This window comes from Solanum dulcamara, chromosome 3 (assembly GCF_947179165.1).
Source record: "Solanum dulcamara chromosome 3, daSolDulc1.2, whole genome shotgun sequence".
Classification (NCBI taxonomy): Eukaryota; Viridiplantae; Streptophyta; class Magnoliopsida; order Solanales; family Solanaceae; genus Solanum; species Solanum dulcamara.
In genome coordinates this window covers 80,650,631-80,938,988 of record NC_077239.1, presented here as the reverse complement: position 1 = coordinate 80,938,988, position 288,358 = coordinate 80,650,631, and the positions used below count along the sequence as shown (strand labels likewise).

General features: G+C 35.1%; 16 protein-coding genes, 1 long non-coding RNA gene and 2 pseudogenes across 27 annotated transcripts; 5 read left to right on the top strand and 14 right to left on the bottom strand.

The window, feature by feature from the left end:
- Positions 1-15,423: 15,423 nt before the first annotated feature.
- Positions 15,424-30,257, top strand: LOC129883286 (beta-galactosidase 9). Its single transcript, XM_055957934.1, has 19 exons — positions 15,424-15,649; positions 16,754-16,849; positions 17,046-17,158; positions 17,532-17,598; positions 18,350-18,442; positions 18,772-18,915; positions 19,561-19,649; positions 20,950-21,055; positions 21,741-21,828; positions 22,101-22,222; positions 23,185-23,382; positions 23,944-24,176; positions 25,179-25,294; positions 25,784-25,881; positions 26,263-26,373; positions 27,169-27,279; positions 28,497-28,705; positions 28,857-29,202; positions 29,922-30,257. Exons 1-19 carry the CDS (start codon positions 15,452-15,454, stop codon positions 30,060-30,062), a joined length of 2,679 nt encoding a protein of 892 aa, XP_055813909.1. The 5' UTR covers positions 15,424-15,451; the 3' UTR covers positions 30,063-30,257.
- Positions 30,258-30,970: 713 nt separating this feature from the next.
- Positions 30,971-32,318, top strand: LOC129881922 (putative F-box protein At1g32420; annotated as a pseudogene).
- A 5,558-nt stretch (positions 32,319-37,876) lies between these two features.
- LOC129881921 (pentatricopeptide repeat-containing protein At2g20540) lies at positions 37,877-40,460 on the bottom strand. Its single transcript, XM_055956036.1, has one exon. The coding sequence runs from the start codon at positions 40,354-40,356 to the stop codon at positions 38,746-38,748; it is 1,611 nt and encodes a 536-aa protein (XP_055812011.1). The 5' UTR covers positions 40,357-40,460; the 3' UTR covers positions 37,877-38,745.
- A 4,721-nt stretch (positions 40,461-45,181) lies between these two features.
- LOC129883285 (uncharacterized) lies at positions 45,182-57,446 on the bottom strand. The gene is made up of 16 exons (XM_055957933.1): positions 56,920-57,446; positions 55,386-55,487; positions 55,175-55,241; positions 54,864-55,045; positions 54,494-54,757; positions 53,726-53,809; positions 53,599-53,646; positions 53,422-53,486; positions 49,195-49,243; positions 48,674-48,950; positions 48,035-48,156; positions 47,387-47,467; positions 47,230-47,304; positions 46,495-46,682; positions 46,243-46,393; positions 45,182-45,740 (listed from the first exon to the last, which is right to left on the bottom strand). Exons 1-16 carry the CDS (start codon positions 57,310-57,312, stop codon positions 45,546-45,548), a joined length of 2,343 nt encoding a protein of 780 aa, XP_055813908.1. The 5' UTR covers positions 57,313-57,446; the 3' UTR covers positions 45,182-45,545.
- Positions 57,447-73,597: 16,151 nt separating this feature from the next.
- Positions 73,598-82,172, top strand: LOC129883284 (probable sucrose-phosphate synthase 2). Its single transcript, XM_055957932.1, has 12 exons — positions 73,598-74,048; positions 75,934-76,166; positions 76,417-76,480; positions 76,574-77,272; positions 78,158-78,289; positions 78,370-78,501; positions 78,588-78,764; positions 78,847-78,900; positions 78,997-79,059; positions 79,489-80,430; positions 80,526-80,653; positions 81,650-82,172. The coding sequence occupies exons 1-12, from the start codon at positions 73,758-73,760 to the stop codon at positions 81,921-81,923; spliced, it is 3,189 nt and encodes a 1,062-aa protein (XP_055813907.1). The 5' UTR covers positions 73,598-73,757; the 3' UTR covers positions 81,924-82,172.
- A 991-nt stretch (positions 82,173-83,163) lies between these two features.
- LOC129883282 (alkaline ceramidase-like) lies at positions 83,164-87,673 on the top strand. Of its 7 annotated transcripts, none has more exons than XM_055957931.1 (4): positions 83,164-83,340; positions 84,484-84,573; positions 85,495-85,743; positions 86,898-87,673. In XM_055957931.1, the coding sequence occupies exons 3-4, from the start codon at positions 85,496-85,498 to the stop codon at positions 87,409-87,411; spliced, it is 762 nt and encodes a 253-aa protein (XP_055813906.1). In that variant the 5' UTR covers positions 83,164-83,340; positions 84,484-84,573; position 85,495; the 3' UTR covers positions 87,412-87,673. The 7 variants fall into 7 exon arrangements, with proteins under 7 accessions (XP_055813906.1, XP_055813905.1, XP_055813903.1 ...); XM_055957930.1 differs by having other exon boundaries at positions 84,472-84,569; XM_055957928.1 differs by having other exon boundaries at positions 84,472-84,573.
- A 524-nt stretch (positions 87,674-88,197) lies between these two features.
- Positions 88,198-114,245, bottom strand: LOC129883281 (protein NO VEIN-like). 3 transcript variants are annotated; one of them, XM_055957922.1, is made up of 13 exons: positions 113,583-114,245; positions 111,953-112,290; positions 109,009-109,831; positions 106,709-106,807; positions 106,389-106,452; positions 104,005-105,734; positions 102,499-102,711; positions 95,663-101,377; positions 94,449-94,558; positions 93,082-93,472; positions 92,650-92,967; positions 90,975-91,232; positions 88,198-90,193 (listed from the first exon to the last, which is right to left on the bottom strand). In XM_055957922.1, the coding sequence occupies exons 1-13, from the start codon at positions 114,159-114,161 to the stop codon at positions 88,295-88,297; spliced, it is 12,537 nt and encodes a 4,178-aa protein (XP_055813897.1). In that variant the 5' UTR covers positions 114,162-114,245; the 3' UTR covers positions 88,198-88,294. The 3 variants fall into 3 exon arrangements, with proteins under 3 accessions (XP_055813897.1, XP_055813898.1, XP_055813899.1); XM_055957923.1 differs by lacking the exon at positions 113,583-114,245 and having other exon boundaries at positions 88,199-90,193; positions 111,973-112,047; XM_055957924.1 differs by lacking the exons at positions 111,953-112,290; positions 113,583-114,245 and having other exon boundaries at positions 88,200-90,193; positions 106,709-106,812; positions 109,009-109,096.
- Positions 114,246-115,307: 1,062 nt separating this feature from the next.
- LOC129883279 (protein NO VEIN-like) lies at positions 115,308-139,808 on the bottom strand. 2 transcript variants are annotated; one of them, XM_055957918.1, is made up of 13 exons: positions 138,432-139,808; positions 136,701-137,038; positions 134,925-135,594; positions 132,748-132,846; positions 131,098-131,275; positions 128,331-130,072; positions 127,502-127,714; positions 120,238-122,484; positions 119,275-119,384; positions 118,258-118,657; positions 117,819-118,136; positions 117,196-117,453; positions 115,308-116,631 (listed from the first exon to the last, which is right to left on the bottom strand). In XM_055957918.1, the coding sequence occupies exons 1-13, from the start codon at positions 138,891-138,893 to the stop codon at positions 115,639-115,641; spliced, it is 8,028 nt and encodes a 2,675-aa protein (XP_055813893.1). In that variant the 5' UTR covers positions 138,894-139,808; the 3' UTR covers positions 115,308-115,638. The 2 variants fall into 2 exon arrangements, with proteins under 2 accessions (XP_055813893.1, XP_055813894.1); XM_055957919.1 differs by lacking the exon at positions 136,701-137,038 and having other exon boundaries at positions 138,432-138,510.
- Positions 139,809-139,922: 114 nt separating this feature from the next.
- Positions 139,923-142,170, bottom strand: LOC129883280 (light-regulated protein, chloroplastic). The gene is made up of 3 exons (XM_055957920.1): positions 141,922-142,170; positions 141,315-141,482; positions 139,923-140,096 (listed from the first exon to the last, which is right to left on the bottom strand). Exons 1-3 carry the CDS (start codon positions 142,098-142,100, stop codon positions 140,021-140,023), a joined length of 423 nt encoding a protein of 140 aa, XP_055813895.1. The 5' UTR covers positions 142,101-142,170; the 3' UTR covers positions 139,923-140,020.
- An 849-nt stretch (positions 142,171-143,019) lies between these two features.
- Positions 143,020-163,872, bottom strand: LOC129883277 (protein NO VEIN-like). The gene is made up of 13 exons (XM_055957917.1): positions 163,255-163,872; positions 162,353-162,690; positions 160,472-161,126; positions 158,288-158,386; positions 157,422-157,593; positions 155,005-156,749; positions 153,422-153,634; positions 149,144-151,393; positions 147,749-147,858; positions 146,707-147,106; positions 146,175-146,492; positions 144,886-145,143; positions 143,020-144,419 (listed from the first exon to the last, which is right to left on the bottom strand). Exons 1-13 carry the CDS (start codon positions 163,807-163,809, stop codon positions 143,409-143,411), a joined length of 8,124 nt encoding a protein of 2,707 aa, XP_055813892.1. The 5' UTR covers positions 163,810-163,872; the 3' UTR covers positions 143,020-143,408.
- A 900-nt stretch (positions 163,873-164,772) lies between these two features.
- LOC129883276 (uncharacterized) lies at positions 164,773-169,117 on the bottom strand. The gene is made up of 6 exons (XM_055957915.1): positions 169,010-169,117; positions 168,709-168,775; positions 167,396-167,467; positions 166,695-166,861; positions 166,427-166,538; positions 164,773-165,247 (listed from the first exon to the last, which is right to left on the bottom strand). The coding sequence occupies exons 2-6, from the start codon at positions 168,742-168,744 to the stop codon at positions 165,023-165,025; spliced, it is 612 nt and encodes a 203-aa protein (XP_055813890.1). The 5' UTR covers positions 168,745-168,775; positions 169,010-169,117; the 3' UTR covers positions 164,773-165,022.
- Positions 169,118-174,677: 5,560 nt separating this feature from the next.
- On the bottom strand, positions 174,678-183,303 carry LOC129883275 (uncharacterized). Its single transcript, XM_055957914.1, has 9 exons — positions 182,588-183,303; positions 181,923-182,015; positions 181,618-181,722; positions 180,637-180,789; positions 179,830-179,928; positions 179,625-179,753; positions 178,021-178,200; positions 176,630-176,746; positions 174,678-175,049 (listed from the first exon to the last, which is right to left on the bottom strand). The coding sequence occupies exons 1-9, from the start codon at positions 183,032-183,034 to the stop codon at positions 174,888-174,890; spliced, it is 1,485 nt and encodes a 494-aa protein (XP_055813889.1). The 5' UTR covers positions 183,035-183,303; the 3' UTR covers positions 174,678-174,887.
- Positions 183,304-187,812: 4,509 nt separating this feature from the next.
- Positions 187,813-192,263, bottom strand: LOC129883274 (pentatricopeptide repeat-containing protein At1g04840). The gene is made up of 5 exons (XM_055957913.1): positions 190,953-192,263; positions 190,022-190,858; positions 189,349-189,509; positions 189,001-189,073; positions 187,813-188,558 (listed from the first exon to the last, which is right to left on the bottom strand). Exons 1-2 carry the CDS (start codon positions 192,172-192,174, stop codon positions 190,026-190,028), a joined length of 2,055 nt encoding a protein of 684 aa, XP_055813888.1. The 5' UTR covers positions 192,175-192,263; the 3' UTR covers positions 187,813-188,558; positions 189,001-189,073; positions 189,349-189,509; positions 190,022-190,025.
- Positions 192,264-192,832: 569 nt separating this feature from the next.
- On the bottom strand, positions 192,833-203,336 carry LOC129881919 (uncharacterized). 2 transcript variants are annotated; one of them, XM_055956034.1, is made up of 6 exons: positions 203,134-203,336; positions 195,579-195,716; positions 194,327-194,383; positions 194,165-194,236; positions 193,827-193,946; positions 192,833-193,185 (listed from the first exon to the last, which is right to left on the bottom strand). In XM_055956034.1, exons 1-6 carry the CDS (start codon positions 203,305-203,307, stop codon positions 193,024-193,026), a joined length of 723 nt encoding a protein of 240 aa, XP_055812009.1. In that variant the 5' UTR covers positions 203,308-203,336; the 3' UTR covers positions 192,833-193,023. The 2 variants fall into 2 exon arrangements, with proteins under 2 accessions (XP_055812009.1, XP_055812010.1); XM_055956035.1 differs by lacking the exon at positions 203,134-203,336 and adding an exon at positions 198,162-198,367.
- Positions 203,337-212,214: 8,878 nt separating this feature from the next.
- LOC129881918 (uncharacterized) lies at positions 212,215-213,322 on the bottom strand. The gene is made up of 2 exons (XR_008765703.1): positions 213,234-213,322; positions 212,215-213,129 (listed from the first exon to the last, which is right to left on the bottom strand). It is a non-coding gene; the product is annotated as an uncharacterized LOC129881918 (long non-coding RNA).
- A 3,002-nt stretch (positions 213,323-216,324) lies between these two features.
- Positions 216,325-217,554, bottom strand: LOC129883734 (F-box/kelch-repeat protein At3g23880-like). The gene has a single exon (XM_055958341.1). It carries the CDS (start codon positions 217,552-217,554, stop codon positions 216,325-216,327), a length of 1,230 nt encoding a protein of 409 aa, XP_055814316.1.
- Positions 217,555-222,946: 5,392 nt separating this feature from the next.
- Positions 222,947-224,063, bottom strand: LOC129883733 (F-box/kelch-repeat protein At3g23880-like; annotated as a pseudogene).
- Positions 224,064-225,594: 1,531 nt separating this feature from the next.
- LOC129881917 (F-box/kelch-repeat protein At3g23880-like) lies at positions 225,595-226,446 on the bottom strand. The gene has a single exon (XM_055956033.1). The coding sequence runs from the start codon at positions 226,386-226,388 to the stop codon at positions 226,008-226,010; it is 381 nt and encodes a 126-aa protein (XP_055812008.1). The 5' UTR covers positions 226,389-226,446; the 3' UTR covers positions 225,595-226,007.
- A 14,280-nt stretch (positions 226,447-240,726) lies between these two features.
- Positions 240,727-246,125, top strand: LOC129883273 (protein PHR1-LIKE 3-like). The gene is made up of 6 exons (XM_055957912.1): positions 240,727-241,425; positions 243,317-243,393; positions 243,853-243,907; positions 244,429-244,507; positions 244,726-244,795; positions 245,576-246,125. Exons 1-6 carry the CDS (start codon positions 241,200-241,202, stop codon positions 245,936-245,938), a joined length of 870 nt encoding a protein of 289 aa, XP_055813887.1. The 5' UTR covers positions 240,727-241,199; the 3' UTR covers positions 245,939-246,125.
- The last annotated feature ends 42,233 nt before the right edge of the window (positions 246,126-288,358 follow it).

Here is a 288,358-nt window from a genome sequence, read left to right as displayed (position 1 = left end):
CTTATTATCAGTGTCTGTTTATTTGATGTCGTTATTATTGTTATTTTAATTATTATTGCTATTATTATTAGTAGTATATTTTATTTTCTGTTATTACTATTATTATTATTATTTTCGCTGTCAATATTATTAATAGAAGTAGTAGTATGTTTATTTTTCCGTTAGTATTACTTTTATTATTATTATTATTATTATTATTTTCGTTATTCATATTAATATTATTATTTTCATTATTAATATTATTAAAAGAAGCAGTAGAATGTTTATTTTTCTGTTAGTATTACTATTATTATTATTAATATTATTATTGTTATTGTTATTATTATTTTTCGTTATTATTATTATTATTATTATTAGTAGTAGTATATATATTTTTATTATTACCGTTTTTATTATTATTATTATTATTAGTATTTTATTTACTGTTAGCATTATTATTATTATTATTATTAGTTTATTAATATTTTCGTAATTATTATTATCATTATTATTAGTACATTTTGTTTACTGCTATTACTATTAATGTTACCATTATTATTATTATGTTATTATATGTATTATTATTTTCGTTATTTATATTATTAGTATTACTATTATTATTATTATTATTATTTTCGTTATTCATATTAATATTATTATTTTTATTATTAATATTATTAAAAGAAGCAGTAGAATGTTTATTTTTCTGTTAGTATTACTATTATTATTATTATTAATATTATTATTGTTATTGTTATTATTATTTTCGTTATTATTATTATTATTATTAGTAGTAGTATATATATTTTTATTATTACCGTTTTTATTATTATTAGTAGTAGTATTTTATTTACTGTTAGCATTATTATTATTATTATTATTAGTTTATTAATATTTTCGTAATTATTATTATCATTATTATTAGTACATTTTGTTTACTGCTATTATTATTAATGTTACCATTATTATTATTATGTTATTATATGTATTATTATTTTCGTTATTAATATTATTAGTAGTACTATTATTATTATTATTATCATTTTCGTTATTATTATTATTATTATTATTATTATTATTATTATTTGCATTATTATTATTATCATTTTCGTCATTATTATTAATAGCTATTTTTTACTATTATTATTACTTCGTTAATATTACTATCATCATTTCATTACTATTATTATTATTATTATTATTTTCGTCATCATTATTATTAATAGTAGCAATGTTTTTTTTTTATTCACTATTATTACTATCATTGTTAGTATTTTTGTTATTATTATTGTTATTACTATTATCATTACTAGTATAGTTATCATTATTAATATCATCATCATTATCATTATTATTATTATCATTATTTATTGTTATTATCATTATTATTATTATCATTATTATATTTATTATACTATTATTGTTATTATTTTATTATTATTATATGTTATTGTTATTTGTTATTAACGTTATTATTTATTATGCTTATTGTTATTATTCTTATTCTTATTATTATTATTGCTATTGTTATTATTATCTATTTATTATTATTCGTATTATTGCTATTATATTTACCGTTATCATATTATTATTATTATTATTATTATTATTATTATTATTGCTATTATTATTATTGTTGTTGTTATCACTATTTATCATCATTATTATTATTATTATTATTATTATTTACTTATTGTTATTATTATTATTCTTTTTGTTATTATTATTATCATTATTATACTAGTATAGTTTATTTACCATTATTATTATTACTATTATTGTTGTTGTTGTTGTTGTTATGAGTTGTAGTTGTATTTTATTTTACTGTTAGTATTATTATTATTATTATTATTATTATTATTATTATTATCATTAGTATTAGTAGTATTTCTATCTACTATTATTATTATTATTATTGTTATTATTATTATTTTCTTCATCATTATTATTATTAGTAGTAGTACTAATAGTAGTAGTAGTATTTTCATTTACTGTTATTATTATTATTATCGTTACTATTATTATTCGTAGTATTTTATTTTACTATTATTATTATTAATATTATTATCGTTATCTTTATTAGTATTATTAATATTAAATTCGTTATCATTATCATCATTAGTATTATTATTATTATTATTATTATTATTATCGTTATTAGTATTATTTAGTGTTGCTATCATTATTATTATTATTATTTACTGCCGTTATTAATATTATTATTTCTATTATTATTATTATTATTATTATTATTGTCGTTGTGTTCTCACTAATACAATAGCTAACATTATATGGATATTTAGATTTGTGAAAACTTTAATTAAAATGGTTCATCATAATAAAAAAAAATCAATATTTTTCTTTAAGGCTTAGTTATTAAAATATATATATATATCGCATTTAAACACTCACTTAGTTACTAAGCTTTGTTTTCAAAACTTTTTGAGCAACCTTTTTTATAATTTTAATCATTTAACCTAAGTTTGGCCGGTAATCGTTTTTTAACGAATCTTGAAGGATGCCTAACCCCTTCCCTTTAGGATAACTAGAACCCTTATCTAGAATCTCATAAGCTAAGTAGACCACTAATCGGAGATCATTTTTTTAGCATTGAATAAGTTAATTATTTAGGTATCCTAATTTACCTTAAAAATAATTAGGTGGCGACTCCTTAAAATTAAATAATTTAGGAATCATCAATATGTTGTACACCGTTTGACCTCGAGTTAAAATGGAGTATAACAGTATCATCTTTATTATTCCTCACGCTTTTCTTTATAGAATTTTTATCCTCTGAACTCAATGGTCTACCACCTTTCAGGGGTGTTTGAGATTCAGAAGCTATGATACTAGTAGATGGTCCTTTTGGGACATCAATCCGGATAGGCACATTCACTGCGGGGATAGGTGACTTAGTTATCCATTTCAAATCATAAAATACATCTAGCATTTGATTTTCTATTTTCTATAAGTGGATGATCTTCTGGACCTCCTGCTCACATGTGCGGGTACGTGGATCAAAATGAGATAGTGATGAATTTTTCACGCAATTTCCCTTTTGGGTTCCTTTTTCTCTCCCTCTAATTGTGGGAAAGTTGTTTCATCAAACCGACAATCTGCAAATCGAGCAGTAAATAAGTTTCATGTCAAAGGTTCATGGTAGCAAATTATGAAGGGTGAGTCAAACCCAACATATATGCCCAACCTTCGTTGAGGGCTTATTTTTGTACGTTGTGGTGGTACTATAGGCACGTATACCGTATAACCAAAAATTCATAAATGACTATATTTGGCTCATGACCAAATACTAATTGTGATGGAGAGTATTTCTTAAAATTTATCAGTCTGAGATGTACAAGTGTTGCTACATATAAGATAGCACGACCCCAAACAGTCGTCGGCAATTTTGTTTTCATAAGTAGAGGTCTTGCTATCAATTGTAGTCGCTTAATAAATGACTCTATAAGGCCATTTTGAGTATTAACATGAAAAACAAGATGTTTAATTTTAATCCCAATTGATAAGCAATAATCATCAAAAGCTTGGGATGTTAATTCTCCAACATTATCAAGGCGAATAGTCTTAATTGGATAATCTGAGAATTGTGTCCTTAATCTTATTATTTGTGCTAACAACTTCGCAAACTCCATGTTGTGAGATGATAAGAGTCACACATGAGACCATCGTGATGATGCATATATTAGGACCATAAAATATCTAAACAATCCTCTAGGTGGATAAATAGGTCCACATATATCCCATGTATACACTCTAAAATATCAGGAGGTTTGATGCTAACCTTCAGGGTTGATGGTCTGACAATTATTTTGCCTTGATAATAAGTAACACATGAAAATTCATCATTCATGAGAATCTTCTGGTTCTTTAACGGATGTCCAGTTAAATTTTCAAGAATTCGTCTCATTATTATTGATCCAGAATGACCTATTCGATCATGCCATAGCGCAAATGTATTTAGATCAGTAAACTTCTAGTTTATAATCAAATGTACTTCAATTGCACTAATTTTTGCATAATATAGGCCAAATGACAAAATTGGTAATTTTTTCAAAGTATATTTCTGACCTGCGACACTCTTGGTTATACCAAGGTATTCAGTATTTATTTTATTTAGTGTCTCAACATGATATCCATTTCTGCGGATATCTTTAAAACTTAATAAGTTTCCTGGGGATTTAGAAGAGAATAGTGCATCTTCTATAACAATCTTTGTCCCCTTAGGCAGAAATATAGTAGCTCTTCTGGAGCCTTCAATAATTTTTGAATTATCCAAAATTATATTAATATTTGATTTTCTTTTAAACAAGTAGGAAACATATTTTTCGTCTTTAAAAATGGCATGAGTCGTTCCACTATCAATTATGTAGCCAAAATCAATACGAAGCTCCACGACTTAAAATTGCCTAATTTGGAGCTCTATAGATCCCAAAATTGCAAAAATACTAAATAAAGTCGAGTTAATTCACGACTGGTCTATATTTAAAAGACCAATCCCAGCAAGCCATCACAATCGCGTAAGGCTCGCAAACTGTAACAACCCTTAAAATATTGTATGTCGGTATTTCAATTCTCAATGAAAATAATACAGCCTCTGTATTTTGGGTATAAATCTTCATAGGTTGGTCCAAATTAGGTGATTCAAATTTCTAGGTAATCACAACATCCTTACCTACAACTTTCATGAAGAACATAACTTCAAATTCGGAGTATAAGTAGGTCAAATAAATTAATATTTGCAAGATATAGTGCTGTGACGGAATTGAGTGTTGATAGAAGAAAATTCATATCTCACTGCAGGTTGCTCCAAATTGGTTGATTCTTGAACGATATGAAACTAGACTTCCATATCTACAATTCTTATGAAGACACCAAATCCTAATAAGGAATTTATCTTATTCAAACGCAGCTTCGAAAACGAGTATTCTGTTAAAAAGAACTCATCTTACCTACCATGAAAACATCTAGATGCATTTGACATCATGCATGACATAAATTGTCCTCCATTTAACATCATCCATGACATTAATATATTCCATTAAATTTTCAGATTTTTCTTTATAATTATTTTATTTATTGTTAGGTCCCTCTTTCCCACCTATAAATACCCATCTTATTTCTTTATTTTATTCATCAAGCTTTCTTAAGCATTTCTTCTCTCTATATACTTCTTCTCAAATATAGTTTTAGTTTTAGTAGTATGAAAATACTACTCCGGTTATTCTTATACTCCGGGTAGTACACAAAACGCTCCGGCGAGAAGAAAAGGCTAGGGATCCAAGAGTATTCCAATTCGGAGTAAACTTTCGGATTTAAGGTATGTAAGGCTTTCATAGCATCGGATTGAGTTCGTCCATACGCCCAATATTTAAATTCATTATAATTGAGTTATAGTTGAGTTTTATCCAAATCTTGAATTCTAAATGAATTAATTCTTCTTCTATTGAGTTAGATATATTTATGCATTAATATTATTATTATTGTTATCTCTCATATTATTGGAATTATTGTTCATGGCTACTTTCCCATGAATCCTAATTGATTTGATGTTCATGAATATTTTTACACATGTTTTGAGTAAAGATGTTGGCTTTTTATTATTTTTATTGATAAAAAGAGAGTTATATGAATTAATACTATATATGTATTTTATTGAGTTTTGAAAGAGCAAAAAAGTTGAATTTGAATGAATTTGAGAAAATGATATTTTGAGCAAGATGTTTTGATGAGATGAAAATGATGTTTTTGGAAGTATAATGATTGATGAACATGAAATGAGATGAGTTTGATGATTTAAATTAAAGTCCAATGAGACTAGATGGTGAGTTTAATATGAGCACATATTTTGGGAGTAGTATTGAGCACCGAATTGGGTAAGAGTTTAATTTACTCAAACCCCAGAACTACGTAGCCAGCGTAGGATGGAGGCTATGCCTCTTAAGTCCCAAAAAGAGGACTTTGATGAATGGATCCAAGATGGTGATATCCTTTACCCTGGCAAGGTATTGGATGGATGTGGCAACGACATCGCTTCGTTGTATCATCGCTAGCTCATAAGTGATGGTTGTCGGTTAGAGAAACTCCCAACTGAGTAGGCATTGTTTATTACTATTATATTTATATTTTAAACTTGCATTACATATTGATGTTGAGATAATGTTGAGTTTTGAGCTGAGTTTTCTCGAGAGGAGTTTATTGATATCTGTCCTTACCTTCCTGCCATTTTACATACTCGTACATTCCATGTACTGACGTCATTCGACCTGCATCGTTTTATGATGCAGATACAGGTGTTAGAGATCCTCAACAGGCGCATCGTTGAAGATCATTTCTTTTCAGCTATTTGGTGAGTCCTTCTTGTATTCGAAGGAACTCCTTATCCTTTTATTATTGTTGAGTGTGATGTTTCTTTTGAGGTAGCCATGGACATATCATTGGCACCATCTAAGAGTATTAGAGGCTTCATAGACAGAGTTTGATGATGTAATCGGAGTAGTTCTCCTTAAAAACTACTTCTTCTAAGAATTATCTATTTTTCCTTTGATTATGACAAGCCCACATTAGTATTATTAAGTCTTCCGCTGATGAACAAATGAGTAATGAGACCAAGTGGTTCTCTCGGAAGCCAGAGATGGTTTCTGAGTGCCGGCCACGCCTAGGGTACCCTCTCGGGGCGTGACACAAACCTGGACCATAGGGTCTCAGGTCATTGTCGCACCCTATTTTCGAACGGGTCAAAATAGTTCACAACATAAAAATATGGCTATGCCTCGGATTTTGAAAATGTTTAGAGTCGCCTCCTAATTTTAAGGAAAATATTAGGAAAACTATTTTTTATGTAAATGTAAACTCTGTTTTGATCTACGAAACCGGTGAGATTCTAAGTAAGGGTTTTAGTTACTCGAGGGGAAGGTATTAGGCATCCCTCAGAGCCTATCCGAAGATAGTCCTTAAATTTAGTTTTAGAAAAAATGATTAGGGATATTTATTCATTTTGTTTGTTTTAGAAATATTAAGAAGAAGGGTTTTTATTAAATTTGAGAAAATGGTGAAAATATAAGGTATGTCATATATATACGTCTTATATATGAATGAACCAAATTTAATAATAATATATTTATTGTATAGTAAAAATAAATAATAAATAATATACTTAAAATATATAAAAATACAAATGTATATTTTAAAATCATTTTAATAAATAACTTACTTAATTTATGGTAAAATAAATGTCTAGTATTAGCAATGATTATTTTATTTGTAGCCATAATAAAAAGAAAATAAATAATATAATAGGCAAGTGTAGATATATGAATATGTAATATGTTGTAAATCTAATTTGGGTGAAATCTCTAATAAGATTAAGGATGCCAAAAAATCATTGAGTTTTAAAATATTAAACTACCCCAAATATATATACAAATAAAAAATATTTAAAAGTTGACAGGAAATAAAATTATCTACGTTCTTGTTTTCTTCGGATCAGCGCCGGCTCATTAATCGGAAGACAAAATATATAAAGTTTTTGTCATTTTTCTGCTCGGGTCAACTTCCATTATTTCCGAAGGGCCTAATTACCCCTACCCCTCTTAAATTTATTTATTATTATAATCCTAAAGCGATCTAAAAGAAATAATAAAACTAACGTCTTTAAAAGGTGTCTAACGTCCCAACTTAATATACAAGAGACATTGGATGTACTATTTAGGGTAGGTTTTAAACCAAAGGAAATATAGGCATCCTAATTAGACAAATCGTCAAACAAAACAGATAGGACAAGCAGTTAGCACATAAAATCTCAAGTAAGCCTCTAAATTAATTAATTAACATGCTTGAAAACACAGATAAGTTGTGAAGGTCATCATGATCATGTATGTGCGTACAAACTTAAATAATATGACGGGCAAACTTAATTACTAAGATGATTGTGATAAAAGAAGCATGCTTGATAATTTGATTATTAACTAATAATATTTTATAAAACCCTATTAACATGACTTTGGTTAAGAGCATGCTGAAAATTTATTGAACACTATAGATATGATCTTCTAAATGTTGATATGCTGAAATTTATTAAAATATAGACATGATTTCAAAGAAAAAATAACATGAGAAATACTTATTAGAAACCTATGGGCATGGTCTCTATATATAAACTATGAAAAAAATATATTTTATGAAGGCCTAATATCTATTTAATTTGCATGCTAGAATTATAATACCTATAAACATAATTGTTATATGATAAAATATGCGGGAAATATTGTTAGATCTCATGGACCCAATAGGCTCAAAATATTCCTATAAACGATACCTAGATGATTAGTATGTTGAAATTTATTTTAAATATTATTTATAGACATAGTGTCTAAATGAAATATGTTGAAAATTGATTAAAATTGTAAGCATGATTTTAAAATAAAATAACATGACAGATATTTATCAAATCCTATAGACATGATCTCTATATATAAACTATGATAAACATTTGTTACAATTCTAAAAGCATAGTTTAAATATGAGGCGATGAAGTGTTTATTAAGAATCTAAAGGTGTGATTTTTTTTATTAATAATATTATAATAAAAATACTTATAACAACCTATAGACATAAATTTTACATAACGGGTAAACTATTTATTAACTTAAATGCATGATTTATATATATTGACCACATTCTACATTAAACATGATTTATATAGGGTTAAAAATCTTATGGCCATGGTTTCTAAATAAAGTATGTATTGAAAACATTTATTAAATTCTATAGATACAGTTTCTATATGAGTCAATATGATGAAAATATTTGTAATCTTATAAGCATAAATTAACTCTTATAAAATACTAAAAATATTCATTAAGTACTAGAGACGTGATTTATGTATATTTCTTACGGTGAAAATCTTGGTTTTATATGCTTGCAATATTATTCAATTCTATAAACATAGTTCTATATGACATAATATTATAAAAATATTTATTAACAAATATATATTAACATAAACAAGTAAGAATATATAATAAACTTAAATAATAATCCTTTTATATACATATACACATAAAACATATTAAAATAGATATATAATACGTATATATTAATATGAATAAGTAAAATTATAAAATAAACTTAGTAAATAGTATATTTTTTATATAAAGAAAATACTCATGTATATACTATACAAATATATATATATATATATATATATATATATATATATTGCAACGTATGCACACTAAAATAGATGTATGACATACGTACTAACTAAAATCTACAATAAACTTAAATAAGTAATAACTTTATATGGATATGTATATAAGTCGTATTAAATTAGGTATGCGATATGCACAAATAAATATGAATAAGTAAATTGATAAAATATACTTAGTTCAGTAATATTTTATATGAAGAAAATACACACACACGTATAATATATACTAAATAATGTGGAAAAATATTTGAATGTACAAAGCTTGTTATTTTCATAAACGATAAAAATTGAAAAAAATATTATAAGCTATGAAATCCAAAATATATGATTTATTATTATTATTATTATTATTTTTTGTAAAAACTAAAAAAAAATATAAATTTATACATATATATATAATACAAGAAAATAATTTTTAAAAATGCCTATCTATTAAGATAGTGATTCGAAAAATAATTATAGGTCGGTCAAAATTGGTTGTCAACAGTCATCTCAATCGCGGGAGGCACATTGCGAACGTGAATGGTCAGTAGACTTGACCCTCATAATAGCGGACAAAACCTCACGATTGCGTAGCTCTAGATGGCTAGGCTTCGCGAACGCGCCCCCCAAGGCTCGAGATCGTGAGTACAATGGTGTTTGCACCAGCAGGTGCTGCACGTGGTATGACTCTCATTAAAATCAGTTTAAAAGTAGTAAAAGTGTGAGAAATCCTTCTAAAAAATAGTAGTGAATATTCCAATGTCAATAAGGATCGTACCACAAAACGAGTGAATATGCTCAATCAAATGTAAGCATGCCATCACCAACATCCAAACAAGGTACACGCAGTCATAAAGAAAATACCAAGTCTTAGTACACCAACAAGTTAAAGGGACTGACCTGGGCTCCAATCCTCCTCAAACACAGTCTCGGATCCAACAATAGATAATAGATAAGATGGCATCATAAGCCTACCTCTAAACAAAAGAGGAACAATCGAGACATGGCTCAGAATCAAATAGGGAGAGAAATATCTCAAGGAATGATGCCTTACCCAAAAATATGCCATATCAGCTCCCAACGGGCACAACTAAGCCCAACCTATGGCTACGACGAGCCTCAAAGGTCTCTGGCACTAGCACTAAGTCACACCAACCATCATACGCCCTACCAAAAGCTACGCCTAGCTATAAGGGCACTAGAATACAAACTAAAGCATTTAGGGCTCAAACCTAGCCTAAGTCCATAAGTTCTGATCCTAAGAAGGATAATCTCACCCAACCATAATGCAACCGAAACCACAAGCCTAAAATAAGGATCTCAAGAAACTACACTAGTCTAAGGTCCAACCTGAGTCAAGAAAATGAGATAAAAGGAGGAAGGCCCTAAGCCCGGCCAATATCAACCTAAATCATGTGCGATATATACTAAATAATAGTTAATAGAACTCATTCAACGGGGGAAATCGTAGCTTACCTTGTAGTCAAACACGCACGCCCTAAATTCATCAAAAAGAAGCTCTCGACCTCTGAATCACCTCCAATTGCTGCCACGCTAACAAAATAACGAACACAACATCAATAAGAATATTTTGACATCAAATTCATAATTTTTCGAAGATGAACACAAAATGAAATCTAAAATGGAATTGTGGGACCCGCATCGGGAATTCCAAAATTGACCCGTAAAAAGGTTTATTTGAGCTTAACGAACTTGTGTTCAAAATTATAGCACTATTTGATGCTTAGAAACACCGAAATCAGACTACGCAATTTTTCACCATTGAGAAAATCGAGAAAGAGGGCAGCCTTTATGATTGATTATTGATTCAAACAAAATTTGAGGCATATCCATATTTTTCTTCAAAAAAAAATAAAGTAAATATTATAATTAATGCATGGCTCATTATACAAATTTTATTTATTTACATGACTTAGAAAAATATAAACATATGATTTAGCATATACAAATGAAAAGAAAATTATTTAAATATTATTAGGGTTATCAATATTCATATTTTCTTCTGGAAAATTAAAGAAATCAGCTACATCCCGATACATAGGCTCAATATTATCTTCAGAGATAAAGTTTGTTTCTAAATTATTTTCTGCCCTCTTCAAAGATGCCTGATATAAATGAACCAGATGTTTTGATGACTGGCAGGTCCGTGACCAGTGCCCCATACCTCTACATCTATGACATATACTTTCTAAATTTTCTTTGTATAGCTTATGGCTTTTCACTCTTCTTTTTATATTGCCGATCATTTTTCGGTGCAAGTCGAACATCATGATTATAATTTTTTCTTCGACCACGACCACGATTGGAGTCGTGACCTCTTTCTCGTTGGTTATAATTTTTCTGATTCACTTCAGGGAGTGTCAAAGAGCCAACGGACCGACTATCATGATTTTTCATTAACATTTCGTTGTGGCGTTCAGCAATAAGAAGGTGAGAAAGTAATTCAGAATATTTTTTAAAATCTTTTTCGCAATATTGCTGCAGGAGCATATTTGCGGGTGAAAATGTGAAGTATGTTTTTTCAAGTTTGTCTTGCTTAGTGATTACTTCTTCGAACAAATTTAACTGAGCTATAATTTTAAACAAGATAGAATTATATTTAGTTATAGTTTTAAAATCCATTAATCTTAGATTGAGCCAATCATGACGTGCCCGTGGAAGGATGACCAACTTCAGGTGGTCATATCTTTTTTTTAGATTCTTCCACAGTTTAAGGGGGTCTTTTAATGTGAGATACTATAATTTTAACCCCTCGTCAAGATAGTGGCGGAGAAATATCATTGTCACGCCCCGAAAGAGTACCCTAGGCGTGGCCGGCACTCAGAAACCATCTCTGGCCTCTGAGAGAACCACTTGGTCTCATCACTTATTCGTTCATCAGCGAAAGACTTAATAAGAATACTTATATGGTCTCTCCATTAACAACATCTAATGAAAGAAGAAATTTTTTTAGAAGAAGTAGTTTCAAAGGAGAACTACTCCAATTACATCATTAAACTCTGTCTATGAAGCCTCTAATACTCTTAGATGGTTCCAATGACATGTCCATGGCTACCTTAAAAGAAACATAATACTCAACAATAATTAAAGGATAAAGAGTTCCTCCGAATACAAGAAGGACTTACCAAATAGCTGAAAAATAATGATCTTCAACGAAGCGCCTGTTGAGGATCTCTAACACCTGTATCTGCATCATAAAATGATGCAAGTCGAATGACGTCAGTATGTGAAATGTACGAGTATGTAAAATGGCAGGAAGGTAAGGACATATATCAAGAAATTCTTCTTAGGAAACGCAACTCAGAACTCAACATCATCTCAACATTAATATGTAATGCAAATTTAAAATAACAATAAGAAATGCTTACTCAGTTGGGAGTTTCTCTTACCGACAACCATCACTTATGAGCTAGCAATGATACAACGAAGCGATGTCATTGCCACATCCATCCAATACCTTGCCAGGATAAATGACATCACCATCTTGGATCCACTCATCAAAGTCCTCTTTTGGGGACTTAAGAGGCATAGCCTCCATCCTACGCTGGCTACGTAGTTTTGGGGTTTGATTCAATTAAACTCTTATCCAACTCGGTGCTCAATACTACTCCCAAAATATATGCTCATATTAATCTCATCATCTAGTCTCATTGGACTTTAATTTAAATCATCAAACTCATCTCATTACCTCTTCATCAATTATTATACTTCAAAAACATCATTTACATCTCATCAAAACATCATTTACTCAAATTCATTTAAACTCAACAATTTTGCTCTTTCAAAACTCAATAAAATACATATATAATATTAATTCATATCACTTTTTTTATCAATGAAAATATTAAAAAGCCAACATCTTTACTCAAAACATGTGTAAAAATATTCATGAACATCAAATCAATTAGGATTCATGGAAAAGTAGCCATGAACAATAATTCCAATAATATGAGAGATAACAATAATAATAATATTAATGAATAAATATATCTAACTCAATAAAAGAAGAATTAATTCATTTAGAATTCAAGATTTGGGTAAAACTCAACTATAACTCAATTACAAGAATTTAGATATTGGGCGCATGGACGAACTCAATCTGATGCTATGAAAGCCTTACATACCTTAAATCGGAAGCTTTACTTCTAATTGGAACACTCTTGGACCCCTAGCCTTTTCTTCTCGCCGGTTTGTTTTGTGTACTACCCGGAGTATAAGAATCACTGGAGTAGTTTTTTAATACTACTAAAACTAAAACTATATTTGAGAAGGAGTAAAGAAGTATATAGAGAGAAGAGTTGCTTAAAAAAGCTTGGTGAATAAAATGAGGAAATAAGGTGGGTATTTATAGGTGTGAAGGAGGGACCTAACAATAAATAAACATAATCATAAAGGATGATCTTGAAAATTCAATGGAGAATTTTGATGTCATGGATGATGTCAAATGGTTCTAGATCTTTCTATGGTAGGTGAGATGAAATCTCTTTTAACGGAATATCCGTTTTCAAAGCTGCGTTTGAATAAGATAAATTCCTTATTAGGATTTGGTGTCTTCATAAGAATTGTAGATATAGAAGTCTAGTTTCAGTTAGTTTAAGAATCATCCAATTTGGAGCATTCTACATCGAGATATGAATTTTATTCTACAAATACTCCATTCCGTCACAGCACTATGTCTTGCAAAGATTAATTTATTTGATCTACTTAAACTCTGAATCTTAAGATATGTTCTCATGAAAGTTGTAGGTAATGATGTTATGGTTACTCAGAAATTTGAATCACCTAATTTGGACTATCTTATGAAAAGTTATACCCAAATTACGTTAGGCATGAGAGAACATAATCAAAATACTTTAGGCATGAGAGAACATGATCAAAATACTTTTAGAACATGATCAAAATACTTTAGAACATGATCAAAATACTTTAGGCATGAGAGAACATGAACAAAATACTTTTAGAACATGATCAAAATACTTTAGAACATGATCAAAATCTTTTCATGCCTTCATATAAGGACTTTTGATAAATTAACAATTTAATGCATTTAAAAGCCAATATAAGTTAATATAAGATAGGTAATTAAATTTCAAATATTTAATAATCTATGCATTTGGAATCATGATATGAAAAATCCATAAAGTTTCATGCTTGAATTAAATAGAAAACTTTGATAATTCATTTGGATTTCATGAAAGAAAGGATTCATGAATCAATAATATTTAGGGGGTGTTACAATCATGGCTTTGACACGATCTTGACTAGATGTCGTATTATCATTTTTGATGGTGTCTGCCAGACCCATCGATTCTAGATGTATTTTGACATCTAGTGCCCATGATGAGTAGCATTTTCCAGATATATCAAGAACAACAAATTCAAGTTTAGAGATATTCGACATTTTAAGAAAATAAAATTCTTACCCTCTTGTTACCTTTTTAAAATAGCTCAAAGTGATGGAGGCTCGTGTTGATAACGTGTTATAAAATAAATTAAAATGGGTCCCACAACTTGGACATCCACTACTACTTTTCATACAGTTATGAGATAATTAATTTAGTTCCTCTATATACAAATTTGATATGTCTATGCTACCTCTTTTTCTTTCCTTTGAAGATTACATAATAATTTGGTCCAATTAAAGAAAGAGTGATATAGACACGATAGTAACCTAAATATAAGTCCAAAGGTATTATAATAAACTCCTTTACAATTAGTTTCCAAATCATTCTTCCTCAAATATATCACGAGAGTTCATAAATTTAGAATAATTATCTTTTCTAAAATCAAGTTATACTAAATAATGTGATTTCTTCTCATCTGTTTAATTTTTTATGAATAAAATTATCATTATATGTATTAATAAAAAGTAGCATATACCCTATAAATTAGTTAATAAGCGCGTACGCTAGTCCGACCAACATAATAATAATAATTTTTTTTATGAAGTGTAGATAAATCATTTTTTGCTGTGTATTGAATTTCTTTGACTTCTTCATGTATATTTTTCCTTTATATTTTAAGTTCACTTAATAAAATTATTGAATTCGTTATATATAAATACTTTTGAGAACCACTAGCTCAATTTAGAATAACGTGACGTATACTTACAAAATACCATGATAGTAACGTTGCACCCTCACCGTACGCAACCACTTCCCTGTCCCTACACACATATATATATATATAAAAAAATCGCTTTACCCCTTATCCATTTTTAACTATCAAAACAGAAAAAAGAAAATGGCATTAGCTATGAACAGAAGAAAAACTCTGAGTCTTCCGTCAATACTAACGGCGTTATCTATACACTTGGCGATCGTCGCCGGCGAGTATTTCAAGCCGTTCAATGTCACCTACGATCACCGTGCTCTTATCATCGGCGGTAAACGCCGTATCCTTATCTCCGCTGGCATTCACTACCCTCGCGCCACTCCTGAGGTTAATATTGGAACCTTCACTTTTGCTAATGGCAATTGCAGTCTATGTGATTAGTAAAAGCATGTAATTTTCGTTTTTTTAATGACTGAATTTTGTTTAGAAGTTTTATTTTCCTGTTAATTTGCTGCTCTTTGATTGTGCACAAAATTTAAGAATAGACAGATTTTTGATGCATAAGTCACTTTTACTTGTCACATTTCGGTTTTTGAGCTCAAATTGCATGGACTTTGACCAGTACAACATATTGTAACTTATAATATTTTCATATAATTTTTGAACATTTAAAGTTTAAATTTTAAATATTGAATTAATTAATCTAATTCAATTCAGTTCCAAAGATTAGTCAAATTGAATCTCGTGAAGTGAAATGTGACAGGTAAAAGTGAACAGAAGGAATATATAATTGGACGTATCGAAATTATTCATAATATCTTGTGTTCTTCAATATAATATGTAATTCCTTACTATGTAGTAATTGCTATGAGAGTAATGATTTAAGTTAAAATGTAAATTATTTCCAAATGGAGAAAGATGGCAATGGGTTTTTTGGAACCGTCCGAAAAAGAAAAATCTCTTGAGGAATTATATTGTATCAGAGTGGCGAATTAGAATTCCATGGAATTGGGAAAAAAGATCAAGCAAAAGGTAGCTGCTATGTGGATTGTTCTGGATTAATGGTGAATTAAGTAGGAAAAAAAAGATAAAGACCATAGTTTTTATTATAATGTTTTTCTGTGAAGCAGTTTCAAGGGAAACATTAATTTGCAATGTCTTAATTTTGAAAATTGTTGCTTTTCGATCAGTGAAAATACATCTGAATTTCAGATCCCTAAATCATTTCAAAAATCTCGATGGACATCAAATAATCAAATAAAAATATGATCTTGCTATAGTTACTGAATTTCTTGGAACAGTTCTTTCATGTAATTTAAAGAACTTAACTCTTAGTTTGATGTTCCATAAAAGTCTGAAATGAAAATATTAACATCGATGTTATATATGTTAGCTGAACTTATCTATCTTGTTTTGGTCATGTTCTATTGAAGAACATAGGGTATGAATTGTCTGAGTTTATATAAGTCTTGTACATGTCACATGTGCCAGATGTGGCCTAAATTGATAGCTAGGAGCAAAGAAGGTGGTGCAGATGTCATTGAGACTTATACATTTTGGAATGGTCATGAGCCAACGAGAGGACAGGTATTCATTTCCTGAAAACTTGCATTTTGTTGTTTGTTGCTCTGTAGGTAATGCAATCTATATTCTTGTAGAGTCTATAATATTAAACGAGTCGGTCTTGTTCTTCAACTGACTCTTTTTGTGTTACCTACTATTTAATCTCTTTAACCTTTATCTGTAGAAGTTCTTGATATTTCTGAACTGCTTCTCTTTTCAGTATAACTTTGAAGGAAGATATGATATTGTCAAGTTTGCAAAGCTAGTTGGATCTCATGGATTGTTTCTCTTTCTTCGAATAGGTCCTTATGCTTGTGCAGAATGGAATTTCGGGTTACGTTCTGTTTCCAATATTTCCCTGCTCAATTTTTACTTTATCATTAGTGCATGTAAGATGTGTTGTCATGCTTCAAGATCTAGTATATTTTTTCAATAAAGCAATAACTGTGTATGGTAAATGCATTACTTCCACTCTCACAAGTTGATAAGCAACAACAGAGAAAGGTGCTATCTTGAAATGAGAATTTGTAGTTATTCAGTAGCTGACAAGTTAGAACTGAGAGATCCTTATTTTTTTGAAATTAGAATAAAGTAAAAAAATAGAGTTGTCAACAAAAGAATATAGCAGAAGGGCGTACACACATTTGTGTCACCACTGTGAGTTTCTCTGTTGATCTCACTAGGTGATTTACTGCCTGTATTGCAGGGGCTTCCCCATATGGCTTCGTGATATACCTGGAATAGAATTTCGAACAGATAATGCACCATTCAAGGTATTATAGCAGGGGGAACAGTAATCTTTCTGTAGAATTGTATGAGGCCTTTTTGAGGTGTCCTTGGAGTGTGACCTGCTAAACTTTAAAGATACTTGTTTGTTTGGTCATGTCTGGTTTTTGTTGGACCTAATTTGTGGCCTCCATGTCTGCTGCACATATTATAGTTTCCATATTGATTCAACGAGACGTTATTAATACTTAATGCAATTAACCTTATATAGATATTAGATACATTGTTAGACATAGCACTCAGGGTATGTCCTAGTGGTCAATAAAGTGGGAGGAGAATCGTCCAACATGTTTCTATTAAGTGCTTTGTTAGCACTATGTTATCGTCAACAACAAGCCTCTGCTTTTCGTTTATTGTGTTCACACGTGCATTTCAAGATTAGTTCTGTCCTTCTGTTCCTCATCCCCTCAAGATTTTTTCGCAGGAGCAAATAACTGGGCAAATTTTTTCAACCTGTTTCTCTATTGGAACGTTACATTCTTGTAGTTGTTGTTCTTTGGATCTCAAATAAAACACCTATTCCATGCATTTTATGGAAGGCATTCCTTGTTTATACTGATTTTTTGTTTCTGTTTAGCTAAGATTCATTTGGAATTGTGGCGTAGTTGGTTGATTGATTGAATCAGCAAAAAATAAGTTGGTCCAACACTTTGTTGGTTAAATTGCCGTTGTGGTAGTTTAAGAGCATTAATTGGCTGCTGGAAGATTGAGATTTGACAAATTGAAACACTTTTCCAGGAGGAGATGGAGCGCTATGTTAAAAAGATAGTTGATCTTATGATAGCTGGGTCACTCTTTTCGTGGCAAGGTGGTCCTATCATTTTGCTGCAGGTTATGAAATTTCTTATCCTGAATCACTAATTAGAATATCAGTATTACGGTAAGTCTAATAACTGCACTTAATTAGTTAGATGAGTAGGAATTTTTCTGTCAAGACTGCTTGAAATCATTGACATGAATAATGCACCTTACAACTGGATCTGAGTAATTTCCTCTTGAAATGATTAATGGATGTCCAGTTTTAGAGATGTTTACAGACACTGATAAATTTGGCACTTTCATCTATCTTCTGCCCTTTCCCTCTGCATATGTCCTTGCATGCTTCTGCATCTAGGTTTAAACTAGACTTGTGCCTTTGTATGACGTTAAACTTTTGTCAGATTGAAAATGAGTATGGAAATATTGAAAGCTCATTTGGTCCCAAGGGGAAGATATATATGAAATGGGCTGCTGAAATGGCTGTTGGTCTTGGTGCTGGTGTTCCATGGGTCATGTGCAGACAAACTGATGCTCCAGAATACATCGTAATGCAATTGATTCCCTGATCTTCTCTAATTGTAGCTAGTTGGTCTATTTAGTCTCTAATACAACAGCAACAACAACAAGCAGCCTAGTATAATCCCACAAGTGGGGTTTGGGGAGGGTAGGATGTACGCAGACCTTACCCCTACCTTTGTGGGGGTAGAGAGGCTGTTTCCGATAGACCCTCGGCTATTTAATCTCTAATAGTTTTGAATAAAAAGATCCATTTAATAATATGTTTTAAGCAATTTATTTCATTGAACAAGTTGCAGGAAAACTAGTGTTTAGAAGTTTCATGCGAATATGCACATATTTTTTTGAGTTTCTTTTGTAAAATCTAAGCTGGTATAGAAACTGATCAATTTGAACCTTTACGTTAAAACTTAAACAAATTTAACTCCTTATCATATAGAACTAATACAGTCAATTGAATTTTCAAGTTAAGCGAACACATGAATTCTAGCAAACTGATCTGAGATGAACAAGTCCTGGTTTCTTAAACTTTTTCGAATAAATTTATAATTCGAAAGCAGCAGTTTCTCTGATTTATTTTTCTGTCTTATGTTATTATTAGTCCTCCTTTTTAGGGCCTGGGTATTCTATCTTTTCTTTATCTTGTTATGTTATAGAATTTTTCTTTTTAACAGATAGATACTTGCAATGCATACTATTGTGATGGTTTCACGCCAAATTCCGAGAAGAAACCGAAAATTTGGACCGAGAATTGGGATGGATGGTATGGTGATTGCTTCTTGTTTGTTAGACCTTTCTTGTCATTTCACTGAATTCTGAACCAGTATGTGCATGATTCCAGGAAACCTTAGGTTCTTGTTAGTGTTATGACTATACGATCTCTAACATGAGAGTTAACTTCTCTATAACTCATGAACTAAATAGCAACATTTCTTTCCTTGCATAGATCACCTATTTATAAAAAGTTGTTTTCGGCAGAATCTGCCCCCCCCCCCCTTTTTTTTTTGGGTGAAAATGGTAACATTGTATTCATGAGCATTTAAACCATATTTACAGGAAAGGACAGTCACCACCAGAAATTAAGAAAACCTTAATTCTTCTCACAAGGTTTCAACTAAATTGTACAATGGTCTGATTCTCGGTAGAATCTGACCTTTATACTTGACTTTCTATTCTTCCACATATCCTCTGTTACGAAAGCTTAGAATAATGGCAAATCTACATGAGAGGCAATTTTGTTCCTGTAAGTCTTCCCTCTCATATGTTTATCTCTCTCATATATAATATTCTTAGTCCGGAAACTAGTGTAAATATATGAACATCTCTTAACCGAAGGAGAATATTATCAAGAAAATAATGTCAGGAAAGCTAGATTGGGATTTAAAACTTCAAAGTTTAGAACAATAAATTCAGTAATGATGGAGTATCAGCACTCGATTTTTAAGTTTCCAGCTATGTGTGGAAATCCATTCCTCAGGGGAAACTTCTCCTCCCCTTCAGTAATTATACCTTCACATATGAGGTCCATCATAATTTCAGAAGGGTAATAGTGGACGTCTTTGTGATCAGCAGAACTTTTATCTAGTTTGTTTCAAATGGTCCAAGAAAAGATAAGGTTCCCAAGGTCAGCTGCTCCCCAATCTGTTACTCTCATGAAAGATGACAATCATATGAAGTGAAGGATTAACAAGTTAATGTATTAGCTTAGGCTAAAGGATGGAGGTGGAGTTCTTTGCTTGATTAAAATGTGCATGTTAGATCTTGGAAAGTCTTCTTCTCAGGTTTAGGTCAGTTGATTAATTAGTTTAGTATTATTAGTTCTTCAGATAGATGGACATTGCATACTGAAATCTAACTCAAGAACTATGATCCAGGAAAACGTGGTATACTTGAGCTCATATCCCTTCATTATGCTCTTCTTTATTTTTCCATGCCTCCCTCTGGTGTATGCAACTCAAAAAGGAATGCAGGAACTCTTAGCTACATTTTTGATCAAGTTGAGGAGTCAGTAACATACAGAAAAAGGGAAAAAAAGACAATCTTATTTCTTTTCTTAACTGCAGGTTTGCAAATTGGGGTGAAAGACTCCCACATAGACCTTCCGAGGATATTGCATTTGCAATTGCTCGTTTCTTTCAGCGTGGAGGCAGCTTACAGAACTATTATATGGTATTTAGATACCTCTGATGCTCTTTAAAGTTTATTTTGCAGTCTGGAACAGATAAGGCATGTACCTTATATATTGAACTCTCTCCTATTCCAACGGACCTTACTTGTAATTCTTTTAAAAGTATTCTTGTAAAGCGATAGTCAGATTACCCAGTTCCACCTGAACATCTCTTTTCTTGATTAATAGGACTTTGTTCTATATCAAGTATTTGTTTGTTGATGAGTTCAAACAGACATTTTATGTGTGGTTAAATGTTGATTACCAGTTTATGCAAAGCAGAGAGGCTTGAATTACTCATTACTACTGGGTAAAAGCTCGTATTAGGTTTGTTTTGATGTCAAGAAAGACACTAGAAAATGTATTTCTAGAGAAAATTTCTGGAAATAAGGAAGAGAAGATCATTTTTCCTTCCACACGTTTGTTTGACGGGAAAATGATAGTTTAACTAGGAAGAAATCAACCTTTCAAGTGTAATGATAGTTCAAATAAGAAAAAACCATTTCCTTTCAACTTCCCCACACTTTTGCTAGACTCATAGTTTCTTGACGGAAACTGTTTTACCACTACTAGAGTAATTGGATGCAAAAAAAAGGGTTGGGAACTTGGATATCTGGAACTTCCCTTTTCTTTTCCAGGCAGAAAACAGTTTCCTTGCTGACCGACTGTTTCATCTTGTAATACCAGTATTTTGGTGGCACAAATTTTGGCCGGACTGCTGGAGGCCCAACTCAAATCACTAGCTATGATTATGATGCTCCACTTGACGAATATGGTAACATTGATAATAACCTCTTTTTTCATAAGTACTCATTAAATAGACCGCAACAACTACTTTGATATCTTACCTTATGGAAAGGTCTATGTTAATCTGTCACTGATAGAATATTAAAGTGTTAGTGTTAGGATTATCCATATGGTTAACATATTAGAAGTGCCAAGTCCTTTAATAAGATATTGTCCCACTTATGTCTATAAATAAGTGTATTATAATCATTAAACAATCAATATTTTCTCTCTTGTTCTCATGGTTACTATATTGTATAGGACTAATACGTCAACCTAAATGGGGCCATTTGAAGGATCTGCATGCTGCTATAAAGCTTTGTGAACCTGCTCTTGTCGCTGCTGATTCACCTCAGTATATTAAACTGGGACCAAAACAGGAGGTCAGTTATAGGCTTGGGTAATCTCTGGTATTGCTGTAAGTCCACATGTTATTAAGTGTAAATAAAATGTCAGTTGTTGAATATATTGTGATGAATGTGAGTTTTCCAGACTACCTTTGCAGAGGTACTTATTACTTTTTGTTAATTATCGAAAGCGCATCATGTTTTTACTTTGTTCTGGGACAGCTACAAAATGTCTTGAGATATCTTGTAATTCCAAAATTCCATCAGTTATTATTATGATGCTTCACTTGATAATGTCTTTGATAGAACATAGTTATTGTTATTCTTGCTTTTTGAGAAGGTTGCAGTCAGCTGTTGCTAACAGGACGAACAATATATCACCTATGTTTACAGATTAGTGCTCCATAAAAAAAATTGCACCTACATTTATCGTCCTTCTGAAGAAGAGCAGATAAGAGCATTGCGAGCTATTTACAACACCATTTATATCTGGAAAATAGGAGGAAAATCTCATATTCAAATCAAGGAAATTTATCTGGTCAATGGATCAATCTAGTTGATTTGATTGGTGAGGTGAGGAAAAAAATCTTTCTTTTAGATCAGGAAATTAATTACCATGGACTAATGGCCTACCAAATCTAATTTACAGAGTTAATTCTTTTTCTTTTCTTCCAAATGACAACACCTTCCGCTGAGGGAAGTTTGTGAATTACGAATGAGACTTTGTATCTTTTGCTACTTATGATGTTGTTAGAGTGGACAGTTGGCAACACTTGGGAATCCTACTCGGTACTTTATCTGAAAAATAAAGGAAAGGCAGAAACGAATAAAGGATGGACTCCGTTATTTTATGCAAAGCATAAATCACTGTGCTTTTAGGATAGTATTACTCTCTTCTTCTTACCTTAAAATAGTTCTTGTGAATCATCATATTTGTGATTCCTTTTCTGCTTTACCATTTCATCCCTTGGTATTTGATGCTTGTCATGTTACTTCAGGCACATGTCTATCGTGGAACATCCAACAACAATGGCCAATATATGTCCTTGAATGAAGGCATATGTGCTGCATTTATTGCAAATATTGATGAACATGCATTAGCAACAGTGAAATTTTACGGTCAAGAGTATACTTTACCTCCATGGTCAGTGAGTATTCTGCCAGATTGCAGAAACACAGCTTTCAACACAGCTAAGGTTTGTTGATGTTCCCACAGTTGAAAGAGTATAAGTTTGAAGTTCAAAAGATTGCTGTCAATGCTTGCATGTGTACTTGTTTCATTATTTTCTTTTTATTCCAAGCTTGTTATATTGTATTGATAATGCTGTCATATGTGTGGCTTCCACAAACTGAGGCTGCAGTAGTTACCATTTCTGTGTGGACGATGGTAGTCAGTAGATTACAAAGATTGATGGTTTTCCATTGCAACTCAAGTTGTCTCCTATAGCTTCTGAAAAAATGGTTGAATCAAATGTTTGTGACCCTTTTGGCAAATAGTTCATCCGAAATTATGATTTGTCACCATAAGACCTGGCAATGTGTTGTGAATTTAGCTACAGTTTAGGTGTACTTGCGCATGTTGTTTGAAAGAGAAACATATGCTGGTTACTAAAGCTAAACTTTAGTTAGAAGGACCCACTCTCTTTCAAGTATAAAATAGTGACCTCATCACCAGAATGCTTCTAAAACTAGGTAGTACTTTATGATTAATTTTAATAATGTGTTTAATTTCTTTTTTTCTTGCATTCCTTAAACAGGTGGGGGCCCAAACTTCAATCAAAACAGTGGGCTCTGATTCTGTTTCAGTTGGGAATAATTCTTTGTTTCCACAATTAATCATTAAAAGCAAGCTCGAAAGTATTTCACAATCTTGGATGACATTGAAGGAGCCACTTGGTGTGTGGGGTGACAAGAATTTCACTTCTAATGGGATACTGGAGCATCTGAATGTGACAAAAGACCAGTCTGATTACCTGTGGTATCTGACCAGGTATTTCAAACTTATGTGAGCTTAGATCAGACTAAACAGTGATTACTACCTTAATATGGGATTTGTCCAATTCCATATAAAGCTTTAAAACCTCACTGTTATACCACATTCTTAGATGACATCTGTACTGAATTGAAAGCAACTTCGAACACGCGAAGATGGCCTCAGAAGCCAAAATCTTGTAAAAAGTGATTGTGAGCGTGTTAAATCTTTTGACATTAGATGGCCAGTGGGTCGCTCTCTTCATAAATTAACGAGTTTGATGTTTATATACTACAGAGTATTGTACGCGACAACATTTATGATGAAAATACACTTTACATGGCCACTCTATCTGCTGGTTGTCAACTTAACATTAGATGTCAGACTAACTTAAAAAACTACAGGTAGGACACTTTGGTTTAACCAAACTGTTCTTTCCCTGTATTACCACTGTTTGTGCCTGTCTTTGTCTGTTTGTCTGTGTTCTTTTCCTTTTTAACCCCTGCACTAATGTACTTTGGCTTCTGAATCACTGGAGAAATGTGATACTTAAGTCTGAGGATTTCAATTTGTAGGACTAAAAGGAATATTAGAATTTCAACTAAGGCAATATGAACTTCTTTGAGGTTTTAGGATAGATGAAGCATAAAATTTCTTAATGCCCAAGTGTTGTTATCCTGGCATTTGGTTCTGAGTTTGTTTGTGAGTAGTTAGGCATTAATAATGTCAAGCCTGCTTGGATGAGCATCTGCAGATATTTTGGTGCTTTTGGCTTTTGAGATAATTGTTTGGTGGGCGACAATATTGATGATTGTCCATATAATAACTTCATTTTCTCAAAGTTCTGTTGTCTCCCGATTCTCTTCGATTCATGATATGTTTTCTTTTAACAAGTGAATAGCCACACAGAACCTACACCAAAAACACCGGAAGATTTGGTTACAAATAGATTCATAACATTTATCACTGGTTGCAAACTGAAATAGTGACGAGTTACTCTGCTATCTCTGATGAATGCAGGATATATATATCTGATGATGACATCTCATTTTGGGAGGAAAATGATGTTAGTCCAACAATTGATATTGAAAGCATGCGCGATTTTGTTCGCATTTTTGTTAATGGGCAGCTTGCAGGTATTTGGTTAGGTTTCTTTTGTACTATATTATTATGCATCTCTGTTCTTTGTGTTATAGCAGTACCCAATTCTCCTGGCATTGTCAAAGTGCACTTCAGACATTGAACTTTTCTTGGTCTGCACGAATATGATTTTTTTTGTAGAGGTAACAGTGCATGAATGTGATTTTCAAATTTATGTTAATTTCCATCTCTGAGCATAGGGAAGGTCTGACAGATTATCGTAGAAATATGATTTCTAAATTTATGTTAGTTTCCATCTCTGAGCATAATGGTCTGATGGATTTTCGTAGAGTGTCTGTCAATTACTCATACAAAATATCACTATTTTGCTTGTTCTTATACTGCATGGCGCTGAAACATTAGTCAAGCTAGCTTTGAGAAGGTCTGTCCCAACGTTTGGCCATGCTAGCGTAGTCTTTTGTGTCCCTTTTTCTCCTTATGTCTCCGATTCGTCATCCTTTTACATGTGTCTGTTGCAAGTGAAGGTAGTGTGAAAGGCAAATGGATCAAGGTGGTTCAACCTGTTAAGCTGGTTCAGGGATACAATGACATACTGCTATTATCTGAGACGGTGGGATTGCAGGTAAAGCTAGTTTAGAAGTTGAATTAGTCTGGTGGCAGTTTTAATCATGTTATATCTGAAGTATTATCTTATCTTAAACTTGAAAGAAGTGATACTAATTTTTTGGGGAAACCTGAAGTTCTATCATCTCTTACTCTCATCAGAATTGGGAAAAGACAACAATCTTCCGGTGTCCAAATTCCATATTTTGAACCCCTAACCTCAGTTTCTCTTTCTTATTTAATTCCTTACTTGAATAAGTGGTGATGATGCATGTTTTCGGGCTAGTTTCCATTTCACTTTATGGTTTTTCAAATATTTAATATGACTCATAAAAGGCTCTCAAGCTTCATCCCTTACTGACCTCAAAAGCTGAAAAAGACTTTTTTGCCATATTTTCAGAATTATGGTGCCTTCTTAGAGAAGGATGGGGCAGGTTTTAAAGGTCAGCTGAAGCTTACGGGATGCAGAAACGGGGATATTAATCTCACAACATCCTTGTGGACCTACCAGGTACCTCATTTTCTTCACCTTAAATGAATCTTGATGGTCACACGTGATAAGAAGATCAAACTTATTATTTATGAGAGTTGTTGCAGAGACTGATGTCTCTTGCTCTTATATATGTGCATATGAAAGTAACTTTGAAATAAGGATGTAAGAGCATATATTTACTTTGGTGTTGATAGTTACTCAGGTAACTTGCAGTTTGTAATGAGTTCAAAGGGATATTCATGCCCTTCATCTCGTGAGTGTTAGAACAATTAGAAAAAACAAAATCAGAGAAACTATTCTAGACTGGAAGGACAAGTGGGGTTCACTTTCCACTTATTAGTGGTATTTGAACAGTGTCAATGGTGCTGAGTAAATTGATGATAGAATCGTGGATAAGATGTGGAAAAAGTCTCCATTAGATTCTGTCCAAAAGCTTTCGAATATGCATCTTTTCTCGGTGAATATAAGGTTTCTTTCATGTTCAAGTAGATTGCTAATTTGCAATAACCTCTCATTTGTGGACCCATAGTGTGTTCCTTCAGTTAAGCTAAAACAACTTCCTATATCTACTTAAAATATAACCTGAAAAAAGCAAGGTTTCTATATCCATCTTTTCTCTGCTTGTGAATTTACAAAATTTGATAATTCAGGCTATGCACACAGAATCTACTTGAAAAAAAGGTACCATTTCCTCCACATGCGAATAAAGAAATTTGATGTTAATGCGAACTTGGAGATGATTAAACTTTCTTATGCTTTTTCATTATACAGCTGAAAAATAGGAAACCTCAAGTTTAGTTTTGTGTTCAACAGGTGGGGCTTAAAGGAGAATTCCTGAAAGTATATGATGTCAATAGTGCTGAAAGTGCAGGATGGACTGAGTTGCCTAATGATGCAACTCCATCAGTCTTTTCATGGTACAAGGTAAGTTGTCAAAAGATAATACCAGATTCGGCTGTCACTAGCATAGGGGGAAACTTGCTAATAATTGGCAATATTATTTCTTAAAATTAATGTCAATTGTTTTGTGTCGAAGTGCTTATGACCATTGTTCAGTCGCTCAAGTTACATATCTCTGACATTGATTCCTTAATTATTGTATGTGATTATGTCTCTATTGTCTTCCTTAAGTTATCACTTATTTGTGGGTGAAGCAAGCCACCACACTTGATACTACTAGAAAGACTTATCATAGAAGAAGATCTTCGGTATTGTTTGGTCAATTTCTGTGATCGTATTTCAAGTCTTCCATTGCATTCTATATGAAGAATTTATTCTCTAAGACTTACCTTCAATTTTCATATTCCCAGTGCCTAGTAAGAGTAGTGAGAACTTTTTGACCTTTCTCTTTTATTGTTAGGGGAAACTGGGAGTATATAATGGAAAATTTTCAATCGCTAAAGGACATTTCATTCTCACCTTAATCAATCAATTGACTATGCCTCAATTTCAAATTAATTGGGGTCAACTATATGTATTTCTCTGAATCCTTTATGTTCTATTCAGGTGCATTTTATAGAATTTCTTTACTTGCGTGTGGAGGAAATGGTACCTTTTGTGTCGTAATACGTGATAATTTTTCTTGTAAAGAAAATTAGGAGTTCTTTAAAGATTCTCAAAATCTCCCAATCCTTGCATGGATACAAATCTATAGCCAGAATAAAAGGACTTTCAATAAACATCGGATCAAATGTAAGTGTAACAACTACCACTAGCATTTTTTGGGATAAGTCAAGATGTATCTAATCAGTATAAGCTTTAGTCCCAGCTAATTGGTATCACGTTTATGGATCCTTTACTTCCTCTATGACGGACGCGGAAGCATTGATTGAAGAGGGGAGCAAACTTTTGACTTCTTCTCTGCCTAGTGATTGCTACATAGCTAGATGCTCCTATTTCTTATTCGTAGATCGTAGAATAAGATGTTATTAGGTAAAAGGAAAGTCATCCCTTTCATTCCTTTTCGAGAATATGTTCCTAATAGCTCGTAGATTAGGAATTCTTTACATTCCTTTCATTTCTTTTTCCTATGCTACTGCAAAATTTCTTGGAACAGGCGCTTCTCGATGTTTACTTTTATTTTTGGTTGTGTTCGTTGGTATAAGAGCGATATTGAGGGGTTTGTCTCATTGGTTGAGCAGACAAAGTTTGATGCCCCACGCGGGACAGATCCAGTTGCACTTGATTTTAGTAGCATGGGAAAAGGTCAGGCATGGGTTAATGGTCACCATATAGGAAGATATTGGACTTTAGTTGCACCAAATAATGGATGTGGAAGAACTTGTGACTATCGTGGTGCTTACAACTCTGATAAATGTAGGACAAACTGTGGAGAGATTACTCAGGCCTGGTATGAACACTTTTACTTGCTGAAATTCTAATTTACGTTCTCAGTAAATTTGACTCTCATGATTGTATGAGACCACACCTGTGTACGTGCTGTGAAATGGATCTACGCTGGTAGATTCTGTTGCTTATGAAGGTTTTTTCTTTTGGACCAGGTACCATATACCTAGATCATGGCTAAAGATATCTAATAATGTACTAGTTATCTTTGAAGAAACAGACAGAACTCCATTTGAGATATCCATTTCTACGCGTTCTACTGAAACCATATGTGCTCTAGTATCGGAAAAGCACTATCCACCTCTACATATGTGGGCTCATTCAGAGTTCAATGGAAAATTGTCTTTGATGGATAAAACACCAGAAATGCACTTGCAATGTGACGAAGGGCATACAATCTCTTCTATCGAATTTGCAAGCTATGGAAATCCGAATGGCAGATGCCAAAAGTTCTCCCAAGGCAAATGCCATGCTGCAAATTCCTTGTCTGTTGTGTCTCAGGTATGTTCATTTGTTTCTTTGTTCTCATTTTTTTAAATTTCGAGTTCCATTTTCACGATTAGATAAACTGTATCCCTTGCAGATACTAAATTATTTAATGATTGAGTTATAATTAGTTGGACAAGTTGGTCAACCTTTACAATTAAGAACTGCAAATAGCATAGGGTTTCCTTCAAAAAGCTTTGATCATCACGTGATGATTTTTATAATTAGTGATAGCTATATGCCAAGTGTATGTACAGGGTAAAGGATCTACTGGTATGTTTCAATTACAAAAGAGATGTGTCAGGTTAAACGATGTATGAAAACTTGACTGTTTTGATTGGGAGTTAAATCTCTATGTTCCTTTCTATTAGAGCAATATATTTATTGCTCAACTTCGAATTCACTGTTATATTTGTACAGCAGAGAAAAAATAAACTATAAAAAGAAGTGAGCCTTGACATCAAGTGGGATGGGGGCTGGTTTGAGTTTGGTGCAGTCTTTGATCATGTTAATCTGTCAAATACTCAAAGAGTGTCTTCAGAGGTGGATCACGTGAACCCTGTAGTTTTTGCCTTGACCATGTAAATGTATTAAATATCCATCAAATATCTATATTGTTTGACGATGAACCCAATTATTAATGTAGTTTTAATCTGAGGTCGCTGTAGGAACCTCTTAAGCTTCAAATTTTGGATTCACCTCTGAGTATCTTAACCAAACTTTCATTGTAACAGGCTTGTAAGGGAAGAACTAGTTGCAGCATTGGCATCTCCAATGCCATATTTGGAGATCCATGTCGACATGTTGTGAAGAGTTTGGCTGTTCAGGCAAAATGCTCACCACCACCGGATCTCAGCACTTCAGCTTCCTCGTAACCGGATCTGGTAACACGTGAATCTTTTAGAACGAAACCTTCCCTGAACGTCTACTTGTTGCCCTACCCCGAGCCCCTGCAACATTTCTTAGATAGCATCGTTACAATCACACAGAGAAAACATAAATGGACGATTTTATCTGTAAATGTTTGGTTACTGTATATAAAATGAAATAAATATATATCTCAATATCTATTGCTGATGAATACGAGCTACAAGTTATATGACAAAGTAACAAATGCAAATAGAATTATACTAACACTATTTATTCAAATAGAATATTGGTTAGATAACATGATTCTTTTGCCTAGTATAGTCAATTAATACGTAGTTTTCTGAAAATACCTCCACCAACTTCAACTTTATTAAGGTTCAATATTCCCTAAATTTTGTATCAATCAACACCAACGAAACATAAAAAAATGAGGTTAATAAAGTCATAAACAGGACAAAACACATTCTATTAAACCATCACATCAACTGTTTAAAAGTCACTGACGCAAACTTTAGTTCATCAATTATTGAAATGAAAAGAAATCTCATATAATTTTCCGTAATAATTGCATAGGAGTAGAAAAATAAAAAGGATTCTTTAATTTCCTTTAATATAGTTTGTACTTCTTAAATTATCAAATCAAAAAGAGTTTATTTATGCAAATTAAGTGTGCCCTTTATACCAAAAATAACTTTTTGAAAAGCATTTTTAAAAGAAGTTGATTTTAAAAATTTGATCCAATAGACTATAAATATTAAGGTAGATAATGAAAAATATTTTTTAGTAAATTGACAATTAATATGAGGAAAAAAAAAAGTTTTAGAAGGAGACGGAACTTTTAATTGACACAATAAAACTGCAATACATTTATTATAAGGTCTGTTTAGTGCTAATTCACCCTTCAGCCGCCTTCTACACACATCTAGAAGATGAAACCTAATACAAGAAATCCTACACTTCCTGAAGAAATAATTTTTGAAATATTCTCATGGCTTCCTGTCAAGTCTTTGATGCGATTCAGGTGTGTTTCTAAAAAAAAAATATTCCCTTTTGTTAGAATCAGATTTCGTAGATATTCATCACCGTCGTTCTATGACTCGTGATGGTGGAACGAAGTTCCTATTGAGCAAAATAGAAGCTTTTTACACAATTGAGCAAAACGAAGATGGAAAAACCTCTAAATGGAACTCTAATAATCGTTATGACTATGTAATGTATGCTAATGGTTTGTTCTGCATGTAGAAAGATAATGTGGAGGCTGCTAGAATTTGGAATCCCAGTACAAGAGAAGTAATAAGTCTTATAACTATTCATTAGGTTGTGAACCCGAAGAAAAAAAGTATAAAGTTTTGATGACACAAGAATTTAACAGAACAAGAAAATTGGGTATTCACATTAAGCATAGACGAAGAATGGAGAGAGATTGAAAGCGCGGTTGATTTTGTTCCTTCTTTTAACAAGAGAGTTTGCGTAAATCCCTTTTTTAGCTTTTGGACGTGTTTGTCTAATGCTAACTTGTGTTTGCTTTTATATCCCTTATATTTTAACTAAATTCTCAAACTACCCTTTTTATTTTTTTAATCCTAAAATTCAAACACTTATTTTCAACAACACTTTTATTCAAACACTCAACTGCTTATTTATAAAAATAACTTTCACACTTTAAAGTTCTAAAAACACTTCATACATAAAAGTTATTTTTTTTAAGCTCATCCAAACGGGCTCTATATGTTGGATTACAGGATTAATAAGGCCATAGTTGCGTTTGATGTTAAAGATGAAAACTTTAGAATTATCAAATTGTGGAAGAATTTTAGTTTTAGTAATTTTGGGGATTATAATCTGATAGAAGTGAAGGGAAAATTAGCAGTCGTGAATAATTCTGAGTTGTTTTAAGAAATTCTCGATGGAGGAGACATATTATTTGCTTTACTCAACAAGTCAAGTTGGGTGATTATACTAGTAAAGAAATTTGCAATTCTTGTGATGGGGAGATTGTATTTGTTGTGTCCAAATCACAATTTTCGGCATTATATTTTTATGATGTTAGGAAAAATAGTTGGGAATATTTGAAAATTCAGCAGCTTCCAGGAAAGGATTGCATTTACGATGTTTTTTGTTATGCAGAAAGCCTTTTCTCATCACCAAGTTTAAGCTTTTTAAGATATTTGGACTTGTGATCTTCCTATTTTTTATGTTATGTTTAGATTTCCTTGTTATATAAGTTATATATTATGTAGTTGCAGCTTGTTTGGATGATATTGTGGTCTATTATATTGAATTGTGCTCATTGGATAAAAACTATTATTTTAACATATGATTGATTTGGTATGAATCATATCGTGTTATTACCTGATTTCTTTTCTCGTCGCATTGGAATTTCTTGATATCCCTGTTGGATATCATAACTCTGCACGGCTTTGAAACGGAAAATGTAGCAAAGATTCGGATCTAGGAGGGCGTCAAGGAGTTCACCCGAATCCTCTTAGCAATATTTTTTTTTGTTTTGAAAATTACAAGATAACCCTAAGTCGCTACAATCTTTGCCACAATCTCTACCCTTTGAGTGAATACTTTGTGCGCATTGGGTAAATCATTCATTGTGTAATAACCTGCAAATCACACGGGGGATGTAAACCATATCAGGCAAGTCCTGTGCAACAGGTTCAACTTAAAAGGCATTAAGGGAGAATCGATCCATGGATAACCACCCTCCAAACCAACTGAGCCATCTCGAAGGATCTATCGGCAAAAAATACATTATATGTATAAGAATTTTTTTTATAAAATACAAAATCGCTGATATGAAGTCTAAGAAGGTAAAGTATTATCAAAATTATATAATAATAAAAAGGTAAGATAAACGATAAATAAAATCGTTAGTAACCTCTATTAAAAACTAACAACTTCAAAATATCATTCTCATTTATCAACTCATAGAAATAAAATATTCCTTTGTTGGCTATAAGTTTTAATGGATCTTTGGACATGGACCCCAATTCTTGTAGAAGCACACACAAATAGCTTCCCATTCATATTTCTGCACACACTCTGTTGTAACATAATTTTGTCCAAATTCTTTTTGGCATTGGGAAACACAAAATGGTACAGTTTTTGCATCACAAGGAAGTTCTTCAATTTCTTTTTGACATACAGTCTGAGCATTTGTTGAGACTTGACTCATCACCAACATAACTACAAAAACAAAAACAAATGAAGAGTGTTATAAAAATATAAAATACTATTTTATAGATATTTCATATGTAAATTAAGAGAGTAGTGTAAATAATGTTCATTTCAACAACATCAAGTTTTGACCATTCAGGTATAATGTTTGTTTGTATAAATCTCGACTTTACAGATAAAATAGTTAGATTATCTTCTAACATTTATAATAACTTACAAAATTTTAGATCGTAATTTAAGAAGATTCATAAGTTATCAGAGAAATTGTAGTACTTATATACATACCACAAATATAAGCAATGAGAAAAATAGAATAGCGGAAAGATACAACAAAAATTTCCATTGAAGAATATTTTAGTGAATAGTCACTTCAAATATTTTTTGTGGTACAATTTTTAACAGATTGTAGTAGAAGATATTTATACTAGATGACAAGTAAATTAAGATCATATTATTATGGTATGTTGACCAAATATATAAGAAGAACATTATTGGAAAAATATTTATTGCAACAACCTCAAATATCTGACCAAAAGAAAAATAAATAGTAATTCAAAATCAAAGTCAAAGTCAAACATTTCTTGTGTTCAGTCTCATAATTTTATCTGTATGACTCTCTCTGTATGAATAATTGTGAAAAATATTTGTGATCTAGCCTTTTAATTTGTCTAATAAAAATATTTTGAAATCTACATGATATATGTAGTATTCTCATTTATTGGTTACTTTGAAAAGATTTTTAAAATCATATATACTAAATCTCAATTATGTGGCATAGTTTAAATTTTGAGAGTTAAATTTCTTAATTTTGACCATAAATTCAAATATATAATCTCTATACAACAACAACAACAACAACAACCCAGTGAAATCCCACATCGTGAGGTCTGGGGAGGGTAGAGTGTACGCAGCACTGACTCCTACCAATGTAGGACGGCTGTTTCCGAAAGACCCTCGGCTCAATAAAAACATAGAAAATGGTCAGACAAGAATATTAGAGTAAATCTGTAGATATTAGACAAATATATAATCTCTATGTTTTTTGAATTTTTTTAATATATATTTGAAAACTATGTAAGAAGTATTATTTCCTCCATCCACTGTATTAAAAATAAATGTTCTCTTTTATTTATCCAGTTTAAAAAATCAAAAATAATTTATTATTTTATTCCTAATTTATCCTTATTATTCATTATAGTCATTTCTCAATGCATTTTTCAAAAAGCATTAAATTTGAAAGGGCGACATAATAAAATTGTCATTCTATTTATCACTTCATAAGTCATGTGTCAAGTCAATACTGAACATGTAAAAATGAACAGACAAAGTAAAAATCGAAATACTTTAAGTATTTACATAAGGGGAATTTTCATAAATAGCTACCTAGTGAAACATAATAGAACCTCCTTAGCTACAGTTTACTAATTACGTCCTATAGGTATAATTCTATTTGCTATGACAATTTTTGTTTGTATATCTCGCTCGAATTTAATAAGTTATACAAATTGATCTTCAATTTAATTAATGAAAATAGGAGATAATTTCGATTATTAAAATGAAAAACAATCCCACAAATCACGCTTATGGTATCTGATTATAATTTCTTACCATATATGACTTGTATTTGTATAGATTGATTGTTTAAATTTTCGATGATTATAGTTACTTGATATTTATCGATTGATTACATAATTTGAATATGTATCAAGAAACTCTTTTGATTTGTATTTGTATCAATTGATTACTGGAGTTACTAGATATGTATAGATTTATTATATAATTTTTTTATGTATCGAAAATTTGTTTTCTTTGTATTTGTATAAATTGGCTACTGGAGTTATGATGATATGTATAATTGATACGTAATTTATGGATGTGTATCAATTGAATACATAATTTGTGTGTGCATTTTAATATTTGTATATGTGAAGACTAATTATGATTTTTTGGTTTAATTTTTTTGAGATAGGGAGAGGAAGGGGGACTTGCATATGGTATTCATCGATCTAGAAAAGGCTTACGATAAAGTTCCACAAGAGTTACTATGGAGATGTTTGGAGGCTAAAGGTGTACGTGTGGCGTATATTAGGGTGATCAAGGACATGTATGAGGGCAAGGGCGGACCCAAGGCATGTTTAGGGGGTTCATCCGAACCCCCTTCGTTAAAAAATTACATTGTATATATAAGATAAAATTTTTGATTTATGTGTATATATTTAATATTGAACCCCCTGAGCATAAGTCAAAGGACTAGCTCAGTGGCAAGTGGGGTTCAATATTTCGCTTTAGCTTGTCTCAGCTTGCGAGTTCGAATCCGAATAAGCACATTTTTTTTGATTAGTGTGTTTAATTTTTTTTGAACCCCCTTCATAAAATTCCTGGGTCCGCCACTGTATGAGGGTGCCAAAATCAGGGTAAGGACAGTAGGAGGGGACTCAGAGTACTTTCCAGTTGTGATGGAGTTGCATCAAGGATCAGCCCTTAATCCGTTTTTATTTGCCTTGGTGATGGATAGATTGATGCGACAAATTCAAGGTGAGGTGCCATGGTGTATGCTTTTTGCGGACGACATAGTCCTGATAGATGAGACTCGTGGCGGAGTTAACGCTAAGCTGGAGGATTGGAGACATACCTTGATGTTTAAAGGGTTTAAGCTGAGTAGGACCAAGACAGAGTACTTAGAGTGCAAGTTCAGTGAGACACCTCAGGAGGTTGGAGCGGAAGTTAGGCTTAGTGACCAGGCCATCCAAATGAAAAGTAGTTTCATGTACCTTGGGTCTATCATGCAAGACAGCGAGGAGATTGATGATGATGTCACACATCGTATTAGGGCAGGGTGGATGAAATGGAGGCTCGCTTCTGGTGTACTATGTGACAAGAAGGTGCCACCACAACTTAAGGGTAAGTTCTACAAAATAGTGGTTAGACCGGCTATGTTATATGGGGCGAAGTGTTGGCCAGTTAAGGTCTTTCACGTTCAAAAAATGAAAGTAGCCGAGATGAGAATGTTGAGATGGATATGTGGGAATACCAGGAGAGACATGATTAGAAATAAGGCTATTCGGGACAAGGTAGGAGTGACCTCAGTGGAAGACAAGATGCGAAAAATGCGACTGAGATGGTTTGGGCATGTGAAGAGGAGAGACACAGATGCCCCAGTGCGGAGGTGTGAGAGGTTGGCCATGAATGGTTTCAGAAGAGGTAGCGGTAGGCCGAAAAAATATTGGGGAGAGGTGATTAGACAGGACATTGCGCAGATACAACTTATCGAGGACATGACCTTAGATAGGAGGGTGTGGAGGACTCATATTAGGATGAAGGCTAGTACATAGTCTCGTTATTCTCTCGTATTAGTAGGGGCATTAGCGCACTATAATTTCTTATGCTCTGACTTCTGTTATTATCTTTCTATTACTTTTTGTACTTTGATTACTCTATTTTATCTGAGTCGCTTTTGTTATTTGCGTTATTTGTTATTTGCTTTCCCATATCGCTTTGAACTTCTTAGCCTTATCTGACCTCCTTTTATGCTTTTTTTGAGCCAAGGGTCTCTCGAAAACAGCCGTCCTACCTTGGTGGGAGTAAGGTCTGCGTACATTTTACCCTCTCCAGACCCCACGTTGTGGGATTTCACTAGTTTGTTGTTGTTATATAAGTGTAAAAAATACGTTTAAACTATCCCTTTATTTTGAGTTTCATACCTAAACTATTGGAAGGTTGAGAAACACACCTAAACTATCATTTTTTAGTTTGCAAAACATACCTCAAATAATATGTGAGGGTGTGTGTATTACACTCTCTCTTTTTATATTAAAATAATGCCACATAGATATTGCCACGTGGAAACAAATTTCATCGTGGCAAAAAGGACTTATGTATCAAATCGCGATGTATCAGCGTCATTCGTATGTATCAGAAATCTGGAAAAAAAAGAGAATTCGAGTAATTCCCCAAAAAGTCGAGATAAATTGTAATTGAACTTTTTCACAATGGAATTTAAGTAAAATACCCTTAATTGTTTCCATTGAAGAATTTGTTTAGTGAACAAAGTAGTCACTAGTCACTTCACCTATCTTTTGTAAAAATAGAGTAGTAGAATTTGAGAGATTATAGTAATATAGAAAATTTATGATAAGATTTTTCTTGATGAAGTTAAACTTATCGTGTCATTAATTAGTTTGACCAATAAATAATTAGAGGGGGATTTACATAATAATAAACACCTCATTGGTCAAACTTTTCTGCCCCATCCTCTCAAGATTTTATCACATTTTTTATTTAAAAGGATGATTTAAGGGGGGGGGGGGGGAATTATATTGTGTTAAAATTTGGTCGAGTTATTTAATTAGTTGCGATCAATCTACCAAAAGTTTGCTTGAGTTATTGTCCATGCTTATAATCTAGTGATACCGACGAGAGTATTTCATGTTATAGGTGTGAGTTCGATTCTCACTGGCCCCTCGAGAGAAATAAAGTTTATTTGAGAAGCTAATTACTAATTACGTGTGGGTCAGAGTTCAACCAGCCTAAAAACTATTTTTGGATTTATTTCCTTCGGTTTTATCTTATGTGAAGATGTTTGACTGACATGGAAAAAATAATTAGAAAGACTTTTGAAATTTATAGTCTTAAACATATACCATGGCATTTTCATGACTCTAAAATGATGTCATTAAGAGTAACATGAAAAGTTTAAAGTTGAACAAATCATTCTTTTTTAAACGGACTAAAACAAATCGCAGTAATTTGTTTTTCAATAAAACAGAACTTATGTTTGGTGCATCCAAGTCAGTCGGGAATGACCTTCTGTGGTTTTGGCTTCAGCAACACATATAGATTCCTCTGATGGTGATCTCTCTTTCTCCAACACGAGCTTCGATTTCACTTCCAAAATTGCCCTCTTCGCCTTTTTCTTATACCAACAATGTCGATCAGAGGCTCGGAAATCATGCACAATGACAAAACATGGACAAGGACCAGAAGATTAACACACTGTCATTGGCAGGTCAATTGGTGAGATGATTGATGATGTATTCACAGGGGAAAGCAGACATGTCGACCATGACCTGCTCGTTGGCTCTTCTACGTAATAGAAATGTTGTCAAGTTCTTGTGAAGGCAACGAGCAAATCTTTTTCTAAATGGTCAATAACGGCAGATTGCTAGTGGTTCAATCCTCTCTTTACCCAGAAAGGTGCAGTATGTACCTTTGTCACTAATGCCAGGGAAACCAGTGAAATTTGTGTCTGTAGCATCGCATTTCAGGCAAGTCTTCTTATGTAAATAGAACACCACTGATTTCCAGGCTGACATATATTCTAACTAGTTCATTGTGATTCCCGTCTTTGCTTATCCCACAAATCTGAATCGCTCCTCCTGGAACTTCCACACGTTAAAGAATGTGCCAAAAACTTGAGCGGAGAAGAGTGTATGCATCAGAATGACAACTTCTCCTCGATCAGTGTCAAAATGACATTTTGCTGAAGTGTTTCGAAGTATAAATTCATGAACTTAAGTACTCGAGCGTTGTATCAACTAGATCATTTTCCTTGCTTTGATGTAAGGCCAATAGCTCTAGAACCTCATGGATATCTTTTGAGAATGGTTTCGAATTATCACCGGATAGAAATTCTTGGACCAAACTATTTATCTCAATCAGACTGCAGCCCGGTGTTTTCTTCATGCTTTTACTTCTTATGAACTTCCTCATCCTTGATACACCATCCCACTTTCCGAGATCTGCATAAATATTAGCGAGTAGAATGTAGTTCCCTGTATCTTCCGGTTCGAGCTCTAACAGATGTTCCATTGCAATTACTGCAATTTCAATATTGCGATGAGTTCTGCAAGAACTCAACAGAGAACCCCATATAGCAGAGTCAGGCTTAACCGGCATGCTCTTAATGATTGCAAGAGCTCGTTCAAGACGTCCTGTACGCCCAAGAAGATCAACCAAACAACCATAATGCTCTATCCCAGGTTCTATGTTGTAATCATTTTTCATGGAATCAAAGTACCTCAAACCATCATCACACAGTCCAGCATGCGCGCAAGCACATAGAAGACCAACGAACGTGATCTCATTCGGTTCAACAGCAGACCTCTGCATTTCGTGAAACAACTTCAGCGCTTCTTGAGCTCTACCATGATTCGCTAAGCCTCCAATCATCGTACTCCAGGAGATCACGTCTTTTTCAGATATCTCATTAAACAACTGCCAAGCCTCGTTTACACTTCCACATTTCGCGTACATTTCCATCAGCGCATTACAAACAGAAGTCTTCCTCAAATATCCATACTTCTCCGCATAGAAATGAATCCACTTCCCTAACTCAAGCGCTCCAAGTTGCGCACAAGCAGGCAAAACCGAAACCAAACTAATCCAATCCGGTTTCACTCCAACCATTTGCATCCTCCTAAAAACATCCAATGCATCTCCATAGCACCCCGTTTTCGTGTACCCCGAAATCATAGCAGTCCAAGAAACAATACTCTTATCCGGCATTACATCAAATAAAACTCTCGCCTTCCTCACTTGACGCAACCTTACATGTCCACAAATAAGACTATTCCATGAAATCACATCTCTGTCAGTCATTTCATCGAACACCATATGTGCGTCCCTCATTCGATCACATTTAACATACATATCCAATAACGAATTCGCTATCACATTACTATAATACAACCCAAATCTGCATACATGTCCATGAAATTGTTCACCAACATCAACACGCAAAACTGCACCACATGATCTAATAACAAATGGATATGTATATTCATCCGGAGAAATTGTACCTTCCATCATTTGCTTATATACATTGATACATGAAAAATATCTTTGTTTATGTGTATAAGTTCTGATTATACAGTTGTACAAATAGTTATTTGGATTTTCAACTTGTTTAAACAGCAAATTTGCATATTCTATTTCTCCAATTTTGTCACAAATCTCAACCATTTTGGTGACCAAGTAATTACTCTGTGAAAGAGAAAATTTGACAATTTGGGCATGAATTTTCTTCAAAAATACTGTGCTCTTGCAGTTTTTCAACACTGGTATAAACATATCTTCCAGTCCATTGACAGTTAAAAACCCAAAATTCATGTTCATTCTAATTTCTCCCCACTATTTGTGAGAAAGACCACTAAAACATAAAACCCCTCTTATTAAAATTTATTATCAGTCTAATAGTGTTGGAATGAAGAGAAATCAACATTTTTATATCCGTATATAATAAGAAGAAAATTAAATAGTCGTATATAAATTAACAAGATCATCAAGTTACCATAGCTCCGAATAAAAGGAGAATAAAGGTATTAAGAAAAAAAAAATTCCAGAAAGATCTAAAACTGAAATCTCAAAACAAATAGTAGTGAATTTTTATTATCAATGATATGGAAACAATCAAAACATCAATCTCAAAACAAAACCCTAAACTCCCTCTCGTTTTCAGTTCCTTCAATTCATCCTTTTTCATGTAAATATATACACATTTCACCATCACAAGTCTCGGTTCGAGGTTGGATACGAAGAAAAACACGTCGAATGGATCTTGCAGTAGGCGATTCGACCAAAAAAAAAGTAAATATATATACATTATATTTATATTCTTATAAATAACTTCATTGGATCGTACATACATCAACTCATTATTATTAATTTCAACACTCCTATTAAAACACATAATCGTATATTCAATTGTGAAAATTGCTCAACAATAACTTATTTTTAATCGGCTAACATAAACGCAATCCATATATCTTTTTAAATAAAAGTAAAACAAGCAAATTTTTCATATCCATGTAATTTAATTATAGAAATATTCATAGAAAAATATGTAAATTCTATTTATCTATATTTGGTGGTGGACATGTTGGCTTGTCATATTTGTAGAAGCAGGTACAAATAACTTGGCCTTTCTGTTTCTCCACACACTGTGAGGTAACAAAATTTTCTTTAAATACAATTTGGCAAAGTGATTTGCAATGTGGTAATTCTGCATCTGAACAAGCAAAATCAATAACTTCATATGGGCATACAGTCTGAGCATTTGCAGAGAGAACCTGATTCATTACAAAAATAGCTGCAAAATGATAAACAAAAGTGTTATAAATATTATTTTTAATTCAAAAAATATACATAGGTATGTATAAATTTTACTAAAATTATAACAAATACTATATTCTGAACTCTTAATTTCTAAAGTGTAATAGGTACAAATAGGGGTGGGTGTTCGGAGAGTTTGAATTGGATATGGAAATTTGGTTTGAATTTACGATTTTCAGATTCATGAAATTCAAATTCAAATCTGATCTAAATTAGTTCGGATTGAATCGATTTTTTCGATTTCGATAATGTCCAAAACTATGCCTAGCCCTAGGTTTCAAATGTGTGAATCGAAAGATTTAATTTATCAATTTAAATACTAAATCCGCTTCTAAACTTCTTGTCTCGTTTTTATTTCAAAAAAATGAGTTTTCATAATTCTTTCAACCAAATGCGATTTCTAGTAGTTATTCTATTTTAGTTCTTACAAGAAATTGAAAAACTATTCCATAGGTGCCAACTTTTGCAAAAAGAGAAAAAATATATATTTCTCTAATGATGTTTTGTTGAATGTTAATATATATTCATTGTAGGAATACACATAATGGGGAAGATCCCTCCAATTTGCTCTATTTTTTTCATCAAATTAATCAACAACAATAACATAGTCGGTGAAATCTCACCAATAAGCTCATAGAAAGTTGTTTGATGCTCGACTCGAGAGAGAGATAAATATATAACTCAAAAAAATAAAAAAAATAAAGGTATACTCAACTAGAAAACGTACCGAAAATGTAAGCAATGAGGGAAATAGAACAACGAAAAGATGCACTAATTTTTTCCATTGCAGAAATTTATTTAGTGAATAAAAAAGTAGTCACTTCACTTATCTTTATATATTTACTGCTAGAATTTAGGAGAATGTACTAATAGAGAAAATAATTTATGATAGGAAAAAACGCTTGATGAAAATCAATTTTAGATTCTACCAAAAAATAAATCAATTTTAGATCTTGTTTTTGACCGATATAAAATAAGGATTTTTCCTTAGAAGACGAATATATTAATTCATTAATTATTAGTTAATATGAAGAATATGGAAAGCAATAAGATAAAAATATTTTGTTCTCTTTGTTCCATATTAGTTATCATGTTTCTCTTCTCGACAGTTAAACTACGTGAACTTGATCTAATCTAATTTAAATCCTAATCAAACTTACTCATAACTTTTCCATTTTTTCTAGATTTTTTTTTCTAATTTAAGAGGGAGCCTAATAATAATAAATATTTTTTTATTTGATTAAAAAGATAATACTATATTATAAGCTAAGGCATTAAATGTTTTGAGTGTTTCTACAAAATGAATAAGAGTGAGCTTGACTTATCCATAAATTTGTGAAAGCTAAAAGGGAATTAACAAAAAGGATAGAAATATATTTTGTGAGAATTTTCTATTTACTATACTTCTTCTTTCTTACCCCTTTTGTTTATGGAAAATTGACTTAAAAGGGAGGTTATACTTTTCTATTTTCAAAATTTTAAGTCTATATAGACCTATACATAAGGAAAAAGGAAAAAAAAAATTAAGGATCTCTCACTTTTAATGTTAACACTGAATAACACTAATTTATTAAATTAAATTGCGATACCAAAAATAGATATTATATAATTATAATATATCATTCACATGTCATTGCTTTGATGAATTCAGATGAATCAGTACATAGTCATATGTGATCACAATATCTTGGTTATCTTGTCATTAATATATATTTGCTATCAAAGTATTTATATCAATTTTTGATGCACGATATGTATTTATATTTTATTATATTATTTAACTGTCATAAATTGATATATTTGGCATAAATATTAAGATCTTCATGTAAGTTTGTCTAGATATTTTGAAGTAAAATATCAAATGGTTATAAATTGAGTTGAAAGGATTTTTTGATGTAATTCAAAATACTGGGAAAATAAGGAAAGATTTATCCATACATGGTGATTACACGTTTGGTGTTTATTAAATATGTATATATCAAGTGTTTATAGACTAAAATCAATAAAAAAAGGATGAGTTGGAGAACAACTTATTTTTACTTTGCAATTTATAGATACTTTTGATAGTTTGATTTAATTTATTATTTTATTCCAAATATATTTTGTAATTTCTCAAATACTTAAAAGTCGAAATTAACAAAAAAATCTCCGAAGATTCCTTCTCAAAATAACTCTCCTTTTCCATGTAAATATATGTGCCTTAAAATTTTAATTTAATCTTTTTGTAAATTGCTTTAAGGGCATTTAAGTTATTTTTATCAATTACATTAATAGCTTATTTTTAGTTTTAGCACTGATATCAAAATACATAATTGTTTATCTATAAAATCAACTTCAACTATTCAAAATGTTTTCCAATACATTTTCAACCAACTAATTAACCCAAACGGGGTCCAAATATCTCTTTAAATTAGAGCAAGAAAAATCAATTTCTCATCCATATTATAATCTACAACAACAACAAATATACTTAATTTCACAAATAAAATTTGAAAAAATAGAGTATATATAAATCTAATCCCTACCTCTTAAAAGTAGAGAAATTATTTTCATAAAATCTCCGAGTCAAATATCGCATATCAAAAACAATACAAACAATAGACATAGCAAAACAATTTCTCATCCATATAATCTATTACACCAACATACCCCGCGAGAGAAACTGGATGTTTTTCTATGGCTTGGACCTTTTCAGTCGAGAACTCAAAGGGGGGAAAGAATTCTTCAACATAGTCACAAACGTGTAATTTTACATGTGGGATTTTTGAAAAAAGATAAAGTATACGGAAATTTTATCCCTACCTCTTGAAAGTAAAGAGATTACTTTTGAAAGACATCCGACTCAAATAATGCATATCAAAAAACTTACAAATAAAAGACATAACAAAACCAATTTTCTCATCTATATAATCTATGATAACTACATATATACCCAATAATTTCACATAAGAGATTTGAAAAAAGTAAAGTGTACCCCCACTTTACTCTAATGTATGAATAATATTTTATTTTGATTCTTAATATATTTCACTTGTTTGAAATGATCCTTAATGTATAACAAAAAGTGTTCATTTTGGTCATTTACCATAAACCTAACAAATTTAACCCAAAAAAAGTGTTAAATTTGACTGTGGACCCCACGCGGGTAACAAAGTTCACCATTGTTGTCTTCTTTGTTAGCTCCAAAGAAAAACTCCATGAAATCTAACACCATTGTCTCTACTTTCTCTAACAAAATTTACTATTTTTTCTTGCTAACAAAGTAGAGAAAATGGTGTTAGATTTTATGTTCTTTTTTTGGAGCTAACAAATAAGACAACAATGATGAATTTTGTTAGCCATGTGAGTCTACAATTAAATTTAATACCTTTTTTTTTTTTGATAAATCTATTAGGTTTAGGGTAGATCAAAATAAACATCATTTGTTATACATTAAGGATCATTTCATCAAGTGAAATATATTCAGAACCAAAATGAACACATTTGTTATACATTAAGAATCATTTCAATCAAGTGAAATATATTAAAAACCAAAATAAAACATTACTCATACATTAAGGACCATTTTGGTCATATTTTTAAAAAATTTACCCACACAAAATCACAAGTGTATTAAACCCTCCATTGATCACTAAACTGTAGTTAAGTTATATGCATTCACACTTAAACTTTTAGCCACTGAAGTTAATTATTTGGTTTGATGTGAACACGAGATTCGCAAAAGTTTTTACAGGTAAAGTAAGTAGATTTGTTACATTTAAAACAACTTCTATTCTTGTATTGTGAAAAGAACATTTCACTCTCGTTTGACCTTTTAGAATCTAAGCCATGATCCTTTAATGCTTTGAAGCTTGAGTGCAAGAAAATTGGACAACAAGATACATATAAACACATTACAGAACTTTGACAAACAAAGAGATATTATCCAATGTACATATCAATGTCAATACTATATCTTATAAATCTTTAGGCATGTAAATATCAGACTCGCACGGGTCTAATCCGTGTTTCAGCACGTACAGGTACTTAAAAAGAAGAAATATGATGTTCCATTGGTAGCCTCAGCAGGCATGGACGGAGGCAGAGCCAGGATTTGAACTTTATGGGTTCTAGTTCCAGCCGAACCCATACATCGGCTTCTAGCTCCACCCCTGTACTGCAGTATCTTATAGCACTCATCGGTGTGTAAATCATCACAACCTTTTGATCTTGCAAGTGGCTTCTGTTATATTTTGGCCCCATGAGGAGTTTTCTAGGTTTAATAATTTTGCGAGTCGTTGAGAAGCCTCATGAAATTTATCTTCCGCGGTACATGTCTCTATCTTAAGAGCAAAAATAACTTCATTGACATCTTCATCCAGCTGAAGGTGGAACAGGTGAGGAAATACCTGGAGAAAGAAAACACAATTTGATTCAGATAAAGCATCTAACTGTCATGTGAGGTTAAGCTAATTTCATCTAATGGCGCGACTGTTAAATAGTGCACTATAGATGATCTGTTATCAAATAGAAAGCACCAACGTATGGAAGTTGGGCAGCAGATTATCACGCTATGTTGCTCTGACTCTTCAAAAATGTCAGACTGATGCATATGCCGGATCCTTCAAAAGTAATAATAATATTTTTGGAGGATCCGACATGATGTGGCAGCAATTTTGGAGAGTCAGAGAAACTACCCCTATTCCTATTTAGGGAGTTGAGGCGAAAAATAGAAACATAGTTACCGGATAGGTAAGCAAATTCAAAATCATATGATATGGCAACTAAAAGTTGTGCAAACAGCTAATTTGGCCTTCACCAACAAAATGCAAAATAAAAATACATTCCTTGAATGACAAAGAGCTACTATTTAATTTGCAAACACGTGTCAGGGAAGAGTTAAATTCTCACCAACTTCAATTTGGAATAAATAGAATCCTTGATGGCTTGAGACCTCGATACCAAATTTATGATGAATAGACCTTGATCAGAAAGAGAATCTTTTGCTGCCATAAGGAAAGACTCTTCAACAAAGTCCGCAGCAGGACAACTTAAACCAGAACTGTGAACAAGAGAAAAAGTTCAAGAATTAGCTACTGAAAATGGTGATATAGCCAAAAAGACGTATATAAGAAGAAATATATAGTGAATAGGCTCATTTACCTCGAGTCTGAAGAGTCCACATCAACAATGAGCATGTCGATTTTTTCCGTGCTTTTAAGTGGTGCACTGGATGGGATGGAATTACCATTGGAAGAAGGGACCTTTGCCTCAGAAAGATCATTCTCATAACCCTCGGTAACTGCACGAGCTGCATCCGTGACATACTTTAAACCATCAGTCACATGTACCTGAAACACCAAAGACATTGAAAGATAACAGTTATAAGGTCTTACAAGCATCTGATCTCTGAGTTACGCTTCTTATATTATTTATAAAAGAAACGGGGTGACCCAATGTAACATATTGCTTTCGAAAATCACACTTTTCATTATTAAACCTCTAAATAAGCTATTTTATTCACCTTGTAATTTTTATTTATAAGAATAGCCACCAAGAACAATCAAAATACCAATTGAAAATCTTGGGTGATCTTGAATGAATGTTGCATCTTGCATCACATTTAGTTCTTTTTATTTTTTGGACGAGGTCTACACTTTGAGCTGAGGGTCTATCGGAAATAGCATGTCTACATATATCCCACTTGTAGGGGAAAGGTCTGCATACACCCCGCCACCACCCAGACTCCACTTGTAGGATCATACTGGGTATGTAGTTGTTGATACAGTCTACACTTGCATTTAGTTATTAATTTATTAATGAAGAATAAGCGAAAGAGAAATTAGGGGAGGAGAAGAACGGAAGTAAAAAAAAGGTGGAGTGAAGAATGTAAATTACCTTTAACCGTTCATCATCTCTAAAATCAAAATAGTCTCTAGCAAGATCTACAACTACAGGATCTAACTCCAACACCTGTGAATATCATTCTGAGACAGTTTGGCAAGATAAAAAATAGTAATTTTAAAGGTGGCACATTTAGGTAAGCATAATTTACCTCAATCTCTGCAAAACTCAGGTGCTTACGTAGAAACATGGGAAGCAATCCTGCTCCAAGACCAATTACTACTGATCTCACCTGAAAAAAGAGACAATTGCAGCTTTAGCTGAAGCATCACCTGTACTTCCCAAGATGGACTAGAAGCTTCACATAAGTTGTTATAAAATTACTGAAGCGATATTCTAGTACATAGATGACGCGTTCTTCTCGATATGGATAACTATGTGGGTGGGTGGATGACTAAGCATTTTTGTGCGTTCAGTAAGGACAGACTTTAGAACTTTATTACAGTACTTCTTATGGTTCTTTTTACTAACTTTAAAAAAAAAAAAGGGCAGTCCGGTGCACTTACTAACTTTGCTTTACAATAATGATAATGAAAAACGGCAGGATGTGCAGTCTTAGCACAATGAATTTGCTTGGTGACCATTTTGGTTAGTATGGTTCTGATTTCATATCTTGTTTATGTTATGTTTCGTAGCAACCAATTAATTAGTACTCTGTACTCTAGTATGATAGAGTGTTACTTAACCTAATGTTCTGTCGAGATGGTTTTACACAATGTGTTAGAATGTTGGTAATATTAATGACAAAAATCATATATGCAAGTCTTCTTTTAAAAAAAAAAATAAGTTGACTTCTTACCATGCCTCCGGTAGATGCCACACCATCCAAATGAGAAGATATCAACGTAAAACCGGAGATGATTCCAGTATGATATGAACTGGCCAGATAACTGTGGTCAACTTTCAAATCATTGCTCAATCCTGCAAAAGAATTAATTTAACTGCACCTCAAAGTTATAATTGATGCCTTCAAATAAATGTCACAAGTACATTTAAATGGCTCCAGTTCACCTTTCCCTCCACGAACTCTTATTTTCCCTCTCTTTCTTCCTTTGGTTGTTCGCAAACTACCATTATAAGGAAAAACAGAAGAAAAGGAAAAAAGATGTTTCCTTGTGGAAGATTTTGTCTCATAACTGATCTTATTATTCCCAAATTATTAACTCTCTTCTGAAATGTCAATGTTTTCCATTGGTGTATATTCCAAATAATATAAAAGACCAGTAATATCGGTATTTATCTCACGTCTAACATTAAATTTTCACATTCTTCGACAATTTATTTTGAACTTTACTCTAACAAAGTGCAACAGAATAACTTATATCAAATTTCTATACACAATTCATCCACTATTCGGAACATATCATGTAAATTAGATCTAGGGCCAGGTTTAATGAAAACAAAGAGGTCTTAAGGGTATGAAGGATTGTAAAGCTACCATCAGACGATGAGACACTAGATCCAGATTTTTTCTGATTCCCTTTTTTCTTGGATTTTGAAGATGAATGGCCGATCTTCTGATTAATATCAGCTACAGACTTCGGTGATCCTTCTCTTGATAGCACAGCCTCAGATTGAACTAAACTCTCCGTTCTTTGGAAAGTAAGGCGACGAAATATCACATCCTTGGATGGAAAGAGACGGCTAATATTGTCATCAACTTTCTCATATATCACATCATCTACAATTATTGGACCAGTCGAGGGAGATATGATCTACAAAAGACAATGGAATAGGTAAAATAGTTTAGAAATTAAGGTGCAACTTTTTAGAAAGGAAAAACCATTTAAACAATATAACATGTTATGCACCTATTAAGATAAATTCAAAATCATAGCTATTCAACTTATTCCCAAGAAAAAAGAATTAAATGACAGATAAAAGAAATGGGTGGGTAATAAGAACAATCGTACGAATGCTATTACGTAATGATAATTGATTAAAAGGATTTTCACTGACCTCTTGAATGATCTTTCGCTGCTTGATTCCATCACTTGCAGCCATAAAACTGAGAAAAGTACACAAACCTACTGTAACTGAACTTCCCAACATTAGAAACACATATTGTTGCTATATGAGTATTGAACTTGGGCAACCATAAGTTTCTTTTGCCCATTTATTGTTGGTAAAGTTATCTTCAGAACTTCCCTACCTTAGGAGTATGTATCCTCCTATCATAATTCATAACCTTATTATCAACAATCCATTGGAAGTATCTTATCGATAGTGTTGTCAAAGGCTCATTAAGGCGCACCTCAAGGAGGGTGCTTCCCCTCACCTAAGTTGTGCTGTAATGTAAGCAAAGCACTAAGGTGTGTGCCTCATTGCCCATAAGTTCTATCTTGAATCAAGTGGTACTAAACAACAAATACAAGTTGTATTAGTTGTTGAGGAAAACATTATGAATGAGTTTGTTACGCCCTGCGTTTCAAAAAGAATGGCCTAGTTTGACTAGGCACGGAGTTTTAGAAAATAAAGAAGATTATTCAATCTGGTGCTCATAAATTGAAGTTACGTCAAATGTACCAAAATGCCCTTTAATCTTGTGGCCTTACGCATGTCACGCGTAAAGCTGAAATTAAAGTGTTGCTAAAAAGGGAAAAGGATCATTTTTTTTAAACAGACTAACAAGAAAAGTAGGTCATTCTTTTTGAAACATAGAGAGTACTTTTTTTCTTGAATTACAAATATATTTTTACTTATTCTTTCATTTGCTCCTTTTTAAAACTAAAGGCCACACTATTGTGCTTGCGCTTAAAGCCCCAATAGACCTGAACCCTGATTTAGTGCATTGGCCTAAGATGACCCAATACCCAAGGCGTATTGGGCCCATTAGAAGCCCCACCTTGTGTCTATTTGACCCATTGGTCAATAAAAGACAATCAAACTTATAAGTTTAATTGAAGGATGTATATGTCATGTTTAAACAAATCAATTATCCAACGGAGGTGGGGTAACTTATTTTCTTTCTTGTAGAATGGACCCAATAGACAAACCCAGACGGTAAGTCTACCTCATCCTTACCTCCGAGTGTGGTGAAAATTTATGAACAACGAAGACAAGAAAAAAGTTCGAAGTCACAAGCCATATCCCGTCAATTATGGAAATCGAGGCTTGGCCTAATTTAGTTGGAACAATGGTGAAATTTTGGGACAGTGATAACATAGTGTTTAGATTAGGAGAAGTAGAAATGACCCCAACTATCGAGGAAGTCCTTGCTAGTTACGAGAGTATAGGCATGTGTAACAAACGGAAGCGTAAGCCTGATAATGACGTCCTTATTCCCAAAATATGGGATTTTGACAAGATCAAGGAAGAGCTTTCACTTGTCAAAGCTAAATGGATGGACAGGCTTCCCGGACCGAACATTCCACTTCAAAAACTTTACACTCGATTTGAACGAGCAAGAGATTCCGAAAAGTATCAAGATGAATTTGCCTCAAAGGAAAAATGGAAGGAAACACGTTCCCTAGCGTTTGCAATATGCCTACTTGGGACAATTGAGTTTCCCCAAGGCCCAAACTATACTATCCATCCAAGTGTAGTAATGGTCACTCATGCCATCTTCAATGGGGTAAACTACGGGTCCGCAATCAAGTATTATACTTTGGCGTCCATGATTCTTGCGGACATTTATCGAGCTTTGGATAAGTGTAAAAATGGTGGACGATTTTTTCAGTGATGTAATCTGATACTTCAATGGTGATGATGAGACATTTACTCAAAGCTCATGACCCAAAACACCCAGATCCTTTGAGACGACCATACAAACTTGAAGGTCATGGTTGGTGATTATATTGTAATCATTTTCACAAAACTGGAGGTCAAAAATTCTGATATCCAAGGCTTCAGGGATTTAGAGAAGAAAATGTGCAATGGTCAATTGAGAGTATGGTGCTACCAGAGCAAACAATGGCTCGAGGGGAAAAGGTCCCTTACTTGATATTAACCGGATTAAGGGGAACCAGATCGTATGCCCCCGCTCGAGTCCTTAGACAACTAGGAGGAAAACAAGAACTTCTACAAACCACAAACATGAGAAAGTTTGCAACGAACCACGAAAGTGGTCAAGTCTCTTTTGTTGAACAGATACTTAGAACATGAAAAACTCGAAGGGTGTTGGGTGAGTCATTGCCGAATAGATTTCAACCTGAGTGTTCTGCGGAGTACAGAGAATGGGTAAAGAAGAACCTTACCGGAATCATCGAACCAAGGCCGAATGTCCCTCATAATGTTGGTGCTAAACATCAAATTTGACTCCATCAGCTCCAAGAGAAGTATGAGAAGAACGAGTTGGATCATCAACACCGACATTCAGAAGACGCCAAAGTCATAGCCAAGATGAAGCAAGAGCTACAAAGAGCGAGACAGTGCATGTCTGAGTTAGATGATAGCATGGAGCAACAGATCCAATCCGTAGAAAGATTCAGGCATCAAGAAGGCCTCAGTTAGAAAGAGATCATCTGTGGGTAAACAAATATGCCATATGGGAAGAAGTCAGCATCGCCAAGAGAACCAAACTTAGTGCAGGAGCACCAGTCGGCTAGTTTGAATTTAACACAAATCAATTCTAATTACCTGATAACATATTTGTTTTTGAGTTCTTTACCCATTCTCTGTACTCCGCAGAACACTCAGGTTGAAATCTATTCGGCAATGACTCACCCAACACCCTTCGAGTTTTTCACGTTCTAAGTATCTGTTCAACAAAAGAGACTTGACCACTTTCGTGGTCCGTTGCAAACTTTCTCATGTTTGTGGTTTGTAGAAGTTCATGTTTTCCTCCTAGTTGTCTAAGGACTCGAGCGGGGGCATACGATCTGGTTCTCCTTAATCCAGTTAATATCAAGTAAGGGACCTTTTCCCCTCGAGCCGTTATTTGCTCTGGTAGCACCATACTCTCAATTGACCATTGCACATTTTCTTCTCTAAATCCCTGAAGCCTTGGATATCAGAATTTTTGACCTCCAGTTTTGTGAAAATGATTACAATATAACCACCAACCATGACCTTCAAGTTTGTATGGTCGTCTCAAAGGATCTGGGTGTTTTGGGTCATGAGCTTTGAGTAAGTGTCTCATCATCACCATTGAAGTATCAGATTACATCACTGAAAAAATCGTCCACCATTTTTACACTTATCCAAAGCTCGATAAATGTCCGCAAGAATCATGGACGCCAAAGTATAATACTTGATTGCGGACCCGTAGTTTACCCCATTGAAGATGGCATGAGTGACCATTACTACACTTGGATGGATAGTATAGTTTGGGCCTTGGGGAAACTCAATTGTCCCAAGTAGGCATATTGCAAACGCTAGGGAACGTGTTTCCTTCCATTTTTCCTTTGAGGCAAATTCATCTTGATACTTTTCGGAATCTCTTGCTCGTTCAAATCGAGTGTAAAGTTTTTGAAGTGGAATGTTCGGTCCGGGAAGCCTGTCCATCCATTTAGCTTTGACAAGTGAAAGCTCTTCCTTGATCTTGTCAAAATCCCATATTTTGGGAATAAGGACGTCATTATCAGGCTTACGCTTCCGTTTGTTACACATGCCTATACTCTCGTAACTAGCAAGGACTTCCTCGATAGTTGGGGTCATTTCTACTTCTCCTAATCTAAACACTATGTTATCACTGTCCCAAAATTTCACCATTGTTCCAACTAAATTAGGCCAAGCCTCGATTTCCATAATTGACGGGATATGGCCTGTGACTTCGAACTTTTTTCTTGTCTTCGTTGTTCATAAATTTTCACCACACTCGGAGGTAAGGATGAGGTAGACTTACCGTCTGGGTTTGTCTATTGGGTCCATTCTACAAGAAAGAAAATAAGTTACCCCACCTCCGTTGGATAATTGATTTGTTTAAACATGACATATACATCCTTCAATTAAACATATAAGCTTGATTGTCTTTTATTGACCAATGGGTCAAATAGACACAAGGTGGGGCTTCTAATGGGCCCAATACGCCTTGGGTATTGGGTCATCTTAGGCCAATGCGCTAAATCAGGATTTTGGTTTCGCTCATACACATTCTACTCTTTATATTTGAGTAGCCATATTTTGGTAATGGATAATAAGGAACTACTCACAAGTTAAATCAAGAACTTCCCTTAAAATTGATAACCTATGCAAATATCAATTAAGGGAGATGGCTAAAGCTAAATGTAAATTATGAGAACTTACGGTATCTGAGCTTCATCATCAAAATTTCCCGACGCCAATAGCATTATCAGAGGAGAGAGATCTTTCTGGATAAAAAAAAAAAGAAAAAAGAAATATGCCACTAAGGTGAGAGGAAACCACTATTTTCATCAACTGATGACACAACACAATATATCAACGAAATCTAGCAAAAGTCACCTGAATGTCATCCATACTGGCGTCTGAATGGCTAGAATCCAACAAAATCTAAGAACACAATTCACTCCATAAGAGTTTTACAAAGATAATAAAATAGTAAAACATCTGCATTTTAATGAATGAGTACCATTATCAAACGAGCAGCCTTAGAGCTTTCTACAACTGCCCATTGTCCTTCTTCTGAACAGAACAGCCACTCATGAGCTCGAGTCTGAAATCTAAATATCAATTAAATTCTCTCATACGTCTCAAAAAGAGACTAATGAACTATGATCTAAGGACATAGAATCAGAATACATAAAATCAAAATTAGGTTGACCGCCCAAATTTTCTTTTTCATTCCCATTTAACATGACTTTCCCACACTATGGCAGCGCAAACAACTATGTTAGGCAAACAAGAAGTACATGCTTATGAAGAAATGAAAATTACCTCCAACATGAAACTGTTCATAACATACAAAAAGAGGTCAACAAATTACTTACTGAAATACAAATTATGACATACAAATTCATAGGCCAAACCGGGAATATTATAACGCAACACAAAATAATGTCAGCTTCCCAAACCGGAAATATTATCATCCATCTACAGAGAGGTTCTCAATGTTGTACTTGTCAGAAAACTAAATAGATGAAAATCAAAAAAAGAAAAAAACATATCTGCTCCATCTCTTTCTCCAACAGTGTTCATACTACCAATCTCTGACACATTAAAAAGTGAACAATGTCAAAGAAGCCTATTGAAGTTGAAACTAAAGGGAGTCTTAATCTGCTCTTCGTAGATAAAACACCAGCTACCAGAAGAAAAAGGGACCTCCAAAAGAGGGTCAGCTTAAACACTGGAAAAATATAATGATATAATGAGCAACTTGATGAAAGTTGAGGAAACAAACCTTTGGAACAAGAAACACAGCACATTGGTATGCAAAAGGTTCAAAGTCCTTTCGGGCATCAAGAAGCACAGCTCTGTAGCAGAATAAGGAAACCCCAGGTTCACCTAAACTAAGTTGAACTCTACGACTTGGATGAAGCTCTGCCATATTTCCCTCAACTCCGATTTTCAAGTCTTCTAGTGCATACGTTATATCAGCAGCGCCACTGGAATAATCTGCACGTATTTTATTTTCATCTTCAAGTGCTTGAAAGAGCCCATGAACCTGTAAAGTAAAAAGGATAGCATCCCAAGATCTCATTGTGTGTATATATAAGCATTCTTAGTGAGTGAGCAATTGAAAAGATTAGAAGGGGATGAAAAGTCTTTACCTGGTTCTTTGGACCACCAAAGGACGACTGATCAACAGTTGACAATATTTGGCACAACACAGGAGAATTTTCTTTCTCAGCTACCACCATGAAAGTCTGTAGGCTCGACCTGTCAGATGGTTTCAGAGCAATGGGATGAATCCCCATCTTCCACCCATACCGAAACTTTGGGAAGAGTATACCTTACAAGAGAAGGATTAAGCAATAGAATGATCATTCTTGAACAATGTATAACAGTAACGGGTAATCGGGTATAGGTAGAATTATAAGGATCCAACATACATAAATATGCCATGAGACATTTTGATTACCTAATACATGAGATTCGGCCAAAGTGAGGCAAATAAATCTTCCCCCGACTTTTAGTAATCTTTTAACCTGGTCAGTTTCAGGACATTTAGGCATGAGTCAGAACACAGTGGACTTGATCATCTGCCTAATAGAAAATGATACTATATTGAGAGCATACTTCAAATTGGTGTAATGATTAAAAATGATAATCAAGCTTTATTTTTAGAACACCTCAGACAAATATTGAGTTCCTAACTTTGATCCAAGCTCAGGCTCCATTAAAGCATCCAATCCTCCCTTGTCGAGAATGGCTCCAAAGCTCTCATTTGCAAACTAAATCATAAAAACAATAGTTTAGAGGAGAATATAGTCCAAACAAAAGAAAACTATTAGACATGAGAAACATCTTGCACATTAAGTAGCATCCCTGAAAAACAGCCAACAAGTAAGCAACATTGCACCAGAAACAGGACGAGGGAGAGATTATTTATGTCCCCAGAGCAAAACAGAGTACTTTGTTCATTTTTTTCCTATTCTTCTTTATTGGTTTCTTTCGATAAGTGAGCACATTCAATCTCTCTTGAAAATGATACCTTTATCCTAAACTTGGTAGTTACACCGTTTTATCATCGCAATTATTGTCCCATCAAATGCTTAGATTCCTGTCATCATTAGAATAAGGGAATGAAATCTTAGACCATATGATGGTGCCCAAATCCTCAATGGATCAAGATTCATAAGAACACCATAACAGCATTACGCAATTTCTTTCCAACATTTACTTCCAGTTCAAATAGAATCATGCTTTAGCACCAACATTTATGGGAAAGCTAAAACTTGTCACCAAATGATACCTTTTTCTAATGCTTAAAGACAACAGATTTTCTCCTGGTACCATCTTAGTGACAGGTTTATATTTTATGCTATAATACATTACTATTACGTGTTCAAAAAAAAATGATAGATTTTCACCTCTTGACAGCAGAAATTGCATGGTATGCATTCTATTGTATTCAAAATTATACTTTCTCTATCCCATTTCTGTGGCACTGTTTGACCATGAACTTAAAACTAGATTTTTGGAGGTTTTTCAGTTTTTGCAAATTGTAAACCTGAGTTCCAATATCTTTTTTAAAAGGTAACCTTTTCCAATATTTAACTCAAATAAACCTCCTTCCAAATGCTCAAAAATTGAATTTGCAAACTCAGAAAATTCCAGAGCTCCAAGCATATCCACCTAGTTTTACAGAGAAAACTTACCATCCAAAATCAAAACTGAACAATTAAATCTTTTAATTTTGTGAAATCAATCAAATAACACTAATGAAGACATTAAACTTCTTAGAACGTCCCAAAATAAAAAACAAGTTGGGATCGACTATATGAATCCTCAGTGACCATGTTACTCCATATAAACTCATCTACAACAACAATTACACAGCAGTTGCAAACAACTCTATATGAAACCTCACTGACCATGACTCCATACAACACTCATCTTCTGCAGCAACAATTGCGCCTCAGTTGCAACCAAGTCTATCCTCACTGATCACGTCTAGGGACATGCAAACAAGTCTATGAATCCTCACTGACGACGTCTAGGGATATCTTAACCTCTAGGCAATTAAAGAAGTGGCTTTAAGCTCAAAAAGATTAAGACCTCAAACTTAGTCATATGTATACAATATAAATAACTATGTTCTTACTATTAAATAAACGTAAATCCTCTTTCTACTAACATTTCCAATGTAGCATAACAATGTACCTGCATATTCGTCATGTCCATTACGCGCCACTTCATAACAGGTCTAGCCCGAATATTTCTTCTCAGCATATCAGAAATAACAACTTTAGAGAAATCAACATTAGTAATATTACAAAACCCCTCATCATAAAGATACTCAGAAAGCTTCGAATTGCCACAACCCGGAACAAGAATTTGCAATTCTTTTGCAGAAACGGCTTCGTTTGATGATGGAATAGTGAGGTTAGATAGAAGTGGTTCTTTGAGCTGAGGCCACTCTGCATACCATTCAAAAGCATCATCTGCACCTCTGATAGTGAAAAAACTGTCCCAATTCTCTTTGCTTGTAAAATCTCCCAATGTTTTCAGCAATTCTTCTTGATTTTGGGCCTTTTTTTGCTGCTTCTTCCCCATTTTGTTGAGAAATGTGCTGAAAAATGCTAGATTTTGAGTGTTTTTTTTAGGGTTTAGGATTTTGAGAAGGTTTTGGGGAAGAAGAAGGAAGAGAAATATGAGGTTTTATGAATTTAATTTTCTTTATTTTTATATCTAAGAAATCAAAAAAAAAATCTAGTTTGTTTAGTTTGTATATGGTTATAAAAACATCATTTTCACTTTGGGGTTTGGTGGGATAAGAAAATAAAAAAATTATTTCATAGACCGTAAATAAGAGTAAAGAATTTTAGATATTTTTATTTGATTTCAACTAGCAATTAAAGACTTTAACTTTTTTTTATTGTGTATTGTAAGTATTTGATATTGACGTGACACATAAATTAAAAGTAACTAGATAATTATTTTATAAGTTAAAGTGTTCCATGTATAATGAATATGAGTTGAATTATTTAGATGTTTATACTTAAACTTTGTGAAAAAAATTATTTTATTTTGAAAGCTTGTAGCATTGATTTTGATAAAGTTCAGTTTTAATTCTTCATTTTTCCTTAAATAATGCCTACACCAACAACTTCTTCTAAAAATATAGGATTTTGGATGATAAGTTTTTATATAGATAATTTTATGAGGCATTTTCAATATATTTAAATTTATCGAATGTGATGATAATTATGTAGATATTTCAAATAAACTTTTCAAAATACACTTAAATTGAGAAAAATATTGATACACTCATATTAGATTTTAAATACTTATATCAGATACTTATTTATAAATCGTCGAATCAACATTTTTATTAAATATAGCCTCATAATAAATCAATATCAACATATTTATTGAATATAACCTCATTATAAATCAATCTTTTATTTTTATTCTCTCATCGAAAGAGGTAAAAATCCAAATCTATTTTGGATTTGCAATAGTTCTGATCAAGATGTATGCATTTATTATTTTTAAGTGTCTATAAATACAAACCTTTTCAACTTTTTTAATTACAAAAAATAATACTCTAAATGTGTCGTGAAAAAAAATTATGAAGAAATTTTTTTTTATTGTGTTTTTATTGTCAGTCATTTTCCTTGAAGTTACAAGTCTCTCGCAAAGAACATATCATGTGTATATTGCTAGTGCTCTTCCTAAGAATGCAGGCGCAAAATTGGAATTTCATTGTAAATCTAGGGAGGATGATCTTGGAATTCACACACTTCTTTCGGGGCAAAATTGGAGTTTCTCATTTCATGAGAACTTAATTAGATCTACTCTCTTTTATTGTGATTTTGGGTGGGGTAATAAACATAAAACTTTTAATATATTTGATGATTCAATTACATGTATTAAACAAGCAAAAGGTGATCAGACTGATATATGTTATTGGTTGGTAAAATCAGATGGATTTTACTTGGCCCATATGGTTGATCCATCACCATGGGCTTTAACCAAATACTATGATTGGTAATAATATTTGTAATTTTTCATCATCTTTGTTTGGTTATACAATAATCTTTTTATAACAGTATCATTAATTTGGATATTTTTTAAATTTTGTGTCAAAATATTATCATAAAGAATATCATGAAAATTGATTTTTAAAAAGTAATCATCAATGAAAATGGTACAAAAATATTCACAATGTTTATCACATATGAATGAATTATTGTTATCTTCACATAGGAATTAAAACAAATTTACCAACAAAGATTGTGGTGGAGGGATAAGTACTCCTTCATTCTTAATCAAAGGTCTCGAATTCGAGTTTCATTGGATACAAAGTCGCCTTTGTTAGGAAGCGGTTTACCTCTCAATGTGAAACTTCCCAGCACGAATCCAGATTTAATCGGACTCCAATGTGGATATTGGATATCAGATAGGAACCAAAAAAAAATCAAAACAAATCTATGCTTCAAACATTTCAATTCCAATCAATTAGACACTCCATTGTAGGTAACAATTCTTGGATCACACCCTTCTTGATTCTTTGAAGCTCTTTAGCAACATCGATCATATTTGGCCTATTTTCTCCAATTTTTTGAGCACATCTCAAAGCCAAATTCAAAAATGCCTTCAACTTCTTTTGTTCCTCTTGTAAAATCTTGGAATCAATAAGATTATCCTCCAACTTATTGTTTTCAACACATGTTTTTGCATAATTCTCCAAAGAAATCAAACCATAATCTTCACTATAATATTTTCCCTCATGATTTACCCTAATTTCTTTACCACTCAACAACATAAGCAAAAACAAACCAAAACTAAAAACATCTGATTTTAATGTAACATTACTGGACCACACATATTCAGGATCTAAATAACCAACTGTCCCTATTAAATCATCTTGTACTCGTACTTTACCAATTGGAAGTGGTATACAACATTCAAAATTGTACAATTTCACAACCCCATTATTTTGGTCCAAAATCACATTATTTGAAGTTAAATTCCTATGAATAATTGGTCTTGGAAATTCAATATGAAGATAAAGAATCACACTTGCAACATCTATAGCAATTTTCACTCTTTTTTCCCATGTCAAGAATTGAATACAATTGAAGAGATAGTCAAATTGTGAATATTCATAAACTAAAGCTACCCTTTCAAACTCTAAACAATAGCCTATAATTTTAAGGACATTTTTGTGGTAACTCATTTCACTAGAAATTACTATGTCACGTATGACATGGTCATGTTTACGATTCATTTCCCTTTTTCTCTCATATTTTTTCACTAGAACTTTTCTTTCATTGAAATTACCTTTGTATAAGTAGGGGCCAACACTTTCTTCAAATCCATTTGTTGAATTAATGATTTCTTCTGCAGTGAAGCTTCTAAGGGGAATTTTTTGGTGGCCATTTTTGGAAAATGAAAGTTGTTCTTCTAGTAGTGAACTTCCATTTGCAAGGTAATTTAGATATTTTTCTTTGTTTTCCTTTTTTTGAAGAAAAGAAGGTGGTTTTTTGCCTAGGTTAATATTCATGGAGATGAAGAGAATGACGAAATTTTAAAAAAAAATTATAATAACTATAATTGATGGATATTGAAATTGTATATATAAAAGAGAAAATTTGGTCAAAAAGATGAAAACGTGTGAAAGTTTGGTTTGAATTATTAGGAAGAAAGAATTGAAGGAAGCTGCTTGGTTTGTATGTTTACATTGACTTAAATATTCCTTTTGCTAAATGACGCGTTTTAATTAATGGTGTGTGGAATGTTATCGGCTAGGTAGAATTCAATAACTTTGATTTAAATTTTATATATATCTTAAAAATTTATTTAACATGTATAAATAATTTATTCAGAATTCAATAAATCGAAATAACTATACGTTCAAACATCTCTATAACAAAGGAATGGAAGATCTATGGGGTCAGAAAAGTGTTCACCCGTCCCCCTTGATGAAAAATATATCTATATATAAATTTCGAATTCTTTAAACACAAGACTAGAGGTTAATTTACTAGTAAGGGTTCAAAAGTTATCTTGAAGTTAGTTGTCCAAATCCTAATCACTGCATTATTTTTTTCCGAATAATAGATCTGTCACTATCTACAATAATGTAGTTTGTTTTGATATTTTTTTGACTGGTACAATAAAATGTTATAATAGAAAATGTACAATATAACAAAACATGAAAATTCGTTCCGAAGCAAATGAAAGTTATAAAAAATGATTATTATAACGAGACTTGATTGTAATTCAGAATCTATAAACTAATTTTTAGCTCCCTCCTCACACACTCCTTAAAAAAGTCATTTAATGGCGTTAATAGAGCTATTCACTAGATTACTCTTATCTTTTCCTTAACTAAGTAATCTTGTGGGTGAAAATAAGGAAAAAAAGATTAATGATTATTAGTATCCTTTACCCTTAATTATTTGATTAGTCGAATTGATTTTTATAATATCTCTAAACTTATATAAATTTATTACTTGTATAGTTTCAAGTATGCATATATATATATTCTACTTATCTTTTCCTTAACTAAGTAATCTTGTGGGTGAAAATAAGGAAAAAAAGGTTAATGATTATTAGTATCCTTTACCCTTAATTATTTGATTAGTCGAATTGATTTTTATAATATCTCTAAACTTATATAAATTTATTACTTGTATAGTTTCAAGTATGCATATATATATATTCTACTTATCTTTTCCTTAACTAAGTAATCTTGTGGGTGAAAATAAGGAAAAAAAGGTTAATGATTATTAGTATCCTTTACCCTTAATTATTTGATTAGTCGAATTGATTTTTATAATATCTCTAAACTTATATAAATTTATTACTTGTATAGTTTCAAGTATGCATATATATATATTCTACTTATCTTTTCCTTAACTAAGTAATCTTGTGGGTGAAAATAAGGAAAAAAAGGTTAATGATTATTAGTATCCTTTACCCTTAATTATTTGATTAGTCGAATTGATTTTTATAATATCTCTAAACTTATATAAATTTATTACTTGTATAGTTTCAAGTATGCATATATATATATTCTACTTATCTTTTCCTTAACTAAGTAATCTTGTGGGTGAAAATAAGGAAAAAAAGGTTAATGATTATTAGTATCCTTTACCCTTAATTATTTGATTAGTCGAATTGATTTTTATAATATCTCTAAACTTATATAAATTTATTACTTGTATAGTTTCAAGTATGCATATATATATATATATATATATATATATATATATATATATATATATATATATTCTACTTCTTATTTCCTACACGCATAGTAAAAATATTTTCTCAAAAAATAAATTATCCATTGATCATTGTTATGATATTGTACTCCTCTTGTCTTTTTTTTCATCTCATAGAAGCGGAACTCCTGCGTGACAAGTAATATATTCATATTTGGTCTCAATTATTAATAATACAACAATAACAACAACCCAGTGAAATCTCATATCGTAGAGTCTGGATCAATTATTAATAATATAAAAAATAATTCTGTTTCGTTAAAAATTCATTGTCAATTCAAAAACGACGATTTTGAGTATCATAATCTTTTTTATGATCAGAATTTCAACTTTTATTTTGAAAAGAATTTATTCTTTAGAACTCTTTTTTTGTCATTTTTGATTTTCTCCGAAGCAGAACATTTTTTTATGTGTTTAATGATGCGAATAGATGTATAAAGCATGGACCTTTTCATACACACATGCATTTGGTTGGCAAATTTAGATGGATTTTCTTTGAATGGGGTTAAAATACATGATTGGTCATTAATGTTATAAGCTATATGCATATCATCTTCTTCTAATGTAAAATCACAAATTCACAATTATAATGAATTAATATAAGTAACAATGTTATTGTAAATTGTCATTTATTTTCCCTCTCATGATGCCCTCTCCTTTTTTTCCTTTCATTTAATGTACTTGATGCATTTGAATAGGGTTCAATTGAAATTTCATCGGCGAAAAGTTGTAATGTGCAAATAAGACTAATTGAATTTCTTCGTAAAAAATTGTGATATCCAAACACGAATCATACTTATAGTTCTATCTTGTTTGTCTTGTTCCGAAAAACTTCAATATGATGTCAATGGGATAGAGAGGTTAGCTCATCACTTGATGAGCTCTATGTTGTCCACAATTAAGATGGAGGGTTCAAACCTCATTAGTATAACATAACAATCCCTTTTTCTTTTCTTCCTACCCTCTCCCCTAATGTTTTAAAAAAAAAAGTACTACTTAGTAAGAGCCCGTTTGGATGAGCTTAAAAAAAGTAACTTTTATGTATGAAGTGTTTTTAGAATTTTGAAGTGCTGAAAGTTATTTTTATAAATAAGCAGTTGAGTGTTTGGATAAAAGTGCTTAAATGAGAAAAATGATGTGAATTTTAGGGTTAAAAGAATAAAAAGGATAGTTTGGGAATTTAGTTAAAATATAAGGGATATAAAAGTAATTTCTATGGTAAAAAAAATGACTTTAAGCACTTAGAAAAAGAAAGTTAGGAATCCTAACTTTTCATTTTTGACTGATTTTAAGAACTTTATGGCTTGAAGTTAGCATTAAGCAAACACGTTCAAAAGCTGAAAAAGGACCCATCCAAACGGGCTCTAAAAACGGTTAGAAGTAGACTCTTCATCAACATTTCTACTTTAATCAGGGATATTTTTGTCTTTCTATACGCACCTACACCACCTCATGATTGATTTGCTATGTAACTTGAACAATAGGTTTGCAGTGACTAAGTAGGTGTTTGGACATTAAAAGAATGTGATATTTGAAAAAGAAAAGAAATAGTATTTAAAGTTAAAGTTCAAAAAAATTATTTGAAAATTGAAGTTGCGTTTATATATTTATTTATTTATTTAAAAAAGTTAAAATTTGTAGGTGCAAAGATTTTTTACTAGAAAAATTGGTCAATATTACTATTTTTAAATTGAAACTCATCTTCAAAAAATCAAATTTAATATATAACCCGATATCGTTTTGAATTTCTTTTAAAAAAAGGAGTAGGTGGGTGTAGTGGGGGAATCCCATGGATAAGCGGCTTGAGAATTTTTATGTTGAGGATTATTACTTAGTAAGAATAAAATATAATACGATGAAATAATGATTAAGTTCTTTTTAAATCAAACTTTAAATGGAGTTAAAATACATGATTGGTCATAATTTTAGTTATATTATGTTCTTGTAATGTACATTCAAAATATAATATTTTATTGAATAAAAATTATTGTTATGTTTAGGGGTGTACATGTGGTTCGGATTTTTTATAAACCAAACCAAACCATTTGTGTCGGGTTATTAAATCTATAAACCAAACCAAACCAATAAAGTCGGGTTTTTCGGGTTTTTTTGAGTTTTTCGAATTTTTTCGGGTTTCTCGGGTTTTCATAGTATCTAATTCTTAAAAAGAATTCTAGTACAAAATATCAACATATAAGATGGAGGCAGAACACTGTTTGGAGTTTTAACTTTATAATATAACTTTATAAGATGAGCTTTTTTTTGTATATTATTTAGATGGATTTCTCAAGTCCAAAACTAAATGTAAGAAAGAAAAAACAATTATGAAAAATTTTAAAAAAATATTTATAAATTACATTTTAATAAATATTTTTATGCATAACATAATTTAAGAGTAGTATATCTATAATCAGGTCGGTTTGGATTCAGTTTGACTTTTTTTAGTTAAAACCAAACCAACCCTATAATGGTCGGGTTTTTTTTCCAAACACCAAACCAAGTCAAACCAAACCACTAGTCGAATTTTTTTTCCGGTTTGATTTGGTTTATCGGTTTGGTGCGGTTTATCGGTTTGCCCTGTACAGCCCTAGTTATGTTATTGTAATTTGTCCCCCCCTCCCCTCTATCCAATCATTTTTATTTAATGTATTGGTTTGTACTTTCAAAATTAAGAGAAGATGAAAGAACAATTATTCATGGATTATCGAAAATTATACTTTTGTCGTAGTTCTTGATCATTTTGTGATACTAAAGTGGATGAATAATATATAATAATAGAACTAATGCAAAAATTTGAGAACTAATTAAAGGCCTAAAAAGGCCTTGGTCTCTTATTGGAGATAAATACAATATAATTTCACAAATTTAATTTTATGTTAGAAGAAGAGGTAGCAAATTAATCTTATTTTCTTTTCTTTAGTAATATCCAAACAAAATTTAAACGACTTGAGTTATGATCCGTTTCACCGTTTGTTGACCGATAGTGTTATCCATTGAAGAAATATATAAGTCAAATTCAATGTGCCAAATTGAATTTGAAAATTAGTATTATGCAAAATTAAAGTAATTGAACTTTATTATTAAAAATGACAATGAAAATACATATATTATTTTAAACTATATATTACCAATCATGTTCTTTAACTCCATTCAAAGTAAAACCATCAAACTTTGCAATCCATATACAATCATGACTATAAACTGGTCCCTTTTTAATGCATTTTTGTCCTTTATTAAATACATCAAAACTAATTTCTTTTGGATGCCACAAAAAATGACAAAAGAAAAGAGTTTTCCAAAAGAAATTCTCGTGAAACGTGAAGTTGAAACTTTGGCCAGCAGTAAGATTATGATATTCAAGATCGTTATCACCAGATCGACAATGAAGCGTTAATGGGACATTATTATTTGGTAGAAAATTAAATATCGCTACTAAAAATTTCGGGCGAATACTTGCTTCTGTTAAATAAAAAGATAAGAGAAAGAAAATGAAGATTGTTTTAAATAAAGGATGACTCATTTTCTAGAGAAGAAAAAACTATTTTCTACAATGTAGAAATAAAGAAAATTGGATCTATTTATATGCATAAATGAAATTATTGGCAAATTAAATGGGTTTAGAATGGTCAAAAACTTTTTAAAATATATTTTCATAATTTTACGCAAAAGTCAAATTTGTGGTCAAGGGTTTGACTCAAAAGTCAATTTTAGTCATTGGACATAATTTTTCAATCATTAGTTCATTACCATCAATAGATTCTCCTCGATGAAAGAATTCTAGAAAATTGGTCAAAATCAAATTTTGATAACATTCCCCTTTTCAATTGTCTGAGAACCCAAGGGCTAAAGTTTCTCAATTTCTCAACGTTTCTACCCTAAATTAAATGTTTGCCATTTTAATAAAGTCTAGATTGGTAATTCAAATAAGTAAAACAGTAAACAATCATGCACACTGTTTTATTGGTTAGTGGTTAATCACTGTAATTAGATCTTAGTTATTTTTTGACATAATATATAAACGTATTTTTTAACTTGGCCTCAATTGATAACTATACTCTTCAACTTTGAATGTGTATAGTAGTCACTTAAACTTGTATAAAATTAAATAAGTATATACACACATCTAAAATGACATAATATGCGTCCTACATGGTATAATACAAATCAATTCAAGTGTATCTCACGCGAATTGTCCGTAGAACATGTGTGTCTACTTGTTCAACTTGAATACCATACTCTTTCTTATGAGGATATTCAACATATCGACTTTGAATTTAAAAAGTAATTTGTTCAAAGAGCTCTTTTCTTTTGTCATTTTTGATAGCCTCCAAAACAAACTATTTTTTATGTGTTTAATAATGTAAAGATGTATAAAACACAATTATTCATGGATTTATCAAATCCTTATTGTTTAATGTGTTTGATTTATACTTTCAAAATTGAGACAAGATGAAAAATTGGTGTAAATTAAAGTAATTGAACTTTATCATCTAAATTAAGAATGAAAATACATATATTATTTTAAATTTTATATTACCAGTTATGTTTTTTAACTCCATTTAAAGTAAAACCATCAGACTTTGCAATCCATATGCATTCATGAGCATAAACTGGTCCATGTTTATTGCATCTTTGCCCTTTATTAAAAACGTCAAAAGTAATTTCTTTTGGATATCACCAAAAATGACAATAGAAAAGAGTTCTCCAAAAGATATTCTCACGAAACGTGAAATTGAAATTTTGGCCAACGGTAAGATTATGAAATCCAAGATCGTCATCATCAGATTGACAATGAAGTGTTAGTGGAATATCGTTATTTGGTAGAGAATTAAATATTGCCACTAAATAGTGGTGAAAAATACTTGCGTTAGTTTGATAAAAAGATAAGAGAAAGAAAATGAAGATTGTTTTGAACAAATGATAACTCATTTTTTAGAGTAAAAAAACTTTTTAACCTTGCAAAAATTAATAATATTGGATCTCTATATATGTGCATATATGGAACTATTGGGATATTAAATGAAATAAATCCTTAGATATTATTATAATCTATATTTGTATGAGTTGGTCAACCACTAATTAATTAAGCAATATCTATAAGAATGACTTTAACTCTTTTTATACCTTGTAATTAAATGTTATTTTCTATTGCAGTAAAATTCAATTGCATAATTGGGTTATGGACTGGACCAGAGTTGGGTTTAAGTAGGTTCATGGGCTGAGATGAATTATGAAATGGAAAAATTACTTAATTGAGTGTTTTTTAAAAATTAATTACTGATTTTAGCGATATTTTTTATTTATTATAATTTATAACAATACATAACAATATTATGATAAATATACATTTGTATTAAAAGTGAATTATGCATACAATATAAATGTATTATAAGTGTTTTAAAATATATATTATGTTTGTGTAGTAAGAAACTAACATAATGTATTATAAGTCTATTAAAATATGTGATAAATGTATTATCCATCTATAAAACTTGTATTATATATGTTTTATAAATAGTTCTCTGCAATATGTATTAAAACTGTATTATAAATGTATTATAAGTGTTCAGTGAAATTATTTTTTTATTGCTATAGATGGTAAATATTTTCTTAATATTGTATATTTATGTAAGTTTCCCTTATGAAATATAACTATTATATTTACGAAACGTAATTATCAGCGTTGATATGTATATATTGATATAATTCTTTTTACGCGATTTTCAGTTAATAGAATATGCCTTGACATAATCAATACCCACATGGTATAACTCTTCTGCTGATATAGTGATACAATGATTGTACCTATGTTTTTGAATTACACTATAAAATATAGTTATTTATGAATTTTTTTCTCATCAAAACACAAAATAAAAAAGGGCCAAAGGATCCTAAGCCCAATTTTTTTTTGGTTATTCTTTTTCCTTTTAATTTCTGTTTTTTAAAATTATTTGTTTTATCTGAAGAAAATCAATATATGTTAACGTGATGCGTTAGTATTAGGGTCAGTTTGTGCACATCATAAATAATTTCACAAATTATCTGCAATATATATATTGAACTTTATCACTAAAATAAAAATAAAAATACATATATTATTTTAAACTATATATTACCAATAATTTTTTTTAACTCCATTCAAAGTAAAACCATCAGACATTGTAGCCCATATGCATTCATGACTATAAACTGGTCCATGTTTGATGCATCTTTGACCTTTATTGAACACATCAAAACTAGTTTCTTTTGGATACCACCAAAAATGACAATAGAAAACAGTTCTCCAAAAGATATTCTCACGAAAAGTGAAATTGAAACTTTGGCCAACAGTAAGATTATGAAATCCAAGATCATCATCATCAGATTGACAATGAAGTGTTAACGGGATATCATTATTTGGTAGAGAATTAAATATCGCCACTAAATAGTGATGAAATATACTTGCTTTTGTTTGATGAAAAGATAGATGAAAAGATAAGAAAAAGAAAATGAAGATTGTTTTGAACAGGGAATGACTCATTTTTTCAGATAAAAAGAATTACTTTTTACTATGTAGGAATTAACAAATTGGTCTATATATATATATGCATCTATGAAACTATTGGGATATTAAATGAATAAATCCTTGGATATTATCATAATCTATGTCTGTATTACGTTAGTCAAGGTCAACCACCAATTAATTAAGAAGTATTTATAAGAATGACTTTTGCTCTTTTTATACCTTGTAATTAAATGTTATTCTATTAAAATATTTTAATATTCAATTGGATGATTGGGTTATGGAATGGACCCGGGTTGGGTTTAAGTAGGTTCATGGGATGAGATGAAGGAATAACAATATAATCAGACATATATTGACACATGTATTTTCGCTATCAGATATACTAAAATAGGAAAAGAGGCGAGCAAGATTGGGAGGGGGGAGGAATGAGATTTGTTATGTATCTCAGATACATGTGAATCACACTAGAATAGATGTATCTATATGTATCTGGTGTGATTCACATATATATGGAATACCAGATACATAGGAGAGTGACGAGTGACATGAGAGAGAGGCGATGGAGGCAAGCGAAATTTATTATGTATCTCAGATATATGTGAATCCACTTGGATACAATGTATCTAGAACAAATTACACCTAATTTTGACCTTATGTATCTCGAGATACATGTATCTGGACATATCTGAACGTATTTGGATGCACTAAAATTTGATAAGACACATAATATTGCAAACTAGAGTGTATTTAAATAATTATCTCATACACTAGTGGAATTTATGTAAATTTTCCATTTTGAAATTATGAAATATAGCTATTGTATTTATGAAACGCAGTTATCAACGTTGATACAATTCTTACGGGTGATTTTCATCTAATACAATATGCCCGTGTACAGTTGATACCCACATAATATAACTCTTTTGCGGATATAGTGATACAATAAATGTACCTATGTTTCGGAAATACACTCTAAATTATAGTTATTTAGGATTTTTTTTCATAAAAGATAAAATTTAAAAGTGACAAAGGATCCTAAGCCCAACTTTTTTCTCTCTTTTTTTTTTCGTTATTCTTTTTCCTTTTAATTTCTATTTTTATTATTTCCTTTTATCTTAAAAGGGAAGCAAGATATGTTAACATGACGTGTTAGTATTCGGGTCAGCTTGTGCACACCTTAAATAATTCTACAAGTTATTTTCAATATATTTTTCACCAACACAAGTATGGAGTAATTCTATTCCATCAAGGCTCAATCGGATTGAAAGAGATCTTCTTATAATTTTGCCTCCACTAGAATTTGAATAATTGAATACATATAAAGTAAAATCCTATTAAATTAGTGCAGCAAAATCTCACATGAATCTTGAGAAACCAACTTTGATTAACATTTGGTGGTTCACCATTCACTCGTGTTGCCTTTATATACATACCAATATATCATAAATCACAAGAAAAACTATATCGAAAAGTTATCTAATTTAATCAAAATAGATCATTAGCAATGCATTTCATAACTAATTCCTATTTTTTTGTGTATAATATGCGGTGTGAGATGGGATATCGATGTTTAAATGAAGTTTTTCTAAGTTTTGATTGATTGAGTTTATTTATATGACTATTTATATATAAACTTGAAAAAGACATTATGAGATCACAAAAAAAAGGCAAATATGTATTTTTATTAGACATTTTCTATTCCTGTTTTAAATAAGTTTTGTGAATTTTTTCAAAAATTCATTATGTAGATAAGTTAAGCAATTAAATTATGTCACTAGAGTTGAAACTAATTTTGAGTTTATGGATTTTAGATTTTAGCGTATACATATTAAATGATTTTTTTAAAAATAAAACATAAATACAAGATCTGTGTGAAAGTGCTATTGGGTTCTACCAAACTGGTAAGTTGAATGCTAGCTCCATTCTTGTATGTTATCTCCTTTAGTTATGCATGTTAGCCTCGTGATGAATTGGAACACACAAGAGGTTTTACGATTTATAGAAAGTGCTATTGGGTTCTACCAGACGCGTAAGTTGAATGCTAGCTCCATCCTTGAATATCATCTCCTTTAATTATACATTTAAGCCTTATGAATTGGAACACACCTGAGGTTTTACAATTTATAGAGGTAAATGTGTATGATTAAAGGGGGTAATCTATTTTAAATAATTAACTTATTTACGTAATGAACGCTTGAGAACACACATATTATTTTTCAAAATTTTGAGTTGGGAGTATCTAATATATAGGAATATTTTATCACATGCATAGCTATATGTACTTAATCGAAACATGTCATAATTCGAATGTTTAAATGAAATTTACTAACAAGGCTTTCAATATATTGTGCTTTTATTCATTGATTTGGTGTAAACACCAAATATAAATGAGTTTTTTCCCTCGTCATAGAAACACAATAAGCAAACAACATCATCAATTGTCATCAACAATAACGTAACCTATTTAATGTAATTCTGCAAATAAGATCTAAGAAAAATGAGATAACACAGATTTTATTTTTATCTTTATAGTATAGAAAAATCATTTTTGATAGACCCTCGACTTAAAAAAATCAAAGGGTAATATATATCGAAGAAACTTTCATAATTAAAGTCGTTTTATTAGCTGCATATTCATATCTAAACTTGTCAAAGAGTAATATACAGGACCTTTTTGGCTAATGTGATGCTTTTCTTTTATATTTTTTTAATAAACTTTTTATATTTTCTTAATAACACAATATAGAGGGTGACACTTTTGAAGATCACATATAAAATTGTAAAGATAATTACAATACGTGTGATATACATCTCATTGCACTTTTAATTAGATAAAATGGTGTAGATATTATAGTATATGTGATATCTTATCAATGATTATTGCACTTAAAGCTTATAATTTAGAAAGAAAAAATTAATCAATTCATCAGTTTTGATTTTTTTTCTTTTATCTAAAACTATATATGTTTGAATGTGGTATCAATTCCCTCTTTAATCTTTTATCTAAAACTATATGGGTGATTTCATGAATAATAACTCACCTTTTATTCTATTATACTAAAGTGATTAAACTATATTTTGTAACGAGAAAAGTCACTCAATTTTGTCCAAGTATTATATATAAAGTCACGAGCTATACCGTCTTTTGTAATTAAAAAGTCGTTCAATTTTGCATAAATATCGTAAACAAATCCCACTTGTTTCCTGACATTTTGGTAAAAAAAATAATTTCGTAATTTTCGTAATACTTTTAAAACGTTCAATCTCTCGCATATGTGTAACTATAAGAGGATGCTTATACTCTGATGGTGGGATCCATATGGGGAAGAGCCAAACCCAATAGGCACAATACTACCCTATTTTAAGCGTACTTATATATTAACTGAGTCACTTTTTAAATTTAATTGATAAACGATACAAGCTGATTAAATACGCGGGACTGAGTCGTCTTCTAGTTTGTTTAACTAGCTTACTAATGTTGAAGACATCTAAATACAAAATGGTGAGTTGTTCTTGCCACATGATGGACATAATAGATATCTATTCTATTGATTCAAAAGTTTGTGGCAACCATATCATCATCCCAACAAGTAGTAGCCACCATCAACCAAGCTCTATCTCATTGTCATCTTTAGCCTCTTTTTACACACAAGTTGCTTTCCAACATTTTAAAATCAGTTCCAATTTTATTAATTTTTTGGGTATTTTTTGCCATTCCTTGAAAACATACATGCAAACACAAACAAAAAAAGTGAAAGCAAATTTTGGCCTAACTTGGCATGTGTGACTATTTTTTTTGGCTTTAATTCCTTCTCTCAATATTCTCGAGTAGTACTTTTATAATTGATTAATTTATTTTCCTTCACATGGATGTCCTTCTCACTTGCATCTGTTCATATCATACTAACATTATATCAAATAAAAGAATTATTAAAAATTCTGTATATTTTTTATACTGGCATTTAAATAATTGATCGAGTTAAAAGACTCCTCGAAAGCATAGGAACGTAAACGTATTAACGTGACTAAAATATATTCCCAATTACTAATTATTTTCACCTATATAGATGAAAACAATTTTGCAGATTATATGTTTTTAGAGACAACTTCAAAAGGATAAGTCGTATTGCAATTAATAAAGTTATGTGAAGTGCATAATTACATAAGACATGTAATTTTATGTCTAACCCATTTCTTTTAACATCTTTATTTACTATGATTTCATAGTTACAAACATAATTATATGATAAACAAAAATACCAAACAATTGTATGTAGTCAATGAATTTCTAACCTAAAGTTGGGCACTTGCTATATGTGAAGTATACAACAAAGATCAAAGAGAGGATAAGAAGTGTAGGAAAAGTGAGTAAAAACACCCAAAACATGAAACTTATAGAAATTGCCCTAAAATAAAAAGAAAGTGTACACCAAAATAAAAAGAGAGTATACATCGCGCACAATATTAATCGGATTGATTTTAATTAATATTGATATAATGTCCTTTAACTTGGCCTTAACTAACATCTAGACTCTCCAACTTTATATATGTACAAGTAAACACTTAAATTTGTTAAAAGTTGAATAAGTAGACACACATGTCCTACATAACTTAATATACGTATGACAACTCAAAATTGCCATGGAGGACACCACATAGGATGAGTGTGTCGATTTAATTTATTCAATTATATATTAGTTTCAGTGCCTATTTGTACATATCCAAAGTTGAAGGATATAAATATCCGTTAAAATCAAGTCAAATGACATTTACATGTATTATGTCATTAATATTTGATGACTGTTCAAATAAAAAACACAAAAAACATAATAATTTAGATAGAAAACTCACGAATTTGACCACTATTTCTAATCTAAATTGTCATTTTTTAAAGAAAAACCATAAAATTCTCCTAAAACTTCTCTTCATTCGATCCAAAGCAGGCGCCCACTTCGCATTGGGAATCGCACAAACCTTAAAGTTTGTGTCATTCCTCACCTTAAAAATTTATATTCCACGTGTCACTTCTTGGGCCCACCTTCAACTGCCATGTGGTTCTCTCTATTTTCCCTCTACGTACAAAATCTCTCTTTCATATCTCACCATTTTCAAGAACACCCACAAAAACAAAATAAAAAAAAATAATTCAAGAATTTAATTTTTTTTTGGAAAAAAAATCCATTCTTTGATGTAAAGATTCAATCTTTTCAATCTTTTAGTGAACCCCATTGTTTTATTTTTCATTTTTTTGAGCAAATATGGCTGGTAATGAATGGATTAATGGGTATTTAGAAGCTATATTGAGCAGTGGAGCTTCAGCAATTGAAGATAAAACACCATCATCAACATCATCACATTTGAATATAGCAGAGAGGGCTAATTTTAATCCTACAAAATATTTTGTTGAAGAAGTTGTTACAGGGGTTGATGAAACTGATCTTCATAGGACATGGATAAAAGTTGTAGCTACAAGGAACACAAGGGAGAGAAGTTCAAGATTAGAGAATATGTGTTGGCGCATTTGGCATCTTGCTCGCAAGAAGAAACAGGTTCTTTTCTTATATCATCTATTTTTCTGTTTTTGCGCGCATCTCGATTAGTTTTACCAGTTATGACTCATTGGTATTGGTAATTCTGTTTATGGAGGCTCAGATAGATAGGAAGAAATCATATGATGTTTTCATTTGTGTTGGGAATTGAGCCTTAGTGCTTTATGTTTTAGTGATTTTTATTTTTTATAATCGTGTGTTTGGGTTATCTTATGTTTATCTCGACTAATTTTATGGTAACCTGCTATTTTTCATTCTCGGACAAATGGAAAGAAATTGTTTAGTATTTTTGTCTTTGCGGGAAATTGAACCTTGAGTGCTCTATGTTTGAGTGATTTTTTCCATGCAAAAGATGTTGTGAAATACTCCCTCCCTCCCATTTTATGTGGAGGTGTTGCTATTCGAGGAGTCAAATAGAATTTTCTTTGATTATAGTTTTCTCTATTTTTTCTGAAAAATATATTGAATCATTAAGTATGCTCGGCTTGTAGTACATTTCGTCTTGTTTTAAATTATGTAAATTTTATTTTAGAAGATTTGAGGATTTTATATTGGAATTCATAGTTAGAATTAAGTGTTTTGACCCTTGTAATCCGAACTTTCACATAAGTTGGGACGGAGGGAGTAGTGTGTTTATATAGTTTTGGTGATTTGGAGAAGTTTACTCTGGCGTTTCTTTGTTGTTTTCACTTGTGTTTTATAGCTCTGCTCATTTCTTGAATTGGGTGAATGTCAAAATGGTTTCCACTTTTGATTATGCTCTATGTTTTTTCGTGTGTTTGTGACTTGTTTGGGGTTGTGCAATAAAGGGTCATTAGTAAAGTTTTTGTCTTTGTGTGTTGTCCCTTGTGTTTTCTGGATTTTCTGAAGCATGATATTTGTAATATTCCTTTGCTCTCTTCAAAAATGTTGACGGGTGCATATCTGATCCTTTAAAAGTAGTGCATTTTCGAAGGATCCGACACGGGTGCGGCATCATTTTTGGAGAGTCCGAGCAACATAGTTGCTTGTGCATTTGTTTTTCCATATGTTTTTTAAATGGTGGTGTTCGGGTTATCTCTCACGCACCTCGACTAATCCACCAGGTAGCTCCTCCCACTAGTACAAAGCACAAGTACCGAGTAACTCTACTGATCCATCAAAGCCTTTTAGGCAGATGTGAAGGAATACTCAATTGTTTTTCTTTCGGGTCTAAGCTGGGATTTGTAATTGTACTTTGGTGTTCTTATGGTAGGAAAATGTGATCTTCTGGGGTTCATGAAATTCTTTACCTACATGTTTGTGTATGTGTCTGCATACTGTAGCTTAGATTGTTATTTCAGTATATTTGCAGATTTTGGAATAAGCATTCAATTAGTGGTGTACTTAAAATAGACGAAATTTGATAAAATTTTCAAATATAAGGAAAAAGGAAGTGAGCCAGATCTTTTTGACTTGTAGACCACCTTCGCCCAGAAAGCACATTATATATACAAGGACATTTTTTTTACTATATACTCTCTGTGAAAATCCTGCTTCCATCAAGGGAGATACATGTGTGCGTGAAGATTCTGTGGTCATTTACTATTTCAGAAAGAGGATTTGATCATTTCTAGTTTAAGGTTGTGTTAAATCTATAAGCACTCGATTCCTAGTTGCTGGAAGTTAGTCATTGTTGGATTAAATGCTGTTTGCTTATTCTTTTGCAACTTAATTTTTCTTTTTTCCTTTTTTGCATTAAGTAACTATATGTCATTATGTTGCAAGGTAGTTTACGCTTATAGATTTATATTGATGCTTAAGATTATTCGCCTCATCTTTATTTAAGACATAAAGCATCTTTGTTTTCAACCTTCATATTTATCAAAGAGAATTATTCTTCTGAAACATTCCACTCTTATCATAGTTGGAATGGGAAGACCTCCAGAGGTTAGCAAACAGAAGATTGGAACGAGAACAAGGACGCAAAGATGTTACAGAGGACATGTCAGAAGACTTGTCTGAAGGGGAAAAGGGTGATGCTTTAGGGGAGACACCAACACTTGACAGCCCGAGGAAAAGGTTTCAGAGGAACTTTTCCAATTTGGAAGTGTGGTCAGACAGTAACAAGGAAAAGAAGCTTTATATCATCCTAGTTAGGTAATGCAAACTTGAGTAGTTTTCAAATGTTTGTTTCCAGATTTGAGTCGTCATATCGTAACTGAATGTTGTGCTTTTTAAATCTATATTGACTAGTCCTGGTTCAGGTTATATTTCTACTATTTCTAGCATATGATTTTTTTTTTTAAAGTGATGGCACTTTCAATCTGAACTTCCTTTAAGGCTATAAATGTTTGCCTAAGCTAGTAACAGGGGGTATAGATTTTAAATTACCAATCTTCTTGACCAGTTTGCATGGATTGGTCCGAGGTGAAAATATGGAGCTTGGTCGTGATTCTGATACAGGTGGTCAGGTAAACTACATCACCTTCATGATATGGTGATAACTTCTTTCCAAATTGCCTTCTTAGCACTAAGATCCTAACTGGAATATATCCAATTTTCAGATTAAGTATGTTGTGGAGCTTGCTAAAGCACTTGCTAAGATGCCCGGTGTCTATAGAGTTGATCTGTTCACTCGCCAAATTGCGTCATCTGAAGTGGATTGGAGCTATGGTGAACCCACAGAGATGTTAAACACAGGTCCTGAAGATGGTGATGACACTGATCTTGGAGAAAGCAGTGGAGCTTATATCATAAGGATACCCTTTGGTCCTCGTGATAAGTACCTCCGGAAAGAATTGTTATGGCCTTATATTCAGGAGTTTGTAGATGGAGCTCTTGCACACATCATTAATATGTCAAAAGCTTTGGGTGAACAAATAGGTGGAGGCCAACCTGTTTGGCCATATGTGATCCATGGTCATTATGCAGATGCAGGGGATAGTGCTGCTCTCCTTTCAGGCGCTTTAAATGTTCCGATGGTCCTAACAGGACATTCACTTGGTAGAAACAAGCTAGAACAGCTTATCAAGCAAGCAAGGCAATCGAAAGAGGATATTAATTCAACATACAGGATAATGAGGAGGATTGAAGGTGAGGAGCTCTCACTGGATGCTGCAGAACTCATTATCACAAGCACCAAACAGGAGATTGATGAACAGTGGGGACTATATGATGGATTTGATGTAAAACTTGAAAAAGTTTTAAGAGCTCGTGCAAGACGAGGAGTCAATTGCCATGGTCGCTACATGCCAAGGATGGCGGTAAGAATGCCGTTTCATGAAATATATATGTAAACATACACTCATGCATGCATATATGTTTTTTGAACAGTTGGGCTTTAATTGGTAGAATGAGAAATCTAATTTGACTTCCATATGCCAAGGATACCGGTAATCATGGTCGTCATAAATTGATGATCGATATGGCAGATCGATAGTTCAGATGTATTAGTGAGCATGTGAGGAAAGAAATGTGATGTTTGAGATCTTGTGGTATAACTTCACGACATTAATTTCTTATACTGCTGTTCCCAAGAAATTCATATTCCAAATTGTCCCATCAATGCAGTCCAAATGCTTGTGTAGAAAACACTTCAAATAAGCATTAAACTGATAGATGTCGGTGGTGTTCGTTATTCTCTCTCTGACAAGAAGTAATTAGTAGGCTGGTGCCTGGTGACTTCGAAACTATGGTAATTTGATATGTTTCTAAGATAGTCACAAATGCATCCATCAACAAATTTCATACAATTGCCTTCTACAGTTATAGTTCTTTCTCTCTGGCTTTGATTGGAGCTATTATAGGTTACTTTATGACAAAGACATTGACTAACACAGCTGCATGATGTCCGGGACAGTCGAGGAAATTATTTGTCTGCTGTTATTTAGAAACTATTACTCCCTCTATTTCAATTTGTTTGTCTTACTTTTCCTTTTAGTCCATTTCAAAACGAATGGCTCTTTCCCTTTTTGGAAACTCTTTAATTTCAACTTTCCACACAACATGTTTAAGACCATAATATTAAAGGACATTTTGGCATATTCTGCATATTCAAAACCAGACAAACAAATTGAAATGGAAGGAGTACTATATTTAAGTTTGTAGTTGGGGCTTCTAAGAGTCTTTTGGTGACACAAATTTTGTAGGTTATTCCTCCCGGAATGGACTTTAGTAATGTTGTGAATCAGGAGGACACAGCAGATGCTGATGGGGATCTTGCAGCACTCACTAATGCTGATGGACAATCTCCTAAAGCAGTCCCCACCATATGGTCTGAGGTGGGTAGCAATACTTAACAAATGTCGCGGTGCTCACGTGCGAATAATGATTGTCTGCTCAAGTACATACCTTTTTGCAGGTCATGCGCTTTCTAACAAACCCACATAAGCCAATGATTCTGGCATTGTCCAGACCAGACCCGAAGAAGAATATAACCACTCTCGTGAAGGCCTTTGGAGAATGTCGCCCGCTGAGGGAGCTCGCTAATCTGGTAAATTGGTTTGACACAGTTGCTAAACTTGCTGAGAATGAACCGTATTGTCAAATACTAATACAATGGTAAAATATTGGATGCAGACACTTATAATGGGAAATAGAGATGACATAGATGAGATGTCCGCAGGAAATGCCAGTGTTCTTACAACTGTGCTGAAGTTGGTTGATAAGTATGACCTTTATGGCCAAGTTGCTTTCCCAAAACATCACAAACAAAGTGACGTTCCAGAGATATACCGTCTCGCTGGCAAAACAAAGGTTCTTTAAGTCCTTTGATCCTTGCAATTTGTGTAATATTTTCCTTTACGACGATGGTTCTCATGGTATAGAAACTTCACAGGGAGTGTTCATAAATCCAGCTTTCATTGAACCCTTTGGACTGACTCTAATTGAGGTTTGTTATGACTTTAATCCACTTCCGACATTGTCCTTCAAGTTTCTGTTATTGTTATGTCCTAAATTTGATCATGTGTATCTGTACAATCTTTAGGCTTCTGCACATGGACTTCCTATGGTGGCTACTAAGAATGGTGGTCCAGTTGATATTCATCGGGTAAAATGACCTGCGTTCCATGCTTTAATTACCCTCTCATCCTCCCGTTGATCACTAATCCGATTTCTACTATGGTTTATCATTGCATTAGTAACAATTTGAGCATGTCAAAAAGGTACAGATGGAAAGGAACATCGTAAAAGGATATATTCGAAAGATCATCATTTTCGTTTTATACATTAATTTTTTTTTATAGCTATACAATAATGAATAGAACTATCGATTAGGGATCTTTACATGAATAGCCTGACAGATTTACTGCTTACTTTTTCTAGCCGGTATACATAGATTATACATTCCTTATACACGATCATGCACATATTATACATGAATTATACATATATCATACATCTTCTGGCTATTTTTGTTTAATCAGTTGGGTGACGGCTATTTAGGTTGATGTTTTTTTTGTTTTTTTAATTTTATCAGGCACTCAACAATGGATTGCTTGTGGACCCACATGATCAGCAAGCAATTGCTGATGCACTACTTAAATTAGTATCAGAAAAGAACCTGTGGCACGAGTGTAGGAAGAATGGTTGGAAGAACATACACCTCTTCTCGTGGCCCGAACATTGTCGAACATATTTAACTAGAATTGCTGCATGTAGAATGAGACACCCGCAATGGAAAACTGACAATCCGTCCGATGAGCTGGCTGCAGAAGAGTCGTCCCTGAATGATTCACTCAAAGACGTGCAAGATATGTCCTTGAGACTGTCTGTTGATGGAGAAAAGACATCGTTAAATGAATCATTTGATGCATCTGCAACTGCTGATGCCGTACAAGACCAAGTTAATCGGGTTTTAAGCAAAATGAAGAGACCAGAGACGGGTAAACAGGAATCTGAGGGTGATAAAAAGGACAATGTTCCTAGCAAATATCCCATGTTGCGTAGGCGACTTAAATTAATTGTAATTGCTCTAGATTGCTATGAAACAAATGGAGCTCCTCAAAAGAAAATGATTCAGATTATCCAGGAGATTCTTAAGACCATTAGGTCAGATTCACAGATTGCAAGAGTATCAGGATTTGCCATCTCAACAGCGATGTCAATGTCCGAATTGACAGCATTTCTAAAATCCGGGAACATCAAACTAATTGAGTTTGATGCTTTAATCTGTAGCAGTGGGAGTGAAGTGTTTTATCCAGGAACTTCTACCGAAGAACATGGCAAGCTTTATCCTGACCCTGACTATTCATCACATATTGAATATCGATGGGGTGGCGATGGCTTAAGGAAAACAATTTGGAAATTAATGAATACACAAGAAGGTAAACAGGAGAAATCTGTAACTAGTGCTATTGAGGAAGATGTGAAATCAAGCAATTCCCATTGCATTTCCTACTTGATCAAGGATCGCAGTAAGGTGAATATTTTTTTCTCTGAATCGAGAAATTCAACCATTATATCTAATGGTTTGATGTATTCCAAGTAACATATATATGTTTAATCTTTCATCAGGCAAAGAAGGTAGATGATATGAGACAGAAGCTTAGGATGAGGGGTCTTCGCTGCCATTTGATGTACTGCAGGAATTCAACAAGAATGCAAGTTGTTCCTCTGCTTGCATCTCGGTCACAAGCACTCAGGTACTGTCTTTCAGATTGATGGGCTAATTAGTCAACCTGGAAATTATTTCACATATTGTTGTAATTTCCTTGGTCTGGATTAAAAATCTCATCGATTTGTTTGGCAATGTTCTCATGTATGCCAATGCCAATCCTAAGTTGTTCACAAGAAACTTTCATCTTTTATTGATGGCTGCCAGCTTGATATTAAAGGTAGTAAAAGCATGTTAATATGTTAGGGTACCTTGTTTCTTACTCACCAGAGTTTAATCTCTGGTTGCCGATCCGTAGCCTGCCCATCTCATGTGATATCATTGCAGGTTGATCTCGTACTAAAGGTGTTGACTGCATATTTTCAGCATGTAGGCCAGATCTATTTCAGTTTAACATGCACATATTGCAAAAGTTAGGATGTCAAAGCATTGTAAAAGAGAAGAACTTCACTTGTTAAGAAAAAAACGATTGTGAGGCTTTAGTTGCTTATTCATTTAGTTTTTTTTTTTTTTCACTTTCCACAAAAAAGAACAGTTTTTGAAAAGCAGCTTGATGGAGTTCTTTAACAAAGACATGCAACTTTTTCTGGATCCTAGTGTTCATCACTAACAAAGGGAGATAAGAAGACAGTATAGCTTTAATAGGATATTAATCCATGTGTCGAAGGACTATAGTTTATAGATGCCCCAAAAAGTAAAAAATATCCTTTTTACTCCAGTTATACTAACAAGAAACTCTGGTATTTAAGGCATGTAAACTGTTGTTGGTGAGTCCAAACCTTATCTCATCTTGAAAACGTTCATTATACAAATATTTAACTACGAATACAGCTTTAAACAGGTAGAATGATACAACAAAAGACCCGTGCTACACAAAAAATTGGTCATCATTTGATTGGATGAAATGTTCTTTAGCTAAAGAATCCATCATTACATAGAGGAAGATTTTGTTGGAGTGTCAACATCTTTGAGTACTTTCCTTGCTCATAGCTAGCATGCTTTTGATACTATGTCATTTTTGTAGGTATCTTTTTGTACGCTGGAGATTGAACGTTGCAAACATGTGTGTCATCCTCGGTGAAACTGGAGACACGGATTATGAAGAACTTATATCCGGAACTCACAGAACATTGATCTTGAAAGGTTCTGTCGAGGAAGGTTCAGAAAATCTGCTAAGAACATCAGGAAGCTACCTACGAGAAGACGTCGTTCCACCAGACAGCCCCCTGATCACCTACGCCGGTGGGAACGAAACAGTTGAAGAGTTTGCCAATGCATTGAGGCACGTGTCTAGATGAGGCACATAAAAATGGTATACTTATACTATTCCTCACAGAAGGAATTATAACATACTATATACAACAGCCTTTTTTTCCTTTTCTTTTCCATTTTTTGAGCTTTAATCTTTGGCAAGTGTAAGGAATGCAATAATGTGCATGTCAAGCATTTTTTGATTACCAATCCCATTCTCTCTTATGTTATTTGAACATAGACGGATTCATGATTTAAATTTGATGTGTTCAATCTTTAAAGTTCTTTGTATTGAACTCAATGTATTTGAAAATTATGAGTTTAGAACATACGTAATATGTTGTTGAATATACCTTTACTTTATATCGATGTTTAATGTCGAAAATATTGAATTCAATTGAAATAATATACGTAATACTTATGTTCATACACCCTGTCACGATTCTGCAACTTGCAAATGTGAAAGTCAATTTTGTTATAATTTGAGTGTTGCAGGGGGAGCTAGTATGAGAAGTGCAGGTTTAACATAACCTAGTTACAACTTTGGTTTAAATCCGATATAAATGTGAAAGTCAATTTTGTTATAATTTGAGTGTTGCAGAGGAGCTAGTATAAGAAGTGCGGAATTAACATAACCTAGTTATAACTTTGGTTTAAATTCGATATAAATGTGAAAGTCAATTTTGTTATAATTTGAGTGTTGCAAGGGGAGCTAGTATGAGAAGTGCATGTTTAACATAACCTAATTACAACTTTGATTTAAATTCGATATACTTGTGAAATCTAAAAAATATACGCATATAATAAACTTTAGAATTTATAAACTTCAACTTTTGAATATGACTTTTTTTATGCTTCTCAAGTCCCTCAGTTTGACGCATTAAACATATTTTAAAAATAATAAATTCATATTTTATGTCACATCAATTATTTTAGAGTGAGCATTAGAGTGAACTTGAGGTTAGAAACTAGTCAACCAAATGTCATACTAATTAATCTAAGCTCATAAATTTGAAATCAAATGCTACTATTATTTATGTTTATTCATTTTCCTCCTAATATTTTCATAGAAACTTATGAGATCGTAATAAACTGAAAAATAACCAGATGAAACACACGTGAACCGTTCATTATTCCGATATAATCCAACGGTTGATGTCATTCACACGTGAAAACCAACTCACCCGTGTCAAAATAAAAAGATTCCCTCCAAAATTCCAATCAACCTAGATTAACGAATCTCTTTTTTTTTCTTTTTTCTTTTAAAGTAACAAAAATAATAATTAAATCCTTATTATTCAAACCCTAGCAAAGAAGAAAAAGCAAAAGAGAGAGAGAGAGAGAGAGAAAGCGAGAGAGATCTTGTGTGTGTTTATATATATGTATATGCACACACACATATATATTGGAAGAAGCAAATCTGTAGATATTATTGGGAGTGGAATTTGGATCTGACGTTGAAAGGTTTGTTTTTTTTTTCCTGAATTTTTCTTGGTACAAATAGAAGATTGCGTATGCATATTTTACTTTTATTTGTTGCTATATGTGTTTGTATTTGTGTGTGTGTGTTTTATTTGTGGAGAATTTTGGTTCATTTTGGGGATCTAATGGTGATAGATTGGTTGAAATTTGAGGGTATTTTTTGTCATGGGGATAGTGTTAAGGGTGATATTGTAGTTTGATTAAGAAGTATAGGAATTAGGAGGTGGTTTAATTTGGGGGGGGGGGTAAAAACGGATCTTTGGTGTTGGATTTGGTTAATTGTAGTATTATTTTGTGGGTTAGTGGAAATTTGATTGATTTTGTATTAAGGTCATTGTTTGTATTAGGGGTTTATGTTGGAGAGGATAGATGATATATGGTGTACATGCCCAGTTTGGATTAGTCAAGGTGGGGGTAAGTTGTGCTAATCATCACCACAGACTAAATGAAAAAAATGAACACAATTAAGGTTTGAGATTGTAGCTGAAAGATGGGTTTTCAGACCGTTAGACAATGATTTTGTAGTTTGATTAAGCTGTAGGAGAGTATAGTTGTTATCTGCTGCATCTGTGGTTGTGTGCTGTAGGTGATAGTCGAGGTGGGTGCAAGTTGCTAATCACCAGCATAGTCTAAATGAAAAAATGGAAACAAAAAAGGTTCGATATTGTAGCTGAATGATGGGTTTGCAGATAGGACTGCTTGGTATATTGTGTGGGGGAATGCTTGATAGCTCATGGTAATGTTTATGAGGATTTCAACTAATTGAGGTTTCACACATTAATTTATGTGAGTTTGATTGTATGGAACTTCCATGTTTCACACATTAATTCATGAAAGAGGAGAAATAAACTTTCTTGAATCAAATCTCGAGTTAATGATTTGTGGCAAAGCTTTCTTCTTAGATTTTTTGTATTGAAGTAGTTTCCCAAATTGGAAGTATTTGTTTCATGCTTTTGACTTTCTCTTTTCATATCATAATTAATTAAATTAGTTTTTAGGTGTCTGTTGCACATTCAATCCATTAAACTATAAGCACCTACTGATCTTTTCATCATCTATTTACTCAATTAGAGAAGAATTGAAAGAATAGGCCCTTATTTTTTTTATGACAAGGGAGATCCGCAGCCGCTATCCTTTGGGTGAGCACAAGGTAAAACCTCCGCTACTATGCAATAGCTCGCAAACCACACCGGAGAGGTAACCCGCACTAGGCAAGTATGTTTCAGTCTTTAGTGAAATATATTTGTCTTAAGAAATGTGCATTGGAAAAGAAAGAGATTTTGTTGATTGATCAATTGATAAGGAGAAATAAAGTATGCATACTTCATATTTAATCCATTTGTAACCCACTTTAGGGATGCAATTTGTCTTTGATGGTCAATTTAACCAGTTCCGAATTTTGATTTCAAAGTCAGGTAAAGTTAATAATATAGAGAAGAGTATAAAAGAAATGTGAATTAATTCGATCACAGGTTTTTGGATCTGGGACTAAACTTTAAGGATTGTGTATACTTTTCTAAAGTTATCAATAATGAAATGTGACCTAAACTGCCATGAGAACTAGTATAACCTCTACACAGAGATCCTATGTTGTGGTGTCGTATGGATAGCGTGACTCATTACTGTTTCAAGAGTTCTTGGGTTCCTGTCCCTTCTCCTTTTTTTAGTTTCATGTTTGTTTTGATTCTTTGTAGTTCACCCAAGATCATTGTTTGTGCGCGTGGTATTTGTATCGAAGATTATAATCGTTAGTACGAGAAAAACCAAAATATTCCTACTCGAACAAGAAGTCCTATAGTTTACAACTCTTCTTTATATAGTAATTCGACCTATTGCTCTGCATCCCCCCATCAGTTTACTTAAAAGATCAAAATAAAAAGGATCGAACTACCTACTCGTTATTCGGAGGTGAATCATAGAACACCAAAAGCTGTGGTATCTTATGGGTGTTGCAATTTTTTTTGTTCATTCACATGCAGTGATGCTGATTATAATTCTTCTAAGGATATATATATATATAAAGTTTGAATCTCTTTAATTAAACTTCAACTACTGAGACATGCTTAAATGTTCGAGTAATTTACTCATAAAATACTGCAAGTGCATACGAGCTGACTTTTTAAAGTAAGATTGCAGAATGGCAGATGGCATATTCTTTTGGGGCCCAGTAACATCTAAAGAGTGGTGTGAGCCAAATTATGTGCAGTCATCCTATATTGCAGAATTCTTCAACACCATTTCAAATATCCCATGCATTCTGTTGGCTCTTATTGGTCTTGTGAATGCCCTCAGACAACGGTTTGAGAAAAGGTTCAGTGTCCTCCATATATCAAACATCATACTTGCCTTAGGGAGCATGACATATCATGCCACTTTGCGGCAGATGTAAGCACTCTCTCCATTCTTTTCTGTTAGATTCTCTGTAAAGCTTGCTAGGTGTATAATATACATTTATGTATGTACATGTTTCTTAATCGTCCTTTGTTTGCCAAAGTACAAGGTAGTAGACTCAAAAGGATGCACCGTAGCTTCTTTTTTTGAGATGTTTATATTGTGTGAATCTCTGTATATATGAACAGGAAGACACTAAACTGAAGATATTATATGACTTCAAAAATCGTGTCCTAATAGCCAATCTATGTTTGCTCAGACTCTTCAAAAATGTTGTTGCACCATGTCGGATCCTCCAAAAATGCATTACTTTTGAAGGATCTGACACACTCCCTTTGATATTTTTGAAGTGTCTGAGCAACATAGTAGCCAATGACTCCTGCTGGATTGAGGCTACCCCTGCCCCTCTTCCTTGTAGGATTTTCTTAATGGTCATGTTTTTTGTAGACGGAACCTGTTAAGAGAATACACAGGTAGAAGCTTTGGATTTTTCTTATTTTCCTGTATTTTGGTTTCTAAAGTATTAGTTTGTGTAGTTTGAGTTGGTAGAATGATCCTATCTAATATCTATTTTACAAGCCCATAACTCAACATTCCAAATCTCCTGGCTACTGATTCTTGAAAACTGTAGTAGTGCCAATCTAATTCTGCTTTTCTCAAAAAGAGAGTGGGAAAGAGCAGCACAAGGATGCACGGTTTGATCCTGTTAAGAAGTTTCTAGGGCATTAAGTAATAATTTCCATGACAGAAATAGTGATAGACTAACTGATTTGTGTCTTTCAAGGAAAGATCACACGTCAGTATGCCATAACAATGATCTAGTATTGCTATACAATTCTAAAGCAAAATCTTAGTCAGCCGCATATACAGATTCCCTCCCAAGTTTTGACTTCGATGTATGTTCTCAGGTGGAAAATATTTGTAATTTTTCTGCATAACAAGATAAAGCTTATTGTGAATCATATACCAAGTGCCACCTTCAGTTTGCCTCTTGCTTCTTTGTTAGACAGTTCTTTCTGACTTCAAATAAGGGATTCTCTATGCATGCTAGGAGACATCAGTGATGAAACTAATTGTCCTTGAAAATACTGCCTGCTTTTATGTGTCCCTTATTGTTTTGTACTATGATTCATGTATTAAATCGACAGGCAACAGCAAGGTGATGAGACACCAATGGTCTGGGAGATGCTTCTGTATATCTATATCCTATATTCACCAGATTGGCATTATCGGAGTACGATGCCCACCTTTCTGTTCCTTTATGGGGCACTCTTTGCCATTGTGCATTCACAGCTTCGCTTTGGCATTGGTTTCAAAGTACACTATGCACTATTGTGCCTTCTGTGCGCTCCTCGTGCATATAAGTATTACATTCATACAGAAGACACATTGGCAAAGCGCCTTGCAAAGTTATATGTGGCGACTTTATTGATCGGAGCTGCTTGCTGGCTATGTGATAGATTATTCTGCAAGCAAATTCAGGGCTGGTATGTTAATCCACAGGGCCATGCAGTGTGGCACGTCTTAATGGGCTTCAACTCGTACTTCGCAAATACATTCTTGATGTATTGTCGTGCTCAGCAACGTGAATGGAATCCCAAAATCAAGCACTTGTTTGGATTTTTCCCATATGTGAAGATCCAGAAACCAAAAACCCAGTAGCAGAAGTTACTTCTCTTTTGAGCTGAGCCTGCAATACCAAACATGTGCAGGAAGTAGCTCTGGTGAGCACAAAGCAAGCACTTGAATTTTTTTCTCTTTTCCCATTTTGCAGAATGTAATGTAAATGTAAGTCTGGAGTAGTTTTGATTCGACCGAATAGTGGTTAATTTTTGACTGTACAATTAGTGGTTTTCCAGTGTACCATATTTTACACTCCCACAGAAGATGACATGGATTAACTAGTTGATTCTTTTTCTGATAAGTTCTCGTCTACTCTCTTGAAAATTTGCAAACATGTTTTGCTGCTACGTGAACACGCGATTGGTGGTTTGTTTGATTTATGTAGCTCAGTCTGGTACAGCTTTCGTTCCCTTTTCACACCCTTTTGTACCTACGGTCATTGTAAAAGTTCTTTTATACTACTGACAGCATACGGTTGACTTGAATCACTTACAAAATCATCAGGAAGTCGTCGTTGACACAATGGATGATGTAGAAGTCGAAATTTAACACTATTCTGCCTCTTCAGTCCATTATTTTCAGAAGAGAAGGCCATAAACTTACAGGACCATGAGTTCTAGCATTTGTTATAGTACATGACATATCAACTGTTTCCATCCTTTTTTAATACAATTTTTCTTAATCGAGATTGGCTTGGTCCTGAGTCTACGCTAATGGAACTACATATCGAGATAAACTAGTTATTGTTTTTTTATTCGTCCTCATCAAGATCTAGTTTTAGAGATAACTTCCATTCATAAATTTGGGTTGATCCAAGATTAAGTGATTTACTTAATTTCACGAATGATGCAAGTATTTCTTATCATATTCTATCATCTAAACCTGAAAGATGAACAAGCCTTGTATACATATAAAAAGTTTATTACTTGGGTATTATAAGAGCTAACTGTAGTTTACCATGACAACAGAGTCTGGCTGGGTTCTTATAAACAGTCACTGTTGCTGCATTATAAGGTGACAATACAACATGTGCAATGCTAAAAAGTTCACCTTTCTCAAGTGCAAACTGCCATTCCCTCAAAGTAATATGGAACCAATCCTTTGTCACTGATCTAGTTGCCTTTACTTCTATATACTCATTACCTGCCACAAGAAGGTCGTAAGGAAGCCCCGTCTCATAAGTTTCATTAACCCATTTCACAAAAGGCTTGCCAAATTTCCCCACGAAGTAATTGAATGCAGCAGATTCTCCCAGTCTGCCAGTTAACAATGCCTGTTGAGGATCAACCATGCCAAAAGAGAACTGAACTCTTTCTCTCGTGTCAAAGGAATTATAGCTCAGGTCTTGTTGTGCTGTCACATTATTAATTGCTGGATTCACAGTAGAAGGCACCAGCACATTATGTACATGACCGGAGAATCTGCCAGTTAACAATGCCTGTTGAGGATAACCCATGCCTATGGAAGATTGACCTCTTTCTTTGATATCAAATGAACTATAATTCAGGTTTTGTGGTGCAGTCACATTATAAGGAGCGCCACTTGCAGCATTGATAGTAGAAGTTACGAGCACATTACATACATGATCAGTATCTCGTGAACCTAGAAAAGCTGCAGCAGATGCTGGATCATTGCGACCTTGACTTATCTCAGTTGACGCCAGAACAGATGTTTCTGCTATAACTTCTTCAACAGTCCCCTCCTTTCTTGGTTGGATGTCACTAGCTTCCTGTGTTTTCATAACACTTGCATGAGAATCACAGAAACCATGTCCAGTTTTACCGTCAGCAGTGGGTGCTGGATCATTGTGACCACAAGTGATCTCAGTTGGAGCCGGAGCAGATGTTTCTGCCATAACTCCTTCAACAGTCTCCTCCTTTCTTGGTTGGATATCACTGTCTGCCTGTGTCTTCATATGACTTGCATGAGAACCATAGAAACCATGATCAGTTTTCCCATTAGTGGGTACTGGATCATTGCGAACACAAATGATCTGAGTAGGAGTCAGAGCAGATGTTTCTTCTATAACTTCTTCAATAGTCTCCTCCCTCCTTGGTTCAATGCACCTGGCTGCCTGTGTCTTCATAACACTTGCACAAGAACCACAGAAACCATGGTCACTTTTCCAGTCTGCACGGGATGTTGGATGATTGCGACCACAAGTGATCTCAGTTGGAGTCAGAACAGATGTTTCTGCTATAACTTCTTCAACAGTCTCCTCCTTACTTGAAAGGATGCCACCGACTGCCTGCCTCTTGCTAGCACTTGCACGAGAAGCGTGGAAACTGTCATTAGTTTTGTAGTCTACAGGGGCTATTGGATCGTTGCGAACACAAGTGATCTGAGTTGGAGCCTGAGCAGATGTTTCTATAATTTCTTCGATAGTCTCTTCCTTCCTTGGTTGGATGCTACTAGCGGCCTGTGTCTTCATAGCACTTGCATAAGAGTCGTGGACACCATGATCAGTTTTCCTAGGTGAGCAATTTGAGCTGCCTCCAGGTTTCTGCTTGAAATTCAGTGTGTTTGTCTCACCAATTGTTTTAGGAGCACAACTAGTCATCAGCCATGTCACACTATCAGTTGACAATGGAATGTTCGCAAGTGACCAAGCAGATTCACCTACAGGAAGCTTGGGCATTTTCTGGCTATTCAAAATGAAAAACTCAATTTGCTCCTCAGTGGAACCTGACTTTGCCATTGCCGTGATCATATGAAGAAAGTTTGCCAAGTGCAAGTCAGGAGCTCTAGAATGGAATAAACGAGAAATCTCCATGAATATTGAATGAGAATCTGATTCTCGTGTGGCATACAAGATGTTTCCCTGTGAAAGAGTGAATATGAACAAGTTATCCATATATTTGTTTAACTGTTTAATAAGGGATAAGATTTAAATGACAACTAAGTAGACAGAGACCACATACAAAAAACATATACCAAAAATATGTGTTGTCTATTATTTTTTTCCTCTTTAATGAGCAACAAGAAGTAATCATTTTTCTTGAAAGTAAAACTATTTTTTCCTTTTGACGATGGTGTCAAGGCCATCTTTCACACCAGGCAACCTGCCCACCATTAGAGCAAGCTCAAGAAGAAAAAGTAGAAGAAATAAACAAGAGTATATTAGAAGTATGCGTTAGAGTCTTGGAATATGCAGAAAGCAGTCTTAATTTCATATATTTCAAAAACTGACTCTTAGTTTTGTATTTAGTCCCCCACAAAACGTCAGTAGTGATAACTGACTGAAAAAATCAATAGTAATCCTTTTTTCTTAAAAGGTCCAACTAATTCTTTTTGGACAGAGGTGTCGAGAACAGCTTGCCAACAGCTCAGCTAATTCACAGAGCAACTTGCTACAACCCACAAGCCAAGAAGTTGTGTAATCAGGCTAGAGAAGATGGGTCCACAATGAGTGTTATAGAGGAGATTCGAACCTAGGATCCCCAAGTTGTTACTCCTCTAAGCTTTAGGGACCCAGTTATCCCAATGGGGACAGATTTTAATGAAAATTCAAGTACAATACAAGCTTTTCAAAAGAGAAAAATCTCAAGTATGAAACATTCCATCGATAAAAGAATCCATAGATGCTGGCGTGATTAAGATACCTCTAGCAGACAACTGCACTCAAACTGCTTCTCTGATTCTATGTGGACACTTTTAATAACATTCTTGTGGAACAACTTTTCAACGACAACGATCTGTAGGCATCTCAAGTTCTCAAATACAGACTGGCTGAGCTGCGAATACTTGTCTGTGTAAATGTTATATATATATCGTTGAGCATATGGAAGAGCCCAGTTAACCATTGAAGCTATAAAACAAGTGTCTGTTGGACCATCATATATGATTTCACGCGTTACAACCTGCAAAAGAGAGGTTAACGTTGAGAAAAATTGGGACTAATGGCACCTTTTTTATAGTAGGATGGTACAAAAGTATTGAATAGTATGGGAAAATATTTATGGAAGTGGACACAATTTGGAACAACCCAAAATAGTAAATAGGACAATCACTATAGAACAAAGGAAGTAACTGAGTTCCTATATAAATGTTCCAAAGTGGAAAGAAACCGTATAGATTATAATACTTGATACACATTTGAACTAGAAAAAAATTAGTGTCGGATTTCAGAAGTTGATAAATATCAAGATCTAAATTGTGTTGAAGGACTTTCTTTTCCTTCATACAACATCTATTCGTTTTCTGGATCAAGTTGTCAGCTGCTATTTCAAATGAAAGAAATCATCATACCAGAATTTTAAGAATTCATTCATACCTCCACCAAAAGATAATTAGATTGAAAAATGGAAATGGAAATCAATTAAGCAGATGAACTACTATTGCTCTTTTGGTGCCCATTGCCAGTCATTAGATTAGCTAAGTTATAATAGTAGAGTGGTTAATCTTATTTGCTCAAATATTTGAGTTGTGTAAGACCTGACAACTTCAAGGATAAAAGAGCCATTTGGAGCCTTATTTCCCTGACATCCAACCATGAACCAACTTCAAATCATTATAATTACCATTATCAGCTTAAGCATTACATATCAGGAATTTCCAAGAAGTTACAACTCGTAACTACTACGTCCACCCAAAGTATTACATAATTCCTATACAAGAATTAAATTAATGAGTCTTCGGCTTTATTTTGGACATCGATCAGCTAACTTTTGAACAGTGTTTTTAAAAATGAAAAGCACAGAGGAACAACAAGGTCCTAGGGGCTTGAAGCGAAAACCAAAAAGTGAGCGTGCACTTCTTTGAAGTAAAGTCCACAGTTGTAGAAAATTTTTAAAAATACTAAAAAGGTATGAAGTTAAAACTATAAAAATCAATTTATGATTAAAGTAACTAATCTCAACATCCAATATATAATAATGTTGATATAAATCCAACTTTTCAAAGTTGAGATTCAAAGAGCTGACTGCTTTTTGTTAGGATTATATGTCATTGTTTGAAGCAATTAAAAAGTCATGTAAAAACAATTACACAATACAAAATCGATGACACATAAACAATAAAAAAGTGCTTTAGTTTATTTGGGATGGTCATAGTAAAAAAAAACCCTTCTATTTGACCAAATAGATAGTAAAGTTCAAGTTAATTGGGAAGAAAGGCAGAAAATCATAAACTACGTGCAATGAAAAATGGAGCAGAGTGATTTGTTAATGTAGGAGAGTCCAGTGGGAATATATTTCATCTCTCTCAGAAATATATAGTCTTTATTCGATATGCATGTGGACAAGAATGAAAGGAGAGGAAGGGTGTAACTTAGCTTACCTCGGAAAGAGAAGGAATATTTAATCTACGCAGGAAGATCGAAACTTTTGTTCGGAGAATTTCCTTTTCCTCATCATTGAGTTTCCCAAAGTAGAGAAAGTTAATATTATCAAAATGCTCAAATTCCGTTCTTAACTCATCATCATCACACCAACAGATGATCCCAAAGGATTGGTTGAGAGATACCCATTTATTTTTTGCAGTGGGAAGAATCAGATACTGCTTTTCCTTGAGACTCTTTTCCAAGAAATCAACATCTTCAAATCTCAAAGAGCCAGATTTTAGCTCATCAGCCCACTTGAGAAATATATGGAAAACCTGAAAAGCAAGCGTGCAATCATTCTTAACCTCAGAGACTAATCAAAACCTGGCTTTGTTAGCAGAAAATTCATTTTACCTACTATGACCAAGTTTATTAGAAAGATGGCTTACTTTCTTAGCTTCTTGCGAAGGCAAAGCACCTGCAGACAAATGCAGCAATATTTGAAGGTATCCATGGAAATGAGGCAACTCATCCACTCCACATCTATTAACAAAAAAGTCATGAAGGCCTGGGTACAAGCTACATAATATTCTGGTAACAGGATGTTGTTGCACAAATTTCGTATTGACCATCTTCACTTGGTCCACAGAACCAGTTGAATCACACCAAAAGACTTCTTTAAGTGACAACAGAACACCAGGTACAGCATCTTCAAGTGAAGCACCAAACTGACAAGGGACAAACACACAAGGCCCATCACATAATTCTTCAACCACTTTTCTCTCTGAAGTATTCATCCTATTCCACATGAATGTGTAAAATCTGGACATTTGTGACACACTGAAAAAAGAATTAAATGGATGAGTGTTCAAGTTCAAAATAATGATGAGAAGAAGATCTCACGATGGACATGCTTAAACCTTTAGAATTTTCTATTTCGTTTAGTCATTCAGGACCCTAAATTGTTGAAAGGGAACATGTTATGGCTTGACAGTGCTTGACCATTGCTGATATTGCATCATTCAAGTCATGATTAAACATTGAAAGAGGCAATCACTAGACAATATATTTGTTCTAGCTTTCCTTATTTTCTTGTAGACAGAGAATAGTTACCTCTCCAAGACAGGCATTACATTTAAGGGAAACAGGAGCACACAAAAAAAATATCATTCTGAGCTCAATGTCAGCCTCTCACGTAGACAGGTACGAGCAGCAATATCAGTAGTGCTTTCTCACTAAAAATTCTGTAGCCATGCTTTCGGTTTATCAAGAAAAACTGAGTCCATTTTTTAAGGGTTTCAGTAGGACTAACAAATGACAATGTTGGGGAAAACAATATAAACAGGACTCAAATGGCCATCTTAACGAGTTTGACTAGGCTTCAATGTCCTAAATGAATGTAGTTATTGTACACTATGATCATCACTTAAAAAGAAAAGAAAAAGAAAGAGAAATGACCATCGATTAATCAGAGATAGAAGACCACTACCACCAACCTTAGTATGTGATATATGTGACCAATTCATGCAGCATACACAGTTTATATTTTTTTGATTAAAAAAAATAAAAAATACAAACTGTGTATGCTGCATGAATTGGTCACATATATCATATACTAAGGTTGGTGGTAGTGGTCTTCTATCTCTGATTAATCGATGGTCATTTCTCTTTCTTTTGTATTTTAGTTGACTAATTCTTATTTAAATCCACAGGAAAAGAAATAGCTGAAACAATAAAACAATGTTTTTTCAGTAAATGAAAACATAAACCATCTTGCTGTTTTCACTTCACTTTCTGCTGAAGGAAGATCAAATACCTAGCTCTCAACAGAGCTTTAGCTCTCCAAACTTTAAGAATTGCTAGAGTGTCATCGACTGTAACTTGGGTTTTCAAACCAAGAGCTGTTATCAACCTTTCACTTCTCACCTGTCCCACAAAAAGAAGCATTAGCTCTAACTAAGAGCGGTGATAAGGAAAGTCAAACCAAATTCAAGCTAAAATCACAACCAAAAATATGTTTTTGGTCCTACCCTATACCAGGAAGAAGATAAAGTAATATCATTAAGGTACTATCACATATCAATGGAACATAAATAAAAACAAGCATTTCATAAATGGGAACTAGCACAAAATAAAGGATCTTCACAACAAGCAAATGTTGGCTAAAAATAGAACAATAATTGAGCATAATAGAAAAATCACAAACGAAATCTAACATGTCCTGGAAGTCAATTTAACTCAAGCTGGCTTCTCAGTCATACGGTTCTCTAACCAAAACCAGAGAAAAGGTTGTGATAGTGAAAACAAAACAGTGAAACTAAACCAGAAAATAACATAAAATAAAGCTAGACCCTTTTTCTTTTCTTTTGTGATAACCAAGAAATGCGCTGTTTTCTAGATACGGAACCCAGTGGATAATGGACCTAACCAAACCTTCTACACTTATTTACCAGATTGGTTCACCAGCAAGATTCAAGCTCGTAACATGTGCCTAGGCTACAACACATCCCACATTGTTCTACTTATGCCACTGAACCAAGCCTTGGATGGCATAAGATAAATCATGTTTAAGCTGTCCACTAATTTAATTCTCTACCACAGAAATAATATTGCACAAATTAGAAAAGTTAGTTCATTGTACCAGTATATGTGAAAAATCAACCACATCATATTTTTAGTATGGTCTAAGCTGTTATTAGTAGATACACATATAAACAATCATTGACATGAAAAATTAGGAGGTCAAAGCTCCTCGCAGAAATGTTTCGCTGACAAGACAAATTACCAGGTTAAGTAACTTCTTCAGATAAAACTCTAGGACTGTTTTGTAAATCATCCCAATAGCTGTTAAAATAAGCCTGAGGTTAACCTTTTTTACTTTTCTTCTCGGTTATTTTCTTTTGGTAGTGTTAGACCAACAAAATCCTCAAAAGTGTGATGAGTACTAAATATACAATTAAACGACACTGATTTAAGACATTCTAATTGGGACTCAAGATCTCTACCTCAAACTCAGTCAATACCACTAACCTTGGGAACAGTATAAGGAACATTATCACCAAAAATTGAGCGCACAGCCTCGCAATCATGGAATAACTCCCTTGGACAGTGGAGCTCATTATCAAGAGTTGATGCTATCCATCGAATATCACAGAGGATTCTGCTGAATGCTGAATCAAAAATTTTCCTTTCTCCATTAGAAGTGAAATAGAAGCCAGTAACCTTATCACTGAAGTAATCATCCCACAATCTATCAAGTACCTCCAAGAGGTACTTGCATTTTTCCGTGTCACGAATAGAAGACAGTTGTAACAGCATATTGACAAATTCTTCTGACACCCAATCTTTTGCAATTGATCCTATGGGGATCAAATCTTTATCCCATGTCACATTCATGGGAAGAGGGCATACATCAGACATACTTTTCTCAACTTCACGAACCTGTACAAAATCACCGATTCCCATTTCCTGGAAAAACTTTCGCCATTTTAATACACCTCCAGATAACATTCTGTTGATAGGATGCTTTAAGTACATATCTTCAATTTCATGCCATGTAAGATCTAATCCTTGAATTAATCGCCTCATATCTATGGGATTTCTATATTCTTTGCTGAAATGGATGGGAACCTCTACAGGACGCCTGCAGCCATGATTAGTCAAAATAAAGACATTGTCACGCAATTCCCTGATAATCTGTTCTTTTTCTAATTGGCAGTCGCAGCAACTTGACTGTAAGTGGAACATCAAGAAAGCAAGATACTCGGTCATTATTTCTTTATGTTCTTGTTCATTTTGCTCTCTGTAAAGATAAGGTAGAATATGTATCTTTACTATTTGATGTGCCGATAACTGCTGGACACCAACTCTGTACAGCATCATAGAAACATTATCTACTACTGATGATCCACAGCATGATGTGCCAAGAGCAGCAGCAGCAGAAAGAAGTGCAGAACTCACAGTTCTAACACTAGCATACAATCTTGGGAAAGTTTCTGGTGCATACACATCATTAATTGTGGTACCCAGTGAATGAAAATGCAACCAAACTGCGCCTTCATCCAAAGATCCATATTTACCATCTGAAAGGGGTATAAATGGAATTTTCCTAAGGTCCTTCATGAGATCTGATTCTGTCCCAAAACCTGCTAAGTCTTTCCCAACTGACAACAATGTATAGACAGTGTTTAACCATGAAGATAACCAACCCAAACCCATTGACCTTAGACCATCTTTTGAAGAGCATAGAGAAGTTATAACCTGAAGTAGAACCTTCAGTCCGTACTCCTCAACCCCAAGAACCCGAGCTAATGAATCTGGTAGAATTATATCCTTATGCATGAATCCAACACCAAGATGCTTGCGAAGCAGGCTATCAGGTAAGAGCTTACGAGACTCTTCCGTCCAATTGCGCAAAACTTTGCATGGAGCAACCCATTCAGTTCCTGCACCTTCTACTATCAAACAGTTTGACATGCGTAATCTAGAAAGAATCATCTGAGGAAGACTAGAAAAGAAACCGTGGCCCTTCCCTACAAGGGGAACAAAGCTCATATATGTTGTAACACCCTTTGCTAAATTGTCCCTGAAACCCGGCATATTACAAAATGACCTCTCGGAACTAACAAATAAGCCAGGAAACTCTGACAACAGCCACTGGTTCCAAGCATAATTACCATTAGCTTCATCTCTAGATGACGGCAGTACAAAATCACCCTGAAGTTTATACTTTAGGCCATACTTTCTGAGAGGAAGAAATGCAAAATATAGGCTGTTGCTGTGGAGTTCTGGACATTGACATACACAAGAGTCACAATGGCAAAAAGCACTGCCACGCACTTCACTGATAATTTGCTCCTTTTCTAATTGACAGTCAGGGCAACTCGATTGCAAGTGGAACATCAAGAAGGCAACATACTCAGGCATCATGTCTCTCTGTCCTCCATTTTGTACTTGGTTGAGAGATGGTAGAATATGCTTCTTTACTATTTGATGTGCCGATAACCGTTGAACACCAGCTCTATACAGCATCCTCATAACATTATCGGCAATTGATGATTCAGAGTATGATGTGCCGAAAGCAGCAGCAGCAGAAAGAAGTGCAGAACTCACAGTTCTAAGACTAGCATGCAATCTTGGGAAGGTTTCTGGTGCATAGTCACCATCAATCGTAGTTCTTGTTGAATCAAAATGCAACCAAATTACGCCTTCATCTAGTGATCCATATTTACCGTCTGAAAGGGGAATAAATGGAATTTTCCTAAGGTCCTTCACGAGATCCAATTCTGTCCCAAAACCTGCTAAGTCTTGCTCTTGCCCATTTGTCAACAATGTATAAACCGTGTTTAACCATGAAGATAACCATCTCAAACCCATTGACTTTAGGCCATCTTCTGAAGAGCATAGAGAAGACATAACCTGAAATAGAACCTTCAGCCCATACTCCTCAACTCCAAGAGCCCGAGCTAATAGATCTGGTAGAACTATATCTTTATGCAAGAATCCAACCCCAAGATGACTGCGAAGCAAGCTATCAGGCAAGAGCTTACGAGACTCTTCTGTCCAACTGCGCAAAACTTTGCATGGAGCAACCCATTCATTTTCCATACCTTCTACTATCAAGCAGTTTGACATGCGTAACTTAGAAAGAATCATCTGAGGAAGACTGGAAAAGAAACCATGATCCTCCCCTACAAGGGGAACAAAGCTCATATAAGCTGTAATACCCTTTGCTGGATTATCCCTAGGACATGGCATACAAAAGGACCTCTCAGCACTAACAAACAAGCCAGGAAACTCTGAAAACAGCCACTCGTTCTGAGCACTATCACCATCAACTTCATCTCTAGATGAAGGCAGCACAAAATCACCCTGAAGTTTATACTTCAGGCCATACTTTCTCAGAGGAAGAAATGCAAAAAATAGGCTGTTGATATGGAGTTCTGGACAATGACATATACAAGAGTCGCATTGACAAAAAGCATTGTCACGTATTTCTCTGATAATTTGCTCCTTTTCTGATTTACAGTTGCGGCAACTCGATTGCAAGTGGAACATCAAGAAGGCAACATACTCTGTCATTAAGTGTCTACACCCTTCTCCATTTTTCTCACTGTAGAGAGATGGCAGAATATGCTTGTTTACTATTTCATGTGTCGATAACCGTTGGACACCAGCTCTGTACAGCATCTTAATAACATTATCTACTTCTGATGATTCACAGTTTGATGTGCCAAGAGTAGCAGCAGCAGAAAGAAGTGCAGGACTCACGGTTCTGAGACTAGCATGCAATCTGGGGAAAGTTTCTGGCACATAGTCACCATCAATTGTAGTGCCCATTGGATCAAACTGCAACCAAATTGCACCTTCATCAAGTGATCCATAATTACCATCTGAAAGGGGAATAAATGGAATTTTCTGAAGGCCCTTCATGAGATCTGATTCTGTCTCAAAACCTGCTAAGTCTTTCCCATTTGACAACAATGCATAAACCGCGTTTAACCATGCAGATAACCATCCCAAACCCATTAACTTTAGACCATCTTCTGAAGAGCATAGAGAAGTTATAACCTGAATTAGAGCCTTCAGTCCGTACTCCATGATTCCAAGAGCCCTGGCTAATAAATCTGATAAAACAATATCTCTGTGCAAGAATCCAACCCCAAGATGCTTGCGAAGTAAGCTATCAGGCAAAAGGTTACGAGACTCTTCTGTCCAATTTCGCAGAACTTTGCATGGAGCAACCCATTCAGTTTCTGTGCCTTCTAGTATCAAGCAGTTTGACATGCATAATGTAGAAAGAACCATCTGAGGAAGACTAGAAAAGCAACCATGACCCTCCCCTACAACGGGAACAAAGCTCATATATGCTGTAACACCCTTTGCTGGATTATTCCTAAAACATGGAAGATCACAAAATGACCTTTGCGTACTAGCAAATAAGCCAGGGAACTCTGACAACAGCCACTGGTTCCAAGCACTATCACTAGTAATTTCATCTCTAGATGAAGGGACTACAAAATCCCCGTGAAGTTTATACTTCAGGCCATACTTTCTCAGAGGAAGAAATGCAAAAAACAGGCTGTTGCTATGGAGTTCTGGACATTGACATATGCAAGAGTCACATTGGCAAAAAGCATTGTCATGCACTTCTCTGATGATCTGCTCCTTTTCTGATTGACAGTCGGGGCAACTCGATTGCAAGTGGAACATAAAGAAGGCAAGATCCTCAGTCATTATTTCTCTATGGCTTCGTCCATTCTGCTCTCTGTAGAGAGATGGTACAATATGCTTTTTTGCTATTTGATGAGCCGATAACGGCTGGACACCAGCTCTATACAGAATCCTGGTAACATTATCTAATATTGATGATTCACAGTGTGATGTGCCAAGAGCAGCAGCAGCAGAAAGAAGTGCAGAACTCACTGTTCTAAGACTAGCGAACAGTCTTGGGAAAGTTTCTGCTGCATACTTATCATCAATTGTAGGTCCCAGTGGATCAAGATGCAACCAAATTACTCCTTCATCCAGTGATCCATACTTACCGTCCGAAAGGGGAATAAATGGAATTTTCCAGAGGTCATTCATGAGATCTGTTGCTGAACGAAAACCTGCTGAGCTTTCACTATTTAATAACAAAGTATATACAGTGTTTAACCACTCACATAACCATCCCAAACCCATTGACTTTAGACCATCTTCTGAAGAGCATAAAGAAGTCATAACCTGAAATAGAACTTTCAGTCCATACTTCTCAATCCCTAGGGCCATGGCTAACAAATCTGGTAAGATTATATCTTTATGCAAGAACCCCAAACCAAGATGCTTACAAAGCAAGCTATCAGGCAAGAGCTTACGAGATTCTTCCGTCCAATTGCTCAAAACTCTGCATGGAGCAACCCATTCATTTTCTGTACCTTCTAGTAACAAGCAGTTTGACGTGCGTAATCTAGAAAGAATCATCCGAGGAAGACCAGAAAAAAAACCATGAACGTCTCCTACAAGGGGAACGAAGCTCATATAAGCTGCAACGCCTTTTGCTGGATTATCCCTAAAACATGGTAGATCACAAAATGACCTCTCAGCACTAACAAACAAGCTAGGGAACTCTGACAACAACCACTGGTTCCAAGGACTATCACCATCAACTCCTTCCCTGGACGAAGGGAGTACAAAGTCGCCCTGAAGTATAAACTTCAAGCCATACTTTCTCAGAGGGAGGAATGAAAAAACAGGTTGTTGGTCCAGGTGTGGGTTGTAGCATCCATCAATTGTTTCCTGCAATGTAAACGCTATGGAAATTTCTGTTGTTGGCGTATCAGGACGAATAGTGTCAGCCCGTAATTTCTGGGATACGACATAACAAGTCATTTTCTCCTCTCCAAAGGAAACCTTAATAATACCATTTCCCACAACTTCTTTCCTCATAACAATAATAGATTCACTTAACATATTTCGAAATTTGATACAGTGAAGACGGTGAAGAAAAAGTAGTAATGATGGATGAAGATCAGCAAACATTGATATAATATTCTTTCCACTGGACCTTTCCAAGAGAGTTGATCTCAAGGGAAGCAATATGCATGTCTTCCAATGATTGCAATCCGAATCTGATGATGCCAATCTGGTATAGAAGTCAATGTCACACGGAGGAACAACAGTTGGCAAAACAAAACCTATCTGCCCATTGGTGATGTCAAACTTAATATGGAAGCCATTGGAATGAATCTCTGGAGCATCAGTGACCTGTAAAAACAAAACAGAAAGTTTAGCTAAAGACAGCTTGTAGACATTATGGCCACCGCACGGACAAGGCACACCAGTAACTTGAGTTCAGACACTTGGAACAGAGACAGCTGGTAAAGTTGAAAAAATATTGAAATCAGAAAGCATTGAAAAAATGCTACACCACAGACAGGACTGGCTATTTCAGAAGGCAATAATAACACAAAACACAGCCAAAAGTATGAGCAAGCAAGTAAATCTAGTTTCTCCATCGGCATTTTGAAATAGCATGACAAAACTATACAAACCCAATACAGGTAGAAAAATAAAAATGACTCACCCACAATTAATTGTCAGAACATACTTTATTCTGTCACCTAGAGATGCTGAGTTTCTATAGCAATTATCATATTCGGTCAGCTAGTGGTTCACAGAGAAGGAAATTTTCTGGATTAGCTTTGTGCAGCCGCTGGCGTGAAAGAGCAGTTACTTGTGCAAGCATATGAAGCAGGCTCATGAATGTAAATATTCTCGCTATTCTAGCTGATCAAACTGGAAGTGAGAAAAATGTTCAAGTGGCACCTATTGCAGCAGCTTGTACTATTGGCAAAGCTACTTGCCATAGTCTCTTCTATACCAAAGTATGAGTTGGGTAGTTATGTATTGATCAGCCATTCATTTGAAAAGGTAAAAAACTAAAAGGCTTTTAACCTCTAATGCAACATAAAGTAAGAACGCAGTGAGTGATGCATGGGTTAGATGCAAACCTTGAGTTCGAACCCTGTCATAGACAAAAGCCTGGCATTTAAGTGGAGAGGCTATAGGGGTGAGTCCATTATCCACCCAGTATTAAACCTTGCCCCAGCTGTCCCTCAGACATGAGGTGCAACAAACTAAAAGTAAAAGTACATTGCTGTCTAAATGCTAGACATCCACGATGTTTATCATGTTTTTACCACTTATTCCTGACAGCTACAAATGAAAAGGTCCGATTTGTGTAGAAAGAGTAGGCCACAGTTCTAGTGTTAAGCAGTCCTCTCAGCATTTCTTATAGGCATTACTTACTGCCAAAACTTTTTGATAATACATACAAATTCTGTAAGGAACTAAATAAAATTCACCAAAGGTTTTGTGCGTATTACCCGGAATACTGACTTGAAACCAATGCCTTTCTTGCCAATGTATCCAGCATTGCGTCCTTTCTTAGTAGAGTTCCCAACATCACAGAGTGCTCTGATGTCATCAGCAGAAAAACCACGTTCATTGTTTAGAACAATAATGGCTTTATCCTGAAGAATGAAAGTCAAACTGGGCTCTACAGTCTCAGGGTAGGTATTATCATCAGCATTCTGCACCTGAATTAGCATGCCATTTAAAAGGAAGCAATCAGTTTTGTTCATGCTTTGGACTGCTAAAATGCACAGTGCACTCCATCTTATTTAACTCTATCATAAAAAGCTATTAGAATTCCTAATAAGAGAAATTCTAGTGATAACAAAATTGCAGAACCAAAAGATCTTACTCTAGAGCAAACGAAAGATAATAGAGAGTAATAAGGTAATCAACATTCAAGATTACTCCACTTTGAGATGTCTAGTCACCTCACTGAGAAGTGGTTACACTGCAGTAAGTTCAACACAAGCAGTCAGGAAGCATTTCATAAAACTCAAGGTACAAAGCCAACGAGTTAATAAGGTTAATCAGGACGATACAGTGGATTCATTATTTAAGAAAAAAATGCACCCAAAGACTTGTTATTGGGTACTGAGCCACATAATTGCTCTAAGACATAGTTGCAACTTGCACCCAACTGCCTGTTATGCAAAAAATGAAAATTTTATATTCAACACACTAACATTTTTCAAGTGTCCACATCCCTGTTAATCAAATAAAAGAATTTATCTCCCAGCATCAAGTTTTTCCAATATTTAATGAAGCTTAAGAACAGTAGTATATGCATATGTGTTGGATTATTCCAAGTTGTATAGATAGTCAGTAAAGTAGTAGATGCATATGTGTTGTATTATTCCAAGTTGTATAGATAGTCAGTAAACTTTGTTAGATACCTATGAATGACTTAACTTGAGTTATATGAACAACTTGTACATTCTTCGACACCGTCTTGGTGTCTAATAATGAAATTGTTAGACTTCTCAGAAAAAAACATTCAAACCTTCCATCAGAATTGGGTGGGATTACGTTCTTATAGCCTATATGGACAACGTTGTGTTTTAATAGGTATCTATCTTCTCCCTATAAGGCCATGGTAGGTGCCGTATCAGAACTGACCTTTTTTCACCACCTTCTTAACCTTTCTAGTGTTCCAACTTTTGCCTACCTTCTTCATGTTCCATCTACAAACCATCTAGGTAGTTCCATTTTGCTAAATATTTATCATTTTAGTTATTTTACACATCTGTTAACTGCAGGTAAGTGTAGGTCTAATTCATGTAATTGTTCTCTCTAACTCCAACTTACTTCCTCCAATGAAGCACCACAACAACCTTTGTATTATGATCGACATCAAACCTCCTTTCTTAACCACATTGAATTGTGAGTTTACAAATATAACCCAACACAGCAATGATTCGGATATACAATGAATTGAGAAAACATGAACAGACAAGAACAAGGTGAAGTATACAGACCAGCTCAAGGATAAAATGTGAATCCTGTGAATACAACTCCTGTGAAAGACAATGAAGTGCTCTCCCCAAGCGAGCATGCTGCTTCTTCAACAATGCACTTTCAACTAGTGATTGATCAGGCTGCAGACCGAATTCTTCTTGTTGAATAGATTCAATAACCCTGGCACCAGAACACTCAAGCTCACATGAGGGCATTTTGGCATAACCAGCCAAATCATCAAGAGGAACATCAGTTACAATAGCAGAGCAGCAGGCTTCTTGATTTTCATTTTGCCGCATTGGATCGGGTGAGAGGCTAATTCTACTTCTAGACAAGGGATATTTGTTTGACAGTACATGCATAATGGTTGAGTCTATGCTAAGGTCAAGCTCTGTGACTCCCAAGCATGATGATCCAGAAGACATTAACAAGCTAGAGGCAGAACTGGAACTCAATTTCTGTTTATCGTCAACCCAGTCCATTATGCCAAGCAACATTCCAACTCGATGAAGCATAAGACGCTGCTCGAAGTGTTCACATTCCCCTAAGATAGCTGAAGGAGCATCTTTGACAAATGGCTGCAATCCTGCAAGCAATATGTCTGCAGCAAAACAGTAAAACTCAACTGGCAGATAGCCCAGACAATCAAGTACAAATCTTGACACAAAAGACACGGCACTATCCATCCTATCGCTCCTCAGTACCTTGCTGCTTTTAGTGAATGTACTTCTATCATTTATAACCTGTCTATGCAGAAATTTAGTATGCTTGAGGGGATTCTGTGATTTTATTTCCTCATACTGTTCAATTAAAACTTCAAATGCATGACGTGCATGGCATTTTAGGAGTGAAAGAGGAACACGTTTTTCACCACCATATAAGACCAAAAGTGATAACAGTTTGACAGCCGTATCAAAAGGATTTCCTTGCAGCAGTACATTTAGAAAAGAATCAACAGTGGCTGAATGATCAACACGGAAAACCTTCCCACATGCAGTCACCAAATATAACAACTCTTTGGTACTTACCTCGTTCAACAGCCAACCCACAAGAGAACCTAGAGAAGGAGCAAAGACAACGTCCCAATGTGACCACAAGTTCAAATCTATCAACATTGGAGCGTTTAGCAAGACCTTCATGGCTTCTTTGGACATCACTATACAAGCTCCGTGTCCTTCACCATTCTCTAAACCCATTTTCTCTAACATATTTTTGTGAAATCTTCCTACTACATCTTCCTTGAGCAATGTTTCAGAGAATACAACAGATTTTAAGGTCATATCACCTTTATGTATCTTCATAAAACCCTCTACACCCATCATTAAGTCACTTCCAGCTACTTTTAAACAGACTAAAGGAAATTGTCTCATTAGTAAGTCAGAAATTCTTCGCTTGCCTACTTTTTCAGTCTCCCATAAGCACTGTGACGCCTGAGATAACAACAGATCAAACTGATAATCAAGCATTGAAGGTACCAGAGAAGTATTCTCATGCATGTCACCTGTTAAGCACCTTGATAAAGTATGACTAAACAGGTGCATATTTTTCTCCAGGAAGGACCAGATATCCCCATAACCAAGTGACTCAAATTGCTTGACAGAAAACTGCTCTGTCAACCAAGATTCAAGCTTGCAAAACTTATTCAATAGGAATAAGAACTTCTCATGGTATGAACTTGCAGTGGACCAGGCATCATCATCACCCTCAAAATATGTAGAAATTTTACCAATTATGTCCCCAACGGTAACACCTATGCAATCATTCAAATTGATGGAAAAGTAAGCAATCCACTGGAGAAAGGGTACAACAACAACAACAACAACAACCCACTGGAGAAAGGGTAAACAGGAAAAACTCCAAAAGAAAATTTAATGAAAAATCAGAGCATAGAGACGTTAGTCATGTTAACTTATCAAAAGAGAGAATTTAATCATGGTATTAGCAGATTAAAGAGAAAAAAGTTCTTTTCTGAGAAAGGCAGGTAATAGCAGGCTTTTTTTGCATCTGTTTAGCTAGACAAACATAACAGTGAGACTATCAGAATGCACTTTGCAAAGCTATTCAAAAACACTACTTGAATCTAGCGGAGTCATGCATTATCAAACGTAAATCTTCAGCCAATCAGAAAAGAGATATTCAGGCTAGACACTTCTAATTTCAGGTACCTCACACTTCTTTCCCCTTTTTCATTTTCAAATAGTGGCTGAACGCATATTATATACAAGAATTTTGAAGAGAAAACCCTGACGATAAGTTACGATTTCTTATAGGTAAAAAAATCTCAGTGGTGGACTTTCACACACCAAGAGCCTCTCAGAGTGATTGGAAACACCTCTTTCAGGTGATTCAACCTCAATGCATATGGAATTAGCACAATTTTCAGCGCCTGTGCTGGTTAACTCACATTGGTTAAACGTTTGGGGATTATTGTTCAAACTATCCAACATCCCATGTTTAATAGATGTAACCTGCAAAGTCACATTATACTCATATAAGCAAAAGATATATAAGAGATATTTAAGGCAAGAAACTAATGAGTAAAATCACAGGAAGTAGAACGCCACTAGGGGACAACTGCCAGCATAAGAGAGAATTAAAAAAGGTTATGCATTTGAAAGAGGTTTACTCAAACACAAAAGAATTCTACATCTTCCATGAACAAGCAGATATCCCTCAGGTTTCTAAAGTTCATTAATTACTAACACAACTGATCAGTAAACTTACAGCAACTTGAAGCAACCCACAAAATGGAAATGATGAAAACATGGCTGTCACTTCAGCTTTCTTCTTCACCGTATAGAACTGAAGCATCCTTTCAAGAACCTAAACTAGAAAGAAAAAGTGACTGAAGTCAGCATGTGATTTCAGACTGTCAACATATGAGGGATGGTCAATATACCAATAGCATATGCTTAAAAGAGCCCAAAACGCAAAAACAAAAAAAAGAAAAAATATAGTTGCTAAATCACAATAATATTGTGAGAAGCAGGTGACGGGATAAAAGTTAATATATGAAAAGAACAAGTCAGCTTTTTAATATCATTGTAAATCCTATAAGACTTAGCAACATCCAAATTTTCCCATTCTACCCGAACCTTTGTTGATGTTAGACTAAATAATTGATTATTGCAGAAACAGAGGTGTATACAAAGAATATGATAGAGTACATATGAACCGGTTTTGTCAAAACTCTCCCCGGACACTCCTAAACTCCAAAGCTAGATGCAAATTCAATGATGTGCTTCGCCTTATTAAGCAAAGGTAGAGAGCAGGCACCAAGACGCAAAGGCATGCGCTTCATCGCCCAGGGGCTCTACCCTGAAGAGAGTGACACTAATAAAAACATTTCACCTAATTGTAATTTTCTCAATTCTTTTGTCTACATAATGTGGTGAATAATAGTTATGATTCTTGAATGTTCCTTCAATTGCACCTGTTTAATTAAAGCCCATGCTTTATTAGCATTAATATGCATTAAATTTACATCAGATACAGTATATCTTTGTCTTGCTTGCAGAAGCTGGGAAGTTGAGCCAAGTTATGCAGTACTCCAATAATTCCTAATGTGAATCTTATGAAATACTGAGATACATGAGGTTAGTTGGGAGTTTAAACTATCTAACTATGACTCGTCCAAATATTGTTTTTGCAGTAAGTGTCGTTATCCAGTTCATGTATGCACCTAAAGTCAAACATTGGACAACTCTTGCATATACCTATATTATTTAGAAGGAGCTCCTAGACTTGACATATTATATAGTTATTATGGGCATTCTCGCATTGAGTTTTGTAGAGGTGGATTAGGCTAAATTCAAAATTGATAGAAGATTTACTACCGACTACTGTGTCTTTATCAGTGGGAGCTTGATATCATAGAGAAGCAAGAAGCAAAATGTTGTATCTCGGTCCAGTGCGAAATCCTAGTACAAAGCTATGGCACAGGCCACATGTGAGATCATGTGGATACATCATCTTTTAATTGAAATTAGGTTGAAACATCCAACTCCAGCAAAACTTTGGTGTGAAAACCAAGTTCTCTCCACAAGCCTCAAATCCAGGTATCATGAAAGAACCAAACATATTGAGTTGACCGTCATTTTATTCATGAGGAGACTAAGGAAAACTTGAATAGGGCTCGAGTTGATTACCTTTGAAACAAGCTGGGCATGATAGAAATCTATGCTCCAACTTAGGGGAACTATTACAGAATTTGTATTTACTAGGTTAAAGTTGTCTTTCCTGGTATATACATACCTGATTTCAAGGGATTTAGAGATCCAATTTCCCTAGTTAGGACATTCTTGATATGTATACTGTATATACTATTGTATGCTGTGAGAAATACATAAGAAATTATTCTCCCATCTCTCTCGATTACACATATAAACAAATAAATAATGTATACAATAGTCTTCCCTCTCAATCAAACATGAGGGGGAGGTTGCCCAAGCAAAAGTGCCCTTGCCTCCAACATAGAGTCACCAAAGGAAAACGTATAGAAATGCCACTATTGACTCTTGTACAGGAGCTTGTAGTAGGGTAGGCTAGGGTAGGTTAGGGTAGATGCAAATTATCATATTAAAAGAATAACAAAAAAGAGCACACATTTCTGATAAAGGCTTCCAAAAGCAACATCATGATATTCAATGCAGTGATATATTCCAACCGTGTCTCAAGTTAGGTGTCCTATTCCAGTTTGTCAATAATTGTAATGTACGAGTTCAAGTTTTACAGTGTTCCAAATGAAAGTAGATCTTAAAAGCATAGATAAATTTACTTTTTGTAGAAGGTGAACCTTTTTCAGTATAGAAGTGGAAAACATGACACCATTTGGATGAACATTCTTGAAAAAGTCTTGAATGGAAAAAGTTCTCCTTTTAGGAAAGTGGGCAGTGGCACAATGTAAAGACAATCCAAACTAGAAAATAGGCCAGTTAACTTGGGACAGTATTATATCTAACAGCGTAGGATAACTTCATTTCTCCACGAGACCGGAAAAACAGCAAAAACTGCATAATTGATACCTCGTCTATATCGTTTGTCCGGCATGCCTCTTTCCAAGTGTTAACAAACATCTTAATTGAATCATTGCCTTGTGGAAAATCACTTGAATCATTTGAGTCTTGATTCCCCAACTGAGAATTTTTTGTTCCCTTCCTACTAGTAAAAGGTTTTGTCTGAACCACTTTTCTTTTGACTACTTTGTTTGAAGCCATGGGACTCTGAATATAATCAAGTTTTCGTTTTCTCTTGGATTGCTCGATTTCACGCTTGATCTTATCCAAAAGGGTGAGAAAGGTACTCTCAGATTGCCTAATATCCTTACTATATTCCAAACCCAGTAGCATCATTTCTTCAGATGTTGATGGGTAAGGACATATGCTTGGTCGCTCTGAATTTTTTATGTTTCCAGTTTCATCCTGATTGACATCACTGTTCGGATCTTCTGAATCTGATGATATAAATCTTGTGTGTTTACCACAAAATTCCCCATTAGCTGAGGAAAATGATGTGGTGCGCTCAGAGATGGAAATGAAATTCTCATCCAACTCAACTTCAGCTTTCAAACCAAGTGGCATCATTTCAACAGATGCTGATGGGTAAGGACATACGCGTGGTTCCTCTGAACTTTTAATGTTTTCAGTTTCATCCTGATCATTGTCACTGCTTGTATCTTCTGAATCTGATGATATGGAAATGAAATTCTTATCTAACTGCTTCTTCTGTGCAGATAGAATAGGACGTTTCCTAATAATTTTACTGGACTCTTTTTCCTCTGTATGCATATATTTGTTCTTCACACTAGTTTCGAACTGCCTTGCTTGCTGGATGAATGTAATATGCATCCTGAAAGGAACAAGGAAGGAGTAGAGATGAGGAAATACTAATGATCAGACTCTGAGATAGCAGAAGAAGCATGAGTAACATGTCTTTAGAGAATATAGAACACGTTAATGAAGTTTTGAATAAGACAAGAAAAAGGATAAAGCCATTCTCCACCAAGATTAACTAAATTTCAGCAAGCTTCGTATATTCACACTGAAAGATCAGATGTAATACAAATATGTGGCAAAGATAACTATTTAATTTTTTAAAAGATGGGATAAAGGTCTCAAAGGAGGAAGTTGCATCTTGACATTTTAGTTATATCATGTCTCAATTAGTCATCACCACAATCGGATATCACATCCAAACTTCATAAAGTACAATAACTAACTGGAACGTATGATTCATCATGGTCTGGAAAAAAATCATAGAAGAAAAAGAAGGAAAATACAGAACTTAACAACTCTGCTTATGCACTAAGGAAATTTATGTTGGCTAAAAAGAGAAATTTCAGTCATACATTTCTCAATTAATCCACCACCAGGACATCCAATAACTAACTGGAACATTTGATTCATCATGGTTCAAGAAAATTTATAGAAGAAAAAGAAACCTCAGAACTTCAGCTCTGCAAAGACACTAAGGAAATTTATGTTGGCTAAAAGGTGAATCTACTACTGAAAGGAAATTTATGTTGGCTAAAAGATAATGCTAAATTACAAAGATAGAAGACCAATCCTTCCATAATATCAAAAATAAAGGGAAAACCATATAGCAGCACGCCAAACTGTCTTCCTCTCTCTTTATGTTGACAAGGACCTGATGATCTTTTCATTACTGCAACAAGATGTGCTAATAATCTAAAAAGTGATCCATGCAAATAGAACACACGTGGAAGAATGCAAAGAGAACCGTAAAACAAACAAAGAACAATTGAAGAAACAAAAAAAGCATCATAATCTGCAACTCCTGGAGAAAACTGGAAGATAGCATTTCATTTATCTCCTACCCTCATCATTGAGATAATCCACAATCAAATTAGGAACTTTTATTCAGCAAGTCAAACAAAAACTCTTTGAAGAAAAGAAAAAGGTATAAATATTCCTACAGTATTTTAAGTGAATTATTGAGAGAGAGGGGAAACAAGAAGCAAAGAACCTGACTTATAAGTTTGAACTCTGGAGTGCAACATCAATCATGACAGGAACATGAACTTTCAAGAGTTAGCATTAAACAAAATTGTTGTAAGGGGTTAATAGCATCTCTCTCTCCGAGTGTATTATCAGTAATATCACATGTGTAATTTGTGTATACTTGATTGAATAGAACTATCCCCCCCCCCCATTATCTAGTAAAATTTCCTTTTCCGTGCTTTCTTCTTTTGTTTTCAAACAAGCCTCCTAATGAGTTATGAAACAGAAATACAAAGTCCCCTTAAAAGAAACTATGTCATGCATTGTACAGAGGTTTCCTTTCTAATTCCTTAGTATCATCTTAGTGCTAAGTTGATTTGCCTTATTAATTTATTATATACATATGTGTGTGTGTGTGATTACCCTTCCAAGAAAAAGGTTCTATATACCATGCAGGAGGTTTGTATTCTTCTCTCCTATTTACATATTCACATTTATACAACAAATATCGTTGATAGAATCTCCTAATCAGTATTTAAGGCTAGGTGTCTTCTACAGCTTTTTAGTTGGAGTAATTATGCGCCTGTAAATGATGTAGTTTCTTTGGTAGATTTCAGTTGCTCTCTGAGCCCGGCTTGACTCCTTTTGCTTTTGGTTAGCTCCCAATGCTTATAGAACATTTTATCTTTAGAGCTAACATCACTTTTGTAATCTTTGAATCTTCTTGATGCCAGCAGTACAACATTTTACTTCATAAAAAATATCGTTAATAAATAACTAAAGCAGGAACGAAAAAAAATAAAAGAAATTTTGAGGAACACTTTTGACAAATTTCCAAAATGGTGAAAAATGAAGAAAAAATCATGAACAGAGAATTAATTCTTTTGAATTTTTAACTAATTCCTCACACCCCAATTTATGATCTTCATAGGTTTAAGCATTAATATATTCTACAAATATCAAATTGCACGTAAATCAGATTTTGTATGGGAGAAAATATAGAACATACCCCAAGCTCTGAATACGCACCCCAAGCTTATCTCTGGATCCAACAGACTTCTTCTCGGCAATGAAGTTCAAAAGTTCATCTATTTTCATATCCGTGCTTCCATTACCATCCATAAACTCAGAAAGGAAGGACATTATCTCCTCATTCGTTATTTTAAAAACTTCTGACACGCCAGGATTTACAGAAAAGTAATGAATGATAAGCGGATGTTTCAGCAGAGGACCCAATTCCAGCACTTCAAACTGATCAATTCCCTCATTCTTGCATATGGCAACTTCCAAATCATACAATGTAGTAATTCTTAGAACAGCGACAAAGCAGTGGATGAAAGCAACAATCTAGGGAAGTAGAGATTGGGAGATAAATATTAGTATTCCAGAGAATATCTCAAATGGAAAGTAAAAAAGGCAAATAAATCATCCAACTATAAATTTAATTAACAGCCATGCAACAAAATACATAATGGCACTAATGATTGATGATTCCCAGTGCTTCACTCCAATTTCAAATTGCTTTGAGAAGATTGATTTTTTACCTCTTCTCTTCAACTTGAAAATAATGCACCCCACACCTCATTTTAAGGGTTGGAGTTGGAAATAGAATGCTGCTTAAGGGGTCAAATGGCACATCAACGGATGTAAAAGACCAAAACCAGTGCATATACTGCATTTGAATAAAATCAAAAGGAAGTACAGGGTAAAAGAACTGCATTTGGATAATATTCATAACAACCCTGCTGGTCTGAAAAATCAAAGAACCACATGGCAAACTCATTTTGCCTTAATATTTCTAATGAAAGAAGTAAAACAGATACAGAAAGCAGGGTTATAATGCTTAATCAATAAGAGTACATGAAAGTTGAAACTGAATGCTTTATCATGTGAGAACATTTTATATTCCACGTTAAAGCACTGTTGCTTATTAAATCTTGAGGGAAAAAACATAGAAGTAGCTCAACAAGGTTAGCAAATTCAATTTTTTTGATATATGCTAAGCTAATAAACTTGGCTTGTGTGAGCTTATTCACATTGCCTGTCTCAAACTCACAAGTGTAAAACTAATTGATTTATGATGAATTCTCACATTACAAAATTGAATTTTTGAATTTAACATCATTCAAATATAACAAATAGATAGTAGGAATTCAAACCATTCAACACTAACAAGCTTGAGATTGGGACATTGTTGTATATAGTAGGTTGATATATTTGCTTCCAAATGTCAAAGAAATAATGGATATGACAGACTAAAGTTCATCATAGTCTAAAAACATTTTTCTTTTGATAGAGTAATAAAATTTCATTAAGAAAGGCATGACTACCGGTATACAAGATGTATACCAAAAGGTAGATAAACCTCACAAAGATGTACTCCCTTTATCCCAAAATAAGTCACTTCAGCAAAAAGAAATTGTTCTAAAATAAGTGTCAACCTTAGGAATCAAAACAAAAATTAGTAAGTTTTTCCAATTTTACTTTTGTGTTAAAAAACTACTTATTTAGTGCTCAATTCTCAAAAAACATTTAATAAATAGAGGTTACACAGTAAACTATACCTTTTATTTATTATTTTTCTTAACGGAGAAAAAGTGACACTTATTTTGGACGAGCATTAAAACACGAAGATGTACCTTCCCTTCGATAAGTATGAGGCTGTAGAGAGAGGGTACTTGCTGCATTTGGACACCCAAAGACTCCCAAGAATCAGCTTTAACTATAGCCAAAGCAGCTTGAGAAACTTTCCAAGCAGATACATTTTCACCCGCCTCTATAAGGTCTTGTCGCACCTTCTTTACAGCCCTATCAACTTTGAGAACAATCTCACCAGCATTGAAGGAACTCTTAGCCTGAGGCGGTGGCGGAGGAGGAGGAGGAGGCCGCTGGAATTGGAACCTCGGGTTCGGTTGGACCGGAAAACTCCGAAAGTTAGGATTTTGAACCGGAAAATTAGGGTTGTTTGAAGGATGGAACATATTTGGGGATTGAGGATGATGATTAACATGAGGGCTTTGATACCCTAGTGGTGGTGGTGGTGGTAGCGCCGCCCCGTTCCATCCGCCGCCTCTGCCGGTGTACGGTGATTCTGCACCGCGCCAGCTGCTGCCTCCGCTGTTGTACGTTGGCTGTATCCCGCGCCAGCCGTTGTACGGTGGTTCTGCTCCGCGCCAGCCGCCGCCTGCACCGCCGTTGTACGGTGGCTGTCTGTACATTATAGAAAAGGGTTTAAGAATATCTCTGACATGCAAAATTGAGAAGTAATGATTGTTGACTCATTTGACAGCTGACAAAAGTAAAAGAGAGTGGACCTTTTATACTGACAAATGGGCTTTGACTATGTATATCTAGAGTAGCAATCTGTGCTTCATTTTTATTTTACGTATTTTCTTAAAAAACAATAATTAATATGTATATTTTATTATAATATTTATATTAATTAATGTGTAATTTTATTTCTAATTATTTTAGAATAATTCTTCTTTTTTGCAATTTTGGGATGGAGAAAATATTATTTATGTCCCAATCTACATGAAGGTATTAGACTGATCATGAAATTTAAAAGAAACGGAAGAAATTTTAAAACTTAAGGGGTAAAAATAAATCATAAAAAAATTTGTGGATATAAATCATCCTTATTTCCTCTTTCAAGTTAGGTGCTCTTTGCTTGGAATCAAAGAGGGGTCTTCATTGGAATCGATGCTAGTAATTAAGTTGAACATTCGAAAAGTTTTAAATAAGAAGTATTATTAAGGGTAAAATGAAAAGTTTAGATTTAATTGTTACTAAATATAGAAAAATATCATTTTTTTGAATTATTTAAAAAAACATCACATAAATTGAGGCTGAAAGAACATATATCTTCTACTAAATGTTAGAGGGATAAGAACCTTTGGGGTTATTTGGTTATAACAATCGTGGGTAATTCAAATATAAAATTTGAGATTAAATTTATTCGTGTGTTAAGTTATGAATATCAATTAAAACTAATATAAAGCTCATATCAAAATCTTAAGATTTCTATTCCATATAAACGGTGAAATTATAATCGGCATAACCATGTTTGAAAACTTACGATTTTTTGCTTTATAATATATACAAATTAATAGGATAAAAATTAGTAATATATGAATTAGTATTACCCATAAAATATTTTTTTATCACAAACTGTTATCTGCAATTTTGGGTATAAAATGTGTAAGATCCAAAATGCAAATCAAACTAGATAAAGTTTATTAAGAACAATTCGATTTCCCTCACACCTCCTCTCATCCTTCCATATTCTTCCAATGACCTGTTACTCTATATTTGAGAGTGATATAGTTCTACAGATGGACCAAAAATACACATTTCATGTCATATAGCACAAGAACCACAATCAAAATTCATCATAATTATGCCAACTCCAATTTGTATTCACCATAGGCAACCTAGTTACTTGAATCATTGATGTAATTAAGAAACTAATTACAAGGAACATCTTCCTATACATAAAGATATCAGCTGTCATTTCCAAAATGAAACCTTCAGTATACACGAGCAGTTAGCTGATGGATCAAAAATATCCTTAGCGTATTAGAAACTGCTCAAAAATGCTCTTCTTCTTCCTGTTTAGTCCAGAAGAAGTTCTTCTATGATTGTAAGTAACAGCTGAATTAGTGTCTGTCATCCAAATGTACATCTTAAAAAGTATCATGACTTGTGTATCGTGAGAGCTAACTGAAGTTTACCAAGCTGACAGAGGCTGACAGGGTTTTTGTATACTGTCACCATTGCTGTATTATCAGGTGATAACACAACTTGGGCAATGCTAAAAGATTCACCTTTCTCAACTGCAAACTGCCATTCTCTCGAGGTAATATGGAACCAATCCTTTCCTGTTGCTGTAGTGGCCTTTACTTCTATGTATTCATCATCTCCCACAACAAGGTCATAGGGAAGCCCTGTCTCATTAGTTTCATTGACCCATTTCACAAAAGGCTCACCATGTTTCCCCACAAAGTACTTGAAAGCAACAAATTCTCCAAGTCTGCCAGTTAGCAATGCCTGTTGAGGGTCGGTTTTGCCTACATACAGATGATCTCTTTCTTCCACATCCGATGAACTATAATTCAAGTCATGTGGTATAGTCATGGAACGAGGAGGATCAAATGTCATTTTCACAGTAGCAGGTACGAGTAAATCACACATATGATCATGTGAACCTAGTACAACTGCAGCTGATGCTTGATCATTGTCTGCATTCTCCACAATGGTGATCTCAGTTGGAGCCTGTGCAGATGTTTTGATACCACTGGCTGCCGGTGACTTTGCTTCACAACCAGGAGCAGTTTTCCAGTCTGAAGGGGGCCAGTTTGAGCTGATTCCTGATCTCTTCTGGAAATTCACAGGGGTTTTCTCATCAATTGTTCTAGAAGAACTCATCAGCCCTACCTCACTATCTTTTGACCATGGAACATTTGCAAGTGACCAAACAGATTCACCTGCAGGAAGCTTAGGCATTTTCTGGCTATTCATAATGAAAAACTCAGTTTGCTCCTCAGTGGAACCCGATTCTGCCATAGTGGTGACCATATGAAGAAAGTTTGCCAAGTGCAAGTCGGGTTTTCCAAAAGAGAATAAACGAGAAAGTTCCATGAATATAGAATGAGAATCTGATTCTCGAGTCGCATACAAGATTTTTCCCTGTCACAGGGTAAAAAGCAAATTATGTACACATTCTTGAGTTTCAATAAGGAATAAAATTTCACTATATCAGTAGAGTTACAAGTAGACCTATACAAGAAATAAGTAAAACAATTTATACACACATATTTTTAAGTTATAAATTTTAACAAGGCATAAAATTTCACTATGTTGGCTGAGTTACAAGTAGACCTAATACAGGAAATGAGTATTTTGCTATACATCCTTAATTATCTTGGATCTCCATAAATCAGACTAAGAAAAGGGGGAAAAATACCTACTACGGTATGTCCTGTAAGTACACAGAATATCAGAAAGGAAGAACAACGAGAAAAAGACAGCGGAGACGTAAGTCAAGAATTAAACGTTCACAATATAGCCGTAAGTTTTAGGGCCTTGGACAACATAGAAAACGGTCTTAAATTTGACCCTTAGATGAGGTAAACCTTTTTTATAAACAGTTCAATGTAAATTTACATAGAATAAAAGGTTTTCCAGAAGCATCTAAAGCATGTAACATTATACAGATACAAGAACCAATAGATGTTGTTGTGACTAGAATACCTCTAGAAGAGAACTGCATTCAAACCGCTTTTTGGACGCAAGGTGGGAACTTTTAATAACATTCTTGTAGAACAGCTTTTCTACAACAACAATCTGTAGACATTTCAGGTTCTCAAATCCAGACTGGCTAAGCAGCAAATACTTGTCTGGATGACTGTTATATATATAGCGTTGAGCATATGGAAGAGTCCAATTAACCAAAGAAGCTAAAAAACTAGAGTCAGTTGGACCATAATATATAGCTTCACGTGTTACAACCTGTGAAAAAGCAAAATATTAGATGTCTAAAGTTTATGGGCCATAATCTATGGTCGAACTGGACAAAAGATAAGATCTGCGGAAAAAAAACAGATTTTAAGGAGCTTGAAGAAATGGAGCAGATTCATCAATCAGAATAATTGCTGACAAAGGAGTTGGAAGTGATATTTAAAGCTGAGGAAATATCGTGGAGGAAAATCAAGGTTTTGTCGATTAAGCAAGAGAACAACTACAAGATTTCTCCATAAATGCAAATGCAGACAAAAGATATAATTTTATCGACAACCTTGAAGTGAATGGCAGGGTCTCTGCAAACAAAGAGATAAAAGAGCATATCCTGGACTTCTACCAGTGACTTAGCTTACCTCTGATAGAGAAGGAATATTCAATTTGCGCAAGAATATTGAAACTTTTGTTTTGAGAATCTCCTTTTCCTCGTCATTGAGTTTCCCAAAGTAGAGAAACTTAATATCATCAAAATACTTAAATTCCTTCCTCAACTTATCATCATCACACCAACAGATGAGCCCAAAGGATGGGTTCAGAGATACCCATTTATCTTCTGCAGTTGGAAGAACCAGATACTCCTTTGTCAAAAGACCTTGCTTCAAGAAACCAATATCTTCAGATCTCAAAGATCCTGAATTTAGCTCGTCAACCCACTTAAGAAATATTTGGAAGACCTGAAAAACATGTATCAGATCCAAACTAAGGCTAAGATATTTAATCAGAACATGGTCTCATTAGCATCAGAATCCTTCATCAAAAATTACAGTGAAAGTTTTTAGCAGAAAGATAGCTTACATTCTTAGCTGCTTGTGAAGGTAAAGAAGTAGTCGACAACTGCAGCAATATTTGAAGGTATCCATGGAAATGAGGAAACTCATCCACTCCACATTCTTTCACAAAAAAATCATGAAGAGATGGATAAACACTACATAGCATTTTGGTGAAAGGGTGCTGAACTGAATGTGGATCAAATTCTGGGCAGACCATCTTCACTTGGTCCGTGGAACCAGTTAAATCACGCCAGAAGACTTCTTTAGATGACAAAAGAACACCAGGTACTACATCTTCATGTGAAGCAACTAACTTACAAGGGACATACACAAAAGGTTCATTACGTAATTCTTCAATAACCTTCCTCTCTGAAGTGTTCATCCTACTCCAGATAAAAGTGTAGAATTTTGACATTTGTGATAAACTGAAAAAGTAGGCAATGGATGAGAATGAAACTTTAGAATAATGATGAGACATAGGAGCTCATAATGAAGGAAATGCTTATCACTTCAAAAAGTTCTACTTATTTGGATGTTAAAGATGTCACAAGGGGACATGTAAATGGCTAGACAGTACCTGACAATTATTGAGTTGGATCGTTTCTTCAAGTTTATTTGAGAACAGTTTTTAATCTATTTCTAGATTATAACCAGTCATGATGGGGAAAAGGCATAAACACGACTCTAGCAAAGCAACCATCTTAACAACTTGCACTAGTCATCAATGTCCAAAACAAAAATATTATACAACATAAACATCAAAAAAAAAAGTTACCGCTCTTTCAACAGTCTTTGTGCTAAGGGCTTTCTATTATATATGAAGTTGTTACCTTCTCAAAAAATAAATAAATTATTTGTGACTAATTGATGCACCGTGAACAACTTGAGCATTAACTAATTCTTAATTCTAACCACAGAAAAAGAACTGCCGAAACCATAAACATCTTTTCTTCAGATAAATGAAAAAATGAACCAATTTATAAATGAAAAAACTAACCATCTAGCTATTTTCGCACATGTCTGCAGAAGGAAGATCAATTACCTAGCGCTCACGGGTAGTTTAGCTTTCCAAACTTTAAGAATCGCTAAAGTATCATCAACTGTAACTTGGGTTTTCAAACCAAGAGCTGTTAACAATTTTTTACTTCTCACCTGTTTCACAATAGAAGCATTAGCTCTTTAAGGGAAGTCATAAAGATACTCCAATAAAGTTCACACTAAAAAATATCTAACCAAAAATAAGTTGTGGTACTTCCCTATAGAAGGAAGAAGCAAAACTAATATCATGAAGCTACTCCCACAAATTCATGTACATAAAAAAATAATTAAAAAGGTTAAAAATGCTAATTGAAAGAAGAATATTGAAGCCAACAAAGAAGAAACGGTCTTTTCAAGAAAGCACATGCTGGCTCAAACAAGTACAAGAACAAGAGTGATCTTAAACAAAAAAAAACTATAAGCAAAGCAATTCTAGCATGTCCTGAAAGTCAAATCAACCCACACTGGGTTCTCAGATATACAGTTCTCAGGAAAATTAAAACCATAAAGAAGGTTGAAATAGTGAAAACTCTCCAGTCAAACTATGAAATGGTGAAGTGAAAACTCACCAGTCAAACTAACTTAAAATAAGTACATAAGAAGACTAGATTGGATTTGAGCTGACCATTTAGTCACTTCCCAATCATATTAGAACTACTTCACAATCAAAGGGGTGTTAGTTTGCTTCACCAAAATGAAGTGTGAAAAAACCTATGTTCAGGCTCTCCAAAATTGTTGCCGCACCCATGTCGGATTCTCCAAAATTACACTACTTTTGAAGAATCCGACACGCACCCGTCGACATTTTTGAAGGGTCCAAGAAACAAAGCAACCACGTCATTATTTTAATACAAAAATGTGATCAGTAGATTCTAGCAAAATAAATCATTGACAAGTCATATTAACAGGTGTAAACTCTTCACAAAAATGTTTATTGAAATGATGACTTTATTAAGACCAAATAGACCTTTGGGATGGCATAAGGAGCATTGTCACCAAAAATTAAGCGCACATCGTCACAATCATGGAATAACTCCCTTGGACAATGGAGCTCATTATCCATACTTGACGCCAGCCATGGAACATCACGGAGGGTTCTAGTGAATGAAGAGTCGAATAATTGCCGTTCTCCGGTGGAACTGAAATAAAAGCCAGTAACCTTATCAGTGAAATAATCATCCCACAAACTATCAAGTACCTCCAAGAGGTACTTGCATTTTTCCTTGTCACCCGTTGAACATAACCGTGACAACAAATCGACAAACTCATCAGACACCCAATCTCTCGCAATTGATACTTTGGAATTCAAATCTTCATCCAATGTTGCTATGGGAACAGAGCATATATCAGAAATACTTTTCTCAACCTGAAGAACTCGTACAAAATCAGTGATTCCAATTTCCTGGAAAAACCTTCTCCACTTAAACACACCCCCAGGTAACAATTCGTTGATTGGATGCTTTAAGAACATATCCTCAATCTCATGCCATTCAAGATCTAATCCCTGGATTAATCTACTCATATCAACGGGATTTTCAAATTGTTTGCTGAAATGGATAGGAAACTCTATAGCACGTTTACAACCAAAATTTGTCAATATAAAAGCATTATCACAAACTTCTTGGATAATTTGGTCCTTTTCTGATTGACAGTCAGGGCAGCTCGATTGCAAGTGGAACATCAAGAAGGCATAATACTCTGTCAATAGTTCTCTAGGTCCTTGTCCAACTTGATCTCTGCAGATAAATGGTAGAATATGCATCTTTACTATTTGATGTGCCGATAACCGTTGTACACCAACTCTGTACAGCATCCTACTAACATTAGCTACAATTGATGAATCAGAGCATGATGTACCAAGAGCAGCAGCAGCAGAGAGAAGTTTGGGACTCACAGTTCTGATCATTAAATAGAGTCTTGGGAAAGTTTCAGGTGCATACTCATCATAAGTTGTAGCACCCATTAGATCAGCATGCAACCAAATTGCACCTTCATCCAATGATCCATATTTTCCATCTGAAAGGGGAATAAAAGGAATCTTTTTGAGGTCCCTCATAAGATCCGTTTCTGTCTTAAAACCTGCTGAGTTTTTTTCATGTGACAATACTGTATAAACAGAGTTTAGCCACGCACATAACCATCCCAAACTCATGGATGTCAGACCATCTACTGAAGAGCATAGAGAAGTAATAACCTGCAATAGAACTTTGAGTCCATACTCCTCAATTCCTAGAGCCCTGGCTAATAAATCTGGTAGAATTATATCTTTATGCAAGAAGCCAACACCCAGATGCTTGCGAAGCAAGCTATCAGGTAAAAGGTTACGGGCCTCCTGGGTCCAATTTCTCAAAACTTTGCATGGAGGAACCCACTCGGTTTCTGTGCTTCCTATTATCAAGCAGTTTGACACGCGTAATCTAGAAAGAATCATCCGAGGCAGACTAGAAAAGAAACCATGAACCTCCCCTACAAGGGGAACAAAGCTCATATAAGCTGTAACACCCTTCGCTGGATTATCCTTAAAACATAGCAGATCGCAAAATGATCTTTCTGCACTAATAAACAAGCCAGGGAACTCTGACAACAACCACTGGTTCCAAGGACTATCACCATCAACTTCTTCTCTAGATGAAGGCAGTACAAAATCACCCTGAAGTATAAACTTGAGGCCGTACTTCCTCAGAGGAAGGAATGCAAAAACAGGCTGTTGGTTCAGATGTGCATTGTAGCTTCCATCAAGTGTTTCCTGCAACGTAAACGCCATGGAAATTTCTGTTTTTGAGATATCAGGACGAATAGTGTCAGCTTGCAATTCCTTGGTTGCCACAAACCAGGTCAATTTCTCCTCTCCAAGGGAAACCTTAACGATACCATTTCCCACGACTTCTTTCCTCATAAGAATAGTAGAATCACTTAGCATATTTCTAAATTTTATACAGTGAAGACGGTGAAGAAAAAGTAGCAAGGATGGATGAAGATCAGAAAACATTGACACAATGTTCTCTACGGCAGACGTTTCCAGGAGACTTGATCTAAAGGGAAGGACTATGCAGGTATTACAATGATTGCAATCAGAATCTAAAGAGGCCAATCTGGTATAGGAGTCAATGTCACAAGGAGGTACAAAAGTTGGCAAAACAAAACCTATCTGGCCATTGCTTATATCAAACTTAATATGGAAGCCATTGGAATGAATTTCTGGAGCATCAGTGACCTGTAAAAAGAAAAGTTTAGCTAAAGACAGATTTCTGGATATTATTAAGGGCGAACACGGACAAGGTCCAATTCAGACACTTCACAAAAGAACTGATAGAGAGAATAGAGTTTAAAACAATTTTACACGTTGAAATCAATCAAGAGCTGATGAAATACTACACAGAATGGTGGTGGGTGCAAGGTCATCTTCAGAAAAATCTTTAACTGAATAGCCTTTTAATAATATCAAGACTTCTCAAAATCTGAATGATTCAAATCTATTTAGACACAAGTGGCTAAATTTTAAAAAAACAAATGCACTTAGGGGTAGTTTGGTTGCTGGTTAGGAAGAGAGTTGTTCATGTATTAAAACTAGCAAAGCTAATACCATGTTTGGTAGTTTTTTAGTTGTTTTGTATAACATTCAACGCACCAAGTATGGTGTTTGATTATCATCTTACAATCCTACATTAAAAAAACTCGAGTCAATTTATGTATTATTTTATGAGGGGAAGAAGATGGAATAATGAATACATGAATAACTAAACTTTGCATTATTAATAACTGCATAATTCTAATCAACAACTTAACAACCCCTTAATAGTTTGAGGTCCGACCCATACAGATCAATCAAGGTCTTCATTAAGTGCAAACAAATGGGGTTTTAATATATATATATAGCATCCTTGCTTCATACAATAGATATATAAGTGTCATATTTCTATTATAATGACTTACTTTATTCAAAGTTTGCTCTAGATCTGAAATATATTTTTCAAAATTTTTTAAGGATTTTTTGATGATGTCTATGGAGGCTTTGGTTTTGGGGAAAGGAATGGCGGCGGGGTATCTCTCCTGGAGTTTGATAAAGCTTTTGAGTTGGTCATTGCTAACTCGTGTTTTCTGAAGAGGGATAATCAATTGGTCACCTTTAGTAGCACGGTAGCTAGGACTCAAATTGACTACTTACTCCTCCGAAAGGGTGACAGAGGCATTTGTAAGGATTGCAAGGTTATTCCTAGTGAAAATATTACTACCCAACATAAGCTTTTGGTGATGGACTTGGAGATTAAGAGGGATAGGAGAAAGAAATCCACTGAGGATTAGATGGGGGACCTAACTCCCACCCTTTGTCGGAAAATGGGGGAGAAGTTGACTGATTTAGGGGCCTGGAGTAGTAGCGGGGATGTGAACAACATGTGCGACATGACAGTTAGTTGCATTAGAAAAGCAGCTACCGAGGTTCTAAGGGTATCGAGAGGAATTTTTGGTGGTCTCAGGGAGATTGGTGGTGGAATGGAGAAGTACAAGGCAACGTGAAAGCCAAGAAGGTTGCCTATACAGAGTGGTTGGAGTGAGTGGACGAGGAGGAGAAGAGTAGGCTTAAAAATATCTATAAGAAGGCGAAGACGAAAGCGAAGTCGGCGGTCACTAGTGCTAAGACGGCAACTTTTGAACGCCTATATGTCGAGTTAGGGGGAAAAGGTGGAGATAAGAGATTGTATAGGCTCGCCAAAGTGAGAGAGAGAAAAGCCTGCGACCTGGATCTAGTAAAGTGCATCAAGGATGAGGAAAGTGAAGTGTTAGTGGATGAGACCTCTATCAAGCAAAGGTGGCAAGCTTACTTCCACATACTCTTAAATGAAAGAGGAGACAAAGACATTGTACCGAGTGATTTGGCATACTCTCAGTCTTCGAGACTTTGGGTACTGCAGGTGTTTTAGAGTTGAGGAGGTTAGACATGCTATTAGAAGGATGAGGAGGGGAAAAGCGACCGAGCCCAATGAGATTCCGATGGACTTTTGGAAGAGCAAGCACTAACAAGGCAGGTTTGGAGTGGTTGACTAAATTGTTTAATGTTAATTTGAAGACTGCTAAGATACCCGGTGAATGAAGGTTATGGTTCCATTGTACAAGAACAATGGTAATATCCAAAACTGTAGTAATTACAAGGGTATTAAATTGCTCAGCCACACTATGACGATTTCAGAGAGAGTGGTGGAGATGAGAGTGAGGAGAGGAGTGTCAATCTCAGAAAACCAGTTTGGATTCATGCTGGGGCGGTCGACTATTGAAGTAATCCATCTTATGCGAAGACCGGTGGAGAAATTTAGAGAAAGAAAAAGAAATCTCCATATGATGTTCATTGACCTTGAAAAGACTTATGACAGTTTCGAGGGATGTTCTCTGGAGGTGTCTGGAGGCTAAGGGTGTCCCGATGGTGTATATTAGGGCAATAAAGGACATGTATGATGGAGCCAAGACTCGAGTTTGGACGTTGGGAGGTAACTCAGAGCATTTTTCTGTTGAGATGGGACTACATTAGGGATTTGTGCTGAGTCATTTCCTTTTTTCCTTGGTGATGGATGAGTTGACACAGTCTATTTAGGAGGAGGTTCCATGGTATATGCTATTTGCGAACCACATAGTTTTGATTGATGAGACTCAGGATAAAGTTAATGATAGATTGGAGGTTTGGAGACAAACGCTGGAGTTCAAAGGGTTCAGATTGAGCTGGACGAAGACAAAGTACTTGGAGTGCAAATTTAGTGTTGCGATGGATGAAGAGGGCACGAAAGTGACGCTTGCCACTCAACCTATCCCCAAGACAGAAAGCTTTAAATATCTTGGATCCATCATCCAAAGTAGTGGGGACATCGATGATGATGTCATGCACCGCATTGGGGCAGTGTGGATGAAATGGAGGCTTGACTCTTGAGTCCTGTGTGATAAGAAAGTACCACCTAAACTTAAAAGGTAAGTTCTACAGAATGGTAGTTAGACCAGCGTTGTTATATGGAGTGGAGTGCTGGCCAGATTCTCATATTCAGAAGATGCATGTTGCGGAGATGAGGATGCTGAATGGATGTGTGGACACACTAGGAGTGATAATATTAAGAATGAGGTTATTCGGGAGAAGGTGGGAGTGACATATGTGGCAGACAAGATGAGAGAAGCGAGACTGAGATGGTTTGGGCACTGCAGAGAAGGGGTGTCGATGCCCCAATTAGGAAGTGCAAGCAGTTGGAGTTGGGGGTTATGCGGAAGGGTAGGAGTAGACCGAAAAAGTATTGGAGAGAGGTAATTAGACAAGATATGGCGCTACTCCAGATCACTGAGGACATGACCTTAAATAGAAATGAATGGAAGTCGCGGATTATTTTCATCTACGACCACCCTAAACCGACACACTCCAATGATCGACCAGATCTTAAGAAAAATTCCAGAAAGGAAAAGAAACAAGATGAATTATTTTCATCTAGGAGGGATCCAAATCATGGTAAAGTCAACCTTTAAAGAAGTAATAACCTGTCCAATAGTCATTAACCTTCCAGATGAAAGGCAAAAGCCGAGAAGAGGGAAAAATCCCTATTGATACTAAATCAATGAAAACTGAAAAAACTTCTGGGAAACCAGAAAAAAGTGCTAACACCATTATGGGAAAAAGGTTTGCTTCTTTTCAGGTGGGAAACCTTCATCCAAAAGAACAAGAATATCTGTCATTTACCATACAGATATACAATCTCCCAAATGAAAGCGGAGAAACTTATGGAGTATTGGGAACAAAAAGTTTATACCCAAGAATCTCTACATTTCCAGGAGGAAATTCAGTCTTCACATCCAAACTATTCAATTCAGATATCTTGACAGGGTTTACTTTAGTCCCAATTTATCTTAATTGATAAACTTACCAAATCAATTGGTAAATTCAACAAAAACCTATGCTGAAGGACAAGGAGTCTATTGCAGATATTTTAGCATTTCTATGGAGTTCAAAGATGAGCAAGTATATTTTCCAACAATTAATTATATAACGGTGGAAAATTAAAGATTTTAATGTCAGTGCAACTTGTCTAGATAAAAGTCTTCTGTATCTAAATAAAAATGGATCCGGACTAGAAGAGCCTTAGGAATGAAGGCATTATACGGCATCATCAAAAAATATCATGATGATAACTTCAAGGTCCTTGACAAGAATACTCATTGGTTCTTGCTTGTCAAAGGAAAATCAAAATCTGCAATTCTTAAAGAAAAAATATTGGACTTTGACACCCAAAGGTTCGAAGCCACTCTTTTGCGGTCTATATCTAAAAATTGCGTAGATCCTGCATCTCCTATTGGAAGTCTATTAGGCATGTATTTAGCCTTATTATTATTGTAGAATTGACTTGAATAGTCTTTTCCTTTCTTGGATTTGGATAGAAAGTTACTTTTATTATGTCCTGCAAAAGAACCTCCTTCTTTTATAGATATTGAAGGTTGAGGGTCTCCAAAGTTTTCCTATAGTCCTCCAGTGTCTCCTTTGTTCATATGAACTCGATAATTTTGATCTTCTAGTTTAAGATCTTCTAATGCGTACACTATTTCAACTAGATCACCCATTCTTCCTCTTTAGGAATTTCTCTAGTTGTTGGGATAGAATTTTCTATTTCTTTAGATTTTTCTTCTTTTTGTTTTTCTAGAAATTTAGAGATGATATTTTCATCAAGGCTTCCCTTTTGATATGGACCTTTGTTAGAGATTGTTGGAATAGTGATTTCCTCTCTAATTCATTTTCCTAGGTCTATCAATTTTTTTTGCTTTTTCAATGAGATTATTAACCATCCATCAAAAACACAATTTTTACTAAGCTCTTTATAGTTTATAACCATTCGAGCCTTGCCTCTTTTTTGCTCCACATGATTTCTTACCATGAATGCGAGACATCTTTCAGAAATCCTACCTCTTTTTTGCTCCGCATGATTTCTTACCACGAATGCGGGACATCTTTCAGAAATCCTATATTTCTTCACAGACCCCTATCTTGATAAGTGTGTGTGTGTATGTATATGTATATGTATATATATATATGTATGTATATGTATGTATATATATACACACACACATATATATATATATATATGAAAGAGTGCATGATTTTATTGTTACAGAGTCCTCACAACATTTCATATAGGCACAACAGTGCAGCCACTCACTTTCTTCCAAATTGTACAAGGAACTAGAAAAAATTCAACAGACATGTTTGTGCATATTACCCGAAACACTGATTTGAAACCGATGCCTTTCTTCCCAATATATCCAGCATTACGTCCTTTCTTAGTAGAATTCCCAACATCACAGAGTGCTCTGATATTATCAGCAGAAAAGCCACGTTCATTGTTCAGAACTATAATGCCTTTGTCCTGAAGAATGAAAGTCAAAGTGGGTTCGACATTCTCAAGGTAGATATTATCATCAGCATTCTGAACCTGAATCAATGCCATTGAAAGAGAGCAATTAGTTGTATCCTTTTTGACAGGAAAATTGCACAAATCATTCCATTTTATATATCAAAAATATTCCAGTGATAACATAACACATAACAGTAAGTTCATACTTCTTTTTTTTTTGAGAAAGAAATAATAACAGTAAGTTCATACTCACAATTGTACCTACCCAAAAGCAGCACAAGCTAAAGGCATATAATTACCCTAGATTTTCTTAGTTGATGTTGGTAAGCAATATATACAAGAAGTACACAATTCCTCCATTTACTAAAAGCCCTGTTATCAGCTTCAATACATTGTAGATTACATGCTAGACAAATATAATATCCTAGATTTCCTGATACTTCAATATCACTTTGGGTGTTGGGTGGGATCTTTTATATTCTTACCACCTATGATAATTATGTCTTATTATTTAATAGGTATGTTAAACTATCCTCTCCTGGGATATGGCCATGATAGGAGCGGTATCAGAATTTTCCTATTTACTCCACCCTCTCCCACCTTTCTCCATGCAAACATTAGCCAATCCTCTTCCAGTGCCACTCTACAAGCTTTTGAGGAACTTCTAAACACTAAACAGATATTACTAACATACCAGCTCTAGGATAAAATGTGAATCCTGAGAATACAACTCCTGCGAAAGACAATGCAGTGCTCTCCCCAAGCGAGCATGTTGCTTATTCAACATTGCACTTTCAACTTGTGAAAGATCGGGCTGCAGACCGAACTCTTCTCGCTGAATAGATTCAATAACTCTGGCAGCGGAACTCTCAAGCTCACATGAGTGCTGTTTGGCACTATCAGCCGAATTATCAAGAGGAACATAAGATATAACACCATCAGAGCAACTGGCATCTCGATTTTCAGTTTTCTGCGTTGGATCTTTGGAGAGGCTAATCTCGTTTGCAGACAAGGGATATTTGCTTGATACTTCTTCCTTAAAGGTTGAGCCTTTGCTGAAATCAAGCTCTGTGACTTTCAAGCACGATGATCCAGAAGACATTAACAAGTTAGTGGCAGAACAGGCACTCAATTTCTGTTTATCTTCAATCCATTCTACTATGCCCAGAGACATCCCAACTCGATGAAGCATAAGACGCTGCTCTATCCGTTCACATTCACCTATGATAGCTAAAGGAACATCTTTAACAAAAGGTTGCACCCCTGCAAGCAAGATATCTGCAGCAAAATGCCAAAACTCAACAGGCAGATAGCCCAGACAGTCGAGAATAAACCTCGACGCCAAAGGCACGATTTTACCAACCCTATCCCTCCTCAGTAATTTCTTGTTCATAGTCGATGTAGTTTCATCATGTATGAGCTGTCTGCATAGAGATGTGGCATGCTTGAGGGAATCTTGAATGTCATGTGATTTCATTTCCTCATAATTTTTAAATAAAACTTCAAATGCATGACGCGCATGGCATTTTAAGAGCGAATTAGGAACACTTTTTTCACCACCATATAAAACCAACAATGATAACAGTTTGACAGCCGTATCAAAAGGATTGCCTTGCAGAAGTACATTTACAAAAGAATCAATAGTGGCTGAATGATCAACACGCAAAACCTTCCCACACGAAGTTACTAAACACAACAACTCATTGCTATTTACCTCATTCAACAGCCAGCCCAAAAGAGAACCAAGAGAAGGAGCAAAGACCATATCCCAATGCGACCACAAGTTCAGATCTATCAACATTGGAGCATTGACCAAGGCCTTCATGGCGTCTTTGGACATCCCTACACTATCTCCATGTCCTACATTATTCTCCAAATCAGCTTTCTCCAACATATTTTCATTATTTTTACCCACAGCAAATTCCTTGAGCAATGTTTCAGAGAATACAATAGATTTTAAAGTCATATTTCCATTCTTTGCCTTCATAGAACCATCTATATCTATCATTAAATCATTTCCAGCTACTTTTAAACAGACTAAAGGGAATTGCCTCATTAGTAACTCAGAAATCCTTCGCTTGTCTATTTCTTCGTTCTCCCATAAACATTGTGAAGCCTGTGATAACAACAGATAAAACTGACAATCCAGCATTGAAGGTTCCAGAGGAGGCTTCTCATGTATGTCATTTGTGAAGAACCTCCGTAAAGCATGACTGAACAGATGCATATTTTTCTCCAGGAAGAGCCAGATGTTCCCATAACCAAGTAACTCAAAATGCTTCACAGAAAACTGCTCTGTCAACCAAGATTCAAGCTTGCAAAACTTGTTCAACAGGAAGATGAACTTCTCATGGTACGAACTTGCAGCAGACAAGTCAGCATCATCACCCACCAAATAAGTGGAAAGTTTACTATGTACGTCCTCAATGGTGATACCTATGTAAAGATAAACAATGGAAAAGTAAACATTCACTTGGAGAAGATGTAAAAAGGAAACCCCTAAAGCATATTTTGTGTTAAGTCAGAGCTAAAAGACTTAATTGCGTAATTTTGCAGTATGAAGAGTTGGAAAACATCTTTTTCAGAGAACAGAGGAAAAACAAGTTTTGTTACACCAAGTCCCTCAGTAGTTCTCATATTAGTTACATCCGTAACAAGCTTGTTACATATATATGACTAATATGAACGAGAGGGGAAGAGTAAGAACAGGAATAAGATTGTATATAGTCTCCTACATGGAAAAAGATTATAATGTAGTATCTACAAATAGGGTTCAGTGTAATAATTTAGTCAACATAATTCAATAATACTTTTCTCCTTTATTTCTCACAACACCTATTTACCGATGCATCTGTAAGTTGTAAGTTGACGCAGGACATGATCAAACCATCTCAAGCAACATTATCACATTTCATCCTCAATGCATGCTACTTGCAACTTCTAGCAAATGTGATCATTTTTTACCTTATATAACTGCGTATACATCTTAGCATCCGCATCTCTGCAACACTTATCTTGTGAATACGTTTGACTTTAACGGCCAGACACTCACAACCATATACCATTGTCAGTCTTATTACAATTTTGCAGAGCTTATGTTTCACTATGGTAGGCATCTGTCTATCACACAACACCGCCGTGGAACTTCTCTATTTCAACCAGGTTTTGATTCTATAAGTAACAACTTCCTTTATCATTCTATTTTCTTGAAACAAGCCTAGATATCTAAAAATAATTGCAGTTTGACACTGCAATATCATCTAGTCTCACCTCAACTTCGCTCTTCTCATGCGGACTGAACTTGAGGTGCATGTGACCAATCTTACTTCTACTTACCCCAAAACCCTTACTCTCTAGAGTATTTCTACATAGTTCAATTTTTTGGTTGACACCATTGTTGGTTTCGTTAATTAAACACATTATCAATAGCAAAACCAAAATCTCAATGGTGTACACCTCACCATTTTCGCACACCAAAAGCTTCTCACACGGATTGGTAGCATCCTTTTTAGGTGACTCAAACTCAACGCATATGGAGTCAGCACGATTTTCACTTCCTCCTTTGGACACTCCACATTGGTGAAATGTATGAAGCGTATCGTACAAACTATCCCACATTCCACGTTCTATAGATGTAACCTGCAAAGTTATATTACAATCAAATAAGCAAAAGCGAAACTAGTTAATAGAATAACAGAAGTACAATGACTTAATGCAGTAAATGAAGGGAAGTTAGCTCAAGCTACTACATGGGAGGTTTCTCGAAACATTGAGACTGGAGTGGTGGTTAATTGTATAACCCTATGAATGATATGAACACAAATGTTTAATAGTTCGATTGTGTTCATATGATCAAAGAGATGCCATTCTTATTTATCTACTATAATTCTCCAACATGCCCTCTTTTGTATTGGGCCAAGCAGGTGAAAATATTTTTGTTATATTAGTAGCAGTAAAACTTGAACACAAGATCTCCTTGCTTTGATGCCATATTGAATCGTTTCAATTGCATCTTTTAAAAGCTTAAGCAATTAGAAAGTGACGATTATGTATTTTTTACAAGTATACAACACACCCAAAAGTTATGCAAAGAGATTCTTCCTACACCATCGGTTCAAAATCAAGTAAAATCACAGTTATTGAAAACAAAAACAAGGAAAAGGAAAAGGGCAAAACATAAATGACTGAAATAGCAACACAACTATATACTAGCATCCAAAGGATAGGAAGTGAGGGAATTTATACATTTTCTGACTTGCAATAGTTGCAAAGACTACGAGCATACTATTATTTTCAAAGAGAGAATGAATTCATCTTGACACAAGAAATTAGCAAAAACGGAGGGTAGCTAAGCAACAGATGCTAAATGTGTGAAGATGGGGCGGAAAACCTCAACCGCTTATTTTTGCATTGCTCCATAATCACCAAATTATGGCATTTTGTTTTGAACACTGTGGGGGTGAAACGGGAGATGCCAAAAACGATAACTGCTATCTTGTTGAGGAAGAAGGGTAGACAGTAAGAGGTGAAAGAAGACGTGAAATACCATACAGCATGTATTTGGGGGATATAGAAAGAAAGAAGATGCATAGAGGGCAATATGTTACCAGATTTAAATTAAAGCTGACTGCAAAGTTATTCTTTCGTTTTGGTGCAAAATGGAGCTTGTAAATGATGTATCATAGATAATGCTGGTTCCCTACGCTTTAGAGGACTCGCATTTCATTTTTTGAATGTAACCAACACAGCACCATCTTAGTCCTGTTTTCATCAATAACATCAAACTGACCGTTTCAAAAGAAAAACATCTTAGTTTTGCTCTTGTTCTTCTCTCTCACTCTCCTACTTCTTTCTACTCCCCTCCTTTTTTCCCTTCTCTCTTCTCGTGCAACATCACATTGAAGGCAGATGGGTCAGGCAACTCCTAAAGAATTAAACTAGATTGGTAGCAAAGACTGGAAAATGGAATTCCACATCTTCCAACGCCATTTCAGTGCTCAAACATGGCCACATTAAATCAAAGCAAGCACATGCTAAATCAAAATGAAGCAGAAATCCCTCAGGTTTCTTATGGCTAATAAATTACATAGCAAACTGATCAGTAGACTTACAGCAACATGAAGCAACCCACAAAATGGATGTGCTGTAAACATCCTTGTAACTTTAACACGCTTCCTTGCCTTATAGAACTGAAGCATCCTTTGGAAAACCTAAAATAGAAAGAAAAAATTGACTGAAGATCAACATATGTTTAAAATGGTAAACTGTCAATATCAGAAGTATGGCCAAATACCACATATAGGTGCTCAAACGAAACCAAAAAAAAAAGATTTTAAAAAATAGTAATCATGAGAATATTGCAAGAGGAAGGCGAAGGAATGAAGTTTTGAAAAGAAAAGGCCGACTTTTCTTTTTTTTTTTGGAGAAAGGTAATGTTGTATTCCAAAAGGCCAACTTTTTATTTCCATTGCAAATGCTATAAAACTTTGAAATTCAACATCCATCTTTGTCACCCAACAACCACTCCTTCATTAAATACTGATGTCAAGCATCAAAACTGACCCCGAGCTCAGCCTGATTGACTGATTAAGAAATAGAAGCAATAGTTTAAATTGAGATACTCTGAGCAAGCAATTTTATCTGAGAATCCAATCCAAAATTGTACGCCTATGCGTGGAGTCCAGGACCACTGAAACCCCTTACACAATCAATAGAACACCTTCCTGCATGTGTAACCCGATTCTTGAGTTTACATGTCTACTAAATATTTCTCTTTTTTGCCCTTTTTCTTGGATTGAAGTCTCTCCCCTTTTTGAAGTAGGAGATAGGAGGTTCAACAAGAGGGCCCTGAAGTTGGGGGAGACAGATTACGCTAGACAGGCTTATAATGAGTGGATCTGGAGCAACATCAGCGGCTCAATCGACTGATTTGACAGAAAGAAGGTCAAAGCAGCTCCATGGGCTGAGGTGAGCCGTGAGAGAGAAACACAGAGCGATTGGACATGAGAGAAAGTGTTTAAGCAAATGGACTCACTACAGCGTGGCTTTGATACCATGTGAAGTATCTGAACATCCAACCCACCTGAAGGCAATGGCTGGAGCAGTCCATGACCAATCAAAACTCCTTTGGAAACCTTTACACAACCAATGAGAGACAAGTGTATTCTCTACATCTTTAATGTTTGTTTCCTCACATTCCATTACCCTTTTGGGAAAAATAAAATTCATAATGAACTGATACATATTAGATAAAAGCGTACAAATCATATTATAAACTGAAAATTGGATCTGAATGCTAGTCAGTTGTGAATTATTAGTTTAAGTTAGAAACTACACCTGAATACGATTAAATATATAACATGGTTGTATTGTAAAGTCAAAATTTTATTTTCATGCTATAATGTAATAACTACAACAACATAATAAGGTAATCGAAGTACGAGAAAAAAAAACAAATAGTAAAAAAAATCATACTTAAAAAACAATTGATAAGCTGGAAAAGAAATTAGAAAATTCAATATTGAATTACTTCATAACAAATATACAGATTAACAGAAGCAAGAAAGCATCAATCATATGTTCTTGCATGCTATGGCAGCTGTTTCTAAAAACACATGGACGTCATTGGCTAGTGTCGAGCTATATCTGATTTGCTCAGGTGCTGGCACAAGAAAGGAACAACCAAGGGGCAGGAAAATGGTAAAATACTATCTTTGTTTGCATTTGGTGGACAATGCAAAGAGAGAGTAATTCCAGGTATTTGAAGATAAAGACAACTCCATTCAGAATATCAAGATTTAACTGTACACTTCTGAATTCTGATTAGTTGTTGGAGTAAAGAAGAATTTATAAATAATGCAGAATCAGTATTAGAGCTCATAGATTCTCTACAAGTTTAGAAAGGGATTAAGTTTTGCTTTTGCTTTGCAAATAGCCCTTCAGCACTAAGAAAGTGCTGTGTCAATAAGACATTAATCTTTCTCAAGAAAGAGATGAAGGTCTATAGTGCTCAAATGAAAGAAGATACAAATGTGTATATTAGTTTAACTTATCAAAGAGCTTTAACCTTTTTTAGGTATAAAAAGGATACTGTAAATTCTCTTTGGTAGTAAATCTTGTATAAGTCTTCATTTTGAATTGGTTCTCTTTTTAGGGAAGTGGGAAATTTAACAAAAATCCAATATACGAAGTAAGCCAGTTAATTTGAGACAGTATCATTTCCTAGAGATATATGTACGAGTTTATTATCTGTTGGAGGAAAATCAGAAGCGAAGGCATAAAAAGATACCTCATCCACATTGTTGGTCCGACATGCCTCCTTCCAAGTGTTAACGAACATCTTAATTGAATCATCACCATGTGAAAAATCATTTGAAACATCAGAGTCTTGATTCCACATCTTATCAACTTTTTTTTCCTTTTTTTTCCTTCTAGTAAAAAGCTTTGACTGAATCATATATCTTTTGGGTAAAGCCAGGGAACTCTGAACCCCATCATGTTTTCTCTTTCTGTTGGATTCCCCAATATCTTTACTTTTTTTGTCACTACCACTAGCAGTGTGTGGGCTAACCTCAACTTCAGTTTTCAAACCCAGCCGCATAATTTCTTCAGATGCTGATGGGTAAGGACATGTGGTTGTTCTATCTGAGCTTTTGCTATTTCCAACTGGGAATTTGCTCTGGCTATGTGCAGCACTTTCATCCTGATCATCATCACTATTCTCATATTCTGAACCTGATATAACCCCATTGTGTTTACCACAAAGTTCCGCCTCAGCTGAAGAAAATGATTTGATAAGTTTACACATGGTACTGAAATGCTCATCGAACTGCTGCTTCTGTACAGGTAGTAGAGTTTTCCTAATTTTTTTGCTGGATTCCTTTTTCACTGTACGAAGATATTTGTTCACAGGACTAATTTCGAAACGCCTTGCTTGCTTGATAAATCCAATATGCAGCCTGAAAGGGCAAGGAAAGAGTGTGCATGAGAAAATACCAATGATCAGATTCTGTTGAATATAGAACACAAATGCCACTTTCATATCAACTACTACATGTCCAGAAATTAGTCAGCAGCAGATGTAGAAGAAGCATGAGAAGCACATGTTAACTTGAGCTAGCATATATTAAACCCCCAAACAAGAAAATGACTAAAGTCATTTTTCATTTACAAAGATTAACTATATTTTATCAATCCTCAAAACATTCAATACCAAAGGACTCAATGATGTGATAACAATACGTGACAAAGATAAGTATCTACTTCTTCAAAAAACGGGAATAAAGGTCTCAAGTGAGGAAGCTGCTTGACATTCTAGTCATTTCACTTCTAAATTAATCATTAACAAAATAGGAAAACCAACTGGAAGATAAAATTTGTGAAGAAATAGATCTCGAGTCCTAGCTCATGAGGTGAGGATTGCCCAAGAAAATATAAGTACACTATTATCCACTTATTAAGTTGATAGACTCACCATTTCCATCTTACTATTTCTTTTCAGTGTTCACAGCATAGAAGACCTACATTTGAAATTTTGGCAGCAGAGCTAGCCTTCACAGATGAGCCCCACATCATTCCAGTGGTGGTCAACAGTTTCAGCTTCTACCTTTTTTTGTTTGAGAATAAGCTTCTACCTATATTTATTAAGAGTGTTTAAATATTTGTTCTAGAGCTCGGTCCGTGTACTCCAAGACAAGGATCATGAATTGTAAGTTGAAATGTATATGCACTACTACACTCCTTTGTTGCTACGCATGTTCTAGATTTGGTTATGAAATGTATTGGGTAAGTATGACTTATGTTAGTCAGGTCAAGATAGTCACCTAGTCTGGGGGTGTGACATATTCCTACAACACCACTGACATACCCTGAGAATAAGATATTCTACAATATTTAATTAAACAAAATTTTTGCAAAGCCCAGACCCCCTATGTACCCTACCAAGTGTCGGTTTCCACAACAAAGCTAATTTCGAAGATTGAATTGAACAAATATTTTTAAGTAATAATGTAATATTTAACTGAACATAAATAAAATCTTTTATGAGCAAAAATCTGCCACAAACCCCAAGTTTTGAATCCGCACACCGAGCTTCTCTGTTGTACCAGTGGATTTCTTCTCGGCAATGAAGTTCAAAAATTTATCTATGTTTACTTTTTTTCTTTTAGCAGCATACATGTACTCAGCAAGGAAGGATATGATCTCCACATTTGTAATCCTGAAAACTTCTGACACATCACGACTGATAGAAAAATAATGGATAATAAGTGGGTGTTTAACTAGTGGACCCAAATCCAGCTCTTCAAACTGCTCCACCCCCTCATTCTTGAGTAATGCTACTTCCAAATCATACAATGTAGTAATTCTTTGAACAGCCACAAAGCAATGGATGAAGGCATTAATCTAGAGAAACACAGATGGGAAAAGAAAATTTAGTATTTCATAAAGCATATTTGCCTGAAAGAAAGATCATCCACCTATAAAAAAATTCAAAATTTGTCCAACAAAATGCAAATCTTAAGATTGATGACCTCAAAGCTTCACTCTAATTTCACATTGCTTTGGGAAACTGATTTATTCAACTCCTCCGGGTCATCCCTACAACTTGAGGATTATGTAACCCTACATGAAGTACGGGGTTGGAAAAAGAGCTGTTCATGGGTCAATTGGCACATCAACATGTAAAATGCAAAAACAAGTGCATCTAAGAGTTGAAATGAAGCCCAGTACACATGAATTGAGGATAGCATCCAAAAACATTGAAGGGAATAAATCAAAATGAACTACAGAGATGTCGACAGCTAAGATGAAGAGCCACCCATGTAAATGACCAAGCTGAGTAAAAGGACTGCATATGAACAGTCTCCATAACAACTGTCTGCAGGTATCAAAAACAAGTAGCACATAGTATGCTCATTTTTTAGTTAAATTCTCATAACAAAGGGAGGGGAAAAAAAGAAGTTGTATAAGGCAGTGGTAACATGCTTACCCTATCAAGTATACAAAACTAAAACCTTTATCATATGTGAATATTTCATATTCCACATCAAGTCATCTTTAATCATTAAATCTCCATGGAAAAACAAACTAAAAACATATTAACGGTCAGAACATTCACTTTTTCATGTGCAAGGTTGAGAAATTCACCTCTGGATGCCTTAGAATTGATGGGATAAAAACAATAAAAACTTCACAGTAGTCTAAAACATCTTTAGTCAAATAGAAAAATGAAACAATGACCAAATACTAAGAAAATTCCCTTTGTTCAAATTTATACATCCTACTTTGGGACGAAAGCCACCTAATTTTATTACACTCCCCCATAAACATTTTACTTAAAAGCCAATAATTAACTGGCAACTAGGAATTCTAACAAGGGGATTAAAAAAAACAAAATGGCACACCTAGGATTTGAACCTATATTTTTTTATGTTTCGAAGGGATTCAAAATTTTACTATGTACCTTCTTCTTTTTTCGAAATACATTGATATGCTTTTCCTTGAGCCGAAGGTCCATCGGAAACAACCTATCTATCCATATATACACTACCCTCCTCAGACTCCACTTATGGGATATAAGTGGATTACACTTGGTATGGTGTTAATGAAATTGTTTTTTACCCTATATATGCAGTATAATTCTCCCATGAATCCCCATCTTTGCATGTAGCTCCGCCACTTCCTACAACAATCTAAGTTATACTAATATTACAAAAACTATCTACATTGTATTGTGTATTGAACATAAATCACTAAAAATGAGTACAAAAATCTATAAAAATAAACAAATTTGTACCTTCCCATCAGTAACAATGAGTTGGAAGAGAGAAGGTACTTGTTGCATTCTAAGACCCAAAGACTCCCAAGAATCAGCTTTAAGCATAAATAAAGCAGCTTGTGAAACTTTCCAAGCCGACACATTTTCACCAGCCTCTATAAGGTCTCTACGTGCCTTAACTACAGCTCTATCAACTCTCTCAACAACCTCACTATAATTACCCCTTGATGAAAACTGGAAACCCGGGTTTTGAGTGTTCTGATTTGGAAAAAATGGATTTTGGGGAAAGTTGTAGTTTTGAGATTGAGAAGAATGAATATGATTGGGGTTTTGATGAAACCGTTGATGTTGTTCCCGTGGCTTTGATGGTGACCTCCGCCGGCTTCCTCCCTGGTGTGGAGGCGATCTCCGCTGTCTTTCACCCTGGTGTGGTGGCGATCGCCGCCGGCTTCTGCCCTTGTGCGGTGGCTGTCCGGACATTATAGAGTACAGTGAGGAAACTCGTAACAATTGAGTTTAGAGTTTTCCTTATTTATATGCTCAAACAGCTATGGGCACATAAACCGCCAAAATGAGATGTTTCAGTTTTTTTTGTTTGTTTTTTTATTTGGCGCGGAGTAACTTTTATATACGTATATATATCACATTTGTCGGTTATTTTTTGAAGTAGGCGATAAATAGATTTGAAAATTCGTGTATAATTAATCACAAGTGAGCATTTTTAAAAATAAATTCTATATCTTTTTTCGATTCTCAAACCAATTTACGTTATTCTCATCATTAACATTCATTAAGTAAATCACATAAATCAAATAAAATCTTCTTTGATTATTGAGACATGATCCTAGTGCCCTTCAAATAATACTTCTAATATATATATTTGTCATTTGTCATAAAGGAACATTTTTATTTTGGATAAATTCTATATTTTTTATTCTCGAACTAATTTACATTATTTTCATCCTTATATTCGTCAAGTGAATTACATAAATTAAATAGAATCTTCTTTGACTAATATGACCTTGATCCTGATGTCTTTCGAATAATACTTTTTAATAAATATCTTAATTTGTATGGAAAATTCATTGCTCATAAATATTTTATTTTTCTGAATAAAATTTATTTACCGACATGGCAAATATTAGGAGCAAATTGTCAAGAGCTATGACGAATCTAGAATTTATAAATCATGAATGCTTTATAATGATCAAATTGTTAGGAAAGAGCAAGGAGATATACTTTATAGTGACTCACTAATACAAATTGTATTTTGCTTTTTCCCCTGCTTTTCTTTCCACTTTTTCTTTTCTTCTTTTTCTTTCCACACCCGTTTGTCCCCCTTCTACTTTTTTCTCTTTACACTGTTATAAATAACATTAGTATTGTGAAAAATGATATAGGAAATAATTCTCTCAATTATCTCTTACTATTTTTTTCCTTCTTATTTTGTTAAGTTAGTTTATTTTATAACACAAATAATACTAACTAAGACGAACAAATTGATACGTGAGAGAAAATCGGAATAATTATTCAGATAGAATATCATACATTCACATGTTATTAATTATCTACATATGGATATGAACAATAATTAAAGAGTACTAGTCTTAGTAAACTCCAGTCTGATACTCTGCTTCACAGAATTCTCCTCCAAGATCATCACAAGCTTCTGCTAAGAATACACTGCAAAATATTCATTCATATATATATAAAAAAAAAATTAGAATACTTCCCATAGTATCATAGTCAAATGAGGAAAGGTTACAAGTGTTTATTATTAAAAAGTAAAGTGTTTGATTAAAGTTTTTGTGAGAAAATAAGTACTTATAGGGAACAGTAGAATCTGTTTTTTGGAACCTTAATAACGAAGTTTTTTCCTAACAAAAAAAGTTTAACTTTTCTAAAAGCATTTTCTGAAGAAAAACACACACTTTACTTTTAAAAAGTTTGGTTAAGCAGTAACATTCTGTTTAATAGTAGAATTTGAAGTTGAAATTTGAAAAAATTAAGCTTTTAATGTTATGTTTGAATATGCATTTTATTTTAATTTTTTTTTTGAAGTTTTGCAAATCGAAATCTCAAAAACTAGTTTGACTCAGTTTTTGAAAACATAAAAAATCATATTTCAAATTCTACCCCCACAATTTTTAGTCGAATGTAACTACCTAATTATTGTTCAAAAGTGATTTACCTAACTATCGACAACTTTGCTTTATTTTGAAGCGATTTTTAAAATTAGCACTCATTTCAATATATCATTTTGTTCGATTTCAAAAATAAAATTCAATGAAAAGCCAGGGCACATATAGAGCCTCAGAATTGACCCTAGGAAAGACCAACACTCGAAGGCTTGAGAAGCAAACCCCAAAAAACAAAAAAACGTGTATTCCTCACCAAAAGTACTTTTTAAAAAAAGAAAAGAAAGTTTTCTCAAAATAAAGTGGCATTAAAAGTTTTCTCAAACATTCTGGTATTAATTATCTTGAAAATAAGTCTTCACCTATATTTGTCATATTCAAATTTGATACACGGAAGGAGAGTTTTGGAGTAACTGATAAAATTGTTGTCATGTGATTAGAAATTCACGGGTTCAAGCCTTGCAAACAGCCTTTAGCAGAAATATAAGGTAAGACTTCGTACAATAGATCCTTGTAGCCAGAACCTTCTCTGAACCCCACGTATAGCAAAAGTTTTAGTGCACCGAACTGCCCTTTTTATTTAAATTTGACACTCATTAAGAAATAATTATTAACATGATTATTTTATTATACTATTAGATTTTGGAAAATACGTAATTAATATTAAAAATAAAATATATTTAAAAAATTATTTTTTCTTAAAAATGACAAATAAAAACAAATTTTATAATAATAAACAAATAAAAATGAACAACAAACATACGTTTTAGGTTCGTTGTAGACAAGATATTCTCTGTCTACACTCTCAGAAGATGCAGTGTTGCTTGTGGCTGTGGGTGGGACTGCAGATTTGGGTTTGGTTTCAGGATACATTTCAACATCACAAGCTTCTCCACCTATTGTCTCACAAGCTTCAGCTGGAAACACTGACCTGAATTTATTAAATATCAGATAAGATGTTACGTAGAAGTTAATAATTATGAATTTTGATTTATGTGACATAGTTTTCTTTTTAGTCCATTCTAAAACTAATATCATCTTTCTATGATTGGAAATAATTCAAGATTAAAATTTCTTTTTTACCCTTGATGAAATAAGTTAGAATCACACAGAGTATCAGTGAGCTAGTATTATAGACCACAAATTTAAAAAGGTTTTTCTCTTTTGTTGTTAAATTTTGCCTGCCATGTAAATTAGGACGGAGAAAGCATAAAAGTTAATTGAGAAAATTATTTCCCCCTAAATAGAACTCTTTAACAACTAAATTAAAAATTCAAAACTTCTAAGAAAAAAAAATATAGAAAATTTATTTTCTATCGAGAAAACTACTTTTGAATTGAAACACAATTACGATAGAATCCAAATCTTACGAGGTCATGGAACTATAATCAACTGTGGAAGTGTCAAGAGTAGTTGCTTTAATTGGAGGACATGTAGTGTGAGTAATTTTGAGATGAGTAGAAATAGATTTCAAAGGTGACCTTGCTAAGGGCTTGGGTGGTGTCACTAGGTGAATAGATGATGGTGTAAAAAACAAAGTTGCCTGCATTTTGAGATGTGATTAATTCAATTCAATATGATTATGTATGTACTAACTAGAAAAGTTGATGTTTGAGAAAGAAGTGGTTCTAATTTATAGTGAGCCTACTAAGTAGATAAGGTGCAGAGATATTTTGCAACTAGATAAGGTTTAATGGTAGAATGAGAAAGCTTGGGAGTGGTTTGAAATGTCAAAGAAAATCTTGTTTGTTTTAACCTAGCATTGGTAGATTTTGAAAATTTATTTTCAAGTATTTGTTTTTATTTTGACATTGAAAATTTATCGAAAACGTCTCTACCTCACCTCTCAAGATAGGGATAATATATCTTCAGACGCTATTTATAAAATTATACTGAATATGTTATTATTATTGTATTTTTAGATATATATTTGACTATGAAATTTAATTAGATTATTGATCATTTGTCTTTGCCTAAGATATTTGGCGCAAGAAACAAATTAGTACAATCCTTGGTCTCTTTCAATTGTTACCCTACGTGTCATAATTTCCTTCTTAATTTGTAATAAGAAAAATGACGTATTTTACTTTTAAAAACTTATCTTACCATCTTCATTTCATCTTCATCCTCACCAACACTCAATTAAATAGAAAGACATGTGTAATGAGCCTCATTTTAAGATGATGATCGTATCTTTTTCACTAGAAGATACAAGTAATTGCACACTATTTTTCTCTAATATGACGACTTATACCTTACTTTGTTCGGTCAAACTTCTAAAAGACAAAAGTGCTTAGTTTTCAATAAAAATAATGTGTTTGACCAAGCTTTTGCTGAAGATATAAATCTTTTGAATAGTAACGGAAGCTGTTTTCAACTTTTAAGGAAAAGCTAAGAAAATAACTTCATGTAGAATTTTACATACTAGGAGTAAATATAATCTGAACGTTGGATGACAAGGGCAAATATATCAAAAAAGCATAATGAATTTCATAAACTAAATGTGTTCGCCGTTGGCAATCTAGTATACAGGTTTTGCTTGAATAAATGATATACTTGAGAAAATAAATAAACATCTTTGTATAACATAATTGACGTGATTTCTAAAATGAGACTTACAGTATGCACAGAAGCAGTGAATCAAAGGTGTCTGGAGGCAAAACTGCAATCAGCTCAAGCTTCTCCAACAAATCACAAATGTTAAGATCAATATGTAGTATGAATTCTCAAATGCAGCACTTTGAAAACGACGTGCTGCTCAGCAGGTACCATATTCTATCGTCTGCTAAAACTCTAGTCCAGATTGTATGAAGTAACGAAGAATCCAGTATATATCCTTATGTACATCTATAAAGTTTCATGACTTAGATATTAGGAGAGCTAACCGAAGTTTACCAAGTTTATAGAGTCTGAATGGATTTTTGTATACTGTCACTACTGCTGTGTTATTGGGCGATAAGACAACATGGGCAATGCTAAAAGATTCACCTTTCTCAATGGCAAACTGCCATTCCCTTGAGGTAATATGGAACCAATTCTTTGTCGCTGATCTAGTTGCCTTTATTTCTATGTATTCATCATCTCCCACAACAAGGTCATAGGGAAGCCCCGATTCATTGGTTTCATTGACCCATTTCACAGAAGGCTCACCAAATTTCTCCAAGAAGTACTTGAAAGCAAAATATTCTCCAAGTCTGCCAGTTTCCTTTATAACGTCACTTTTGTCATTTGTGGCTGTATACAGTTGATCTCTTTCTGTCACATCAGAAGAGCTATTATTCAGGTCATGTGGTTCAGTCATGGCATGAGGAGAATCGAATGCCTCCGTCATAGTACCAGGCATATGATCAACATCTTGTGAACCTAGTACAACTGCAGCTGATTCTGGATCGTTGTCCATATTCTCCACACAAGTCATCTCAGTTGAAGCCAGTGCACATGTTTTCATTACACTTTCTTCCACAGTCTTCTTTCTCGATTGGATGACACTAAATCGGTGAAAACCAGGAGCTGTTTTCCAGTCAGTAGGTGGCCAGCTTGAGCTGATTCCCGGTCTCATCTTGATTTTTGCAGGGTTTTTCTCATCAATTGTTCTGGAAGAACTCATCACCCCTGTCTCACCATCTGTTGACAGTGAAACATTTGCAAGAGACCAAACAGATTCATCTGCAGGAAGCTTGGGCATTTTCTGGCTATTCAAAATGAAAAACTCAGTTTGCTCCTCATTGGAACCTGATTCTGCCATAGTAGTGATCATATGAAGAAAGTTTGCCAAATGCAAGTCGGGAGTTCCAGAAGATAACAAACGAGAAATCTCCATGAATATTGAGTGAGAATCTGATTCTTGAGTGACATACAAGATGTTTCCCTGTCACAGAATGAAAAAACAAATTATCTAAACATTGTTTTACGTTTTAACAAGGAATAAGATTTCACAAATAAAAATATAAAGTGTTATACACATTCTTAATAATGTTAGATCTCCATGAACCAGACTGGGTAAAGACAAGAAACAGAAACAGATCTACCGGGCATGTTTTGTAAATTTATGAAATATTCAGATAAAAAATCCGGATTGAAAGGAAGAACAAGCAAAAACACATAAAGGAGTCATCACTCAACAATTGAATATCGCTATATAGAAGTGTCAGTCTCGGTCGACATAGGAAGTGGTCTTACATTTTATATATTTCAACCTGCCCATTAGATTAGTAATCCTTTTTCATAAGCAGTTAATGAACATTCAAATAACATACAGCTTTTCCAGAAACATCTCATGTATGTATCATTATAACGGATATAAGAAACCATAGATGCTATCGTGATTAGAATACCTCTAGCAGACAACTGCACTCAAACTGTTTCTTCGATGCTATGTGGGAACTTCTTATAACATTTCTGTAGAACAACTTTTCTACAACAACAATCTGTAGACATCTCAGGTTCTGAAATCCAGACTGGCTGAGCTGCAAATACTTGTCTGGATGAATGTTATATGTATAACGTTGAGCATATGGAAGAGCCCAGTTAATCATTGAAGCTACCAAGCTAGATTCTGTTAGACCATCATATATTGCTTCACGCATTACAACCTGCAAAAATCAAACACAAAATGTCTTAAATTGATCCGAGAGTCATGTTGCTCCAAGTCTGTCACAATATAAGTGTCTAATCTGACTAGGCACGAGTGTTAAGGTGAAGTGAAGTTTTATTTTTGAACAGGCAGGTAATGAGTATTGATGGAATGAAAAGAAAAGAAAGGTCTAGCAAAATAGTCAGACCCCTTCTATACAAACCAAAAAAAGTCTTGATAAAAAAAAATGGAGAGAATGTTAACTTTTCGAAAAAATCAACTTTCTTTGGTAGGTTATTAAGAAAGCAAAGAATTGTTTAAAAGTGGACTTCATCTGGAATAATCGAAAATAGTATTAGTATAGTCAATGTGGGACAAAGGAAGTAAACGCCAATACCTAAAAAAGTATAGTAGCATAATCAATGTGGGATAAAGGATAATAATTCAGATTCCATATAAGCAAAGACAACTGTGTTGATTATTTTGATGGATCTTAGTTTTACTAAAGAAGACTGTGATATTTAAATTCTCTGCAACTCCTAAATTAGTTTTGCTATAATTTATCCATCGTGTGCTAGATTGCTTATGATATCACATCGACTTCAATAAAATCATCTCCTCTGGAAAGAAAAAGAAGATGTATGATTCATCTGTTAGTTCTGAGAGAGTTTTACTGAAACTAATTTGTTTTAATTTATCAACCATATGCTAAGTAGCTTCTGAAATCACACCAATTTTTCAGTAAAACCCTCCGCGAATATACAAATAATGCACTCCATTGGTGGAATGATGTCAAATACATTGGAATGACCCAAAATAGAAAAAGCATCACATTACATTGGAACGGAGGGAGTAGCAAGCAGGACGAGCTAGTTGGGAGAGAGTACATAAAAAGCTTAAACCACACTAGATGAATACTAGAGCAGCCTGACTCGTCGATATAGGAGAGCCTAGTTGGCATCTTAGACCGCCTCTTTCGGAAAGAGCAAGTGTTTCTCCTATATGCATGTGGACACAAAAGAAAAGGGAGGGCGGTGTAACTTGGCTTACCTTTGATAGAGAAGGAATATTCAATTTGTCCATAAACATTGGAACTTTTGTTCGGAGAATTTCCTTTTCCTCATCATTGAGTTGCCCAAAGTAGAGAAACTTAATATTGTCAAAATACTGGAATTCCTTCCTCAACTTATCATCATCACACCAACAGATGAGCCCAAACGATGGGTGCAGAGATACCCATTTATCTTCTGCAGTTGGAAGCACCAGATAATCCTTTGTCAAAAGACCTTCCTTCAAGAAACTAAGATCTTCAGATCTCAAAGATCCTAAATTTAGCTCGTCAATCCACTTGAGAAATATATGGAATACCTAAGAGAACCAGGTACATTGTTTCATTAGCATCAAACACATTCATCAACTAGTACAATCTCTGTTGCTTGGACACTTCAAAATGTTGCCGGACCCATGTCCCATCCTCCAATATGCACTACTTTTGGAGATCTGACTTGCACCCGTCAGCATTTTTGAAGCGTCTGAGCAACATAGATTACAATAGAAGTATTTTAGCATAAAGATAGCTTACATTCTTAGCTCCTTGTGAAGGTAAAACAGCAGCTGACAACTCCAGCAATATTTGAAGGTATCCATGAAAATGAGGGAGCTCATCCACTACACATTCTTTCACAAAGAAGTCATGAAGCGTTGGATACATACTACATAACATTTTGGTGAAGGGGTGCTGAACTGAATGTGGGTCAAACTCCGGGCAGACCATCTTCACTAGGTCGACCGAACCAGTTGAATCATGCCAAAAGACTTCTTCAGATGACAAAAAAACACCAGGTACAACAGCTTCATGTGAAGTAATTAGCTTACAAGGGACAAACACAGAAGGTTCATTACACAACTCTTCCACAAGTTTCCTTTCTGAAGTATTCATCCCACTCCAGATGAAAGTGTAGAACTTTGACATTTGTGACAAACTGAAAAAAGTAGCAACGAATGAGCACGTGAAACTTCAGAATGATGCGATAGAGGAGCTCACAATGAAAGAAGCCCAACACTCTTATAAAAATTCTCCTTTTTATCCAAGGGGGCATAATTAAAGGCTCTACATACTTGACAGTTAACTATGTTGGATCTTTGTTTCAGTTTATATCTAAAAGAATCCACAGTCCATTTTTTAATGAACTCAGGAAACTAATTATTACAACCAGTCAATGATGGGGAAAGGCATAAACATGACTAGCAGAGCAACTATTGTAATGGATTTGGTAAGATATTTTTTTGATCAAGTAAACAAAAATTCATTAACGAGACACATCCTATCCTCCCAGACCCACTTGTGGAATTACACTAGGTATGTTGATGTTGTTGTTGAGTCCTAAACAAAAGATATTATACAATATGAACATTGACAAACATTTATAGACCAGCTCCAATTTCAGTATGTAAATACATGAGACCAATTGATGGAACATGGCCTCTTCTAGCTTTAACTAATTCCTAATACTATCCACGAGAAAAGAAATGCTGAAGCCAATAAACCATATTATTCTTCAGACAAATGAGAAAAATTAAGCATCTAGCAGGTTTCACACATTTGCAGAAGGAAGATTAATTACCTAGCACTCAAAGGCACTTTAGCTCTCCAAACTTTAAGAATTGCTAAAGCGTCATCAACTGTAACTTGTGTTTTCAGACAAAGAGCTGTTAACAACTTTTCGCTTCTCACCTGTTTCACAACAGAAGCATTACCTCTTAAAGAACAGTCATAAAGGAACTCCAATAATTCAAGCTAAAATGAGCTAACTAAAAAACAGTCCTGCTACTTCCCTATACCAGGATGAAGCTAAATAATATAATGAAGCTACCACCACAAATTCATGAAGAATAAATAAAAATAATAAAAATGGTTACAAATGCTAATCGAAAGAAGAATGAACCAACAAAGAAGAAAAGGTTTTTTCCAACAAGCATATGCCGACTTATCCAAGAACAAGCCTCAACATAAATGGACAAATTACAAGCAGAATAAACTCTAGCATGTCCTGAAAGTCAAATCAACCCACACTGGCTTCTTAAATTTACAGTTCTTGGGAAAATTAAAATCGTATGAGAAGGCAGACATAGTGAAAACTCCTCAGCCAAACTAACTAGAAATGTATAAATAAGTAAACCAGATTAAATTTGAGCAGACTACTAAGAGCCCGTTTGGATGGGCTTAAAAAAAGTAACTTTTATGTATGAAGTGCTTTTAGAACTTTAAAGTGCTGAAAGTTATTTTTATAAATAAGCAGTTGAGTGTTTGGATAAAAGTGCTTAAATGAGGAAAATTATGTGAATTTTAGGGTTAAAAGAATAAAAATGGTAGTTTGGGAATTTAATTAAAATATAAGGGATAAAAAAGTAATTTCCATGGTCAAAGAAAATGACTTTAAGCACTTAGAAAAAAAAAAGTTAGGAATCCTAACTTTTCATTTTTGACTGACTTTAAGAACTTTCTGGCTTAAAGTTAGCATTAGGCAAACACGTCCAAAAGCTGAAAAGGGGCTTTAAGTTGGTTTTGACCAACTTAAAGCCAATCCAAACGGGCTCTAAGTCAATTCCCTACCACAGTAAAAATACTGCATAAATAAGAAGAGTTAGTTCACTACCAGAATGGTTGTGAAAAAGGAGTCATGTAATCTCGTTATATTTTTAATACAGGTTACACTTTGACAGTAGATTCTTGTACAAACAATCATTGACAAGCCAAATTAATATGTCAAAGCTCTTCATAGAGATGTTTATAGAACATGAAACTACCAAGTTAAGCAATTACTTCAAATAATACCCATGAGTCAATACCCGATTTTTAGACTATCTTAACATCTGCAAAAACATGCACGAAGTCAAACTTCTTTCATTCTCTTTTAGGATCTTTCCCTGTTAGGGGAAGGGGAGGGGGTTACACCAACAAACCACAAAGATGTTTTGATTAATATCTCTATATCAAACTTCGTTAAGATCAGACAAACCTTTGGAATGGCATAAGGAGCATTGTCACCGAAAATTGAGTGCACAGCCTCACAATCATGGAATAACGCCCTCGGAAAATGAAGCTCACTATCCATACTCGATGCTAGCCATTGAACATCACGGAGGATTCTGGTGAATGAAGAATCAAATGATTTTTTTTCTCCAGTGGAAGTGAAATAGAAGCCAGTAACCTTATCACTAAAATTATCATCCCACAAACTATCAAGCACCTCCAAGAGGTACTTGCTTTTTTCCTTGTCACGCGTTGAAGACAATCGTGACAGTAAATCGACAAACTCTTCGGACACCCAATCTTTTGCAATTGATTCTATAGGAATCACATCTTTATCCAATGTTGCATTAATGTGAAGAGAGCATACATCAGAAATACTTTTCTCAATCTGAAGAACTCGTACAAAATCAGTGATCCCAATTTCCTGGAAAAACTTTCTCCACTTTAACACAGCTTCAGATAACAATTTGTTGATTGGATGCTTTAAATAAATATCCTCAATCTCATGCCACTCAAAATCTGATTCATGGAGTAATTTACTCATATCAATGGGATTTTCAAATTCTTTGCCGAAATGGATGGGAAACTCGACGACACATTTGCAACCATGATTTGTTAATATAAAAGCATTGTCACGCACTTCTCTGATAATTTGGTCCCTCTCAGATTGACAGTCAGGGCAACTTGACTGTAAGTGGAACATCAAGAAGGCAAGATACTCTGCCATTGTTTCTCTATGTTCTAGTCCATTTTGATCTCTGCAGATAAATGGTAGAATGTGCGTTTTTACTATTTGATGTGCCGATAAACGCTGGACACCAACTCTGTACAGCATCCTGGTAACATTATCAACTATTGATGATTCAGAGCATGACGTGCCAAGAGTGGCAGCCGCAGAAAGTAGTGCAGGACTCACAGTTCGAAGAGTAGAATACAATATTGAGAAAGTTTCTAGGGCATACTCATCATTCGTAGCAGTTCCCGTTGAATCAATATGCAACCAAATTGTACCTTCATTCAGTGAGCCATATTTACCATCTGAAAGGGGAATAAATGGAATATTCTTGAGGTCCTTCATGAGATGCGATTCAATCCCAAAATCTGTTGAGTCATTCCCATTTGACAACATTGTATAAGTGGCGCTTAACCACACACACAACCATTCCAAACCCATTGACTTCAGACCATCGTCTGAAGAGCATAAAGAAGTTATAACCTGAAGTAGAACTTTGAGTCCATATTCCTCAATTCCTAGAGCTCCGGCTAATAAATCTGGTAGAACTATATCTTTATGCAAGAAACCAATACCAAGATGCTTGCGAAGTAAGCTATCAGGTAAAAGGTTACGAGCCTCTTGGGTCCAATTTCTCAAGACTTTGCATGGAGGAACCCATTCATTTTCCATACCTTCTATTATCAAGCAGTTTGACGTGCGTAATCTAGAAAGAATCATCCGAGGAAGACTTGAGAAGAAACCATGAACCTCCCCTATAAGGGGAACAAAGCTCATATAAGCTGAAACAGCTTTTGCTGGACTATCCTTAAAACACGGCAGATCACAAAATGACCTCGCAGCACTAACAAACAAGCTAGGGAACTCTGACAACAACCACTGGTTCCAGGGACTATCCCCATCAACTTCTTCCCTGGATGAAGGGAGTACAAAATCACCCTGAAGTATAAACTTCAGGCCGTACTTTCTCAAAGGAAGGAATGCAAAAACAGGTTGTTGGTCCAGGTGCGGATTGTAGCTTCCATCAAGTGTTTCCTGCAACGTAAACGCTATGGAAATTTCTGTTGTTGGGGTATCAGGACGAATAGTGCCAGCCTGTAATTTCTGGGATACCACAAGACAACTCAATTTTTCCTCTCCAAAAGAAATCTTAATGATACCATTTCCCACAACCTCTTTCCTCATAACAACAATAGAATCGCTAACCATATTTCGAAATTTGATACAGTGAAGTCGATGAAGAAAAAGTAATAAAGATGGATGAAGATCAGCAAACATTGACATAATGTTCTCTTTGCCAGACCTTTCTAAGAGGTTTGATCTGAAGGGAAGTACTATGCATGTATTCCAATAATTGCAATCAGAACCTGAAGAGACCAATCTGGTATAGAAATCGATGTCACAAGGAGGAACAACAGTTGGCAAAACAAAACCTATCTGGCCATTAGTTATATCAAACTTAATATGGAAACCATTGGAATGAATTTCTGGGGCATCAGTGACCTGTAAAAACAAAACCGAAAGAAAAAGTTAGCCAAAGAAAGATTCTGGAAATTAGGGACATGCAAGTCAATGTCCACCAGTGGACTTGAGTTCAGACCCTTCACAGGAACTGAAGCGAGGCTTGGAAAGTGAAAAATACTGCAAGGATTGAAATCCATCAAGAGTTGATAATATACTACACCATAGACGGTATTAACTCTGTTATTCGGAAAGCAATAATAATAACAAAAAGTACATCCAAAAGCACCAGCAGACTTAAAAAAAAAGCACCAGCAGACTAATAGTTCTTCTAACTTGTTAGCACTTTGAACAGCATGACAAAACTATACGTCTCTTCTTTTTTTTTGAGAAAGGAACAACTGTAGTATATCAAATAACTGAACCAGAATTAACGCAATCAAAACTTAATTACAATGTGGACTATAGAAAGATCTCCTATTCCCTAGTCTCATATGGATCCCATAACACCTACAAAAGACTCAAGATACCAACAGAGAACTGAAGTGACACACAAAAGAGGACTCTACCTGGTACTAACTTCCCTTTGGTTTGGTATAAAGAGAACATTGTGAACCATGCATTAGTAAGTTCCTTAGTTTCACATCTTGATATGTCGAGTTGCTGTAATAGTTATTATGATTCTGATCAGCTAGTGCCCCTTAGATGAAAAGAAATTTTCTGGATTTATTTTATGCTGCCCCTTGAAAGATTTGGTGCAGTTCTTGTGCAGAGCATATGAAATAGACTCATGAATGCAAATGTTCATGCTTTCAAGACGATTAAACAGGAGGAAAAAAAAGAAGGTTCATGAGCACATATTGCAGCAGCTTGTACTGTTTCTAAAGCTAATAGCCACGATCTATGGACTTTTTTATACATGAGCATGAGTTGTTTATGATTACGTGTTTACTAGATCACCTCCATTTTTTTGAATAGGTAAAAGCAAAAAGAAGAAATTTTTAGCAGTTTGGTACGGAAAGGCAGTGGTGACTCTATGATAGGAAGCTAACCCATTATTAGCAATGTATATTCTTATTAATGCTGCTTTCTATGCTCGGATTAGATGTGTCTCATTTTAAATTCAACTATAGTTGATATCAGGAAATAGTAGGAGGAGCCAAGTAGTTCGTGTCATCTTCTCTCTTTCCTCTTCTGGCCAAGAATGTTGAGAAGTGATCCATCTCCAGGGAAAAGATTAGAATGTGGTCAGACAAATGGTTGGAGAATACTGCACTGAAAGAACATTTCCCAAAAGTGCATAATCCTGTTGCTAATAAAATTGTACATTTGCAGACTGCATAATCAATAGGTAGTGGAACTTACAATTCAGAAGCAACTTTTACGATTGAGACACTGAAATGAGTAACTTTGATTGAGAATTTGGGGAACGATTCCATGGACGGAATGGTAAGAGAGATGGGAAGTTTCTGTTAAGACAAGTACCAAACTTTCACAGACAAGGGGCTAAAGAAGAGATCGGTGGGCATGGAAAATGATATGGAGAACTAAAGCACCTTCTAAAGTGGCCTATCCAAGTCCCCAGAAAGTAAAGGGCATTGTCCAGGCCCTCAGGTCTCTGTTCTAGTGGTAAGAGCGCAACTAATGATGGGTGGGTTAGGCACACATCACACGTTCTCACACTGCCGCAGACAAAAGCCTGGTATTTAAGTGAAGGAGGGTAGCGGGGCAAGTCCATTATCCAGCAAGTTTCGAACCACGAGCCACTTCCCCTTGGGAATTTTAAAGAAAAAGCCATTGTCCAAATCACAACCATCCATGTACTATGTCGTGTTCTTCAGAGCTAGACAATAAACATGTTGGATTTGTGTACTTGGATACCTAGTAAGTGTTAGCCACCCTTGCTCAAAATTATAATTATAACAGTAGGTGCAGTTTTAGTGTTACATAGTACTCTCGGCATCTCATATAGTCATATAACCTAGGTGACTCGCTTTCTTCCAATTTAAAGTTCATACAATTTATACAAGGTACTAAGTAGAATTTAGCAGACAAGTTTGTGTGTATTACCCGAAATACAGATTTGAAACCGATGCCCTTCTTCCCAATATATCCAGTATTACGTCCTTTCTTAGTAGAGTTGCCAACATCACAGAGTGCTCTGATGTTATCAGCAGAAAAGCCACGTTCATTGTTTAGAACTATAATGCCTTTATCCTGAAGAATGAAAGTCAAAGTGGGTTCGACATCCTCGGGGTAGATATTATCATCAGCATTCTGAACCTGAATCAATGTACCATTGTAAAGAGAGCAATCAGTTACATCCTTTCAACAGAGGCACAAATCACTCCATCTTACAAAATTCTACAGCAGAAACAAAGTTTTACAGTTCCTATTTTAGAAGAAATGGCAGTGATAAAAAAACACATAACCACAAATTCGTACTCATTGCAATCTAAAGCAGTCTACTCTTTCTTTCTTTTTTTTGAGAAAGAACTAAAGCAGTCTACTCATTCTGGGGAATTTGAGCTCTTCGGGAAAATTAACTCCAATTACTAACAAGCACCACTAAAAGTTGCAGAAATATGCATATAAATCATTCCTTCCATCTGATAAGAACCTTTTCCCAAATTCTACTGCACTAAGAGCGTCACAAGGTAAAGGCATAGAATGTGGCCTTGAGTTTCTTGGTTGATATTGGTAAGAAATATAGAGCAGCTAAAAGCTTGGGCTACAAAGGTTGCATCATGTTCACAGTTCCTCCATCTGCCAAAAGCCCTGTTGACTGCTTTAACACACCTTTGATTACATGCTAGAGGCATAGCATGCTTCATCAAAAAACATGCTAGAGGCATAGAATGTCCTTGATTTCCTGACAACCTTCCATACCACTTTGGGTGTTGGCTGGTATCTTTGAAGTATTTGTCAGCTATATGGACTATGTAGTGTTATTTAATAGGATCACCTCCCTCGGTCCCAATTTATGTGGGGCATTGTTTGACTAGGTAAGGAGTTTAAGATAGAAAGAAAGATTTTTGAAACATGTGGTCTGAAATAAGTCATAGACATTTGTGTGGCTATAAATCGCCTTATTATGGGTAAAATGAAAAGTTTGAAGATGATTGTTTCAGAGCTATTCTTAGGGACAAACTAAAGAAGAAAGTGTGCCACAAAAAATGGGACTGAGGGAGTACATTACATCTCCTCCTGTGATAACGTCATGGTAGGTGCCACATCAGAATTGACTATATACTCAAACAATTCTCATCTTTCTACCATGCCAATCTTTTGTCCATGCTACTACTTTCTAGGTACTACTATTTTATAAGAAAATAATTTTTTATTTGTAGTTATTTTATAGCCATCCATCTAATGTATGTTTGTATATTTTTGTTTGATGAAAGCCTATTACATGTTAGTTAACAACAAATTTCTCATAAATTATTCCCAACTCCAATCTACTTCATCCTATTAGCCAACTCAATATAAATCTTTTTTACAAATCCACATCAAATGTCCATCTTTTGCCACATTGAATGGTAACCTTAAACAAGAATTAGCCAGATATGAGTGAATTGGGCACAATAAGGTAAATACTAAACAGATAAGACATTAAGCATAAAATGTGAATCTTTAGAATATAGTATACCAACCAGCTCTAGAATAAAATGTGAATCCTGAGAATATAACTCCTGCGAAAGACAATGGAGTGCTCTCCCCAAGCGATCATGTTGCTTATTCAATATTGCATTTTCAACTAGTGGGAGATCAGGCTGCAGACCGAATTCTTCTTGCTGAATAGATTCAATAACTCTGGCAGCGGAACTCTCAAGCTCATATGAGTGCTGTTTGGCACTATCAGCCGAATTATCAAGAGGAACATAAGATATAACACCTTCAGAGCAACTGGCATCTCGATTTTCAGTTTTCTGCGTTGGATCTTTGGAGAGGCTAATCTCGTTTGCAGACAAGGGATATTTGCTTGATACTTCTTCCTTAAAGGTTGAGCCTTTGCTGAAATCAAGCTCTGTGACTTTCAAGCACGATGATCCAGAAGACATTAACAAGTTAGTGGCAGAACAGGCACTCAATTTCTGTTTATCTTCAACCCATTCTACTATGCCCAGAGACATCCCAACTCGATGAAGCATAAGACGCTGCTCTATCCGTTCACATTCACCTATGATAGCTAAAGGAACATCTTTAACAAAAGGTTGCACCCCAGCAAGCAAGATATCTGCAGCAAAATGCCAAAACTCAACAGGCAAATAGCCCAGACAGTCGAGAATAAACCTCGACGCCAAAGGCGCAATTTTACCAACCCTATCCCTCCTCAGTAATTTCTTGTTCATAGTCGATGTAGTTTCATCATGTATGAGCTGTCTGCATAGAGATGTGGCATGCTTGAGGGAATCTTGAATGTCATGTGATTTCATCTCCTCAAAATTTTTAATTAAAACTTCAAATGCCTGACGTGCCTGGCATTTTAAAAGTGAATTGGGAACGTTTTTTTCACCACCATACAAGACCAACAAAGATACCAGTTTGACAGCCGTATCAAAAGGACTTCCTTGCAGAAGTACATTTACAAAAGACTCAATAGTGGCTGAATGATCAACACGGACAACCTTCCCACACGTGGTTACCAAACACAATAACTCTTCGGTTTTGACATCTTTCAACAGCCAATCCACAAGAGAACCAAGAGAAGGAGCAAAGACCATGTCCCAATGTGACCACAATTTCAGATCTATCAACATTGGAGCACTGACCAAGACCTTCATGGCATCTTTGGACATCAATATCCAATCTCCATGTCCTACGTCATCCTCCAAACCTGTTTCCTTTGATATATATTCTTTATGCTTACCTATTGCAGATCCCTTGAGCAATGTTTCAGAGAATACGACAGATTTTAAAGTCATATTGCCTTTCTTTGCCTTCATAAAATTCTCTATATCTATCATTAAGTCATTTCCAGCCGCATTTAAACAGACTAAAGGGAATTGTCTCATTAGTAATTCCGAAATCCGTCGCTTGTCTACTTTTCCGCTCTCCCATAAGCATTGTGAAGCCTGTGATAACAACAGATCAAACTGATAATCAAGCATTGAAGGTGGTTCTAGAGGAGGCTTCTCGTGCATGTCATCTGTTAAGCACCTTGGTAAAGTATGACTAAACAGATGCATATTTTTCTCCAGGAAATGCCAGATATCCCCATAACCAAGTGACTCAAATTTCTTCACGGCGAACTGCATTGTCAACCAAGATTCAAGCTTGCGAAACTTATTCAAGAGGAAGAAAAACTTCTCATGGTATGAACTTGCAGTTGACAAGGCATTATCATCACCCTCAAAATATGTAATAATTTTACCAAGTATGTCCTCAACGGTGACACCTATGTAAACAAAACAAAGGGTAAGCGTTTTAGTGGAGAAATGTAAAAGGGAAACACAAAAGCATAATCGTGAAAAGACACAGCTTAGATACTGTAACCATGTTATTAGCAGTATGAAAAGTTAAAGACTTCTTTAGGAGAGATAGTAGTAAAAACGGTCATGTTTTCATCTAAAAGCTTAAATTGTTAAAGAGAGCATACTATTAGTTATTTAATTTTATTTATGTGTCAGCATGACCACTAACGTGTGGACTAGATTCTTTTACATGGCTGAACACGTGAATTTTTTTTTGTTTTTCCGGGTGATTGTGAGATTTGATGCCAAGACCTCTTGTTTTCTCAGATACCACGTAAAGAAAATGGATCATTTTTTATCAGTTTCAAAAGCTAGTGCATAAGGTGAAGATTACCTAGGGCTAGGACCACATAAGGAGATGCCAACATTCTCTCAATCTAGGAGAACGATGTATTATCCTACAGAAATCTGTTAATCTGCAGCCAACTGAAGCAGGCTAACCATTTATAGATTTCGAGCATCTAAGACTTCTATTTCCTTCTCTAGTTTCAAGCATTGGCTGGCTAATGGCATATGTGAGTTACATATGAAATGAAAACTAAATAAATTGTAACACCTTGCGAGCAAAACAAAAATCTCTGAGATGTACAACTCACCACTTTCGCACACCTTCTCGAAAAGATTGGTAGCATCCCTTTCAGGTGATTCAACCTCAATGCATATGGAATCAGCACAATTTTCAGCGCCTCTGTTGGTCACTCCACAGTGTTGAAATGTTTGGAACTTATCATACAGACTGTCCCACATTCCACGTTTAATAGATGCAACCTGCAAACTCATTACACTCAAAAAAAGTACACCGGAGTATTTAAAAGAAATGAAGTTTGCTGAACAACAACAACATCATCCCCGTGTAATCCCACAATAAGTTTGCTGGACATGGAATCTAAAAATAATCTTGAAGAAGATCAATCAAACACTTGCATTACGCATATGAAAGAAGCACGAACATATTCTTACTTTACTTTTTTTTAATGAAGTAAGTGAAATTGATAAAAGGCATCAAGAAGACGGAAGAATTACAAGATATGGCATTTCAGCTTACAAAAAATGACTGGTTGACTGTACAAGAAATATCTAAGCCAGAACTGGCGAGCTAATAAAGTCCAACAGATGTTCTACATTAATAACAGGATACAAATTGGACCAACTAAACAAATTGGCAATACACCTTGCCTTCAAAAGACCTACAAAAGTTGACACCCCATCAAAAGATTTCTTATTTCTCTCTAACCAGATGCACCAAAAAATACAAGCAGGTTAAAAAATAGGTGATGAAACGAATGCCTATCATAAAAGAGCATTAAAGATATCCTTTACTAAAAAAAAAGAGTATTTAAGAGATCCTTGACATAAAATAAGTTCACTTAGAAGAAATCCATATCATCCATGAGCGTGAAGCAGAATTCCCTAAGGTGTCCTTTGGCTAATTAATACTTCTCATAATGATCAGTGAACTTACAGCAACTTGAAGCAACCCACAAAATGGATATGATGAAAACAATTTTGTCACTTTATTTTTCTTCCTTGCCTTGTAGAACTGAAGCATCCTCTGAAACACCTGAAATAGAATGAAATTTGACTGAAGATCAGAATGCATTTACAACGGTGGACAGTCAACACCTGAAGCTTGGCCAAATACCAAAAATAGGAACTTAAAAGAACCAAAAAAAGAAAAAAGGCACTAGCTGATCATTTGAGAATATTGTAAGAGAAGCAGGCAAAGAAATAAAGTTAATGTGAAAATAACTAGCCAAATATTTTTTTTATTATCACTCCAAATCCTATAAAACTATGAATGTAACATCCACTTTTTGCCCACCCCAACAGCCACCTGTTCATTGATGCTAAGCACCAGATGTGATCCCGAGCCCAACCTGATTGATTAATTAAAGAAAGAATCAACAGTTTAACTTAAGCCTACTCTGAGCAAGTCTTTAGTATTTGTCTGGTCACATTTGGTTACTCCTTTAGAAAAAATCAAATTCAAAATAAACTGACTGATTTAAGAAAAATGTAAAATCAATAGCATTTTACCACCATGATTTTTGTTGGAGTTGTGAGAGAGTGTAATCCTTTCAAAGGATCTTTTCTTGATAACTATGGTATCCGAACCAACTAGCACGCACCTCGAATAATTCCACATAAAACCTGCTATCTCCCAACAACATGTACCAAGTAACTAAGTCCACCAAGACAGATTGGAAGAAATCATATATTTTTGTGTCTATTCAAGGTTGGGAGTTGATTTTTAGAAGATTGTTGAACGATTGGAAAATACCTAGGCTAGTTGATCTTTATAAGCATCTGGAAACATTCCAAGGACCGAAAGATGGGGTGGATTGCTTGTGGTGGACTTTGCACAATAAGGGTCAATACAAAGTGACCTCAGGCTATAAGATCATGAACATGACAGCGCCACAGATCTCTAACTGGCCATGGAAGCAAATCTGAAAATTAAGGAGGTTGTACTGACAACCTGAGAAAGAGGGGTAATGTTCTAGTTTCAAACTGTTGCTAGTGTGGGGATGCAGCTGGACAGTAGGAATTCTGCTTTTACACTGCAGAATTACTGATTAACTAGCAAGATTGTTGACACTCTTTCTAGTTGGGAGGAAGCTGGGATTGGGGCAAGGAATAGAACCTATGGGAGGATCATTCCATCTTGCATATGGTGGACTATCTAGAAAGAAAGAAACTTCAGATGTTTTGAGGATAGATATAGCACTCTACAAAAGATCTAGTCAGACTGTATTTTGCTATTTTGTTTTTGATGTACAAAGAGTTTTTTGTAGATGCAGAATCAATCCTAAAAGTCCTTCACTTATGTTACGACTGTATTTTCTTAGCTTCTTAGTTTTCATACTTTCTTTTGTAAAGAGGATTTTCAGTACTATGTAAGTACTGGTTTATAATACAAAGTTGTTGCCTGTTCAAAAAAAAGGTAGTTGATAAGAGATGGTGGGATGTTGATTCCACATTGTATGCTAATGCAGCTGTTTTTAAACATGGTGGAGATTCATTGGGATATGTCAATAGATGTATCTCATTTGCTCAGGTGCTGGCACAAGAAAGGAACGACCAAAGCGCAGGAAAAATACCGGAACTCATTCCCAGCTTGCACTTAGTGACAAAGCCACTCCATATTAGAAAATCAAGTACAGCTATACACTTCTGTTTACTTTTTGGTGTAAAGAAGTAATTATAATTGATGCAGAATGAGCGATCATGGTCAACGATCCCCACGAGTTTACACCAGGATCTATTTTTGCTCAGTAAATAGCCCTACAGCACTAAGAAAGTGCTGGACCAGTAGATAGAGTTGAAGTTGTTAGTGCTTAAATGGAAGTGTGTCCAAATGCATAGAGAAAGTTACCTTTTCAAAGGACTTAACTTTCTTTTAGGTATAAAAGTGGACACCCCAACACCACTTTGGTAGTACATATTGTATAAGTTATGAATTTTGAATAATTTTTCTTTTCACGAAAGTGGACAAATTTTAACAGCAATCCAGTATAAAAAGTAGACCAGTTGGTTCATTTTTGTTGTTAATAAAAGTAGACCAGTTATTTGGAGACAATATCATTTCAAAGAGATGTATGATAAGTATGCTCTGCTTGATAGGAAGCAATTGCATGAATGATACCTCATCTATGTTGTTTGTCCGACATGCCTCCTTCCAAGTGTTAACGAAACTTTTAATTGAATCATCACCATGTAAAAATTCATTTGAACCAACAGATTCTTCTTTCCACATCTGAGAAAGTTTTGATCCCTTTTTATTACTGTGAGTTATCGCATCTCTTTTTGGTGCTTTTTTGGGTAAAGCCATGGAACTATGAACATCATCATGTTTTCTTTTACTCTTGGATTGCCGAATATCCTTACTGTATCTATCACTGCCACTAGCAGTAAGTAGGCCAACGCCATCTTCGGCTTTCAAACCCAGCCGCATCATTTCTTCAGATGCTGATGGGTACGGACAGGTGGTAGGCATGTCCGAAATGATGTTTCCAGCTGGGCTGCATGCAGCACTTTCATCCTGATCATCATCACTGCTCTCATATTCTGAACTTGATTGAAACCTTATGTGTGTACCACAAAATTCCTTCTTAGCTGAGGAAAATGATTTGATACGTTCACACATGGCATTAAAATGCTCATCTAACTGCTTCTTCTCTGAAGATAGGAGAGGGCGATTCTTGATATTTTTGCTGGATTTTTTTTTTACCACATGCATATATTTGTTAACAGTGCTAATTTCGAACTGCTTTGCTTCATGGATTAAAGTAATATACATCCTGAAATGCAAAGGGAAGAACCCATGAGGAAATATGATTTGTTCAGATTCAGCTGAAAAGAGAACAAAAATATCACAGGCATATCATCAATTAAATGTCCCAAAATCAGCAAGCAGCAGCTGTAGAAGAAGCATGAGAAACATGTAAATGCTTATTTATTAAATTATTTTCAATTTTAAGGACATTTAAGTGGTTTTGACAGAAAAATGTGCTTATTATCAGTTTCAACACTTCTATTCAAGCATGTAAATGCTTATTTATTAAATTATTTTCAGCACTTAAACATGATTATCAACTAAAATGACCCTTAAGATTATGGATAAAATTATCACTTCTTGTGTCGATCAACCATTTCCATCTTTCTTTCCAATGTCACAGCTCCTACCAATTGATTTTAACATCAGAGCTACATTCCAGTGTAAGCCCCAAATCTTTCTCATCAGAGCCAATAGTTTCAAGTTCTACTCATTTTTTAAGAGTATTTAAATATTGTTGTAGAGCTTGCTCTATGTACTCCATGGCAAGTCATGACTGAGAATGTATTAAGAATTATGAATGCTATGTAGATACATATTTGTACTACACTTGTGTCTTGTTAACCATGTCCAAGAATTGGTTATGAAATATGTTGATAACTATGAGTTACATTAGCTAAGAAAAGATGGTATGCTCGGTGACATCAATGCCCCTACCAAGTAATGGTCATGGACCCTATTTTTTTAATAAGGTAAACATTTACATTAATGTTGGGGAAATCACGTATACCAGAAAGTACAGAAACCTACACCAAAATATAGTTTTCTATAAGAAGTCGCCCACTAATCTATACAAACAAGGACCTCCTGGATGCACCAAAAAGAAATAGATACAAGAGGCTACTCCTCGCATATAGAGAATCATCCTCAACTCCTTCAAACGCTATCCTATTCCTCTGTCTCCACAAAACCCACACAAGAGCTAGTGTGGCTACACCGATGGTCATGGACCCTAATTTAAGTAGTGACATATTCCCACCACGCAAGTAGCACACAACATACAACAATTGTAGCTCTAAATTTTTGTTCACAGTGAGTTTTTAACATAGGTAGACACCATGTATGGTACAAACTCATCTTCACATTAGGTTACCTAAAAATTCATAACAATAATAGGTTTCCATCTTGAAGCTATTCTACAATATTTAATTGAGCATAAAAGATCTTGTATGAGTAAATTATGCCACATACCTCAAGTTCTGAATCCGTACACAAAGATTCTCTCTGGTTCCAGCAGATTTCTTCTCAGTGATGAAGTTCAAAAATTCATCTAATTTTACTTTTCTACTTTTATCAGCATCCATGAACTCAGAAAGGAAGAACATTATCTCCTTGCTTGTTATTCTGAAAACTTCTGAAACATCAGGATTGATAGAAAAATAATGGACAGTAAGCGGGTGTTTCACCAGCGGACCCAATTCTAGATCTTCAAACAGCTCAACCCTCTCATTCTTGCATATTGCTACTTCCAAATCACACAATGTGGTAATACTTTGAACACCCACAAAGCAGTGGATGAAAGCATTAATCTAAGAAACAGAGATGGGGAAATGAAAATTTAGTATTCTACAAAATATCTTTGCCTGGAACAAAAACCTTACACCTATAAATATTCACAAAAAAATATCCTACAAAATACAAAAATGATACTTAAGGTTGATCACCACCAAAGCTTAGCTCCAATTTCACATTGCTTTGGGATGAAGGATTTACTAACCTCCTCCCTTCAGCTTGAAAATAATGTACCCCCGTTTGAAATAAGGGGGTTGGAAATAGAAAGCTGCTCGATGGGTAAATTGGCACATCAAAAAATATAAAAGGCTAAAACAAGTGCATCTAAAAGTTGAGATGGAGCCCAATGAACACAGCGTGCAATGAATAGCGGCTAGCCTCCACAACCAAAAATAATGAAGAGACCAAATCAAAATAAGTTCTATGTTAAGTGCCGTGAACGACCAAGTTGAGCAAAAGCACTGCATTCAAACCATCTCCATAACAACTAATAACAATAGTGCAAAACTTAATCAAGTATCTTAAGTAATGAAAAAAATCAATTTACAAAAATCTATCTATAAATATACAAAACGATGTACCTTCCCTTCGGTAACAATGAGACTTTGCAAGGAGGGAACTTCTTGAACTTTGAAACCCAAAGAATCCCAAGTATCAGCATTAAGTATAACCAAAGCAGCTTGTGAAACTTTCCAAGCTGACACATTTTTACCTGCTTCTATAAGGTCTTTACGAGCCTTAATTACAGCTTTATCAATTCTCTCAATGACCTTCTTATTACCCTTTGAGGGAGGCTGCTGCTGAACTTGAAAAATAGGATTTGGTTGCACATTTTCATGTTCACCGGCGTTAACTGCAGCTCCATCAACCTCGTTATTACCCCTTGGAAAACTCTGTTGAGGAGGAGGCTGCTGAAATTGAAAACTCTGTTGAGGAGGAGCCTGCTGAAATTGTTGGAATGGAAAATTCAGGAAATTAGGGTTTTGAATAGAAAAATTGGGATTCGGAAAGAAGGGGTAAGGAACAAAATTAGGATTTTGAAACCCTAAATATGGTGGCTGCGGCTGTGGCTGTGGCTGTGGAGGAGGGATACGCCAGCCGGCGCCGCCGCCTTCGCCCGGTGGCTGTCCGTACATTATCAGAGTATTTAAGGGGGAAATTCGCAATAGAAGGGTTTAACAGAGGGTTTAAGTTCTTCGACTGATTATATATACCCGCCAAAAGAAAGGTTCGGTTTTTTCTTCTTTTTTTTTCAGTAAGATATATATAATTTATGTATTCTAATTTAGTGTTTTTTATAAAGGTGGGAATGGCATGATATTGAAAATTTTAGTTCCATAATTTTGATTTTTAAAATATTATACGATCACATACTAAATTAATTTGATATAATTTCATATTTTAAAATTCAGTTTCGATATTTTGTGATATAGTAAATCGATAATTATAATTTGATCGACTTCAACTTACATGTGTACTCATATAGTAGAGAATTATGACTCGCTTTTTCAAGAAATGTTATATCATTGTAACACCTTAGACATATAGAAATATTCAAGAAAAGTATAAGCAATTCTCTTCGTTAATCAATCACAATAGAACATTTAATCAAGATAGGATAATAAAAGTTCAAACTTCTAAATACAAGCTAGTGCGTTTTCCCCTATGTTTTAATTTCATAAACTACGTAGTTGTGATCCATGCACATTTCAATTTTATCGAGTCAGTCTCAACTTGAGCACTTACAATTACTATTAAGCTGCAAACATACTACCAAAGGTTGTGAGGGAGGGGGGTAGATGGTTGATATATGGCAAGTACCACTCCCTTTTTAACCACAAGTCTTGGGTTCAAGTCGAGAAAATGAAGTCATCTTGGTGCTTAATCCCAAAGTAGAACTTTCCGATGCAAATCTTGAGTAGTACCAGACACTAGATGAGAAATGTGCAAACATGTAACAACGGCCAATGTTGTGCTTGTGCAAGTTAATAAGAGAAGTTTTGCTTGATTAAGGAAACAAGAATTGTCAATATTGACTACATATAATTAGTTTAGACATTCTCTACTAACTATATTAGTATATGAAATAACATACTGACTAGAGCTTAAGAAGAAGAGTCTTATTGATGCGTCATATGACCATAATGATGCAGGTGTATCATTTATCCTTGTTCATCTCCAGCCAAATATAATATCAGACAGGAGTGAATGGCAAATATAAGTAAACAAACTAACCAGAAAAAAAAACAAATTCCAAGCTCATAATATGGTACTAGAAAATTTTCAATCATCTTGGTAGCCACGCCAAGATTGCGCTATGGCTGGAAAATAGAGCCCAAACTCGAAATTTCATGTGCTCAATGCTTCTTCCACATCCTTGTTCTTTTTTCTTTTACTTGTGTTGTTTGTGCCTTGTTGCTGTTGTTCAGCTTTCTTTTCAGCTCGAATCATGGCTCGCCTTGTACGAGGGCGCAGCTCACGAACTTGTCTAGGAGGCATCACATACGGCTCTAGAGGTCTGTCACCAAAAGGGTGCTCATCATTGGCAAAAATCCTCAATTTCAGATCTCTATCCTATATAACCAAGAAAAAGTATTGGTGTAAGACAGAAACAATTGACAGAAGTTAACTTATTGCTAAACAAGAAAATTTTGTAATCTTCGCAGATGAATTATTTAACTTTAACATCACGGTTGCTACAAGACGAAAGGAAGGAGGACATTTTCATTTTATCTCTAAGAGAAATTTCTACCTTGTATGTTCCTATGCTGCTTGGAAGGGCTAGCAAGTGACAAGACTACAAATATCAAATTCTGAAATCATAATTTCAAGGTCCAATGAGTTCAGTGCTAAGAAACTTAAATGTTGAATCAATCTGGCATGATGGATTTCTCTTTCCCTTTCCGTCCAATTATGTCGGGTTGAAAAAGGTGCCAACCATAATGAAAGTTGAGTGCTCAAATCATAGTTTGACTTAATAATTATATAACTAAAAATTGTAGCAAGTCAAATCAAACTATTAAGTACACCTTCAAGGCCCGCAGCAGGGGCATTTTATAATTCAAGTTATGTACAAAGACAATCTCATTATACAAAATTGGGCGTGCATATGAGTACATAGTTTGCAAATTATAATATATAGCATTATGTAGAAGAGAAGTATAAGAAAAATTTGCAATTTTTTCTTCCTATTGTAGGTACAATTAACTGATCACTAAGAACTCAGTGATGATTTTCTACAAACAACAACCACCACATACTCAATGTAATCCCACAAGTGGGGTTTAGGGAGGGTAGGATGTACACAAACTTTACCCCTATCTTTGTGGGGTTGAGAGGTTGTTTCCGATAGACCCTCAGCTACAGTAATGATTTTCTCATACAATCAATGCTCGCTCTTTATAGAGGTACATTATCTTATAACGAAGAGCCAAGTGATATTTCTCACTTATCTTCAGGCAATTTTATTTCTCCAGATACCCATTTCAAAAAAAAAAAAACTCCAGATAGTGTTTAATAGAAGGTTATGGACAACTCAGAAGTGAAAGCCAAAACTAAGGAGTCTACCACATTTTCTTGATCTTATCTATGAAGACTCCAACTTCCACATTTTTATGGTGCAATATTTCCTGCCATGACAGGCCTTTGCAGGAATTAACCAGATCTTGCCCTCTACCCCAAAGTGTAAATAAGCAATCAGAGAGTCATGCAGGAACTTGGGGTATAAAAAGATATACTAGACAAATCACTTACATCACGCAACTTATTTCTTGGTAGCATACGAAGAACAGCTTTGCGAATAACTTCTGTTGGATCCTTAGCCATCTGGTCTTTCAGACTCCTCTCCTTGAGGTGGCCTATGTAACTATAAAGTCGTTCAAGAAAAAAGATTACAAAGAGTCCTGCACATTATGCTTGTATGCTTTATTCAGCTATTTGCTTTTACTTCTACCATAATCATGAAACATCACTTTTACAAAAAATTCAACATTGAATGCATAATAATATCGACAACACTTACCCAGTGTGCCATCGATAGAACTTATCCGTGAGTTTTCTCCCAGTGACGCAAATGTCCTTTGCATTGAGCACAATGCACATATCGCCTTCTTCGCGGTTAGGTGCATATGTCGGTTTATCTTTGCCTTGAACCACAGTTGATATCTGTGCTGCTAGCCTTCCCAGGACCTATATAACAGGGAGTTTGCTATTATTAGATAGAAAACAGATCCACATTAATGCTTCAACAAAAATATAGCATGTGCAGTCTTAGAGCAGAGACCACTGAAAGAATATTATCTCATTGCTAGATATTGAATGGAGGAAGATGGATAATAAGAAAAGAAAATAAACAAGAAAGATCCTCAATCGACAACTAGTATAATAATGTAGAGCAATATGTCAAACCTTGGAATTTCATTTTTTTCGGGGGAAGTACAAACCATGGAACTTCATTATCAGAACTATGAGTATTCAACTAATGAGATTTTATATACACTCATTCTTTAATTCCAGTATATTTTTTTAAAAAGAGTATAAATCCTCAATAAGGCAATAATAACACATTCACTTCCAACAATAGAGGAACCCAAAAGACAAAAGGAAAGGAAAAGGAAATAGACATTTGCATGCCATTCCTTATCAGTGTCTTAACTTTTTTCACTGAGATAATTGTTTTCCTTCTTTTAATTGGATTAAAACAAAAGTCAAGGGCATTCCAACCTGGCCTTTGGCATCAAACACTCTCCATCTCAGACCTTCCAAATTGATACGTCTTATGCCAGCAAGAGCTTTCTGCAGCATCAAATAAATTTTAACAGTCATGAGCAGAAGCAAATATCTCAAGTAACACACAACAAGACCAAAAGAAAAATAAATCATGACCTGAAATGAAACTTTTTTAACTATTAAAGGGTCCACAAATTACAGAGCATATGAGCCATGTGCCTTACATCTATCATTTATGTTAAGAGCTTGAAAATTTTATCAAAAAAATTTTTTAAGAGCTTCACAAAGTTTTGAAATGTCAAGCTGCAATAACTAGCACCCTTCTACAGCCTCTTCTGTAAGATGGCAAAGGAATGTAAACTTTTCAAGCATCTTATAACAACACTTCCCAAATGTCAAATTAATCAATTGATGCAAGTCTCTGAGGGATCACCAGCGTTAACAAAGTTATCCTTGGTACCGTGTCCTTGACTGACCGAACTAGGAAATTATTTCTTCACCTCAAAGTGTGGTTGAGTATAGACTGAGATGGCTTCCACATCATCCACTCCATCATTTGAAATAATAAATTTAAATTTTTGGTTATCCATAAATTAGACAGAGTTTTTTAGAGTTATGCTCTTAATTTCACAAGCACCTTCATTTCCTAGCCTTGAGGAAATAAACTTACCCATGCACCCCAACTATAACAAATGAACATTGTATAAAAGCAGGCCCAAAGTTAGAGCTTTAAGTAACTTACTGTAAATTTGACAACTTAGATACTACATTTATTTCATGCGCGAACTTTTTGGTGTAATATGTAAGAAATAATCACTCAATAATAAAAAAAACAATGGACAGCTTATCAGGATGAAGTGGGAGCATAGCAAAAGAGTAAATCTCAACAGAACCCAAAAACCTTTCTTTTTCGTTTCCTTCGAGCCAGTCCCAAAACAGCTTCAACCAAAAAGGAAGGAAAAAATGAAAGTACTACAGCATGAATAGATTCCACAAGTAAAAGATAGTATATTTAAGCTAATTTTAGCATAATAAAAATAGTATCTTTGCGATCTTAGTCCATACAACAACATACCCAATGAAATCCCACAAGTGAGGTCTACCCTAGGGAGGGTAGAGTATATACTGACCTTTGGGAGGTAGAGATACTGTTTCCAATAAACCTTCGGATTTTAGTCCATACATTTTGCAAATGCACAAATATGTCTAAAAGGTAATACAACAAGCAGTCCTTAATAACTGCAATACTGTAACCTGCTACATATTCAAACTTTATATAGAACAATAAAGTGAAAAAAGGAGCTTGCCTTCATGTTGCCACTAAATGGCTGACCCATCACCATCTTCACTTCAATAACCAATTTCTTTTTCACACTACAAAATAAACCAATTTCACATTGTCAAAAAAAAAAAATCATATCTGAATTTCTTCAACTGAGAAAAATTAACACAATCTGAAAAAAAGGGGTTTAACTTCATATGGATCAAATGTTCATACTCTTCAGTCTTACCCAGAATCAAAAAAAAAAAAAAAAAAAAACCGTAGAAAAAAGTCCGTAAATATAATTTTTACAACAACCGAATAAATATTGAGGAAAAATAATTCACCTTATAGCTGGAGGGGTAGCTAGGGTTTAACTTGAAAAAGAAGGTTTATGGAGTAACTGGGAGAGAAAGAGCTCCGATTAGAGAGAGGGAAGAAGGAGTAGAGGAAGAATGTTTGGGCTTGCCTGCTTCTTTTTTAATATGGGCCGACTATAATTATGAGCCCAAATTGAATCTTTGGGCTCCAGCGTATCAGTGGAATCTTAAAGTGACTTTAAATTAGGACTGTACAAGGCAAATCGATAAACCGCATCAAACCGACAAATATAACCAAATCGGAAAAAAAACCCGACTAGTGGTTTGGTTTGACTTGGTTTGGTGTTTGGAAAAAAAACCCGACCATTATAGAGTTGGTTTGGTTTTAACTAAAAAAAGTCAAACCGAACCCAAACCGATCCGATTATATATATATACTACTTTTAAATTATGTTATACATAAAAATATTTATTAAAATGTAATTTATAAATATTTTTTAAACTTTTTTCATAATTTTGTTTTCTTTCTTACATTTATATTTGGACTTGAGAAGCCATCTAAATAATATACAAAAAAACCCATCTTATAAAGGTATATTATAAAGTTAAAACTTCAAACAATGTTCTGCGTCCATCTTATATGTTGATATTTTGTACTAGAACTCTTTTTAAGAAGCACTTCTCTGTGCTTTTTATTAGATACTATATATTTTTTTTCACTGAACACTTATAATACAATTTTAATACATATTAGCGAGAATAATTTATAAAACTCATATAATACAAGTTTTATTCATGGATAATATATTTATCACATACTTTAATACACTTATAATACATTATGTCAATTTCTTACCAAACAAGTATAATATATTTTAAAACACATATAATACATTTATATTGCATGCATAATTCACTTTTAATACATGACAGATATATCATAATATTGTTATATATTACTGTAAATGATAATAAATAAAAAATATCGCTAAAATCAGTAATTATTTATTAAAAAGTGTTTTTCCTTAAATAATTCAGGAATTTTTCCAAAAAAAATAAATAAACAACAATGTACAATATAAGTGTTTTTATGTGAAAAAATGAGAGCCCATATAAAGAAATATACTATAATATATAAATGGACATTCAAATTTAGCACCATCTGATAAGTAAAAATATTTCAACTTTGAGTATACATAGCTAGACACCATAACTTGTCTTTATTGTGTTAGTTGAACATTTCAATTTATAAAATGATCATCTAAATATCTTCAAGTTTTATGTGTCACGTCAGCATCAAATGTCCATAAAACACAACAAGAACAAGTTACAATATTTAGTTGTTAATTAAGATCAAATTGAATTTAGATAGGTACTTTCAAAGTTGAAGTGCTTTAATATTTCTTTGAAATAATTTCATATACATCTCCTTATATCTTTGCTTTATCAAGTTGATTTTCCTTTGTAATTTTATAATTTACAATATTACGATTAAGTACCTTATTTTGATTTATTTTAACAACCTAGTTACCTTATTTATCTATGTAACACCTAACAACCATCCAAAAGTGTACCCTTTTTTTTATTATGTTTTTTTGAAAATTTCCAATTTCAATATACTTTTAATTTTATCAATATTCTCTTACAAAATTTGTTTTTTCTTGAGTGAGAGCACGTTTTCATTAGGTATGCATTTCACCCGAATTTCGTATTATTATATTTGATTATTTTTATCTTTAATTGTGTTTTTTTGTGTGTGAGAGTGTAATGGTGATTGCAAGTTGTTTTTGTTATCTTGGAGCATGAAATTATGTTTTCTCTCTTCTTGCATTTCTTATTTGCTTATACTCATTCACGTATTTTGATTGAGTTGGCGGACAAAGTTATTTATTACTTGATATTTGTTGCTGGTGGGGCGCACAGTTGCAAATGTTCTACTTATAGCCTAGCTAGTCGAACCCTTCATTCAATTGACAATCATGGTTTTAACTAGCACACATCTCGACTAATTTCATGAAATATTATTTGTTATTTTCTACCAGCACTGGATCCTAACTATGATGTCTTGGACATAAGGTTATTCACTTCATTGACCACTTGGCGATATTTTGGGCGCCACCCCTTTTTCTCTTCTCTTAATTTCTTAATGCCCAACCATGCATGAAACTAAAACCCCTTGATTTTACCTTTCTATTTATAGCTTTGGGTGTCTTGTTCCACAAAGTTAGGTGTTACTTGTTAGTGTATCACCTGTTGTTCTTTTAGCTGCCAAACACTTTTCAAAGTAAATTTATCGTTGATTCGTTAAAGTTGGCATCGAGTTTTATTTAGACACCTTAAATTGGGCGATGTTCATTTCAGACATCTCATGTAGAGTCTCGCTGTGTCATTTTGACACTTTTTCTGACATGACAAAGTGAGTGTAATACACTCAATAATAACGCGTGAAAGACTTTATTTAGCCATTTTTTAATTTTATTTTCTCTTCTTTTTCTCTATTACTCAAGCCACCACCTCCCACCATTTTTCGAAGCTTAAACTCCTTCAATGGAGGTCAAATTTTTTATTCAAATTTGTTTTCAAGTCATTATTTTTCTTCTTAGTTGTATTGCTTTTCTAAATCTATCACCACCTCCCTCCACCTTTTTAGCCAGAAAAATGAATACCAACACCCATATTTCGTATTTCTTCTTTCTTTATTTCTTTCTCTCACTCTTTTCTTCCCACAAAACAACACTAAAAAGAAAGAAAAGGAATAACTATGAAAAATAAAATAAAAGAATAAATTTTTAAAAAAGCACAAAAGAGATTTTTGAGTGTAATGAAAAAAAAAGAATTTTCGATGAAAAAGGAGGGTAAGGTAAAATCACTCTGCTCTCCACCTTTTTAGCCGAAAAAAATGAATATCAACACTCATATTTTATATTTTTTCTTTCTTTCTCTCTCGCCCTCCCTCCCTCCTCCCCCTCTCCTTTTCTCTTAAAACAACACCAAAATAGAAAGAAAAAAAGACTTGAACTATTTTAAAAGCCGATTAAGAAAAAAATAAAGAGAATTGTTGGGTGTAGTGGAGAAGACAACTACCATGTTTGATATGTTAAATACATGTAGAAAATTAGTATAGTCTTAACAAATACTAACGTTTGAGTGCATATTTTTAAAAGTACAAAAGCGAAAAAAAACTCTAAGATCCGTCGGGGCTTTAAGAGCAAAGTGCAAACAAAGCATGAGCTTTAATGAAAAGAAGGTGCAACTAGAGAAAACATACAAATATATATATGTTTAGTCTAGGAATAATAATTATAAGCATGAATATAACAAATATATGAACAAAGAAATTGATTTTTAGACGATAGAGGGAAATATTAATTGCTTAGTGTCGCCTCTTCAGGAAACACTCATTCGCCAAGATAAATTTGTCTTAAAGCCTGGATGATGACACTGAAGTGCATATTAAGGAAAGCGAAGCGCTCAACATGTTTTGAATTTGACTACTTGAATGAAGTATCACTTGTCCCCAGTCATGCATGATGGCTAGCTCAGTGTTCAGATATCTACCTGAGAGGAATAAAGTTCATTTTGTAAACTTTTTAATATTTTGAAAGGAATAAAGTCCAGATATCTATCTAAGAGGAATAACGTCAAATAAAAAATAATTTATTCATCGTGAACTTGAATTGAAGTGTAATTTTATGTGATTTATACGGCCTCATATTTGGTTAAACTAGCTATGATCTTGGTACTAGAGAATAGAGGGTATTTGTTAGTGACTAAACTTTTTTCGATTTCATCCTTAGCTAATATATTTTGTAATCTCCAAAATTCTTCCTAAAACATAATTTTTAATTATGTCATACGTATTTATATGTTAAAAACATATTTCTCAAGTCATATTTTATGGAAATAGATTCAAGGACATTTCATTCATTTTAATAGGAAAAGAGATAATGGATTGAAACACACTTGAACTATAATTTTTTTTTTCAGATTTCACATCATGATTATCAATTATTTCATTTTTCTTATTATCACCATTTATGTATTAAAACACACTTTAGTTATCAATTAATTTTTTTTTCTACCTAAATTAACACCATCATTCATGTAAGAAAAGAAAACAATTGATAGTTAAGATCTATTTAATATATAGATGGTGGTAGTTCAAATGAAAAAGGAAACAATTGATAATTGAAGTGTATTTTTAATACATAGATGGTAGTTCAAGTGGAAAGAAAACAATTGATAGTTAGAATGTGAAACACGTGATAAAAAGACAAGTTAGATATAGTTTTAACTAGGGGTGGAAAATGGTTGGATTTGATCGGATTTGGATGAATTGAATATGGATTGAGCCAAAATGGATTGGATCACAATCCACCATATAAAATATGAGTAAATATGAATTTGGTCAAATATGATTTGGATAAAATGATTCTAACCCACTTTAACCTACTAAAGCCAAAAAACACTAAATAAAAGCAAAATTGCTAATGCTCTAACTCCTACAACCCCAACCCACCCCTAAATTATTATTTTTTAAACAATTAATTTTTCATACAAAAATAAAATTTAATTTTTCTTCTACTCCGTCACCCACACCCATCCGCCCACGAACCAAATTTTTTGCCTACCCCCTCCATCACCTCTATTTCTTTAAAAAAAAAATCAAAAAAATTTTGCCCACCCCAATCCCCCTCTCGCCCAACCCCCACTCGAACCACATACCCCCACCCCTTGACAATATTTTTTAAAAAAATAAAATAATTTCTATAAAAAAAAATTGACCCTCTCTCCACCCTACCTCCCATTTGGACCCATACCCCCACCCCACCCCAAAAATAAAAAAAAATATTTTTTTTGACCCCGCCCATCACCCTACACCAAACTCTCCACCTGGATCCCCTACCCCCATCCCGATTTTTTAAAAAAAATTCAAAAAACTTCAATATTTTTTCTACCCCCTCGCACCCACTCCCACTCCCACTCCCACCCGCCAACCCCGCACCCCCAATTTTTTTTTTAAAATTTTTTTTGCCCGCACCCACCCCAATTTTCTTTTAAAAAAAATATTTTTAGTGCAATTAGAAATTTTGGGTGATCTAAGGGTCTATATGGATACCCATATTTTACCCACTTTGTCCATTTCTATATGAGCTTTTGAAATATGTCAACCCATATTTACCTATTTAAAAAAGGAAAAATTTCAAATATATAGAATAAACTAATTAGTTTGCAACAAATATAACCATGTTTTATATAGATTATGATACACTCAAAAACTGAATATAACTTAACTATACATGAAATATACACTGACTATACATACCTATACAGCGAATGACTATTTTTTTGATAATTATTTTTGCCAAATAGCCATATAGCGTAATTATCCCTTTAAAAAATATGAGTGATCCTTTTAAATAAATATGAGCTAATGGATTCAATTTACTTAAATGGGCTGAAATTGCCACCCTTAGTTTTAACCATTAACTCTAGAAAATGGTATAGATTCAACAATTCTATTCAAACGTGTAACTCTAATAGTTGAGCAATTCTTGTCAACCATAGGTTTTCAATTGTTTCTCTGCTTAGATGCTGCTTCTTCTATCAGGAAAATTGTGTACATTCACACCAACAGAGTTGAAATTGTGCACATGCCTTTGTGAGGAATGCATTTGAGAATACAATAAAAAAATTCCAAAGCCAAACCAACAGGTAAACACGAGAACAAACCATACATTCTATTTCAATCTGCCGACAACAAAATGCAAGACGAATGATTGGGAGAGGGGGGAGGGGGTTTGCAGATGTCTACTACTGAATCAGCCATTTACATTCTCTATCATGACAATATCAAGAAATACAAAGAATTAGACTGGACAACCAAAATTTCTGCTCGACAGTTTTAGACTGATTTAACGCGTAGTTTATTGGCTACATAGAGGAGATGACTGATATTTGTGGATGGATAATTTTGCAGTAGCTTCAAATTAGAGGTGAAATCCCCAGCAAGTAGACGCCTCCGCACAATAATTAACATAGCACAGCAGACTCGAAGCAGCGTTTCCTGCAAGTCAAAGAAAATTGAGTATTCCTACTTTCATTTTTTATAACTGAGAAATCCCTAGTGGTGCGGTTCTAAACTCACAGCCTTGGGATTTGAACTCGTGTGTTCGCTTAACACACACATCACGCATTGCGCTTTTACCACTAGATGAAAGCCTGAGGGTGATTTTGATTTTCCCTACTTGAGAATGATATCATTGTTTCCCCATGCACCATAAATATTCCCATATGCGCATGTTATAAAAATGTGAAGAAAATGGATCTCTAGTTAGACTGCTAATCCAGGGGGTACAGTTAGAAAGGGTTGGACGAAGACACAAAGTTGTAGGGAACTTCAATCCAGCACTACCTAAAACGATAGAAGCTTCAGAAAATAACATGCACTAAAAGAAACAAATAATGGAGTTATAACAAAAAGGCTCTAACCCAGTTTACTTGCCATATACTCCAATAATAAGAAATGCTAAGAAAATTCATGGTTAAATTTCCAAGGCAAGGGCTACACTATACTAGAGAAGTTACCAAACTGTGCCAAGTACACTTACACCTTACATCTTTAAAACAAATTTACTGCTAACTATGCAGAATCCTTTATGTTGTTTAGGGATGAGGGCAGGCTGCAGGATCAGTGTGGGACATGATCTGGCTTTCCCCCACCCCCACAGGAAACTGTTTCTAGTCTCCAACTTGGATAACCTCCTCCTAACCCTTGCTGTGCAATATTTTCCTTTCAGTTTCAGTTCAAGCAAACCACCCCAAACACACCGTGCCCACCAGACCACACCGAATCCACGAAACATAAGCTTGTAAATATTCAAGATGCTATAAAGTATTGGTTTTGCACTTTTGCAGACACTCTTTAAGTTCTTTTAGTTCAAATCATGATGGCAAAAGACATATAGCAGAAATGAAAGTCTTATGATTTGTGGAATCGCCAGCTTTACAAATGCAATGACAGGCAGATTCCTTGCAAGTTGACGCTTTTCATTGAAAATTTGAATTCCCCTTAATTGCTTCCAAAAGCATTCTCCCATCCCCACCCTGCATTGAACCATGTGGATAAGGACCCAACCACACTGCTGCATGACCATCTCTTTTTGTGGGGTCTGACAACTGAGACATAACCATCAAATCCGGGATTTCCAAACTCCTCTCTTCTCTGATGACATGTCCACACATCACAAAGGAAATACACCAAAAAAATATACTAGCAGACAACAATAACTCCATCTCTATCCCAAACTAGGTGAAGTCAGCAGTAAGAATCCTTTAAAAAAAAAAGTTGGCTGTAGGAATCTTCAATATCCACTCTGCTTGGTTTGATCAGTTTCATTTCAACACTAAATAATTCGTCTTTTAAGAAAATATGAGGTTCTCAAACACTGAAATTTCTCTACTTTATTTTACTGACATACAAATTAAACAAACTCAGCAAGAAGACCTAGGGTAAGTGTAGCAACATGACTAAACCTTAATCTTAGTCCCAACTGGTTGAAAGGAAGATAAGTAAACAAGGAATCAGCCCATGCAAAAAGGTTCTTATCCAAGCTACAAAAGCGCATTACTTACAGAATGTCTTACCAGAGGTCCTTCAGGATCGCTTAGTAGTGTGTCCCATATAAGCAGACTGTCCGCGAAGTTGAATTCTTGTGTTAGCAGAAGTGTTATCCATCTGAATGCGTAGAACTGTGGATTCACCTGTTACACACGACATCAGGTACATAAAGATCACTGATACATCCAGAATTTAAGCAAAAGTACTAGCTATGACATCATCAGGTGAAGGCAAAAACAAGAGAAGTCAGTTATTTTATTTAATTTTGAAATTGGTAACTGTAGAGAAATCAGGTATTTTATCACTCATATGCTAGTAAAATAGTAAAAGTGACAATTGCCAAAGGAAATACACACAAATACAGATGTCTTGTCACACGCACAGGCACAAACCTATGGGGCATAAAAGAGTTGCCTAAAAGGCATAGCCCAATCAGCAAAATGGCGAGCCATGATTTTCGCTAAGGGGGTTCAAAATATGAAGTGAACACAAGAAAAAGCCAAAGGGGTTCAACATCTACTATATATACATAAAATATAATTTTAACCATGTATAAATAGTGTAAGTTTTCGCCGAAGGGGGTTCATTGGCTCCGCCCCTGCCAATCACGATATATAGATTTAAATTAGACATGCATGCAACATTTAGGTTGTTGTGAAGTACTTTTAGAAACTGACACCAGAAAAATCCTATTAATAGAGGTGGAAGGCTGCTTCAATAGTGAATACAGGATGCATCAACAAGACAAACAACAAAGATACATTTGAATCAATTCTTCTCATGTCAGGTCAGCTGCCCAGATTATCTAAAAGTGCAAGAAACTTTGATGAGGCAGAATGAACCATCATTTTAATTTTGAAGGAAATGTTTCAATAGTGAATGAGGTTAACCTGTGTTCATGGAAATATTGAGCTTAAATGTGAGTTCTCCTAGGTTTAGGCAGTCACCCTTCAATTGACACTAAGGTGCCATAAACAAGTAATCTTTGGGTTGACAAGTCCTTAACTTCTGCATCTTCTTTTAAAAGTTAACAAATCAACGTTTTCAAATGTTAAAATGTGAATATACAGCTTGTTATTATTACTTCGTTGGCATTCAGACTTTTTTTTATGAAGTAAGAAGTCATCATTAAAGGCATTGAGAAGATGCAAATCAAAAGAGATCGCAATTATTGTTGGCATTGAGACTTCTAACAATAAGTTAAAATTACAGTCATCATCCTCTAAACAATCCAAATGATATATATGTCAATAGGTGGTGTAAACTTGCAGGTTGCATAATTGCCAAACAAAGAACAATAAAGCAGACATTTTTAGCCATAGTAACAAAAGCAGCTATCTAAAGTTAAGCATAAAAGGGATCTTACTTTTCTTTTTTGATCAAGTAAAAGGATTTTCATTCATAAAAGAGATCTTACTTTGGTTGTCATTTCAAGATGCCGCCAGAGCTCCTCATCATGTTCTTTCAGAAATTGTGATAACTTTGTAATTGTAGAACGAATTCCAACAACACTATTGTCAAGTTGCTGACAAAAATGATCACGAAATCCACTCAATAGCTCCACGAAGCAGAAGAAAGTGTCTGCTTCTGCAGAAGCCTGCATAGCTTGCAAATAGAAAATGATAAACAGAGCTGAACTTATAAACATTTACACTTGAATCCAGGAAAAAAGCTGAAAGAATAACTTGTACAGATGTAATCATCATTCATCACAACATGTGCCTGCCCAACAAGGTTGGAGGAGACAGGCTTACATTAAGGTAGTATTTGTCGGAAAATTAAGACTTGGGTTTGAAACTCATATTTTTGTTTCGCTCAAAAAAATGTTTGGACAGTGAAGATATCTAAGCTGAATCTTTCAAAATAACTCAAAAAATATGTTCAGTTTTTTTGTTTTTAAAACACGCGATTAATTGGTTTTAACAAAGATTAGGCACAAGGCGTTGTAGGAAGATCTATTATCAAGGCAAAGGCTTCCAAACAAGATCTAATACTGAATAACTGATATCTAGTAACATTAGCCTAGGACATAGGGCAGGATTCAAGAGTGTGTTTGCACCACTTACACGTAAGGATATGTTGATAAACAAATTAGAAGTCAATACGAACTACAAAGCATTAGAAACTTATCTGAGAAGATAAGGAGTAAATAAAGTGTTTTGCTTACAATTTACATGAGTAAAACTTTGATTAGTTGGTTACAAAAGGATGGTGTTTTTGACTTTTTGAAAGATTTGATAATTCGTTCTTCATCTTCTTTTGTGGAAAAAGCAGCAAACAAACACTTGGAAAAATAGAACAACTGAATTTCAAACTCAGCTATTCAACCTTTTCAAACCAACCCAACTAAGTGATTTAGATGGAATTCAAACCTAAGATCTCCAGGTTGTTACTATATGCCTCAACTACTCAACCATCCTCGGGAGACACTAATATGCATATTTCCGTTTTCTTAATGTGGTGAGGGGAGGCACATCTTGAAGTATGAAACTACTTGGGTAATGAAAGCTATAACTTATGCAATCAAATTTTCTTAGGGATTGATCAAGTTGGAGAAGAAATTTTGGGATGGCTTTAATCAGGGAACAACACAATAATAACGTAATAAAGGGAAATGGATGAATATCAAGGTAGTTTTGGCATGTCCTCTCCAACGACATGTTATTGGCATTTTAGGGAAGTGTAACTTTCTCATATCCACATAAGTCTTCATTTGAAACAAATACGAGCCTCTAAAACATACGTTTTGACAATGGAAATAGTGTTACTAGCTAAAGTATTACTACAGTAAAGCCCTTATGGGGAAGAACATAGAAGACAAGCAAACAAAAAGAAAGAAGAACATGTGCTTAGAATTGGTTGTTTACATCAACAGTGGTAAAGCTGAAGCATAACAGAATTCAGAGCATTGCCCTCAACATATTCAGGAAAACTTTGGTCACAAAGCTGCTATGTCTCTTAAGTTATGATCTGCAAAACATAGCTATTGCAAATATAATCCAGTATCAAGGCATCACTTACTGCATTTTCCTCATTGGGATCATTCCTGAATACATAGAATAGTGGAGCCAATACTTCATTCATCCCTTGCACATATCTTATACCAGGATTGAGTTTGGCAAAAATAATGAGTATATTCCTCAGAGAATCCTGATAACACAAGATATACTATTAGCTGACAACAGAGATTTGTACCAACTCTCAAGCCAAAAGGGCTAGAATTTACCTGGTTAGATTTTGCAAATGGTGTGTCCCCTGAGAAAAAGTGCAGGCCTGGATGTGTGCGCTTGACATCTCGATCAATCTGTTCGATTATTTCCGTGTCCTAGAAGCAAATAGCATAAAAGAATTAGTAGTCACTTCAATATTATATGACTTCATGTTGGAAGTTATATTTATGCTAACAGTTATCTGGTGTAATCTACCAACAGTACTTGACAACAGCTTCAAGACACAAACAAAAAGCAGAACACTCTTGCCTTGGATATTCCATAAACAGTTAACTAGAGCAGGAAAGGAAAAAAAAGGGGGGCGCTCTCTTCCTTCAGATTATGCCATTTATTTGAGTTTCTGTTGACTGCCCCTTAGCCGCGTGCAACAGGGGAAAGGGTTCCTTGTCTGGCGTTTTTGATTTCTCTCTTGCGGCTTAGGGAGGGGTCTTTACTTGTTTATTCAACTTAACAAGGAACTTATCTACTCCATCCGACTAGTTCCGGTTTCGAATCCCGGGAAAACCCACTATCAGCTAGTGATTCTAATTCTCTATAGAATAAAAGAGAAGGATGTTCTAAGAAGCAATTGATCCATTTCCCTTGTTTGAGCCCATCATGACCACACTAATAATGAATTGTATAATCAATGAGAGTGAAAAACCTTAGGAGGAACGTCTACAGGAATAACTAAAAGATGTATGGATTTGAGTTGAAAAATGCAGCCATTTGTGATAATATACAGCCCTCAGTTATGAACTGAAAGGAACTCCATGTAAGTTGCAGTGAAAGCTGGAAAAGAACAAGAAGAATAAACATTGTACCTGGAAGAACTGATTCCAGATGCTATTCTTCCCAAGACTTAAAGGATGCTCTCCTTGAGGTATCTCTGATCTTGGGAGTGCACCCTTGTCCTCGATCACTGTTCCTTCATCGTCAAGAATTACCGACTTCTCCAACTTCCTCGTAATCTCCGACTGCCTAGCCATATTAACATTCAGACACCGAACATTTGAAAACAAGTGATGCACAAGTTCATGTAATTTACCACATTTATTTTGATAAGTAAATTCACCAGATATGTAACACCCTTTTTTTAATAGGTAAGCCTTCACAAAAGAACCAAGAAAGTGCTGAAGATACAATGTACGCTGTAACACTCAAATAGCATACATGATTTTGATCCATGAGAGAGCTTCTATCACGTTTTCCAATTTAACCCCTGCCTCACAGAGTCAATTTCACGACAGTTTTTTTTAAGTAAGGATTATCAATGTGATATCTGTACAAGAAAAAGATACATAACATTTTCTGCTAAGTTTATCTGTCTAACATGTCTATGAAGGGTTCAAAGACCCAAAGAAAAAGAAAAAACACACTAAAAGAAATCATTCAACAAGATGTCGTTTCAACCAGAACATTAATTTTTATTCAGTCGGTATATGTGGATATTTCTCCTCACACAGGATCTAAAATTTATAAAAGTCAAGTAGAGGATGTGTCAACATGGAAGAAAATGTCAAATAACTTGCCCTTATTGTTACAGAACCAAAATTCTGAGAACTTGCAAGAAGTGCAAGTGTGCAAGCATCAATGGATCAACGACATGACTTTCATCAATAACATCATGCCACAGATAAACTTTGCAGCCATAGTTTCAGATATACAGAATTATAACAGTTCCAACTAGCAAACATCCTCTTTAATACCAACAAACAGTAGAACAACATTTTAGAAACAAGAAAAAATAACATCAACATGTTTGACTGTAATCATTGAATTAGCAACACTAGTTTTGAACTTACAGGATTCACCAAAAGCTCCTCTTTAAAATGCTTGTATTGAGACCTCTTTTTAACCAACTCTGTTGGCCATAGTACTTTCTCGGTTGGCAAATATCCCAATAGTAGCTGCACAAAGTACATGCAATTAGGAGGAAAGTACACATTGAGACTCATCCAAGCTAAAACCTTTTCCTATTAACTAAACGTTTGGATAAGAAGTTACACCAATTCCACTGTCAGACACATTGCACAGAAATGAGCAGAGGAGTATTAAGTCCGGAATATGGATCAGCGTAAAATAAAATCTCAACAAGCAAATCTTATACCTTCCACACTGTAGCACGAATGCCAGCTCCATCTGGTATCCCTTGTGATGCTAGCCTCCTCACTTCTCCCATGTTTATAATCTTTCTTGACAACTAAATTTAAAAAATAAAAAGAGAAAAAGCTAATGAATACTCTATTTAACAAGAATGGAAAACCACCATACAATGGAACTTCAATATCATGAAATGAGCTGCTTATATTAGGATTATAGCCTGTTTGGTTTGATTTTCTTTCTCAAATTAAATCATTATTTCCAAATAAATCAGTTCCATTTATTATTATCAGTGTTTGGTTATCATAAGTCAAGAATTACCCTTTCCAACTAATATTCACATATTTCTCAAACAAAAATGAGTACCTATCCTTTTTCTAGAACATCAGCACCAATAACAACATCTATGCTTCAATCCCAAGCTAATTTGGATTAACTAGATGAATTCTCACTATCTATTCCGCTCCACTTAGCCTTGTCTTGCTCAAATGTTCAATAATTTGGGCTTAGGTTCTCTACATTTTCTGGAATCTTCAAACTTTTTAGCACTCGAGCAACAAGAGAACATTAACTCAAGCACAGTAGTAAGACGAATTTATCATAAAACACATGCAAGTTAGATGCCATAGATAGGTATAAACCAACAAATAGACAGCAAAACATCGAATTAACCTCTTGACAAAGCTGCGCCTGACGAGAAATATCCTCAGCTGAAGAAATAGCTGCTGCTGCAGCAGCAGCAGATGCAGATGTCGTTGTACTACTAGCGGAACTTCCATTTTCATCATCACTGTGGTAATTACTACTACTGAAAGGATCTCTAATTTCCGCTTTGGCGCGTGTAGGCACGTGCCTAGTCTCCGGTTTGATCACAGCCGGAGCAGACGTCATTGAACTAGGCCGTTCCACCGTAAAATCTCCGTCACTAGCCGAACCACCAGCTTTAACGGCGTTAACGGTAGCAGTGGATGATTTAGTAGCTGAACGTATGGACCGGTCGTCATCGTCATCGTCATTTAACGGCGCCGGAGATGAATATGGAGATTGAACTGAGGTTTGTGGCCCAGGAGACGACCAAAGTGAGCTGTTGAGCCAATCGGGAACGCGTTTGTTAACCATATCGTAGGGCTTATTTTAAAAATGGAATTGAAATGAAGAATTGGAGCGGCGGCGGAACAGACGGTGGCTGAATAAGTGAATACGGCGGATACGGCGGGATTGCACGGCGGCGGTGTCGATTCTCCGGCGAGGTGTCATTGTAGTAAGAGAAAGAGGAGTCGTGGGAGCATCGTAGATGATCAGCGTTTTAGAGAGATAAAGCGAGGAGAGAGAATGAGAAGGGAGAAGTTGCCAGGTTGATATGTAGAGGTCACGTGAAAGTCACTTGGAGAAATGAACCTTCTCGTCATCTGAGTCAGATTAATTTGAATTAGCGCCACGTAATATTTGAAGGACCCGCTCTTGTCAAAGAATTTTTCATACCTAAAATTAAAAGTGGAGTTAAAAGTCTGTTTATGAGGTGGATCGAATACAAAAACTTTTGCTTAAATAATATATTTGTGTTCAGAATTTTATTAAATATATATAATATTAAATTTAGAACTCAGTTATTAACACTTGAAATCTTAGTTATAAAAATTCAAAATTTATAACGTTAAAATTCTGACTGCATCATCTGCCTAGAATTTGAAATCAAAATCGTTGATTAAGATAAGAGCAACTTTCTTAATGGTATATTATTATGCCTAGTTAATGGTATATTATTATGAATAATGTGCTACTTTCTTATATGTCCTAATTTAATGTGACAATATTCAAATTTTAAAAGTTGAAGGAGCTTTTTTTATCATAATTATTTTTATATACTTTTAAAAATATTTTTGAATTACCCATTATTATGACGTATAATATTTTTTTACTTAATTTTGAATTATATAAATTTTATTGCAAAAGCATAAGAATTTCACATTCGAATTCACGATTAAAGTTTAAAAATTTTAGCTCTCAAAATTTGACTTGTGTTATATAAATTGGGATGAAAGGAATAACTTTTTTAAGTATTGAAATTCTATTTTTATTTTAAATTTGTTTGACACTTATTATTTAAAATTTTATGATTTTTTTTTACAAGAAATCTTAATTTTACTCATAAGAAATTTAAAAGTGACGTCTAATTCTTATTTTACCATAATCTATAAAATCTCCTACCATTTTAAAAAAATTTAAAAATTTCCTCTCGGATACACCACTTTCTTTGTTGATACATCCATATCCCCCTCTCAATTACATCTCTCCACTATATATCCGGATGTCCTATCCCCTCTCTGATACATCTCTATCGCCTCTCTGATGTATGTTGATGTATCCGGATGCATGTTGATGTATCTAAAAATCCAGTAATGTATCCGGAATTCATAAATTTTAAGGGATTTTTGTAATTTGAAAAAGAGTATGAAAATAATGTAATTAACTCTTAACACTATGAGATCTATGTAAATTATACTTATTTATTTATATTAAAAATCGACAATGTAAGCAACCTTAAACGCGCACAGTTTTATTTTTTGTGTTAAATCTTCAAATGAATTTAACTATATGAAATTTCTAATAACTATAATATATTTATTTGCCATCATTTTTCTACTCTTAAACTAATAAATATACCAACTCGTATTAATTTATGGTAATAAATATATATGCTATAATTAGCTCTATTTTATAAGGAAAAGAATCCTTTTTGCTCACAACAAGAATTCTTGAAATTCCAGAAATTCTATTTTCTACATATATAAATAATTACATAAACCCTAAAAGAAAGCCACTCTTCTCCAACAGCAGACAAAATGTCAAAGAAGAAATCACCAAAGTCCGATATTAATGTTTCATGTGATATCTTATTCTCCATCCTCGTTAGATTACGGGTTAAATCTTTGTTACGTTTTTGATTTGTTTCTACACTATGGAATGATATAATCTCTGATGGAGAATTTAAGAAAGCTCATATTAATCAATCCAAAGCGTTGGGACGTGTAAATTTCTTAGTAACTTTTATGGATGAATTCAAATTTATAAACTTGAAAAATAATGAAAAAATGTCATAGAGGAGCAACAATTTCCTCCAACACTCTATTTGGACGGTGGTTTCTCATGATTTCATAACATATGATATAGTATGGTATAGCACAATATTATGTTTGGATAAACTGTCATATCGTAACTGAAAAATTTACGAAAATACCTTTAATAAAGAGTAAATTAGAATTATTTAAAATTAAGTAAGGATATAATTGAAAAAAATAAGTAAACCAGTGGGATGGTGGTATCAAAAAGTGAGGGTTTTCATAGTTACAAAATTATGAAACCAAACCATACCATATCATGTAATTAAAGAAACAATCAAAACAAACGTAATTCTCTTACTAACCATACCATATCATACCACGGAAAACCACCGTCCAAATAAGGTGTAAAGGAATTGACATATCCTGATGTCTTATGCTCACATGATGGCTTGTTACTATTACTGAATGGTAGGGATTACAAGAGTACACTTGTTTAATTTTGTGGAATCCATCAACTAGACAATGCCTAAAGCTTGTAACATGTCCATATTTGAACACCTACAAAGATCCTCATGGTAATGAGACATTGTGTTATCATCCTCAAGGTTATGGGTTGTGTTATGATCCGACCACCGATGATTGTATGGTTATATTGATTTATAAGTCGTTTTATCTGATCTACTCTATTATGAATAATTTTTAAATGAAAAAAACGATTCCTCCACAGCTAAATAGTAATTTATGATCGTCATATATATGCAAGGGAGTTACTACTAGTGGTTGTGTATATTGGTCTAGGAATTAAATCACGAAAATAATAGTACAAGATATTCCACAATTATATATTTTGACATGAAGTCAGATGAACTAAAGGAGATTCCAACACCAAATAAACACTTATTCTTTTTGACTTTATTGAAAAATCGTCTTTATTTACACAACCCTAACGACGAATCAGAATCGGACATGTGGATCATGGAAGAAGATGGTTGGAAATTATTAATGAAACTTCCCAAGATACTATCATATAGTTCTCTTTTATGCTGCATGGATAATGGTGAAATTATCTTTCATGAATCAATGAATTGCAATATTTCCATTTATAACCCTGAAGAACAAAAAATTTGTTATAGAATTTATATTCAATTATATTTTCGGATATAAGTATGCTTATCCATATTCAACAGGTTTTGATAGTTTATATTTTCCAAAAATCATGCACTAGAGGAAACAACCAAATTCTGTTCCTTTAATTTTGTATTTTTTTTCTGATTCATAAATAAAGTTGCAATTTTATCTTTTATCTACAATGTTTTATTCATCATATTTATATAATTAAATAATCATATTCTATTAATATATATGTTATGTTTATTTCGATCATATTAATAAACTAATTGATCGAACTGTATTAGTTAAAAATATACCTAACTTATACATTTTGTACATATTTTATAAACTAAATTTACAATGACACTCAATTTAAAATCCCTTGTGATTGCTAGAACAAAAGGTTCGATGAAATAAAAAAAATATTAATTAAATCATAGATCCGAATATACTTCATTATATTTCTTTTGTTTATCGATTAAGAAAAATGGACTAGAGTTAACTCATTTATATTCATTGGAAAAAATATATTTTTTTGTTTCTTATTTGATTTCTGACTCACATAGCGGAAGGTTCATTTAAGATAAATTTTTTACTCATATCAAAGACTCTAATTCAAGACCTCTGATTTATGACGAAAGAATCTTAATTTCTATTCAATCCACCACAACCATAGTATCATATAGTATAAACTTGTCAAACAATGATTAGAAAATATATAGTAGTAATAAAAATAATAATGATAATTTTTAAATACTTTTTTCTTTCTTCCTAATAATTGAACTCCAAATCCAATTATTTGCCATATGAGTTTGTAAAGTTCAAATTATCAATCTTCTGTTGTCATATTGTTAGCATCGCCTGTCATTCACTCAACATTTTTCAGCAATCTAAAATTTTGGTTTTCTCTGTATCAGTTATTTTGGAAAGAAAAAAAATAGAGCTTCTACGCAAACAGTAGATATATTTAACAGAAAAAAATGTTTTTTAGAAATTTATTAAATGTGTATACATATTAAATTAGATTTCGATTATTAGTTTGAATTTATCTTTCAAAAAAATTGAAAGTTTGACTCCGTCTCTCATCTCTTATATGATCGCCAACATGGTTTGTGGCGTGAATATTGAGATCTTTTCGCTCTCGAGGTTTCAGATCAACCCAAAAATGGCTCTACAAATGCAACAATTCAAATTTAATCGAATCTCGATTCGGATATAAAAAAAAATGCGGACCACCCCACAATTAACGCAAAAAAGTCATATATTGTAGTGGGCCAATTCTTACTTTAGTGTAATAACTTTCAAGCCTAAGACAGGTTAATTAAAAAAATCAGTGATAATTAAAAAAAGTCATATATTTACTGAAATACTTGTAAATATTGTTTGACGTTTCTCACCTAACCAATCCAAATTCACTCTAGAAAGTTTCATTTCGAAAGGGCAAAATCCTCCTTATCTTGATAGATAAAAGAGATTGTTTTGTAGACCCTCAACTCAAGAAAAAACATATCAAAAAAGAAATAACGAAAGTGAAAAAATCATGTCAAAATACGATAAAAATGACAAAGCATTCTGAGAAAAAAAACAACTATAAAATAATACGATAATCGACGTATAAAAAAAATAGTAACATAAATCGAAAAAACAAGAAACCACTTGAGAAAATCCATTCTCATTTCTCTGTGTTATGATTGCCAGCTTAGCTAATACAGTTTTTTGAAATGATTTTACTTAAATTCCAATCACATTCTCATTCTTATAAAAGAAGCAGATATTATTGCATAAGCCAATTCACAACAAAACATAAAGCAAAGGACAGAGACATGCCAATACATTTACCAAATGCCAATAGGAATCTATTTTCCAAGCTGTTTTCCACATAAGAAACAAGAGAAATGCAACAAACTTGGCAAATCACTAAGCACATGATCACTGCCTCATCTCCAACTCTTGGTTTATCCAATGTCGGATCCCCGTGTTATATTGTCCACACTCCAGATATCCAGTCTTGAGTGTGCACATCGGTGTGAGACCTGATTATTTGCCAATGGTTTTGGCCAATCCTCGCTTTATTAGCTAGTTGTTGGGGAAAAGTTAGGGCTGAGGTCCATTTCTTCACATTGTCAGACTGCGGTATTGTCCCGGGCAAGTTTGGGGTTTGCTTTGTTCCCTGTCCTACTAAACAGGTGACACAGTTCCTGCTTGACAAGGGCACTGAAGACTAGACTCCTTACTGTAGTTATTCAAGTTGCCATACACATGGAGGTTGAAGTCTATCTGGATCTTCACAAAGTTGAAGCCTATTTATATCTTCACAAATGCAATCCAAGATTGATGATGTCAAATGCCACATCCGTTACGACTATTCTCTCTTGAATATGTGAATGTGCAGCAGTTGGAGTAACCAGTGACATTCTTCACTTCAGCCCAATCGCAAAAAACTGAACTTGGTCAATGCGAATGACCTCTAACTGAAACCATGTAACAGTCGCAAGAAATTAGTCACATATACTAGCAAAGAAAAAATAAGTGATTTGAATTGTGACCAAATAAATATATATAGCATTGACAAAATTCGTTCTCATTTCTCTGCGTTGTCATTTTCAGCTTAGCCAGCATAGTTTTCTAAAATGAATCACTTTAAATCGCATTCTAATTCTTACGAAAGAAGCAGATATTGCATGAGCCAATTCACAACAAAACAGAAACCAAGCGATAGAGAGATGCCAATACATTTATCCAATGCCAATAACAATCTTTTATTCCATGCCGTTTTTCACACAAGAAAGAAGAGACATGTGATAAACTTGCAAATCATTAAGGACATGATCCTTTTCGGACAACCTGTAAACAAGCATTATTTAAGACCTTTTTTCTGGAATAGGATGACATCACAGTGCAGTCTTTACTCACCCAAAGCTGCTCCAGCGAACAGAAGTAAGCAAGCATGCTGACGATGACGAGAACAGGAAAGTCCTGCCAAACCCTGTAAGCAGTTTGAACATGTTGAGTAAAATACCATGTAATTTGAATCAAACCTTCCTTCGTTTTGATAGGCACCATGTAATTAAATTAAGCTATTTCCTCATAAGAAATAAAAGTAACAAAGTCATCACTTAGTGGGGTCTGAACTTTTTCTTACTAGATTTGTAAGGTCAGACTTAACAAAGCATGAAAGGCTTAACTGAAAGAGAATCAATTTTGCAGTAAATCCTTTATCGTATCACAATGAATCAAACATGATTATAGACATAAAATTACCTGTGCTAACAGTATGATGTAACATCATGTCTTAGCACGTGGGGAGCTGAGAGTAATACACGATAGACACTCCATACGCAATCCATCTGTTTTAAGATCCCCTCTTTGATTAATGTTGGCACTGAGCACGAGAGATGTATGGGATGCTTGACTCCTGCTACCTAGAAGATGGTGAATTTGTAAGATTTAGAGAAAATGAAGAGTCCATAGTGAATAGAGAGCACAGGGAATCTTGAAGACTAAGTGAAATTATAAAGACCTTAATCTAACAAAACCTTCATATATATGCCAACAAACCAGTAAGAAAATCCAGGATCTGCATATACATCCAGATAATACTGTAATTGAAGAAGAATATTTATGCTTGCCTTTTAACTACACTCATTTTTCGCTAGGTCTGTCCAATTCCAGCAGATATAATTATGTTAGTACTGACAAATCATTAGTAGTACGAGTGGCAAGTCTTTCCAAACTCAAAATCTTTGTTTAGACGAGGACATAGTAGGCACATTCTAAAAACATCGAGCACTTAAATAAAGAAATAAATAAAGATAAAGACAAATTTTCTTTTCGAGATGCCAGCAATTGCTACAAGTCTAGAATGACATATATGAACAGTTTAAAAACTAAACTAGCATATTTGAGATGACATAGCAAGTCGGGCAACACTTACTAGTTCACCAGTAATCTTTACAGGAGCAAACTCCATCTTTGAAATGGTGGAATCTCTTTATATCTCTTAACACAATCACCCTTTGACTCATCCTGCTGACATGCTTCATTAGAGAATGGCAGTCCCCACACACTCTAAGGTTCTTCACAATCATAATGATCACATCAGGACCAGTACTAATGAGCCCAAAAGCAAGTGCTAACTTTTCACTATGACTTCCCAATGCCCCTTCTTTCTCTTCCTCATCAATGTTATGAAGCACCCACTCAGTTTCAGGCATGTAACCTTGTTGTTTAGCTTCCGTAATAATTTCCACCAATTTCGAGTATATCTCCTGCTTACTTGTATGAGCATTATCACCAGCAACAAATGTATGCAATTGACCATCCACCTCCATTGAACTCCATCCAGGATCCTTCTCAACATTTTTGTTCTTCATTGAACTCCTAACTCTTTCTACATCATCCCATCTCCCTGCTCCTGCATAAACATTAGACAGAAACACATAGCCCCCAGCATGCTTTGGCTCAAGCTGCAGGAGCTTCTCGGATGCAACTTTTGCAATTTCAATGTTCTTGTAAGCTCTGCAAGCAGAAAAAAGTGCACCCCAAATAACATAATCTGGCTCCAAGGGCATACTTGCAATAAATTTCAAGGCCTCATCAAATCGGCCAGCCCTGCCAAGTAGATCTACTACTGCAGCATAATGTTTCATAGAGGGCTCAATTAAGCACTCACGCTGCATGCTATCAAAGATTTGAAGTCCCTGATCCACCCTTCCAGCATGAGAGCATCCAGTTAAAACCGCAAGGACAGAAACTCCATCAGGTTTGATTCCTGCAACCATTACAAAAAAAAATGTTTTAATTTGTCAAACAATTTCCTATAGAATCCAAGTAACACCATGGACAAAAGAGTATATCGAAAGTACCAGTCAATCTCATCTGTTCAAAACACCTAAGAGCTTTGTCTGCATGCCCATGAATTGCCCAACCCCATATCATTATACTCCATGTACGAATATCCTTGTTCTTCAATCCACTAAAAACCAGGCTTGCAGACTCAATATACCCGCATTTCGCATACATATCAAGCAAAGCATTACCAACTGCTGCATTCAAATGGAGCCCATTGTTCTTAATATTATCATGAATCTTTTTCCCTGCCTCTAGTGCCCCAGTTTTCGCACAAGCAGAAAGAGCAGATACAACAGTTAAACCATTCGGCTTCACACCTTCTTCCACCATCTTAAAAAACAAATCAAGAGCCTTTTGGTGCAATCCATTTAGCGTTAACCCATGAATCATACAAGTCCAAGAAACAACATTCTTTTCATTCGTCATCCCATCAAAAACTCCCATTGCTTTATCCACCTCCCCATTCCTCAACAACCCACTAATCAAACTATTCCAAGAACCCACATTCCTCTCAGGCATTTCCTCAAACAACGCCAATGCCTTACTCACCCGTCCAATCTTACAACACCCATTAATCAAAACATTCCACAAAAGCACACTCTCAACTTTGTTTCTCTCAGGACTTTCATCAAACAGTTGCAATGCAAAATCCACCAACTCAACTTTCACATACATTTCAACCAAACAAACCCTCACAAACGTATCATACTCCAAACCCATCTTCAAAACTCCACAATGAACACCCCCACCAACTCCTTTTTCACCCAATGCCGTCACTGATTTCAGCACAAATGGGTACGTAAGCTTATCAGGTTTAACACCCATTTTACCCATTTTCCTAAAATACAAAATGGACTTCTCAAATAAAGAATTCTCCTTTAACCCTCTAATCAAAACATTGAACAAGAACACATTTTTATCAAGAAAACAGTTAAAAATTGACAAAGCATAGTTAATGGATTTTTGTAAAGAAGCTGAAGATATCAACTGAGTAACAATTCTACTATTAGATGATAAGCTTTGGCGAATGATTTTGGCATGGATTTGTTGGAGTTGAAGAGTGTTTTTAGAACTGTGGATCAGAGATATGAAATGGGATTCATTGAAATTCTCATAATGGGGTGTAGGATTGATGATTTTGAGAGATTTTTTTGGAAATTTGAGTTTGTTAATCCCTTTCATTGTGGACAAATCAAGATTGTTGGGTTTGTAGCAAATGAAGAAAGAAACGGGCATAGAAGTATTATAGGATGCATAATATGGTTTCCCACCTACCTCCAATCCCGAAGGTAGATTAATTCAGATTGCACTTCAGAATCCATGTTTTACGAGGTATAATATCATTACATTTTAAGGATAATTTTGTTGTGGCATTTTGTTTTACGAGAATCAATTTGATAAATTTTTAAAATTAAATTAATATTAGATTACTTTGATATTTTTAAGTTAAAATTTAAATATTCTAAAAATATATCGAAAGTAGCATAAATTACAATTTTTCTTATATTAATATGAGGAAGAAATATATCTTAAAATATTAGTTAAAATTAAAAATTGTGACAAGTATTTTGAAATAGAGGAAGTATACTTGTATAATTCTATCCACATATGTTTGGATCAGGAGCGATTCTAGAGATTTGATTGGTCAAATCTTGTATATACATTAAGAAATCTAATACCCAAGGATAAAATTAGGAAAAAAAACATGAGAAACTAAACGAAAATAAGCATAACCCGTAAAGATATGTTGATTAGAAACCTATGTTCAATAAACATGACTAGTGAAGATCAGTTGATTAGAAACATGTCTTCAACAAGTATGACTTTTAAGACTATAACTCTTCAAATATGTATCAACAATCAAATTATACCACATGAGTTAAAATCGAAGGCATAAAATAAAATCATATGTTAATTAGAAAATGTCAAACGCAAAATAATTGTTTTCCATAGGTTGATAATGTCCAACGCAAAATAATACTCTTGTTTCCCATAAAGAGCATATGTCCTACAATTTCTTGATTTGCTAATTGCTACACAATAGTACATTTAACTTCTATATTATTGGCAAAAGATGAAGATGCATTATGGATTTCCAATGGCTTTGTTCAGCTCAACTCCAGCTGAATAAAGCAAATTGATATCCACATTTTCTCTCGGCATGTACAAGTAGTTGCCCCCTTCAATTCTTTCGAATCCACAGAGCTCAAGGAACTCGATACCTCCTTGCAGGTTGCCAACCCTCACCTGTTATCAAAATATCAAAACAGATTTAACGAGCGAGTTTTGAAATGTATATCAAACTCTTATCTATAATTGTTCTTCGCACATAAAAAGTTCGACTTGAAGCATTGGATGGTAAAAGCTTACATACATACATCTGTGTTTACACCAAACTATACTAATTTAGTATGGTAAGTCCTAAATTAAGGTGAAAATGTGTCATGAATTAACTATAGTTTAGTGACAACTATGTTTGTAAAGACATGTGCCATGTATTTATTGGGTAGCTGTATACACCTGGTGCGGGTAAGTTTTTAACCTTGCAGGATTCTACCGAATTCGCGAACCCGTGGTTGGATCCACCATTCTGCAGGATCCTTTTGGAAACAAATTGAAACAAAAGAAACAGGATATAAAAGGAGTGTGGGGTATTGAAAAACAGGATCAGGGTAAATAGTCTTTTATCGAGTTTGGAACTGATTTTGTGTTAAAACATCCTGAACCAATTAATCCCGAATTACATACAAATTTGAGCTCTAACGAGGTGTAAAATGGATAGAAGAATATTTCCCCTCGACCAAATTTTAAGGTTAGGGAGGAATACAACTTAGAATTGAATAAATAACAAAAACAAGGGACAATCATTTTGTAATTCATATTCTCACCTGGAATGCAGGATTGTTGATTCTAATTCTGCGGTATCTCTCCTCATCTGGATACATCGTAACATTCTTAACAAACATAAGTAGTGTGTTGAAAGCTGTCATGACTTTGGCCGCATCATCCTAGTAAAAATTGAGAAAGACTCAGTTTAAAACAATAAGGAATGAAAGGACAATTCATTCTTAATTCTGGATCAAAAGCGACTCAAATAATTGTCCATCTCAGTAACAAGTGTGCTAGTTGTCTGAAGAACCTTGTTATTTACATTTCAAAAGCATCTGGCTTTTATTAAAGGTCACAAAGAAGAGAAGACTGCGATGTAAATCGGCAGAAAAATTACCATGTGATTCTGTTGGATAGTCCACAGGCACCCACTCATCTGCTCGACCCTTGTAGCTAGAGGCAATGAACTCTACAAAATTAATTTAAAAAGCAACTTGAGTATGGACAAGTATGTCCAAATTGGAGCAAAACCATATCCACAGATTTCATGAGAAATTACCTGTCCTTCCTCTAAAACAGGTCTGGAAGGCAAACCAAACTGTCTTCTTCTTTCTGCCTGTGAAGTAATATGTATTTGTTATAACTTCAGAAAAGACAACAGGGAATTATGTTTATCAGATGGAACTTGATTGCTTTTGGATGAGGTGCTACATGATCGTTAACACATTGGCCAAGTTGATGATAAAAAGCAAGAATGTTCATCAATACATTCCACTTTCAAAGACAAAATTAAAAACAAAAGAAAGATCCGAATCAAGAAAAAATAAGATAACGTGAGCCACAATAGACCTTACATCTTGTAGAACTACCAAATCTACACATTTTCCAGCAATCTTGCCATTGACCTTTTCTCTTTATAAACTTGGAGAGACAAATAAAGAATTAGGCCATATCTTGCTAGAAAGTTCAAATTCATTTTCTGCAAATGATCAACCTCATTATATCCATTTTTAAAGCTTCTGTTTTCTTTCAGTTAAAGAATATAAGCAGTTGGTTAAACAAGAGTGGAGTGCATTACAGGTTTGCATAAAACTCGCCAAAAAAGTAAATACTTTGTTTAAGGCTATGAATAAATCCCCTATTGCCTTTAAAAACTCTGCTATTTCTTTTCGAACCAAACAGTACACTAAATGGCTCGAGGAATTGCACACCTCCCCTAAGGACATAATTTGCATACTTCTATTAAGAAAATAATCATTTTTCAGTATCCAAGTAAACTCAAGAAGCTCTACCACCTGAAACCTAAACCATTATTAGGTAAAAAGGAGTCAACTTAATGCAACAGGAAAATGACAAGTTGACTTATAAAACCATTAAACCAACCACAAAAATTACCAAGTAAATAAAATTTGCTTATTTTCAAGTTAGTGGTGGGGAAAGTCTCAACCAAGAATATTTGTAGAAAAATGATATACAAGTTCTCACACCTGTACGCAAAATAAACTGTGTGAAATGTACAATTGCAAATTTTCACCTATTCTATATTCTCAACCTTCGGGGAGGTCACTTAAACTGTCTTCTAGCCATGTAGCAATCAACATATAACTGACTAACATGCATTGGCGGATCTAGAGCACAAGCTATATATTAAGAACCTCAATAAATATCTATAAAATTTTGACTGAACCAGATACTATAAGATATTAACTTGAGGGTGTTGCAAGAAACCATACACTTCAAAATCTTGGATCTGCCTTTGTTGACATGTTCTTAGCAAAATCAAAATTCTTAGACATGTTAGGATTTCTAACCTCATTCAAAAGATCAAGTGCTGCTTCCAGTCTCTGACGAAGTTCCGCCCTGGTTCTTCTTCCTTCCTCTTCCGCCACCTCTGCTGTCCTGTCATGAAATTCAGTATGCCCACTCCTCCTCGTATGAAAAGAACTCTCCTTCACATAATCAAAATTCAAAAGTTCCCATAAGCCACGTGGAAAAGCTATACCAACAATTGAACATAATACTATAATTTAACTATTGGAACTCCCATCAAAACTAAGTGTTTGTTCAATAAGCAGACAAACTATATATGAATTACAGTAAATGGATTATACTGCACCTTAAATGCTGGATTATTTAGTGGATTTGTACTTTTACTATCCAAGGACATTTGTTTGATCATATCAAAATATAGATGTATGATGTATAATCTAAAACATGTAGTCTGTGTAGTTTATTTCATATAATACTCTCTCCTATTATTACATTGCTTTACCTAGTCTAGTATTGGCCTCATATATGATTGAACCTAATTATGTAATATAATAAAATAATGTTTTAGGCGTCTTTAATTTTAAGCAGAAACCTAAAACGACTCTAGATGGATAAATTAATCCTGCATTCCTCCTCTAAACATGAAAAGTTTGATATGAAATATAATCTAATAATGTACGACCTACATGTTTAGAATCAAATGGGATCTGACAAGTCAGAGATGGTTAATTAGGCAGGTAAGAGTTTGAATAATACTTTTTAAATATTTTTTACTAGATCTTATCCAGGTATTGCAAATACATGTACAATTAATTGTACTTGTATGGTAACTGCATCATAATTGATGGGGCAATTATAAAATAACAACAAAAACATACCTAGTGTAGTCACACAAAGTGGGGTATGGGGAAGGTAGAGTGTACGCAAATCTTACCGCAAACCTTAGAGGTTGAAAAACTGTTTCAGATAGACCCTCAACACAAGCATAAAACAGTCCAAAGCAATATACTGATAGAAATAGCTTAAATGAAGAAAGCCATGACAAAATACTATAGACAACCAGATAAAACATCCTAAATAGTAGTCATTACACATAAAACAATAATCGAAGTGTAAAAAAACCCATAGGTAATAATCGAACTCAAAGGACAAGCAACTACAAGAGTAATACTATGACTAATACGGCTAATAGTATAAAAGAATAAGTAAGACAACGCTCGACAATCTAACTAACCTCCTACCCTAATTTTTGTCCTCCATAACCTTCTATGAAAAAAAAAAAGGAACCAAACACCCGAGACGAATTGTAAGAGTAATAGTATTTCCAAGAATTTCAGTGGCAACATTCCCAAGCTATATGGATGGTACAATTTTCATAACATTCACCAACTGAAATCATGATACTTTAAAGTATTAGCTACAAAATTCAGCTACACTGCAATGTATATATTCTCAAGCTATATACTCTGTTCAATTCTCATAGCAGCGTAACCATAAAACTATCAGCATCCCCAATTTCCATTAAACTTTAGAATGTTACGCATAGTAATTCCAGAAATTGCATAAAAAATATAGGCAGTGTAGTTCCAACAACGGCGTCTAGGGAGGGTAGTGTCTACGCAGCCTTACCCCTACCTTGTGAAGGTAAATAAGCTGTTTCCAATGGACCCTCGGCCTAAGTTAACACCACCACCATCAAAAAAAGAAAAATTTCAATCAATCAATCAACTATGCCTCAATCATAATCATAATATAACCGAGGTCAATTAACAGTTATAATCCCAAATTTGGAGTATTGGGGCTAGTAGTTCCAGCAATAACCTCCCTACATCAACACAAAATCACAATGAAAACTGTATAATTCCACCTCGACTAATTCTATGAATAGTGGCAAAATTAGGATTTTCATTAAACGGGTACAAAATATGAAGAAGTATACACAAGAACTAGCCGAAAGGGTTCCACATCTATTATATATAAATAAAATAATAATTTTAACCATATATAAATAGTATAATTTTTCAACAAAGAGGATTCAGATGAACCCTAGCCCTAAGTTCGTTCCATCCCTGTCCACAAGATACCTATCACCTCCCATCATCAACAATAACAAACACACCACAATTAACTCCATTGGATACTTGTCACCTCCCTCCAGCAGCAACAAATATGCACGAGTAATTCCACGTATACGTGTCACCTACCTAATTCTACGAACTAGCCGAACGGGAATGGTATTCAACATCTATTATATATAAATAAAATAATAATTTTAACATAGTCTAATTTTTCAATAAAGAGGGTTCATCCCCAAGTTGATTCCGTCTTTGTCCACACAGGACACCTATCACCTCCCACCACCTACAATAACACACGCACACCACAATTAACTCCATGGATACCTGTCACTAGCAACAGGTATGCATGAGTAATTCCACCTATCTAATTCCACGAGATACCTAATTTCACAGAATACCTGCCACCTTCCCTACCAGCAACAACAACAGGTTCCAAGTAGTATCAAGGCTAGGACAGATGGGAACTGTTCCCAAATCACCCCTAAATACACCTTAACCGATTCAGTTTCTACACTCATAATAACAAATTTCTCGATTATAACTTACGGTTTTACAAACGCAACGTTTGCCGCAAACTTTGCAAACGAGGTAGACAAAAGCTTCATTGGACTCGCGGAAGTTAGTATGGCGATTGTCCTTCGCGTGCTGCTGAGCTTTTTCTGCTGATTTTAGCAGAGTTCCGCAATCGCCGCACTGCAATAATACTCCTCCCGCCATTGCAGTTGAGCAGTTTTTTCTCTTTCAATTTTTTCGCTTCTCTAATAAGTTGATGGACTTATATGGAGTTTTTTTCCCCCCTATTTATAGTTAGAGTTGGATTATATGTTCCATCGTATTAATAAATATTTAGAATTTGAATGTATTTTTATAAAAAAAAACAATATAAATATAAGTTATAGGATTCAACAACAGCACATTTAGTGAGATTGGATAAATATAGTTTGGAAAGAATATAATATACGCAATTTTTACCACTAACTCGTGGAGGTAGAGAGATTGTTCTCGATAATTTAAATAAGATTGTTATAACAAAATAAAAATTTAAGGTTAATTTGAGAAAGAAAAAATTATAAAAGTGAAAATTAGATTAACGTTGATTTTCAAATAAAGTGAAAAAAGTTCATATTAATTAACCGGTTAATTTTTTTTGAATCGTAAACAATTATTTTGATTCAATATAAATTAAGCTTCAAATACGCTTTTATAATTTATGTTAAGAGAATTAATCTAAATAACGGCTTATGTAACTAATCATTTTTTTAAAATTAAAAATAACCAATAAATTATTCATATATAGTCTTGCATCGTTATTTACATTTGATCATATTAAATTTATACGATTAAGAATATAATAATATGTATTAATTAATGAGATTAATTATCTTAATTTTATGTGTAAATATGTATTGTGTATTTATTTATTTAGTGTAAATATCAATTCAAATAATTTCTTACTAAGGACTTGTTTTTAACTAGTAATGATAATATAAGTTGCATCATAATAGCATAAAAAGATTTTACAAAATTTCAACCAAGCTTAGGCTACTCTCACATCTATTCACATTTGATGTAAATCCATATCATATTATCATTGTGTTGTCATTTTTGCTTAAATTACCTTGTAGAGAATAATTATTCATCAATTATTGAAAGCTAAACATGTTCTATGATTTATATGTAAAATTAATTTGAAACTAAATTTTTTAAAATAAGTCAAATATTCAAATAAACGCATATAATTACATGATATGATATTTTTATCCTAATTTCAAAGTTTTTTTTATCTAGACATATGAATATGTTCAAGTGCAATCTATTTATTTATTGCCTTCATAGAAAATTTAAGACATTTTCTAAAGTAGGTATAATATTATCTGTTGGTATATAAGAAGGTTAAATAATGCATTTGATTGAATGTTGAGTTATTTAACTAGAGGAGTACAAATCAATCTCGATTAATACAATTTTTTCCTTTTTTTTAAAGGTGCACCATGTTCAAAAAAATCACATGAAATCTATATAAACACACCTCTTTTATTTTATTTTTTGGGTTGATAATCATGGTATACGGATTAATTTTTGCGGATCTCATGAGCTAAATTCACGAGATATCTAATCACTTCCCACGTGCAACAAGTACAATTTAACTTTGTGCATCAAGGCTAGAAAAAAGGAGACGAAATCATCTCTAAATATACCTTAACCAATGTCGTTTATAGGATCAGAATAGCAATTTTCTCAATTACAATTTAGTAACGAAAATTTTAGCCGCAAACGAGAAAGCGAAATGCTTCATTGGACTCGTAGAAATTGGTGTGGCAAAAGTTCTTTGCGTGCTGTTGGGTTTCTTCTACAGATTTGAGCAGAGTTCCGCAATCTCCACATTGCAATAACACCCTTATTGCCGCCATCGTAGTTGAGGTGATTTTTCTCTTTCAGTTTTTACTTCTCTAATGAATTCATGGACTTGTGTATGAAGTATTTTGTATTTATAGTTAGGATTTTCAAGGAGGCGTTTGATCAAGATTTGTTTTCACCTTTTAAAATTATTTTCCCAATTTATTTTAAAATCAACTTTTAACTATAAAAATATTCAAAATCTTATTTTTATTTTTATAAAATAACACCATGTAAAATATATTTCCTATTTTTTTTTTAAAAAAATACACTTAAATTCTAAATATCTGTAGCAAAAATGGCCGAGTACAATTTTAACTTTAAAAATTTTCAAATAGAATTATGTTTATTTTTTTAGATAAATGTCCACTAAGAATGTTTGATAAACTTAAGCATAGCTTTTACGCTAAATTAGAAACTATTCTATTTTGATTAATTAGTTTCTCTACACGTGCGTTGCACGTGAATGTTGAATCATGTAATACATTATTTTTCAGTATTATTAAACCAAAAATTCAAGTAAATAATTATAAATAAAATAAAAAATATAAGTTTCTATAAATAATGGGTCGTTCGACAAAGAAAGAGGGAAGGGAAGAAATGCTGGTTGGAGACATAAATATTGGTAGGTTGATGGCTTATGTGCAGCAGACAGAGGAGCAAAAGCTGCAAGACAGGGAGGAGTTTAGGAGCAAGAGGGTTAAGACATCCGGCCATGAGGTTTGTAAGAGAGGGAATGGGGATGGGAGCCGTTTTCAGAGAGGGCCATCTGGGCCAGCTCCATCATCTACTAGTGCGCCTGCACCCAAGATCAGAAATGAACAGAGGTCCCAGAACTTCAGAGCCCAGGATTCTCAGTCACAAGCTAGCGTGGCTCAAGGTTCTAGAGTTAAGCCACCATGTGGTAAGTGTGGCAAACTTCACCTGGGAGAATGTCGCGAGGGAGAGAATGAGTGCTATAAGTATGGCCAAATGGTCACTTCTAGAGAGAGTGTCCTATGTGGGGCAACAAATCTCAATCTTCTGCTCCAGTACCATCAGTTTGAGGAAATCAGGTGCTACTTTTGGTATAGGCGGGGTTCAAATCGTTTGTATGCCATGGATAGTTTCCAAGATTGAGAGAACTCGCCAGATGTTGTCATTCAAATGCTTTGAGTCTTTAAATAGGGTTGTTCTAATAAAATAAAATTTAAGGTTAATTTGAGAAAGAAAAATTTATAAAAGTGAAAATTAGATTAATGTTGATTTTTAAATAAAGTGAAAAAAGTCCATATTAATTAATTGGTTAATTTTTCTTTTAATTGTAAATAATTATTTTTATTCAATATACATTAAGCTTCAAATACGGTTTTATAATATATGTTAAAAGAATTAGTCTAAATGACGGGTTACGTACCTAATCATTTTTTTAAAATTAAAAATAACCAATAAATAATTCATATATACCTAAATGCTTGCATCGATATTTAGATTTGATCATATTAAATTTATACGATTAAGAATATAATAATGTGTATTAATTAATGAGATTAATTATCTTAATTTTATGTGTAAATATGTATTGTGTATTTATTAATTTAGTGTAAATATCAAATTCAAATAATTTCTTATTGAGGACTTTTTTTTAACTAGTAGTGACGATATAAGTTACATCATAATAGCATAAAAAGACACTACAAAATTTCAACCAAACTTAGTGTCACGAACTTCTCTTAACCTCTTCAAAACTCTAGATTTTTTCCTTTCTTCACGATCAACTGGCGGGCCACATTAGGCTATTCTCACATCTATTCACATTTGAAGTAAATCCATATCATATTATCATTGTGTTGTCATTTTTGCTTAAATTACCTTGTAGAGAATAATTATTCATCAATTATTGAAAGCTAAACATGTTCTATGATTTATATGTAAAATTAATTTGAGACTAATAATTTTAAAATAAGTCAAATATTCAAATAAACGCATATAATTACATGATATGATGTTTTTATCCTAATTTCAAAGTTTTTTATCTAGACATTTGAATAATTACATGATATGATGTTTTTATCCTAATTTCAAAGTTTTTTATCTAGACATATGAACGTGTTCAAGTGCAATCTATTTTAGATATGGCAATGAAGCGGGGCGGGTGCGGACCGGGTTGAGCTCAATTCATAAATTTTTTAAACCGCTTTGCTCTGTTTCGCATAATAATTTTTTTTCTATTTTTAATCCGCTCCGGCCCCACCCCATATAAAACCGCCCAACATAAATTCACCCTGCATCATTTTAATGTTTTTTTTCTTTTTAATTGAGGTTAATATGAAAAATAATTTTTTTTTTAATTTTTAGCTACTTAACATCTCAATAATTAATTAATTATTTCTGATTAACATTTCAACAACGGTTTCTTAATCGCTAATTATTTCTAATTAACATTTGTCTAGTTAAATTTCTTTTTTAAAAAAATTGTTAAAATTAAATTCTAAGTTTAATATAAAAAGTTTATATCTTTGATTTTTACTAATTACAAGATTTAATTTTCTACGAATTCCTATTTGATATCTTAAACCCACCCACCCCGCATTAATTTTGATAATAATTATTTCAACCCGCCCACATAACTCTAAATCCGCCCCGCCCCGCCCCTCCTATCTCTAAACTCGCCCCGTACCTGCCCCTCCTCATTGTCATCCCTAATCTATTTATTTATTTGTTGTCTTCATTGAAAATTTAGTACATTTCTAAAATAGGTATAATAATATCTATTGACATACAAGAAAGCTAAATAATGTATTTGATTGAATATTGAGTTATTTAATTAGAGGAATGCAAATCAATCTCAATTAATACAATTTTTTTCCTTTCAAAAAAGTTACATGAAATCTATATAAACACACCTCTTTTATTTTATTTTTTGGGTTGATAATCATGATGACGGATCAATTTATACGAATCTCATGAACTAAATTTACGGAATACCTATCACCTCCACCTGCCACAAATACCAATTATCCAGAGCTAGAAAAATGGGATAAAATCATCTCTAAATATACCTTAACCAATGTGGTTTATAGGCTCGGAATAACAATTTTCTCAATTACAATTTATTTAGCAGATGACGATTTTAACTTACAGTTTGACAACGAAAATTTTGGCCGCAAACGGAGCAAACGAGAAAGCGAAAGGCTTCATTGGACTCGTAGAAGTTGGTGTGGCAAAAGTTCTTTGCGTGCTGTTGGGTTTCTTCTACAGATTTGAGCAGAGTTCCGCAATCTCCACATTGCAATAACACCCTTATCGCCGCCATCGTAGTTGAGGTGATTTTTCTCTTTCAGTTTTTACTTCTCTAATGAATTCATGGACTTGTGTATGAAGTATTTTGTATTTATAACTAGGTTTTCAACCAGGCGTTTGACCAAGATTTTTTTTTCACCTTTTAAAATAATTTTCCCAATTTATTTTAAAATCAACTTTTAACAATAAGAATATCCAAAATCTTATTTTCATTTTTTTTTCAAATTTATTCTAAACTTTTTATTTTTATAAAATAACTCCATGTAAAATATATTTCATATTGTTTTTTTAAAATACATTTAAATTCTAAATATCTGTAGCAAATATGACCGAGGTCAATTATAACTTTTAAATTTTCAAATAGAGTTATTTTTTTTATTTTTTTTAGCTAAACGTCCACTAACAATGTTTGATAAAATTAAGCATAGCTTTTACGTTAAATTAGCAACTGCTTTATTTTGATTAACTAGTTTCTCAATTGTTATACATTATTTTTCAATATTATTAAATCAAAAATTTAAATAAATAATTATAAATGAAATAATAAAATATAAGTTTTTATGAATAATGAATATAAATTTTTTTATGATTACTAACTGCATCACCAATATCATTGTTTCACGGTCTAATTTGTTGCACATCCAACTAATGTTAAATTTTGTACTCGATCACTATAAAAACCAGTCAAGAGAAAATGACACACTTTTAAATAATAATTATGGTAAGGATAAGGTAAACCATCATTCTACTATTTAAAAGAAGTTAGATAAATTAGGAAGAAAATCAAAAGACATCTCAAGCAGATACTTAATTATTTTTTTAGAACTACTATGAAAGCAGAAAGCATCTCTTAATTAAGTGAAGAATCAAGTAATTCTCATTCGTGGATAATTTGTCTTAAATATCAACACTTTTTCAGTAGCATTTTCAAAAGGCAAAAAGATTATTGTATTTGTGCTAAGCAAATTTGTAGTGTATAATTAAACGTACAACATAACTTATTTATTTTTGAATTTACCTCTCATAAATAAATTTTTAAAAAACACTGAATTTGTTTGAATCTAACAATCAAATTCTCTTTGTCCATATACAACTACACGTAGAACAACAACGGACTTTGGGTTACAATTATTTTTTGAATTTACCTCCCATAAACCCACTGTTTTTCTTGGAACATTAATTACGGGAGTTGGATTTAAAACATAAGTTTGAAGCGTTGGTCTTATCGTAGGTGTTATTTTTAATCAAATCTAAAATTGGTGTTAATTAAACATGTCATGTAAAAAGTTAAAAAATTAAAAATTATCAAAAAGAAAAGAGACACTCTTTTTGAAATGAACTAAAAAAATAATAGGACAAACAAACTGAAATAGAGGAATGGAGGGAGTATGGTTTTTTGAAACAAGGTTACAAAGTTTGTGCATTTGTATAAAGTGCATATATAAAATTAATTCTTTTATCTGTTCTCCAAATTATACTGGCTTATAATAAATATTAGTTTAGAATACGTGCTTTGCATGTGTGTACTGCGTCAGTTAATAATATATATATTGAATACACAACTTACTCAAAATTACGTAAATATTACTAACTCATAGAATCAAGTTTATAAATGTATATGAGAGAAAACATCAAAACTCTTAAGATATATTTTTCTCTCACCATATATTTTAGAACTCTTTAAATTTTAAAATATATTTTTCTCTTGCCATATATGTTAGGACTCATTAATTATTAATTCTCTTAGTACCTCTTACCATATTGTTTCCTCATGCCATATATTTTAGCACTTCTTAATTTTTAAAGTATATGGACATGAATATGTGATCGTTCGACGCTACCTTAGCAGTGTTGGCGAAGGTGCAGACCGACATCCGTGCAAAGCCCTAGCCACTTGCCTCTAGTATGATAGCTGCTTAACATACTAAGGGATTGTTTGGCACGCAACATAAAGTGGTGTATTTTAAGATTAAATTTAGAGTAAAATTATATTGTATTTTAGTAGACGGTCAATATAAATTTTATCTCATGCTTAATTCTGATACATTCACCTTATCACATCTAATTGAAACTATTTTATCCCATCTACTAAGTAAGATAAATTAATTCAAAAATTATAATCACCAAACGAACCCTTCACTGAACAATGAGCCTATATAGAGAGTTCTACACCTTGTTTGGATAGTTGTTACCCGGTGTATTATATTGTATTATTAGTTTAAATATAATGTTTGTTTTGATTGTTACTTAAATTTTATTGTATCATATTGTTTAAATTCATCGTTAGGTGACAACGAAAAATATCACTTTATGTAATGAGCGATTTGATGTGATCGCGTCATTTACCATAATATTTTCTTCTCATTTTTTTTCTAATTATTTAATAGTCCTATTTTATCCTTCACCCAACCTTTTCATAAAAGTCTCACTTTTTGTAATGAGCGATTTGGTGTGGTCGCGCGTTTGCCTCAATATTTTCTTCTCATTTTTTCTTTACTAATTATTTAATAATCTTATTTTATCCTTCACCCTACCTTTTCATATTAGCTCTACCTCATACTCTATTTTTCTGGTAGGTTTATCATTCATTATGTGACAATATATTCATTAAATTAATACAGTAGGATACAATACAACACAATACAATTCAATACGATACATTATGAAACAATATGTAACAACCATTCAAACAAAGTGTTAGATTTTGGGATAAGCTGATCTAACAATATTTTCTTGATTTCTTCGATTTGAAAAAGGTTATACAGTATAAGATAATCTAAATTTATAAAAAAAGTTGTACTTATTATTTCATAATCAATTTTCTTTAAAGATTATTGATTAAATTTGGCCTAAGGCATAATGGCTTACTGGCGTAGCCATTGAGTCGGCCCTCTCTCGAAATAAGTTGCATGTTTTTTTCTACATTATAATTATAAAATAATAACAATAACATACTCAGTAAAATTTCATAAGTGGAATTTGGAGAAAGTAGAGTATATGCAGATCATATCCTTATCCCATAAAGGTAAAGAGATTGTTTCTAGAGCACCCTCGATTCGAGTAAGTAAATGATATCAAAATAGGTATGAAAAAGAAAAACCCATAGTGGTGAACAAAACAACTAATAAAAAAACAGTAACAACCACAAAATAATGCGAAATTAAACCTAAGCACAATCAACAACAAGTTATGCTGGAACAAATAGCAAGATACTATATGAATACGACTATATCCCTCAAAAATCAACTCCATAACTACTAACTTTCTACCCTAATATGTGACCTCCACACCCTTTTAAGATCATGTCCTCAATAATCTTGTGCTACGTCATGTCCTTGTAGACACATAAATTTCGTTAGATTTAATTCATCTCAAATTTGGATTAAATTCATAGTTTTGGGTTGAATAATTATTTTGGACTGCACAATTTATAAATAAGTCCATTTTATTTATTCAATTCAAGTCCGAGGTCCATTTCATCTTGAGACCCAAGCTCATGCAACATGTCAAGATGACTTGGCATCCCAGTCAAGTTAAAGACCAACAAGAGGATTCCACATGTTCGAATGATGTGGCGATCCTGGTTAAAGTTCAACAACCAATCAAAAAATAACTTTATCACATAGTAGTTGTGATGAGCTTGAAGACTTACAAGAACCAATCAGAAAAAGACAAAAGAGTTCATCCACATTTGGACTGCCTTCCTCCTATAACTACAAATAGGAGGGTTACATAATTTTCTGAGGACATTTTGCAAGCATCGGAGAAAAGCTACAACATCGACTACATAAGTTCTTCGAAGGAGTGGTCAACAGAGTTCTTCCCGAAGATCGACTTGAAACGACGAAGTGCTTTCCGACGTTTTTGAAAATCATACACATCTCAAGGAAGTCTACATCCTCCTACATTCGAGATATACGCTACAGCCGGCCCTTGAATTACGGAAACTTATTAGGAGAGAAGAATCAAGAGAACAACGGAATTGTACTCATTAAAGATTCATCAATAAAATTACTTTTTCTTTTATTTATTTTGATTGCAGTTAATTTTCAGCACTGCGAAAATTTGTTGCAAATAAATTTGGCATGCCCAGTGGGACCAATTTTGCTCTCCATCTCTTCCTCCTGCAAATCTAAGAACTACAAATTCAACTACTACAATGAACTGCAAAGAAATCAATGATGCTTCATACAAGGAAAATCTCAAAGCTAGCAACATGAATAAATCAAAGTTCTATATTTCTTTGGAGAAAGGCAGATCTCATACTATGACTTCTGGGGGCAAAATCCATTTCTTCCCATCAGATGGAATCTCTCAAACTGGCTTCAGCTATGAGAATTTCGTACATTCGACAAATTTATTTACCTCAACAAAGGTCAACGTCATGATGATTGATGTAGTCAACGTCAACGAATAACTTGTTGTTATGACTCAAACTATTGAGGCATTAAAGATATCTATTGAAGATAAAGATCTTCAAATCGCCCAACTTATGAGCAAATTAGATCTCTATTGCCCTGGAGAGTCAAGTCACAACCTAGCACCGCAAGAAAAAGTTGATATCGAATCTCCCACCAAGTTAGTTGAATCTCAATGCGCAAAGAAATCTACTTCAGTGGCTACTCTAACGATTCAACAACTACAAGATATGATTACAAACACCATCAAAGCTCAATACGGTGGTCAATCACAAAGTTCTTTAGGATACTCAAAGCCATATTCTAAGCGAATTGAGGGTTTACCGATGCCAATTGGATATCAACCACCAAAGTTGCAATAATTTGATGGGAAGTGAAATCCAAGACAACACAATGCACATTTCGTCGAACTTGTAGCAGTGTTGGTACACATGGTGATCTTCTTGTCAAGCAATTTGTGCATTCCTTGAAAGGTAATGCCTTTGATTGGTACATGGACTTAGGGCCTCAATCAATTGACTGTTGGGAGAAATTTCAAAGTATGTTCCTTAATCAATTTTACAGCACTCGTCGTATAGTGAGCATGATGGAGTTGACAAACACAAAACAAAGTAAGGATGAGCCCGTAGTAAATTACATCAATGTTGGCGAATGTTGAGATTAGATTGCAAGGATCAACTTTTTGAAACTTCCGCAGTTGAAATTTGCATTCAAGGAATGCATTGGGACCTTGTGTATATCCTCCAAGGGATTAAGCCTCAAACTTTTGAAGAATTAGCTACGCGCGCTCATGACATGGAGTTGAGTATTGCAAGCTATGGAAAAGCATCACATGTTTTTAATCCAAGAAAAGAAGCTACAAAACTCAATGAGTCACCAGAATACCAAGCTAAGGAATCCATGGCAATAACTGTGACTTCTACAAAGGCATCCACAAAACAAAGGTTGAAAGAGAAAGCTGCAAATCAACAAACATGGGAAGTAAAAAATCAACCAACGTTGAAGGATTTACAAGCGAAGGTGTATCCCTTTCCTGACTTCGACGTTCCTATGATTCTGTAACAACCCCTAAAATGTTGTATGTCGGTATTTCAATTCTCGACGAAAATAATATAGCCTCTGTATTTTGGGAATAACTTTTCATAGGTTGGTCCAAATTAGGTGATTCAAATTTCTGGGTAATCACAACATCCTTACCTACAACTTTCATGAAGAACATAACTTCAAATTCGGAGTATAAGTAGGTCAAATAAATTAATCTTTGCAAGATATAGTGCTGTGACGGAATTGAGTGTTGATAGAAGAAAATTCATATCTCATTGTAGGTTGCTCCAAATTGGTTGATTCTTGAACGATATGAAACTAGACTTCCATATCTACAATTCTTATGAAGAAACCAAATCCTAATAAGGAATTTATCTTATTCAAACGTAGCTTCGAAAAAGAGTATTCTGTTAAAAAGAATTCATCTTACCTACCATGGAAACATCTAGATGCATTTGACATCATGCATGACATAAATTGTCCTCCATTTAACATCATCCATGACATCAATATATTCCATTGAATTTTCAGTTTTTTCTTTATAATTATTTTATTTATTGTTAGGTCTCTCTTTCCCACCTATAAATACCCACCTTATTTCCTCATTTTATTCATCAAGCTTTCTTAAGCATTTCTTCTCTCTATATACTTCTTCTCAAATATAGTTTTAGTTTTAGTAGTATAAAAATACTACTCCGGTGATTCTTATACTCCGGGTAGTACACAAAACGCTCCGGCGAGAAGAAAAGGCTAGGAATCCAAGAGTGTTCCAATTCGGAGTAAACCTTCGGATTTAAGGTATGTAAGGCTTTCATAGCATTGGATTGAGTTCGTCCATGCGCCCAATATTTAAAGTTATTATAATTGAGTTATAGTTGAGTTTTATCCAAATCTTGAATTCTAGATGAATTGATTCTTCTTCTATTGAGTTTGATATATTTATGCATTAATATTATTATTATTGTTATCTCTCATATTATTGGAATTATTATTCATGGCTACTTTCCCATGAATCCTAATTGATTTGATGTTCATGAATATTTTTACATATGTTTTGAGTAAAGATGTTGGCTTTTTATTGATAAAAAGAAAGTTATATGAATTAATACTATATATGTATTTTATTGAGTTTTAAAAGAGCATAAGAGTTGAGTTTGAATGAATTTGAGCAAATGATATTTTGAGCAAGATGTTTTGATGAGATGTAAATGATGTTTTTTGGAAGTATAATGATTGATGAACATGAAATGAGATGAGTTTGATGATTTAAATTAAAGTCCAATGAGACTAGATGATGAGTTTAATATGAGCACATATTTTGGGAGTAGTATTGAGCACCGAGTTGGGTAAGAGTTTAATTGACTCAAACCCCAGAACTACGTAGCCAGCGTAGGATAGAGGCTATGCCTCTTAAGTCCCAAAAAGAGGACTTTGATGAATGGATCCAAGATGGTGATGTCCTTTACCCTGGCAAGGTATTGGATGGATGTGGCAACGACATCGCTTCGTTGTATCATCGCTAGCTCATAAGTGATGGTTGTCGGTTAGAGAAACTCCCAACTGAGTAAGCATTGCTTATTACTATTATTTTTATTATTATATTTTAAACTTGCATTACATATTCATGTTGAGATGATGTTGAGTTCTGAGCTGAGTTTTCTTGAGAGGAGTTTCTTGATATCTGTCCTTATCTTCCTGCCATTTTACATACTCGTACATTCCACGTACTGACGTCATTCGACCTGCATCGTCTTATGATGCAGATACAGGTGTTAGAGATCCTCAACAGACGCATCGTTGAAGATCATTTCTTTTCAGCTATTTGGTGAGTCCTTCTTGTATTCGAAGGAACTTCTTATCCTTTTATTATTGTTGAGTGTGATGTTTCTTTTGAGGTAGCCATGGACATGTCATTGGCACCATCTAAGAGTATTAGAGGCTTCATAGACAGAGTCTGATGATGTAATCGGAGTAGTTCTCCTTAGAAACTACTTCTTATAAAAATTATCTATTTTTCCTTTGATTATGACTAGCCCACATTAGTATTCTTAAGTCTTCTGCTGATGAATAAATAAAAAATGAGACCAAGTGGTTCTCTCGGAAGCCAGAAATGGTTTCTGAGTGCCGGCCACGCCTAGGGTACCCTCTCGGGGCGTGACAGATTCTTGATGTGCTGCTAACCAATAAAGTCATTTCTCTCCGAGTCAAAACGACCCGAAGAATCCAACAAAGTCGATGATCCTAAGTATTGCAAATTTCACTGCATTATTGGTCATCACACCACAAAATGCTTCATCCTAAAGGAAAAGATCATGACCTTGGTGCTAGAAGGAAAGATCATCATTGATGATGGTGAGGAAGCTGATGTAAATCATGTCAGTGTCGAACTTGACCACAATAAGAGTTCAATTTCAAAAGTTTTACGACCTATGTGCCCTGCGTCATCACCAAAACTTGAAGGAGTCATCATGCTACAGTTTGGGAACTTTGAACCAGTTGAAGTTTCTGCCTTGAAGAAAACAACGAACACACTCAAGATACATGACTTCTCTAATGACAGGAATGATGTTACTTGGAATTTGGTCTCACACAAAAGACAAAAGCATCAAAAGGACTTTTGAAAGTCGACACAAGATCAAGTGTTAATCAGCTTCAAATATGCAAAAGCATAAAATCCAACACCAAATCGAAGTACATTAATGCTTCATCACAAAAGGTTAGAAGGACGGCTACATTGATATTATTCTTCCCCAAAATGCTCCTCGATGCACGAGCCTAAACTACAAGTTGAATTGTTCCTTAATGCACGAGCCTAAAATGCATGTTACTCCTGGCCCGCATGAGTTTAAACTGTGTACGGCTCAAAACAAAAACACGAGTTTATGTGTTCATCATATTCTTTGAAATATAAAGGCAGACTCGATGTCTGAGTTTAAAACAATATTTGTATAAATTCATAAAGCCTTTTGCCGTGATTTTTACACATATAGTAGTTCTTTGAGTCTTCTTTCCAACGGAAAAGGAAGCTCGTGATTTCTTCATTCCTAGTTCGAGTTATAGTTTTTCTACCATAGACGCGCAAAACTGAAGAGCTGAGCAAGACAGAATTGTGGGCTGACTTTGAAACAATATTGTACAAATCCAGAAATCCTTTGGCCATAATTTTTACACATGTTGCATTAATTTGAGTCATATTTCCAAGAGAACAAGAATCTGGTATTTCGACAATCCTACGCCGAGTTATGAATTTTCTACCACGGCCGCGCAAAGCTGAAGAACCAAGCACCCCAGAATGGTGAGCTGACTTCAAAACGAAATATTACTAATCCACAAGTCCTATGGCTGTGATTTTTACATATATTGTAGTTATTGGAGTCTTATTTCCAACTAAACAAGAATCTCATGATTCCGACAATCCTACACCGAATTATGAATTTTTTACCACGACCGCGCAAAGCTGAAGGAACGAGCAAGGCAGATTTATAAGCTGACTTCGAGGCAATATCTGTAATAATCCATAAGTTCTATGGCTGTGATTGTTACATATATTGTAGTGCTTGAAGTCTTATTTCCAACGAAACAAGAATCTCTTGATTCCAACAATACTACGCTGAGTTATGAATTTTCTACCACGGTTGTGCAAAGCTGCGAAACAGACATATCATATTTGAAAATCGACTTCAAAGATTAATTTAGTTTTGATATGAAATTTTGATATATGGAAGGAAATTAAGTTCCGTTTCTTTAGGATCAAGCGGCTCAAATTCCATTGCTCCTACATAAGGAATAAGTGTTTTCGCAGCCTTGCCAAGTAGTAAGGAAGTGACACATCAAATGGTTCAACGTGACATCTGGTGAATCTTCTTGATCTGATATCGAGACCATTTGTACTCCCTCATAAACCTGCAGAAAAGAGGAAAAAAGGATGGAGATGACAGAGACACGTAGCTTCACTTTGGCATGACGGATATCGAGAGCAGCACAATGCTTCGACATGGCAGATATAGGTGCCAATAGCACGAAGCTTTGACTTGCGTCCAAATTCTGTCTTGAATATCAATCTCCATTGTTAAGTAACATGTGAACACAGCTGCAACCAGAACCTGCAAACAAAAATAATTGGAGCCGACGTAAGCTCAACTGACTGCATGAAGCTCTTGATTCTGCTTGGGTGATCTTTGTCGATAGTACGCTACAGCACAAGAGCAGTAATCTCATAGTTATTCTGGGAGCCTAACGATTCAATATCGCATAATAGATATGAGCAGCAACATAGCAATCTTGTTCAACATGGTGGTGCCAATAGCATGAAGCTTCAACTAATGGTTAATTCCGATCTTTACGGACTTGAAACTTCTTATGCAGATGCAACCCTTCAATAGTGAAATAAGGGGTTAGATAGAAGAGAAGCCAACAGCTTAGTTAAAAAAAAAATACAGCGCAATGGAGTGTTTCAATTACTAAATTGGGAAACTACCATATCAGATTCTTTGTTCTAAGGCCACCAGTTCGTCCGGCTAGCCAGACCAACGATCCGACTGAGAGGAAGAGAATTATAGAACCATATAGAGGCAAAGCTGATGATTAAAAAAATTGGGTACATGCACCACTTTTTATAAGCTAACAGTCCGAACTTGAATTGAATTCTCGTCCAAAAAGAGTTCTTAACTAACTTTGGCATCAAGAGACCCAATCAAAATGGAATTGCTATGTTAATTGATTTCCAAATTGTGTGAATTCAATTTCAGTGCAAAGTCTTCGCAAACACACACACATAAAAGGGAACGGACTTGTTTTAAGTACTCGTATGCCATTACTGTTGGAATTTTTGATGTGTCAAAGACAGATATTATAATTGCCAATACATATAAAAAAGGATTCAAATGAGAGTTTTGCTTAAATGTTGACTTGCAAGTGAAAAGAATTAAGTGTGTTGTCCTACGTGGAATACACAATAAGTTATAGTTGCTCTACATCTGAAAATGGACTTCTTTGCAAAGAAAGTGATCAAAGCTATTTCGGAATCGAAATGATCGCAACAAGTGTGAACACACATTAAAAAGGGAAAAAGAAATGTGTCGACTCTTCATCTTCAGATACTTCAAGCCGCGTCTCATTTCAATAAATCTACACTTGACAAATCTTGAAGTAGGGGGCATCTGTAGACACATAAATTTCGTTAGATTTAATTCATCTCAAATTTGGATTAAATTCATAGTTTTGGGTTGAATAGTTATTTTGGATTGCACAATTTATAAATAAGTTCATTTTATTTATTAAATTCAAGTCCGAGGTCCATTTCATCTTGAGACCCAAGCTCATGCCACATATCAAGATGACTTGGCACCCAGTCAAGTTAAAGACCAACAGGAGGATGCCACATGTTCAAATGATGTGGCGATCCCGGTCAAAGTTCAACAATCAATCAAAAAACAACCTTATCACAGTAGTTGTGATAAGTTTGAAGACTTATAAGAACCAATCAGAAGAAGGCAAAAGAGTTCATCCACATTTGGACTGCCTTCCTCCTACAACTATAAGGTTACATTCTGCAAGCATTGGAGAAAAGCTACAACATCAACTACATCGAAGGAGTGGTCAACGGAGTTCTTCCCGGAGATCGACTTGAAATGACGAAGATTCATCAATAAAATTACTTTTTCTTTTATTTATTTTGATTGCAGTTAATTTTAAGCACTACGAAATTTGTTGCAAGCAATATCAAAATAATAGAAGTTAAAAAAATAAATTACAAGCTACACTCTCCCTGATCCAAGTGCAACATATTATGCTGCCAAAAAACGGGCAATTAGTTGATTAAGAGCTGCCAAAAAGATGATCCAGGCATATATGGTTCAAAGATATCAATATTATGGCTTGAGAAAAAGAAAACGGAATTTAACTGCTATTGAGGAAAATGTATCGAGAACTCAGTTGGCTTCATCTGAGTTTTTTCAGCCTTTGTTGCTGTTGTATCCCTGGTTCCTTCTGTTAAAAAGGGCCAAACTAGGCTTTCGGTGTAGATTTTTGTCTCAAAGAAGGTTTCACAATCGATAACCTCTGGATGTGATTGAGCCATCCTTTGGATTGTAAATCATGAAAGATGATCGAAACTTAAACAAAATTTCACCTTTATTTGATTTGATGTAGATACCAAGTGAGATTAAATAAGGGCATTGATTTATAAGGGACTTTTGAAGTTTTTTTATTTAAGTTTCAAAGACTCAAGTTTTACGAAATAGGTAGGATGAATACTTTTTTTAGCTAGTGCTAATGATATAATTTTTTTTTTTTGATAACCATGGTGTCCTGGCCAGCTTGCATGCACTTCGACTAATGACATTTATTTTTTAAAACTCCAAATTTTCTTCTTTACCCCCAGCCCCCCCTTCCCCTCCTCTGCCTCCAGGTGCTATCAATGATGGATTTCTAGATTTCGGTGTAAACCTTATTGGTTATATTCAACTATATAAATCAATAATGTTAGAAGCTAACATAATGAGCACATTAATGGAATCCAGAACAAGCTTAAGAACTCAAGAGAAATGATAAAACAATGTAAATGTATCTTCCAAGATTTCCAATTTTGACAAATTACAAAATTTAGTCAAGGTTTCATCTCATTGTTGATATTCTTAGACATGTGCATGGTGTTCAAGAACATATTTGATATCTCAATCCATTTCGTGGATTAAGATATCGTTACAACTAGAACGAATCATGATCTTAAGTAGCAAAGGCCGATCAAGGTCTAGTTCAGATAAATCTCAACCTGATATTCCATATAATAGTATAATTCATGTGAAAGAGAAGCTCATTGAATATTAGTAATGACAAACTTGCCTTCAAGCAACTAACGAAATGCGATACACTATTAGCTAGCATATATGTAAGTCTTGCTCAATGAGCAAAGAAACAACATTAGTACATCACAAAGAATAATATAAAAACAGAGAAAATCCCTCCTTCTTCATTGCAATCCATGCCAAGGAGTCGATTAGTTTTTCCTGATATCAGCATCCACTTCCTGAAAGTTCAGTAGAACATAACAGTTAACAAAACATTCATTACTTAATCAAGAAAAAAAGTCTCCAATGTTCGACAACCAGGCTATCCCCGCACATGATCTATGTTTAGCATGTAGCAAAAATCACTTTCATTAGAAACCGCAAGTCTTGTTTAAGCATGAGTACATTTGAGATATGGCTACTCTTATCGATATTCAGTTAGCTATTACCAACATGGAAAACACTGAATTTTGTGCGGACAAATTAAGAAATTATCTATTAGCAGAAAGGAAAATTACGAAAACTAAATACTATGTCAAACTTTAACCATTGTTCCTTAATAGTTGTGTTTCCTCCTTTTCCCCTAATAAGTTATTATTGAAGAAGCGCCCTGTATCAACTAACCCCATCAAGGGCTATACCAAGGTGTTATTGGCGCATTTACCTGCTATGACATCCATGTTCTCGTGCTCTTTATTATTTATTCACAACATTATATTTGAGAAAAGAAACAGAATTTAACAGCTCAAAAATGTATAGAGAACTCTTACTAGTAATTTATCACATGATTGTCTTCATCTGAGCTTTAGGCTCTGATGTTGTTGCATCCCTAGTACCTTCTGCAACAAAGGGCCAAACTAGGCTTTCAATGTAGTTCTTTGCCTCAACAAGGTGATTACAGTTGGTGACCTTTCGAAATCTCATCGAGTCATCATTTGGATTGTAAATCATGAAGATTGATCCAATCCTACACAAAATTTCACCTTCAATTAACATGCAAAAGGGTGGACAAACCATACTATGCCCCACAAGATCATCAGGATACTTGATGGTAAACATCTTTGTCCATGATTCTTTAACTCCGTACTCCTTCATAACCCACAAATCTAGGTGACTACAAAGACGACTACAAAACATAGAAAGATCAGTTCCCAACACACTGAGGCACGGCATGAAAACAGAATTTCTTTCTCCGCAGCAAGGTTTTTCTATTTCTCCCCATCTCCCATCAGCCAAGTCAACAAAAATTATGCCCCAATTATCATAATAACTGCTAAAACGGTTAGTAGCAATAGCCCAATGAAGCTTCCCATTCACAAACATACCTGACTTCATGAATGGTATCCCAGTCTGAAAATCATCCAAACAACTCCAAGAATTATTATTCAGACTATATATTTTGCTCACATCAGAAGGTGAATCGATATGACGCGCACTTCGGGTAATACCCACTACCTTATAATCATCATGAAGCTCATCATATCCAAAACCATACGAAAAAAAGCAATCAGTTCTATAAGCAGGCAATTTTGTGAGCTTCCTGATTGATGGATTCCATATAAACAAGTCTTTTTCCTCAATAGCAACGCAAATCAACCCATTGACGGAACCCACAATCTTAATAGTTTGATGGGATTTTTTTGGAGGATAATCCAAGTCAATTGCCCTAGTAACATGATCATAAAGTAAAGAACTAACGGAACAGCCCTTAAGATTGTTTTCAGGTCGATCAAATCCCAACATAAGCCTGTGGTAGGCCTTGTTATTAGCAGATATGTTGATATGGGTCTTGACAAAATCAGAGCTAGAGATTAAACGAAGCCAGGTTTTGGAAACAAGCCTGAATTTCACGAGTGATTTCACTGGTAGCCTAACGAGGATTTCGTTGATGAGTTCTGTTGGCAGAATAGGGAATATAAAGCTTGAATCTTGAATTGAAGTAGAAGAAAATGGAGCACTACTAGTGTGTTTGCTCCGTTTTTGGTGTCCATGAGAGGCTTCACATTCCATTTGTGTTACAAAAATTTGAGAAGACAACAATTTTACTGTTCTCTTGTTAAGGGAATGTTACACCTCTAGACATAGTTAAATAAAGTCACCATGAATGTGGAACTCGTGGAAGGTGAATGCTCTGATAACATCGAGGCCCTCTGGATTGTTGTTTGATCCACGTGGCTTCGTTAATTAATTCGTTTTAGATGAAAACTTGACCATTCTGGAAACAAGGATCAGAGACTGGCATAGTATCTAATTTTGGATTTTCAGCTAATATATAACCAACTCTCGTAAAGCAAACATGACAGAGTAAAAATGACCAGATGGAGTAACTCTTTGACTAGTGTAATTAATTAATTTTCTTAAGGGTGTTCCTCCCGCAAATTTCACTTTTTTTGGATTGGATATACTTCCTCCATCTCACTTATTTGTCGTGATTCTCTTTTACGTGCTCATTAAGAAACATTAATCAGGATAGGTTATTAACTATGTTGTCCTTCATTGATAGTCAAACAATCATAACATCATCCCATAATTCATGCAGTGTTTGTAGTCTTCAAAAACAATAAGCATAACACATAAACAACACTCAAACTTGGCCTAAATTGGAAAATAAGGGCTTCAACTTTGAGAATGCATATCTAGACATCATAAGATTTTACGACTCACACTTGATCAGAACTCAATAGCTATACTACTTGTGCACAAATGACATTCCTTTCTCTTCCATTTACTTGAATTCTTCCTATTCATTGCGAATGGCGAGACTAATCACATAAAAAAAACACCTAAACTTATACAATGATTATGAATGAGATTAGTTTTAAATTAAAACAAAAGTAACATGGGAATCATGATCAATTTTTCTTTTAATCTCACTTTTTCTTTAAAACAAAGCTAGATAGCAATATTGCAATAGAAATATGATAAAAAGAATTACTGAGGATCAATACCCATTGGTATATGATTAACAAACTTGCGTCGATATTCTTCTCTAGTTATTTGTATTTCTGTTTTAGCAACAATTCCTCGTCCCCGTGACGAGTGTGGTAATAGTCAGGGCACTGTAACAGAAATTTTTGAATATGAACAATTTTACATTGAAAGATATCTGGTCATCTAACCACTTCCGAATCCTTATAAATTTTTCTTATCTAATCAATAACCAAGAAATGATACTAACTGATCCATCCATAGCCAGATTGTATAGAAGGTCAAGAAGTACTAATGAGTCAATATTCCAGAGCAAAAATATTTGTACTAGTAACTTATAATTTGTGAATAACTACAAATTTTACTTTATTACACAAAGAAGATGACAATTGGGTTACTGCAGGGCAAGGGTAAGGCTAAACAGAGCAGGGCAATGCTTAAACAGGGCAAGGCATATGATTAACAGAAGGCCAAACGTATTTAGAAAGAGCCAAATAACATAAACACTTCGCAGAATAAACTCTGCTTATTGTGATCATGATGAGTACTTGTCCATTGTTCATAATTAGGAGGAGCAATATTAATGTCAAGCAATTGTTTTGGAGGAGGAACTGATACTGAATCCGCCCTGAGTAACTCTCTGGTTGAGAAACCTGTCTAAGGGAAAGTAAATAGTGCCATCGCTGAAATCCTCTCAAAGCTTCCAATAAAATCCCTCTTGAAATTCAACTGCTCTTCGAAATCTTGGCTTTCTTTGATCTCTAGCCCTGAATTTTTCAAAAAAACATCTCAGGTTAACTGATGAGTTGTCATACTAAGTAAAGTTTTAAAGACTGTAGTCTTAGCTCTTTATTTAACGAGTACTCTGTTACCGAGGCAAAAGGCTTGGATTATCCCATGAAATCCTACAGGAAATTTCCATATAGTGTTTCTATTGTAGGTTCCACCAATGGGTTGATTTGTCTTGTTATTGAGGACAAGGAAGCAAAAGGCGTTGTATAAGCAAAAGGCGAGTTCCATTTCCCTACGAACAGCATTGAGACATGTTGTCAAAGTTGACAATAAATCACAAGCAATTGTCAAGGTGACCCAACATATTATGCTGCCAAACAGAGGGTAATTAATTGATTTAGAGCAACCAGTAAATATAATCTAGTGCAGAAGAAGATAAGAAAATGTACAGAGAAATCTTACTATTAATCACTCGATCGTCTTCATCTGAGATTTCTCCAACCTCCTCCATTGTTGCAACCTTGGTTCCTTCCTAATAAAGGGCCTATTAAAATTGACAAGATTCTAGATAGTCTTAATGTAGCAACTTGGTAGGTGAAAGTTTGGTAAACTTGGTAGGTAAAAGTTTGGTAAACTTTGACATCTTGACAAAATGTGATGTCATGGATGACATCAAAAACAAGAATTTATTCCTATAAATAAGTAGCTCTTGATTCATTTGAAACACACCTCAAAAAACATTTATCTATTGTTTTCTCATATTCTAAGACATTTGCAAAATACATTAGAAGAGTAGAGAATTGATAGAGAAATTCTCTTAGTTGTATTTGAGATCTCTCCTCTTTCTTTGTTAATATAAAGACAATTGTTCTCTGGTGGACATAGGATCATTCTAATCCGAACCACGTTAAATATTGTTGTTCTTCTTTGTTCTTTATATTTTCACATTTCCGCTAACAATTGGTATCAGAGCCAAGGTTCTGTCTGAGTATACTCTGTGGTTGTACCACAATTTGAACTTCCACATCAGAAAAGAATTACTTTGACTTTCTGTATTTCCAAATACTTTGTAGTAGAAAAGGAAGAATAAGTAAAAATGAGTTCCATGAAGTTTGAAATTGATAGATTTAGTGGGTGCAACAACTTCAATATCTGAAAAATCCAGATGATGGTGTTACTGCAGAGGAAAGGTTCAATCCACGTTATTGACGGAAAGTACCCCGATAACACATCGGTTTCCGACAAGGCAAAGATTGAAGGAGATGCATTAAGTGTAATCCAACTATCCCTTGCACCTAACGTGCTTTGTGAAGTGAGTACAAATATCGAAGAGGCAGCAAAACAGTTATGGGATAGGCTGAAAGAGCTTTACCTAGACCGGTTGTTACAACAAGAATGTTGTTACAATAATGTCTTCACACATTTAAGATGGAGTCAGGTACTTTGTTGCAATACCATCTAGATGGATTCAATAAACTTATGATGGACTTACAGATTGCCGAAATTAAGAAGGATGAGAAAACGCTTGCACATGCTTTGTTATTTTCATTGACTTCAAAATATCGTGATATTGAGAAATCAATGATGTATAGCAAGGTGTCTCACTCTTGAGCAAGTGCGGCAAGCACTTAACTCTTGTGATGTACGGAGGCATTTTGAAGGAGACAGATAATAGAGCTAGTGGACTCTTTGTAAGAGGTCGTACTAGCCAACAGGGAAGGAGAAAATCACAGCAGATCTCAAAATCTCGTGTGAAAAAAAAGAACGCGGAGTGTTGGAGCTATCACAAGAAGGGACACTTTGAACGAGATTGTCCTATGTCAAAGTCCAAAGAAAAGGCGAGGGCATCCATTGTTGAGCAGGTACATAATTCTGATAATGAATATGTACTAATAACATCATGCAATAGTGGAGTCTATGACAACAAATGGGTATTAGACTCTGGTTGTACTCTGCATATGACATTCCGAAGAGATTGATTCAGCAGCTATGAGAAAAGTGGAAGAACTATAGTAATGGGCAATAATGCAACTTGTAAAATAGTTTCCCTTGGTTCAATTCGGGTTCGCTGCCATGATGGAATCGTGAGGACTATTACAGAAGTCCATGATAGAATCGTGAGGACTATTACAGAAGTCCGTCATGTTCTTGATCTGAAGAAAAATTTGATATCCCTGGGTACTCTAGATAATCAAGGCTACAAGTACATGAGCGAGGGACGTACACTAAAGGTGGCTAACGGTTCTTTAGTCATGTTGAAGGCCAAGCTAGAGGATGGCCTCTACACACTAGCAGGAAGCACCATTGTTGACTCTATTAATACATCTATAGTTCAGCAGTTATCTGATAATGACAAGGCAAGATTATGGCATATGAGACTGGGCCATATGAGCGCATGAGAACTGGAGATGTTGAGCAAACACAATCTTTTAAACATTGAGAAGATGAGCACATTTGAATGTTGTGAGCATTGCATCCTAGGAAAGCAGAAGAAGGTCAGTTTCAACACTGGCAAGCACAAGACGGGAAGAGTGCTAGACTATATCCATTCAGATTTATGGGGTCCCTCTCAGCTTCTATCGAAGGGAGAAAAGAGGTATCTTCTCACATTCATTGACGATTTTTCACGAAAGGTTTGGGTACATTTCTTGAAGGCAAAAGAGGCAGTGAAAGAAGCAATTTGGTTGAAAGGTTTTGTGGCAGAATTGAGTTTGGTTCAGCTGGAATCAACTCGAAGATGTGATAGTCAAAGTGTTATTCATTTGATTAATAATCAAAGATTTCATGAGCGCACCAAACATATTGATGTCAGATTCCATTTCATTCAAGATTTCGTTGAAGAGGGAGGTATTAAGGTCGAGAAAGTTATCACAGAAGATAACACTGCAGACATGCTGACCAAGATAGTCCCACTTGCCAAGTTTGCACACTGCAAGGACTTTGCGGGAGTATGCATCAACTGATGCAAACTCTGGGAGAACAACTAGTAGGTAGAGCTAGTGTGTTCAACAAAGGGTTGATTCTTCTTGTTTTTTACAACGGGATTGCCCAGTAAGCTTATAAGTTTTGGCCGGAGTTATTCATATGCATGCTCGGAATGCAAACCATGGTGGAGATTGAAAGAGTTGAGGTTGAAGACACAATCAAAAGTTGCTGAAAGAAAGTTGAAATTAGAAAATCTTGCCAAGGTGGAGATTTGTTAAAATTGACAAGATTCTAGATAGTCTTAATGTAACACGTAGAAAGTTTGGTAAACTTGGTAGATGAAAGTTTGGTGAACTTTGACATCTTGATAAAATGTGATGTCATGGATGACATCAAGAGCAAGAATTTATTCCTATAAATAGGTAGCTCTTGATTCATTTGAAACACACCTCAAAACATTTCTCTCTTGTCTTCTCATATTCTAAGGCATTTGCAAAATACATTAGAAGAGTAGAGAATTGATAGAGCAATTATCTTATTTGTATTTGGGATCTCTCCCTTTTTTTGTTAATATAAAGACAGTTGTTGTCTGATGGACGTAGGATCATTCTGATCTGAACCACGTTAAATATTGTTGTTCTTCCTTATTCTTTATATTTTCACATTTCCACTAACAGGGCCACACCAAGCTTTCAATATAGATGCTTGCTTCATAAAAGGCTTCACAGTTGACAATCGCTGAATATTTGATTGGGTCATCCTTTGGATTGTAAATCATGAATGTCGTTCCAAACTCAAACAAAAGTTCGCCTTTATTTCACATGCAAAAGAATGGAAAAAAGTGATATTCTATAATATCAGAAGGAAGACAGAAGTTAAACATCTTTATCCAAGATTCTTTAACCCCATACTCCTTCATAACCCACACATCTGCTCGAATTGTATGATAATTACAAATCACAGAAAGATCACTTCCCGGAACTCCAAGCATCAAATAAGAAAATCCTTCTTCATAGCATGGCTCCTCCAATTTTCCCCATTTCCTATCAGCCGAATCAATAGAAACGATGTCCCAACCATTTAAAGAATCAACAATACGATCAGCGCAATGAAATTTTCCATTCACAAACATACCCAAATCAGTAGCTAGAAACCTACTCTCAAAATCTTCTATACTTGTCCAAGAATCACTAACTAGACTATACAATTCAACCTTGACAAGAAATAGACCGTCATCACTCTTATTATTATGCAACCCTACTACTACCTTATAATCATCACGAACCTCATCATATCCAAACCATACATGTAATGGTCAGCAAAGCACAATGTACTATACGTACAATCATGCAATTTCTTGTACTTTCTAATTGACGTATTCCAGATAAACAAGTGTTTTTTCGCAATGGAAAGACAAATCAACCCATTAACAGAACCCACGAAATTAACAGAATTACCGGTGAATATCCAAAGATACTCCAAATCCAATGTCTTAGTAACAGATTCCAAGGATACTCCAAATCCAATGTCTCAGTAACAGAGTCATAAAGTAAAGAACTAACAGAACAGTCCTTAAAATTGTATTTAGGTTGAACATATGTCAGCATAAGCCTATGGCGGGTGTTTTTATCATTATTAGCAGATACGTTGAGATGGGTGTTGATAAATTCAGGGCTAGAGATTAAATCAAGCCAGGATTTTGTAACAGACCTGAATTTCAAGAGGGATTTCAGGGGAAGCCTTAAGAAGATTTCAGTGAGGAGCTCCGCTGGCAAAATAGGGACTCTGTTAAAGGTTGAATCTTTAGTTGAAGTAGAAGGCAATTGAGCACTACTAGTGAGTTTGCTCTGCTTTGGGGGTAGATGGGAGGCTTCAGATTCTATTAGGGTTCCACAAATTTGTGCCTCGTTATAAAACATGAGACGTTTGTACATCTACTCTATATATGTACATGTATGTGTGTATATATATATATATATATATATATATATATATATATAAATTAATTATGTATAAAAAAATAGAAAGTATTGTTTTCCCTTTTATTTCACTTTGTAACTGAAAAAACCTAAGTTGTTTAGTTTGACATAAACATTACTCTATCTTTTGATACCCCATCGCAATATCACAACAGCTAAACTAGTGCAGAAGAAAACAAGTTGTTCCATAATTCTTGTGTTTCAGACACCTAAAGAAGATCATTAGAGAACACCTAGGCGCTATTGTCACATTTCACCTGCCATAATATCCAAGTCCGTACGTAGTGCTTATTTATTCTTATTCTGTTTGGAGGCACAAGCGAAACGGACTAACAAGATCTCCGGGTAGATATGGTTCAAAGATAAGCATAATATGCAATGTCTTGTTCTATATTTGAAAAGAAACAGAGTATAGCAACACAATCGTCCTCATCTTCTTCCAAGCCTTTTCAACCTTCTCCGTTGTGGCTTTTAACATAATAAAAGGCCAAACTAGGCTTTCTATGTAGGTGTTTGCCTCATAATCATAGATGGTATTGGTAAGCGTTTGCCACAATTTATGAAAATTATCAAAAACTTCCCCAACTCTTTATATAATCTTTTTGAATGAGCAAATCATAATTTATAAACAAGATATCATAATATTATAAAACGTTGCATTAATTAATTACATATCTTCATGTTTCTTTTATAAATAAATGTTTTCAATTACAATGCTATTACAAATTTTCACTAGTCCAAGCATTCATCACCAAGGCGAATAAAAACAAGCATCTTGAGATTATAGTTGATCTTCCATCTGCTACAGTGCTACTATAATTTCTTTTGCATGTAATATCTTGAGATTGATTCGAACTACAAGTAGATCTTCACTCTGCTACTTATATGTGATGATGATGATCAAGTTGTTCAAAAAGAAACGGTAAAAAAAGAGAAACGCCGTCCTTCTTTTTCATTGCAATCCATGCACGTAGACAACAAGTAGTAGATTAGTTGTTCCTAGTATCAACATTCACTTCCTGAAAGTTCAATAGTACATATCAGTTAACAAAGCGCGCCTCAAAAATAAAAAAGATACATAGATTAGACTATTTGCACGCGTTTAAGCAAAAAGACGAGCTCCATTTCCCCATGAACAACCCTGAGACATGTTGTCAAAGTTGCTTCTTTTCAACTTCTAAGCAATAGACACAAACAAGTATACAGATGTAAACTTGCCTAATAGCTCCACAAGGATGCAAATCAACAAAATTGAACCACAACATAGGTTGATGCATAAAAGTCATTTTGAAACTGGATGATAAAAGAACTCATTGTAGGAAAAAAATGTGCCTTCGAAACAAAAAAAATTGTAATGTTCATTTACTTTATGACCACAACAGCTATATTCACATCCTAAAAAGCTTTACCCTTAAGATATACCATGCTTAACTAAAGTGAAAGACGATTCAGCCTTTGATCGACCAAATAAGTCAGAGAACTAAAAGACAGTCTTAAAGAAAATTTACAGTTAGCTTAGCAGCACAAAAGCTCCAAACTAGTGCAGAAGAAAATACGAAAATGTACAGAGGAGTCTTACTATTAGTTACAAGAATGTGTTCAAGAGAGCTTTTTCAACCTTCTCTGTTGTTGCATCCTTGGTTACATCTTAATAGAGGGCCATAGTAGGCTTTCATTGTAGATTTTCACGTCATTAAATTCATCGCAGCTGACAATCTTTGAATGTATGACTGAATCATTCTTTGGATTGTAAATTATGAATGTTCCAGACTGAAACAAAATTTCACTTTTCTGTACTTGTTTGATAACCGAACAAATAAAAATTTCACCTTTAGTTAATTCTTTAACCCCATACTCCCTCATAACCCACACGTCAGCGTGAGTACTTCGATAATTACATTACACGGAAAGATCACTTCCCAAAACTCCCAACGTCCAACCAAAATATGCTTCTCCATAGTAAGGTTGCTCCACTTTTCCCCATTTCATCTCAGCCAAATCAACAGAAATGATATCCAAACCAGAACGACGAAAAGTATTATTAGCCCAATGAAGTTTCCCATTCACAAACATACCTGACATAGTGGCTAGCACCACACTACGAAAATCATCAATACTTCTCCAAAAATCACTATTCAGACTATACATTTTAACCTTAACACGAAACGAATTGTCATAGTCCACATCCGGGACACCTACCACTACCTTATAATCATCATGAACCTCATCATATCCAAAACCATACATGAAATTGTTCAAATAGTAATGATCGTTCGACATATATCTACATTCAGGCCATTTTTAGAACTTCCTAGTGGACGGATTCCAGATAAACAAGTCTTTTTTCCCATTGATAAGACAAATTAATCCATTAACAGAACCGACAATATCGACAGATATAGGGGTCTTTTTCATAGGATAATCCAAATCCAATGCCTCAATAGCTGAATCATAAAGCAAGGAACTTACGGAACAGTTCTTAAGGTGGGTATTTTTGGGTCGATCAAACATCAGCATAAGCCTATGGTGGGTGTTTTCCTTGTTATTAGTAGATATGCTGAGATGGATTTTGATAAATTCAGGGCTAGAAATTAAAATAAGCCAAGATATTGGAACAGACCTGAATTTCAAGAGGGATTTCACTGGAAGTCTTGCGAGGATTTCAGTGATAAGTTCTGATGGCAGAATAGAGATTTTCGAGATTGAATCTTGAATTGAAGTTGATAGAAACTGAGAATGGTTGGTGGGTTTTCTCCGTTTTGGGTGTTGATGGTAGCCTTCAGATTATGCCATCAGGGTTGCAGTAATTTGAGCTCTTGGAGAAGATACGAGCTAAAATCGTTGGATTTCAATGCTGGTGTAATAGAAAATAAAAAAGAAATATACAACTGAAATATTTGCTATTATTGTGATTTAAAAATAAATATCAAAAGCATTTACTTATTTTACCTAAATATCATAAAAATACATAAAAGTTATTCTAGATCAAAATCACCTAAAGTAAGTCCGTCAAAAACTGACTTAAGTATTTAGTAGTCTCCATAGCAGAACTGAAGAACTCCTCCAAGTGCTCAAATTTCAGCGACTCAAATGGAATCTGGAGAAGATGAAGCCATCCATTAACACCCAAAACGAAGCAAATCTGTTCTCAACTTCCATCAACTTCAATGAAAAATTCAATCTTGAAAATCTCTATTCTACAAGAAGAACTCATCACTAAAATCCTTTCGAGGCTTCCGGTGAAATCCCTCTTGAAATTCAGGTCTATTTGAAAATCTTGGCTTGAATTTAAAGTTATTATTTAAAAATTTTATGTAAGGAATAAATTTCGCTACTATAAACGCAAAGCATTACGCATCATAAACCAAATCTTCCTTGCTAATTAATATTTGAAGTTAAACATGACTTAATGTATTAATCATCATCACTAAAAGACTTATAAAAGGAATAAAAAGGTTTTCCCGCCTAATCTTTTCCATTGTATTTCTAACCGTTTATTAGGAAGGTAACAGAAAGTAGTTGAACTTCTTTAGCTCTCACAAAATACACAAAAATCCAAGCTCTGTAACTCTATATGGACTCTGAGAAAGATGAAGGCTCCGAGCAACACCCAAATCGAAGAAAACCCACAAATCATTCTCAATTTCCATCAACTTCACGCAAGAAGGCCGTTTTCTTCCATCAGAAGTCATCAGTCAAATCCTATCGAGACTTTCGATGAAACCCCTCTTGAGATTCAAGTCAGTTTCAAAATCTTGGCTTGAATTGATCTCCAACACTGAATTTTTATCGACACCCATCTCAGATTATCTGCTGATGTCAAGTATAAGCAATGCTTGTCTACAGGGATGGCTCAAGCTAATCAGTGGCTTAAAGCCAAAAATAAATTGGGCCTCAATTTTTAATTTGTTTTATATATATTTAAAGTATATTTTTCTTGTTTTTTGAGATGCAAAGTTATTTTTTCTTTAATGAAATAGTTTGCTTTTCTAAATAGTACTTCATACGTTTTAATATTTTATCCGATTTTGAATTGACACAAAAAAAAAATTATTTTTTTTTGTTGAATTTTATGATCTTAAACTAATGATATATATATATATATATATCAAGATGTCTTTTAATCTTGTAGTCTTAAATACCTCAAGTGTAAAGTTAAATTTCAAACAAAAAAGAAAGAAATATTCTTTAATGTTTCGAAACGGACTAAAAAAAATAAGAAAAAAATAAAATTAAAAGACAGTATAAGACACAATATAATTTTTCTTTAAAAAAAAATTATTTTTATTATTACTGAAAAATGAGATTCCTAAAATTCGAGGCCTAAGGCGGGTGCCTCATATTTAAAGGCATTGAGCCACCCTTGATACAAGAAATTGCCTGATCCTAAACTTACATTGAGGGTTATTGGTTTCTATTGAAGATTAGCAGCTAGCTTAAGTAGTTAGTTAATTCACTAATTTATTGTAACCACCTCTACCACCTTTAATGTTCGTTGGTTAAATCGAGTAAGCACTCACTGTACAGAGCAGTTGTTCATAATGAAAGTTTGATTTCTCAGAATTCCCTCTCCAAAATTCAACAGATTTGGATATGATGAGTTTCATGATGATTATAAGGTTTTGGTTTTTTCATTTTCGATACATCTGATCATCATCATCATATCATATCATATATTATTAAAAGTAAATCTTTAAAGTTGGATTACCATTTTGCCCTTCTATTAAATTAAAATATTATAAATTATTTAATTAAATAAGAAGTAAATATTAAAATTTTAATTCATACAAGACTTAATTATATGTTTCAGGTTCAAAAATATATTTTACACAATTAGATAAGCAAAACGTCAAAACATTCCAAATTGTTGGCTACATTAATTTAGAAATAATGAATATTTAAAATAGTCTACCTGTTTAAATGTTATCATTCTAAGTGCTAATAATAGCTAAAAGAAATGATGGGAAAGAATAATTTTTCTCATTTTACAAGCTTTCCAAAAGTTTATACATTTTCAGGATAATTATAAATAATTAAAAATTAATAACATGTATATAATTTAATAAAATAATTACTATGAAAACGTACCGTAGCTTATGGCTTTATATGGTTTTCTATAACACTAAAACTAAAATGTTACAAGTTCAAAAATTCTTTAAAGAAATAATAATAATTTCATGAAGAGTCTTTTTCACTATCCTCATTAATTATATGTGGTACAATGTATATTATTCATTTATGAATTATTTATTAAATTAATAAATTTATATTATCTTGAGTTTTCTCACAGTTATAAAATTTTTGAAGAAATTGAGAAGTTGAAGAGTTGCCTTTTCATTATTCAATGTGGATTATTTATATCTGTCAATTCCCTTCATCAGCTTACATTTTTGCATTACTTCTTTTTTATTCAACACGATTCCTTGGAAACAACCTCTGGCAGAAATGCAAGGTAAGGCTGCGTACAATAGATCCTTGTGGTCGGATCCTTCCCCGGACCCTGCGCATAGCGAGAGATTTAGTGCACCGAGCTGCCCTTTTTATTCAACACGATTCCTTATTCATGTTTAGGTGAACATTTTCTATTGATCTTTTCTTCTCATCCTCTTATCTAAATTTTATTCTCATTCTTAATTTCAATTTGTTGATAATATTTTTCCTAATTTTTTCTTTCCTTTTTTAAATAGAAGGTTTTGTGATGCAACCCATATTATAATGCAAAAAGGAAAATTAACTTTATAATGTTTTAAAATATAAATATAATTGTTGTTATGCATTTCAAGTTCTACTTGTACACTAATTAGTGTATATATTGAAAGTTTCTCAATGAATTGCAGAAATTATTGTGAGGTATGATTGATTAAACTTATGAGAAATATATATTCTTATTATGTATATAGTTTGAAATTTGTTGTATCTGTTTTGATTTCTTATTTTATACATGATTTTTACTTTATATTGCAATCAAATATTTTTTTTAATGTACACATAAATTTATAACTATAAATATATGATATGGGATACACATGAAACGTACGTATCCAAATACTAATACTTCATATAAACATAAGACCAAAATATATAGTCTAAAAATTGACATAATTTCTTTTGATTTGGCTGATGAGAAATGGGGAAAGGTGGAGGAGCCGGCTAGCTATGGAGAAGGAAAAATTGTCTTGAGGATGGGAGTACTTGGAATTGATCTTTCAGTCTTTCGTAACTGTTAGCGTGACGAAAATATTGATGGTTGGGTTATGAAGGAGTATGAGGTTAAAGAATCTTGGACAAAGATGTTTACGTTCAACTATACTCATTTGGAGTGTTTTGATCTGATGGATCCACTCTTTTTCTTGTCAAAGAAGGACAAAATATTGATTGTCTATGGTCGATCAGTTTCAGTGATATACAACCTAGAGGATGGGATGGATCGGCCAGATATTCGAAGGTTACTGACATAAAATTCTAAGCTGGAAAGTCGAATCAAGGAAAGAAGAGGGAAACCCAAAAACTAGTTCAAGAGATAAGAATTATCCAAGGTCGTATAAATAGCTCATACATTTAAGTGATATGAGAGTAACATAACATGGAGGGCCTAACATCAGGATCGAGTCATACAGAACACTGTTAAAAAGGACCATGGGCCTAATTCCAGAACTCAAAAGCTAATTTAAGATATATGAATTGTCCAAAACTGTACAAAGAGACTACAACTTAAAAGCTAGTTTAACTTTTATCCTTGATGATTTCACATTGTTTGAAGGATGGGTTATTTGTGCCCTTATATGGTTTTGGACAATTCTCACCTTATGAGTTAGCTTTGGGTTAGTTAGGCTCACTGTTCATTTTTTTAACATGGTGTTGTTGGAGTCATACCCATTTGAACTCTTGGTTTACCCAATATTGTGTGTCATGTTTTGTTGTCTACGCTTCAGTTGGCCTATGTATGTGGGGGAGTGTCAGAGTCCCACATTGGTTGATCCTCAATTGTTCGTCTAATACCTACAAAACATCTCCAGCAAAAAAATAGAGGTATGCTGAAGCTAAACTGGATCCATTAAGTCAAGAATTGATTGATTGATTGATGGTAAAACCTTCGACATTGAAGAGATGGCTTGTTCTAGAGGCCTGAATTCACGGCAAAGGTAAAGGTAAAGGTGTGTGAGAGACATGAAATTGGAGAGGTCTTTTCCAGTTGTTGGAACACATAAATCCTGATTTAATTTATACAAACATAACATTATAGATTATTCCTCTTCTCCATTTACCTTGATTCGACTAAAGACAGAAACTAGATTGCTTTCGTAAAACATAATCAAATCAAGTAATAAGGAAAGAAAAATACAATAGTAAAGCGAACATAATCAAGAAGAAAACAATTAGCAATTGTGCATAATAATATGAGAGATGAGATTAGAAACAAAGATATTCAAAACAAGGTGAGTGTAACCCACGTCAAGCCGTAATGAACATTATAAGGGAGGAGCAACTGAGATAGTTCCAACATGTGGAGAAATGAGAAGAGAAAATGTCAAATTTTGTATAATTGTCTAAAGGGTAAAAAATTATTAAATTAAATCTGCTTAACCTTTAAACCCCACCACTACATCTAAAGACGTAGTCTAATGATAAAGTGAAGTGGATTGTCTATCATGAGATATCATATTAAATTTTAGTAAATATAAAAACACTAAGCGATTTTTTTCTTATTTGTCCAAACATTGATGGAAATAGTAATCCTATATCTCATAAAATTAATTGAGTTATACACATGTTGAATTTAACAACAACAACAACAACAACAACAACAAAGTTGAGTATTACTCCTGTCTATTCCATTGTACCAAAGTGGCAAAGTCCCTTTCTCTGCATTTATTTTATATTCGATATTCGCTACTCATATTAAAATTTGATTAAATTTAAATTTGATCCAAAAATTCCATATTGAGGCACTATTCAACAAAGGTAACTCCATATCTAGAAGGACTCGAACTAGAGATTTCTAATTAACGATAAAGAAATACTTATCACTTTATCACAATCCTGATTGGTAAATTCCCTTTCATCCAAAGCCACACATTCATTAGTTCTAACTAAAACTTAATTAAAAATTTGAATTCTAACATAGTTTCTAGAAGATAAGTAATAATAAATTTGTGATTATTTTATTTTGTATTTGATTGAATATTTTATTCAAGAAATAACTATTCCGGGGTAATTCCGTGTTAAAATATCAACATGACAAATATAATCTTCTTTAAAGCTTTTCTTCTAAAGTTCTTTAAGAAAATTAAGGATATAATTGAAAATCAACGTTTATCCAAGTTTAATTTTGATAATATAATTTCGATATTACTTATTCCAAATCAAACGATCTCATAAAGTATTTATAAATTAAATCTACTTTTAGAGATAAAATGGAACTCAAAATTGATGTTTCAAGTGATGGCCTCATGATACTTGCAACAACCTAGTTGACAATATATTTCCTTTTTCAAAATAAATTTCAAAATTATTTCATAGAGATGGCATTACCAAAATGTCTTTTTTAATGTCACATTTGTGGTCAAAAGAATAAATTATTTTCTAGGACTACTTTAATCAATTGGGGTAGGATTAATTATTTTTCATTTTTTTTCAGTTGTGTGACTAATTATTTAAACTTATTAAATCCTAGCGACTTACGTTAAAAATCAGGATAGAGACAATACACCAATAAGTAATACTCTTCTTTCTTATTTTCTTTAGCTTGATTCGGAGTACGAGAATTAACTATGAATTCGATTATAAAATCTTCAATATATTTTTTTTGAATTAAAATTTATTTATTTAGAAATTACATAAAAAGTACTATTAAAGATAACATAGTTAACAATTCAAAATATTTAGGAGGTATTTAAAAATTCATGATAATTTTTTTTTCATAATTATCCAAATAATAACTAAGAGAAACAAATTGAAACGGAGAAAATAGTACTTTTGAAAGAAAGGAGAGAAAATAATGAGATTAGCCACTAATCCAAGTAATTATTAACTCAAGATTGTCTCACTAATTATCTAATGATTAGGGTGTACTTAAGATTTAATTAAATTCCACTAGGCACAAATTATCTAAGGCACATGTTGGAGGCAATTCAAAAGCCATTTCTTAAATCATAATATTAGTTAATTACTCAAGATTGAGTTGACAACTCTGCAATCATGGAGTTCAATTAATTTGAAATTTATATATTTTCTTTTCTATTTTTAATATCTTATCGTCTCTCTTAATTTTGAAATGTTATATAGTATAGTTTTTGTAAAATTATACAACTTGCATACATGTTTAATTAAATAAGAATTAAAAAAAAACTCTTTTTGTTTTGGAGTTTCAATTTGGAATTTAGTATCTGATTTTCAAATTTGAAACTTCTATTTAAAAATTAAACAATACTTACTAATTTTGATAAGCGTGGAAAAGTCTGTAAATATTATCTTATTATTACTTTCTGACTAATTTGTCATGCCCTTTTTATTAATTAAAGAACTGTTTCATGTTTGTTGTTTATATTTTTAGATACAAATGTAAGCTGAAATAAAATATGTACTTGACATACAATATTGTATTGCCTCCTAACTATAAAATTATTTTATGAAATTATGATTATTAAAATAGAAATAAATAAATAAATAGGCAAACTGCAAGTGGTACAACAATAACAACAACGTACTCCTATAATGATGAGCAATTAAAATTTTTTGCCCTCATATAACTACGATAGAAGAAAATGATTTTTTAGATCTCTTATGAGAAAACATAAGAAATCTCTTATTAAAAAAAAACTATAAAACTAATTATGTTTTTTATAAGAGTTAAAAAATTATTTCTCTCTGTAATCCCACAATTACAACTTGTTCGTTTAAGTTTTTGACATAAAATAACATGTTTTTCCCTTCAAATGGATTGATCACTAATCTTCGCCCATTAGCAATCCAGCTTATATATAATGAGACATAATTTCTTCAAAATTAAAGTCATACTTCAACATAATTTATAAAAAAATATTTATAGAAGGTAGGTGTTGATTTCTTAACTTCTTAATGTGAATATTTTAGTTCCCTTATTACACATACCCACCTCACTCTTATCACTCCTCAAATCAAATTTCAAATAGAAAGTATCTGATTAAAATATTTTATCATGAATTTAAATGCTCAATTAAGTTAAAATAAAATAAAATAAATAATTATTTTGCTGAATATATACAATAATAATATATTCAGTATAATTTCATTAAGTAGAATTGGGGAAAAAAGAGTGTATGTAGATCTTATCATCACCTCAATGAGGTAGTAGGCTGTTTTCAAAAAATCTTCAATGTAAGTGCATCAAATCCTCATAAATGAAGAAAACAATGAAAAATATAATTAATAATAAGGAAAGCATAGAATTTTTTCGACTAATATGTATTGAGCCAAAATCTTTTTTTTACTACTCATTAAAAGTGTGACATACATACATATACGGGTCTTCATGGTTCAGTTTGGATCGGTTATTGATTTAAATTAAAATCAAACCAATTTAAATCGGTTTTCAAATTTATAAAATCAAACCAAACCAAAAAAATAACCGTCGTTTTGGTTATTGTCGGTTTGGTTCGATTTGACTCAATTTTTTGGGTTTTTTTTCGATTTGAAAATAATAAATTTATTGAAGTCATCCGCATCCCGATAGACTCAAACACCTAGTACATAAACAATCCACAGAAAAGTTATTGAGAATTCAATTAAGCAATTAAGCAACACTAGAGTTATTATTACACAATAAAAGAAATTTAGTTAAGCAATACTAAAATCATTATACACCAAAGATCGAATCTCTATAACAAAAAAAAATAACCTCAAGCTCAACAATTGAGGAATCACCCAGGGGGAGGAGTACGAGAAAATTATATATCAAAATTTATGTATTGAGCTTGAGAAAATGGTAAAGTTAAAGAATAAGTTAATTAAAATTTAATAAAATATTTATATTTTATTTATGAATAATATATAAATAATAATGAAATATATATATATATATATATATATAATTTCTCGGTTGGATTTGGTTATTTTTGCAGTTTATTTTTAGTAAAACTAAAATTAAACCAAATAGTATCGATTTTCAAAATTTAAAACCAAATCTAATCAAACGATAACAAATATCAATTTTCTTTAATCAATTTGATTCAAATTACGGTTAAATTTAATTTTTAATCATAATCATGAACATGTTGGGGGAGGAAGCACTACAACTAAAGTTTGATATAATAATAAATATGAAAATAAATTGGATACGAGAATTTTACGTGGAAACCCCTCAAACAGATAGAGGAGAAAAACTACGGGTAGAAGGATCTTACTATGATAATATGTGAGTACATTGATCTCAAATATAAGGAGAAAACAACAACTGACACTTCTTTCTTGTAAAAGGAACAACTCACTAAAGAGGACACTCAAGACTACAATATTTATCTTGGTGTATAACTCTCTTTGTGTTCTTACTCTTTTGGATTGTATTTTTGTGGAATAATCTAAATGAAAGCAAGAGACCCTCTATTTATAGGAAATTAAAAACGCGTAAAATCCGCGTATTGCACCTCCCTTTTTGACTACACGTTTTGTTCCCTTTTTGACTACGCATTCAAAATGCGTTTTGTAGTATTTGACTATATTGCATTCTCCCACTTGAAGATTTAATTGAGAATCAATTAAGTTTTCACACCATCCTTTCTACCCAATTACTGTAATGTTACGTTTCTACTAGGCCAACAGAAGATCGACACCATATAAACTTGCTACTGTTGATCGGTTTAGTAAACATATCTACTAGGTTGTTATTAGTGTGAATTTTCTGAATATCCACACTGCCTTCTTCCACCTTCTCATGAACAAAGTGATACTAAACTCGTATGGGCTTTGTCATTGAATGAAATGTCGGATTCTTTGAAAGATGCAAAGCGCTATGACTGTCACAAAATAGAGCAACCTTTTCTTGTTTGTGCCCAAGCTTCTCCAGTAACATCTGCATTTATATTGCCTCTTTGCTAGCTTGTGTAGCTGCTACATATTCTGATTCCGTTGTAGATGTAGCCACGATAGATTGTAGTTTTAAAACTCAGCTTACAGCTCCTCCAGCAATAGTAAACATATAACCTGTGGTGGACTTGCTTTTATCAAGATCACCTATATAATCTGAATCAACATAACCTTTAACATTAAAGTCTGATCCTTCATACCACATTGCAACATCTGATGTACTCTTGACATATCACAGGATCCTCTTAACAATATTTCAATGCTCTCTACTAGGATTAGCCATGTATCAACTAACCACTCCCACTGCTTGTGAAATATCAGGTCTTGTACATACCAAGACGAACATTAAACTTCTTACTACTGATGCATACGGTACGCGAGACATCTCCATCCTCTCTACTTCATTGCTATGACTTATTCTTGAGGATAACTTGAAATTAATAGAAAGTGGGATAGAAATTGACTTACAGTCTTACATCTTGAAGCATCGCAAGATTTTCTTCAAGTAATTCTTTTGAGAAAGTCAAATCTTCTTATTATTTCTGTCTCGGTGAATTTGCATCCCAAGAATTTTGTTTGCTGGTCCCAAGTCCTTCATTTCAAACTCCTTAGCCAACTGTACCTTTAAATTTGTGAGACGATCTTTGTTGGGGCTTGCTATTAATATGTCATCGACATACAACACCAAAATAACAAAATCGTCATCATCAAATCTCTTGTAATAAATACAAGGATCTGAACTATGTCTGTTGTATCCAAGGCTTATAATGAAGGAATCAAATCTCTTATACCAACATCTAGGTGCCTGTTTGAGACCATATAGAGATTTGTTTAACCTGCAAACCAAGTTCTCTTTTTCTTGTTCTTCAAAACCTTCTGGTTGGAGCATGTAAATTTCTTCTTCAAGCTCTCCATGAAGAAGTGCAGTTTTAACATCTAACTGCTCTAAGTACAAGTCAAATATAGCACATATCGCCAGGACCACTCGAAATGCAGTCAGTCGAACCACCGGAGAAAATATCTCATTGAATTCTATACCTTCTTTCTGAGCGAATCCTTTCACCACCAATCTTGCACGATACTTCTCTACTTGATCATTATCATTGGATTTGATCTTGTAGACCCATTTATTTCTAATGGTCTTCCTTCCTTGTGGAAATTGAACAAGATCCCATGTTTTATTTTTATGAAGCGCTTCAATTTCTTCTTGCATTGCTACCATCCGATGATTCTTGGCCTTTCATAGCCTAGTGAAAAGTTGAAGACTATGTATCCTCTGTTAATAGACAGTATGCAACATTGCCCTCCATAGAATAATCTGAGTGCCAAGCTGGTTCTCTTCTCTCCCTAGTTAACTTTCGAACTTGTGGAGTTTTGATCTCAGCTTGCTCTTGTTCTTCGTGCTCTGCTATTGCCTTAGAAGAAACTGGAGCTTTTTCTATTTCTTCAACTTCAACTGTAGTAGTCTCTGATTTTTCCTTCAAAGTGCTACCTTCTTTTGCTTGTATTTTGTTTTCAACAAACACAACATCCCTGTTGATTACCACCTTGCGGGCAGTGAGATCCCACAAGTGATACCCCTTGACTCCATCAGCATATTCTAAGAAAATGCATTTTCTGGATTTCGGATTCAATTTCGATTTTTCTTGGGTGTTGTAAATAAAATAAGTAGGACTTCCGAATATATGTAAGCGAGAATAATCAGCTGATTTTCCTGTCCACATTTCCATTGGAGTTTTCAGATCAGTTGCGGTTGATGGTGACCGATTGATCACCTAACAAACAGTTTTGACTGCTTTTGCCCAGAATGGTTTTTCCAACCCTGCAGTTACCAACATAACTCTTGTCCATTCCAACAAGGTTCTGTTCATCCGCTCTGCTATTCTATTTTGTTGTGGAGTATATGCCACCGTGAGCTGCCTTTTAATACCTTCTTATTTACAGAAGTTATCAAATTCATCACTAGTGTATTCTCCTCCATTATCTATCCTCAAACACTTTATTTTTTTCTCAGATTCAAGTTCTACCTGCACTTTAAACTCTTTGAAAATCGGAAAACATCTCTCTTTCTTTTGATTGGATACACCCAACTTCTCCCACAGTAATTATCGATAAATGACATGAAATATTTCTCTCCTCCTAGGGACTCCATCGGTGCTTGCCAGACATCAGAGTGGATCAGATATAATATTTTCTTGCTTTTAACAGAGGAACTGTTAAACTTCAGTCTATGTTGCTTACTGGTAACACAATGCTCACAAAAGGGTAGTGAGACCTTTTTGAGCCCTGAAGGAAGCTTTTGCTCAGCAAGAATCTTCAAACTTCATTCCGGTATATGGTCAAGTTTACGATGCCACATCATCATTAATTCTTCAAATAAACTTGCTGATGTGGTTGATGCTTCTCCTTCTTGGTATGTTTCACCTTTAAGCACATATAGATTTGCAGCAATTTTTCTGCTTTCATCACTACAAGCGCTCATTTTGATATTTTTATGACTCCACCATGAGTCTTATATGAACATCTATTATCATCTAATTGTCCAAAGACAATAGATTCTTCCTCAAGTCTTTTACATGTTGTACCTCCTGGATGGTGCGTACTATGCCATCATACATCTTTATTTTGATGGACCCAATACCAATAATATCCAAAGCATGATCGTCTCCCATGAACACAAACCCTCCTGAGATAGGATTATATTGATGGAACCATTCTCTCTAGGAAGTCATGTACCATGTTGCTCCAGTGTTCATGATCTAGACATTAGTGAAATATTTTCTGCCTTCATTACTTGATATTGTTTCACTATATAAAATATCGCCATCATCCGAGGTACTTGCAACATCATTCACTTGAGCATTTGATGACTCAGAGTGTTCACTCTTCTTCTTGAATCAACAATCTTTCTTGAAGTGCCCTTTCTTACCATGATTGTGAATTCCACTGGGCCACGTTCCGTTGGTCTTCCTCTCACCATCATCAAAGCTTCAGCTTGCTGCGGACTTGCTTGTCTGTCTTCCTTATTTTTGCGCCGATTTTCTTCTTTTAAGACAGCGACTGCAATTTCATCAAAAATTAGACTATCTATATTGTTTGTCAGGTTGATGATGAGTTGATCATACGAGTCAGACAGACTTTGAAGTAGAAGTTCCGCACGTTCAGTCCCCTTTATTTTACAATCCATTGTTGTAAGTTGCAAAAATAGAGTATTCAAAGTATTGATGTGGTCAGTAACCGACATGGACTCTGCCATTCGAAGAGTATACAATCTTCTTTTTAAGAAGATTTTATTATGTAAAGACTTAGCCTCATACAATCACGTAAGAGTATCCCATATTTCCTTCGCCGTTAATTTTTCAGCCACACTAGACAACACTTGATCAGCTAGTGCCAAGTGTAGATCAGCAATTGCGTTGCTTTCTATGTCATTCCACTTGTTGTCATCAGTAAAGTCTGCGGGCCTACCTTTAATTACAGCTAAACAATTGTCTTTTCTCAATATCGCTCTTATTTTTATTTTCCACAATGAGAAATTAGTCCCATTGAATTTCTCAACGTCAAACTTTATTGTACTCGACATTGTTATTTGCTTCACGCCCTTCTAGATTGTTTCTGAATATTTTTGCGAACAATCGTGACAAACTGTACCATCATTGAAATTTACTATTCACGTAAATAGTATTTTTTTTCTATATCACTTTGAACTCCTTATTCATATTCTTATCTGCTTTTACTGATTCGAGGGTCTCTCGGAAACAACATTCCTATCTTGATAGGAGTCAGATTTGCGTACACTATACCCTCCCCAGACCCCACGTTGTGGAATTTCACTAGGTGGTTGTTGTTGTGAATAGTATTTTTTATCAAATTTTAATATTCACGAAAATTTACTATTCGCAAATAGTACCTTCGTATAAAACAGATAGATTAACCGATGGATCTGATATCACTGTTTGGGGGAGGAAACACTACAACTAAAATTTGATATTATAATAAATAATAAAAATAAATTAGACACGAGAATTTTACGTGAAACCCCCCAAACAGATAGAGGAAAAAAATCATGGGGTAGAAGGATCTTACTATGATAATATGAGAATACACTGCTCTCAAATATGGGAGTACAATGCTTTCAAATGCAAGGAGAAAACAATAATTAACACTTCTCTCTTGTAAAAGGAACAACTCACTAAAGAGGATACTCACGACTACAATATTTATCTTGGTATATAACTTTCTTTGTGTTTTTACTCTTTTGGATTGTATTTTGCGGGATAATCTAAATGAGAAAAAAAGACCCTCTATTTATAGGAAACTAAAAACGCATAAAATTCGCGTATTGCATCTTCCTTTTTTACTACATATTCAAAACATATTTTTTTCTCTTTTTGACTACGCATTCAAAACACATTTTATTTTCTCTTTAACTATGCATTTAAAAAATACGTTTTGTAGTATTTAATTATTTTTGCAAAACACCCTACATACATGCAGAGAAAAAGAGAGAGGAACATAGAGACAGAGACAGCAAAAAGAGACAAGAGAAGGACAGAACATAACAAGACAACTCTGCCTTGTCCTCCCCCCAACTCCCCTGCCCACCCCCGTATCCTCCATTGTTCTTCTTCTTGGGGGTACCCCAAAAATCTTCACATTTCTCTCACACTGTATCAAAAATCCCCATTTGAACCAAGCCCCATTTTCTATCCAACCACATAGTTAAGTTCTTTCTCATCAAGATTTAATCTTTAAGCATTTTTCTTCACTTTTAGGACTTTTCAAGTTAATGGGTCGTCAGATCATTAAAGATTCAATCTTTGAGCATTTTTCTTCACTTTTAGGACTTTTCAAGTTTTTGGGCCAGCAGGAAAAACATTAAAAATTCAAGCTTTAAGTAGTTTTCTTCAGTTTTAGGACTTTTCAAGTTTTGGGTCATCACGAAAAACATTAAAGATTCAACCTTCAAGCATTTTTCTTCATTTTTAGGACTTTTCAAGATTTTGGGTCATCAAGAAATTTTTGAAAAAAATGTATTCAAGATTGCCTATAAGAAATTTGGGTATAGAGGAAAGTGGGAATTTCTTCAATCATCATATTAATCATAGTCTTCAGAGTTCTCTTTCAGTTGATGGTACAAATTTGCCTGGTGATTCTTGTTTAGTTTTATCAACTGATCCTAAGCCTCGCCTTAGGTGGACAACTGAACTTCATGAAAGGTTTGTTGATGCTGTTACACAACTTGGTGGCCCTGATAGTAAGTCCTCCATTTTTAGCCCTCCTCTCTTTTATCTGCATTGTTATGTGACACTTTTCACTTGTCAGAGAGTTAATTTGACTAATTCGTGAAGTTAAATTTGGACAAAAGATGCATTCGAGTGTGTGATTTTAGCGTTAATGAATTTGTTGAGAACCCTGAGTCAGGTTCAAGCTCGGAGATAAAAATACTTGGTGATTTATTCTTAATTTGTCCTAGCCATGGTGGATTGATAACTACATGATATCTGTGCTTGGTGAGAGTTATTTCGTAGAATTGGTCCAGGTGCATTAAAATTGGCTCGGACACCACCACAGTTATGAAAAAGGAAAAAAAAATGGGACAGATGGAGTACTCTTTAATTAATGATTTAACTTTAGCTTCCTCTTTACCTTCAGACCATTCATACTCCAACAGAGCTTAAGTATAACTGAGGGTAATTTTAAATCATTGTGTAAAACTGAATTTACAATATAAGGGTAAAATTAAGATATTCAGTGTAGTAGAGGGGTAAATTTGGAGATTTTACTTTATTATAAAAGAATTTCTGATAAAGTTTAGATTTTGATTTTTCAGAAATATAATATTAATATATTTCATTTTCCAGTGTTGTATCTCTTTTGAATTTATTTAGTTTCTTTATGCATTTATGTGTTGTACATATACCCTTGTGGTCAGGCCTTCTCCGGATCCTGCGCATAGCGGGAGCTTTAGTGCACCGGGCTGCCCTTTATGCATTTATGTGTTGTACATGATTCTATAGCAGTTGTAACTTTACATGGTCATAATTTCTGAGATATGGTTTTGTTTCTTTATAAAGCTTGGAACTTTTCTTGTTTATGGTGGGAATGTTAGAATTTCTATGCTGTACATTATGCATTAGTAGTTGTTCCTTCCTTTTTCATGGTCATGTTTTTTGTGTAATATATAATTTTGGTTCTTTATAAAGTTTTGAACTTTTCATGGCTATTTGTTTTGCTTCCCTTCTCTCTGTCTCCTTTTACTTTTGGGTATTTTTTGCCTTCTTGCTTTGTCATTTAAAAAGAAAGGAAGTGTCATAGTCTTCTTATTCTATAAGGAACTTTTATTTTATTGAATTGATTCCTTTTTTTTTCCTGTCACAAAGCTTTAATGTTCTTAAAGACATAATTAAGTACTATTATTATTATAGAGTATCATGATTATTGTGATTCATGTTGATAGAGATGTATGCTATGTTGCTCGGATTCTTCAAAAATACATTACTTTTGGAGGATTTGCCACCTATCGACATTTTTGAAGAGTCCGAGTAACATATGATGTATGTATGTATGTAGCTTTTGACCCTCTCACTTGGGAAAGGGGAAACTAGGCAATTGATGAATCTTTTTCTGATGGACTCTACTTATTTTTTGGGGAAAAAGTTCGATATGGTAAAAGGGAAGCTCGGTGAACTTAGCTCTCGTTTTGGGAAAAAGGTCAATATGATGGCATGAACTTATTGTCAATGACTGGAGCAAAGTCTTGTTCTATTGAGCTGTCGGTGTATTCTTAAAGAAAAATTGCCTTTTTCTTTTCTTTTTTCTTTATACTGCTGATTGAACACGTATATAAAATGCAGCAATATGGATAGTCAGCATTCATATAGACGACCACAACTAGATTGGAGTATAGTTGACGTATTTCTTTTTTAGTGGTATTTTTTCTGTATAGGGATCTACGTCTACAGGATGTAAAGCATATAACATGTAAGCATATCATGAAAGTAAATGGTATTGAAGCATATGATTGTTTATAATATTTTGAGGAGATAAACTTCCAGGAAATCTTTCGATGTGAAAATATTACTAAAACTTTTGATTTGGTTTGCTTGTTGCCTTCTCTTTACTGGGGTTGTTGCTTCATTTTGCAGAAGCAACACCAAAAACCATTATGAGAACAATGGGGGTGAAAGGTCTGACCTTATATCATTTGAAGTCACATCTCCAGGTATGTTTTCTGATCGCAATTTGTGCTTTTGCTTCATTTCTATATTCCACAGACATTGCAACGTCTAGGTTTAAAGGGTAACAATACTCTCCGCATACACTAGTGTACAACCATAACCTAATGTTTCACGAAATTTGGTAGGACCAACTTTATGCTAGCTTCAAAATTATTGTTTTTATATCAACTAAAATTTATCACTTCCGCTGTTTTATAACAACTAATGAAAGAAGTATCAAATGATTCTAGTTTGACAAATATGGTATAGTGCTCCTTCGATTTTACATTCTGCATTGGATATTACCAAATGAGGACGGAAATTCAGTTCGATTAAGCTCTCAGTTTTATCCAAAGAAGAATTAAATAAGATCCTTTAAAAAAAGGTTTCACTAATAATCAATTTGGACAATTGGATAAAACTTAGAAGAATTGCTAAAGTCCGTGTCTTACATTTCATTGCAGAAATACCGCATGGGAAAGCAATCTGCTAAAGAGGCAACTGAGAATTCTAAAGACGGTAATGATGAACTTTTCATTAAATACTCCAGTTTCTTGCAAAAACCTTTAGTTAGTTCAGTGTCCTTGTAATTTGTTGTAGTTTATCACACTATTTTTGTGTAGTTAGTTCTCTGTTTTTTATTCACCCTTTGGCATGCATGCATTACGACGATTTTGAGAAGCACAAGCACCATATGAATAGTGTAATAACTTTCTCTGGATTCAATTGTCCAAATAGCCATGCCTCTCCTTAAATAGTTCTCTCTCTATTGGCTATGCTATAGAAAATCTTTTGCAAATTCCATCTAGGCTACTCGTTTTCCTGTTGTTGATGCATAGTAAGAAAGATGTATATATAAATGACGATGACACCTCTGAGAGGAGTATATAAATGTTAGAAGAATAATAATACAACAACCCAGTGAAATCCCACGTTAGAAGAATAATCTGTCGGAGAAATAAAGAGAGTCTGAAATGGATTTGTTTCTCAGCCCTGTGGAAGAGTTGAAACTGCATTCGCTTTATTGTTTATGTTTGCAGTATCATGTCCGGCCGAGAGTCAAGATACAGGTTCCTCTACATCAGGTTCATCCAGAATTATTGTGCAAGATATAAATGAGTATGTTATGTCTTTGAGCATTTCTTTGGCAAAAAGTTGTTCTTTCTGGTTCACATCCTAAGTTGCTCAGATTCTACAAAATTGTTGCCGCACCCGTGTCGGATCCTCCAAAAATGCACTACTCTTGGAGGATCCGTCACGCACCCGTCAACATTTTTGAAGAGTCCGAGCAACATAGTTCACATCAACTTTGAACTCTATTATATTTTATTTAACAGAGGCTTACAAGTAACCGAGGCTTTGCAAGTACAGATGGAAGTCCAGCGAAGACTACATGAGCAGCTAGAGGTTGGTCCTATCCCTCTTCCTGCTCTCTACTTGTAGTGTTACTGTACTTAGTAGGCTTTTGGACATGAAAATGTGATATTTGAAAAATAAAATATAGCATGGGAAATTAAGTTGAAAACGTGTATTTGGAATTGAAGATGTGTTTGAACATACATTTTGCTTGAAAATAAGTTGAAATTTTGTGAGTGGAAAAGATTTTTCACTTGAAAAACTCATTGTCAAAATTTTTTCATACAATCAGTCCATTGTATAACCAAACAATGTTTTGAATTTTTTTTATTGGAAAAAAGTTCAACGGACAAACGGCTCATAGTGTCTTATATTAGTTTCCCATGTTGTAGTTCCTATATTAGTACCCTTTTTTGGTTTTGCAGTACTTAGACTTGATAGCTTCGCCTTCCATCATGAGCACATTTACTACTAATTAGTTGTATTTGTTTGATGGATCTGAATTCCCGAAACCCATTTTGATTCATAATCCCAATCTTGAATTCATTGAGAAAATGTGCTCGCGTTAGACGTAATCTTAAATATTTTTTTTTGTCAGCTTTGCACTATATGTTTTTTTGTCTGGTTCCCCTTTTCTACCCTTCTGTGTTCTTTCTGTACAACAAGTACAGATAAGAGTTGGTTAACGATATGAGAATAGATTATATTAAAATGTTTTTGGGACAATATTTCTTGTTTACTTATTTTTCAGGGAAATATTTCGTACCAAACACACCCTTGTGTCACATTTTTGCATGTTCTAACTAAAACCTTTATGGTTTACCAAAGTAGGTACAACGCCGTCTACAGCTTCGTATAGAGGCACAAGGAAAATATTTGCAATCAATTCTTGAAAAAGCTTGCAAAGCTTTTAATAGCCAGTCCCTTGAGTCGAATGGCTTAGAAGTGAACAGAGAAGAGTTCTCTGCATTAGCATTTGTCAGTGTCCCTTCATTACCCAATATTGGCCCGAGTATCGAGAACAAGAATGCTTGTCACGTCCCTGCCAGACTTGGCGATTGCTTGCTTGACGACTGCTTGCCATCTAATGGAATCGGTGCTCTAAAGAAGAGACCGCAAGCTTTTACTAACATGAACGGATTGCCTATGGAAAGCAATACAAGGGAGGTGGAATGGATGATGAGTAATATATGAACAAAAAACAGGAAAAAGATGTCATTTTTACCTTCTTTTTCTACATATTCTGTTTGATCCAAGATCAAATAATGTTGCAAATGTATGTTTTTATCATCTTTAATTTAAGTACCTTTTTATCAGAAATGAAGATCCTTTTGTACTAACAGCATAGTTGGACTTAAATGACTAATGTTTTCTTTGTACATCTTTTGAGTGTTTTCCTTCTTGTTTTGGGCATTTCTCAATGTTGCAAATGAAGATTTAGGGTGTGTTTTCGGTACGAAGGAAAATATTTTTCCGGAAAATAAGTGGGATATACTTCGTAAAAAATAGTATTTTAAAAATATTTGTATATAATTTAAGACAGATAATATGAATGGTGGGGATGGGGCTATAGGGGTTGGGTGAAGGCGATCAGGTGCATGTTTAGAGTGTGGAGAGGTCATAATCAATGTTCTATGTTACTTATAAAACTTGTTTTTCGTACTTTCACTAATAAAATTATTTTCTTCATTTTTAAGGATTTTGTTTTTCTAGAGAAAATATTTTTCAATAATTTTGTCTAACTAATCATAAGAAAATTAAAAAATATTATTTTCAACACATGTTTTCCTCCGTGTCGAACACACCCTTAGTATTTCTTCTTTTACTATATGTAACACGTAGAATTATGTTTCAATTTCAAGCAAGTTAGGGACCTAATATGTTTTGTGCGGATACCAACTCGTACTTATTAATTTATGGTAGTAAAATAATAAATTTAGGTAATATATATATATATATATATATATATATATTAATTAATTAATTAATTAATTAATTAACTATTTTCCTCTATTTGATAGGAAAAGAATCGTTCGAATTATTAATATATGTACAAAAACTAAAATTATTTTGGGACTAACAAAAAATTACCTTTCCTCACGTTATTAGAAGTCTTGAAATTCAATTAATTAATTTCGTTCTTCTATCCATTAACGGATTTGTGTTTCCTTTTCTACATATATATAAATAAACATAACTCATGAGATGAAAATAAAAAAAACCCTAATACAAATCTGTTACTGTTCTGCCACAAGTTCTGTTATAATGTCAAATAAGAAATTAGCCTTTGAATGTCATGATACTTCGATTCTTCCCTATGATGACATCCTATTTTGCATCCTTATAAGGTTACCTGTTAAATCTTTGTTAAGTTTTCAATCTATTTTTAAGTTATGAAATGCATGCAATATGCAACGAACACTTCAAGAAAGCGTACCGTGACCACTCCAAAGTTTTGAGACCGTACTTCAAACTGATGAACGTGACTCTACTCAACAAGGCAAGGACATTTTAAATTTTGTGTTCTGATATCAAGTTTGTCACGATCCGAACTAGGGCCTAGTCATGACACGGCGATTAGATTCTCGAGGGACCCCAATCAAGTATCTTAACATATAATCCATGAGCATACATAAGGTAAATAAAGCAAATAAAAGTAAATCAAAGTACAGAAGCAATATCTTGAAAATAGGAACAAAAGTCTCAATAGAGCAAAAGCGACAACATAGAATCCATGAATATCTAACATACCTCCACTAACTCGATGGGGGCATAAGAAAATCTCCTAGCTCACCCATGACAACATAAGAGTAATGGCATAGTCAAATGAAAAAATGAAAGTAAAATGTCATGTCCTTGGAACACAAGGACTCACCACCAAAGTACAACTATAACAAGCTTTAGCCACGAACGGGAGGATGAGCGTGAATTAGACTATTTTGCCAGTTTTTCGTGTGTGTTAGCCCATAGATTTTTTAGGTGCCAGGGTTCCGAGTCGAATTTTCTTGTTCTTCCATAGTAGCGTCCGTAACGACCTGGGGAACGACTCGAGTAGCCCCGGCGATGCTTTAGAGGGGTTAGGAGAATTTATTGGCGACGCAAAAGGAATTAGGCGATTTTGCCAGTTTTTCGTGTGTGTTAGCCCACATATTTTTTAGGTGTCGGGGGTCTGGGTCAAATTTTTTTGGATTCTTCCATAGTAGTGTCCATAATGACCTGAAAACGACTCCAGTAGCCCCGATGACGCTTTAGAGAGGTTTAAGAGCATTTTATTGGTGACATAATAGGAATTAAGCGATTTTTTCAATTTTTCATGTGTGTTAGCCCACAAATTTTTTAGGTGCTGGGGGTTCGGACTGAATATTTTTTTATTCTTCCATAGTAGCATCAGTAATGACCTGGATAACGACTCTTGCAGCCCCGATGACGCTTTCAAGGGGTTTAGGAGCATTTTATTGGTGACATAATAGGAATTAGGCGATTTTTGCAGTTTTCGTGTGTGTTAGCCCACGAATTTTTTACGTGCCAGGGGTCCGGGTTGAGTTTTTTTAATTTTTCCATAGTAACATCCGTAACGACCTAGAAAATGACTCAAGTAGCCCCGATGGTGCTTTAGAGGGGTTTAAGAGCATTTTATTGGTGATGCAACATGAATTACGCGATTTTGCCAGTTTTTTATGTGTGTTAGCCCACGAAATTTGTAGATGCCGGGGGCTCGAGTTGAATTTTCTTAGATTCTTCCATATTATCATCTGTAACGACCTACGGAACGTTTCTAGTAGCTCCGGTGGTGCTTAAGAGACGTTCAGAAGCATTTTATTGGCGAGGAAACAGAAATTAGGCGATTTTGCCAATTTTTCATGTGTTAGCCACAAATATTTTAGGTGCTTAGGGTCCAAATCTAATTTTCTTAGATTCTTCCATTGTAGCGTCCGTAACGATCTAGGGAATGATTTCAGTAGAGCCGATGGTGCTTTGGAGGGGTTTATAAGCATTTTATTGGCGATGCAATAGGAATTAGATAATTTTGCCATTTTTTCGTGTGTGTTAGCCCACAAAAATTTTAGGTGCTGGGGGTTCGGGTCAAATTTTCTTGTATTATTCAATAGTGGCATCCGTAATGATCTAGGAAATAACTATAGTAGCCCCGACGATGCTTAAGAGGCGTTTAGGAGCATTTTATTGACGAGGCAACAGAAATTAGACTATTTTGCCAATTTTTCGTGTGTGTTAGCCTACGAAATTTTTAGATGCTAGGGTTTTGGGTCGAATTTTCTTGAATTTTTCCATAGTAACATTCGCAATGACCTGAGAAAGGACTCCAGTAGCCCCGACAGTGCTTTAGATGGGTTTAGGAGCATTGTATTAGCGACCTACCACGAATTAGGCAATTTTGCCATTTTTTCGTGTGTGTTAACTCACGAATTTTTTAGGTGATGGGGGTCAGGTTGAATTTTCTAATATTTATGCATAGTAGCATCCGTAAAGACCTAGGTAACGACTCCAGTAGCCCCGGTGGCACTTTAGAGGGGTTAAGACCATTTTATTAGCGATGTAAAAGGAATTAGGCAATTTTGTCAATTTTTCGTGTGTTTTAGCCTCACTAATTTTTTAGTTACTAGGTGTCCGGATCAAATTTTATTAGATTCTTCCATAGTAGCATTCGAATGACCTAGGTAATGACTCCAGTAGCCCCGCGACGCTTTAGAGGGGTTAGGAGCATGTTATTGGCGACGCAAAAGGAATTATGCATTTGTGCCAGTTTTTCGTGTGTGTTAGCACACACATTTTTTAGGTGCTGGGGGTCTGGGTCAAAATTTTTTGGATTTTTCCATAGTAAAGTTTGTAACGACCTGGAGAATGATTCTAGTAGCCCTGACAGCGCTTTAGAGGGGTTTAAGAGCATTTTATTGGTGACGCAACAGAATTTAGGTGATTTTATCAGTTTTTCATGTGTTAGCCCACGAATATTTTAGGTGCTGGCGGTCCGGATCGAATTTTCTAGGATTCTTCCATTGTAGCATCCGTAACGACATAGAAAACGACTCCAGTTGTCCCAACTGTGCTTTAGAGTGGTTTATGAGCATTTTATTGGCGACACAACAATAATTAGGCGATTTTACCATTTTTTCATATGTGTTAATTAGCCCATGATTTTTTAGGTACAGGGGTACATATTGTATTTTCTTGGATTTTTCCATGGTAGAATCTGTAACGACTTGGGAAAAGGCTCCTCTAGTCCTGGCGGGGCTTAAGAGCATTTTATTGGCGACGCAACAGGAATTAGGCGATTTTGCTAGTTTTTCATGTGTGTTAGCCACATAATTTTTAGGTTCCGGGGGTACAGATCAAATTTTCTTGGATTCTTCCACAATAGGATCCTTAAGGACTTGGGGAACGACTCCAGTAGCCCCGATGGAGCTTTAGAGGGGTTTAGAAGCATTTTATTGGCGACACAATAGGAATTAGATAATTTTTCCAGTTTTTTGTGTGTGTTAACCCACGAATATTTTGGGTGCTGGGGGTTTGGGTTGAAGTTTTTTTGATTCTTCCATAGTAGCGTCCGTAACGACATAAGGAACAACTGCAGTAGTCTCGACAGTGCTTTAGAAGGGTTTAGGAGTATTTTATTGGTGATGCAACATGAATTAGGCGATTTTGCTAGTTTTTCGTGTGTGTTTGCCTAGGAATTTTTAGGTTCCGGGGGTTCGAATCGAATTTTTCTTGGATTCTTCCCTAGTAGCTTCCATAACGACCAGGTAAACGACTCCAGTAGCCCCGATGACGCTTTAGAGGGGTTTAAGAGCATTTATTGGCGACACAATAGGAATTATGCCATTTTGCCAAATTTTCGTGTGTGTTAGCCCACATAATTTTTAGGTGCCGGTGGTTCGGTTAGATTTTTCTTTTATTCTTCCATAGTAGCATTAATAACGACCTGGGGAACGATCATATTTTAATGGATTCTTCTATAGTAGCATCCGTAACGACTTAGGGAACGACTTATTTAGCCCAACAATGCTTTAGAGGGGTTTGGAGCAATATATTGGCAACACAGCAGGAATTAGGCAATATTGTCAGTTTTTCGTATGTGTAAGCCCACGAATTTTTTAGGTGTTGGGGTCCGGGTCAAATTTTCTTAGATTCTTCCATAGTAGCATCCTTAACGACCTGGAAATGACTCCAGTAGCCATGGTGACGCTCTAGAGAAGTTTAGAAACATTTTATTGATGACGCAATAGGAATTAGACAATTTTCCAAGTTTTCGTGTGTGTTAGCCCATAGAATTTTTAGGTGCCGAGGTTCCGGATCGAATATTCTTAGATTCTTCCATAGTAGCATTTGTAACAATCTGGGGAATGGCTCCAGTAGCCCCGACAACACTTTAGAAGTGTTTAGGAGTATTTTATTGGCGATGCAATAGAAATTAAGCGATTTTGCTAGTTTTTTGTGTGTATTAGCCCCACGGATTTTTTAGTTATTGGGGGTTCAGGTCGAATTTTCTTAGATTCTTTCATAGTAGAGTCCGTAATGACCTAGGTAACGACTGCAGTAACCCCGACGACACTTTAGAGGGGTTAGGAGCATGATATTGGCGAGATAGAAGGAATTAAGCATTTTTGCTAGTTTTTTGTGTGTGTTAGCACATGGAATTTTTAGGTGTCGGGGGTTTGGATCGAATTTTCTTGGATTCTTCCATAGTAGCATTCGTAATCACTTGGGAAATGACTCCAGTAGCCCCGACAATGCTTTAGAGGGGTTTAGGATTATTTTATTGGCGATGTAACATGATTTAGCGCGAAAACTTTGTGCACAGAATTCCGTAATCATCCTTCATTATAAATACCTTAGTAGGTTTCTCAATGAGAGTCACCAACTCATATAAAAAATGTCCCAACAAATGTCTTATCTCCCAAATGAAGTTATCTTTGAAATTCTCCTAAGATTATCTGTCAAATCCATCATCAAATTCAAGTTTGTTTTGAGATCCTGACTTTCTTTACTATCATCTCCCCAGTAATTCAATACTTATCTCATTTTTTCAAGAAACAACCACAAAAATATCCCCCAAAACTCCTTTTAACAACCCCTAACCAAAATTTATCTAAAAAAATAAAACCCCTTTTTTCCGCTTTTTCTCAAACTTTCGTCCGTGTTGATCTTAATTATCTTGTAAAATCCCTTGTTGTCTTAGGAGATTTATTGGTTCTTGTGATGAGTTGATCTGTTTATCGATAGAAAATTCACTTACCAGACGTATTTTATGGGGGTTTAGGAGCATTTTATTAGCAATGCAACAGAAATTAGACGATTTTGCTAGTTTTTCGTATGTGTAAGTCCACGGATATTTATGGTGTCGGGTGTCCAGGTTGAATTTTCTTGGATTCTTCAATAGTTGCATCCATAAAGACCAAGGGAACGACTCCAGTAGCCCCGACGGTGCTTTAGAGGGGTTTAAAAGCATTTTATTAGCGACGTAATAGGAATTAGGCGATTTTGCCAATTTTTCATATGTTAGCCCACGGATGTTTAAGTGCCAGGGGTTCGGGTTGAACCTTCTTGGATTATTCCATAGTAACATCCGTAATGACTGGGAGAACGACTCCAGTAGCCTCGATGATGCTTTAGATGGGTTTAAGAGCATTTTATTGGCGACGCAACATGAATTAGGCGATTTTGCTAGTTTTTCGTGTGTGTTAGCCCACAGATTTTTAGGTGCCGGAGGTCCAGGTCAAACTTTCTTAGATTAATCCATAGTAGCATCCTTAATGACCCGAAGAACGACTACAGTACCCCCGGCGATGCTTTAGAGGGGTTTTAGAGCATTTTGTTGGCGATGCAACAAGAATTAGGCGATTTTGCTAGTTTTTCATGTGTGTTAGCCCATGGATTTTTAGGTGCCAGGGGTATGAGTCGAAATTTGTTAAATTCTTTCATAATAGTATCCGTAACGACCTGGAGAATGACTCTAGTTTCTCGCAGGTGCTTTAGAGGGGTTTAAAAGCATTTTATTGGCGATGCAATAGGAATTAGAGAATTTTGTTAGTTTTTCGTGTGTATTAGCCCACAAATTTTTAGGTGCTGGGGTCTTGGTCGAATCTTCTTGGACTTTTCTATAGTAGCATCCGTAATGACCTGAGAATGAATTCAGTAGTCCCGATGATGTTTTAGAGGAGTTTAGGAGCATTTTACTAGAGATGCAATAGGAATTAGGTGATTTTGCCAGTTTTTCGTGTGGTTAGCCCACAGTGTTTTAGGTGCTGGGGGTTTGGGTCAAAATTTCTTGGATTATTCCATAGTAGCATCCGTAACAACCTGGGGAATGACTCCAGTTAGGGCTGCTTATCGGGCGGATAGAACGGATTATTATGCTTAACGGTTTGACTTAATGGTTATCGGCTTTTAAAAGTACTAATCCGCTAGCCAACCTATAAGATATCGGTTGGTTTGGTATTAGATTAACAATTATCGGTGGTAACATGTAAAATTTTTGCCATTTACTTCAGGTACGCAATATGTGAACAGATTAACAATAAGTCAATAACCCGTCACTTAAACTTCACAGTATATACATATATAGCTACAACCAGTTAGCCACCATGGCAGTCGAGAAGATTAGAAGAGTAAACACAACTTAACACTCATGTTGGTAACATGTAGCTTCAATACAGAGATGAAGACAGAAATGAAAACAGACAAGCTCATGTTCTTCCTTTAAACAGTAGAAAACAGAAATAAAAACAGAAAAACAAAAATGAAAACAGAAAAATAGTACTACCAAAAAATCAGTTTCAACAGACAATCTCATGTTCTTCTTTTAAAAGACAAGCTCATATTGTTTCATGCCTGTCTTCAATGAAAACCTTGCAGACAAATACGCCTTTAATTCAGGAATTCCTTCGATGGCCTTGAGCAATGCAGCATCCAGTGTCCACAGCCTTTTGCTTATCTTTCTTTTCTTGTGGAAGCACAACAACAACATACCCAGCAAGGCAACCCTACACTGCCTACTAACATGTTATCCTAATACGTGTCCTCCACACCCCCTTCCTATCTAATTAGATATAACACACATAATATTTAAATCACTTGATGACAGTAACATTATTTCAAGGTACCTAATTCAGGGGAACACCCAAATTCTTTTTAGCTTTCATAAGAAGATAAATATGGAAAAATAACATTGTATGATGATGATACCAAAATGGATTGTTAGCCATATCTGCTATCACTAAAAGAATATTATAATAACGCATGAGCTAGAATTTGGAGGCTTAGCCTTTTTGCTTCAAAATTATAAATATATATTGAACTGTCGCTGCTGCCAACAACAAGTTTTTGCCCATTAGTAGAAAACTTCACAGAGAATATTCCAAATGTATAACTGACATAATATTAACAAAAATAATCAAAGCTGGTTGCTGCTATCAATGTTGGCTCACCAGAGTTTTGCTTAATGAAACGTTGTGAGTAGAGGAGGACGGAACGAGAAGAGGTGGAGGCGGCATCGTGATTTCGCTTGTCTCTACGACAAAATTTCGCTGGAGATAGTAGATGAGAGAATGAGAGAATGAGAGATAAGACAAAGACAGATGCGACCTTATACTCTTATTTAGGTTTAGGTAAATAAAATTAAGGTATAGTAATAGTAATATAGTGAGGTGACTTGCTGTCTAAACTCTAATGTCTTTGGCTTGGACTATTTAACTAAATGGGCTTGGCCTATTTAGCTAAATGGGCTTGACCTATTAAGGTTTATTTTTAGGTTTATAAATTATAATAAAATATAATAAATTTTTAACGAGTAAATGGTTTATCCAATGATAAAATTGAGTAATCTGTCCTCCGCACCGATAAGCCGTTAATTATAAAATTTAAATTCATTCTCCATCCGCTAATCCGCTAATCCGCTAATCCGATAATCCAACACCAATAAGCCAATAAACCAATTTTGTGGTTGGGTTATCGGTAGTGGACGGTTTTGAACAACCCTAACTCCAATAGCCCAAACGACACTTTAGAGGGATTTAAGAGCATTTTATTAGCGACGCAACAGGAATTAGGCGATTTTGCTAGTTTTTCGTGTGTGTTAGCCCAAACATTTTAAGGTGCCGGGGGTTCGAATCAAAATTTCTTGGAATATTACATAGTAGTATCAATAACGAGCTAGGGAATGACTCTAGTAGCCCTGGTAATGCTTTATAGGGGTTTAAGAGCATTTTGTTGGCGACGCAACAAGAATTAGTCGATTTTGTAAGTTTTTCGTGTGTGTTACTCCACAGATTTTTAGGTGCTGGGGGTACAGGTCAAAATTTGATGGATTCTTCTATTGTAGCATCCGTAACGACCTGGGAAACAACTCTAGTTGCCCCAAAGGTGCTTTAGAGAGCTTTAAGAGCATTTTATTGGCGACGAAATAGAAATTATGTGATTTTGCCAATTTTATATGTGTGTTAGCCCACAAATTTTTAGGTGCCGGGGGTCCGGGTTGAATATTTTTAGATTCTTCTATAGTAGCATTCGTAACGACCTAAAGAACAACTCTAGTAGCCTCGGTGATGCTTTAAAAGGGTTTAAGAGCATTTTATTGGCGATGCAAAAGGAATTAGGCAATTTTGTCAGTTTTGCGTGTATGTTAGCGTACAGATTTTTAGCTGCCGGTGGTCCGGGTCAAACTTTGTTGGATTTTTCCATAATTGCATCTATAACGACCTGGGGAACGACTCTAGTTGCCCCAGAAGTTGTTTAGGGGGGTTTAGGAGCATTTTATTAGTGACGCAACAGGAATTAATCGATTTTGCTAGTTCTTCATGTGTGTTAGCCCACAGATATTTATGGTGCTGGGTGTACGGGTTGAATTTCTTGGATTCTTTAATAGTAGCATTCGTAAAAATCTAGGGAACGACTCCAGTAGCCTCAATGATAACTTAGAGGGGTTTAGGAATATTTTATTAGTGACGTAACAAGAGTTAACCAATTTTGTCAGTTTTTCGTGTGTGTTATCGCACAGATGTTTAGGTGTTGGGAGTCCTGGTCGAACTTTCTTGGATTATTCCATAGTAACATCCGTAATGACCTGTGGAACGACTCTAGTAGCTCTAGAGATGCTTTATAGGGGTTTAAGAGCATTTTATTTGCTATGCAACAGGATTTAGGAGATTTTGCCAGTTTTTCGTGTGTGTTAGCCTACAGATTTTTAGGCGCCAAGGGTTTGGGTCAAACTTTCTTGGATTATTCTATAGTATCATCCTTAATGACTTGGGGAATGACTCCAGTAGCCCCGACGATGATTTAGAGGGGTTAAAGAGAATTTTATTGGCGACGGTACAGGAATTAGGTGATTTTGTCAATTTTTTATGTGTGTTAGCCCACAGATTTTTAGGTGCCCGGGGTACGGGTAAAACTTTCTATGTTATTCCATAATAGCATCTGTAATGATCTGGGAAACGACTCTAGTTTCCCCATAAGTGCTTTAGAGGGGTTTAGGAGCATTTAATTGGCGACGCAACAGGAATTAGTCGATTTAGCCAGTTTCTCGTGTGTGTTAGCTCACAGATTTTTAGGTGCCGGGTATTCGAGTCAAACTTTGTTGGATTCTTCTATTGTAGCATCCATAATGACCTGGGGAACGACTCTAGTAACCCCGAAGACGTTTTAGTGAGGTTTAAGAGCATTTTATTAGCGACGCAATAGGAATTATGCAATTTTGCTTGTTTTTCGTGTGTGTTAGCCCACGAAGTTTTAGGTGTCGGGGGCTTGGTCGAATTTTCTTAGATTCTTCAATAGTAGCATCCGTAATGACTTGTAAATGATTCCAGTAGCCCCAATGACATTTTAAAGGGGTTTAGGAGCATTTTATTCGCGACGCAACAGGAATTAGACGATTTTTCCCGTTTTTTGTGTGTGTTAGCCAACAGATTTTTAGGTACCCGGGGTTTGGATCGAACTTTCTTAGATTATTCTATAGTAGCATTCATAACGACCTAAGGAACGACTCCAGTAGCCTCAGCGACGCTTTAGAGGGGTTTAAGAGCATTTTATTGGCGACGCAAAAGGAATTAGGCGATTTTGTCAATTTTTTGTGTCTGTTAGCCTATAGATTTTTAGGTGCCGGGGGTCAGGGTCTAACTTTGTTGGATTCTTCCATAGTTGCATCCGTAACGACTTGAGGAGCCCGAAAGTGCTTTGGGGGATTTAGGAGCATTTTATTTGCGACACAATAGAAATTAGTTGATTTTGCTAATTTTTCGTGTGTTAATAGCCCACGGATATTTATGGTGCCGGGTGTCCGAGTTGAATTTTCTTGGATTCTTCAATATTAGCATCCGTAATGATCTATAGAACGACTCCTGTAGCCCCGACGATGCTTTAGAGGGGTTTAAAAGCAGTTTATTAGCAACGTAACAGGAATTAGGCGATTTTGCCAGTTGTTTGTGTGTGTTAGCCCACGATGTTTAGGTACTAGGGGTCTGGGTCGAACTTTCTTGGATTATTCCATAGCAACATCCGTAATGACCTGGGAAATGACTTTAGTAGCCCTGGTGATGTTTAGAGGGGTTAAGAGCATTTTATTGGCCACGAAACAGGAATTAGGCGATTTTGTTAGTTTTTCGTGTGTGTTAGCCTACGGATTTTTAGGTGCCGGGGGTTCGGGTCAATCTTCTTGGATTATTATATAGTAGCATCCTTAACGACCCGGGGAATGATTTCAGTAGCCCCGATGATAATTTAGAGGGGTTTAAGAGTATTTTATTGGCGATGCAATAGGAATTAGTCAAATTTGCCAGTTTTTTGTGTGTGTTAGCCCATAAATATTTATGGTTTCGAGTGTCCCGGTCAAATTTTCTTAGATTCTTCAATAGTAGCATCCGTGAAGACCTAGGAAACAATTCCAGTAGCCCTGGAGATGCTTTAGAGGAGTTTAGGAGCATTTTATTAGCGACGTAACAGGAATTAGGCGATTTTGCTAGTCTTTTGTGTTTGTTAGCCCACGAATTTTTAGGTGTCGGGGGTTCGGGTCAAAATTTCTTGGGTTATTCCATAGTAGTATTCTTAACAACCTGGGGAACGACTCTAGTAGCCTCGAAGATGATTTAGAGGGGTTTAGAAGTATTTTATTGGCGATGCAACAGAAATTAGTCGATTTTGCCAATTTTTCGTGTGTGTTAGCCCATCATATTTATGGTGTCGGGTGTTCGGATTGAATTTTCTTAGATTTTTCAATAGTAGCATCAATAATAACCTAGAGAACGACTCCAGTAGGCCCAACGATGCTTTAGAGGGGTTTAGGAGCATTTTATTAGCGACATAAGAGGAATTAGGCGATTTTGCCAGTTTTTTCGTGTGTGTTAGCCATAGATGTTTAGGTTCTGGGGGTCCGGGTTGAAATTTCTTGGATTCTTCCATAGTAGAATCTGTAATGACCTAGAAAAAGACTCTAGTAGCCTCGACGATGCTTTAAAGGGGTTTAAGAGCATTTTATTGGCGATGCAAAAGGAATTAGGCGATTTTGTCAGTTTTTCGTGTATGTTAGCCTACAGATTTTTAGGTGCCGGGGGTCAGGGTCGAACTTTGTTGGATTCTTTGATAGTAGCATCTACAATGACCTAGGGAACGACTCTAGTTGCCCTAGAAGTTCTTTAGGGGGGTTTAAGAGATTTTATTGGTGATGCAATAAGAATTAGTCGATTTTGCCAGTTGTTCGTGTATGTTAGCCCACAGATATTTATGGTGCCGCGGGTTGAATTTTGTTTGATTCTATAATATTAGCATCCGTATCAACCTAGGGAACGATTCCAGTAGCCCTGGCAATGATTTAGAGGGGTTTAGGTGCATTTTATTAGCGATGTAACAGGAATTAAGCGATTTTGATAGTTTTTTGGGTATGTTATCGCACGGATGTTTAGGTGCCGGGAGTTCGGGTAAAAATTTCTTGGATTATTCCATAGTAACATCTATAATCACTTGCGGAACGACTCCAGTAGCCTCGGAGATGCTTTAGAGGGGTTTAAGAGTATTGTTTTGCTATGCAACAAAATTTAGGCTTTTTGCTAGTTTTTCGAGTGTGTTATGAAATTTTTAGGTGTCGCGGGTTCGGGTCGAACTTTATTGGTTATTCGATATTAGTTTCTGTAACAACCTGGAAAACGACTTCAATAGCCTCGGTGATGCTTTAGAGGGGTTTAAGAGCATTTTATTGGATACGCAACAGGAATTCGATGATTTTGCTAATTTTTCGTGTGTGTTAAACTATGGATTTTTAGGTGCCGAGGTTCTGGGTCAAACTTTCTTAGATTATTTAGTAGTAGCATCCATAACGACCTGAGGAACGACTCCAGTCGCTTCGTCAATGCTTTAGAGGTTTTTAAGAGCATTTTGTTGGTGATGCAACACGATTAGTCGATTTTGCCAGTTTTTTGTGTGTGTTAGCCCAAGAATTTTTAGGTGTCGGGGTTTCGGCTCGAACTTTGTTGGATTCTTATATAGTGGCATCCGTAACAACCTGGGAAATGACTCTAGTAGCCCCGAAGATGCTTTAGAGAGGTTTAAGAGCTTTTTATTAGCGACGTAACAACAATTAGGCAATTTTGCTAGTTTTTTGTGTGTGTTAGCCAATGAATTTTTAGGTGCTGGGGTCTTGGTCAAATCTTCTTGGATTCTTCGATAGTAGCATCTCTAAAAACCTAGGAATGGCTCTAGTATCCCAGCGATGTTTTAGAGGGGTTTAGGATCATTTTATTTGCGATGCAACAGGAATTAGACGTTTTTGCCAGTTTTTTGTGTGTGTTAGCCTATAGATTTTTATGTGTCGGGGGTCCAGGTCGAACTTTCTTGGTTTATTCCATGGTAGCATTTGTAACGATCTGGGAAATTGTGATGACCCCCTTCTTAGGGCCCACATATTCAGGTATTGTTTATGCCAGGGTCAGCCAGTTCGCACCTTAATCCCTCTTCACGCTGCAGCGCTACGGGGTATCAAAACCGGAACCTCTGGCTCCTTTACATCCACCTTAAGGGGATCGTCTTTAGGTGATTTTGCCAATTTTTCGTGTGTGTTAGCCCAAGGATTTTTTAGGTGCCGGGGGTCCAGTTTGTATTTTCTTGGATTCTTTCAAGGTAGCATCCGTAACGACCTAGGGAACGACTCCAGTATCCTCGGCGGTGCTTTAGAGGGGTTTAGGAGCATTTTATTGGCGATGCAATAGGAATTAAACGATTTTACCAATTTTTTTATATCTGTTAGCCCATAAATTTTTTAGGTGTCGGGGGTTCGGGTCGAATTGTCTTGGATTCTACTATAGTAGCATCCATAACGACCTGGAAAATGACTCCAGTAGCCCCGGCGGTGCTTTAGAGGGGTTTAGAAGTATTTTATTGGCGACGCAATAGAAATTAGACAATTTTGCCAGCTTTTCATATATGTTAGCTTATAGATTTTTTAGGTGCCGGGGGTTCGAGTCGAATTTTCTTGGATTCTTCCATAGTAGCGTCCGTAAAGACCTAGGGAACGACTCCAGTAGCTCCGACAGTGCTTAAGAGGGTTTAGGAGCATTTTATTGGCAACGCAATAGGAATTAGGCAATTTTGCTAGTTTTTTGTGTGTGTTAGCCGACGGACTTTTTAGGTGTCGTGGGTCCGGGTCGAAATTTCTTAGATTCTTCCATATTAGCATCCGTAACAACCTACGGAATGACTCCAATAGCCCTGCAGCACTTTAGAAGTGTTTAGAAGCATTTTATTGGCGTAGCAATAGGAAATATATTGAGTTTCTCCAGTTTTTCGTATGTGTTAGCCCATAGATTTTTTAGGTGCCAGGGGTTCGGGTCGAATTTTCTTGGATTCTTCCATAGTAGCGTCCGTAACGACCTAGGAAACGACTCCAGCAGCCTCGACGATGCTTTTGAGGGGTTTAGGAGTATTTTATTAGCGACGCAATAGGAATTAGACAATTTTGCCAGTTTTTCATGTGTGTTAGCCCACAGACTTTTAAGGTGCCGGGGGTTCGGGTTAAATTTTCTTGGATTCTTCTATAGTAGCATTCGTAATGATCTGGGGAAAGACACTAATAGCCCCGGCAGTTCTTTAGAGGTGTTAAAGAGCATTTTATTGTCAATAAAATAGGAATTAGACGATTTTGCCAGGTTTTCATGTGTGTTAGCCCACAGATTTTTTAGGTGCCGTGGGTCTGGATCGAATTTTCTTGGATTCTTTCATAGTAGCATCCGTAACGACCCAGGGAACGACTCCATTAGCCTCGGAGGTGCTTTAGAAGGTTTTAGTAGCATTTTATTAGCAACACACTAGGAATTAGGCGATTTTGCCAGTTTTTCGTATGTGTTAGCCCACAGATTTTTTAGGTGACGGGGGTTCGGGTCAAATTTTCTTAGATTCGTCCATAGTAGCATCTATAACGACCTAGGGAACGACTCCATTAGACCCGACAACACTTTAGAAGGGTTTAGGAACATTTTATTAGCAACACAATAGGAATTAGGTAATTTTGCCAGTTTTTCATGTGTGTTAGCCTATAGATTATTTAGGTGCCTGCGGTCCGGGTCGAAGTATCTTGGATTCTTCTATAGTAGCATCCTTAACGACCTAGGGAATGACTCTAGTAGCCCCAGTGGCACTTAAAAAGAGTTTAGGAGCATTTTATTAGCGACGCAACAGAAATTTGGCGATTTTGCCAGTTTTTGATGTGTGTTAGCCTATAAATTTTTTAGATGCTGAGGTCCGAGTCGAATATTCTTGGATTATTCCGTAATAGCATCTATAATGACCTAGAGAATGACTCTAGTATCCCCGGCGGCGCTTTCAAATGGTTTAGAAGCATTTTATTGGCGATGCAATAGTAATTAGGTGATTTTGCTAGTTTTTCGTGTGTGTTAACCTATGAATTTTTTAGGTGCCGGCGGTTCGGGTTGATTTTTCTTTGATTCTTCAATATTAACGTCCGTAATGACCTAGGAAATGATTTTAGTATTCCCGGCGGCGCTTTAGAGTAGTTTAGGAGCATTTTATTGGCGACGCAATAGGAATTAGGCAATTTTGCCAGTTTTTCGTGTGTTATCCCACAGATTTTTAAGGTGCCGGGGGTTTGGGTCAAATTTTCTTGAATTATTTTATAGTATCATCCGTAACAACCTAGGTAATGACTCCAGTAGACCCGATGACACGTTAGAGAGGTTTAAGAGCATTTTATTGGCGACGCAATAGGAATTGGGCGATTTTGCCATTTTTTCGTGTGTGTTAGCCCACATTTTTTTATGTGGTGGGGGTCCGGGTCTAATTTTTTTGGATTCTTCATTAGTAGCATCTGTAACGACTTAGGGAACGACTCCTGTAGCCCTAACGGCGCTTTAAAAGGGTTTAAGAGAATTTTATTGGCGATGCAATAGGAATTAGGCAATTTTGCTAGTTTTTCTTCTATGTTAGCCCATGGATTTTTTATGTGCCGGGGGTCTAGATCGAATTTTCTTTAATTCTTCAATAGTAGCATCCATAACGACCTAGAGAACAACTCTAGTAGCCCAGAGGCGCATTAGAGGGGTTTAGGAGCATTTTATTGCAAAGAAATTAAAATTAGGTGATTTTGCTAGTTTTTCGTGTGTGTTTGCCACAGATTTTTTAGGTGCCTGGGTCCGAGTCGAATTTTCTTGTATTCTTCCATAGTAGTGTCTGTAACGACGTAGGGAACGACTCTAGTAGCCCTGACGGCGCTTTACAGTGTTTTAGGAGCATTTTATTGGCGACGCAATAGGAATTAGGCAATTTTGCCAGTTTTTCGTGTGTGTTAGCACATGGATTTTTTAGGTGTCGGAGGTCCGGGTAGAATTTTATTGGATTATTCCACAGTAGCATCCGTAACGACCTAGGAAATGACTCCAGTAGCCCCGACAGTGCTTTGGAAGGGTTTAGGAGCATTTTATTGGCGATGCAATTGGAATTAGGCAATTTTACCAGTTTTTCGTATGTGTTAGCCCACAGATTTTTTAGGTGTTGAGGGTCCAGGTCAAATTTTCTTGGATTTTTACATAGTAGCATTTGTAACTTCCTAGGAAACGACTCTAGTAGCCTTCGCTTTAGAGTGGTTTAGGAGTATTTTATTTGCAATGAAATAAGAATTAGGCGATTTTGCCAGTTTTTTGTGTGTGTTAACCCACAATTTTTTTAGGTGTCGGGGGTTTGGGTCGTATTTTTTTGGATTCTTCCATAGTAGCATCCATAACAACCTAAAGAACGACTCCAGTAGCCCCGGCGGTGCTTTAGAAGGATTTAAGAGTATTTTATTGGCGACGCAATAGGAATTAGGCGATTTTGCTAGTTTTTCTTATGTGTTAGCCCACATATTTTTTAGGTGTCGGGGGTCTGGGTCAAATGTTATTGGATTCTTCAATAGTAGCATTCGTAATGACATGTGGAACGACTCTAGTGGCCTCGGTGGTGTTTTAGAGGGGTTTAAGAGTATTTTATTGGCAACAAAATAAGAATTAGGCGATTTTGCTAGTTTTTCGTGTGTGTTAGCAATTTTTAGATGTCGGTGGTACAGGTCAAATTTTCTTGGATTCTTCTATAATAGCATCCGTAACGACCTAGGGAACAATTTCAGTATCTCCGGCGGTGCTTTATAAGGGTTTACGAGCATTTTATTGGCGACGCAATAGGAATTAAGTGATTTTGTGAGTTTTTCGTGTGTGTGCCCACAAAATTTTTAGGTGCCGGGGGTTCATGTTAAATGTTTTTGGATTCTTTCATAGTAGCTTCCTTAACGATCTAGGGAAAGACAACACTACCCCAATAGTGCTTTAGAGGGGTTTAGGAGCATTTTATTGGCGACTCAATAGAATTAGACGATTTTGCCAGTTTTTCGTATGTGTTAGCCAACAGATGTTTTATGTGCCGGGGGTCCGGATCGAATTTTTTTGGATTCTTCCATAGTAGCATCTGTAATGACCTGGGGAACGACTCCAGTAGCCCTGAAGGTGCTTTAGAGGAGTTTAGGAGTATTTTATTGGCAATGAAATAGGAATTAGACAATTTTGCCAATTTTTCGTATGTGTTAGCCCACAGATTTTTTAGGTGGCTGGGGTCCGGGTCGAATTTTCTTGGATTCTTCCATAGTAACGACTCCAGTAGCCTCGACGATGCTTTTGAGGGGTTAAAAGTATTTTATTGGCGACACAATAGGAATTAGATAATTTTACCAGTTTTTCATGTGTGTTAGCCCACAGATTTTTTAGGTGCCGGGGGTATGGGTCGAATGTTCTTAGATTCTTCCATAATACCATCCTTAACGATCTAGGGAACGACTCAAGTAGCCCCGACGGCGCTTTTGAGGGGTTTAGGAGTATTTTATTGGCGACGCAATAGGAATAAGGTAATTTTACCAGTTTTTCGTGTGTGTTAGCCCACAGATTTTTTAGGTGGCTGGGGTCCGGGTCGAATTTTCTTGGATTCTTCCATAGTAACGACTCCAGTAGCCCCGACGGCGCTTTTGAGGGGTTTAGGAGTATTTTATTGGCGACGCAATCGAAATTAGATGATTTTGTCAGTTTTTCGTGTGTGTTAGCCCATAAATTTTTTAGGTGCCGGGGGTATGGGTCGAATTTTCTTGGATTCTTCCATAATAGCATCCGTAACGACCTAGGGAAGGACTCCAATAGCCCCGATGGCGCTTTTTAGGGGTTTAAAAGTATGTAATTAGTGACGCAATAGGAATTAGACAATTTTGCTAGTTTTTCGTGTGTGTTAGCCCACAGATTTTTTAGGTAACGGGGGTTTGGGTTGAAATTTCTTGGATTCTTTCTAAGTAGCATCCGTAACGACCTAAGAAACTAGTCTAGTAGCCCCAGCAACGCTTTAGAACTGTTTAGGAGTATTTTATTGGCGACGCAATAGTAATTACGCGATTTTGCCAGTTTTTCGTGTGTGTTAACCCACGGATTTTTTAGGTGCCAGGGTCCGGGTTAAATGTTCTTCGATTCTTCTATAGTAGCGTCCGTAACGACCTGGGGAACGACTCCAGTAGCTCCGGAGGTGCTTTAGAGGTTTTTAGGAGTATTTTATTGGCAATGATATAGGAATTAGGCAATTTTGTCAGTTTGTCATATGTGTTAGCCCACAAATTTTTTAGGTGGCTAGGGTCCGGGTCAAATTTCTTGGATTCTTCCATAATAATGACTCCAGTAGCCCAGACGACGCTTTTAAGGGTTTAGAAGTATTTTATTGGCGACGCAATAGAAATTAGATAATTTTGCCAGTTTTTCGTGTGTGTTAGCACACTAATTTTTTAGGAGTCGGGGGTCTGGGTCGAATTTTCTTGGATTCTTCCATAATAGCATCCGTAACGAGCTAAGGAACGACTCTAGTATCTCCGACATCGCTTTTGAGGGGTTTAGGAGTATTTTATTGGCGACGCAATAGGAATAAGGTAATTTTACCAGTTTTTCGTGTGTGTTTAGCCCACAGATTTTTTAGGTGGTTGGGGTCCGGGTCGAATTTTGTTGAATTATTCCATAGTAACGACTCCAGTAGCCCCGACGACGCTTTTGAAGGGTTTAGGAGTATTTTATTGGCGATGCAATAGGAATGAGGCAATTTTGCCAGTTTTTCGTGTGTGTTAGCCCACGAATTTTTAGGTGTCGGGTGTATGGGTTGAATTTTCTTGGATTCTTCCATAGTAGCATTCGTAATGACCTAAGGAACGACTTCAGTAGCCCCGGCGGCGCTTTAGAGGGGTTTAGTAGCATTTTATTGGTGACGCAATAGAAATTATGCGATTTTGCTAGTTTTTTATGTGTGTTAGCCCGCAGATTTTTTAGGTGCGGGGGGTCCGGGTCGAATTTTCTTGGATTCTTCTATAGTAGCATCCGTAACGACCTAGGGAACGACCTCAGTAGCCCCGATGGCACTTTAGAAGGGTTTACGAGCATTTTATTGGCGATGCAATAAGAATTAGGCGATTTTGCCAGTTTTTCGTGTGTGTTAGCCCATTGATTTTTTAGATGCCGGGGTTCCAGGTTCAGTTTTTTTGGATTTTTCTATTGTAGCATCCGTAACAACCTAGGGAAAGACCTTAATAGGCTCGGCGGCTCTTTAGAGGGGTTTAGTAGCATTTTATTGGTGACGCAATAGACATTATGCGATTTTGCCAGTTTTTTGTATGTGTTAACTCACGAATTTTTTAGGTGTTGAGGGTCCAGGTTGAAATTTTCTTTGATTCTTTCATAGTAGCATCCGTAACAACCTAGGAAATGACTTCAGTAGCCCCGACGGCGCTTTAGAGGGGTTTAAGAGCATTTTATTGGCGACGCAATTGGAATTAGGCAATTTTTCTAGTTTTTCATGTGTGTTAGACCACAGATTTTTTAGGTGCCGGGGGTCTGATCAAATTTTCTTGGATTCTTCCATAATAGCATCTGTAACGACCTAGGGAACGACTCCAGTATCCCCAATGGCGCTTTTGAGGGGTTTAGGAGTATTTTATTGGCGACGCAATAGGAATTAGGCAATTTTGTCAGATTTTGGTGTGTGTTAGCCCACAGATTTTTTAGGTGGCTGGGGTCTGGGTTGAATTTTCTTGGATTCTTCCATAGTAACGACTCCAGTATCCCCGACGATGCTTTTGAGGGATTTAGGAGTATTTTATTAGCGAAACAATATGAATTAGAATTTTTTTTCCAGTTTTTCGTGTGTTTGCGCACAGATTTTTTAGATGCCGGGGGTCCAAGTCGAATTTTCTTGGATTCTTCAATAGTAGCATTCGTAATGATCTGGGGAACGACTCTAGTAGCCCCGACGGCGCTTTAGAGGGGTTTAGGAGCATTTTATTGGCAACAAAATAGGAATTAGGTGATTTTGCAAGTTTTTCGTGTGTGTTAGGCAACAGATTTTTTAGGTGCCGAGGGTACAGTTCAAATTTTCTTGAATTCTTCCATAATAGCATCCGTAATGACCTAGGGAACGACTCCAGTAGCCCCGACGGTGCTTTAGAAGGGTTTAGGAGCATTTTGTTGGCGACGCAATAAGAATTAGGTAATTTTGCCAATTTTTGGTGTGTGTTACCCCACATATTTTTTAGGTGTCGGGGGTTCGGGTTAAAATTTCTTGGATTCCTCTATAGTAGCGTTCGTAATGACCCGGGGAACGACTTCAGTAGTCCCATTGGCGCTTTATAGGGGTTGAGGAGAATTTTATTGACAACAAAATGGGAATTAGGCGATTTTGTAAGTTTTTCGTGTGTTTTAGCCTACAGATGTTTTTGGTGCCGGGGGTCCAGGTCAAATTTTCTTGGATTCTTCTATAATAGCATCCGTAACGACCTAGGGAACGACTTCAATAGTCTCGACGGTGCTTTAGAAGGGTTTAGGAGCATTTTATTAGCGACGCAATAGGAATTCGGTGATTTTGCTAGTTTTTCGTGTGTGTTAGCCTACAGATTTTTAAGGTGCTGGGGGTCCGGGTCGAATTTTCTTATATTATTCCGTATTAGCATCTGTAATGACCTAGGGAACGACTCCAGTATCCCCGGCGGCATTTTAGAAGGGTTTAGGAGCATTTTATTGGTGATGCAATAGGAATTAGGCGATGTTGCCAATTTTTCATGTGAGTTAACCCACGAATTTTTTAGGTGCCGGGGGTCCGGGTTAAATTTTCTTGGATTCTTCCATATTAGCATCCGTAATGACCTAGTGAACGACTTCAGTAGCTCCGGTGGCACTTTACAGAGGTGTAGGAGCATTTTATTGGCGACGCAATAGGAATTAGGCGATTTTGCCAGTTTTTCGTGTGTGTTAGCCCATAGATTTTTTAGATGCCGGGGTTCCAGGTTGAGTTTTTTTGGATTCTTCTATTGTAGCATCCGTAACAACCTAGGGAAAGACCTTAATAGGCTCAGCGGCGCTTTAGAAGGGTTTAGGATCATTTTATTGGCGATGCAATAGGAATTAGGCAATTTTGCAAGTTTTTCATGTGTGTTAGCCTACAGATTTTTTAGGTGCCTGGTCTGGGTTGAATGTTCTTGGATTCTTTCATAGTAGCGTCCGTAACGACCTAAAAAATGAATCCAATAGCCCTGGAGGAGCTTTAGAGGGTTTAGGAGTATTTTATTGGCAATGAAATAGGAATTATGCGATTTTGCTAGTTTTTCGTGTGTGTTAGCCTACAGAATTTTTAGGTGCTGCGGGTCTGGGTCGAATTTTTTTGGATTCTTCCATAGTAGCGTTTGTAACGACCTGGGGAACGACTCTAGTAGCCCCGGCGATGCTTTAGAGGGGTTTAGGAGCATTTTATTGGCAACGAAATAGGAATTAGGCGATTTTGCAAGTTTTTCGTGTGTGTTAGCCCACAGATTTTTTAGGTGCCGGCAGTACGGGTCGAATGTTCTTGAATTCTTCCATATTAGCATTCGTAACGACGTAGTGAACGACTTCAGTAGCCCCGGTGGCGCTTTAGAGTGGTTTAGGAGCATTTTATTGGCGACGCAATAGAAATTAGGCGATTTTGCCAGCTTTTCGTGTCTGTTAGCCCACAGATTTATTAGGTGTCGGGGGTCTTGGTCGAATTTACTTGAATTCTTCAATAGTAGCATCCGTAACTATCTTGGGAATGACTCTAGTAGCCCAGAGGCGCTTTACAGGGATTTAGGAGCATTTTATTGGTAATGAAATAGGAATTAAGCGATTTTGCCAGTATTTCGTGTGTGTTAGCCTAAGGATTTTTTAGGTGCCTAGGGTCCGGGTCAAATTTTCTTAGATTCTTCCATAGTTGCATTCATAGCGACCTAGGGAATGACTGCACTCCAGCGACGCTTTAGAAGGGTTTAGTAGCATTTTATTGGCGACGCAATAGGAATTAGGCGATTTTGCCAATTTTTCATGTGTGTTAGCCCTCAAATTTTTTAGGTGCCATGGTCCGGGTTGAATGTTCTTGTATTCTTTCATAGTAGCGTTCGTAACGACATGGAAAATGACTCCAGTAGCCCCGGAGGAGCTTTAGAAGGTTTAGGACTATTTTATTGGCTATGAAATAGGAATTATGCGATTTTGCTAGTTTTTCGTGTGTGTTAGCCCACAGAATTTTTAGATGCCGAGGGTCTGGGTCGAATTTTCTTGGATTCTTCTATAGTAGCATTTGTAACGACCTGGGGAATGACTCTAGTAGCCCCGGCGATGCTTTAGAGGGTTTTAGGAGCATTTTATTGGCAACGAAATAGGAATTAGGCAATTTTACAAGTTTTTCGTGTGTGTTAGCCCACAAATTTTTTAGGTGCCGGGGGTCCGGGTCAAATTTTCTTGAATTTTTTCATAGTAGCGTCCGTAATGACCTAGGTACCGACTCTATTAGCCCTGGCGGTGCTTTAGAAGGGTTTATGAGCATTTTATTGGCGACACAATAGGAATTAAGCAATTTTTCTAGTTTTTCATGTGTGTTAACGCACAGATATTTTATGTGCAGGAGGTCCTGGTCGAATTTTCTTGGATTTTTCTAATTAGCGTCTTTAACGACCTAGGGAACGACTCTAATAGCCCTATCGGCGCTTTAGAAGGATTTAAGAGCATTTTATTGGCGACGCAATAGGAATTAGGCGATTTTGCCAATTTTTTGTGTGTTAGCCCACAAAATTTTTAGGTGCCGGGGGTCTGGGTCGAATTTTCTTGGATTCTTTCATAGTAGCATTCGTAACGACCTGGGAAACGACTCCAGTAGCCCCGGTGGTGCTTTAGAAGGGTTTAAGAACATTTTATTAGTGACGCAATAGGGATTAGGCGATGTTGCCAGATTTTCATGTGAGTTAACCCACGAATATTTTAGGTGCTAGGGGTACGGGTCGAATTTTCTTGGCTTCTTCCATAGTAGGATCCGTAACGACCTAGGAAACGACTCAAGTATACCCGATGATGCTTTTGAAGGGTTTAGTAGCATTTATTGGCGACACAATAGGAATTTGACGATTTTGCCAATTTTTCATATGTATTAGCTCACAGATTTTTTAGGTGCTGGGGATTTGGGTCGAATGTTCGTGGATTCTTCCATAGTAGCATTAGTAACGACCTGGAAAATGACTCTAGTAGATCCGGCGGTGCATTAGAGGGGTTTAGGAGCATTTTATTGGCAACAAAATAGGAATGAAGCAATTTTGCCAGTTTTTCGTGTGTGTTAGCTCACAGATTTTTTAGGTACCGGGGGTCATGGTCGAAATTTGTAGATTCTTTCATAGTATCATCCGTAAGACCTGGGGAATGACTCCAGTAGCCCAGGCGGCGCTTTCGAGCTGTTAAGGAGCATTTTATTGGCGACGCAATAGGAATTAAGTAATTTTGCTAGTTTTTGGTGTCTTTTAGCCCACAAAATTTTTAGGTGCAGGGGGTTCGGGTCGAATTTTCTTTAATTCTTTCATAATAGTGTCCGTAATGACCTAGGGAAAGACTTCAGTAGCCCGGTGATGATTTAGAGTGGTTTAGGAGCATTTTATTGGGGTTGCAATAGAATTAGGCGATTTTGCCAGTTTTTCGTGTGTGTTAGCCCACAGATTTTTTAGATGTCGGGAACAACTCCAGTAGCTCCGGAGGCGCATTAGAGGGGTTTAGGAGCATTTTATTGGCGATGTAACAAGAATTAGACAATTTTGCTAGTTTTTTCATGTGTGTTAGCACACAAATTTTTTAGGTGCCGGGGGTCCCGGTTGAATTTTCTTGGATTATTTTATAGAAGCGTCCGTAACGATCAGGGGAACCACTCTAGTAGCCCCAACGGTACTTTAGAAGGGTTTAGGAGGATTTTATTGGCGACGCAATTAGAATTAGGCGATTTTACCAGTTTTTCATGTGTATTATCCCACAGATTTTTTAGGTTCTGGGGGTCCGAGTCGATTTTTCTTGGATTTTTCCATAGTAGAGTCTATAACGACCTAGGGAACGACTCCGTAGCCCCGATGTTACTTTAGAGAGGTTTAGAAGCATTTTATTTGCGATGCAATATGAATTAAGTGATTTTTCTAGTTTTTCGTGTTTGTTAGCCCTCGAATTTTTTAGGTGTCGGGGGTTTGGGTTGAATTTTATTGGATTCTTCAATAAAAACGTCCATAACGACCTAGGGAACGTTTCCAATAGCCCTGACAGCACTTTAGAGGGGTTTAGGAGCATTTTATTGGCGATGCAATAGGAATTAGGCAATTTTGCCAATTTTTTATGTGTGTTGGCCCTCAGATTTTTTAGGTGCCGGGGTTTTGGGTCGAAGTTTCTTTTATTCTACAATATTAGCATCTGTAACGACCTGGGAACGACTCCAGTAGCCCTGGCAGCGCTTTACAAGGGTTCTGGTGTATTGTATTAGTGACAAAATAGGAATTAGGCTATTTTGCTAGTTTTTCATGTGTGTTAGCCACAGATTTTTCAGGAGTCGAGGATTCGTGTCGAATATTTTTGGATTCTTCCTTAGTAGCGTCCGTAACGACCTAGGGAATGACTTCAGTAGCCCCGACGGTGCTTTAGAAGGGTTTAAGAGCATTTTATTAGCAACGCAATAGGAATTAGGCTATTTTGCTAGTTTTTCATATGTGTTAGTCCATAGATTTTTTAGGTAACCAGGGTCCGGGTCAAAATTTCTTAGAATCCTCCATAGTAGCGTCCGTAATGATCTGAAGAATGACTCTAGTACCCTAGAGGCGCTTTAGAGGGGTTTAGGAGCATTTATTGGCAATGAAATAGGAATTAGGCAATTTTGTCAGTTTTTCGTGTGTGTTAGCCCACAGAATTTTTAGGTGCTGGAGTTCCGGGTCGAAATTTATTGGATTCTTCAATAATAGCATCCGCAACGACTTAGGGAACAACTCCAGTAGCCTCGACGGCGATTTTGAAGGTTTTAGGAGTATTTTATTGGCGACGCAATAGGAATTAGGCAATTTGCCAGTTTTTCATGTGTGTTAGCTTACAGATTTTTTAGGTGCCGGGGGTTCGGGTAAAAGTTTCTTAGATTATTCCATAGTAGCATCCGTAACGACCTAAGAAATGACTCCAGTTGCCCCGACGGCGCTTTAGAGGAGTTTAGGAGCATTTTATTGGCGATGCAATAGGAATTAGGGAATTTTGCTTGTTTTTTGTGTGTGTTAGCCCACGGATTTTTTAGGTGCAGGAGTTCCGGGTTGAATTTTCTTGGATTCTTCCATAGTAGCATTCATAACGACCTAGGGAACGACTCCAATAGCTCCGGCAGTACTTTAGAAAGGTTTAGGAGCATTTTATTGGCGACGAAATAGGAATTAGATAATTTTGCCATTTTTTGGTGTGTGCCGGGGGTTCGGGTAGAATTTTCTTAGATTCTTCCATAGTAGCGTCCGTAACGACCTTGGAAATAACTCCAATTGCCCCGGCGGCGCTTTAGAGGGGTTTAGGAGCATTTTATTGGTGACGCAATAGGAATTAGGTAATTTTGCAAGTTTTTTGTGTGTGTTAGCCACGAAGTTTTTTAGGTGCCGGAGGTCTGAGTCGAATTTTCTTAGATTCTTCCATAGTAGCAGTCATAACGACCTAGGGAGCGACTCCAATAGCTCCGACAGCACTTTAGAAGGGTTTAGGAACATTTTATTGGCGATATTTTGCCAGTTTTTTGTGTGAGCCCACAGAGTTTTTAGGTGCCGGGGGTCTGGGTCGAATTTTCTTGGATTTTTTAATAGTAGTGTTCTTAACAACCTAGGGAAAGACTTTAGTAGCCCTGGCGGCGCTTTAGAGGGGTTTAGGAGTGTTTTATTGCCGACGCAATAGGAATAAGATAATTTTGTCAGTTTTTCATTTGTGTTAACCCATGGATTTTTTAAGTGCCGAGGGTCTAGGTCGAATTTTATTGGATTCTTCCATAGTAGCATCCGTAGCGACCTATGGAACGATCCAGTAGCCCCGTCAGCGCTTTTGAATGATTTAGGAGCATTTTATTGGCGACGCAATAGGAATTAGGCAATTTTGCCAGTTTTTCATGTGTGTTAGCCCATATATTTTTAGGTGTCGAAGATCCGAGTCAAATTTTCTTGGATTTTTCAATAGTATCATTCGTAACAACCTAGGGAATGACACGAGTAGCCCCGACAGTGCTTTGGAAGGATTTAGGACATTTTATTAGCGACGCAATAGAAATTAGGCAATTTTTCCAGTTTTTCGTGTGTTTGCCCACAGATTGTTTCGGTTCCGGGGGTCCGGGTCGAATTTTCTTGGATTCTTCCATAGTAGCGTACATAATGACCTAAGGAACGACTCTAGTAGCCCCGACAGAACTTTAGATGGGTTTAGCTGTATTTTATTAGCGACGCAATAGAAATTAGGCAATTTTTCCTGTTTTTCGTGTTTGTTAGAACACAGATTTTTTAGGTGCCGTGGGTCCGGGTCGAATTTTCTTAGATTCTTAAATAGTAGCACTCGTAATGACCTAGGAAATGACTCCAGTAGCCCCGACAATGCTTTGGAAGGAATTAGAAGCATTTTATTGGCGATGCAATAGGAATTAAGCAATTTTGCCAGTTTTTTGTGTGTGTTAGCCCACAGATTTTTTAGGTGCCAGGGGTACGGGTCGAATTTTCTTGGATTCTTCCATAGTAGCATTCATAACGACCTGAGAAATGACTCCAGTAGTCCCCGCGGTGCTTTAGAGTGCTTTAAGAGCATTTTATTGGCGACGCAATAGGGATTAGGAAATTTTGCCAGTTTTTCGTGTGTGTTAGCCCACGGATTTTATAGGTGCCGAGGGTACGGGTCGAATTTTCTTGGATTCTTTCATAGTAGTGTCCGTAACGACCTAGGGAATGACTCCACCTAGCCCCAGCGGCGCTTTAGATGGGTTTAGGAGCATTTTATTGGCGACGCAATAGAAATTAGGAAATTTTACCAGTTTTTTGTGTGTGTTGGCCCACAGATTTTTTAGGTGCCAGGGTCCAAATTGAATTTTCTCGGATTCTTCCATAGTAGCATCAGTAACGATCTGAGGAACAACTCCAGTAGTCCCCGCGGTACTTTACAGGGGTTTAGGAGCATTTTATTAGCGACGCAATAGGGATTAGGAAATTTTGCCAGTTTTTCGTGTGTTTTAGCCCACAGAGTTTTTAATTCCCGGGGGTTTGTGTTGAATTTTCTTAGATTCTTCCACAGTAGCAACCGTAAAAACCTAGGGAACGACTCCAGTAGCACCGACGGCACTTTAGAAGGGTTTAGGAGCATTTTATTTGCGATGCAATAGGAATTAGGCGATTTTGCCTGTTTTTCGTGTGTGTTAGCCCACAGATTTTTAGGTGCTGGGGATCCGGGTTGAATTTTCTTGGATTCTTCCATAATAGCATCCGTAACGACTTGGGAATGACTCCAGTAGTCTCCGCAGTGCTTTAGAGGGGTTTACGAGCATTTTATTAGCGACGCAATAAGGATTAGAAAATTTTGCCAGTTTTTTGTGTATGTTAGCCCACGAATTTTTTATGTCCTGGGGGTCCGGGTCAACTTTTCTTAGATTCTTCCGTAGTAGCAACCGTAACGACCTAGGGAACAACTCCATTAGCCCCGACGGCACTTTAGAAGGGTTTAAGAGCAATGTTTTTGCGATGCAATAGGAATTAAGCAATTTTGCCTATTTTTCGTGTGTGTTAGCCCACGGATTTTTTAGGTGCTGAGGGTCCGGATCGAATTTTTTTGGATTCTTCCATTGTAGCATTCATAACGACTTGGGTAACAACACAAGTAGCCGCGACAGCGCTTTAGAACGGTATTGGTACATTTTAATGGCGACGCAATAGGAATTAGATAATTTTGCCAATTTTATGTGTGTGTTAGCCCATAGATTTTTTAGGTGCCGGGGGTCCGGGTCGAATTTTCTTGAATTCTTTCATAGTAGCGTCCGTAATTACCTGGGTAAAGACTCTAGCAGTCCCCGCGATGCTTTAGAGGGGTTTAGAAGCATTTTATTAGCGACGCAATAGGGATTAGGAAATTTTGCCAGTTTTCGTGTGTGTTAGCCCATGGATTTTTTATGTCCCAGGGGTTCGGGTCGAATTTTCTTAGATTATTCCATAGTAGCAACCGTAACGACCTAGGGAACGACTCCAGTAGCCCTGATGGCACTTTAGAAGGGTTTAGGAGCATTTTATTTGTGATGCAATAGGAATTAGGCGATTTTACCTATTTTTTGTGTGTGTTAGCCCACGGATTTTTCAGGTGCCGGAGGTCTGGGTCGAATTTTCTTGGATTCTTCAATTGTAGCATCCATAATGACTTGAGGAACGACACTAGTAGCTGCGGCGGCGCTTTAGAATAGTATAGGTACATTTTAATGGCGACGCAATAGGAATTAGGCGATTTTGCCAATTTTATATGTGTGTTAGCGCACAGATTTTTTATGTGCCAGGGGTCCTGGTCAAATTTTCTTGGATTCTTCCATAGTAGCGTCCGTAACGACCTGCGGAACGACTCCAGTAGTCCCCATGGTGCTTTAGAGTGGTTTAAAAGCATTTTATTGGCGACGCAATAGGGATTAGGAAATTTTGCCTGTTTTTCGTGTGTGTTAGCCCACAGATTTTTTAGGTGCCGGGGGTACGGGTCGAATTTTCTTGGATTCTTCCATAGTAGTGTTTGTAACGACCTAGGGAATGACTCCAGTAGCCCCCAACGGCGCTTTAGATGGGTTTAGGAGCATTTTATTGGCGACGCAATAGAAATTAGGTAATTTTACCAGTTTTTCATGTGTGTTAACCCACAGATTTTTTAGGTGCCGGGGTCCAAGTCGAATTTTCTCGAATTCTTCTATAGTAGCATCCATAATGACCTGAGGAACGACTCCAGTAGTCCCCGCGGTGCTTTAGAGGGGTTTAGGAGCATTTTATTAGTGACACAATAGGGATTAGGAAATTTTGCTAGTTTTTCATGTGTTTTAGCCCACAGATTTTTTAATTCCCAGGGGTTCGGGTCGGATTTTCTTAGATTCTTCCACAGTAGAAAACGTAACGACCTAGGGAACGACTCCAGTAGCACCGACGATACTTTAGAAGGGTTTAGGAGCATTTTATTGGCGATGCAATGGGAATTAGGCGATTTTGCCTGTTTTTCGTGTGTGTTAGCACACAGATTTTTAGGTGCTGGGGATCCGGATCGAATTTTCTTGGATTCTTCCATAGTAGCGTCCGTAATGACTTGGGAACAACTCCAGTAGTCTCCGCGGCGCTTTAGAGGGGTTTAAGAGCATTTTATTAGCGACGCAATAGGGATTAGGAAATTTTGCCAGTTTTTTTATGTATGTTAGCCCACAAATTTTTTATGTCCCGCGGGTCCGAGTCGATATTTCTTAGATTCTTCCGTAGTAGCAACCGTAAAGACCTAGGGAACAACTCCAGTAGCCCCGACGACATTTTAGAAGGGTTTAGGAGCATTTTTTTGCGACTCAATTGGAATTAGGCGATTTTACCTATTTTTCATGTGTGTTAGCCCACGGATTTTTTAGGTGTCGGGGGTCCGGGTCGAATTTTCTTGGATTCTTTCATCGTAGAGTTCATAACGACTTGGGGAACAACACAAGTAGCCACGACGGTACTTTAGAATGGTATTGGTACATTTTAAATGCGACGCAATAGGAATTAGGCGATTTTGTCAATTTTATGTGTGTGTTAGCCCATAGATTTTTTAGGTAACGGGGGTCCGGATTGAATTTTCTTGGATTCTTCCATAGTAGCGTTCGTAACGATCTGGGGTATGACTACAGTAGCCCTGGCGGTGCTTTAGAAGGGTTTAGGAGCATTTTATTAGTGACACAATAGGAATTAGGTGATTTTGCCAGCTTTTTGTGTGTGTTATCCCATAGATTTTTTATGTGTTGGGGGTTTGGGTCTAATTGTTTTTGGATTCTTACATAGTAGCATTCGTATTGACCTAGGAAACGACTCTAGTAGCCCTGAAGGTGCATGACAGGGGTTTAGGAGCATTTTATTGGCGACGCAATAGAAATTAGGCGATTTTGCCAGTTTTTCGTATGTGTTAGCCCACGGATTTTTTTAGGTGTCAGGGTCTGGGTCAAATTTTCTTAGATTCTTCAATAGTAGCGTCCGTAACAACTTGGGGAACGACTCCAGTAGCCCCCGCGGTGCTTTAGATGGGTTTAGGAGCATTTTATTGGTGAGGCAATAGGGATTAGGAAATTTTACTAATTTTTCGTGTGTGTTATCCCACGGATTTTTTAGGTGCTGGGGGTCCAGATCAAATTTTCTTAGATTCTTCCATAGTAGCATCCGTAACGACATAGGGAACGACTCTAGTAGCCCCAACGACGCTTTAGATGGGTTTAGGAGCATTTTATTGGCGACGCAATAGGAATTAGGCAATTTTACTAGTTTTTCGTGTGTGTTAGCCCACAGATGTTTTAGGTACCGGTGGTCTAGGTCAAATTTTCTTGAATTTTTCCATAGTAGCATCCGTAATGACCTAGGGAACGACTCTAGTAGCCCCGGTAGCGCTTTGGAAGGATTTAGGTGCATTTTATTGGCGACGCAATAGGTATTAGACGATTTTGCCAGTTTTTTATATGTGTTAGCCCACAGATTTTTTAGGTGCCGGGGGTTCGGATCGAATTTTCTTGAATTCTTTCATATTAGCATTCGTAACGACCTGGGGAACGATTCGAGTAGCCCCGACGGTGCTTTAGAGGGGTTAGGAGCATTTTATTGGCAACAATATAAGAATTAGGTGATTTTGCAAGTTTTTCGTGTGTGTTAGCCCACGTATTTGTTAGTTGCCAGGAGTTCAGGTCAAATTTTCTTGGATTCTTCCATAGTACCATCCTTAACGACGTAGGGAATGATTCCAGTAGTCCCAACGGTGCTTTTGAGGGGGTTTGGAGTATTTTATTAGCGACGCAATAGAAATTAAGCAATTTTGCTAGTTTTTCGTGTGTGTTTGCCCATAGAATTTTTAGGTGTCGGGGGTTCGGGTAGAATTTTCTTAGATTCTTCCATAGTAGCGTCCGTAACGATTTAGGGAATGACTCCAGTTTCCCCAGCGGCGCTTTAGAGGGGTTTAGGAGCATTTTATTGGTGACGCAATAGGAATTAGTTAATTTTGCCAGTTTTTTGTGTGTGTTAGCCCACAGATTTTTTTGGTGTCGGAGGTTCGGGTCGAATTTACTTGAATTCTTACATAGTAGTATTCATAACAACATAGGGAACTCCTTCAATAGCTTCGACAGCGCTTTAGAAGGGTTTAGAAACATTTTATTAGCGACGCAATAGAAATTAGGTGATTTTTCCAGTTTTTCATGTGTTAGCCCACGGAATTTCTAGGTGCCGGGGGTTCGGGTAGAATATTCTTTGATTCTTCCATAGTAGCGTCCGTAACGACCTAGGGAAAGACTCTAGTAGCGCTGGCGGTGCATTAGAGGGGTTTAGTAGCATTTTATTATCGACGCAATAGAATTAGGCAATTTTGCCAGTTTATTGTGTGTGTTAGCCCACGAACTTTTTAGGTGTCGGGCGTTCGGGTCAAATTTTTTTAGATTCTTACATAGTAGCATTCGTAACGACCTAGGAAATGACTCCAGTAGTCCCGAAGACAAATTATAGGGGTTTAGGAGCATTTTATTGGCGATGAAATAGAAATTAGGCAATTTTGCCAGTTTTTCGTGTGTGTTAGCTCACAGATTTTTTAAGTGCCTGGGTCCAGGTCAAATTTTCTTGGATTCTTCTATTGTAGCATTCGTAACGACCTGTGGAAAGACTCCAGTAGCCTTGATGGTGCTTTAAAGGGGTTTAGGAGTATTTTATTGGCAATGAAATTGGAATTAGGTGATTTTGTCAGTTTTTGTGTGTGTTAGTCTATGGATTTTTTAGGTGCCGGGGGTCCTGGTCGAATTTTCTTGGATTGTTCAATAGTAGCGCCCGTAACGACTTAGGAAACGACTCCAGTAGCCCTGGCGGCGCTTTAGATGGGTTTAGAAGTATTTTATTGGCGACACAATAGGAATTAGGCAATTTTTTGCCAGTTTTTCGTGTGTGTTAGCCCATAGATTTTTTAGGTGCCAGGGGTCCGGATCGAATTTTCTTGAATTCTTCCATAGTAGACCTAGGGAAAGACTCCAGTAGCCCCGGAAGCGCTTTGGAAGGTTTTAGGAGCATTTTATTAGCAACAAAATAGAAATTAGGCAATTTTGCTAGTTTTTCGTGTGTGTTAGGCCATAGATTTTTTAGGTGCCAGGGGTCCGGGTCGAATTTTCTTGGATTCTTCTATAGTAGAGTTCGTAACGACTTGGGGAACGACTCTAGTAGCCCCGGTGGTGCTTTAGAGATGTTTAGGAGCATTTTATAAGCAACAAAATAGGAATTAGGCGATTTTGCTAATTTTCATGTGTATTAGCCCACAGATTTTTTAGGTACCGAAGGTCCGGGTCGAATTTTCTTGAATTCTTTCATAGTAGCATTCGTAATGACCTAGGGAATGACTCCATTAGCCCTGGCGGCACTTTTGAAGGGTTTAGGAGCATTTTATTGGTGATGCAATAAGAATTAGGAGATTTTTCCAGTTTTTCGTGTGTGTTATCCCACAGATGTTTTATGTGCCAGGGGTACGGGTCAAATTATTTTTGGATTCCTACATAGTAGCATTTTTTATGACCTAGAGAATGATTCCAGTAGCCCTGAAGGCGCATGAGAGAGGTTTAGGAGTATTTTATTGACGATGCAATAGAAATTAGGCAATTTTGTCAGTTTTTCGTGTGTGTTAGCCCATGGATTTTTTAAGTGCCGGGGGTTCGGGTCAAATTTTCTTGGATTGTTCCATAGTAGTGTTCGTAACGACCTGGGGAATGACTCCAGTAGCCCCCGCGGTGCTTTTGAGGGGTTTAGGAGCATTTTATTGTCGACGCAATAGAGATTAGGAAATTTTGTCAGTTTTTCGTGTTTGTTAGGCCACAGATTTTTTAGGTGCCGAGGGTCCAGGTCGAATTTTGTTGGATTCTTCCATAGTAGCGTTCGTAACGACCTAGGGAACGACTCTAGTAGCCTCTGCGGTGCGTTAGATAGGTTTAGGAGCATTTTATTGACGACGCAATAGGAATTAGACAATTTTACCAATTTTTCGTGTGTGTTAGCCCATTGATTTTTTAGGTGCCAGGGGTCCAGGTCAAAGTTTCTTGGATTTTTTTCATAATAGCATCCGTAACGACCTAGGGAATGACTCCACTTGCCTCGATAGCGCTTTGGAAGGATTTAGGAGCATTTTATTGGCGACGCAATAGGAATTAGGCGATTTTGCTAATTTTTCGTGTGTGTTAACCCACATATTTTTTAGGTGTCAGGGGTCTGGGTCGAATTTTCTTAGATTCTTCAATAGTAGCATTCGTAACGACCTGGGGAACGACTGCAGTAGCCCCAGCGGTGCTTTAGCGTAGTTTAGGAGCATTTTATTGGCAACAAAATAAGAATTAGGCGATTTGACAGTTTTTCGTGTGTGTTAGCTCACAGATTTTTTAAGTGTCGGGGGTTCGGGTCGAATTTTCTTGAATTCTTCCATATTAGCATACGTAACGGCCTAGGGAACGACTCAGTAGCTCCAGCGGTGCTTTATAGGGATTTATGAGCATTTTATTGGAGACGCAATAGGAATTAGGCAATTTTGCCAGTTTTTCGTGCCCACGGATTTTTTAGGTGCCTGGGGTCCGGGTCGAATTTTCTTAGATTCATCCATTGTAACGACTCCAGTAGCCTCGACGGCGCTTTTGAGGGGTTTAGGAGTATTTTATTGCCGATGTAATAGTAATTAGACAATTTTTCCAGTTTTTCATGTGTGTTAGCCCACAGATTTTTTAGGTGCCGGAGGTTTTGGTCGAATTTTCTTGGATTCTTCCATAGTAGCATCCGTAACGACTTAGGGAACGACTCCAGTATCCCCTGCAGTTCTTTTGAGGGGTTTAGGAGTATTTTATTGGCGTCGCAATAGGAATTAGGAGATTTTGCCAATTTTTTGTATGTGTTAGCCCACGAATTTTTTAGATGCCGGAGGTCCGGGTCGAATTTTCTTGGATTCTTCTATACCAACATTCGTAACGACCTGGAAAACGACTCTAGTAGCCCCGGCGGTGCTTTAGAGGGGTTTAGGAGCATTTTATTAAAAACAAAATAGGAATTAGGCGATTTTGCCAGTTTTTCGTGTGTATTAGCCCACAGATTTTTTAGGTGCCGGAGGTTCGGGTCGAATTTTCTTGGATTCTTCCATAGTAGCATTCGTAACGACCTAGGGAATGACTCCATTAGCCTTGGCGGCGCCTTTGAAGGGTTTAGGAGCATTTTATTGGTGACGCAATAGGAATAAGGTGATTTTGCCAGTTTTTCGTGTGTATTATCCCATAAATCTTTTATGTGTCGGGGGTTCGGGTTAAATTTTTTTTGGATTCTTACATAGTAACATTGTTTACGACCTAGAGAATGATTTCAGTAGCCTTGAAGGCGTATGAGTGGGGTTTAGGAGTATTTTATTGACGACGCAATAGAAATTAGGTGATTTTGCCAGTTTTTCGTAATTGTTAGCCCACGGATTTTTTAAGTGCCGGGGGTCCGTATCAAATTTTCTTTGATTGTTCCATAGTAGTGTTCGTAACGACCTGGGAACGACTCCAATAGCCCCCGCGATGCTTTTGAGGGGTTTAGGAGCATTTTATTGGCGACGCAATAGAGATTAGGAAATTTTGCCAGTTTTTCGTGTTTGTTAGCCCACGGATTTTTTAGGTGTCGGGGGTCCAGGTCGAATTTTGTTGGAATCTTCCATAGTAGCGTCTGTAACGACCTAGGAAACGACTCTAGTAGGTCCAGCGGCGCTTTAGATGGGTTTAGAAGCATTTTATTGGCAACGCAATAGGAATTAGGCAATTTTACTAGTTTTTCATGTGTGTTAGCCCACGGATGTTTTAGGTGCCGGGGATCCAGGTTAAATTTTCTTGGATTTTTCCATAATAGCATCCATAACAACCTAGGGAACGACTCCACTTGCCCCGGTAGCACTTTGGAAGGATTTAATAGCATTTTATTAGCGACGCAATAGGAATTAGGCGATTTTGCCAATTTTTTGTATGTGTTATCCCACAGATTTTTTAGATGCCAAGGGTCTGAATTGAATTTTCTTAGATTCTTCTATAGTAGCATTCGTAACGATCTGGAGAAAGACTACAGTAGCCACAACGGTTCTTTAAAGTGGTTTAGGAGCATTTTATTGGCAACAAAATAAGAATTAGGCGATTTTGCCAGTTTTTCATGTGTGTTAGCTCACAAATTTTTTAGGTGTCGGGGGTCTAGGTCGAATTTTCTTTAATTCTTCCATAGTAGCATACGTAACGACCTGGGGAACGACTTCAGTAGCCCCGGAGGTGCTTTATAGGGGTTTAGAGTATTTTATTGCCGATGCAATAGGAATTAGACAATTTTGCCAGTTTTTCGTGTGTGTTAGCCCACAGATTTTTTAGGTGCCAGAGGTTTTGGTCGAATTTTCTTGGATTTTTCCATAGTAGCATCCGTAACAACTTAGGGAACGACTCCAGTAGCCCCTGCAGTTCTTTAGAGGGGTTTAGGAGTATTTTATTAGAGACGCAATAGGAATTAGGAGATTTTTGCCAATTTTTGTATGTGTTAGCCCACGGATTTTTTTGATGCTGGAGGTCCAGGTCGAATTTTCTTGGATTCTTCTATAGCAACATTCATAATGACTTGGGGAACGACTGCAGTAGCCCCGGCGGCGATTTAGAGGGGTTTAGGAGCATTTTATTAGCAACAAAATAGGAATTAGGCAATTTTGCCAGATTTTCGCGTGTGTTAGCCTACAGATTTTTTAGGTACCGGGGGTCCAGGTCTTATTTTCTTGGATTTTTCAATAGTATCGTACCTAACGACCTAGGGAACGACTCCAATGGCCCCGACTACGCTTTAGAGGAGTTTAGGAGCATTTTATTGGCGATGCAATAGGAATTAAGAAATTTTGTCAGTTTTTCGTGTGTGTTAGCCTACAGATTTATTATGTGACAGGGGTCCAGGTTGAATTTTCTTAGATTCTTACATATTAACATCCGTAACGACCTAGGGATTGACTCCAGTAGCCCCAACGGCTTTTAGAAGGGTTTAGGAGCATTTTATTTGCGACGCTATAGGAATTAGGCGATTTTCCTGTTTTTCGTGTGTTAGCCCACAACTTCTTTAGGTGCTGGGGGTCTACATCATATTTTCTTAGATTCTTTAATAGTAGCATCCGTAATGACCTGGGAACGACTCCAGTATCCCCGGAGGTGCTTTAGAGGGGTTTAGAAGCATTTTATTGGTAATGAAATAAGAATTAGGCGATTTTGCTAGTTTTTCATGTGTATTAGTCCACAGAATTTTTAGTGTTCGAGGGTCCGGGGCGAATTTTCTTGGATTCTTTCATAATAGCATCAATAATGACCTAGGGAACGACTCCAGTAGCTCCGGTGATGCTTTAGAAGGGTTTACGTATATTTTAATGGCGACGCAATAGGAATTAGGCGATTTTGCTAATTTTTCGTGTGTGTTAGCCCACAGATTTTTTATGTGCCGGGGGTCCGGGTCAAATTTTATTGGATTCTTACATACTAGCGTCTGTAACGACCTAGGAAATGACTCCAGTAGCCCCGGCGGTGCTTTAGAAGGGTTTAGGTATGTTTTAATGGCGACGCAATAGGAATTAGGTGATTTAGCTAATTTTTGTGTTTGTTAGCCCACAGATTTTTTATGTGCCGGGGGTCTAGATCTAATTTTCTTGGATTCTTCCATAGTAGAATCCGTGACGACCTGGGCAACAACTCCTGTAGCCCCGGAGGTGCTTTAGAGGGGTTTAAAAGCATTTTATTGGCAAAGAAATAGGAATTAGCCGATTTTGCCAGTTTTTCGTTTGTGTTAGCCTACAAATTTGTTAGGTGCCGGGGGTCCGGGTCAAAATTTCTTGGAATCTTCCATAGTAGCATCCGTAACAACCTAGGGAACGACTCTAGTAGCCCCGACGGTGCTTTTGAGGGGTTTAGGAGTACTTTATTAGCGATACAATAGGAATTAGGAAATTTTGCCAGTTTTTCGTGTGTGTTAGCCCACATTTTTTTTAGGTGTCGGGGGTTTGGATCGAATTTTCTTAGATTCTTCTATATTAGCGTCCGTAACGACCTAAGGAATGACTCCAGTAGTCCCGGCGTCGCTTTAGCGGGGTTTAGGAGCATTTTATTAGCGACGCAATAGGAATTTAGAAATTTTGCCAGTTTTTCGTGTGTATTACTCCACGGATTTTTTAGGTGCCGGGGGTCCGGGTCGAATTTCCTTGGATTCTTTCATAATAACATCAATAATGACCTAGGGAACGACTCCAGTAGCCCCTAAGGTGCTTTAGAAGGGTTTAAGAGGATTTTGTTGGCGACGCAATAGGAATTAGGCGATTTTGAAAAATTTTCGTGTGTGTTAGCCTACAGATATTTTCGGTGCCCGATCTCTGGGTCAAATTTTCATGAATTCTTCCATGGTAGTGTTCGTAATAACTTGGGGAACATCTAGTAGCCCCGATGACACTTTAGAGGGGTTTAGGAGCATTTTAATGGCAATGAAATAGAAATTAGGCGATTTTGCCAGTTTTTCGTGTGTGTTAGCTCACAAATTTTTTAGGTGCCAGGGGTTTGGGTCGAAATTTCTTGGATTCTTCTATAGTAGAGTCCGTAACGACCTAGGAAAAGAATCCAGTAGCCTCGGAGGCACTTTAAAGGGGTTTAAGAGCATTTTAATGGCGATGCAATAGAAATTAGGATATTTTGGCAATTATTTGTGTATGTTAGCCCACGAAATTTTTAGGTGTCGGGCATCCGGATCGAATATTTTTGGATTCTTACATAGTAGCGTCCTCACCGATCTCAGGAACGACTCGAGTAGCCCAAGAGACTCATTAGAGGGGTTTAGGAGCATTTTATTGGCGATGCAACAAGAATTAGGCAATTTTGCCAGTTTTTCGTGTGTGTTAGCCCACAGATTTTTTAGGTCGGGGGTTCAGGTAAAATTTTCTTAGATTATTCCATAGTACATCTGTAACGACCTAGGAAACGACTCCAGTAGCCCCGGCGGCGCTTTATAAGGGTTTAGGTATATTTTAATGGCGATGCAACAGGAATTAGGTGATTTTGCTAATTTTCGTGTGTGTTAGCCCACAGATTTTTTATGTGCCGGCGGTCTGGGTCAAAATTTCTTAGATTCTTCAATAGTAGCATCTGTGACAACCTGGGCAACAACTCCAGTAGCCCCGGAGGTGCTTTAGAGGGGTTTAAGAGCATTTTATTGGCAAAGAAATAGGAATTAGCTGATTTTGCCAGTTTTTCATGTGTGTTAGCCTACAGATTTGTTAGGTGCCGGGGGTATGGGTCAAAATTTCTTGGAATCTTCCATAGTAGCATCCGCAATGACCTAGGGAACGACTCCAGTAGCCCCAACGACGCTTTTGAGGGGTTTAGGAGCAATTTATTAGCGATATAATAGGAATTAGGCAATTTTGCCAGTTTTTCGTGTGTGTTAGCCCACAGATTTTTTAGGTACCGAGGGTTTGGGTCGACTTTTCTTAGATTCTTCTGTATTAGCGTCCGTAACGACCTAAGGAACGACTCTAGTAGTCCCGACGTCGCTTTAGCGGGGTTTAGGAGCAATTTATTAGCGATGCAATAGGAATTAGGAAATTTTGCCAGTTTTTCATATGTGTTAGCTTACAAATTTTTTAGGTGCCGAGGGTTCGGGTAAAATTTTCTTAGATTCTACCATAGTAGCGTCTGGAACAACCTGGGGAACGACCCCAATAGCCCCGGAAGTGCTTTAGAGGGGTTTAATTGCATTTTATTGGCAATGAAATAGGTATTAGGCAATTTAGCCAGTTTTTCGTGTGTGTTAGCTCATAAATAATTTAGGTGTCGGGAGTCCGGGTCGAATTTTCTTGGATTTATTCTATAATAGTATTCGTAACGACCTAGGAAACGACTCCAGTAGCCCCGGCAGTGCTTTGGAAGGATTTAGGAGCATTTTATTAGCAACGCAATAGGAATTAGGCGATTTTGCCAGTTTTTCGTGTGTGTTAGACCATAGATTTTTAGGTACCTGGGGTCCGAGTCGAATTTTCTTGGATTCTTCCATAGTAGCGTCCGTAACGACCTAGGAAACGACTCCAGTAGCCTCGGCGGCGCTTTAGAAGGGTTTACGTATATTTTAATGGCGACGCAATGGAATTAGGCAATTTTGCTAATATTTCGTGTGTGTTAGCCCATAGATTTTTTATGTGCAGGGAGTCCGGGTTAAATTTTCTTGGATTCTTTCATAGTAGCATCTGTAACGACCTAGGAAACGACTCCAGTATCCCCGATGGCGCTTTAGAAGGGTTTAGGTATATTTTAATGGCGACGCAATAGGAATTAGGTGATTTTGCTAATTTTCGTGTGTGTTAGCCCACAGATTTTTTATGTGCCCGGGGTCTGGGTCAAATTTTCTTGGATTCTTCTATAGTAGTATCAGTGACGACCTGGGCAACAACTCCAATAGCCTCGGAGGTGCTTTAGAGTGGTTTAAGAGCATTTTATTGGCAAAGAAATAGGAATTAGCCGATTTTGCCAGTTTTTCGTGTGTGTTAGCCTACAGATTTGTTAGGTGCTGGGGGTTCGGGTAAAATTTTTTTGGAATCTTGCATAGTAGCATCCATAACGACCTAGGGAACGACTTCAGTAGCCCCGATGGCGCTTTTGAGGGGTTTAGGAGTACTTTATTAGCGATACAATAGGAATTAGGCAATTTTGCCAATTTTTCATGTGTGTTAGCCCACATATTTTTTAGGTGTCGGGGGTTTAGTTTGAATTTTCTTAGATTCTTCTATATTAGCATCCATAACGACCTAAGGAACGACTCCAGTAGTCCCAGCGTTGCTTTAGCGGGGTTTAGGAGCATTTTATTAGTGATGCAATAGTAATTAGGAAATTTTCCCAGATTTCCGTGTGTATTACTCCACGGATTTTTTAGGTGCCGAGTGTCCGGGTCGAATTTTCTTGAATTCTTTCATAATCGCATCAATAATGACCTAGGGAACGACTCCAGTAGCCCCGACGATGCTTTAGAGGGGTTTAGGAGCATTTTATTAGCAACGCAATAGGAATTATGCGATTTTGCGGGTTTTTTATGTGTGTTAACCCGCGGATTTTTTGGGTGCCGAGGGTCCGGGTCAAATTTTTCTTGGATTCTTCCATAGTAGCTTCCGTAACGACTTGGGGAACGACTCTACTAGCCTCGAAGGTGCTTTAGAGGGGTTTAGAAGCATTTTATTAGCAATGAAATAGAAATTAGGCAATTTTGCCAGTTTTTCGTATGTGTTAGCCCATGGCTTTTTTTGGTGCCAGGGGTCCGGGTCGAATTTTCTTGGATTCTTCCATAGTAGAGTCCGTAACAATCTGGAGAACGATTCTAGTAGCCCCGGAGGCACATTACAGGGGTTTAGGATCATTTTATTGGCAATAAAATAGGAATTAGACAATTTTGCCAGTTTTTCGTGTGTGTTAGCCTACGGATTTTTTAGTTGCTGGGGTCCGGGTCGAATTTTTCTAGATTTTTCCATAGTAGCATCCATAACGACTAGGGAATGACTCTAGCAGCCCCAGCGGCACTTTAGAAGGGTTTAAAAGCATTTTATTGGCGACGCAATAGGAATTAGGCGATTTTGACAATTTTTTCATGTGTGTAAACTCACGGATTTTTTAGGTGCCGAGGGTCCAAGTCGAATTTTCTTGGATTCTTCCATAGTACCGTCCGTAACGACCTGGAGAATGAAACTAGTAGCCTTGTAGGCGCTTTAGAGGGGTTTAAGAGCATTTTGTTAGCAATTAAATAGAAATTAGGCAATTTAGCCAGTTTTTCGGGTGTGTAAGCCCACGGATTTTTTAGATGTCGGGGGTCCAACATCCGTAACAACCTAGGAAACGACTTCAGTAGCCCCTGCGGTGCTTTAAAAGGGATTAGGAGAATTTTATTGGCCACACAATAGGAATTAGGCAATTTTGCCAGTTTTCATGTGTGTTAGCCCACAGATTTTTTAGTTGCTGGGGGTACGGGTCGAATTTTTTTAGATTCTTCCATAGTATCAGCCGTAACGACATAGGAAACGACTCCAGTAGCCCTAGCGACGTTTTAGAGGGGTTTTGGAGTATTTTATTGGCGACACAATAGGAATTAGGAAATTTTGTCAGTTTTTCGTGTGTGTTAGCCCACGGATTTTTTAGGTGTCGGGGGTCCGTGTCGACTATTCTTAAAATTTTCCATAGTAGCATCCATAACCACCTAGAGAACAACTCTAGTAGTCCCGACAGCACTTTAGAAGGGTTTATGAACATTTTATTGGCGACACAATTGAAATTAGACGATTTTGCCAGTTTTTCGTGTATGTTAGCCCATAGATTTTTTAGGTGCCGAGCGTTCGGGTCGAATTTTCTTGGATTCTTCCATAGTAGCGTCCGTAACGACCTGAGAAATGACACTAGTAGCCCTGTGGGCACTTTAGAGGGGTTTAGGAGCATTTTATTAGCAATTAAATAGAAATTAGGCAATTTAGCCAGTTTTTCCTATGT

Bases quoted from the DNA above. Each gene is read 5' to 3' on its own strand.
- LOC129883286 (XM_055957934.1), top strand. From the start codon at position 15,452: ATGGCATTAGCTATGAACAGAAGAAAAACTCTGAGTCTTCCGTCAATA. The intron at 17,599-18,349 runs GTATTATAGCAG...ACACTTTTCCAG, and splicing joins CAGATAATGCACCATTCAAG to GAGGAGATGGAGCGCTATGT. The intron at 25,882-26,262 runs GTAAAGCTAGTT...CCATATTTTCAG, and splicing joins CTGAGACGGTGGGATTGCAG to AATTATGGTGCCTTCTTAGA.
- LOC129881921 (XM_055956036.1), bottom strand. From the start codon at position 40,356: ATGAACATGAATTTTGGGTTTTTAACTGTCAATGGACTGGAAGATATG.
- LOC129883285 (XM_055957933.1), bottom strand. From the start codon at position 57,312: ATGGGGAAGAAGCAGCAAAAAAAGGCCCAAAATCAAGAAGAATTGCTG. The intron at 49,244-53,421 runs GTAAGTTCTCAT...TACTTTTCTCAG, and splicing joins GATGATGAAGCTCAGATACC to TTTTATGGCTGCAAGTGATG. The intron at 47,305-47,386 runs GTAAATTATGCT...TGATATTCACAG, and splicing joins TGAGTTTTGCAGAGATTGAG to GTGTTGGAGTTAGATCCTGT.
- LOC129883284 (XM_055957932.1), top strand. From the start codon at position 73,758: ATGGCTGGTAATGAATGGATTAATGGGTATTTAGAAGCTATATTGAGC. The intron at 76,167-76,416 runs GTAATGCAAACT...CTTCTTGACCAG, and splicing joins CTTTATATCATCCTAGTTAG to TTTGCATGGATTGGTCCGAG. The intron at 78,290-78,369 runs GTGGGTAGCAAT...ACCTTTTTGCAG, and splicing joins TCCCCACCATATGGTCTGAG to GTCATGCGCTTTCTAACAAA.
- LOC129883282 (XM_055957925.1), top strand. From the start codon at position 84,464: ATGACAAGGGAGATCCGCAGCCGCTATCCTTTGGGTGAGCACAAGGTA. The intron at 84,556-85,494 runs GTAACCCGCACT...GTAAGATTGCAG, and splicing joins TCGCAAACCACACCGGAGAG to AATGGCAGATGGCATATTCT. The intron at 85,744-86,897 runs GTAAGCACTCTC...TTAAATCGACAG, and splicing joins CATGCCACTTTGCGGCAGAT to GCAACAGCAAGGTGATGAGA.
- LOC129883281 (XM_055957922.1), bottom strand. From the start codon at position 114,161: ATGTACAGACAGCCACCGTACAACGGCGGTGCAGGCGGCGGCTGGCGC. The intron at 106,808-109,008 runs GTATCAATTATG...TTTCTAGTTTAG, and splicing joins GGACAAACGATATAGACGAG to GTTCTTGAAAGGATGCTTCA. The intron at 102,712-104,004 runs GTCTGTATACTT...ATGCTAATTCAG, and splicing joins CACATTTTATCCTTGAGCTG to GTGCAGAATGCTGATGATAA.
- LOC129883279 (XM_055957918.1), bottom strand. From the start codon at position 138,893: ATGTCCGGACAGCCACCGCACAAGGGCAGAAGCCGGCGGCGATCGCCA. The intron at 119,385-120,237 runs GTCTATTTGGTC...ATTGTGAAACAG, and splicing joins CTCCTTATGCCATCCCAAAG to GTGAGAAGTAAAAAATTGTT. The intron at 116,632-117,195 runs GTATTCTAGTCA...ACCCTGTGACAG, and splicing joins AATGCAGTTCTCTTCTAGAG to GGAAAAATCTTGTATGCGAC.
- LOC129883280 (XM_055957920.1), bottom strand. From the start codon at position 142,100: ATGCAGGCAACTTTGTTTTTTACACCATCATCTATTCACCTAGTGACA. The intron at 141,483-141,921 runs GTAAGATTTGGA...TAATAAATTCAG, and splicing joins GATTATAGTTCCATGACCTC to GTCAGTGTTTCCAGCTGAAG. The intron at 140,097-141,314 runs GTATGTTTGTTG...AATATTTTGCAG, and splicing joins GTCTACAACGAACCTAAAAC to TGTATTCTTAGCAGAAGCTT.
- LOC129883277 (XM_055957917.1), bottom strand. From the start codon at position 163,809: ATGTACGGACAGCCACCGGGCGAAGGCGGCGGCGCCGGCTGGCGTATC. The intron at 156,750-157,421 runs GTGAGTTGTACA...TTGTTTACATAG, and splicing joins CGAGAAGGTGTGCGAAAGTG to GTGTCACCGTTGAGGACATA. The intron at 145,144-146,174 runs GTAAGCCAAGTT...TGATTTTTGCAG, and splicing joins ATATTCCTTCTCTATCAAAG to GTTGTAATGCGTGAAGCAAT.
- LOC129883276 (XM_055957915.1), bottom strand. From the start codon at position 168,744: ATGGTGATGGGTCAGCCATTTAGTGGCAACATGAAG. The intron at 166,862-167,395 runs GTTGGAATGCCC...CCTGTTATATAG, and splicing joins TGTTTGATGCCAAAGGCCAG to GTCCTGGGAAGGCTAGCAGC. The intron at 165,248-166,426 runs GTAAGTGATTTG...TTGGTTATATAG, and splicing joins CAAGAAATAAGTTGCGTGAT to GATAGAGATCTGAAATTGAG.
- LOC129883275 (XM_055957914.1), bottom strand. From the start codon at position 183,034: ATGGTTAACAAACGCGTTCCCGATTGGCTCAACAGCTCACTTTGGTCG. The intron at 179,929-180,636 runs GTACAATGTTTA...ATTTGCTTCTAG, and splicing joins TCTGGAATCAGTTCTTCCAG to GACACGGAAATAATCGAACA. The intron at 175,050-176,629 runs GTAAGACATTCT...TTTGACTTGCAG, and splicing joins GCGATCCTGAAGGACCTCTG to GAAACGCTGCTTCGAGTCTG.
- LOC129883274 (XM_055957913.1), bottom strand. From the start codon at position 192,174: ATGCCCGTTTCTTTCTTCATTTGCTACAAACCCAACAATCTTGATTTG. The intron at 190,859-190,952 runs GTACTTTCGATA...TAATGGTTGCAG, and splicing joins TGAACAGATGAGATTGACTG to GAATCAAACCTGATGGAGTT.
- LOC129881919 (XM_055956034.1), bottom strand. From the start codon at position 203,307: ATGGCGGCGATAAGGGTGTTATTGCAATGTGGAGATTGCGGAACTCTG. The intron at 194,237-194,326 runs GTAATTTCTCAT...TTAATTTTGTAG, and splicing joins CTGTTTTAGAGGAAGGACAG to AGTTCATTGCCTCTAGCTAC. The intron at 193,947-194,164 runs GTAATTTTTCTG...AATTTTTACTAG, and splicing joins CTATCCAACAGAATCACATG to GATGATGCGGCCAAAGTCAT.
- LOC129883734 (XM_055958341.1), bottom strand. From the start codon at position 217,554: ATGGAATGTGAAGCCTCTCATGGACACCAAAAACGGAGCAAACACACT.
- LOC129881917 (XM_055956033.1), bottom strand. From the start codon at position 226,388: ATGTCGAACGATCATTACTATTTGAACAATTTCATGTATGGTTTTGGA.
- LOC129883273 (XM_055957912.1), top strand. From the start codon at position 241,200: ATGTATTCAAGATTGCCTATAAGAAATTTGGGTATAGAGGAAAGTGGG. The intron at 243,908-244,428 runs GTAATGATGAAC...TTATGTTTGCAG, and splicing joins AACTGAGAATTCTAAAGACG to TATCATGTCCGGCCGAGAGT. The intron at 244,508-244,725 runs GTATGTTATGTC...TTTATTTAACAG, and splicing joins ATTGTGCAAGATATAAATGA to AGGCTTACAAGTAACCGAGG.